The sequence below is a fragment of the Orcinus orca genome, chromosome 3, assembly GCF_937001465.1.
Source record: "Orcinus orca chromosome 3, mOrcOrc1.1, whole genome shotgun sequence".
Taxonomy (NCBI): Eukaryota; Metazoa; Chordata; class Mammalia; order Artiodactyla; family Delphinidae; genus Orcinus; species Orcinus orca.
Window position 1 is genome coordinate 74,909,826 of NC_064561.1, and position 221,356 is coordinate 75,131,181.

The 221,356-nt window shown below is 38.8% G+C and overlaps 6 protein-coding genes across 20 annotated transcripts; 3 read left to right on the plus strand and 3 right to left on the minus strand.

The window, feature by feature from the left end:
• Window positions 1-982: 982 nt before the first annotated feature.
• HSPA4 (heat shock protein family A (Hsp70) member 4) lies at window positions 983-43,673 on the minus strand. Of its 3 annotated transcripts, XM_049707235.1 has the most exons (20): window positions 43,288-43,642; window positions 38,930-39,033; window positions 32,775-32,832; window positions 30,568-30,708; window positions 28,597-28,719; window positions 23,494-23,593; window positions 22,711-22,844; window positions 19,771-20,015; window positions 15,769-15,845; window positions 14,127-14,278; window positions 13,527-13,633; window positions 12,966-13,099; window positions 11,561-11,742; window positions 10,435-10,524; window positions 8,535-8,687; window positions 7,523-7,648; window positions 6,627-6,734; window positions 4,805-4,924; window positions 3,365-3,526; window positions 983-3,183 (listed from the first exon to the last, which is right to left on the minus strand). In XM_049707235.1, coding segments are annotated over exons 2-20 (2,418 nt in total). In that variant the 5' UTR covers window positions 38,932-39,033; window positions 43,288-43,642; the 3' UTR covers window positions 983-2,979. The 3 variants fall into 3 exon arrangements, with proteins under 3 accessions (XP_049563192.1, XP_004279965.1, XP_033261798.1); XM_004279917.4 differs by lacking the exon at window positions 38,930-39,033 and having other exon boundaries at window positions 43,288-43,673; XM_033405907.2 differs by lacking the exons at window positions 28,597-28,719; window positions 30,568-30,708; window positions 32,775-32,832; window positions 38,930-39,033; window positions 43,288-43,642 and adding an exon at window positions 23,694-23,817.
• Window positions 43,674-43,824: 151 nt separating this feature from the next.
• ZCCHC10 (zinc finger CCHC-type containing 10) lies at window positions 43,825-92,662 on the plus strand. 7 transcript variants are annotated; one of them, XM_049707270.1, is made up of 10 exons: window positions 43,825-44,087; window positions 44,233-47,077; window positions 48,886-49,020; window positions 50,584-50,638; window positions 57,564-57,643; window positions 65,819-65,952; window positions 66,314-66,458; window positions 80,264-80,425; window positions 84,070-84,111; window positions 84,764-92,662. In XM_049707270.1, exons 6-10 carry the CDS (start codon window positions 65,874-65,876, stop codon window positions 85,032-85,034), a joined length of 699 nt encoding a protein of 232 aa, XP_049563227.1. In that variant the 5' UTR covers window positions 43,825-44,087; window positions 44,233-47,077; window positions 48,886-49,020; window positions 50,584-50,638; window positions 57,564-57,643; window positions 65,819-65,873; the 3' UTR covers window positions 85,035-92,662. The 7 variants fall into 7 exon arrangements, with proteins under 7 accessions (XP_049563227.1, XP_049563225.1, XP_049563229.1 ...); XM_049707268.1 differs by lacking the exon at window positions 44,233-47,077; XM_049707267.1 differs by lacking the exon at window positions 43,825-44,087 and having other exon boundaries at window positions 44,104-47,077.
• Window positions 92,663-106,616: 13,954 nt separating this feature from the next.
• AFF4 (ALF transcription elongation factor 4) lies at window positions 106,617-199,848 on the plus strand. Of its 5 annotated transcripts, XM_033405901.2 has the most exons (23): window positions 106,650-107,008; window positions 119,948-120,651; window positions 136,174-136,265; window positions 136,737-136,863; window positions 138,998-139,792; window positions 141,816-141,860; window positions 145,963-146,049; window positions 164,650-164,686; window positions 166,377-166,425; window positions 168,683-168,737; window positions 169,188-169,225; window positions 169,672-169,834; window positions 170,443-171,360; window positions 173,413-173,501; window positions 174,111-174,351; window positions 178,221-178,315; window positions 178,929-178,992; window positions 179,106-179,242; window positions 180,639-180,710; window positions 188,832-188,925; window positions 189,797-189,840; window positions 191,068-191,288; window positions 194,002-199,848. In XM_033405901.2, exons 4-23 carry the CDS (start codon window positions 136,741-136,743, stop codon window positions 194,127-194,129), a joined length of 3,495 nt encoding a protein of 1,164 aa, XP_033261792.1. In that variant the 5' UTR covers window positions 106,650-107,008; window positions 119,948-120,651; window positions 136,174-136,265; window positions 136,737-136,740; the 3' UTR covers window positions 194,130-199,848. The 5 variants fall into 5 exon arrangements, with proteins under 5 accessions (XP_004279961.1, XP_033261795.1, XP_033261792.1 ...); XM_033405902.2 differs by lacking the exon at window positions 119,948-120,651 and having other exon boundaries at window positions 136,718-136,863; XM_004279914.4 differs by lacking the exon at window positions 119,948-120,651.
• LEAP2 (liver enriched antimicrobial peptide 2) lies at window positions 191,198-206,166 on the minus strand. 2 transcript variants are annotated; one of them, XR_004476874.2, is made up of 4 exons: window positions 201,379-206,166; window positions 201,024-201,163; window positions 200,584-200,716; window positions 191,198-191,311 (listed from the first exon to the last, which is right to left on the minus strand). XR_004476874.2 is itself a non-coding variant. In XM_004279912.4 (3 exons), the coding sequence occupies exons 1-3, from the start codon at window positions 201,433-201,435 to the stop codon at window positions 200,680-200,682; spliced, it is 234 nt and encodes a 77-aa protein (XP_004279960.1). In that variant the 5' UTR covers window positions 201,436-206,166; the 3' UTR covers window positions 200,414-200,679. The 2 variants fall into 2 exon arrangements, 1 of the variants encoding a protein (XP_004279960.1); XM_004279912.4 differs by lacking the exon at window positions 191,198-191,311 and having other exon boundaries at window positions 200,414-200,716.
• Window positions 206,167-206,322: 156 nt separating this feature from the next.
• LOC101271385 (cytochrome b-c1 complex subunit 8) lies at window positions 206,323-207,327 on the minus strand. Its single transcript, XM_012536761.3, has 2 exons — window positions 207,174-207,327; window positions 206,323-206,522 (listed from the first exon to the last, which is right to left on the minus strand). The coding sequence occupies exons 1-2, from the start codon at window positions 207,325-207,327 to the stop codon at window positions 206,428-206,430; spliced, it is 249 nt and encodes an 82-aa protein (XP_012392215.1). The 3' UTR covers window positions 206,323-206,427.
• A 261-nt stretch (window positions 207,328-207,588) lies between these two features.
• GDF9 (growth differentiation factor 9) lies at window positions 207,589-212,812 on the plus strand. 2 transcript variants are annotated; one of them, XM_033405905.2, is made up of 3 exons: window positions 207,589-207,681; window positions 210,104-210,299; window positions 211,441-212,812. In XM_033405905.2, exons 2-3 carry the CDS (start codon window positions 210,167-210,169, stop codon window positions 212,406-212,408), a joined length of 1,101 nt encoding a protein of 366 aa, XP_033261796.1. In that variant the 5' UTR covers window positions 207,589-207,681; window positions 210,104-210,166; the 3' UTR covers window positions 212,409-212,812. The 2 variants fall into 2 exon arrangements, with proteins under 2 accessions (XP_033261796.1, XP_004279958.1); XM_004279910.3 differs by lacking the exon at window positions 207,589-207,681 and having other exon boundaries at window positions 207,689-210,299.
• Window positions 212,813-221,356: the final 8,544 nt, after the last annotated feature.

The following is a 221,356-nucleotide window of genomic DNA, read 5'->3' on the forward strand; positions in this document are numbered from 1 at the left end:
AAACCCCTCAAGATGTTTGATAGGCATGTCAAAGGCCACTGGTCTAAAGCCTCTGTGTGAATTCTCATCAACCCGACGGGAGCCACAGAAGTTCTTCACGTTAAGCTGAAGCTGCCCCACTGCAAAACCATCCCAACAGCCCTGGCTTGCCTCCAACACCCTCTTCCCCAGTGACACAGGGGATGCTGGTATCTCTCCTGGGTAAACAGGTATGCTACTCTTTCCAGGTGATTCCAACAGCCCTATAAAATGGCTACACTCTGGATAATCACTAGCTAGCTGGCTTCCCACTCATATTACCAGGTGTCCACTCTTCTCCCTAAGACAGAGGCCCAGAAAAAAAAAAGACTTTACTCCAGACAATTCTTGAAGGTGGCGGACACAGGCCCTGTTGGTAGGCCTGGCACCGGGACTATTAAGTAGCAGGACTACAGCGAGGAAGGCCCCAGACCCCTCCCCATCTAGGCCCTATGCTTTGTATAGTTAGTGTCTCTTCTGGTGGCTTCACCCCTTTCAACACTCAACACCACCCCACATACACACCAAGACACACATACATGCACACACTGTTGGAACTGTCACTGGTAACAACTGTTACTAGCACATTCTGGGCCATGTCCTGTTCTTTGAAGGGGCAGTCATCAGTCCTGGCACTGGCCTTTATAGGGCCGTAACCCACCTCCTGCTAATACCAAAACCCTCAAAGGCCCAGTCACAGAAACAAGGTAAGGATTTCTAAGTCAGAGAACTGGGCCAAGACTCAGCGTGGGAGAATAAGTATGGAAAGAGCTACTTTTTACCACCCAGTGTGCTAAGCCTCAAATGTTCTTCAGAATGGAGGTCTCTGACAAATGTTAACTACTTGGAATTTAGCTTAGAGGACTCTTACCTCTAGAGAAGAGTTTTTATTTAAAACACAAAAACATACAAACACACACATACACACCCTTCATTATGAAATTAAGAAAACCATTCCTTTGAGTGTAAGACAGGTTTCTTTTTATTAAGTTTTCCTAAAACTTGTCTCATGTTTACTGAATGTTTTTCTTTGTGTAAGAACATAACCTGGAGCTTTAACAAACCAATTGGGACAATGCAAGCTGGATAAATGCTTGTCTGCACACAAGTCATTGATTACGATTCTCTGGCCTGGCCTCCATGTAAATCCAATTGGTCTTAAAGCCTATCTAAACAGAGAGCAAGCAGACCACATCACCTTATTTCTAGTTTAAACTTTAAACCTCAACCTCACCCCCATCCCAAGACCCACACCCTCCCCCACACACAAAAGAAAATTTTTAGAAGAAATGGCCATTAGGAACTGAGTCAGTTGCCTAAGAATTGGCTTAATCCTGCAGCCAGCACTCCTAAGCAGCTCTTCGCCTCACAGCAGGCCAGCTGGAACTCTTGAAGCAGGACAGGTAGAGAATGGATAGAGGAGGCTCTAAGAACAGGGCCAAAGTCCTGGTGCTGCGAGGCTTCCACACATGCTTACACTCCAACATAAATACACTTCCACCTTCCTCCTCTAAGTGATGTTTCTCTATAGCACTTTAGAGCTTGTAACACTCTAAATATTTTAGTGCATGAGATGGACAGAAACATATTCTAGGTATGCAAGGTATAATCTTATTTCTAACAACATAGGCCAAAATTAACAGAGCAGCTCTCTGTTAATACAGATTAACAATTACAAAGGTCCAAAAAGTAACCAACAAAGATTGTAACAGTTTCTAGGGCAGGTACCAGCTCTGGCCTCTAATACTACAGGTTTCCCTTAGTTTCCAAAATGCCTCACTCTTATCAACACTGCCCAAAGGGCAGTCACAGGGAATGCTTTGGTGCTCCTGACACTGGCTGCACAGTAAGAATGAGGTGTTGCTAAAGTCAGCACCACACTTCTTTAACACTTATTTCAGACTCATCCAGTACAATCCAGTGCATCTTAGTTTTCTGTATGATCTGTCCGCTGTTTAACACATACAAATTGGCAGATTTCATGACAGATATTAACACAACACATAAGTGATTGTGAATGAGCAAAAAAGAACTTTTAACTCTTGTCGTAAGACTTCAAGCTATACCTCAAATTTACACAGAACATCTCACCTGAATAAGCAGGCCAGGATACAAATCTTCACACCATAATTAACAAGAATCAGTCCCTCAGTTAAATTTACCAGGCCTATATCCAACAGCACATCTACCCAATTCTAACCTTCCGAAGAGAAAATTATTTAGACTTTGATACTTGGGATATTAGTGGACATACTTTCAGGAACATACATTCTTAGGAAGAGCCTGCAGGTCTAAAATCCTCAGTTAACAACTTGCTCCAGGTGAAAGGATCTATTTTCCCAGGAGCAACACACGGCATTTGTAATAGGAGCTCCTTTAACTGGGGGAAGATGGGAAGATAGGAAGACGGGGTGGGAGTCCCAGCGGAGCTGACTGACACGTGATGAAGCTCAGAGCATACCTTTTAGTTGTTCTGTTAATCCATGCCATGCTCTCTAGTCCTCAGAAACAGAGGGAGACCCCTCCTCCATCCCCACACCAAGCGGGGAGCCTTTGTGGCAATCTCCACAGCAGATCTGTGAAGCACAATTAGAGTTCCTGCCATATATGTCATAACAAGTCTGCTTGACAGCTAGGTATAGCTTGTGCTATAGCTCAACTTTCTAAAACAAACTTCTCTTTGTATAAGCATGATTAAACATAAAAGGAGTGAAGCATAAGCTCAGTAAGACTAACTGGGCTTCTAAATAGTACCATTATGAAAAAGATACAATGCACTTCATTTCTGTATCTAACTATTTCGAAGTCAAAATGCTCCATACATTACCTATATCTCCCGCCACCCAAATCCCCTAAAAACTAAGAAATCTCCAGTATTTAATTGCTCTAGTTGATATTTAGAACAAAGTTGACAACTTAAAGCTTTATAATAGTCTGTTTTAATATAAACAATTGTTGGAATCAATCAATGTCCATTTCAGGAAGCTTCTTGTCTGAATCCGAAGGCAGAGCTGTGTCTGTACCCTGCTCAGCAGCCTGAGGGCCTGGGCTGTCTCCTTGTCCATCTACTGGTCCATTCTGCTCTGCATTTTTTTGCTCCTCTTTTGGAGGTTCCACTTTGGGTTTCGGCTTTGAAATTATAGGGCTACAGATACTCATCAGCTCCTAGAACAATAGGAGAGAAAACTGTGGTTTCTTGTAACAAATTTTACATGGCATACTAAAATCCAAGTCCACCCTATCCCCAAGCCAGAAGCAAAGATGCAATAATGAAATTCTCTCCTATTAATAATAAATAATGAGACTGACTAGAAAAGATTATTAAATCTTTAAAATCATACATTACTTTAATTTTAGCTTCAATCTCTTTTGCCTTGACAATTGGATCCATGGTCAGACTCTGCTTGTTCTGCAGATTCAGCTTGTTATTCATCCACTCCATGGCCTCATTTGTGCTTTTTTCTACCTTCACCATGTCAGCAGCATCCAAATGGTCATACTGGTCCTCCTGCAACCAGTAGCCAACCAGACAAGTGTCAAAGGATGATACTGTCCCTACTCAAACATTGCCTAGTTCTTCACCATCTTTCAAAAAGTTACAATCTTTCCCAAAATGAAGCCCATCTAGCCTCACAAACTACATAGACATTCAATTCCCGAAGAATTCAGAAAAGTAACCCCAATTTTTAAAACACAGAGGAAATACATTTAAAGGCCAAAATTACACAAGGTGGTAATTAAAATGCTTCAGCAGTATACATAGCACATGCTTTACACAAAATCTTATACAATGCAAAAAAAAAATTACATATCATTAGGTATGAGACCTGAGATTTAGGCATCCTTGTTAGGAACCAAAATAATAATGAGTACAGTTTTTTAAAAGAGGCCTCTCAGGGCTTCCTGGTGGCGCAGTGGTTGAGAGTCCACCTGCCAATGCAGGGGACACGGGTTCGTGCCCCGGTCCGGGAGGATCCTGCATGCCGCAGAGCGGCTGGGCCCGTGAGCCATGGCTGCTGAGCCTGTGCTCCACAACGGGAGAGGTCATAGCAGTGAGAGGCCCACGTACCGCAAAAAAAAAAAAAAAAAGAGTCCTTTCGAAAGAAGCACAATTTTTTAATTAAAAGTAATTTTTTTAGAAAGCTCAATTTATCTGTCTTAAAGTTTCTTACACTGACAATACATCAAGATCCTTGAGTATAGTAGTGGACTTAACCAAACTATTTACCAAAGTTTGGGAGCCATCGAAACTCTGGAATCAGACCTCAGGCCAAATCCCAGCTCCCCCAATAGTAACCTTCGGTGAGGATTAAAGATGTTAGAAATTATCTATAAATGTTGATGCTACCACCTACTTCATAAGGGTACTGTGCAAATTTAATCAGATAATATATTTATGGAGTATATATCATATAGTGCTCAAAAATAATGAAAGTAGTTTATTGTTGAGACAGTCCTACATCTGCATAACAAACCAAATTATTTGCCTAATGTGTTCTAACACCAAAATAAAGCAAGTTAAGTCAATGACCAAACATTTCAAAACAAGAAAAGGAAGCTGAATAATATTGCTCAATTCCATAGTCCCCTTATTAAAGAGAAGCAGCAAATCCCAGGGTTCTTAGTAAGATTAGATAAAATATTATACTTTACATTAACATCCAAAAAGAAAATACTATCATTAAACAACTGTTAAAAAGAAGACAAAAAAATGCTACGTAAATGTCTCAATACTTAACTCTACCGAAACAACAGTAGGGAAGAGGAGAAGAAAATAAAAAGATACCTTGTTTTTGAAAGAGCTGATTACTTTCATATACTGTTGGATTTGTTTCCCTAGTTCGTCAAATAATTTTGGTCTTTCTTCAGATTCCTGGAATCGTATCTTAATAGGCTGACCTAGATTCTTAACAGAAGAGAGAATATACAAATTCTTCACAGGGGAGTTTAAACTTTAAGAGTAGTATCTTTCTACTAAGACTGATTATGAATTAAAATACGTTTAATCTCCATGTTCTATATATAAGAAGTTGAATATTTTTCCCCAGCCAATTGAAATATATCCTCAGTCTACATGAGAATATACCTCAATACTGTGCCAAGTAGAGCCACTTCAATTTGTCACTTGAACCCTAGTTCTCAAAATACATTAGGGAGACAACCAAAAATTAGGTGCCTCCAGACAGTGATATGGTATACTTCACCATATATGAAGTACACTTGGAAAAATAAAAAATAAATTTTCTTTTAAACCTGTATCTGACAAAGCCTCCAGCTGTAACCATCAATTTACCAGATAAGATTAAACACCAGAGTTGAAAAGGAGCAAAATCCAGACCAGGAATAAATCCTCGAGCACGAATGATCAAGTTTTTTCATCAACTAAGTAAGGGAGGAGAAATGGTGGAAGGAGAAGTACAGACACAGATTTAAGAGACATATCAATAGAATGTATGGACCCTGTTTGGATCCTGAGTCAAACAAACTAAAAAATAATTTATGAAGCAACTGGAACCTGAAAACAGACTGAATATATGGTGATATTAATGGTGACATTAAGAAATTTTAATGCATGTGATAATGGTACAGCTTAAGGCTACATTTTCTTTTAAATACACACTGAAATATTTTTGGATTAAATATAACCTGAGACTTGCTTAAAATAACTGGGAGTGGAAACGAGCAGAAATGAAACAAAATCAGACATAAGTTGACAACAGTTGAAGCTATTATTCTGTCTACTTTCACGTGTTGGACATCTCCCATAATAAAAAGTAAATCAAAAACCTCAATGGCAAGGATCTCACTGGAGAATCTTTATATTCTTGCCAGAATGACAGGAAACTGCAGGCACTGTCCTTCAGCAATTCCATTCCAGAGGTTAGTCACAATGGCCCAGTTTGACAAGAAACTAAGTAATCCAGAGAAATGCAAAAAGTTCTTCTTGTGTATTTGCATCTTTTTCCAAACAAAAGGCCTCGGGCTTCCCTGGTGGTGCAGTGGTTGGGGGTCCGCCTGCCGATGCAGGGGGCGCAGGTTCGTGCCCCGGTCCGGGAGGATCCCGCGGGCTGAGGAGCAGCTGGGCCCATAGGCCATGGCTGCTGGGCCTGCACGTCTGGAGCCTGTGCTCCGCAGTGGGAGAGGCCGCAACAGTGAGAGGCCCGCGTACCACAAAAAAAAAAAAAAAAAGGCCTCAACTTTAAATAATTCTTTGTACTTTTAACTCTAAGGTGTAACTATCAGCTTCTTTAAATACAAAACCAGACACTTCTGCTCTATTGAGAATCAAAGCTGTATACACGCAGCCCTGCTCCAACTGCATTGCAAGTACCTTTAGGACAGGGATGCATCTTGCTAGTCTTTCAATCTCTTGACACCAAGAACATAGTCAAGCTCCAATTCAGTGAAACAGTTTAGGTCTAAACTCAATTTTCAGAAAAATTCTTTTGCTATTAAAAAGTTCTGAAAGAAAGTGAACCTAAGTGATAAAAAGTATAGCTCTTCAGTCACTTTCAATCTGCCTTCAATTACTTAACATGAGAATTACTCTCAATTTTGAGATACTCTCCATGGAAACTACAGCATTTCTGCTTTCAAGAGTCACTCACTTTTAATTCAGCCAATTTATCAACATAAACTTGCTTTGGCTGGTCTTCTCCATCCTCATACAACCAATTTTCAGTATCTTCTAGTTTTAAGGTAAAATTGTTACGGTCCTAAAGATGAAGGAAACATTGCAATTTAGTCAGTCAAAAAGCAGTAGATTCACAAATGAAGAAACAGGCACAGACTATGATATATATGGATTTTCTTTAAAATACGGGGGAGTGGAGAGATGGGGATATGGAAAACAAGACTGACAAAATGTTATTTTGCTTTATAGGTACAAAGGGGTTTATTACACTATTTTCTCCGCCGTAGGGGACATATGAATATGTTTGAAAATTTCAGAATTAAAAACTACATTTAAAACTAAGTGAGTTACGTAGTTAATAATACTGTAGTGCATATATGAAAGTTACTAAGAGAATAAGTCTTAAACGTTCTCATCACAAGAAAAAAATTTTTTTAAGTACGTGTAGTGACAGATGTTTAACTAGACTTATTGTGGTAATCATTTAACAATGTATATGAACATCGAATCATTATGCTGTACACCTGAAACTAATATAAAGTTATATGTCAATTATACTGAATTTTTTTTAAGAAGTGAGTTAAAATAAACAGGGAAAAGTGAACTGATTTAAAGAAAAATACTAGGTAAATAATAGCATGCAAAAATGTATCAAAAAGTGACACACCAAAAAAAGAGTGATGCACAACATCTAACCTGTGGGAAACACTCCATCAATAGAAAATAAAACGATATAAAACTTTTCCCCAAAAAAGTGCATTTTTAATCATTTTTCTGTATACCTACAGATACAAACTTCCCTTGTTAACTACATTTAAGGATCCTGCCGGAAGACGCACACTAAGTAGACACACTGCAGCACATACTTACATCTTCACTCACAAACTTCTCATATTCACCACTAAGCTTGTCTCTCATTTCGTACACGTATTCTTCTACTGCATTCTTAGCATCATTCCTCTCCTTCTCTAGTTTATCCTGCATGATCATCTTACCCTGTGAACAGTACAGTTAGACATTCAGAAAACTGAGACAATTTCCCCTTAACTATCAAGTAATATAAAAGTAGAAAAGCCTTCTTCCTCAAATCCTTTTAGTTCTGCGAATCATTCACGGAAAGAGAGCTGGAAGCATCAGTCCATAGTAAATTATGAAGATCAAGTGAGAGTTCTGTGGGTGTACTTAGAAAAAAAGAGCAATAGAAGAAATATCAAGATGTTGAAACTCAAAAGCAAAAATAAGGAAAAGAATTTAAGACAAGAGAACTTTAAGAAACTATTAGCTCAATGTCACAAGGTGAGTATACTCTGCTTGTATTACATACACAGGAAAATCAAATTATTCATATAGTATAGAGGCTAAAGGGTCTATGAAACAAAACTATTCTAAGATCCAATGTATATATGATGAGAAACCTCACAGACAATAATTAATTGAATAACTGTGCTCCAGGGTCCCAAACCTTGCATCGCTCACCATAACTAGAGTTACATATTGACTGGCAACAGGGAAAGGAACTAATAAACAAAATATTAAGGCTAATGTAATTTCTCCTGCTGATCAACTTCCCTGACCCTGGCCTCAAACATCCCAATCGCTAGTGAATAATCAAACTCACACACCCAAACATGAATGATACCTCCCCTAAATGTCAAAGATCTCAAAACAGAATTTTTAGCAATAAAGACATAATATCACCATAAAAGAATTTTGATGTTATGTCTTGGGATCTATTAAACTTGTCCTCCACTACCCCAAAACCTAAAACTGTTCTCAAACCCCATACAACCTAAAATACATGAAGGTCACTAGACACAGAGTTTGAACGTTACGGTCAAGTTAACTTTTTAGCTTATTGTTCTAGAAGACTTAAAATAACCACCTCATTTTCAATGTACAAGTTGAGCATCTCTCTGTCTATCTGCCATAACAGCTGATTCTCAATTGGCAGGTCCACAGTACTGGTCTTCACTTTTGCCTTCTTGGCTTGAGGGGGCTGGTCCATCTTTTTGTCTTTTGACCCAGCTTGAGAGGTCTAAAATAACAGAAATCATTAAGAACACTTATACAGACTCTTAAACTTCCAAATGAGTCATGTTTCAAAAGCTGGTTTTGCTCTTTTATTAACTTAGTTTGTGTTCTTACAATATCTGGAAAGTTAAAACTATAAATATTTTTGACTATAAATAGTCAAATCCATAGAGATAGAAAGTAATGGTGGTTGCCAGGGGACGGGGGGAGGAGGGATAGAGGAATGGGTAATTGTTGCTTAATAGGTAGTTTTAGTTTGGCGAAATGAAAAAGACTGTAGCACAATGTGATTATACTTAACACTACTGATCTGTACACACACATACACTTATTTACATACATACACACAAAAACAACCTGCCATAATCCCACTATCAACATATAATCACTATTAAATATTCTCTAATTTTCTTCCACTCTTATCTAAACATATGAACATGCATAGGAAATTAGTGGGGAGAGGGTATGAAATTTTTAAGGATCAGAAATCCAGTACTAATATGACTTCCAGAGTATCTGCACCTATTTACATTCTCACAAGGAGTAACAGAATCCATTCCACTGTACCCCGGCCAAAAAAAGGAATTCATTTACCATGATCTATTATTTTCGTTGGGTCAATAACCTTTTTTCACAAAGTTATAAGGCATACTTATTTCTTCAAATAGGCTAGTCATATTTCATCCAGCGTTCTCTTGGGATCTTTGTGATTCTTCCCCCCAAGTGATTGACTCTTTTAGTTTTTTTCTAATCTTCTATTATTTGTCTATGCAAGCTTTTATTGTTGAATCTATTCACCTTTTCCTTTGTGATTACTTTCATTGCTTTTACGCTTTGAAAGCTCTTGCTGATCCACAAATTGGCGCGGGGGGTGGGGAAGGCAGGCGGGTCCACCTCTCTCCTTTCTCCTCCCCGACCTTCCCAAACACAGAAAAATACGTACTTCTCTTGCCCACTGCTGCCCCCAACCCAGGCAATAACAGGTCTTCCACCTTGGAAAAGGCCTACAGTACACTAAAGCATCTATGAGGATAATTTCCTCTGCATTTTTTTTTTTTTACAATTATTTGCACAGCTAAAGGAATAAAATTTGTTAACTGACATGAAAATGGGTACCAGACTTAAGCCTCCTAAAGGCTCTGCCAAACTTTTTTAAATGCCACAATCAGAAATACATTAGAAGGTGAAATTATACACTGCAATGTCAAATAATTTGAAAAAAAAGCTGTTTTCAATGCTGATGACAAAATTTAAACATGAAAACTCAAAAGTTAAAGAACAGGTTGTAAAGGATCCAAAAATGCTACATATTCATTTAAATACTTGGGATAAATATTAACATTATTTACAAAATATATTTCAAAACATTATTATTGAAAACTGTATTTCAACAAAAAGACAAGTTTCAGAGAGTTGACAAAACTTGAAAGAAACATCTTTCATTGTTTATTAGTAAAGAATAAATTATGGGTAGGATGACTATTAGTAACAGCCATTCAGAAACCAGCATGAACCAATCACTAGCCTAGTAAAACTAGGGCTTCTGAGTGCTTCCTTCCCACAAACCATCCAGACTGAAGTTCAAAGACCATTTTGCCAAAGGTACTTTCCAACCATACTACAAAATCTTGCTTTAAAGACTGTTCAGATAAATGAAGATTTCTAATATAATTCCCTTCCAAGACATAATATGTCAGCCAAAACCATTATGTAAAAAGATGGCAAATCATACTCTAAAACACAATTCATACCTCCATTTCTTCAGACTCTGCCTTATTTTCTGCTGGTGTCTGCTGCTGTTGCTCTTCAACATGTGGTTCCTCCTGATCCACTTGCATCTTCTGAAAAACAGGTCACATCAAATCCTGAAACTAGGAAATACTAGTGAAAGACTAAGCAACCTTCATGACACATTGGCAAAATCACATGATGTGGAATTCCTACTAATTACCAACAATCAGACAACCCAGACTCAAATTCCAGCTATAACACATATGTTACACTTAGAACATGAAAGTTTTCCTCTCTGGATCTCGGTTACTACATCTGTACAATGGAAATAACTCTTGCCTTGTCCTTATATAAACAGGAGCGGCTATAGAACTACACTGTAAAACCATAGCAGTACTTATAAGCACACAGCGTGGCAATATTTAACACAATAAAATCCTAAGAAAGCATGAGTTTCTCCTAGCTTCCTCATGAGTACATTTCTCTCAAAAGTCTTAACTTTTTCTAGCAGTTTTTAAATCAGCCTTTCCATCCTCAAAAGTACAACCACTGTGTACATTAGGGGAGGTGGACACCTTGAAAATTCTGTTAAAGGTGTTAAAAGAACAAAGGCTGACAGAAATGACAAAGAAGGGAGAAGTTTGTAGAGACCTTGAATCACACTGGCTTTCAATGCCTGCAGCACATTATAATGACCTCGGAGGCTTTTAAAACTGACACCTGGGCTCTAGCCCAGACCAAGTCAAACAAAATCTGTGGGGATGAGACCCCAAACATTTATAGTTTTATAAAGCCTTGATTTTTATACACAGTAAGTACAAGACCCAGTGCATGATTCCAACAAATGAGTGAATTCTATGCTACCTGTGGAAATAATCAACTGAGACTCAGCATTCCCCAGTAATCAGAAAGAACCAAGAATAAGTCAAATTGAGAGGTGCATGGTCTGAAGGAGGAAGCCAACTATGTCCCACTTCTATACAAATTCTGTATAAAGACTTTGTGCTAGTTCACATATGATGGGGTACGCATGCAAACCTACTCTCAGCAGCTCTGTCACCCAGTCTATTTGCTAGAATTTCTAGACAAGTGTCACCTCTGAGCCATTATGAATGGCCTAAAATGGTATAAGATTGTCTAGATTACCTCTTCCTCCTTTGCATTCTGATCTGTTTCCATCGGTTCCTCATTTTCTTCAAACTTGTGCACTTCCACTAGAGATGCACTGGACACACTGAAGATGCCATGGACATTTACTCGAACCTTGACTTTCACTTTTGAACTGGAGCCATCCGACTGAGGGGTGACTTTCTGAACTGAAAACTGAGCTAAGGACATAAGAAAGACAAAAGAGAACACATAACCTAAGAGGATGAATTCAAACACAAATACATGCCCATACTGCCAGGTTATGTCCATTTCTCAGTGAAAGGTCAGTAACATGATACTTCAAATAAGCGAAGTGGGCACTCTTAGAATCTTACTAAATCATCAGATTTCTCCTTCCTCTCTCACAAAGAGTCAAACTCTTATTTATCTTGTCTCAATTAAGGACTCAAGTACCTCCTAACTCTTCAAACATGTCCTTCCCTCCAGTGCCTTACTCCAATTCATCTTTATAGGCTACTGCCAGATAAATTCCTAGAACAGATTTGTCCCACTTTCCTCTACTGAAAACCCCAGTGATTCCATACTGCTTGTCACTTATCAAGAAACTGACATTTCTAGATTTAATTACTATACCAGGGTTTTGCTTATGTTTTTTAATTCATAAAACTCTGTAAAATATGAATTATCACACCTAGTCCTGTTTTACAACTGAGGAAAACAGAGTAGGTTAACTTTCCAAGCTTCTAAGTGCCATTCAAGATATTCCTAATACTTTACCCATGTATTCTAGTTCCATAATTATCATATTAACTCTAGTTTCTCTCTCCTCGACTGGTATTATAACCAGATTCTAAGTTTCTCAGAGTCAATGAAGACTCAAGCCAACATGGTTCCATAACCTGTGATACTGATTATCACAATTTTCTAATGATTTTCTGTGTACACCTAACTCTATGTTAGGGTCAGAATTGAATCTCTTCAACTCCTTTCAGTAACTAGCACCACATTATGCACAAGGTATAACAACAATGTGCATTAACCAAGAACTACAGCCCAGGGAATTCCCTGGCAGTCCAGTGGTTAGGACTCTGTGCTTTCACTGCCGAGGGCGTGGGTTCGATCCCTGGTCGGGGAACTAACTTCCCGCAAGCCGCACAGAGCATCAATCAATCAATCAATCAATCAATAAAAATAAAAACTAAACTAAAAAAATTTTAATTAAAAAAAAAGAAAACAAGAACTACAGCCCACAATAGTAGATCCAATTAAATAATGACCATCCTGCTGGTTCTAAACCTGGTAATACGACTGCAAGTGGTTTTTTTGTGCGTGTGATCTAAAATACCTAAATTTCAGCATTCTACTTGCTTTGCTATTCCAGTTCTCCCAAGCACACATAATTTTTTTTTCTTTTTTTTTTAATTCCCAATTCTTTACTTACCTATAGCAGGATCTGGATAGGGCAAATCCTGAGGAGCGCTATAATAGGCCTCAAGAGTGAAAGGTTCCTTTCTATAAAATGTGAGTACTTTAGAGAAAGGAGCAGCATGATTTTTTGAAAAGACTTCACAGTCACTGAACAGAGAGAGGAAAAAGACAAAAACACAAATTTAGGACATTGCTAACACTTTTTACCCATGTATTCTAGATTTGTAATTACTGTATAGCTCTAGTTACTCTTCTCAACTGGCACTGTTTGCAGATTATAGGAGTTCCTAAGAAAAAAAATATGTGTGTGTGTGTGTGTGTGTGTGTGTGTGTGTGTCTAGTGTCAGTTTTAAATATATATATATACTTCAATCAGCACATAAAAGGCACCAATTATTTCAGCAGGATCAAATAAAAGAAGCTAGTAAGGACACAAACTTATTCTGATGAATGACTAAATAATCACTTTGCTTCATGCACTACGGCAAAGTATTACAGATGTGTATAACTTGAAATGGAGAGTATTTTCTAAGACTTAACACTTAAGTAAAAAATGATTAAAAAACATTATTACCTTGACCCTTCTTCAGCTGGAGAATTCCATCTCAGAGATACTGGATATGGTACTACATCAGTGATAGAAAATTCTCTGACTTTGAAAGCAGGCGATAAGATTGCACACTAGAATAATAATTTTTAAAAATTCCATTTGGCAAGTAGACATACGAACTAATTATTACAATACCTATAAAGAATGACTTCAGAAGACATCTACTTACATTAATAACTTAATAGTACCTAAATAAGTGGTTTTATAAATGTCTATCATTTGTCAAACCACCCATATAATCTAGCTATTCCTCATTACTTTTCCATTAACCTCAACCTTTATTTAACTGATGTATAACACTACTTCATGCAACAAATATGCCAAATTCTAGTGGTATTTCAGGCTTACGTATGTTTCTAGTAACTTATTTCATCTTGTTACATGTTATATAGTACAAACAATTCCATTTATGAACACAACTTCTGATACCAATTTTAAAACAGAAGTTTTAGAATCTTAGACCTTAAGATCACTGAGCTGATCTCAGACTAGCTGGATACATAAAACCACTGCTGTATTTACAATGACCTATAAATGGCTACCTGTGAAAGAAAGCAAGCTCACCTGCAATGCACAGCCTCTAGTAACAGCTTCATCGGCATTTAGTGTTGTACTAAGTTCTTTACCAAAAAATTTGCTGATTTTCTCTTTCACTGCAGGGATTCGTGTTGCACCACCAACTATCTCCACTGCATAAATATCTTCTTTCTTTAACTCTATTTAAAAACAATTAGAATAGACATTTATATTAAAAGAATCTTTTAATTAGTATTTTACAGTGAAATAAAAAGAGCAATATAACATCTTATCACAACAAAATAATTCACAAATGTATAACAAAGCCCCACCACCCCTAATCCCCTCCACAATAACACGTGAGCGCGCACACACAGACAGGTGCACGCTCAAAATAATGAGGGCAGAGTGGCACGACAATATTGGGACTTAAGAGGTGAGAGCAAGGAATACCTAATGTCCTACAGTACACAAATCCTACAATCTTGGAAACAGCCTCACACAAATAAATGTTAAAACATCAGTAATTAAGCTGGCCATAAGGAAAATAAAAGGGCCTCAAAATATTGGACTATCCCTGACATGGCATGTAAAAAAAAAAAAGTATGCAGATGCACATCTAGTCACTCCAGCACTCCAGCCAGAGTATAAGCATAGGCCAGATTATAACACAGGTACAATCTCCTCATATCAGAAGGAGAGAAGGTACACACCAAGGCTCTGCTGTCACTCATAAAACACCTCTTAATACCACCTGGTTGGGAACTCCCTGGTGGCGCAGTGGTTAAGAATCCGCCTGCCAATGCAGGGGACACGGGTTCAATCCCTGGTCCAGGAAGATCCCACATGCCGCAACTAAGCCCGTGCACCACAACTGCTAAAGCCTGCGCACCTAGAGCCCATACTCTGCAATAAGAGAAGCCACCACAATGAGAAGCCCACTCACTGCAACTAAAGAGTAGCCCCCACTAGCCGCAACTAGAGAAAGCCCACGCGCAGCAACAAAGACCCAACGCAGCCAAAAATAAAAATTAAAAAAAACAAAACAAAACCCACCTGATTTCCTGGTCACATTTTGTGCAACAAACACTGACAATTTGTTGAGAAGGGCTATTTAAAGAAATGGGCTGACCCAGTATGGAAAGAACATGCCCATCTGTGATAATCATTCTGATTTAAGAGCTGAGCCTGTGTCAAGATTAGAGTACATCTCAACACCATGAAATAGCAACCAACACAAGAGTGGACTCTAGGAAAAGGTTTGTCAAAGGTTTGCGGAACATTAGTAATGCATTCCTAAATCAAACTTCCACCTTTTAGCCCAAGATAAAATTAAAGCATCCTGTTAAGTATGTGATTATCATATCCTCCCTTTACTTATTTTTCAACAAAAGATTCACTGACAAAAAAAACCTACAAGACTACCACAGCAACACTGCTAAAGACAATTTTTACCACCATGAAATACCTGAGACTGTAAATCCATCTTTGAATCTGAATTACATTTCCTGGGAAAACTATCAGATTTCCCTAGACACTACTGGAGGTCCTCCAGGGGGACGATATTGATAAAAAGAAGTTTCATATTGCACTGAAGTAGTTCATACAATGAAAATTTGTAAAACTGGAAAGAAAAAAGTAAGTAACATTTTCCAAAGAGTCCAAGATGAACAGTCACAATAATACTTACTGGCCTGTTCCAAAATACTACGGAGTGGTGGCTCCACTCTAGCTAAGAGATCATCACACATCTCCAGAAATTTGCCTCTATGGAAAAGAACAATAATAAGGTTAAATCACATTCCACTTTTATGTAAAATAAATCTCTATAATCAAAAAGACAGATAACAAGTACTGGCAAGGATGGAGAGAAACTGGATCTCACACACATTCCTGGTGGGAATGTAAAATTGGTGTAGCCACTCTGCAAGAGTTTGGCAATTGCTCAGCATGTTATATATAGTGCTCCCATATGACCCAGCAATTCCACTCTAGGTATCTATCCAAGACAATTGAAAACACATGACCACACAAAATTTGCACATGAATGTTCATATCAGCATTATTCACAGGCAAAATAGTGTGAAAAACCCTATTATCCATCAAGTGTATTCAGCAAAAAGGAACAAAAACAATAAAAGTGACTGATACATGCTGGAACATGGATGAACTTTGAAAACAATATGCTAGGTGAAATAAGCCTATCACAAAGAACACATTATATATGACTGACCCCATTTATATGCAATGTTCAGAACTGCCAACTCCAAAGAGACAGAAAGTAGATTAACCACTGCCTAGGGCTTGGGGGAGGAAGAACAGATGGGGAAAGACAGCTAATGGGTACAGATATTTTTTTCTCTTTAATTAATACACTTTATTTTTTAAGACTGGTTTTAGGTTTACAGAGAAATAAACAAAATGTACAGAGAATTCCCATACACCTCTTACCCCCACACCCAGTTCCCCTGTTAACATCTTGCATTAGTAAGATACATTTCTAACAACTGATGAGCCAATATTGATACATGATAGTATAAATTAGGGTTCTACATGACTTGACAAATGGTGTAAGTATTCACCATTACAGCATCATACTGAATAGTTTCACTACCCTAAAAATCCTCTGTACTCTACCTATTCATCCCTCCCTTCCACTAAACCCTGGCTAACCACTGATCTTTTTACTGTCTCCATAGTTTTGCCTTTTCTAGAAGGTCATATAGTTGTCATATAGAATGTCACATAGTTCTAGAATATCATATAGTTGGAATCATACAGCCTCTTCAGGTTGACTTCTTTTGCTTAGAAATATACATTTAAGGTTCCTCCACGTCTCTTCACAGAATGATAGCTCATTTAGAGTTTCTTTATGAGGTGATGAAAATATTCTTAAATTGGGTTGTGGTAATGGCTGCACACTTCCATGAATATATTAAAACCCAGTGAATTATATACTTTAAATGTGTGACTTTTATGAATTACATCTCAAAAAAAAAAAAAGAAAAATAGTGGAGGTATAGAATGCACCCACCAGAATGGCAAAAATTCAAGATCACTAATACCAATATTTGGTGAGGATGTATAGCAACTGAAACAGTTTAAAATGACGGTTTGGTGGTCCAGTGTTTGAGACTCCACGCTCCCAATGCACGGGGCCCGGGTTCAATCCCTGGTGAGGAAACTAGATCCCACATACCGCAAGTAAGACCTGGAGCAGGATGCATGAATGAATGAATGAATGATTTTTTTAAAACTCTTAGCTTTGTCTAAATAAATAAATAAATTGATGGGTAGATGGAAGGATGGATAGATGAACAGATCAATAGGTATGTGGAAAAAACAAGTACAGTTAATATTATCAGTAGACCCTAAGTGGCAGGATAAGGATGTTCACTGTAAAATTCTTTCAGTTTTGCTGCATATTTGAAAATGTCCAAAATAAAAACATGAAAAGCAAAGGTACAGAGAGCATTCTAGAAAGATGGCAGCAGCAGTAGAGGTTGTTCCTTTTTTTAAAGTTTTATTGAAATTTAATTCACATACCATAGAATTGACACATTTAAAGTGTACAATTCAATGGCTTTTAGTATATTCAGAATTGTGCAAACATCACCACTATCAATTTTAAAACCTTTTCATCACCCTAAAAAAGAGTATTTTCATCACCATTAACATTATTCTCCCAACTCCCCCACCAACCCTACAGCCCTAGGCAACCACTCATTCTGGACATTTCATATAAACAGAATTAGACAAAATGTAGTCCAGTTTAACTTATTTCTTTCATCTAGCATAAACTTTTCAAGGTTCATCCATGCTACAGTACGCATCTGTATAACATTTTTTAAATTGCCAAATAATATTCCATTGTATGGACATATCACATTTTGTTTATTTTATCAGTTGATGGGCATCTGGGTCGTTTCCATTTTGGGGGTATTATAAGTAGTGCTGCTAAGAACATTTATATATAAATTTTTGTGTAAATGTGCTTTCATTTCTCTTGGGTATGGAGTAGAACTGCTGAATCATATGGTAACTCTATATTTTACTCATTTTTATGTGAAATAAGTATTTGAGCTTTTATTTTTTTAATGAATTTATTTATTTATTTTTATTTTTGGCTGCATTGGGTCTTCGTTGTTGCACACAGGCTTTCTCTAGTTGCAGGGAGCAGGGGGCTACCCTTTCGTTGCGGTGCGTGGGCTTCTCATTGCAGTGGCTTCTCTTGTTGCGGAGCATGGGCTCTAGGCACACAGCCTTCAGTAGCTGTGGCATGAGGGCTCAGTTGTGGCTCACAGGCTCTAGGGCGCAGGCTCAGTAGTTGTGGTGCATGGGCTTAGCTGCTCCACGGCATGTGAGATTTTCCCGGACCAGGGCTCGAACCCTTGTCCCCTGCACTGGCAGGCGGATTCTTAACCACTGCATCACCAGGGAAGTCCCTTCTGAGCTTTTAGAAGAGAAGTGTGCACTGCCACTAGAGATGCACTGGACACGTTGAAAATAGCTTGGTGATTCCTCAAAAAGCTAAACATATGATTACCACATGACCCAGCAATTCCCCTCCTAGCTATATACCCAAAAGAACTGAAAACAAGATACTCAAACAACCTGTTCATGAATGTTCATAGAAACACTCGTCACAATAGCTAAAAGGTGGAAACCCAAATGTCCATCATCAACTGATGAATGGAAAAATAAAATGTGATATACCCACACAAATGTAGTATTATTTGCCATAAAAAGCAATGAGGTACTAATACATGAATCTAGGAAACATTAAGTTAAAGAAGCCAGACACAAAAGAAGCCAAACATATACTGTATGATTCCCCCTAACACATCATAGATACACAAAAAGTTGCTGTTTAATAATAATGAAAACCATCACTTTCAAGTAGAAGAGAAAGGTGACTACAAATCTAGTTACTAGGCACAGTAATCTAATTGTGGCAGATTAAAAGCAATTCTGACTCCATCACAATTTTCTGAAGATGGCTCAGGCCACCCTTCTCCAAACAAGCCATCAGTCTTGCCTGAATTCTACCAGTAGAGTTCACATACTAAAGAACATCCAATCAACCTAACCAGATAACAGAAGCATTCTGGGTATTTCTGAGGATAGCCCTGAAATGTCAGTTACCCAGAATTCTTGTAGTATTATACAAAAAGACCCGTTGTCCTCAAGTGATACTGAACTACTCAAAACCACCAATTTCTGAATCAATGACTAAAGCAAATTCAGTTTAATCCTGCACTAAAGCACTTTGCCCTGAATTTATGAAAACTGGTAACTCACGTGTAATACATGCACATGTAAAGGAACTGCCAATTTCCTGGAAATAGTCTACATTATTAGACTAACCAAACCCAGCCTTCACATCAAAGGCAATATATGGACGTCCCTGGCGGTCCAGTGGTTAAGACTCTGCGCTTCCAATGCAGGGGGTGCGGGTTCGAACCCAAGTCAGGGAACTAAGATCCCATGTGCCATGCGGCACAGCCAAACATAAAAATAAATAAATTTTTTTTTTAAATAAAATAAAGGCAAGATCCTGAATGGCCTCTGATTTTTACCTATAGAACTGAAGTTATATAACATCCATATAATTTCAACAATTAGCTAATTAAGGCTAATGTAAGTAGAGAAACATCACAGTTCAGTTTACCATCAAAATATTAATGATTACCTATTCATAGTTCCAGATACATCAACATCATTCATAAAACATTCGATGCTCAAAGGAAGGTCTGAAGCATTTGCACTCATCAATTTCTTGAGTTTCTCACACTCCTGAGACAGTCGTAATAATGCACGGATTTTGGACTTTATGTCTAGCTTGTATTTCTTCCCAAATTCCTCACAGAAGTGATTTACTAGCACCTCATCAAATTTTCTGCCTCCCAGTGTTGTGTCAAATGCAGTGGCCAGAACCTTTGAAAAAAAGATGATAATTAATTCAAAAACGAACCAATTTAAAATTTTATCACGATATATATTTAACTGGTAAACTGTAATAAAAAGGCGAGAAGGGACATTAAGGTTGAAACAAGGCAATGCACATGTGTCATTTAATCTTGGTTACAACCACTATGGAAAGAGACACTGCAATCCCCAATTTACAGATGATACAAAGACCTAGATAGATCAGATAGGTCACAGGTCACAAAGTTATTAAGTGGTAGAAATAGAATTCAAAACCCAACCTCAATTCCAAAACCTATGCCTTCTCCACTACACCAATCTGACTCCAAGCAACAATTATAATTCAAGGCCCAATACACTAACATGTCATGTACAGTTCTAGTCTTATTGCTACCACAAAACTGTGAATAATACCAAAGGCTTATTTAGTTCTATGCAATTTACTACCAGAAAATATGCTAAAGTCCGAAGTCACAGCTATCTGTTTCTATTCAACATAGAAGACTAATTAGGTTAGGTTATCCTTTTCCAAATCTCTGGCAGATTAGAAGCAAACTAGATCTAATCAGATCCAATAATAGAAGACTGGCTAAATAAGTGATGACCCACACCCTTAAAACAATCTCTTCAAAGAATGTTAAATGTCCTCAGGAAGTTTTTCTTAATAAGTGAACTCATAGGAGAGGAAAAAAAAAAAGACAAGACACAGTTCTGTGTAATTCCAATTTTGTTTTCATAAAAGACTAGAATGAAATACACCAAACTGTAGTAAGATCATGAATGCCTTTTCTTTATACATAAATGTTCCAAAATTTGATTTTGTAATAAGTATTTTGATAATTAAGTTTTAATTATAATTGGAAAACTGACAAGTAACAGCTGATAATGAAGCAGAAACTAATACACATCACTTTGACTCAAAGACAAGGCTAAATTATGGCCAGTATCTTCTGTCGAAAAAGGTGAGAGGGTTTCCCTGGTGGCGCAGTGGTTAAGAATCCACCTGCTAATGCAGGGGAGCAACAATGTCAATGTTGCTCCCACACACTGCGGAGCAACTAAGCCCACATGCCGCGCAACTACTGAAGCCCGCGCACCTAGAGCCCTGGCTCCGTAACAAAAGAAGCCACCACAATGAGAAGCCCGTGCACTGCAACGAACAGTAGCCCCCCGCTCACCACAACCAGAGAAAAGCCCACGCACAGCAACGAAGACCCAATGCAGCCAAAAATAAATAAATAAAATTAAAAATAAATAATTAAATTAAAGTTAAAAAATGAGAGTACAAAATGGAATTTAGAAATAATCCAATTATGGATAAAAGTAAAGCTTAAACAGTGAGAATAACACTTGGTCCATCATTCATATCTGTAAAAATCGTGAACCTCTTATTTCCCAACCATCCCAAAGATTTGTATTAAAAAAAAAAAAAAACATAAAACCACAGAAACAAATCAGAATATAAAGCAGAGGCAAGTCCAGTTTTCAAAGAAGCAGGATTGTAACAAAGAGAAACTCAAAATGCCCTCCAAACCTAACAAGTACTTATTTTGGGATAGGTAGTCCACTCGACCAACTCCTAAATTGGAAGCAGAAAACCAGTTTAGACTTGGCACTAAGAACCTTGATACAGAACCCAAATAATACTCAAAATATCCTTGGCTCTTAAGCAAATTCTAGATAAAATCACCAAGCCAGAGAACTGATTTTATATCCCACTGAGGAACTAGCATATACCATCAAATTTGACTGTGACTCACAGACATAGAAAACAAACTTATGGTTACCAAAGGGGAAGGGCGGGGGGGATAAATTAGGAGGATGGGATTAACACTACTATAAATAAAACAGATAACCAACAAGGACCTACTGCATAGCACAGGGACCTATACTCAATATTTTGTAAAAACCTATAAGGGAAAAAGAATCTGAAAAAGAATATATATGTATAACTAAATCACTGTGCTACATACCTGAAACTAACACACTGTAAATCAACTATACTTCAATTTTAAAAAATAAATTTAAAAAAAACCCTCACTGAACACCTAAAATCTATACCTTTTACTCTGTATAAATTTGACCTTAATAAAGAGACTAATACAGGAAATGTGTATACATATTTTTTAAAAATTTTTTCAACTGTGACCATGATCACCCTCTGGTCCCTCTCTGCCATTAACACTGCTAGACTTCTCTGTGTACAAAACTGCTTTCTCCAGAGCTCTAACGTCTCCAGACATCTAGAATATCACTCCTAGTCTGGTTTCTTTCGGCCACCCAAGTTCTAGTCACTCCATCCTGTTCCCAGACCACTCAAAACCTTAAGAGAATACGTTTATCATCTCCTCAATCCTCAGTGTAAGATATATGAAGGGACTACATGTTAAAGATTCCTCCTAGTAAGCTTGCAAGGCAAGCATTATTTTCCCCACATTATAGGTAAGAAAAATAGGCTCAGGACTCTAAGAGTTTCTTCCTCAAGGTCTATGCTCTTTGCTTCATACCATGTCAACTCTTGATAAATTATTTTGGGCTTACAACTTCCACCCAACCCCTACCTACCTAATTCCAGGTTCAGATGGCTCATACCAAGTTTCCACTAGTGAAACAAAATTCTTCAACCAATTATTTTAAGTTGTCTCTCATAAATTCCTAATTAACATACACTTGTAATACAGTCTTCTGGAAAAAATATACTTACTTTAAGTTTTCCTCTATTAAACGCACATACAGAAACTTGATAAGAAGAATGCCCCATGTCTACAAAAACTACATTTCTTGGTTTCTCTTCTAAGGCAGGAAGATCTTGTTTATAGATTCCATATGCAAGAGCAACTACACAATAAGAAAAAAATTCAACATGTTATCATTTAAGTACTAAACTTAAAATTCATTTAAGTAGGAAAAAACAGACTCTGTATACAGATCCATGAAAGACTCAAAATCTTTATAAGCTCTGCATGATTTATTCATGAAGAACACTAACTTCAAAGAGTTAAATGCCGACATTCACTTAGGCTTCCTTACGTTTCCAATTCCAACAACTTTGACAATTTTTCCCAAAACCACTTCCTCCACTTCTCCAAACATTTCTTCCCATGTTTCTACTATCCTTGTGCCATCTCAACATTCCCATATATTCTACCCCCTGAGATGTTACTTTATACCCCACCCCTGTAACTCCACCAATCCACAAGCTGGAGAAAAACCCAATATTTAAACAAAAGCAATACTCCAAACACACAATAAATGCGTTCCTTCCCAAACAAGCATGCAATTAAATACCAAAGTAAGTGCTATGAGGATACAGAAAAAGCACTTCTCAGGTGAACTCTTCACAGAACGTGACAGAGTATCCAAAAATACTATGACACACAGGTGGTAAGTGCTCCAAGCAAAACAGGGAACAAGAAACCCTAGGGTTTTAAGATTTCACAACCTTCAAGACGGAGCAAGTCAAGAATTTCAGTTAATAATCTCTTACCTGCAGTAGTTTCATTCATTAATCGAAGGCAATTGAGACCAGCAATCTGTGTTGCATCCATCACTGACCGTCTTTCTGCATCAGTATAGAAACAAGGAACCTATAAAAAAATTTGAAAGTTTACTGTATTATGGAGATCCCTCATTTAAAATATACCTGTCAAACAACAGTAAAATCCAGAAACGTCCTCAAATACTTACAGCAATTTATTCTGTATATGACCAAGGAAGTATTTCAAACCAGTAGGAGAAAGTTGGACTGTTCAGTAGTCTTGGGACAAATGGACAGCCATACAGAAAAAATAATAAAGTTGTATCCTTACTATTCACCTAATACCAAAATATATTTCAAATCAAAAATTTAAATGTTTTTTAAAAGTCATGAGTACCATAATAAAAGGGAATCTTTACCGTCAAAGAAAAGATGGAATTTTCTAAATATAACACAAAACCCAAAAGAACCGGCAGGTCAAGGTGGGAGTCCGCCGGTGGCCAGTGCTGGGTCCCAAGCCGGGGTCGGGAGATCAGTGGCACACCTGGGCCAAGGGCTGCAGCGGGCAGGGCCGCTCGCTGCCTCTCGCTCGCCTGGCAGCAACAACGGCAGACATCAGTGAGGCCCGTGGGGACTGGAGGCGCAGCCCGGTGGGTGGGACGTACAGCTGTCCCTGGCTCGCTCAACTTGCGTGATGCTTTTCTCGCCAACAGTGGCTGGGTTTCACTACCTTCAAGATCTTCGTGCACCTGGCTGGCCCTGTTGGTGTTCTCTGTGCTACTGACCCTGTGTGTGGACAGCCTGGCTCCAAGCCTCTCCTGGTGAAACGTGTCTGTGCCCTTCTTCGCCGCTAACAGGCTCAGCACCTACTTCCCCACTATCATCTCCGTGCATCTCTTCCAGGACGGAGAGAAGCAGCTGGCCATGCTCAGCCTTTTCTGGGTCCTTAGAGTTCTTAGCCTCAAGTTCATTTTCAAGATGTTGTTATGCCAGAAGCTGGTGGAGCAGACTCGGGAGCTCTCCTTTGACCTGATGAAGTCTCTGGTCTTCATTCTCTTGAAGCTGCTCTTGACCTGCACCTGCTGGGTCAACCAGCCTTGCAGAGGATAAGCTATTGATAGAATGCCCAAGCTGAAGTCCCTCTTCAACCACACCACTGAAGAAGTCTGGGTCTGAAAGCCAGCTGTGCCCTGCTGAGTAACCCACTTTTCTCTGTACTGATCATGTCTGCAATAGTTGCCTCAGCAGGGCTACAAAGAGCAGCCTTGATCCTTAAAATGTATTCCCTCTTGGACTTCCCTGGTGGTCCAGTGGTTAAGACTCCGCACTTCCACTGCAGGGGGCACAGGTTCGATCCCTGGTCGGGGAAGTTCCACATGCCACATGGTATGGCAAAAAAAAAAAAGTACTCCCCTTTATTTCATGCTTTGAATAACTAATCCTAAAATGAGATCCTGATAAGAGTCCCAGGCCAGACAGTCCTGAACTCCTCTGACAGTTGTAAACTGCATATAAGTAAAATGTTCTGATGAGCTCTGAATATTTTCATGGATCCTGGGAAAGTACCCATTGTGCAAAGGCTGCCAAGCTGGACTTGGGGTTTCCCCTGGGTAGCAGCACTGACCTGGAAGCGCACTGCTCCAGCCCCCAAGACAAGACTTCCTTAGATGCTTGAGCTCTAAAAAGTGTAAACCAGCTTGTGAATCCTCCCCTGTGCCACTGGGGAAAATGGTCCTTTCTTCATTCCAGCCCAGGCAGACAAGAGTATGTTGAATAAGCATAATGGGGACTCTATCTGGAGACCTGAAAAGAACTTGCTTTCAAGGCGCAGCTTGGGTTCCTATCCCAGCAGATGGCAGTGCCACGACTTTTCCACCACCCTGTGGCCAGCACTGTTAGCATACCTGAGACAGATTTAGGCATCCCTAAGGGATCAGAGGGAGGGCAGGTGCTCTGATGCTCATAGGCACTGAGACCTACAAACATTAAGTTTACAAATGGTCTCAGCCCACCGAACTAAGGTCTTTGGTTTGATGTCAGGTGCCAAATAAGAACATCTGCTGAGATAAAAATAAGAGAATGTTTTGCTGGGGAAGAAAAGAAAAGAAAAAGGCGGGGAGGGGGGTTGATACATTTGACTCATTAAAAAATTCTAATGACCAAATGGGGAAAAATATTTGCTACTCACATCATAAAACAGCAAAGAGTTAATCTCTCTAATATTCGAAGAACTACAAATCAAAATAAAGACCATACACTCAAAATAAAATGAGGAAAGGATAGGAACATTTCACAAAAAGCAAAATACAAAATGGTTCATAAATTTTAAAATGTTCTAGCTTACCTAAAGAGTAAAATATCAGCATTAAAATCACACACACTTTGCTATGATTATTTATCTATCAGAATTATTTAATATACCAATAAGCTGTGCTGGTGAGGCTGTGGTCAAACAAGCCCTCTCAGGCATTGCTGATATAAGTGTAAATCAGCACAAATTCTCTAAAGGGCAATTAAACAACAGCTGTTAAAGTTTAAAATACACATATCCTTTGTCCCAGCAACTGCACTTCTAGGAATTTAGCCTATAACCTACAAACTTATCACATAAGAGCAAAATGATACTTGTTAAAGTTTACTCATTGTAGTATTCTTTGCAATTAAAAAAAAAATCTGGAAGCAACCTGGATGTCCAACAAAAAGAGACTAGTTAAACAGATTATGGTACACATAAACTGCGACACTGCTCCACTAAAAGGAACGAAGCACCTCTTTACTGCTATGGAACATATATAAGGTAAATTGTCCAAAATATACTAAAAGAAAAATGAAAGTAAAAAAGGACCTATACATATTTGCCTGGGTACATAAAAACCTCTGGAAAGATCTGTAACAGGGTGGTAAAACTGGTAACCTCTAGGAAGGAAAATCTACTTACTAGGTAACAGATGTGCTAAAGCTTCCCATATACCCTTTTACACATTTCATTTGATTTGAACACGAGGGCTACTATTACCTTCCCCAAAAAATAAAGCTTATATTTGAACAATAATCAGTTTATAAATAAAGCAAAATCCACCCAGGCCTTATTTACATAGCAATCAGATATACCATAGTACCAAAATCTAGAGCAATGACTGTGCAGAGAAGACTGTGCAGAAAAGAGTTCATACAGAGGCCAGAGACCATTATCCTTAGGCCCGATGGCAAGGTTGGCCCTTTTCTGCATCTAGGAATTTGAATGATAAATAGTTCCCTAAATCAACAGAAAAATTTCCCTAAATTATAAGAGTGGTTCACTGTGCCTAAACTGTACAATGTAGTTTACGCTTTACACTTAATTTGCGCCTGGAAGTCTGGAATTTCGGTACATGCAAGGCATAACATGCCTATGTGAATGACCTCCAATAGAAATCCTGGACTCTAAGGCTCAGGCAGAACTTTGCTGGTGTATGACATTTCATATGTGCTGTCACAACTTGCTGCTGGAGGAATTAAGCACTTCTGGTCTGACTCCAATGGAAGGTGACTCTTGGAAGCTTGTATCTGGTTTCCTCCAGACATTGTCCATGTACGTTTCCCCTTTACTGATTTTGTTTTGCATCCTTTCACTATAATAAATCTTAGCTGCGAATATGGCTTTATTCTGAGTCCTGTAAATTCTCCTATCAAATCACCAAAACTCTTGAGGACCCCCAACACATAACTTAATTCATCACCTTTTAAACTTGATGCCAAAAGCTGGAAAAGCCACTCAGGCAGTCTTGCCATTTTACATAAATTTTACTTCTAGGGCTTCCCTGGTGGCGCAGTGGTTGAGAGTCCACCTGCCGATGCAGGGGACACTGGTTTGTGCCCCGGTCTGGGAAGATCCCACATGCCGCAGAGCGGCTGGGCCCGTGAGCCATGGCCGCTGAGCCTGCGCGTCCGGAGCCTGTGCTCCGCAACGGGAGAGGCCACAGCAATGAGAGGCCCGCATTCCGGGGAGGAAAAAAAAATTAAAAAAATTTTTTACTTCTACATGGAGCAAAATTCAGAATCAAAGTTAGGGCGGTAGATGGGGGGAAATGGGGACAAATCACAAAGTCCAACAGAGATTTGGGGGAAGGCAGAAACCATCTAAGAAATCCAGTGCCTGTACTGAATCTGAGCTCTTTAAGGGAAGTAGCATTCTTATTCTTTGCATCCCCAAAATGTGGGTTATGAGCCATAAGCCAATTCTTCCTGACAAATGTCAGTACTACTTTACTAGATAGCCAAGAACAAAGGAATCCATCAGTCAAAAAACTGTGAGGTGAAATAAGCCACCTAACAGTCCTTGCTTTGACAACCAATGCACCAAAATTAAGACAAAAGATGCCAGTAAACAACAAGGTCCTACTGTACAGCACAGGGAACTATATCCAATATCCTGTGACAAACCATAATGGCAAAGAACATACATATGTGTAACTGAATCACTTTTCTGTAGAGAAGAAATTAACACAACACTGTAAATCAACTATACTTCAAAAAAATTTTTTTAAATAAATAAAAATTTTAAAAGGCAAAGGAGGCCAAAGAGCTAAAATATCAGATAACAGCGGCAGAATGAGGAGATTCATTGGAAAGGCCAATACAACCACCCAAATTTCAACAGTCCCTATGAACTTCACCATACTACAAGCACAAAGCTACAAACAGCCAGGCTTCCATCTAAATAGGGAAATGGAAAAGACAAGCTCAAGTCTACTGCTGCCTTGCCTTTAGTGCTAGATACAAAAACAGCAAAGATACAGAGATAGAAATGAAGAAAAAAACAGCATTTCTAATTGAGAGTATTCAACTAATTCAACAAACATGTGGCTACCATGTGCCAGGCACTATGCTAGGTGCTAGAAGGAATCCAGGAAGAAGTGGGCTGAGATAAGCCTTTAAACAGACAGAATAACAGAATCATGAGCAAAAACTAGGGGGCAGAAAAAAATATTCAAGAATATGAGAACTAGTTTGATGAATTCTTAAAATACTCATTACCACCTAAGACAAAAAGCAATTTTATTTTCAATTAATAGCTTTCCTCTTTCTGCTTCTTCATGCAAGACCCCAATAATGTGTAGGGATCAAACTCACCGAAACAACACAGTCCACGACAGGCTTCTTAAGAACACTTTCCGCTGTCTCCTTCAGTTTGGACAAAAGCATGGCAGTCACTTGCTCCGTGGTAAAATTTCGCTCTTCCTCCATGTATTTCACCTGCAATAAAAAACCAAAAGGATCTAAACTTAATACTTCTTCATGTCCTAAAAACCTAAAATGAATAATCTCTAAATCATCAATGGAACATTAACTCAGGAAGGAATTAAGAAAGCTAGTTTTAGAAGCGAAAATAACTTGAAGGTCACTTTTAGCTTTTTAACATGCTTGTCAAGCATGATACCTGGAGATGAGGACCACTATGTAAATGGCACGTTGTGACCACCAACAAAACTTGAAGACAATTACCTGGGCAGAAGCAAATTGGTATAGCTCACTATGACCCACACTGTCCCTCTATAAAGGGATCTGGTGGTGGAAACTATTTTACCATCTGACGTACTGTGTGTATTTTACTTTGTTTACTGTGTTGACTTTATGATCATCGTCCCAATTAGGATCCAATCTAACACAATGGTTTTTGTCAGATTTGTTCACTGTCATAGCCCCAACACGGAGGACAAACTTGACACAATAAATACGTGTTGAATTAAAGAATAAACAACAAACAAAGCTTCAAGATATCCTAAACCTGGATAAAGGTATGCAACTTTGACAACAGTTACAAACTTTAAATGTTGAAAAGACTGCCTAAGTAAGATAAGGTCCTATTCCACATGCCCATACTCCCCAAGTACAACCCAGACCAGAAAATGTGACTTTCTTCTTTTAGTTCCTGCTCCAACTCAACTTGAACACCACCTTCTCACTCCCCAGTCCAACCATAATTTATTCTGGTTTAGAATTTAACAGTGTCTCACTTTATTGCATGATAAAGATCGGAAAATAACCCTCCCAGTGAGCCTCTTTCAAAGCTACCTCTTCTTCCCTCATTTAAGTCTTTGTCAATTCCTCCAAGCTCATACTTGGATCCACTTGTTCCCAGGTCTTCTCCCTAGTCTCTTTCTCCTTTGGCACTTGTAACGCTTCTGACTAAATCTGCCAATACGCATCCTATTACTTTCTTGACTATAAGTAGCCCTCATTTCCGCAGCTCCCTTTCCTTTTTTCCTCCTCTGCACTCCATATTTATCCATTAGCAGGCCCATTCAAACTGTACTAAAATTATTGCTGAAAATACCATAAGTAAACCCGTGATCATTTTTCAATTATCAAAATTCTTCACTTCCAAATTCAACTGAATTCTCAGCTACAACGGCACAATTAACTACCTTTTCCCCACAATTCTCATCATCTCTTGGATTTTGAACCTGTTCCCATGATCCTTATTTCTACAAATGGGGTGTCTCAAACACCACATTTCCTCTCTCTAAACTCAGTTGCCTGAAAAGCTCAAACACCCTTCTGGATTCCTCTTACCACCTGAGTGCAAGAGAGACAAATGTGTGCACCATACCCATCCCTCAGCCTCTAATCTTTTTTGTATGATCAGTTCACTGCATGCTTCACAAAGAGACTCTCCTAGATGTTGCAGAGATAGCAAAGACTAAACTCCATTTTCCCCAAAAGAACAACACCTTTCCAATCCTACTGTCAAGAGTATGACCACATATCTGGCAGTGACTTTAAAGTGTTGATTTCTTTGCCTGCTCCTCCGGAAGTCATTCACTAAAATCATACCAGCAAGACTGCTGCATTAGTCAACAAGACAAGTAGCCATGGCAGTTAACTTCACATCATTACCACCTATCTGTCCAACCCCTATTAAACAGTGCCACCTATGGCTCCCAAATAAAATCCAGATTATTCAAAAACTGCCAATGGTCTTTACTAGCAAAAGACTTTCCAAAGCATTTGTAACCATTTTCATTACAACTTGAAAGTAGAATGGTATAATATACAATGAACTGTATTTCAATCATTAAGGTATTATCTTGAAAACCTTACCTTTATACCTGTTAACCCAGTGGGCAACTGCACAATATCATATGCAAGTTTAGATTTTTCTGCCTCCACAAATGGATCAGAGAATGCTCGGCCATGGAATCTTTTAAATCCTTGGACTGTGTTCTTTGCATTGGATATTACCTAAGAAAAAGTGTATCAGAGTCAAAGAGTGGAAAGACTAATAGCAATGAAATTATGAAAAAAAAAATTCAACAATCTCAGGATTAAATTAGAATCATTTTCCTTCTGAGTTAGTTTTCTTTAGCACTAAACCTTTCTGAACAATGCCTGCTAGCTTGTGAAGTGAGGAGTGAGGGACCTGTACAGGTCACATGCAGGGCTAGGACCGGAGCCCAGATTGCCTTACTTCCTCATGAAGACAGGTCATTACCCTTATAAAAGTATTCTCTGTTCTTAAACTTCTAACAAACATTTACATAAAATAATTTTTATCTTTTAAAAATTACCCGTAGTTTGTTATTCGAACTTTCCAGGGGCCAATCTGGCAGTATGTATCAATTCAGTTATTCTAGTGAAGAAAACTTACCATAAAGGAAAAAAAGATGACACTAAGCCCACAAAGCTAATGCAAATAAACTGATAGAGCATTATTTATCACAGCAGAAAACTGCAAAGAGCCTAGAGGGTAAATGACAGGAGAATGGGTAAATAAATTATGGCATATCCATACAATGGTTAGTATTATTTTAGAAGTCCGGAGACAAGTATCTATATGATATGATGTCACTTTCTTGGGGTGGGGAGAAAAACATTTATATGCTTAGAAAGAGTACAAAAGGTTACACATTAAGATATTAACAGTGATTTTTGGATAATGGTAGTATGCTAACTTCTAAATTCCTCACACTTTTACATCTATATTTTCTAATTTCTCTAGAATAAAGTATTATAATTTATGGGAAAAAATGCTGGCAAAGGACATTCAAAAAATTTAAGAATGAACTTCTGCTTAAGACTTATAGGCTCCTCTTCCCAATGCAGAAGTAAGTGCAACAAGTCCCAAGGAAAAACAGCAGAGCTCCTCTGCATCAGCAATGTCAAAAGGCACAAACAGAAGTTCTTTTGTAAAACAATATGAGGGCTCCAAAGTCAGGCCCTGTTTCAGTAAGCTGCCAAGTAGAAACTCAGTATCACAATAACTATGTCAACCTAGAACTAGGCAGCCAGTTTAGTACAATAACTATTCTCAATAATGAAAGCAAGTTTAAAAACAGGAAGAATTCACTGGACTTTTAGAAGGAAAGACGTTTCAAAACAGCTCTGTACTTGCTATCTACTGTCTCCTAAAACATGTTGAACTTTCTGAAAATGAGATTATAAAACACCCAATTTAATTAAATTGGCCAAGCACCATTTTCTTGGGCTTATAAATCTTAGGCGCTGCCTGGTCCAGAAAAAGAGACAGTTATTCATTCTATACGTTGCTCCAGACTGAACTATTAAAACATCTAACATGCAACTCCTTAATTTTACAGCAACCTCAGACACTCAGGGAAATAGAACTCTTCAGGTTCTGCTGCTCTGGTTACAGAGGAACCAGCAAATATGTCAGGTTCCTGGTTTAAAAGTAAACTAATGGTAAGTGTGCTTCTACAAGTATGTTTTCCTTCCTTGAGAACCTTGATCAACACTGACCTTAAATATGAGTAAGATGAAGACAGAACAAGACACTTTAACGAGCATTTAAAATACCCAGGAAAGGGCTTCCCTGGTGGCACAGTGGTTGAGGGTCCGCCTGCCAATGCAGGGGACATGGGTTCGTGCCCCGGTCCGGGAGGATCCCGCATGCCACGGAGCGGCTAGGCCCGTGAACCATGGCCGCTGAGCCTGCGCGTCCGGAGCCTGTGCTCCGCAACGGGAGAGGCCACAGCAGTGAGAAGCCCACGTACCGCAAAAAAATAAAATAAAATAAAATAAAATACCCAGGAAAAAATTAAAAAAATAAAATACCCAGGAACAAGCAAACATCCTAGCACTTTGCATTAAACAGATTATATATGTTCATGCTATTTTAAAAAGCCATTTGCTTCTCACTCAAGTACGTTAAGAAGGATCAGGTTCATCTCTCAGTTGTACACCCAGGGGCTCACAGTGGTGGGCACATAATGGGCACTGAAATACTTGCTGAATGGGAAGGATGGACAAACCACAGAAGAAAGTCACTTTAGGGAAAAACAAAATTCTACCTGGCTTTTAGCTGCTGCTCCAATTGAACGATTCTTAGGACCAAAAGAAATGCAAGCCCTAGAAGACAAAACAAACATTTAAACATCAAACCTTACTGTAATTATTACATCCAAAACCAAAGCAGGCAAGGACTTCCCTGGTGGTCCAGTGGTTAAGACTCCGCTGCAGTGGGGGGGAAGGTTCGATCCCTGTTTACAGAACTAAGATCCCACAAGCCGCGCATCGCAGCACAGCAAAAAAAATCTGCTTAGCCGAAAAGCCCTATTTTTGTTAACTGCACACAGTAAGTCTATGATTTCGACCTTTCTACTGAGTAAACTGTCCATGGAATTCGCTGCTTCTTAGAATAATGGGAGTTCATCACTTAGATGTTGAAGTACAAGTTTGGTATGACCATCTGTCTGAAATACTGGAGAGAGGTGGACTAACCAGTCTCCACTGTCCTCTAATTCTTCAAGTCTGGTGTTCAAAATTCCAATATAAAATAGTATACCCTCATATCAATACATCAATAAAATGTTCTTTGTGTTTAGAACAGCTCATAACTTCACCAAGAGAATAGTCTATAAACCCTGAAAACAACGCTTGTCCTATTGTGAATACTGAATACATAAAAAGTTATTTTTCTAGAACTAGTTTCCAAGGACTCAATTTCTTTTCTTTTTCTTTCTTTTTTTTTTAAAGACTCAATTTCTGACAAGGAACTTCATTCCCACTTCTGAACATGTTCTTCCAAATCAATTCATACACTGCCTGCTGGTTTGATGTATATGCTGCTTATTTTAGAAAACAAAATTGAAACTTGCTTAAAGGTATAAACACTTTAAAACACTGTGTTTAAGCTTAAAAAGTCAGTTATTTTGGAGTTGATGTTTTTGCTATCATGGCCTCCATGCTTCCCCCTGTTTTTCACTCTGGAACCTTGGAGATATTTGTCACCTCCCTTTCCAGTAGCTGATTTCTCTCAAGCTAAAATAAGATCAAATTCACCCATGCCACCCCCAAAAAATCCAAAAGACAAAGCTCTTCCCAGAGTCCATTTCTCCCTCAGGTTAGTAAAGCCTTCTCTTCCTCCTACTTAATAATAATGACTGCATAAATTGCCTATATGCACCATCTCATTTAGTCCTCATAAGCACCCTATCTTATTCCCACTTTATAGGAGAGGAAACTGAGTCCAAAAAGGTATTAATAAGTAAATTTGTCCAGAGTCATACAATCTGAAAGCAATGGGAGTCAGGACTATAGATCGTTTCTCCATACTTCACACTCTAGCTAGCTTTGACCCTCTCTCTATCCCCCCTGGACCCCTAATTCTTCGAATTTAGTGGAACGAGTAAGAATAAGAGCTCTGCAGCCATACTGCCTTGGTCCAAATCTGACCGCACTAGATGACCTACTAATTAAGTAGAACTGTTTTACTTAAACTTACCAGCCCTGTACAAACTGGCAGAATGCTCAGCCTCTCTGTGCCTCAGTGGTCCTTTCCAAACAATGGTGCAAGAGTCCCTGTGAGCCAATCTCCCAGAAAAGTTACAAGCAGCTATGCCCTGAATCAATATGACACAGCCTGGAATTTCATCAGACTTCCTATGAGCCCTAAGCTCTATGGGCATAGAACATGCTGGGGGGTAGCCCCTCTAGAGCACAGGTATCAAGCTCAGCCTTTCTGCAAATATACCACCTATCACTTAAAAAAAAAAAAATTCCTGAGTACCACTTAAATGTCTCCCCTATTACAGCCCTTTAGGAAATTGCCCACCGTAATCTTACCTACTCCATTCACCCTGTCCACTCCTTCTAGCCTATGTATGCAAACCTACATCTTTCTAAAAGCCACCAGATCTGAATTTCTAAGATGCATCCCACCAATAACTCAATCCCAACATAACTAAAAGCCAACATTATTTATCTTCCATTGTTTCCTGCAGCCCTGTTTTCAAGCCTTCATCTCCTCAAAACAATACTAGCTCTAAGAATGAAAAAATTAATGTTCCCAACTTTATTGTATGTCTGTTGAAGGGTTAATTTCCTATTCTACCTTGGTAACTCTGAATCTGTCTTGCTTCTAATTACCTTCCAAACAAAAACATTACCAGCAAATAGGGTCCAGATTCCATAATGTAGAACCTAAGGCCTCTCACAATCCCAACCCCACCCCCATTTTCCAGGTGCAATCTCAAGCACACAGTGCCCCAACACAAGTCAAACAGTCTTCCAATCCTCCTGCTTTGCTCTACCACTTTTGCCACCTGAAATGCCCTGGTCCTTCTAAATCTCACTCATTCTCCAGAGACATCACACACTTGTGATGCCTTCCCAATCCCTCTCAAGTAAAAATTGTTACTACCTCTTAAAACTTATTAGACTTGGCTTAAAACTTACTGGACTTTGGGCAATGTGAATGTAGAACATTTCCATCATCACACAATGTTCTACTGTACAGAGTTGCTCTAGGTAATATTCTCTTTGAAGTCAGTTAACATTTTTACTTACTCTTAAAGTCTACATCTGCCTTAGAAGTAATAGATAGGAAATGGTTCGTATATCTTGAAAAGCTAAATAAAAGTTTGTCTCAGTTCAAATTATTCATCCTTTTATTCGTCTATATATGCACACACTACAAACAGTTCCCAACTTCTTACAAAGCAATCAAATGTCACTAATGGAACATCAATCTTTACCACATAATATGGCAATTACACCTCAAACAAGGCATAACTCTTGCAAAGTATGGGCAGAATTCACACTTTTCTTATCATATTATAGAAAATCATTAATATATTATTACATAATTCTTACATTCTAAAAAAAGTTCTATAACAAGCCAACTAGTACATTAAAGAAAGGAATCCTTAGCTTTTCCACTTTATGGTCAATTTGATTGAGTTGAACACATGTACAGTAAAAAGAGCTCAGGCTCTAGAATTAGACAGTATGGGCCTGTCTGAATCCCTTCTCTATCTTTCTAGCTGTGTGACCTGTTAATTAACTGCTCTGAAATTCAATTTGCTCATCTCTAAAATGGGGGAAATTACCACACCTACCTAATATGGTTGCTATAAGGATTAAATTTGTTGATCCACTTTTAAAGGACATTTATCAGAGACTGGCACATCATAAATAACATTATATATTACTAAACCTCCAATGAAACCTTGGTCTGAGTTCCATACAAAAAATATATACCGGGACTTCCCTGGTGGCGCAGTGGTTGAGAGTCCACCTGCCGATGCAGGGGACGCAGGTTCGTGCCCCGGTCCAGGAAGATCCCACGTGCCACGGAGCGGCGGGGCCCGTGAGCCATGGCCACTGAGCCTGAAGCCTGTACTCCGCAACGGGAGAGGCCACGGCAGTGAGAGGCCCACGTACCGCAAAAAAAATATATATATATATATATGTATATACATATACATATATATATACACACACACACACACACACACACACATATATATACACACCAACTAGGGAGTTCCCTGGTGGCCTAGTGGTTAGGATTCTGGGCTTTCACTGCCATAGCCTGGGTCTAATCCCTGGTTGGGGAACTGAGATCCCACAAGACACAGGGCACAGACAAAAAAAAGAAAAAAAAAAAACCAGAACAAACCAAAAATATACCAACTAGTTTGCTATATAAATTGTGCTTCACCTTCTCAAACTACCCACTAAAACCCACTCAGCCATCTTTAAAATCATGAGGAATAAAAAGTCCTACCATTTCCTTTTCAAAAGGACAACTGAGGGCTTCCCTGGTGGCGCAGTGGTTGAGAGTCCGCCTGCCGATGCAGGGGACACGGGTTCATGCCCCGGTCCGGGAAGATCCCACATGCCGCAGAGCGGCTGGGCCCGTAAGCCATGGCCGCTGAGCCTGTGCGTCCAGAGCCTGTGCTCCACAACAGGGGAGGCCACAACAGTGAGAGGCTCGCATACCGCAAAAAAAAAAAAAACAAACAAACAACGACTGAATGAGAGTAGATATGTTAAACAGCACAAATTGAAAGGGTTTTTAAAGTAAAAGCTTACATAAAGAAATCTAATATTTAAATGTGAAAAAGGCCCAAAAAGATTACGTCAAATTTTAGAGCCAACGCTAGAACCTATTCCGTGCTTTCTAGTGCAAGCTCATCGTAGAAAATTAGAAAAGTGTAAAAAAGAACACAGGGATTATCAGTAACTCCACAACCAACACCCTCCTACCAGAGATGGCCATTACTATTTAGGTAAATACTGCTATGCAATCCTAATAAATTAAGTAATTCTTTTAAAAAGAGAAGCTAAATACCCCCATTAAGTTTGTTTCTCCTCAACAAACACTCTAAAAAATCTTCAGTGGCTGAATGATTCTGTCAGGATTTGGACAGGGAACAAGATATTTAACGGAAATATGTATTGATACTATTTCCCACTCACCAGGAAATTCCAAAATTTCACATAGCCTGCATGCAATCCCTATGTAGGAAGCCTCTCTTTCATCCAAGCAGGTCAAGCTCCCTTGTCCCACAGCTTTCATTTTTGAGCCTTCATATGCCAGGCAGTGTGCTAAGCATTCTACACTTGATTCTCCCAAATACTCTAAGACAAGAACTATTACTGACCCAATTTTGTAAATGAAGAACTGAATAAAGGCAAGTTAATGTGCCCAGAAACATAACTAGTACTAGAGTTCAGGATTCAAAATCAGGACTACCAAACTCCAAGTCCCACACATACATTTTTTTTTTTTAACCTTTTTTTTTTGGCTGCATCCTCCTTGCAGCGCACAGGCTTCTCTCTAGTTGCAGCACGCAGGCTCCAGAGCACGTGGGTTCTGTAGTTTGCAGCACGCAGGCTGTGTCGTTGAGGCGCCCAAGCTCAGTAGTTGTGGCGTGTGGGCTTAGTTGTCCCACTGCACGCGGGATCTTAGTTCCATGACCAGGGATCGAACCCGCAACCCCTGCACTGGAAGGCAGACTCTTTACCACTGGACCACCAGGGAAGTTCCCATACATACTTTTGTACTGCCTACCAAACCCTCTAGATTTATTCCTACTTCTATACCTTCACCAGACTGTCCCAATCCTTTCTTCATGTATTCTAATCCTGTTTGCTCAAGTCCCACTCCTGCCTTTCCTTATCACTCCATCCCCCACAGATATGACTTGTCCTCTGAACTTGTACAATTAAGGTCTATATTTAATAACCTTGCCCATAATTGTACTCTCTATTCTTATTCTATTTACTGTTGCTTTACGTCATTCATATTTCCAACTAGAATGATTACATCTCCGCAGCAGGACTCTATCTTACACTTCCTCTATACTTTACACAAGGCCAAGTTAATGCTGCTAAAAACGGCAGTACTCAAGACACTTGCTACTTGACTGATATTACCTTTCCTCCATTCCAAATTACAGGCTGACATTACACAAAGTTAATTTAAATCAAGTTCAAGACTTTTCTGTTCTAATCTTTAAGTCCTAGAAATAATCATCTTTTTAAACCAGAGAATAGCCGTTGTTCTCTTTCCTGGGTAAAAGATACCACTGACCAAACATTTATGGATATTCTGATAGGATGTTATGAACAGCTGCAACCGGCACAGATCCTTAAAAGGTACAGTTTCATGTTTATAAGTGTGTGTAGGACCGCTCTCAGAATATTCAGACAGCTGTTACTCTAATTCAATTTCTTAAACAATATAAGAAAATGAGTTTTTCAGAGAACCTACAATAGTATTTAGACTATCAAATAAGAGAAGCAGGCAAGACTGGCATGGAAATGGTTATTAGGTTAATCAGACTACCCCACGGTCACTGCCTTAGCCCAGAGCTAGAAAATACCCAAAACAGTTGATATCGAACAGATCAAACAACTCATACTAGCAAGATATGCAGTTCCTTAAGAACCACAAACTCCTGAGTCAGTAAGATTTACACATTAAAAGCTACATATTTGATAAACCCTAAAGGCAAATTTCCATAGATTTCATTTTACTGTCCCAATATATGGTCCATTAATGAACAGAATTAATAAAATATACAAAAAGGTAATAATAGCAATATGAGCAAATAATTGGGCAGTATTTACTATGTAACAGGCATTATGCTAAATATTTTATATAATTTTAATTCATAATCCTCACAAACCCCAGTGAAACAGAGAAATCACTTACATTCCTGGTGTAAATTAATCCCTTAAATTTTTGTAAAGTATTCTGGCAATAGGTACTGAAATTTTAAGCATATATATCCTTTCACCAATTTCACATCTTGAAATCTATCCAACAAAAATAAAAGTATTAACATGTAAACATAAATATAAAAGACTTGTTGAAGACTATTCTAATTGCAAAAATTTAGAAACAACCTGAACATCTGAGGAAAGCATGTTAAAGCCATAGTATGGACTATTATGTACTTAAGGAGGTAAATTCATATTTACTGACTCTGAAAGATGTCTAAAATATAAGTGAAAGAAAATAATTACAAAATATAGTATGATCCTATTTGTTTATATGGGCACACACGTCCCCACATATATTTGTAAAAGTCTAGAAAAAGTTATGCAAGGATAGACAGCAAACAGCAAATAATTAGAGAGGAAACAATTTTACTTAGCACTTTATTTTTGTTGTTGTTAAAGCAAACAAGTATTTTATTAAGTCAGAAAAAGTTTTAATTTAGGAAACCCAATTTAGAACCTGATGACATAAAGTTCCTGTAGATTACACCTACCAATTCTATATACAAAATTGTATTTTAGTTCTTAAATGAGTCTAAGAAACTACTTTGATAACCTCAATTAGACATGAGAAGTGTTAGCAATCTGAAGCTTTAGTTAACCAATCAACTTTCCTATTCACTGAACCCAAAAGATCCAGTCATCCTGACGCGCTTAGATCTACAACGTGTAAAGATATTCACTCCATAGAGGAACACTTTTCTTGCACAAATAAGGTATCAGATATTAATCTGCAAGTTAGCCAGAACCCACCTTACTTTCAGCTTTTGCTCCCAAGGGCAGTTATTAACAGACAATTTCATCTCTTCAAATTCCTAATATACTGTTTTATGAGGAACTAAGTCCATGAAAATGATAACTATTCATACACAGAATTATCTTCTTAGGTAACTCATATCTACCCTATAAATTTTGTACAGTACGGCCCAATTAACTCCTGTAATGTTTGGCAGTCCGTTAACATTTTTATTCCAAAGAAGCTTTAAGGTTGTACTCTTTCTACTGTAATAATCCAACTAAATATAAAAATAGGCTTTCCATCTTATTCCAAAGCCTATGGTCATGAAATATCAACACGACACTCATAAGTTAAAACTCCAAAGTTTATCTCTAAGCCGCCCACACTTTTCTCCCATGCTTCCACACTGGTGGAGAGCAACATTAACTCCCACGTGGACCAAATGATTGTAATATCCTCCTAAGCATCATCCGGCTTCTTCTCTTGCCCTTCTCAAATAAATTCATTCTCCATAAAAAAGCCAATCACATCTTTAAAATATCAATTGGATCACCTCCCACAGCACCTAGATAAAAATCTTTAACATGATTTACAAAGCCCTGCCATAATCTAACCTGTCTTGCCTAACTTCTCTGCAGATTCAATTTACAGCATTTTTTCAAGTGGCTATAATCCTCTCAGTCTGTCAAGTGTGCCTCAGTTCTTCCTCACTTGCTATTCCTTCTGCCTGGAACAACTCTTCCTCGCTCCCACCACGAACCTCCATGGTAAAACCCTACTCATCCTCTGCGTTTCATCTTAAATGACACTTCTTTAAGAAGCACCTTCCATCACCACCCCATATCCAATTTAAATTAGGTCCCCGTCATTGTTTTCCGTACTTTCCCATCTGGACCTTTACCACAGTCAGTAATTACATATTTGTTTAGCATCTGGTTTTCTCCACTAGCCATGTCCATGATGGCAGGATCTTACTTGTTTATCAGAGTACCTTCAGTGCTTAGCACAACAGCTGGCATATTAGAAGCTACTCATTATCTGCTGAAATGAAAGGAAACCTAAATTTGGTGGGAAAGCAAGGGTCTCTTCTAGGTAAGACTCAACTGGCTCCTCAAAAATGGAATTCAAATCCTGTTGCACCCACAATTTTAAATGAGTTACTTTCACTATACCCAGCCCTCCAGAACCTGCATCTCATTCCACTCTCACACTAAAACAAACCTATCTCACATTCCCTGTGTACCTCTGATATAAATCCATTCTTCCATAATCACTACTTAAAAAAAAAAAAAAAATCAACCTTTCTGCCCACCATGTTCTACTTAGCCAAAGACTCTAACACAAATCTAAGCTAATCGAGATCACAGTTCAAAAACTACTTGAGGGCTTCCCTGGTGGCGCAGTGGTTGAGAGTCCGCCTGCCGATGCAGGGGACGCGGGTTCGTGTCCTGGTCTGGGAAGATCCCACATGCCGCGGAGTGGCTGGGCCCGTGAGCCATGGCCGCTGAGCCTGTGCGTCCGGAGCCTGTGCTCCGCAACGGGAGAGGCCACAACAGTGAGAGGCCCGCGTACCGGGGAAAAAAAAAAAAAAAACTACTTGAATGTATGGCATCCCTCTAAGTTCCTGGAAATATAGGAACATGTAAGGAAAATTACTTTTAAGTATTTAAACAGATATTCTTATCACAATTACATGGTGTATCTGGTCACCCATCAAATAGTCTTTGGGACAAATTTAACTGTGATCTGGGAAGATTAAATTCTTTTCTGAAACAACTCTTTCAGTTCCAAATAATGAGATTCATGGTAAAACTGCTGTAGTTACTATTTGTCTAAAGGAGAAAAGGGGTCATAAGAGTCTAAAAGAAAGGACAGGAACACTTCATTCCAATATTTGGAATTCTCTTACTTTTGGAGCTAAAGTATGTTCAATTCTAGCTGGGAAAAGACCAAAAAGTTACATGCCTAACTCAGTACTCTAGCCCTCTTAATTTCTTGAGGAAAACTATCTCTACAGATGAAGCAAACTAGGATCCAGAGAGGAAAATAACAAATAGGAAATTAATGCTTAAATACTTAAAAACGTCATTGTACAATACACTTCCCTGGAAATACAAATTAGACCCACTGTTAAAAACTATTAAGATGGGAGGGTTGGGGATTTGGCTGTGACTGCTAATGAGTACAGGGTTTCTCTTGTGGGATGATGAAAATGTTTTAAAATTGTGTTGATGGTTGCACAATTTTGTGTCTACACTAAAAACAAACTGTACACTTTAAAAGGGTTAACTGCATGGTATGTGAATTATATCTCATTAGTTAAAAACTATAAATAAAATTGAGAAAGGAACATCAAACTGTGGTTTTGGATCTGGGATGGGTTTTGCGGGAAGCACATGGGTTACGTCTAAAATAAGGGATAGAAATTTGATAAGTTTAAGGGAAATGTTGTCAGTCTTCTGGGTAGCAAATATCAGTCTGGTATAGGGAGCAATCGAGTTGGCCAAAAATTGCTCAAGAAGTGTAACAAAAGGTAGGGTGAAAAACGAGCCTTTAAACAGAGGTCCTTAATGAGACACAATGAGAACCTAGCAAATAACAGAAACTTCTTAAAAAGATTCTGTCCAAGAGGAAGACAATGGATTGAAAGGTGTCTCTACGTACAAGACTCTTACCCTATCCAAGGAAAGACCTGGGTGAGTCATGATTTCTTAACGCTGTGTCTATACTGGCTCCATAACTTACCATAGGTTCTAAAAGTCAAAGTGAGCCCCTGAGTCATTCATTAACAATTGCAGCCAACACCCTGGTTGGAATGTATTACAGTGAAAGCGGAACGCTGTTAGGGATAGGTGCGCAAAGAATGACAGCAGAGAATGACCCAACATTCAGTTCAATATACTGAAGCGACGTGAAAAACCAAAGCGAATGCAAAAGGTATCCAAAAGGCATCGATTTTATTAAATCCTTTTCTGATATCTTTCCGCGCCAACCCTATCTGGAGATCTCTGGTGCTCCGACTCCCTCTCTTCCGGGCGCCACCCCACCCCCCACTCACGTGGGACTCCGGTCTCTGCACTGTCTTACCGCCTGCCGGCAGACGCCAGACCTGTTCAATTAAACTTTTATTAAGCTCCTGCTGTGTGCAAAGCTCCCAACTCTGTGCTGGGCTTTAGAGACGTCAGTACGCCCTGGGCCTATTATGTGCCCTCTAAAAGAGAATCTCGGTCCATCCCACATCCTGGGCCTGCCTTCCCCCCAGCTCCTACCCACAGCCTCCGCTGGTCCAAGTACCCACTCGGAGCCCTCGCTCGGCCGGCGGGCCACAGAAAAAAAGGCCTCGCCCCTGGCGCAGACCCACACGGGGGGTCGCGGCCCCTAGTGACCTAAAACGCAGTGGGGGTCCACTACCCACCGGAGCCTCGGCTCGGAACGGAGGTGACTGCCCGGCCCGCGTTCCCCAAGCCGCGAGGGTCACAGACCCGAGCAAGCGCTACCTCCCCACTACCCCCCAACCCCCAGTGCACGCGGCTACCCTGGCCCACACTCACGGCGTGCAGCGGTCGCTGTATTCATTAGCGATCGTTTCGATGCCGCCGGCGCGGGCTACAGCGACGTAGCAGCTCTGGAACCCCAGATCTATGCCCACCACCGACATGGCGCCGGCTACAGCTCAGGCTTGAGCCCGGGTCCGGCCGGCAAGACAAGACACGGACCCCGGCGGGGCTGGCGCGCGTAAAGCGGGCCGCGTGGGCCAGGGAGCTGGGGCTAGTGGGAGACGTGCGGAGGGCCACGCAAGAGCCTAGGTTGTTAGAAGGAGGGCCGCAGCAGAGGACACTACTCAGGCCGGCTCCGGCTCAGCGGCCGCAGCCTCGGCGCCGGTAGCGGGGGCGGAGAAGATCTCGAAAGGTCTTGTCGCTACGAGAGTAAAGAAGCAGCGCGAGAACTGAGAGGGCATGTTCTCGCGAGACTCCGGCTCAGCCGCTTTTCTTCCTGAGGCCCCGCCCCCCAGTTACGTACAAGTGTACGTCACTCCCAGGCCCAAGAACCTGGGAAGGGCCGGCGAAAGACAGTTGGGAGGCGGGGTTGGCCATTGAGCATGTACACGGACCCCGCCGCCGCGCTAAGTGCGGCGGCAAAGAGCAGTGGAGCACCTCCCCTTCCAGAAGAAAGTAGGACAGCCGGTTTGAGGCAAAATACTGAGGAAGCGCTTTTGTCCTACTTCCGCTTTTTTCTTTATCTCAAAGGAAGTTCTGGTTGTGGCACCTCCTACGCCACACCTTGTGTTGGGAAATGGGAGCACAAGCTAATCTTAAAAGTCCAGAGGCGTCTCTCATCTGCTCTCCTTGAGGTAGGTTGGTGGGTAGAGAAGGCCGCCGTTGGAACGCGGCCTTCGGCAGTCTTAGCTAAGACACTGTCAAAGTCAAAGACAGCGCCCTCTGCGGCGGAGGGGAGGACTCCACCCTCAAGTCCACCGCCTTGTTTTTTTCGTTCAGCCTCGTCGCACCGTTTTCTAAACCACTCCTGTCCTTAGGTCAGACTGAGGAGCCTATGGCACTTAAGCCTTTCAATCCCCAACCCATTCTAAGCACGTCTTGAGCTGGATGCAAGAGACACTGAGGTAGATGACATGCTCCTAGGTACGTTCAGACCAGCCGGTAAGTGGCAGGATGAAATGAAGCTAGCGAATCATCAGGACCCCTCACTTGCATGGGCACCTGGGAGAGCAAGGAGTTGCTGAGAGTTACGGTGGCTTCCAGTTGTGGAGCGGAAGCCAGCTGTCAATCGAGAAGCAACTCTTTGTAATGAGCATTTCTGATAAATCGCTTAAAGATATCTCAGAAGACAGGGAATCTGAATTTCCATGTCTTCAGTAATTTGATGTGATGTCTTATTCTAAGTATTTACTTTGTAAATACTTAAGCATTGTATGAGCTTCAACCTCACAAAACCTGAATCCAGTACAAGAGTAGCTAGACAGGTAAATGGGGTCCCAGTACCTGGTGGCAAGTTTGTCCACACATAATGGGGGAGCGGAGGCGAAAGGGCAGAGAAAATTTTTGTTTAAATTTTTCTAGTCTTGCCATAAAATATGAATTTTATTTCACACCTGCTGCCTAAGAAGGTACCTCAGTCTCCAGGAGCAATGCCCAAAGCCCACGTTGGGTGCCTTTAAACTTGCTAATCACCACACGGTTCTCACATTTTGGCTAAATCAAACCTGTTTTTGTCTTCAAAAACAAGCACTGAGTGCTCCCTGAGGCTGTAATAGGAGGTGTGGAGGCAGGAAGAAAAAGCCTTTGAAAAAGAGAACAAGGACAAACAGATGCTTGTACACCCATATTCACAGCATTATTCACAATAGCCAAAAGGTGGAAACAACCCAAATGTCCGCTGATGCATGAATGTGTTTTCAAGATGTGGTATATATGTATGATGGGGTATTATGCAGCCTAAAAAGGAACAAAATTCTAACACGATGCAACATGGATGAACCTTGAAAACATCATGCTAAGTCAAAGAAGCTAGACACACAAAAAACAAATATTGACTAATTACATTTACACAAGGCGCCTAGAATAGGCAAATTCATAGAAACAGAAAATAGAATAGTGGTCACTAGGGGCTGGCTGGTAGGAGGGATTGGAGAGTTACTGTTTAATGGGTACAGTGTTTCAGTCTGGGATGATGAAAAAGTTCTAGAGTTGGATAGTGGTGCTGGTTGTACAACAATGTGAATGTACATAATGCCACTGATTTGTACACTTTAAAATGGTTAAAATGGTAAGTTTCCTTATGTATATTTTACCACAATTTTAAAAGTAAAGAAAAATAAGAAAAATTGTACTTGACCTTCCTTCCTCTATCTCCTATTTTTCTCCCACCTAGGAGGATATCAATAACACCAAAGATGTTACTGGCTTTACCTATGACAGAGTCCTGTCTCCATCTGTCTACTCTGGGTTATTAAGCACTGGACAAACAAGCCAGTCTGTAAACAGATAGGGTAGGGGGTCCACAGAGAAAGAGAACCAGGCATGGCTTTCTTGACGTAAGAAAAGCCATATTTGGCCGAAGCCATTTTTTGATCTACGCCTGGCCACAATGCTTGTCGTTGAACAGGTCTCAGTAATTAATGATCGTAAGGGAAGTGAGGGAATGCAGGAACAAAGGAAAAGCAGTCAAGAAACAGTAGTTCAGCAATAAAACAGAGTCCTAGTTCCTCCTCAAGGGATGTACATAATATGATACACATCTTCAAGTTCTACAGGAACTAAGGCCCCCACCCAGATGGAGGATGGAATGATGTTGATCTTTTCTGACACTTGTGGCTTTAATCACCTAAAGCTTTGTCCCAGTTCAATGTTAAAAATCTCCTCAGCTCAAGCCCCTTCATGAATATGCATATACCACACAAGGCCTTTCATGGATATGCACGTACTCTTGGCTTAAAACTTCCCCAGTTTTGCTGTTCAGGGAGACACTGCTTTGGGAAAGATCCCCGGTGTTCTCCTTTCTAACTTCAAGCAATAAATCCTTCATTCTCCCTATCTTTGGCTTGGTTGTGTCTTTTGGCTCAACACCCACCAAGAGGGGAACCCAGTTTTTGGGTAACAAGCCTGACCTAGGCTGAAGTGCCTAAACTACCTAGAAGATCACTATGTCTGGGTTGTGGACTCTGTCTCTGCCTTCCATCTTGTGCGAGGCCTCCCCAGCCTTTAGCTAAACTGGCAAAAAACATCCCTATCTTTTTGTGTTCCAACTTCATACCTACCTGCCTTATTTGCCTTGGCACTGCTTTCAGTTTAAAATACCACTGGTTCTATCAATCTTTTGAACAATTTGTCCTTCTCAAAATGAAGCATAACATCAGTTACAGAGAGCACTCTTCCTGCTAAAAATAGTGTATTTGATCATCAAACTTATAGCTCAAGAGGCTATTCTGGGATATTTAAATAAATGAAGTCAGAAAAGGTTATTTAAGAATTCCAAAGAATCTAAAGGAACAAGTTTCCAAGAATCGATTGTGAAGCAGTAAAGTTGCCAGAATATTTAATGTTAAAGGCACCATGGGTGTAGCACAAGTTCTTTTCATTTAGCAGAGCATCTTGAGTATTTTAGAAGGAAGTTGTTAAATGCCTTTCTCTGATACAATGATCAAATTTAGTTCTAAGCAATTAGCAAATTTTTTGTCTGTTTTCAGTACACAGTGTTCATAGCCTGCCTACCACAAGACAAAAGTTTCTCAGTCAGTTGGGAATTCATAGTCTTCCCTGCCAGGTGTCCAGTGGAATCCTGTTCTATATTCTGGAGCAGGTTCTGGAATCATTTGCTTCACAAGTAAGCTACAAACTCAGATAATGGTGTTTTCTGGCTTCCCTGATATCACAGTGAGTGGACCAATGCCCTTAGCAGAACCAGCGCTCCTTTCTTAAACTCTAAAACTCTAACAACTCAATAATAATGGTAATTACTTCATCTCTAGCTCCTACAGTATGTGCCAGACATTGTGCTGAGTGATTTGGATATCATAATCCATTTAATCCTCACAGCATACCCATTAGGTGGGTGTTATTTTCCAATTTTGAAGATGAAAAAACAGACCTGATGAGGTTAAAGAGCTTGTCCAAGGTTATATAACTTTTAAAACTCCAATTTCAAAATGGCCTCCTACAACTACACCACTGTTTTCTTTAAGCTCATGTTCCTTGTGAAGGCTCCATAGAGTAAATATGGGAAACAAAAGAATAAGAGAAATTAATTCAACTAGTCATTCATTGTAGACCTTTTGGAATACTTTCCTTACTTTCAGTGTTTTTGTTATGTATATATGATGGTTGAATTTGGTTGTGCCTTTTTTATTAGGTTAAACCAGCCTTTCCCAAACTGTGTTCTATGAGATATGAATAGGTTAATAATGTCATTTTAAAGACTCTGAGAAGTCTAAAGAAAACCTGTTTAAACGTTGTTTAATTATAAGTACAAGTATAACAAGCATAAATATAAGGAGTAATAGGGCACAATTTAGTCTCCTGGTTTTTTCCCTCAAGTATTTTTCTAATCTTAACACTCTTCTGATATAGAAACTACCATTAGAGTTCACTCCTAACCCCAAATTCGCTGAAATCCTAGTGTCCTTCCTCACACTATTATACCGTCTGCTTACATAGTAGCACTATGATCTCATTCTGAGGTCCTTTCCCAAAGCCTCACCTTTTGCCTTTATTCGGGCTGATTACACTTATACATACGTCCTGCAGTATCATCAGTATCCCAAACCTTTCCCTCTTTATAGTCTTAAAATGCTGGGTGAACTTTGCAAAGATTTCTCCAGGCCACACAGACTGATACCATCAGGAAATTTTAACCCCTTCATCTAGGTCTCTTGATCCCTGATAATTTTCCTGACCTGATTCATAGCCTCCTTACCTATAAGCTCCACCCTCTCCTCAACCAGCCCCAGACTCAGCCTTCTTCCACCTCTATAGCAGCTGACATTCCAACTCCACCCCCAAAGTCCAGCCTCTTGGTCTGGTCTGCTGAGACCAGAAACGTGACTCTCACCTGTTCAGACTCACCTGCTCAGCTGGGTTTTGCTCTGGCTTGTCCTGTTCCCGAGTACAGAGGGACCCCCCCCAGGGAGCTATCCTGCCATCTCATGTCTGCAAATTACAAAACTCTTTTACCATCTTTTGTTTAAAGTGTCAAATTCATCAGGACTCAGTGTATCCTGTGCTGGTTTCCCTTCAGCTAAATACAGCTTCTTTGTCTCAGGACAGAATGCTCTTTGCTTCTTGCTCTAAGACTCAAGGACAATGATTTTAAAAGGTCCTGTGGCCTCAGATAATAATTCACTTTTCAGGTTTCCTGATTAAAGAGGAATCTGGGGTATGAATATGTGTAATTTGATAAAGAATCAGTGTTACTATGAACAGTGTTACTATGAAAAATTTCATGTGGCACTCTGCCCAGGCATGGCGTCACAACCACAGGAGGACGATTTATTTTCTTGTGGACATGTAGTTAATGTTCAAATGCAAAGTGAGTTCAAAATCTAAATATATCACAGACGATTACAGTTTGACACTTGAACGCCAGCAGTGCAAGCTCTAACTCAGAGGAGAGTGACTAACATGTTTTCCTGGCAGTGGCACAGGAATCCATCCCCATGGCCAAAGGCAGCAGCAACAGCTACAGCAGGCTGAAACAACAGAGGGGATGACTTGAGCTCACTGGAAGCATCAGTTTCTCTTCCAGACAAGACAAAGACAAGACTGAAAAAGGTAGCGGGAAGAAACTTCCACTATGGAGATACTGTGAAACAAAAAGCATGATAAGAACTTTATGTATTCTTGAAATGCTTTGAAAGAATAAGGCACTCAGCAAAGAGTAGAAATGAGGTTAATAAGTCATTCTTCAGAAATGGATGACTGGCCCTTTAAGAATACTATTTAGTCTATTAAATATGGCCATATTTTGTGCCATTTCCACTGAAGGCAAGAGTTATTTTTGAAAAGAGCAATGAAAAGATCCCAGCTGAATATCCTCACTTGATTCAGTAGTTTGTGCCAGTGAACAGAGCTTGGGATATCTTTTTTTATTCCAATGGTACTAGCACTTGTTTTGAGAAGTCAGGAAAGCGTAGTATATTCGTCTTTCGCGTGTCATCTTACCCCTAAATGAGATGAGATCCAGGGCCCCAAGAAGGCCCCATCACACTAAAAGATCTCTTCCAGTCATTTAGAGTGTCAGTAGAGTGACAAAAATGCCTCCATCAGGGCTTCTCTCTTATGTTCTTTCTTAGGGCTTCTTCTCTAAAAGTAAAATCCCCTTCTAAAGCAGAGAGGACACAGTGACAATCTGGCATCTCCATGTAAACAAACAGAAAGTAAAACTACGTGGTTGAGAGGAAGTTCATGAATGAGCTCCTCACTCCACCCCCTGCCCCCCACCTCTCAAGCACACACACATAGCACTCAGCCTTTACTTTCAGATCCCTTAGGTGGGTGCCTTTCTCTAGAATTTTCAGTGGAATTTCCTAAAGCACTGAAATATTTGAGAGTTGCTGGTGCTTGTGAAGCAAGGCTGGGCACTTGCCCTGCCTCTGTGAGAAGTAGCTCACTTTGACTAAAGGCATGGTTGCTGGTAGCAGAGACATTCTGTTCCCTCTATAAGAGGCAACACAGTGTAATGAAGCAGTAATAATTACAGCTGTGATACTGGTACCAGAAAAGACAAGGACAAACAGAAATAAAATTCCAGAAACATATCCAAGTATGAGAATCCAGTATATGATACTTGGCATTTCACACTAGTGAGGGAGAGGTGGTGTTGGGATATTAGCTAACCATTTGGGAAAAAAATTTTAGATCCCTACCGTATGCAAGAGTATATTCCTGATAAGTCAAATACTTAAAGGTTTACAAATTAAGTTTCAAAAATAAAAACATACGATTACCAGAAAATAAAGGTGAATATATACATTATATATATTTATGCAACCACACACACACGTAATGATCTTTTGTAAGGACAACAAAAGACAAAAACAGTAAAAGCAAAGATAGAAAAATGAATGCAGAAAAGACCGTAAACAAAATGAAAAGCAATAAATACAAAGTTCAAAAAGATTACCGCCAGACTGTAAAATTAGCTAACTTAGTTAAATTGTAAAAGATTGTAGAAGATTGATATCACAAATGGTATTTGTTTGGGAGAGATGCAAATGATTTCTATCTGGTAGTAAAGATACTCCCAAAGATTATGCTTTCATTGCCCTGTAGAACAATAACAGGTTTTGTATTTAACTTAGCAATCTAATTTCAGCATTCTTTCTTTCACTTCAGGATCTTGAGTTCTCCATTGAATGATCTTTACTCTCCTGCTGGTCTCCTCACTGAGGTAAGTAAATCACTGACATAGCCTCACTATATATATTTGTATGTTTTTAACTTTTTAAAAATTATATACTTTGTCCTGAAAAAGTTAAACATAGAATTACCATATGATCCAGCAATTCCATTCCTAGGTATAAACCTAAAAGAATTGTAAACAAAGACTCAAACAGATACACATACACCAATGTTTACAGCAGCATTATTCACAATAGCCGAAGTGTGGAAACAAGCTAAGTGTGCACCGACAGATGAATGGATAAACAAAATGTGGTATACACATGCAATGGAATACTATTCAGCTATAAAAAAGGGATGAAATTCTGATATATGGTACAATTTGAATAAACCTTGAGAGCATTATCCTAATTGAAATAAGCCAGGCACAAAAGGACAAATGTATGACTTCCTCATATATGAGGTACCTAGAATAAGCAAATTCGTAGAACATAGAATGGAGGTTACCATAGGCTGTGGGAAAGGGTGAATCAGAGTTATTTTTTAATGGGTACACAGTTTGGGTTTTTTTTGGGGGGGGTAGCGTTTTTCTGTTTTCTTTTTTTTTTAGAAGATGTTGGGGGTAGGAGTTTTTTAATTAATTTATTTATTTTTGCTGTGTTGGGTCTTCGTTTCTGCACGAGGGCTCTCCCTAGCTGTGGCAAGTGGGGGCCACTCCTCATCACGGTGCACGGGCCTGTCACTATCACGGACTCCCTTGTTGTGGAGCACAGGCTCCAGACGCACAGGCTCAGCAGTTGTGGCTCACGGGCCCAGTTGCTCTGCAGCATATGGGATCCTCCTGGACCGGGGCCCGAACCCACGTCCCCCACATCGGCAGGCAGACTCTCAACTACTGTGCCACCAGGGAAGCTCTCTGTTGTTTTTGTTTGCTTGTTTTCGGCCACGCCGGTGAGGCTTGCTTGATCTTTTTTTTTTTTAATGAATTTATTTATTTATTTTTGGCTGTGTTGGGTCTTCATTGCTGCGCGGGGGCTTTCTCTAGTTGTGGTGAGCGGGGGCTACTCTTCCTTGTGGTGCACAGGCTTCTCATTGCGATGGCTTCTCTTGTTGCAAGCACAGGCTCTAGGCACGTGGGCTTCAGTAGTTGTAGCATGTGGACTCAGCAGTTGTGGCTCACAGGCTCTAGAGCAGAGACTCTAGAGCACAGGCTTAGTTGCTCCACAGCATGTGGGATCTTCCCAGACCAGGGTTCGGACCTGTGTCCCCTGCATTGGCAGGTGGATTCTTAAGCACTGTGCCACCAGGGAAGTCCCGGCTTGCTGGATCTTAATTCCCTGATCAAGGATTGAACCTGCGCCCTCGGCAGTGAAAGCACCGAGTCCTAACCATTGGACTGCCAGGGAATTCCTAGGTACACAGTTTCTATTAGGGATGATAAAAAATGTTCTGGAAATGGATAGTGGTAATGATTGCCTGACATTGTGAATATACTTAATGCCATTCAATTGTATACCTAAAAATGGTTAAAATGATGAATTTTATGTTTTGTATACTTTCCCACATTAAAAAATTTTATTCTTTGACAACAACTTGGGAAGAAATATCCTTAAGATATGTGACATCAGGGACTTCCCTGGTGGTCCAGTGGGTAAGACTCTGCGCTCCCAATGCAGGGGGCCCAGGTTCAATCCCTGGTCGGGGAAGTAGATCCCACATGCATGCTGCAACTAAGAATCCTGCATGCTGCAACTATGAGCCTGCATGCCACAACTAAAAGATCCTGCATGCCACATTAAAGATCCCACGTGCCACAGCTAAGATTCAGTGCAGTCAAAATAAATATTTTTTTTAAAAAAGGTATGTGACATCAAATATTCTTTGTATATACATACTTGTCATAAGTCAATCATAAAAAATGGACCAAAGATTAGAAAACAAAGTTCACTAAATAATAAGAAGTAAGGTCCCACAAGCCACATGGTGCAGCCAAAAAAATAAAATAAAATGGTTTAAAAGAAAGAATAAGTACAAATGACAAATAAACATAAAATGTTCAACTTCACCTGGGATTTTTTTTTTTTTTCACCTGGGATTTTTTAAAATGTTAATTAAACAACAGTGAAATTCTATTCTTTATAGCATATTGGAAAAACAATATTATATGATATAAAACAAACTGCAATACACCTTACTGGCAAAGGTATCAGGGAAAATATGATCTGGTTCTGTCGTTCTAGAGAGCATTTTGGGAAAAGTGTGCATACTCTGTGACAAGAGTTCTACTTCAAGGAATATATCCTTACAAAATGATGGGCAAGCATGCTTCCCCTGTGTATACAAGAGAGGGAGTATAGTAGACTACTTAACCCTACAGCCTGGGCTTGAATACCAGTTCCAAGTGGCTTATAGTCTACAAGACTCAGTTTCCTCACCTACAAAATGGGGGAAATAATAGGACCTACCTCATAAGATTGATGTGACACATAAATAAGACAGTTATTATAAAATATACATTACCTGACACAGAGGATATGCTCAAGAAATATTAGAGGTGGTCGTTACTATTGTTGCTCTAATAGGATATTGTGTGAGATTTTTCCCAGTTGTCCCAGAATTGGTGATTAGGGCCCACAGGTGAGAACAAAGAAGTGAAAACTAACCTACACCCTTAAGAAAATTGCCAGTAATTGGAGCCAGGCAACTCCCCAAGAGACTAAGCAGAAACAGGCTAGACATTACCAGCCTCCTCCCTACTCCAACCACCCCACCCTTCCAGGTCTCTGTAGAAGTGAGGAGGAGTGAAGGGCACTTGGTGATTTGCTTTGCGGGGAGTGCAGGATTACTTCATGATGAGAAGGGATTTTCTCTTCCCAGCAGGAGAGAGGCAGAAGGTGCTCTCTCTCCAGGGAAAACAAATGAGAAGGAAGGCTCTTGTAAAGACTGGAGAGAGGTACATAGGGAGGGGAGACCTCCATTCCATGCCTTAGTTGGCCATTTGCTGAGGCAGCATGCTAGCCAGTTTCCCCCTTTGAACAAAGGAGGGGCAAATATGAACAAAAGAAAAGAAAACTGAAGACAGCAAGCTATATGAAGGGACCAAGAGAGGAAAGTAATATGGTGTGACAAGGAAATAAGTATTCCCGCTGGATCTACCGCACGTTAGAAGAGGTGGCTGAACTTGAACTGTTTCACCAGACCCTACCCAAGAAGCTGCTGGCTGGGAGAGACCCTTGCAACAGGAGGCAGCAGTTGAGAAGGAATGGTCAAGCTGGAGCTGGGATCCCCTCATCAGGGAACTATGGAGTAGGAGGCCCAGAGGGGTCCTCCAAGGACATCTATCCTGGACATGTGCCACACAGTGGGTATTATTAGCACAGAGACCCATCAGCATAGACTAGAGAAACAGGGACAGTCAACAGAGAACCTTACAGACACACTCAGGCAAGTATAAAACCTTTTGATTCCAGATTTCTATTATTTGAAGCTAAAGGTATCTTAATATACTTCTTTCTCTGTAGACCCAATTTCTCTCTCTTCATGTACTGGCTGCCTGTCAGCTCCGAATGTACATGTTTCAAGTCCAGCCCTATGCAGAGATGAAAACTGAAGACCTTCAGTTCTATTATAAAATTCCCAGGTAATGGTCCAGCTTGGATCAGTCAAACTGGTTCAGTCAGGTATACCTGAGAATACAGGGTCACTAATCCCAGTCTCAGAAGACTGTGTCATCATGAGCTGGAAAGGCACCCCACACATGTCTCACAGTGTTGATGCAGTGGAAGAAGATGTTGTCCCAGAATCCTAGAGCACTGAGGAATCCAGATAGTCCTGGGTGGGCTTTGAAATAAACATTATATATATAGGGGAGGGCATTTACTGTACTTCACTTTCCAGAGAGCTTCACAAGGTAATGTGTAGGGACTGTGGGAGTTTGGAAGGGCAGAAGGAACTGGATCTGAGAAGAAATGAGAGAGGTCATTGATTGCCACAGAGAGAGAGAGTGGTCATGTCATCTACAATGTGACCACCCTTTACAGCAGCCCATAAATCTTCAGTAAAATCATGAGCCACTTGGTGTGATGGGATTTCTGGTGGGCACATGAAAGGGGAATGCAACTTCATAACCCAGGTGTGACCTGGGGCAGGAACCTAAGAGGAATTAAACCACTAGAAGAGTAGAGTAGTCTTTGAATTACCCCAGACCCTGGATATCAAAGCCAGGTTTACCCAATTCTCTAAGTGCACTGAAGCCTCTAGGTGACAACTGGGTTACGATTTTAATGGCAGGGAAAAAGAAGGAAACCACAAAAGATTTCACCAATAGCAGCCTGATTAAATAACCTGTGATTAAATTAAATCTAGCTAACTATCAATACAAGTTAGAATCCTGATCCTTCACAGGATGGGGCTTCTGTGCTTTTTCTGCAGTTGGCCTGGTGAAATGGAGCAGTGAGGAATTTCAAAACTCTCGGATGTTCTTTAGATTCTAAGACTTCTAGTCTATATTTGCTTCTTTGGAATCAAATTTCCCTGGAACTTTATTACAGTGGGCTATTTTCTTACCATACTGATTCATATACCTTCAATCCTTAAAGCTCTTAGATGGTGGGAGCAGGGATTTCTGTGACCTCTAGCCCACATTAAGGCAAATTGGGCTTTGAGGGAGAATGGGAGAAGTGGCAAGTACTCTGAAAAAAAGTTGTCGAAAACAGAATGAAGGGACTTCCCTGGTGTCGCAGTGGTTAAGAATCTGCCTGCCAATGCAGGGGACCTGGGTTCGATCCCTGGTGCAGGAAGATTCCATATGCCACGGAGCAACTAACCCCAAGCACCACAATTACTGAAGCCCGCGAGCCACAACTACTGAAGCCTGCGTGCCTAGAGCCCGTGCTCCGCAACAAGAGAAGCCACTGCAATGAGAAGCCCGTGCACCACAACAAAGAGCAGCCCCCCACTCGCTGCAACTAGAGAAAGCCCTCGCGCAGCAACGAAGACCCAACGCAGCCAAAAATAAAATAATTTTTTTAAAAAAGAAGAAAATCAGAGATATAATTTAAAAACAACCCCACTTTCTAAATGCAATAAGTATCTTCATGTAAAAATTATTGGGATTAAAATTCACTTTGAGGGAGTTCCCCGGAGGCCTAGTGGTTAGGATTTCAGGTTTTCACTGCTGTTGCGCGGGTTCAATCTGTGGTCGGGGAACTGAGATCCCGCAAGCTGCACAGCGCAGCCAAAAAGGAAAAAAAAAATTCACTTTGAGGATTTAGCAATGATAAAAAGCCCTTCATATGGATGCTAAACAGACTTACTGGGGTGATCATTTAGTACTATATAAAAATACAAGTCATTATGTTGTACACCTGAAAGTAATATGTGTCAATTATACCTCCCAAAAAAAGTCCTTCATGACATCTATTTTAAAATGGATTCATGAAACTTCACTGAAGAAAATGGAAAAGAAACAGAATAGTTAGTTTTTTTATTTGTTTGTTTGTTTGACCATGACATGTACCTTGCAGGATTGAACCCAGGCCATGGCAGTGAAAGCGCTGAATCCTAACCACTAGACCACAGGGAACTCCCAACAGTTAGAATTTTTAAAATGCAGAGACAGGGCATAAATGTTTTGTCACAAAAATAATCCTGGTTCAACACGTAATGAATGGAAAGGTGTATAATATCTAAAATGGAGAAGATTTACAAATGCTGGTAATACTTGGAAATTTGAAGCAACTCTTAACAACGTCTGGAGTTGATTCAAATTTTCCAAATTCTCAAAAGATTGCTAAAAACCAGATGGTGCAAAAAGAAAATCTTTATAGCAAATTTACCCACAGCAAGTACAAGAAAAGGATCTGTTGACAACTCCAGAGCCGTCTTGAACTTGAAGCACTATATAAAGTGCTTCTCACAAAAAATTTAAGTGCTCTTAGGATGTACCTGCTTTTTTTAGAAAGAGGCTATCTTGCCGCTCTTATTCATTAAAAAAATGTAATTACTATTTTCTTTCTTGCTTTAGACACCACATAAACTGAATCTTGATTTAATATTTTTCTGATTAGCATTCTAATGAAAAATGATTTAGAGGTATTTATTTTTAAGTATTTTGGCCAACTTGGGTTTTTTCACTAGTAGCACTAGTAACGTGGAAAAAAATTTAAAAAGCTTTTATCAGTTGTTTTATCTATCACAGAAAGGAGTGTTTGGTATGGTAAAATATTACTCACTTCATATTTTTTAAACCTTAAGATATACATTCAAAGACAATACTAAATTTTTACAAATGTTTAATCTATGTACACATAAGGACCTAAAAGTAAATTCTGTGTTTTTCCATATTTTTTACATTTACCAGAAGTAAAACTTTTCTTTAAAAGTCAAAAACTTAAGAAACAATTCTGTCTAGAAATAATTCTGCCACAACTAAGAGTTTGCATGCCACATCAACTAAATCCCACATGCTGCAGTTAAGACCCGACACAGCTAAATAAATAAATAAATAAAATTCTCGAGAAACATTGTCCATGATATTTTAAAATGTGTTAGAATTAGTTAAGTTTCAGCTGTGGGACTTCCCTGGTGGTGCAGTGGTTAAGAATCTGCCTGCCAATGCAGGGGACACGGGTTCGAGCCCTGGTCCAGGAAGATCCCACATGCCGCAGAGCGGCTAAGCCCGTGTGCCACAACTACTGAGCCTGTGCTCTACAGCTCACGAGCTGCAATTACTGGAGCCCACGGGCCCACGCATCGCAACAAAGAGTAGCCCCCGCTCGCTGCAACTAGAGAAAGCCTGCGCACAGCAACAAAGACCCAACACAGCCAAAAATAAATAAATAATTTTTTTTTTTTTAAAAAGAAAACCTCAAACATCTCTATACGTAGATAGTGGAAAGTAACATGCATTGTTTTCTCAATCTCTATTTTAAGTTTTTCCGTAATGAAAATGGATCATTTGTGTTTTAATAAAGGCAGGAGGGGTGTGGTTTCAAGACTCGAGCTCAAACCGGGATAAAGTCATTTTTGCCTCAGGACCCACGTCGCAGAAAAGGTACACTAGAGGGGGTGGGCGGCCAGAGACATTCGATGAATGAGGGTATGTCTGGAAGAAATATTAGATCATCATTCCAAATTTCACATGAACTTTAATAAATCAACCATCATATATCTGACCTTGCAATTAAAATGTTTGGATTTAGAGCACAGAAGTTTATATCCTCCTCACCAGAAAAGGGAGAGAGAAAGAGAGCTGAGATGGGTATTTTCATTTCAGCTAGTTTCCTTTGTGTTTTTTTTGTTTTTTTTTCCCTTGTTTTTGCTATATGACATTTCTATTTTAAAAAAATATTTAAATATTTATTTATTTATTTTTGCTGCTCTGGGTCTTAGTTTTAGCACACAGGACCTTTTTTTTTTTTAACATCTTTATTACAGTATAATTGCTTTACAATGGTGTGTTAGTCTCTGCTTTATAACAAAGTGAATCAGTTATCCATATACATACGTTCCCATATCTCTTCCCTCTTGCATCTCTCTCCCTCCCACCCTCCCTATCCCACCCCTCTAGGTGGTCACAAAGCACCGAGCTGATCTCCCCACACAGGATCTTTTAATTGTGACATGTGAGCTCTTAGTTGTGGCAGGCATGCAGGATCTAGTTCCCCAACCAGGGGTCGAACCCGGACCTGAGAGCACGGAGTCTTACCCACTGGACCACCAGGGAAGTGCCTATATGACATTTCTAAATGTTTGGCCACCTGTAGGCCTTTGTAAAACACGTTACCTCTCCCACTGTTGTCTACTTGTGAAAAATTTTACATGGAAATATCTTATGAAGAGGTCCTGTTATAGGATATAATGTACAGCTTTTGTTTTTTCTGCTCAGCATTCATTCCTTAAAGTATTCCTCTGATCTTCTTCATTCTGGTGGCTTGCTAACTGTGGGATCCCACCCCCTACCAGAGGGATGGGCACATCTCACTAAGAAGCCAAGCAAACTCCTACAAGGGAACTTCACTGTTGAAATGAGGCACACAGGTACCACAGGGGGTTGGACCTGATCATCTGCTGGCAATTGCCTAAAAAGGTAGCACACAAGCTCCTATGACTAAGATCTGGACTTTTCTGGTTCAAGGCCTTCTCAAGGCTGTACTTCCTCTTTCTAAATTATGAGCCAGCCAATAAACTACTAATAAAGTCTTTGTTTATTTAGCCAAAGTTTCGTTTTGTGTTTCTTGCAATTGAATCCTAAAATATATAAGGGCATTCATTCTATATTATCGCAAAATACAGTCATTCCTCAGTATCCTCAGGGGCTTGGTTCCAGGACACTTTCCAACGCCCCCGAAAAATCCGTGGATGCTCAAGTTCCTTATACAAACCAGTGCAGTATTTGCATAAAACCTACACACATCCTCCTGTGTACTTTAAATCATTTGTAGATTATTTGTAATACCTAATACAATGTAAATGCTATATAAATATATACATTTATATAAATTTATACATTTATACATTATAAATGTATAAATTTATGCATTTATACATTTATATAAATGTAAATGCTATATAAATATACATTGTAAATACATGTAAATACTATGTAAACAGTTGCCAGTGCAAATTCAAGTTTTGCTTTTTGGAACTTTCTGGAATTTTTTCCCCAAATATTTTCATTCTATGGTTGATTGAATCCATAGATACCCAACCTGCAGATAAGGAGGGCTGACTATAAACAAAACTGGCTAGAGGGGAAGGAGAGTTGTATAATGGAAAAAGCTCAGGGCAGTGGGCCTTGGATAAATCACTTAACAAAGAGGTCTGAGTCTCAGTCCCTTAATTTGTAAAACGGGGATCCTCTGGGGGCAAGGCACAGAAACTTGACTTGAACCATCTTAATCACAAAAGAGATTTACTGAAGGAAGGCTGTGATAACCCAAAGAATCAAAGGAAAAGGCAATCAAGTCTAGGTAGGTCTTTCTGTCTCTCTTCTCTACTTCTCTCAGCATGTCAACTTCCGTTTCTCCTAAACCAGCAAATCCTGGACTCAAAAGCACACAGCTTTATATCACAGCAAGGCATGTCATCAAGGCCCAAGGACCCGAGCAGCTGTGTATGAAGATGAGAGAATACGATACAATTTTTGAGTATTTAGTTTTCAAGCCCCCTTGGAAAGTGGAAATAATTGAGGAAGGCAGCTCTTAGCCCACTCCAGGGAGCTTTAGGCACCACTCTCACCCACAAGCCCAGAGGTGGATGGAAGGGCCATCCTTTTTTTCATTTGGAGAACCAGAGCCTCATATCCACAGAGGCCCCGAATGGCTTTCCACCAGTCCCCTTGCATGGCCACTCCCCTTTACAAAACAAATGGTCTCCCTGCTCTGAACCTCTCCCTTACTTAACCAAGTTAGTCAAATTCTCTTATCCTACTGGAAGGAGAAGATCTCTTTTTGTGGTACGCAAAGGCATATGAAGGAAGAACCCACATTTGATTTTGCACCAGGGTCCAATTTTACAGCACTTTTTCCTGAATAGTTGCAATAACTAGTTGTAAAACATAATGAAAGGGCAAAAACCTTTAAAGTTGGTGGATCTGTTCTCTCCCCTCTTCCTGATGCTGGTGGAGCTAGTTTCCATTGTGGTTAGTCTCACATTCTTATGAAAACACATTCACCAACTTCTGGTGCAGGATTGTAATAGGGAAGAACTAAATCGGACTCCATGTTGGATCTGTTTCTTTGACTGTAACCTTTGCTCTCTGTTGCTTTTGTTATTATAATCATACATAATGACCTGCCACAGGGAACCCTGCCCCTCTGCCTGAATGTTAAAGTGCCTTTGTTCAGGTCACAGGGAGACAATCTGACCCTGCCCACCTGTGAATGGCTGCAGAAAAGAAGAAATTAACACATCCCCTTCCCAATGATGGCCAAGCCAGATAAAACTAATGCATTACCTTTTTACTTTACTTCCTCACCTCCTCCCCCTCTCTGTTCTATAAAAGAAACTGGCATCCAGACCCCGATAAGATGGTTTTTGGGAGACCCTAGTCTGCAGTCTTCTTGGTGTGCCGGCTTTCCGAATACAGTCGCTGTTCCTTGCCTCAACACCTCATCTCCCGATTTATTGGCATGCCGTGCGGCGAGCAGAGTGAGCTTGGACTCGGTAACAGGATCAGCTACATAATATATAGGGCCCAGTACAAAATTAAAATGTGAGACTCCCTGTTCAAAAGTTATTAAGAATTTCAAGACAGCAATAGCAAAGCATTAAGCCAAGTGTGGGACTTTTCTAAGCACAGGTCCCTGTGGAGTGTATCGTTTCCCTGCTCATGAGGTGGCAAGCTATGTTCTGTGCTCAGCTCTCTAACCACAGATGCTCATGAACCGGTCAGGGTCAGGGCAGGAAACAACCATCCTGACCAAAAGCAACCCAGTTCAGAGATGCAAATCTCCCTCCAGCACATCCATCCTTTTACATCCACCTTTCCCCCACATCTTTTTTTTTTTTTAGTCAAAAGTTCATAGCTTTATTTATAACAACCAACAACTGGGCATGCTCTATGGCACATCAACAAGTTAATGGATAAGCAAGTTGTCGAATAGCAATAAAGTTGAGTACAAGTTAGCATTAAGAATTAAACTATCGGGGCTTCCCTGGTGGCGCAGTGGTTGGGAGTCCGCCTGCCAATGCAGGGAACACGGTTTTGTGCCCCGGTCCAGAAAGATACCACATGCCGCGGAGCGGCTAGGCCCGTGAGCCATGGCTGCTGAGCCTGCACGTCCGGAGCCCGTGCTCCGCAACAGGGGAGACCACAACAGTGAGAGGCACGCGTACCACAGAAAAAAAAAAAGAATTAAACTATCTATAATTGTAATAACTTGGGTGGATCTCAATATGATTGAGTGAAAAAAGCATTGTTAAAAAGAACACTGTATTATTCCATTCATATAAATTTTAACCCATTGCAAAGTATCTACAGTGACAAAAAGCTGATCAGTGGTTTCTGAAGGATGGTGACAGAGGGGTGGTAATCAGGAATTACAGTGTTGCATTAAGAAACTTTTGGTGGTGATAGATATGTTCATGATCATGATTGTGGTGATGATTTCAGCCTTATAAAAAGCTTATAATATATAAAATATTTTATAAATATCAAATCTCATCTTCATACACTATAAATATATGCAAGTTATTGTATACCAAACCTCAATAAAGCTTTAAAAAAGTGTATTGTCCCAAAATGAATATATCATGGAAAATAAATACCACATAATAAAATGTGCCTTTTGTCTATGTCTCCTACTGTTTTCTAACATTGAGTTATGAAATAAATCCAACTTTGTTTCACAGCAGCATAGTGTCAATTAAAATCATTAGCTGAGGTAAGGTTTAATTCTCAAAACCAGTCTTTCAATTTCAGTTTCCTTTTCTTTTTTTTGTTTTTTAATTTTTTTTTATTGGGGTATAGTTGTTTTACAATGTTGTGTTAGTTTCTACTGTTCAGTGATGTGAAGTAGAGTTCCCTGTGCTATACAGCAGGTTCTTATCAGTTATCTGTTCTATACATATTAGTGTATATGTGTCAATCCCAATATCCCAATTCATCCCAACCCCCCTTTCCCCCCACATCTTACATAACTGTAAGACACTTGGTGGAAGCTTTCCTAGGATAAAAGGATAGTCTGCTTAAGTCTTAGTAGTGTTCATTTTTTTCCTTTTTTTTAATTGACGTATAGTTGATATACAATATTATATGTTACAGGTGTACAGTATAGTGATTCACAAATTTTGAAGGTTATATTCCATTTATACTTATTATAAAGTATTTTCTATATTCCTCCTGTTGTACAATATATCCTTTTTTTTTTTTGGCTGCGTTGTGTCTTCGTTGCTGCACGCGGGCTTTCTCTAGTTGTGGCGAGTGGGGGCTACTCTTCGTTGCAGTGCACAGGCTTCTCATTGTGGTGGCTTCTGTTGTTGTGGAGCACGGGCCCTAGGCGCGGGCTTCAGTAGTTGCAGCACGCAACCTCAATAGTTATGGTGCACGGGCTTCGTTGCTCCGAGGCATGTGGGATCTTTCCAGACCAGGGATTGAACCCATGTCCCCTGCATTGGCAGGTGGATTCTTAACCACTGGACCACTAGGGAAGTCCCGTACAATATATCCTTGTAGCAAACCTAATAGTTTGTGCCTCTTAATCCCCTACCTCTATCTTGCCCTTCCCCCCTTCCCTCCTAAAGTGTTCATTTTTGCCAGCTAGAAATTACTTGCAGCTTTCACAAGAGTTTTAAATTTTTCTCAGCTTCTACCCATTAAGGTTTACAGTACTTAGTGTCTGAATTTTAGCCTGGGCCCTCTGGACAAAGTTGTGAGTCCCTCAAGTCCATGGGCCTCAATGGGAAAGAGCTACATTGGCTTGGTCTTGCCGTTGAAAAAAAAGATTTTTTTTTTTTTTTTTGGCTGTGTCGGGTCTTAGTTGCGGCGCACGGGATTAGTTGCCCTGCATGTGGGATCTTAGTTCCCTGACCAGGGATTGAACCCTTGTCCCCTGCATTGGAAGGCAGATTCTTAACCACTGGACCACCAGGGAAGTCCTGAAAAAGCAAAACATTATTGTAGTGTGTGTGTGTGTGTGTGTGTGTGTGTGTGTGTGTGTGTGTGTGTGTATCTGGCCCCTGTATCTAGATGCTTTCAGTTAACTCTTGTAGGTTTTCCAGGTGTGCAAACCAAATCACCACAAAAAATGTCATTTGCTTCCTCCTCTCTATTTCTTATATCTTATTCTGTCTCTTGCCATTTTACATTTGCTGTAGTGCAATTTCTTTCTTTTTTTTTTTAAAGCTCTTCCTGAGCCATTTGTTTCCTTTTTTTAAAATTAATTAATTAATTTATTTTAGCTGCTGTGGGTCTTCACTGTGGCACGAGGGCTCTTCATTGCAGCCCACAGGCTTCTCTAGTTGTGGTGCATGGGCTCTAGAGTGCAAGGGCTCAGTAGTTGCGGCATGCGTGCTTAGTTGCGGTATGTGGGATCTTAGTTCCCCAACCTGGGGTTGAACCTGGGCCCCCTGCATTGGGAGTGGGGAGTCTTAACCACTGGACCACCAGGGAAGTCCCTGCAGTGCAATTTCTTTTAAAATTAGCTGACAAATGGGAATTCCCTGGCGGTCCAGAAACTCTGCGCTTTCAATGCCAAGGGCCAGGGTTTGATCCCAGGTCAGGGAACTAAGATCCTGCAAGCTGCACAGTGTGACCAAAAAAAAAAAAAAATTTTTTTTTTTTAAAGTTACCTGACAAATACATCTTAATATCGTTTTGTGGAAAACTTGAAAGTTTGTGAATAAAGTTCATCTAGAAAAATAAATACCTAGGAGCAATAAAGAAAACTGAGGAAAAGAAGAATATTTAGGAGGGACTTGCCCTACCAGATATCAAAATATTCTATAAAATTATGGAAATTAAAGCAGTACAAATCCTGGCACAAACAGATCTTTGGAAGAAAACAGAATGTCCAAACAAATTAAATTTGTACATATTTAGTTATGAAGGAGTGGCATTTCAAGTCAATAAAGAAGTGATAGGGCTTCCCTGGTGGCGCAGTGGTAGAGAGTCTGCCTGCCGATGCAGGGGACACAGGTTCGTGCCCCGGTCCGGGAAGATCCCACATACTGCGGAGTGGCTGGGCCCGTGAGCCATGGCCACTGAGCCTGCACGTCCAGAGCCTATGCTCCACAACGGGAGAGGCCCCAACAGTGAGAGGCCCGTGAACCGCAAAACAAACAAACAAAAATATATATATATATAGCCATAGGGACTTCCCTGGTGGTCCAGTGGCTAAGACTCTGCACTCCCAATGCAGGGGGCCTGAGTTCGATCCCTGGTCAGGGAACTAGATCCCACATGCATGCTGCAACTAGGAAGTCCGCGTGTTGCAACTAAGCGTCCATGTGCTGCATCTAAAATATCCTGCATGCAGCATCTAAGACCGGGGCAGCCTAAATAAATAAATATTTTTTTAAAAAGAGCAAAATGTATAATCTATCAAAATTTAAAATACACATATCCTTTGACCCAGCACTTTTACTTCTAGGAAGTCAAGTTACAGAAACATGGGTGAGTGCTTAAAAATCTGTTCATTCCATCTTTGTGTTAAATGATGTAATTGTTCAACAACAGGATACTGGTTGGATAAATTGTGGAATATCCATGTAATCCATATAACATAATACATGAAAAGAATGAATTGGATCTGCATGTGCTGATATGGGAAAAGATGTCCATAAACACAGTGAGGAATGAACAAAGCAAGCTGAGGAACAGAACAGAGAGTAAGATTCCACTTTTTAAGGAACAAGATGTGCACAAAGGTTGCATGACATCACCTTCTCTAACTCCCATTGCTGAATCACTCTTTACCCCTTACGCTAAATTATTTTTCTTTAGAGTATTCACACACGTTGGACATTGCGTTTGTTTATTGTCTGTAGAAAGCTCCATGTGTACAATGACTTTATTTGTTCAATGCTCTGCCTTCAGTTCCTCAAACATTTTAATTGAAAAACATAAATTAAAAAAAATGAATGGAGACAGAAACATACATACATATATATATTTCAAAAAGTTATCTATACGCAGACCTACTAGAGAATGGACTTGAGGACACGGGGAGGGGGAAGGGAAAGCTGGGACAAAGTGAGAGAGTGGCATGGTCATATATACACCACCAAATGTAAAACCCATAGCTAGTGGGAAGCAGCCGCATGGCACAGGGAGATCAGCTCAGTGCTTTGTGACCACCTAGAGGGGTGGGATAGGGAGGGTGGGAGGCAGGGAGACGCAAGAGGGAAGAGATATGGGGATATATGTATATGTATAACTGATTCACTTTGTTATAAAGCAGAAACTGACACACCATTGTAAAGCAATTATACTCCAATAAAGATGTTAAAAAAAAGTTATCTATATTTCAAAGACTGGATTTAAGAGAATAAATTTCTATGACTGACACTAAATACTAAAATATCCTTAATTAATATTTGTATAATCTTTTTCCAGTTGAAAAAGCAGTTTTACCTATATAGCCTTATAACATCATTATGAAAAATATAAACAACATATATTTGCATTTTATAATTTGCTAAAGTCATTCTTTTTCTTTTTCTTTCTTTTTTTTTTTGCGGTACGCGGGCCTCTCACTGTTGTGGCCTCTCCCGTTGCGGAGCACAGGCTCCAGACGCGCAGGGTCAGTGGCCATGGCTCACGGGCCCAGCCGCTCCGCGGCATGTGGGATCTTCCCGGAGAGGGGCACGAACCCGGGTCCCCTGCATCGGCAGGTGGACTCTCAACCACTGCGCCACCAGGTAAGTCCTAAAGTCATTCTTTTTCAATCGATGGTCCCAATCTTGTTGAACTCATTCCTTTTTATTTTGCTATCCAAACTACTTCTAGTGTCCTGAACAATGCAGTTTTATTCATTTATATTTATATTTATATATATATATAAATTCATTTGTATATAAAGATGGATAGATGGATCCCTCATTCGAGAATGTTCTTCTCTGACTCTCCACGCAATATACGTGGACCCATCCTTAAAATCCCTCATTCTGACCGATCAACCTGCCTCATTCCTCTCCCTCAAACTACAGACGCACACAGGAAACACAACAGACCAGGCCCTAACCACTACTTGCCCCAAAAGCTGACCCATTAACTCTCCAGGCCCGACTGGTCCCGCCCACGCCTACGGCCTCCGGGGTTCTAAGTCCCCGCCCCCTCCGAGGAGTTTCCCAAAACCCAGCGCGGCAGGCTTCAGCCGCGCTAAGATGGCGACTCCCATGCATCGCCTCATAGCCCGGAGACAAGCGTAAGTTAGGGCCGGAGTCGGGCCGCTGGGCGGGCTGGGGGCGGGGAGAAGCGCGTCAGCCGGCTAGTGAGCGGGCGACGGTATGCGGGGTCGGTGTGGGATCCTCAGCGTGGTCAGGCGGAGGTTGGCCGTTTTTCTCACACGTCGCCTGCCCGCGAGGGGCTCGGGCCGGGGCGGTAAGTTTGATGTCTGTGGATTAGCGATTTCGTGGAAGACGGCTGCGTAAGACCGCTGGGCGGGACCTAGGGGGTGCCTGAAGAGAGTCTCGTGTTTGGTTCCCGCGAAGGGAACGCCCAGGAGTTGGTCGCTAAGAGTTCTATGCCCCTTTGCCAACCCGGCCGCCCACCCCACGCGTGACCGGGCGAAGCCTGTAGCCCTCGTCCAACACCGCCTACTCTCGCCGACGTAAACCTTCAGCTTCCTGTGCAGCCTCCAGCCCGCTGGCTTTTCCTGCCCCATTCCTATCGCCTTCCCTAGGAACAGCCTGACTTTTCTGTCAAGCTCTCTTCTCACTTTCTGCCATTCATTCTCCAACAAATATTAATTTATGCATTACCTATCGCTCTATGCCGGTATTTGGGTGTAAGTAAAAAGAGGTGTTCAAGACGGAATCCCTGCTTTCAGGAAGCTTACATTCTATTGGTGGAAAGAGTCGATAAACTAAGCATTTTAAGTAAATACAGTTGATGATAAGAGCTTTGAAGGAAATAAGAGGTGATGGAAAGAGAAAAAGGTACAGGTTAGGTTGGTTGGACTGGAAAGGCATCTCTGAAGAGATGGTATTTGAACAGAGATCGGAAATGTGAGAAAGGAACCAGTCATGAGAGGATTTGGGGAAAGAGCACCCAGACTAGCATAATTGTTTTGAGACAGCAAAGAACTTAGTTTTTAAGAAACGAAAGATGGCCATTGTGGATAATGAGCGAGAGAGAATAGCACAAGAGGTTTTCTGTGAACAGATAATGCAGGAGTTTGTGCCAGATGTCCCTTTCTTGTGAAACCTTTTTTTCTTCTATCAGTCTGCATACCCAAACAACGTCCGACACTTTTTCACTCTGTCAGCTTTTCATGGCATCACCATTTGCCCGTTAATAATATATCGCTCACAGTCTGCTCTAATGTGTATATTTATATTTCTTTTTAAATAAATTTATTTATTTATTTTTGGCTGCATTGGGTCTTCGTTGCTGCGCGCGGGCTTTCTCTAGTTGCGGCGAGTGAGGGCTACTCTTCCTTGTGGTGCGCGGGCTTCTCATTGTGGTGGCATGTCTGGTTGGAGAGCACAGGCTATAGGTGTGAGGGCTTCAGTAGTTGTGGCATGTGGGCCCAGTAGTTGTGGCTCACGGGTTCTAGAGCGCAGGCTCAGTAGTTGTTGGCGCACGGGCTTAGTTGCTCCATGGCATGAGGGATCTTCCCGGACCCAGGGCTCAAACCCGTTTCCCCTGCATTGGCAGGCAGATTCTTAACCACTGCTCCACCAGGGAAACCCCTGTATTTCTTTTTTTTTAATTAATTTATTTATTTTTGACTGTGTTGGGTCTTCGTTTCTGTGCGAGGGCTTTCTCTAGTTGTGGCAAGCGGGGGCCACTCTTCATCGCGGTGCGCGGGCCTCTCACTATCGCGGCCTCTCTTGTTGCGGAGCACAGGCTCCAGACGCGCAGGCTCAGTAGTTGTGGCTCACGGGCCTAGTTGCTCCGTGGCATATGGGATCTTCCCAGACCAGGGCTCGAACCCGTGTCCCCTGTATTAGCAGGCAGATTCTCAACCACTGCACCACCAGGGAAGCCCTGTATTTCTTTTTATATTTATATTTTTTACTCTAAGAGCCCTGATCCTTCTCTTCTCCCTTTCATCAGACTACCTCTTATGCCTGATGAGGTTCCTTGAACATAAGGATAAAGACTTAAGGAATCAGAATGAATTAGTAGTATGCTTGGTGGAGGAAGAAGGCTTTGAAGTCATATGGTTCTGAGATCAAGAATGGAGTAACAGTAATACTTAATAGATGTGCAGTAAATGATGTCACCAGGGTCTAATCTCTCTCAGGTTTGCCCTTTTGGGTGTTGGTTCCATACTTGGTTAGATCACTCCTTTGGTCCTAAGATGGCTGCAGTATCTAGGGTCCTTTATATCCTTTCAGCTTCAAGTTGATAGCATCTCATTGTCTAGGTTGGGTTACATACCCTACCCTGAACCATGTCTATGGGATTATGAAGCTTTGATTGACTTGGACCTCATTCTCTTCCCAGGATAATTGAATGGATCCTTATAAACCAATGGGTGGTAAAAAAATAAAATAAAAATAAACGAATGGGTGGGTAGGTCAGAGGAGGTAATGATTGCTAGATTGACAAAACCAACCAATGTCCACTTAAATATGAAGCTGAAAGTAAGACTTCTGGTGCTTTTAACATAAGTTTTGGAGTATCACACAGTTAAACAAATGTTCTATTTCTGCAGTATGCTTGTATTTGGTACATGAGCTACACAGAAGTAAAAGACAATCTTAGCTTTAGGAGCTTCTAGTCTTACTGGAAAGAAAACATGGTGTATAATGAAACCTGTCATGGTTTGCAGACTGTCGGGACAATTCCCAGGGAGTTGGAGAGGGAGGGCCTTTAGAGGCAAGGGGAGTCCAGGAGAATTTGGAATATTTTTGGGGGGGAAAGCAGACGAGGAGCCTTTACTTTTCATTTTATATTCATCAAAAAGATTTAATTTTATTTATAAAGAGCATATAGCACTTCCATAAGAACAAGTCTTAAACTACAAGTTATGAGAAGTGAGAAAGTACTATTGACATTGTTTTTAAAAGTCTTTGGACTAAAGGAGGAAAGGGGGGAAATTTGAACTTTTCATTCAGCAGATCTTTCAGGGACTTAACTTTGAATCAGATTTCACTCACATATAATTATATGCAGCATGAGAAGATAGGAGTGAGTTATAGAGCCCTATTCCACTCTGAATGTGTTTAAGGCACTTGACCCATGTGATTGTTCCCCAGCATAACAGAGATTTTCCAGGTGACATGGCTGTACTGCTGCTGGTAATCTGAGAACCCCTGGCAAACAGGAGTGGTGCTTGAGGACTGGAAGTAGGCAAATGCTGTTTTGATTTTCAAAGTGAGAAGGGTAGATTCCACAAACCAGACCAGTGAACTTGATATCCATTCCAGCCAAAATTCTGGCTCGATTTATTAAATACGTGCAGAAAGAAAAGCCAAGATCATCAGGTATCAAGTCATTATAGATTGATACCCTTTTTGCCTTTTAGGTATTTGGATTTCAAAAAGCCATCTTGAAAAGTCTCTCACAATATTCTTGTGAAAACAGAACAATTAGGTACATCAGTTGAACATCATGGACAAAGAGTATTGTTTAATGGGTTTAAGTAAATATATAGAGGTATCCCATGGTGGCCTGCAGAGTTTGGTCCTCAGTTTGGTCTTGTCAACATTTTTATAAATGACTTGGATGAGGACACATGTGCGTGTTTATCAAACCTGCAGTTAACACAAAGCTGAGAGGGATAACTAATACAATGGATGACGCAATCCCAATCCAGAAAGGTCTTGACAGGCTGGAACTCTATGTTGAGTCTAACAAGAAGAAATTTAACAAGGGTAAAAGTAAGTATTGTAATAGTATTTTTTAAAAATTTCCATGTCCAACTGTTTGTTGCTAGTATATTGACTTTTGTATGTTGACCTTTTATCCTGTGACCTTATTAAACTCATTTAGTAGTCCTAATAGCTCCATTTTGGATTCTTAGGGATTTTCTAGGTAGATAATCATCATTTATATTATATTTTTTGTTTATTTGGTATGTACATTTTTAAGATTTTTGTTGCATATTACCAAATAGCCCTTCAGAAAGTATCTGCAACTTACATTCTTACCAGCAATTAAGAATGTGTATCTTACTACATTTAGGGTGCCCATTCTCCATCTTTGCCAACAATCGGCTTAAAAAACAGCTTTGCCAATCTGACAGAAATGGTATCAAAGAAGGTGGTTTCACCCAAAAAGGCTGTACCATTAAAACACTTCCTTAAGCCTTAGCTTAGAATATAGAAATGGAATATTATTAAATAGGGTATTCAGGGCTTCCCTGGTGGCGCAGTGGTTGAGAGTCTGCCTGCCGATGCAGGGGACACGGGTTCGTGACCTGGTCCAGGAGGATCCCGCATGCCACGGAGTGGCTGGGCCCGTGAGCCATGGCCGCTGAGCCTGCGCGTCTGGAGCCTGTGCTCCGCAACGGGAGAGGCCACAACAGTGAGAGGCCCGCGTACCACCAAAAAAAAAAAAAAAAAAAAAAAATAGGGTATTCATTTGAAAAGAAATAAATGCTGATCTTGTGTTTATTTTGAAATTATAGGTGTGCCTCATTCAGTATTCTATCTGGAAGATTTAAGTATTTTTAGGGGTGTTAATGTTTAGAACATCATAGGTGGGCTTTAGGTATTGGTGAATGTTTTGTTTATAACAACAAAAAGCAAACTCCACAGTGCTGGTAGATAATATTTTTAATGGCTGTGATCTCAGGTTATAAGTTTCTTAATATTGGGAAAACAAACTATGAGTTGGAGAAGACTTTATTTCCTTGATTCTGAGAGGCTTCCACACTCCTCCATATTTTCATTGTTAGGAAATATTGTGAAAGGCTTTGAAATGGATTAAAAAATAAAGATTACTGGCTGATTTGTCTAATTCCCTGTCCTGGCTAGTGACTCTGTGAGGGCCTGTGCCTCACTGTCTTTGATATATATATATATGTTTTGTTTTTTGTTTTGTTTTTTAATTTATTTTTGGCTGAGTTGGGTCTTTGTTGCTGCGCTCAGGCTTTCTCTAGTTGCGGCGAGCGGGGGCTACTCTTCGTTGCGGGGCGCGGACTTCTCGTTGCGGTGGCTTCTCTTGTTGTGGAGCACGGGCTCTAAGCACGTGGGCTTCAGTAGTTGAGGCTCACGGGCTCTAGAGCGCAGGCTCAGTAATTGTGGCCCACGGGCTTAGTTGCTCCGCGGCATGTGGGATCTTCCCAGACTCACGGGCTTGGTTGCTCCGCGGTATGTGGCATCTTTGCAGACCAGGGCTCGAATCCGTGTTCCATGCATTGGCAGGCGGATTCTTAACCGCTGCGCCACCAGGGAAGCCCTCTTTGAGCTATTTTAAAATGACTCTGTAAATTGTAGAAAGCTGGTAGAAAAGATTCTTACCCATGAAAAGACAGTACAACTGATTCTTGCCCTGTGTCTATTGACCAGTTTTGTTTGTTTTTTTTTGACCAGTTTTTAGCTATCTGTAAATTCGTTTCCTGTGTTCCTGATTGCTCATATATGTGTGTTGTTTGGATTCTGTTTTGAACCAACTGCAACATCTTACTGGTTCCCTTATTAATTAATGATTAAATAAAACCTTTGACATGTGTTCACTTTATATGAGAGTCATGATTTTACATTTTTTACTAATTATCCTTTAATGTTTTTGAATTTATTATTTCTGGAATGCATATCACAATTGTGTATATATTAAGTCTGTTAGTGGTTCTTTTTGCCTGAAAAGTGGGCAACTTAATATTAAGTCCATAGAGTGTTTTATTATTGATAGCCTTAACAATTTGCTACATTACACATTCAGATAAGCTCTGAAGTTATAGTCGTGGTTCTGGCAGTTGCTTACTGAAATTTATGAACTATTACTATTATGGTAAAAAGCTGACTCTTCTTTATTATCTTTCAATACTACCACTCAGGACTTCCCTGGTGGCGCAGTGGTTAAGAATCCGCCTGCCAATGCAGGGAACGCGGGTTCGAGCCCTGGTCCGGGAAGATCCCACATGCCGCGGAGCAACTAAGCCCGTGCGCCACAACTACTGAGCCTGCGCTCTAGAGCCAGCGAGCCACAACTACTTGAGCTCACGTGCCACAACTATTGAAGCCTGTGCACCTAGAGCCCGTGCTCGCAACAAGAAAAGCCACCTCAATGAGAAGCCTGCACACCACAACGAAGAGTAGTCCCTGCTCAGCAGCGAAGACCCAATGCAGTCAAAAATAAATAAATTTATTTAAAAAAAGAAACTACTACTGAGTAGTATTTCCTTGCTTGAAACATTAGTTCTTCATGTTAGGATTGGCTTAATTTTTGAACAAACGCTAAAAATAAATTACTGTCAAAATTACAGAAGCTGGCTGATGATGTGGGAATTCATTAATGAAAAGCATACTATAAACAATATATGTCCTCTTAAACCCTTGCCTATTTAAACAGTCAGTCATTTTAGAAACATTTACTGAACACCAATTATGTGTTCTCCAGGGATAAAAAGGTGACTGCTCTAGGTCGAAATTAAGAATCTAGCATCCCATCATGCAACCATGTTTTGAGAAAATTTAAATTGCCATGTTTCGTTAGTCCAGATAATTGATTAGCCTAATGTGTGGATTGATATTCACAACTCCCATTTATTTGTCTATTACTTTATGCCAGATTCCTTACTGCTTTCTATACAAACATCCCAGTCTGTAGAATGGGGATATTGTTCTCAAACTCATTGGGTTATCATGGGGATTAGATGTATTTATGTATAAATACTACTTAGCTAAATTCCTGGCACACAGTAAGTATAAACCACGGTTATAGTCTTATCTAATTCTCACAATAACCTAGTGAAGTAGATATTATCCCATTTTTTAGAATAGAAACTGAAGTTCAAAAACTAGCTTGCTAATGAGCCTAAAGCTGTGTAGCGAAAGAGCCAAGATTTTAAAAAAATTTTATTGTTGTGAACTATAACACATCTACAAAAAAGTTCAGACAACATAAATATGTCCTTAATAGGTAATGTTTATAATTCTTTTTTTTCTTTTTTTTTTCAATTTTTATAATTCTTAACCCATGTAACCACTACCCAGATCAAGTATTTAATAAAAAATTGCCAATATACTAGATGCCACCAAGCTTTCCCAATCACAACCTCCTCCCTCCTTCCTAAAGTAACCACTATCCCAACATTTATGGTAATTACTAACTTGCTTCTGTTCTGTGCTTTTACCATCTAACTATTCACTAGAGTTTAATTTTGCCTGTCTTTAACCTTTACACAGAATCAGACAATTTAGATTCTTTTGAGTTTAGCTTCTTATATCTAAGCTCCATCTGAGTTATATTAAGCTGGAATTTGTTCATTTTTATCACTATGAAGTATTCCAGTGTATTCTATACCACAGATCATCCATTCTTCTTTGATATTATTTCCAATTTAGAGGATTTTACAAATCTTGTTGTTAAGAATATTACTATAGTTCTTCCTCTTCCTCTTCCCTACTTGAACAAGTCAGTCCTAAAGCCATGAGGTGGTATAGATCCATGCAGAGGACTGACTTGGCACTGGAGTATTAGAGCTGAAGGGGAGTAACTAGGGCATCCACATAGGGACGTGAACTGGCGTGCAGTGCCAGCAGGGTGCAGAGGGCATCCAGTTGAGTGAAGGTCCAATGCAGGGCACCAGATCCCAAGCAGAGTGAGGGGGGTTTCCACACAGGGAGGGCCATTTAACACAAGTTGTCACCCTAGTGGGGAGAATGTCTCCATGGGGGAGGGGAGGTATAATTTGATGTGGGGTGGCACAGTCTAAATAGAAAGAGAAATGAGTTCATGTGAGGTGGACTGGCCCGGCAGTGGAAGTCAGAGCCCAAGCAGGGTGAGGAGCATGTTCACATGGGGAGTGTGGGAGGACAGCAAAGGGCAGAGTACCAGAGCCCACATGGAGTAAAGAGGGCATCTGTAAGGGGGAGGGGGCAACAATGGGCAATTGGTTTCATAAGACAGATTGACCAAATAACTAAATCTGTTAAGGATAATGGGAGCCAGATTTCTCACTGAAGGAGGAGGAGGTATGGGGAAGGAGAAAATAGAGTAAATTCTGTGAAGTTGAATTGGAATTAAATGTATCGGTATGAATTCATGGTTTTCAAAATATATAGTTAAATATAGCTGTAGATGTGTGTATTTGATACATGGATAGTAATGTGTGTGTTGTTCCCTAGCTCTGTCCACTGAGGGTAACTGGGAGCAGCAACATTCCAGTTACAGTGAGCACATGTGTGCCCTGATCTTGACTGAATGTCATCAGGGTTCCATCAGGCTGATTTCAGGCCTGGAAAGGCCTGATTTTAGGACAGGGAAAGTATAAGATGAGCCTGGAATTTTTTGTTGTACCAGAAAGCAAGGAAGTGCTCAAAGAATGAAGGAACCATGTCAAAAGAACACAGAATCCAACTTGGAGGGATTCCCACTGACCAAATCTAGGGCAATCTGAGCATCAAAATAAATCATGGTAATGGATAGTAACTCATTCAATAAAATAGAAAAATAGACTTCATACTGATAGATGAATAAATGAACTAAAAATTTAATGAGCAGGATATTTATGTACTTTCAAATACCAACCCACAAAATACTTATTAATTGCTTTATTAGATATTAATTATAGTTGTATAACAAATTACCCCAGAATTTAGTGACTTCTAACAATAAACATCTCAGTTCTGTGGTCAGGAATTCAGGAGTGACTTAGCTGCGTAGTTCTTTTTTCTTTCTTCTTTTTTTTTTTGTAGGGGGGGCTGCCTCAGGTGTTAGTTGTGGCACGCGGGATCTTCATTGAGGCATGCATGATCTTTTGTTGTGGCGTGCGAGCTTCTCTCTATTGGCATGTGGGTTTTCTCTTTTCTAGTTGTGGCACGCAGGCTCCAGGGCACATGGGCTCTGTAGTGTGGCACGTGGGTTCCAGAGCACATGGGCTATGTAGTTTGCGGCTCGCGAACTCTAGTTGAGGCGCAGGAGCTCAGTAGTTGTGGCGCGCGGGCTTAGTTGCCCTGCGGCATGTGGGATCTTAGTTCCCCAATCAGGGATCGAACCCGCGTACCCTGCATTGTAAAGCGGCTTCTTTACCGCTGGACCACCAGGGAAGTCCCAGCTGAGTGGTTCTGACTTAGGTTCTCCCCACATGTTTGTGGTCAGGATGTTGCCAGGGGCTGCAGTCATCTGAAGACTTGACCACAACTGGAGGATCTGCTTCCAAGATAGCTATTCACAGGGCTGTTGGCAGGAAGCCTCAGTTCCTCACTACGTGGGCCTCCCTAGAGGCTGCTTGAGTGTTTTCATGACATGGCAGCTACATGAGCTAATCTTTAAAGTCACGCTCCATCACCCTGCTTTATTCTGTTAGTTAGAAGCAAGTCACTAAGTCTTAGCCACACTTAAGGGGAGGGTAGTTAGGCTCCAACCCTTGAAGTAAGGATATCATAGAATTTGTGGACATAATTTAAAACCACCTCAATTACAAAAGGACAAAAAATAACTTTATATTGCAAAATCTGGTTGACCCTCCATAATGAAGGGATCAAAACGAACATCATCAGTAACAAGACAAATTGTAGTCTTGTGTCACCTGACAGGAATACAGTGAGAAGAACACGGCACATTTCTGTTATATTCCTGCCAAAAATACATGGCTTGAATCTAATCATATAGAGATATCAGATGTTGTAGCCAGCCTCCAAGATGATCTCCAGTGATCCCTGCTTCATGTGTACTCTCTTCCAGAGAGTACCAGAGTTGGTCTGTATGACCAGTAGAATATAGCAAAAGTAATGGTATGTCATTTCCAAGATTGGGTGATAAAAGACTGACTTCTTTCTTGAGTTATCTTGGTTACTCTCCCTGGGTAAAACCATGTTGTAAGCAGCCCGATGGAGAGGCCAGCAGGTAAGGAACTGAAGCCTCCCGTTAGCCACATGAGTGAACTTGGAAGCAAATCCTCCAACTCAAATTGAAGCACATTCTACAAAATAACTGGCTGTAATCATCAAAAAGTGTCAAGGTCATGTAAAGCAAGACACAGGACTGAGGAACTCTTCCAGAAGAAGGAAGAGACATGACAACATGTGCAACATTGATGCAGAACTGGATTTTGCTATAGAGAATGTTTTTGGGACATTTGATGAAACTTAAATGGGGTCTGAAGATTAAACTTAAATGGGATCTTGAAGGTATCAACATTAACTTCTTGATTTTGATGGTTACATTGTATATATGAGAATGTCCTAGTTTATAGAAAACATGCAGTAAAGTATTCTGGTTTGATGAGGCATCAGGTTGGCAACTTACAAATGGCTCAGCAAAAACAGTTCACAAATGATTTAGGAAAAATAGTTCTTTGAACTGTACTTAACAGCTTTTCTATAAGGTTGTGACTATTTCAAAACTTTTAAGAGCTACGTAAAGGAAAGCAATATTCCAATATTCTTACACATGTTATCTGGTATAGTTTTTTGTAGATTTCTGTTGTGTAAGTACCTGCAAGTGGAATTGCTGGACTGTGGAGTATGCATTTCTTCAACTATAGTGGTTTTTGCTTTTTCTTATGTTAGTAATGAGCACCTTTTCATGTGTTTATTAATTTGTTTCCCAATCCCATTTTTGTACTGCCTTTCCATCTTCCACTTTATCTTATTTTTCTATTGTACATCATTTCCTTAATGATTCATAAGAGTTCTTTGTATACTTAAGATGAAGCTGTTGGCAAAATGTGTTACAAATATCTTCTCCCACTCTTTGGCTTCTCTTTTTACTCTCTTTATAGTATATTTTGATGAACAGAAATTCTTAATTTTTGAAAATTCTTAATTTTAGTAATTCTAATTTATCAATCTTTTATGATTAGTGCTTTTTGTAAAATTAATGTATTTATTTATTATTTTTGGCTGCGTTGGGTCTTCGTTGCTGCACGCGGGCTTTCTCTAGTTGCGGTGAGCGGGGGCTACTCTCCATTGCGGTACGCAGGGTTCTCACTGCGGTGGCTTCTCTTGTTGTGGAGCACGGGCTCTAGGCACGTGGGCTTCAGTAGTTGTGGCACATGGGCTCAGTAGTTGTGGCTTGCAGGCTCTAGAGTGCAGGCTCAGTAGTTGTGGCGCACGGGCTTAGTTGCTTCGCAGCATGTGGGATCTTCCTGTACCAGAGCTCGAACCCGTATCCCCTGCATTGGCAGGCGGATTCTTAACCACTGCACCACCAGGGAAGTCTTAGTGCTTTGTTTTTGTTTCTTAAGAATTCCTAACTCAAATATGTCACTTTTTTTATACTATCTTTTAAACCTTATTGTTTGACCAAGTTTGTAATCATTTTGGGCTTATGGTTAAGTCTTATTTTTACCAGGTGCATAACCAGTTGTCCCTACATCATTTATAATCTAACCTTTCCCCCCACTGCTCTTTAATGCCATGGTTGTCATAAATTGTTCATGTATGCATTAGTCTATTTCTGGACATTCTGTTCTGTTCCACTGGCATATTTGTATATATTTGCTCCAGTCTCACATTCTAAGTTATTATAGCTGTATCATAAGTCACTGTCTTTTATTTTTTTCTTTCAGTCTTATTGAGATATAGTTGACGTACAGCACTGTATAAGTTTGATAATGATTTGATTCACATACGTCATGAAGTCACTGTTAACAATAAGCTTAGTGAACATCCATCATCTCAAATAGATACAAAATTAAAGAAACAGAAGAAAAAAGTTTTTTTCTTGTGATGAGAACTTTTAAGATTTACTCTTAACAATTTTCACGTATAACATACAGCTGTTAATTTCATTAATCGTGTTGTCCATTACATCCCTAGTACTTATTTATCTTATAACTAGAAGTTTGTACTTTGACTGCCTTCATCTGGTTGCTGCTCCCCCTATCCCCCACCTCTGTTAACCACAAATCTGAACTCTTTTTTTATGATTTTTTTTGTTTGTTTTTGAAATATCATTTACCTACAACACTACGTTAGTTCCAGGTGTACAACAAAGAGATTCAATATTTCCGTACATTACAAAATGATCACCACAAGTCAATTTATTTTAATCTAAGTCTTCCCTACTTGTTCCTTTATAAGGGTATTTTGGCTATTCTTGGCCTTTTGAATGTCCATACACATTTTAGGGAATAAGTTTAAGTTCCATACCAAACAAACACCTGTTGAGATTCTGATTGGCATTGCTTTGAATCTATAGATCAGTTTGGGGAGAATGGACAGTTTTTACAATATTGAGTCTTTCAGTCTATGAACATGGTAATCCTTTTACTTAGCTACTTATTTAGATGTTTAATTTCTCTCAGTAATGTTTGTTTTCTGCATAGAATTCTTGCACATATTTTCTTTCACTTATTTATAAGTGCTTGTTATTTTTCAGAATGTTATAAATACCACCTTTTTTTTTTTTTTTTTGCGGTACGCGGGCCTCTCACTGTTGTGGCCTCTCCCGCTGCGGAGCACAGGCTCCGGACGCGCAGCCTCAGCGGCCATGGCTCACGGGCCTAGCCGCTCTGCTGCATGTGGGGTCTTCCCGGACTGGGGCACGAACCCGTGTCCCCTGCATCGGCAGGCGGACTCTCAACCACTGCGCCATCAGGGAAGCCCATAAATACCACCTTTTAAATTTTTATTTTTAACTGTTTTTGTTAAGTAGAAACTCAATTGATTTTTATGTGTTGACCTAATATCTAATAGAAAGTTTGGCAAACGATAGTCCACTGAATCCTGCCTGCTGCCTGTTGTAGGCTTGCAAACCAAGAATGCTTTTTACATATGTTTGTATATATATGATCAATTTGATGATAGAGAACACTAATTTTGAACCTCAATTGAGTGAAATGTTATAGAAAAGAATTCCATTCTTCTCATTAATAAACCTCTTTTATTTGAAATATTTTCATTAATAAAATATTTGTAGAAATTTGTTTTCTCTCTTGTGATATAAATACCTTTGTAATATATTAAATTTTGCCTCTTGGTCTGCAAAGCCTAAAATATTGACTCTCTGACACTTTATAGACAAAGGTTACTGACCCCAATATAAAACCTTCCTAAACTCACTTATGAATTCTAATTATTGAAAAATGTTTTGGGACTCCCCCGGCAATCCAGCGATTAGGACTCCACGCTTCTAATGCAGGGGGCAAGGGTTTGATCCCTGGTTGGGGAAGTAAGATCCCACATGCCGCATGGCAGGGCCAAAAAAAATTTTTTTTATCTGTAGAGTCTGTTGGATTTGCCATTTACATGATACATCATCAGTAAGGAATGACAATTTTATTTCTTCCTTTCTAATTCCTTTATCTATTTTTCTTCACTTGCCACACCTTAATTCAATTTCAGGGACTGAGATTTTTCTTAGTCTCCTAGGTGACTAGAATCTGGGCTGCACTTGATAAGCAGTTGCTTTATTCTTAGAGTAAAGCCCTTCAGAGTCCCAACTCTGAATGCATAATTTGTCTCCCTTGCTCCTTGTAAGTGATGCTTGCTTACCCTCCTGAGTTGGGAAAAAAACCCAGAGTTGACTTAAACGTAGGACTGACCACTCTGGGTTTCCAGCTTCTTCCATATCTTGGCTTGGTTATTCTTTAATCTCTTGTTAGTTCTCTGATACCTCGAGCACATTGTTAAAAATGTTTTGACTGTCTTTTCTAGTTCTGAGCTGAAGAGTTGGTCTGAGTTACCTGGTCTGCCATTACTGGAATGGAATTGAGGAAAGAAGATTTGTACTCAGTTCTGTCTAACTCCCAGGTCCATGCTCTTAACCACTTACTATATTGCTTTGTGATTAAATCTAACAAATAATTTAAAGTGTAAAATGATGCTTATTTTTGGATTGTACCTTTACATAAGCATCATTTTATGCTTATATTGTTTATGCTTCTCATGACAGAAAATGTCAGGTCAAAAATTTAAGGCCTGTATTCTATTTTTTACTCTGCAGTGAAGCAAATAAACAACATGTAAGATGTCAGAAATGCTTGGAATTTGGGCATTGGACTTATGAATGCACAGGAAAAAGAAAGTACCTACATAGGCCTTCAAGAACAGCAGAACTAAAGAAAGCTTTAAAAGAAAAAGAAAACAGATTATTATTACAGCAAAGGTAAGGTTACATATGGTATCCAAAGGAATATTTATTTGTATTTATAAAATTTATTAAGGGACTAAATATCTCACGGTGGTTATCCAGATTTAGATTATATTGTAATATTACCTAATGTTTAATGAGTGTTACTGTGTGCCAGGCACCGTACTAAGGTCTTTACAAGTATTAGCTTATTTCAGCATCACATCCGTACCGTTAAGGTAAGTACTATTATAATTCCCATTTTACATATGAAGAAGCTGAGGCATGGAGAGATTCAGTAACTTGCTCAGTGTCACACAGCAAGTAAGTGGAAAAGTTAAGTGTTAAACCAACTAGCCAGTCTCCAGAGTCCATGCTCTTAATCACTTTGCTTTTCTTGCCTCAACTGCCAATGAAATGACAGCAGAATACTATGAGGTAGATTATATGAACTGATATGGAAAGATATCCAAAGTAAGTACCCAAGATACTTATACTAAGTATATAAACAAGGTAGAGAACAGTATATATAATATACTATCATTTATGTTAAAAAGGAAGAAAAAAGGAATAATGGAGCTTTTTTTGGGGGGGGGAATATAAGTGGTTGATAATAGTGGTTCTTTTCTAGAAGGAGAACTGGGTAGGAGGGAAAAATTGTTATTTATCCTTTTATGCCCTTTGAATAAAGCTTTTCAAATTCCCATGAAATAAGTAAGCTTATGTGTTTCAGAGTAACTGAAACAGGAAGGTGTCAGGTCTACTTAGTGCTGCATATTAGAAGTAGCACCTTCATGAGGACCGTTAGCAATATAATAGTCTCTTAAACATCTGGATTTTCCAGGCAACAGTCTTCCAGTTTGTGGACAGGAAGGCTCTTCAAGGGTTATACAGGAATAGACAGGTAATCAGTTTCTAGATTATCAATATTCATATATGTTTCTTCCGAAGATAAATCTGTATGAGACCTTGCCTACCCCTCTCTAATTTCACAAAAGAAAGGCATACCTCTCGCCTATCTCTAATCTTACCTTGGTATATTGTGCTCATGTATAAAATCCTAGAGACTTTTCAAAATACTGGTGTTTGTAAGAAAGTAAAAGGCCCAAATTATTGGGAGCAAGTTCTTTTGTAATTTTTTTTCTCAGCAAAATTGAAGGAGGATCTAATTGAGTTGTCAATTTAAAAGTATATTTTAATGATACATCGTTACGTGACTTGTGGAATATAACATGGGAGGAATTCAGAGAACTGAGTGACATTGCTACAGCAAAACTCTTTCTATTCCCATCTACCTGTTCAGGTTAACAAGCTTTCTCAGGGTGCAATCTGTAAAAGTTAAATATAGGAATTAAATTGATACTGAACCCTGTCATAGTCAAGCAATAAGATCCATGGATACATAAGCTAGAAAAAAAAAAATCCATGTCATTAAGAGGTACAGTTCCAGTGAAATTTTTTTATGTATAATAGTTACAAAAAGTTATAATATATTTTACATTGTTTTAATCAATTTGTATAGTAGTAATGATAATAGTAATTCAACTCAGAATTTTTAAACACTTTTAAAACCTTATGATCACAAGTAATTAAAAGATACAATATTAAGTTATGTCTATATTTTTACTGCAGAGAAATGTAAGTGATCACTAAAATTTTCAGGCATGAAAATATATTAGGATACATTCTGTGGGGAAAGGAGAATAAAAATTCAAGTTCAAAGAGGAAAAAGGACAGTGTAAAAGTACCAATTGTTAAACATAAGCTTGTTCATTTATTTTTTTAAAATTAATTATGATACATATCAAATTTTGTGGTATTTACAGTTACCAAAATGATGTAACGATTTTCTTTTTAAAATATCAATATTTAATATATAATATGCCAGACTTTATAAACTTTGAGGGGAAAAACATAATTTTTCAAACTTCTTTTATTAGGAATGTAAGCAAAAAATGTTTGAAGACCTCTGTCCTAAAGAATAAAATATAAGAGTTATGAATAATTTCATTTCAACATTTACTTTTGTTTTTCTAGTTGTATTACACAACTATCTTGGTCTTAAAAATACATAGAACTACATGAATTTTAGTTTGGGCTCTGTTACGTAAAGACTGCTGATTTTTTGGTTCAATGATAAAATTATGGAAGTGTGTGAATTTCAGTGATCTTGCATTCTTGTGGTGTGACTTAACAAATGTACTTCTACCACTTATTTTACTGCAAAAATTACAATTCTCCAGTAAGTAATTCCATCGTGTAAAACAGCTTTACATAAATACATATTTATATTTGAGGACCCAGGAAATAAGGATATAATGTTATCTAGGAAATATAGAGAAGTTCAGAATATAAAAATGTTAAATTTACAGGACAGTATATAGTAATAGAAGTAAATCTGTAATTTGAAAGCCTGATTTACTATGCATGTTGTTTGGCAGCTGTATAGCAGCAAGCCATTTGTGTATTTCACTCAGAAATCTCCAGACTTTGTTCTTTATAAATAATGTGAGGGAACAGAGTCTTGAAGTATTAAGTCTCTGGTTCTTAAGCAGTAAATAACTGAACGTTTGGGGGACATGCAGAAAAAGAAGTATTTTGTTTGTTTGTTTGTTTTTGTTTTTTGGCCTTTCCTCGCGGCATGCAGGATCTTAGTTCCCAGACCAGGGATCAAACCCGGGCTTCCTGCAGTGGAAGCACAGAGTCTTAACTACTAGACTGCCAAGGAAGTCACAAGAAATAGTTTTTAATTATTTTTTAATTATTTTTACTTTTTATTTTTATTGGAGTATAGTTGATTTACAATGTTGTGTTCGTTTCAGGTGTACAGCAAAGTGAATCAATTAAGAAATGGTTTTTTAAATTAAAGGTTGCTTTTTTTTTATATGAAATGGCCATTTATAATACCATTCTAGAAACCCAAATTATAAATTACAGCTGTTGTGCTATTACTTGCTTTGTTCTGTTGTTCACTAAATAGTCGATTTAGCCATGTCAATCTAAGTTCAAAACTAAAAAAGAGGGGCTTCCCTGGTGCCACAGTGGTTGGAAGTCCGCCTGCCAATGCAGGGGGCACAGGTTCGGGCCCTGGTCTGGGAGGATCCCACATGCCACGGAGCAGCTGGGCCTGTGCGCCACAGCTGCTGAGCCTGTGCTCTGGAGCCTGTGAGCCACAACTACTGGGCCTGTGTGCTATGGCTGCTGGGGCCCACGCACCTAGAGCCCATGCTCCGCAACAGGGGAGGCCACCGTGGTGAGGGGCCCGCACACAGCAAAGAAGAGTGGCCCCTGCTCGCTGCAACTGGTGAGGGCCTGTGCACAGCAACGGAGACCCAGTGCAGCCAAGAATGAATAAATAAAATAGATGAGTTGGGAAAAAACTAAAAAACAATCAAATTGGTGCGTTTGGTCATCTTAACTACTAACTTAACCTCGCTTCTAAAGTACAGTTGATAACATTTGTCTTGCTTAAGTGCTGGTTAAGTTGACTGTATGTACCATATACACCTGCAACAGGAAACTTTCCTCTTGATTATAGCAATAAACACTGGACTCTCAGTACATGTTATAAAAGACAAAGTGTTTTTCCAATGAAAAAAGTTTTGGGGATAGCAGAAGCATTTGAGCTGTTTATAATCACTGTATTAACAGGAGCTTTTTCCCCCCTTCACATTTATCAGCATTGGAGAAACTAATGTAGAAAGAAAGACCAAGAAAAAAAGGTATGTGTGGCTTTAGTATTATATAGATAATATATAATACTAGTTGGAGGGATGGGGTGTGTGATTTTAAAATAATAGTTAAAAGATTTGGATCTGAAGTCTCTTGTTTGCAATTCATGATTAAATATCATCCTGTTTTCTGATATGTTCCTCTGTTTACCTATCTGGAGTTTCTTCCTTCATTTATCCTTTTTCTCCAACTTTCTAGAGTCCTTATACCTGGAAATAGTAATTTCTCTTGTCTTAGATTAGGAAATGTTATTAGAGTGGTAAGAAATTATTGACCAGCTGTATCTGGTATAAAGTAGTTAAGGTTATGAAGCATTTACCACTCTACATGAGGTTTAAATAAACCCAGTTGTTAAACTGCAACTTTATTCTAACATCATTCACTCTGGAGCATAGTATAGTAGATACACTTATCTCAGACTCCATCCAAGAGAGTTAAATTGCTGTAGTAAAAGACCTTGTGGTTGAGGGGAGAGGGTGGGCACGGTGGGGTTATTACAGTTAGGGAATCCTCAAAACATCAGATCTAGAGATAACATGCTAGCAAAGCTTCAGTGTATATATATATACATAATACTCAAGTGAAATTGCTTTTAAACATTCTATTAAATGTCAGCTTCTCATGCATATAATTGTCTAATAGGTCTAAGAGTGTAACTAGTTCCAGTAGCAATAGCAGTGACAGTTCAGCCAGTGATTCTTCGTCAGAGAGTGAAGAGACCTCTACCTCATCCTCCTCAGAGGACAGTGACTCTGATGAAAGCTCCTCCAGTTCATCATCTTCAGCCTCCTCCACAAGCTCTTCCTCGTCCTCCGATTCAGACTCAGATTCCAGCTCTTCCAGTAGCAGCAGCAGCAGCAGCACAAATAGTGGCTCTGAGGATGAACCACCAAAGAAGAAGAAAAAGAAATAGAATTGTTCCATCCATGTTGGACTGATGGACTAAAAACATTAATGCGATTCTCAGAAGGGAATTTAGAATGTGTTAAGACCAAATAGGTTAACTGATCAAAATTTTTAGAGTTCAAAAGTTTCTAAATGTTTTACATTGTAGGAGCATAAAGAGTATTAATAATGGATTATATATATAAAGACTTTTTTATTTTAGGGGTGAATCTTTTTTTTTTATCTTTAAAATATATCTCTAAAATTAATCAAAGCTGAAATCTAGTAAATCTTTTTTTTTTTTTTGGCGATACGCAGGCCTCACTGCTGTGGCCTCTCCCGTTGCAGAGCACAGGCTCCGGACGCGCAGGCTCAGCGGCCATGGCTCACGGGCCCAGCCGCTCTGCGGCATGTGGGATCCTCCCGGACCGGGGCACGAACCCGTGTCCCCTGCATCGGCAGGCGGACTCTCAACCACTGTGCCACCAGGGAGGCCCCTCTAGTAAATCTTTTTGTGATGAAACCTATCTTTTCTCCCTGTGAAATAAATGCCATACTTTGTTACATGTTAGTGCTATGTATCAGACACGTTTTCAGGATAATGCATCAGAATATCTATCTGGCGGTGAATTTCTAATGCTTTTGGCTGTATGTTACTATGTAAGATTTAATACCTCTATAAGCTTAGAGTTTTCCTACTGTTAATACATGTGCTCTATTTTTATGTTTATGTTCAGAAAGTTCTTCTGACTTCTTCTTCTAAGTGAAAAGTTCAAGGAATCTATTAATAAATTTATACCTTTTTGATGGTACAAGTTTTAAGTTACTGTGTTGTATCATTCATTTTCTTCTGGTTCTTAGAGTTACCCTTTTATGACAAAAATTATTCTAGAGGAACTTAAAAAGGAACAAAATTCTGAAACTACATAGGACTCTAATCTTGGTGCCTTTTGATAAATTCATTGTATCAGAAAAGAAAACAGTCATTTAAAAAGCTAACTTAGGGCTTCCCTGGTGGCGCAGTGGTTGAGAGTCCTCCTGCCGATGCAGGGGACACGGGTTCGTGCTCCGGTCCGGGAAGATCCCACATGCCGCGGAGCGGCTGGGCCCGTGAGCCATGGCCGCTGAGCCTGCGCGTCCAGAGCCTGTGCTCCGCAATGGGAGAGGCCACAACAGTGAGAGGCCCGCATACGGGAAAAAAAAAAGCTAACTTAAGTAAAAGTGATATAAATACCTTTGTGTGTTGATATGCTATAAAAGGTACCATTCAAAGGGGAAAAAAAATGGTAGGAGGAAGAGAGGTAATTTTTACAGAAAATTAGAGTGATGTTGGTTGCCTTTTACTAAAATATTAAGTTTTCATAAAGATTGCCTTTTACCATTTTGCAATTGTGGTATGACAGTTCATATGGTAACTGGTCGTATATGACAGTCTACTGCATAAATATGAATGACTTGGATTAATCTGGTGTGTTGACATAGCATATACACAGTTGACATCTAGCATGAAAGTTTAAAAAGAAATACTGCACAGTATTTCTTAAAAGTACCAGGCCATGGTGAAATTATTTGGTTTAACATCACATTATTTTGTGATGTCTTTTAAACTTTTTGGAAAGAGGTATCATTTGTAGAAAAATCTTGATTTGGGTTAAATATAGGTTTTTTAAAACTACAGATGTTGTCTTTTTATATTTTTATGAAAAAGCAGTAGAAAATTACTTTTGAAGAAAATGGACTTCTATTTAAATGTTTAAGTATATGTATGTTGTGAGCTTAAAGAGCTGTAATTACCTGTTTTACAGAACCGTTGCTTTCAATGATTGTAAATAAACTCTCAAAACATCATTTTAAGGCTCCATACAGAATGTGTCAATTGACAGGCAAATTTAATAAATTACTAACGAAATACAGTTTACAATGTAATCTCTGTAAGGGCAATTTTAGCAGTTAAACTTGGAAGGGAAACAAATGTGTACATAGGTTACATCACTTGCAGTTAAATAAAGCTCAGTTTGTGCTGACGAGCTTAATAAGCTGCTTTTATCTCTTTGCTGTTTTACTTAATGCCACTTCTTATCTATTTACATGGTAAGAGCATTTAAATTCTAATTATTTTTACTATTACAGATGTTAAAAGGTATACCTGGGAAAGTACAGAGGACAGGAACTTTATTCTAGTCACACAGTTTACTCAAAAAAGCAGAATCAATGGCAAAGTGGAGAGTAACTTCCAAAGAGTTTCTCTCCATCCTGCCTAAAAGCAGAACTCTGGATGTTGAATCCCTGGCAAATGTAATAAATGTATTATTTCTCAACCACAACCACAAACATATCAAAAGGAGACATAATTAGATGATAGGTTTCACTCCACAAACATTTGTTAGTATGACTATATAATATAGTAAATTTGTCTTGGGATCAAAAGATGGCATTAGGCCAAGTTAGCACTGGAAATGGAAAAAAATACAGAGAAGGTGTACTTTATAGTCATGGTTTTATTTACTTTTTTTTTTTTTTTAATTGCGGTATGCAGGCCTCTCACTGTTGGGGCCTCTCCCGTTACAGAGCACAGGCTCCGGACGCGCAGGCTCAGCGGCCATGGCTCACGGGCCCAGCCGCTCCGCGGCATGTGGGATCTTCCCGGACCGGAGCACGCACCCGTGTCCCCTGCATCGGCAGGCAGATTCTCAACCACTGCACCACCAGGGAAGCCCCGCTATTTACTTTTTTAACTTGCTATTTTGAACTGACTGTAGATTTACAGAAAATTTGTAAAAATATTACAATTTCCGTGTATACCTCACCTAGCTTCCCCTAATGTTAGCATCTTATATAACCATAGTACAATGATCAGAACCAAGAAATTAATATTTGATAAACTACTGTTAATTAAATCAAAAGCCTTACTCATATTTCATCAGCTTTCCCAGTAATGTTCTATTTCTGTTCCATTATATTACCCAGAAAGTACATTTAGTTACTTCTAAGTCTGCGGCTGAGTTCCTTAGTCTTTCCTTGTCTTTCATGCCCTTGTCACTTTTGAAGAGTATTGATCAGTTATTTTGTCTAATGTCCCTCAATTTGGGTTTGCCTAGTGTTTTCTCATGACTGAACTCATGTTATGCTTTTTGGAAGAATATCACAGAAATGAAGAATTCCCAATGTCAATAAGTCATTTATTATTGGTGATGTTGACCTTGATTACTTGGTGAAGGTGGTTTCATCAGGTTTCTCCATTGCAAAGTTACTGTCTTTCCCCTTTTAGTTGATAGATATCTTGGAGGAGATACTTTGAGACTTTGCAAATTGTCCTTACAGTCAGCCACTACTTTTAGTGGATCTTGTCTAGAACAATTATTACTGTGATGTTTTGCAAATGGTGATTTTCCATTTCCCTCTTTACTTCTACACTAATTGGAATTATACTCTAAGGAAGAGCTGCCTCTTCTCCCCCATTCATTTAATCAATGGTACTGTGGACTCCTGGATGTTTATTTTGTTCTGTGGGTTAAAATTCAATAATAGTGTTCCTTTGTTGCTCAAATTCTTACACCTTTGGCTATTAGAAGAGTTCCTTCACGTAGGCTCCTTCATTCTTTCAACAAATCCTCATCTTTTTGTTAGGACTTCCTTACTTTGTGGGACCACAAGATGTTCCGGGTTCATCTTGTGGACTCCTTGCCCCATCTTTGGAAGCAACCACTTCTCCAAGGGGCCTGCCCTGGTTTTTAATTGGAGAATGGTGTTTAGAATCCATGATCTGGGTGCTGTCTTAGTAGGTTTCTTATACATTTTGTATAATAGTGTTCTAAGGTAGGTAGTTAAGACATGGAGACCTGCCATTAGCAGGAAGAAATTAGTTAATTCAACATTTCTCAGGTTAGCTTTTTTTACTTTCACAGGACTCTTCCTCAGCAGCAAAGCTCTTTGACAACAGCTGGAAGAGACAAAGTCTTTAATTAAAAATTGCCATTAGAGACTTCCCTGGTGGTCCAGTGGTTAAGACTCCGTGGTTCCAATGCAGAGGACGGAGGACGAGGTTTCGATCCCTGGTCGGGGAAACTAAAATCCCACATTCTGCGTCGTGCAGTCAAAAAAAAAAAAAATTTTGTCATTACTTCCTCCCATCCCCCACTCTATAGTATATCTAAATTGAGACATAGGCCAAATATATATCCATATTCAGACCTTGGGTTATAGTGCCTTAATTGAAAGAAATTGGCCCAAAGTAATATTTCAAATTGTATTTTTATATACTGTCCTGTGGGTTTATACATCCTGGGAAAATTGTGCCATAAAAAGATTTAGGTGTGGGGACTTTCCTGGTGGCACAGTGGTTAAGAATCCGCATGCCAGTGCAGGGAACATTGGTTTGATCCCTGGTCTGGGAAGATTCCCACATGCCACGGAGCAACTAAGCCCGTGCACCACAACTTCTGAGCCCGCACTCTAGAGCCCGCGAGCCACAACTACTGAGCCCACTTGCCACAACTACTGAAGCCCACGCATCTAGAGCCCGTGCTCCGCAACAAGAGAAGCCACTTCAATGAGAAGCCCGCGCACCGCAACGAAGAGTAGCCCCCACTCTCCGCAAGTGGGAAAAGCCTGCGCGCAGCAGCGAAAACCCAAGGCAGCCATAAATAAATAAATAAAAAGATGTAGGTGTGGTGGTGGTGGTGGTGGTGGTGTGTGTGAAAGAGGGAGAAAGGCAGTGTGAGAGAGGAAGAGAGAAAGGAAAGCCAGTACAATACCTGGGTTGCAGACATTCTCAGATGAATTTTAGGAGAGGTTACAGATGGAAGTTGAGGACCTGGAAATTGCCAATGTCCTTGAAAAGTCTTTTGTGTACCCTCAAAGACACTTGTACCTGCTATTCAAGGTAATCAGTAATAAACACAAACAGTATAACTCCTATTTGGAAGGTACTGTACCACGATGTATAAATAACACTTCAACAGTGATTTCCTTGGAGTTCACTATCCGTTGGGGAGACACACACAAAATCATTGAGAGCAACGGAAAGAAGACTTTCATTGAAACATAGCAAATTGAACCCATGTTTATTACACACCTAACTAAAATGGTAGAAAAGAAACAAAGAGCATAAACCCATAAGGCAAAGAGAAAAGTAGAGGAGATGAAACATGAGAAATTGCAACTCTTTTGGAAGCTGGAAAGTTGATAGAATCCTGAATGCCAACTTAAACAACAAAACAAGGCCAAATTGTTGGTCTACAGTGACAGAAAGTCAACAGTAAGCAAACCAATTTATGCCACAGAACTTTGCAAAGGCTCCAAACTTGATGGTACAATACACTCATCAGCCAAGGTGCAGGGAGTGCTCGAAGACAGAAAGAGTGGTGCTAAGTTTATGTAAGAAACTGTGCCCCTGTGTACTCCTCTCCTGTTTGTGCTGTTTCAGTGGGTTTATTTTTATTATTATTATTTTTTATTACTTGAATGTGACATACTGTGAGTTAGCAGTAGTATACACCTGGGTTCAACCTGCTATAATTAATGAATACTATGTTAATTTAAAATTAAATAAGACATAGTACAAGTTGCCATATGCTACAAGCCACTTGGGTTATAGATAATAAATGCTATTAAACCTCGTTGATAAATCCCCAGCACTGGATCTTACTCTCCCCAAAATTCTGGACAAAATCAAGAATGAAAAACCATGGAACTATTGGGTAACATTTTTACATGGACATTGTGGTATACACTTGATAAAACAATTCCCTTCCTTAAGCAGTCCTGAGGGTACTCTGAAAAGATTGGTTCTGTACTAGGCAAATCCATAGGATCACTAAACATATAAGCCAATACAACTAGATACTTGCACAAAGAAAATCATCCCTAACTAGTTAGCTGCCTTGAGGGGAATCAGTGTGTATGTGGACAAAGGAGAAAACACTCATTCACATAAAATTTAACAGCTAGTATTAAGTACCTGTGTTTGTCCTCTGAGGATTCATAGGCTATTAAACACTTATAGACATGTCTTAAGTGGTGCAAACTTAAGTCACTAGAGAGCTTAGAGTAGAAAATTGCAGGGAGAGTTCGGTAAAGCCTTTCAAGGGAGGTGTATTTGGCTGAGAAAGAGTTGTTGAGCCCATGCAAATATATATATGTGTGTGATTAATACTCAGATATATAAAATATAGTTAATTGATCAGCTTGTAATCAACATTTAAATGTCCAAGAAAAGTTGATTTTTTCACATTTTACTAGATTTATTGGTTTAATATCTTTAACATTATGATAAAAGAATGAGAGATATTATTTCACTTTTTCAGAAGAATAATGAGGGTCACTCCTGGGGACGTTGGTCCTCAGAGCCTTGATACAGCTACTCATCCCCATCACTCTCTGCAAGGCCAGAGGGAACACATCCCCTTACAGTAGAGTCTCTGTTGTATGATTTTTGTGTTCTTGTTTGTAATTTATGCAAGCCTAACACAATTATACTAACTTAACACATTAAAGATGAGAGTGGAAAGGAGGTGACATATGAGAGATATTGAGAAGGTAGAAATGACAGAATTTAGCGATCAGTTGATTTTGGTGGTAAGAGAGGTATACCTAGGAAGGTTTCAAGATCTGTTGTCTGGATGACTGTATAATAAAAGTATTCATTTCAGTATAATTATAACAATAATAGCAACTACTACCTTGGCAAATATAAACTGACGCTAGCAATGGGAGAAACGTCAAACTATTTTTAACATAATGGAATATTACAGTTTGTGAAAATTTTCAGATACCACTTGGGTATCTGAAAATGTGTCTATAGAGTTTGATAGTGAACAAGTTGCTAATAGTTATCATATTTGGGTGGTAAGATTATAAATTACACTTTTTATTTCCTTACTTTCCAATTTTATTTTCTTTCTTTCCTTCTTCCTTTCCTTCTTTCTTCCTTTCCTTCTTTCTTCCTTCCTTCCTTCCTTCCTTCCTTCCTTCCTTCCTTCCTTCCTTCCTCCCTTCCTTCCTTCCTCCCTTCCTTTCTTTCCTTCTTTCTTTCTTTCCTTCTCTCTCTCTCTTTTTTTCTTTCTTGTGTGGCTTGCAGGTCCCCAAAGAGGGATTGAACCTCGGCCACGGCAGTGAGTGCCGAGGCCTAACCACTGGGCCGCCAGGAAATTCTCTTCAATTTTCTTTTTAAAACTTAATGAGATGCACTTGACCTACAATAATCCGCACATGTTTAAAGTGTATAATTTGATGGATTTTGACATATGTATACACTCATGAAATCATCACCACAAGCGAGATAATTAAACCTTGCCCCACAAAGTGTCCATGTGCCCTTTTGGAATCCTTCCCACCCATTCCTCTTTGCTTACCCTATCCCCCACCAATCCCCAGACAACCACAAATATAGTTTATTTAACTATGGAATAGTTTGCATTTTTTGAATTTATATAAATAGAATTATATAGTATGTACATTTTCGGTCTGCCTTCTTTCAGCATAATTATTTTGGGAATCATTCTTGTTCTTATGGCTGTCAACAGTTCATTCCTTTTTATTGATAGTAGTATTCCACTGTATGGATATACCAGATTCGTTTATCCATTCATGTATTGATGGACATTTAGACTGTTTCTAGTTTTTGGCTATTACAAATAAAGCTGCTATGAACATTCATGTATAAGTCTTTGTGTGGATATATGCTTTCATTTCTCTCGGGGAAAGTCCTAGCGGGGAATTATTAAATATACTATGAACCCTATAAACCAATAAAATAACAAAAGGAAGCACTATAGCTAATAACCCAACAAAGGAAATAAATGGAATTCAAAAAAAAAAAAAGTAAAAGAGGAAAAGAAAACAAACTCAAATGGGACAAATAGACAATAAATATCAACATGACAGATTTAAACCTAATCATGTCTGTAATCGCATTATATATAAATGATCTAAGCACTCCAATTAAAAGTTAGGGATTATCGGATTGGATAAAAGAGCAAGACACGCTGCCAACCAGAAATGCACCTTAAATATAAACACACACAGAGGTATACTAACACTAATAAAAGGAAAACTAGAGAGACTATATTAATATCAGACCAGTAGATTTCAGAAGAAAGAATATTACCAGGGCCAAAGAAAGTCACTGTGTATGACAATGTGGTCAATTCATCAGGAGGACATAATGATCCTAAACATTTATACATAATAACAGATTTTTAAAATATGTGAAGTAAAACTGATGGAAATAATAAAATGAGAAATAGACAAATCCACAAGTATAGTCAAAGATTTCAATACCGATACTCAGTAACTGGCAGAACAAGTAGACAGAAAATCACTAAGGGTATAGAAGACTTGAACAATTCAACCAACCAATTTGACATAATTAGCATTTATAGAACACTCCATCCAACAATAGCAGAATACACATTCTTTTGAAAGTGCATCCAGAATATTTACTAAGGTAAGCCCATATTCCAGATTGTAAAACAAGTCTCAATAAAGCTAAAAGGATTCAAGTCAACTGAAAGAATTTTTTTGAATATTTATTTATTTGGCTGTGTCAGGTCTTAGTTGCAGCACACGGCATCTTTGCTGTGGCATGCAGGATCTTTCGTTGCGGCATGAGGGCTCTCCAGTTGCTGCTCTCTAGAGCTCTTGAGCTTGCTTGCCCTACGGCATGTGGGATCCTAGTTTCCTCACCAGAGATTGAACCTGCGTTCCCTGCATTGGAAGGCGGACACTTAACCCCTGGACCACCAGGGAGGTCCCTGAAAGAAATTTTTTAAATTAACTTTTATTGGGGTATAGTTGATTTACAATGTTGTGTTAGTTTCTGCTGTACAGCAAAGTGAGTCAGAGTTATGAGTTTTATTCAAGGTCTTACTGAGGACTATAGCCCAGCAGACAGCTACTCAGTAGCTCTGAGTAAACTGCTCCGAAGAGGTGGGAGAGAAGCCAGTTTATATGTGATATTTTTGGCACTCAAGTATACATCTTGGTAAAAGATAGATATCTCATGATGTCTATATGATTTTAGTGCTTTCCTATGTGTGGGAAGATGCAAGAATCTGAGTTCATTAAAATTCTTCCTGAGATATACATCTAAGGGGCCTCCTTGTCAAAAGTGCAGAGCATCCTGATATCGTCATTTCCTCTGTCTGAAGCACGGACTGCACTGTCTATGAGTGTCTGCAGCAGGTTAATCCCTATAGAATTGGGTGGTGAGCAAAAATGCTCTTTTGTTTTTCTTTGTTTACAGTACAGACAAGGTTTATCTGACCACAGTGGAATTAAACTAGAAACCAATATCAGAAACATCTCTAGATAATTCCCCAATATATGGAAACTGAATAACAACACTTCTATATAACTCACGGATCAAAAATGAACTCATTCATACTTCCCTGGTGGCACAGTGGTTAAGAATCCGCCTGCCAATGCAGGGGACATGGGTTCGATCCCTGATCCGGGAAGATCCCACATGCTGCCTAGCAGCTAAGCCCGTGCGCCACAGCTACTAAGCCTGCACTCTAGAGCCCACAAGCCAGGACTACTGAGCCCTCGTGCCGCAACTACTGAAGCCCAAGTGCCTAGAGCCCGTGCTCTGCCACAAGAGAAGCCACTGCAATGAGAAGCCTGCGTACCACAAAAAGAAGCCCGCGCACCGCAATTAAGCCCATGCACCGCAATGAAGAGCAGCCCCCGCTCACCGCAACTAGAGAAAGCCCGTGTGCAGCAACGAAGACCCAATGCAACCAAAAATAAATAATAAATTAATTTAAAAAAATGAACTCATAAACTCAAAAGGAATATTACATATATATATATATATATATATATATATATATATATATATATATATATATATATATAGGCCACTCCGCCCAGCTTGTGGGATACTAGTTCCCTGACCAGGGATTGAACCTGGGACCTCAGCAGTGAAAGCACAGAGTCTTAACCATTGGACAACCAGGGAAGTCCCCCAAATACTTTTTTTTTTCCCAAAAATACTTTTAACTAACCAAAGATGAAAGCAGAACATTTGTGGGATGCTTCTGATGCATACTTAGGGAAAACTAATAGCACTAAATATTAGAGAAAAAGAAAGTTCTCAAAACAACGACTTCAGCTTGCACCTTAAGAAACTAGAAAAAGAAGAGCGAATAAATCCCAAAACAAACAGAAGAAAGGAAATAATAAAGATCAAGAGCAGAGATCAATGAAATAGAAAACAAACCATAGAGAAAGTCAATGAATCTAAAAGGTAGTTCTATGGGAATTCCCTGGCAGTCCAGTGGTAAGGACTCCTCGCTCTCACTGCCGAGGGCCTGGGTTTGATCCCTAGTCAGGGAAATAAGATCTCACAAGCCCCTCGGTGTGGCCAATAAATAAATAAAATGAGATAAAATAAAATAACATAAAAGGTAGTTCTAAGAGAAGATTAATAAAATCAATAAATCTCTAGCCAGACAGCTCAGAACAAAAAGAGAGAAGAGGCAAATTACCAATATCAGAGATAGAGAGATGCTATCACTACAGATTCCACATATATTAAAAAGACACTAAGGGAATAGTAAGACAACTTTACTCATTTAATAAATTAGGTAAGGGCTTCCCTGGTGGCACAGTGGTTGAGAGTCCACCTGCCGATGCAGGGGACACAGGTTCGTGCCCCAGTCCGGGAAGATCCCACATGCCACGGAGCATGTGAGCCATGGCCGTTGAGCCTGTGCTCCACAACGGGAGAGGCCACAACAGAGTGAGAGGCCCACATACCCCAAAATAAATAAATAAATAATAAAATAAATTAGGTAAAATGGAAAAATTCCTTGAAACCCGAACTAACAAGTTTCACTCAAGAATAAACAGATGAACTAAATACTTGTATATTTATAAAGGAATTGAATTTTTAGTTAAAAAATTTCCCACAAAGAGAACTCGCATTTTCAAAAATGTGATTTCGTACTTTTATAAACATTTAAATTTATACATGAAATAGAAAATATTGTCTAATTTTTCCTTTGGAATTCTTCTTTGACCCATGGGTTATATAGAGTATATTATTCAGTTTCCATATATTAGGGGATTTTCCAGAGATGTTTCTGTTATTGATTTCTAGTTTAATTCCACTGTGGTCAGATATAATACCTGGAAATATCTTGTATGACTTGAATTCTTTTACCTTTATTGAGACTTGTTTTACAATCTGGAATATGGACTACATTAGTAAATACACTTTAGTAAATGTTCTGAGTGCCCTATGAAAAGAATGTATATTCTGCTATTGTTGGGTGGAGTCTTCTATAAGTGTTACTGTACACAGGTTATGCATGTGGATAAGGACTGGAAATGAAATTGAACCAATATAAAAAAAATGTAGACTTTACTGTTCATTAGTGAGTTTTTTTTCCTGTGTAAATTGCTTGAAATCATATGAAGGAAAACTATGGTTTGGATTGGTATAACTACCCTCCTAGATGGTTCCCAAAGATCCTATTTCCTGTTGTTTATGGCCTTGTATAGTCCCTTCCCACACTGAATAAAGGCTAACCAAAAAAAAAAAAAAAAAAAGAATAAGGGCTAAACTCTGTGACCAGTAGAACAGTACAAAAGTGACAGTGTGTGACTTCAGAGGCTAGGTCATAAAAGGCATTGCAGTTTCTGCCTTGTCTCTTGAAACATTCACTCTAGGACGAACCAGCCTCTGTGGTATGAGGATACTCAAGCAACCTTGTAGAAAGACCCGTATGGAGAGGAACTGAGTCCTCCAAGCAACAACCAGCAACAACCTGCCAGTCACATCCAGGAGCCACCTGGGAAGGAGGTCCTCCATCCGGAGTTAAGTCTTCATATGACTACAGCCTCTTAAGAGACCCAAGCCAGAACTGTCTAGCAAAGCCACACCTGAATTCCTGACCCACAGAAATTGTGAGAGATAATAATTGGTTATTGTTGTGTTAAGCCACTAAGTTTTGAGCAATTTGTTATGCAATAATTTTAAAAACCTAATGCTCATATATTTTAAAGTAAACATTTATTCAAAGACCACATTCAAGCTTCCGCTCATCTCCTTTGAGAAGTTTTTCCTAGACAACCTAGCTGAAATAACCCCTGAACTCATTCTATCCCTTTGCTCTGCTTTTTGTTCTTTACATTTATACCCAGAAATTTAGAGTTGTGTGTGTGTGTGTGTGTGTGTGTGTGTTTGTGTGTGTGTCTTTCTTCTCCACTAAAATGGAAGCCCCATGAGAACAAGGACTATTTGTTCACTACTGCCCCTAAGACCGAGAGTGCTTAGAACGCTACCTGGTGTATCATAGGCACTCTACCAATAATTGTTGAAAGAATGAATAAATTAATAATAACAAAATCATTAATATTCTCATTTGCCTTAATAGTATACTTGGATTTTATTTTGGGGATGCAGATATGTATAGAGACTATAAGCAATGTGTGAATTTGTACTAACTACTTTTCTTAATGTTTGAATTAGGATCATTTTTACAGCAACATTTTTTGTTGATCCCCTTTTCTTAACAAGGCATTGTGGTAGGCAGCCTCTAAAATGGCTCCCAATGACTTTTGAGTCCTGGTATTCATGTCCTTGTACAGTCCCCTCTCACACTGGATAGGGCTGACTTGTGCAACCAATAGAATATTGCAGAAATGAATGGGACTTCTGATCATAAAAGACATTGGAAATTTTAAATGGAATATCTCATTCCAACTGAATTTCTTCAAACAATTTAAAAAATGAAAAAGAGGCTTTAACCCAAGTTTCTGAGTGACTCATTATGCAAGCAAGGAAAGTCATTGACTGATGGCAGGTTCATTACATCATGTTTGATTGTAGCAGCCAAAGAAATATATCCACAGAAAATAAACTTAAGATTATTAGCCTTTCTGTGAGAACAGTTACTCAGAGCTGAAGACATTGAGAGCAACATCAATAGTCAATTAAGACACAAGCTAAGTCATATCGACTGGTTTTCCTTGACTCTTTAATGTTTTTGTAATAGCTTCTTGAGATGTAATGAACATGCCATACAATTCACCCATTGAAACTATACAATTCAGAGCTGTACAACCAACAACAGAATCAATTTTTGAACATTTTTATCACCCTCAAAAGAGACCTTGTACCCATTAGCAGTCATTACCCATTTCGCCCCCAGGCACCCAGCCGTAGGTAAGCACTAATCTGTTTCGGTCTCTGTAGATTTGCCTATTATGAACATTTCATATAAATGGAAGCATACTGTGTATTGTCCTTTGTGCTGACTTCTCCCAGTCAGCATAAAGTTTTCAAGGTTCATCTATAGTGTAGCATATATCAGTATTTCATTTCTTTTTATTGCCAAATAATATTCTATTGTATGGACATGCCACATTGTTTATCCATTCATTAGTTGGACATTGATGTTGTTTTCCATCTTTTGGCTATTATGAATAATATTGCCATGGACATTCATGTGCAAGTTTTTTGAGGACTTTTAAAAATTCTCTTGGGTGTATTCTTAAAACTCTGGGTTATATGGTAACTTTATGCTTAACCTTTTGAGGAAAGCCAAAACAAAACAAAACAAAACCTCTGTGCATTTTTCAAAAACTGGGTATTTGTCTTTTGTCTTTTCACTTTGTTGATGTTGTCCTTTGAAGCACAAAACTTTTAAATTTTGTTGAAGTCCGGTTTATGTTTTTCTTTTGTTGCTTGTACTTTTGGTGTCATATCTAATCTAATAAACCATTGAAGATTTATGCCTATGTTTTCTTTTAAGAGTTTTATAGTTTTAGCTTTTACAATTAGGGCTTGGATTCATTTTGAGCTGATTTTTGTATGTTGTGAAGTAGGAGTCCAATGTCATTCTTTTGTATACGGGTATCCAGTTGTCCCAGCACAAGTTGTTGAAAAGACTATTGTTTGCCAATTGAATTGTCTTAGAATCCTTGTTGAAAATCAACTGGCCATAAATATGAGGACTTATGTCTAGACTTTCAATCCTATTCCATTCATATATATGTACTTGACTCTTGATGAGTACACAGAAGTTACTGATACCAGTCAGTTGCTTATTCAAGAAATCAATGTTGAGTTTGAAGAATTACCACTAAGAGTAGTCTGTGTGGGACAACTACACATGAGAATATTTTCAAAGAAGTTGAGGAAACCCTAATTCAGTATAACCTGCCGTTGAGCTGAATAAGATGTGTTATAATTGATGGTGGTACCAATATGTGTGGAGGAGAAAAAGCTTAGTTGGACAGATTTACAAAGCTTTTGAAAATGTAAGGTGTTTAAAGCCTGTTGCAAATACTTGAATTTATCATGTGTCATCAGACCAACATTATCAACAGTGAATTTCATTTGTTCTTCTGGACTTAACCACCACGTGTCCCAGGAATTTTTTTAGAAATAAACCTGAATATTCTGACTTGCTGTACCACACAGCAGTTTGATGGCTTAGTAATGGTAAAGTATTATTGTGATTATTTGAGCTCTGGACTGAGATAGAAATTTTTTAAATTGTGGTAGAATACATATAAAATAAAATTTAACATCTTAACCGATTTTTAATGTACAGTTCAGTGGTATTAAGTACATGCACATTATTGTGCAACCATCACCACTATCCATCTCCAAAACTTGTTTCATCTTGCAAAACTGAAACTCTATACCCATTAAACAATAATTCCGCATTTCCTCCACCCCAGCCCCTGACAACTGTATTCTCCTATCTGTCTCTATGAATTTAACTACTCTTGGTATCTCTTATAAGTGGAATCATACAGTGTTTGTCTTTTTGTGACTGGCTTATTTCACCTAGCATAATATCCTCAAGGTTCATTCATGTTGTAGCATGTGCAAATTTCTCTTCCTTTTTAAGGTTGAATAATATTTTGTTAATGAATATACCACATTTTGCTTATCCATTCAACCATCAATGGACACTTGGGTTGCTTCCACCTTTTGGCTATTGGGAATAATGTTGTCAGATGGAAGTTTTTGTGAATAAGTGCCCTCAACGACTGTTGAACACTAAATGGCTTGGAAATTAACTTTTACTGAAGACTCAATAAAGCTTATTAACAAGTTCAACCTAAGTTACAAGGCAAACTGTTTATATGTGAAATCTTACTGCAGACACGTCATTTCAGCAACAACTTTTTTTGAATCACAATATCAAGTTGTTTTGTATACTTCCTGTGCTGTTCAAAGTTATAAGTAAAATGTCTATTACCATACAGATTTGCAGCATATATTTTTTCTAAGCTTGAACTACAGTGCCCATGGAGGTTTCTGGACTTTGTGGCAGTGAAAGCATGGAGTCCTAACCACTGGACCACCAGGGAATTCCCAGCAATGAATATTCTTAACTAATATCACATGCCAGTGTATTGATATCAGTATTTGGCAGTACCTATCTGTGTGAAAAGATGTTTTCAAAATTAAATACATAAAACTTTACAACAGATAAACATTAACAGAAGAATATCTGAAATCACACTTGATGATAGGAAATATTAACTTTGAATCCCAAGTAAGTGAAATGTTATCCCCGCTCCCTGCCGAAAAAGAAAAATTATTATTCTCATTAGTAGACTTGAATTGCAAAGCTTAATTACTACATTTTGAATTTCATGAAAAATTGACAGAAAAAAATTTTAACCTATTATGTAGCTACACGAAATCCTTGATTTTTGCCACTTGGCCTGTAAAGCCTAAAATATTTACTATCTGGCCTTTGCAGAAAAAGAATACTACTCAGCAATAAGGAGGGATAAATTACTGAGACATGCAACAACGATAGATGGATCTCAAAGGCATTATGCTAAGTGAATGATCCCAGAAAGAAAGAGAGAGAAAAGAGCTAAAGATCAAGTCTTGAGACACCTCTATTCAGAAGTCAGGGAAAGGGAAAGGATCTCCTGCAAATGAGACTGAAAAGCAGCAGCCAGGAGGGAAACTTGGAGAGTGTGGCCTCTCAAAAACCAGGAGAAGGAAGTGTCTCAAACAAGAAAAAATGGTTAACTGTGTTAAACACTAGTAAGGTAAAGACAAAGATTCAACTTTTGGATTTGACAGTGTGGGAACTGATGGTGATCTTGGAGTTTCAGTGGCATGCTGGTAGCGGAAAAGATAGAGAGGAAAAGGTTAAAAAAATTAAATAATGCATCTGAAAATGTTTAGCTTTGTGCCCGGCACATAGTATGTACAGTAATTATCATTGAAGCAGACATGGATGTTGCCCGCCCATGTCCCTCACCTCTACCATTTCAGGAATATCAGTGTAACTCTGAATTATGCAGATGTTCCTGATTTTATTTGCCTGAAAAACGTCTCTGGCTGCTGTAGTTTGCTCTACTTACATGTAACAGGCCGAAGTTGCTAGAAAGCCCTCAACAGTGATCAACAGGAGTAGTTATATAAATACTCCAGGGACTTCCCTGGTGGCACAGTGGTTAAGACTCCGGGGTCCCAGTGCAGGGGGCCCGGGTTCAATCCCTGGTCAGGGAACTAGGCCCCGCATACCGCAATCAAGAGCCCGCATGCAGCAACTAAAAGATCCCGCATGTCTCAACGAAGAGGCTGCACACGGCAAGGAAGATACCGCACACGGCAAGGAAGATCCCACGTGCTGCAGCTAAGACCCAGCGCAGACAAATAAATGAATAAATAAATAAATAATAATAAAAAAAGTACTCCAGCTTCCTTGCCCCTCAGATGTGGTAACTGAGATATGTGTTCTCCAGTGTTCCCCAGAAGGATTACGAATGGGAAAACCTGGTACTTGTGCAATTTGAAACAACCATCCCCCAGAAATTTGATTCGTAATCATGACACCTCATGTAACAGTGAAGATTTGGACTGATCATGGTTCTAGATGTTAATGTTCTCCAACTCAGGCTGAAAAATGGCTGCAAAGTCAGACACTGAGAATTGAAACTGTCTGTATCCACATGGATTACTATCAACATTAAATATCTACATGGATTACTGTCAACATTAACATAATTTTATTATTTCATTGTCATCTTCAACATTACTACTATTCCAGGAACATTGGACCAGGAACAGAAAAACTGCAACTTTTCATTTCAGAAACGTCTCAAAGTCTCATTTAAATGAACAAAAACCTAGTCAACTTTTCAACAGATGACTTAATTTTACTTATTTATTTGGCTGCGCCACGCGGCTTGCAGGATCTTAGTTCCCCAACTAACTAGGGATCGTACCCCGGGCCTCCCGCAGTGGGAGACCAGAGTCCTAACCACTGGACTGCCAGGGAATTCCCTATTTATTTTTATTGAGGTGTAGTTGATTTACATTGTTGTGTAGTTTCTCCTGCACAGCAAAGTGATTCGGTTATATATATTCTTTTTCATATTCTTTTCCATTATGGTTTATTGTGCGACATTGGATATAGCTCCCTGTGCTATATGGTAGGACCTTGTTGTTTATCCATTCTATAGACAACAGTTTGCATCTGCTAACCTCAAACTCCCAACCCATACCTTCCCCATTCAACAGATGACTTTAAATGACAGTTTACACTGTGTGGTGGGCAGAATAATGGCCCCTCAAAGGTGTTTACGTACTAATCCCTGGAACCTTTGAATATGCTATGTTACATGCAAAATGGAATTAAGGTGGCAGATGGAATTAAGGTTACTAATTCAGCTGACCTTAATATAGAGAGATTATCCTAAATTATTTGAGTTGGTCCGCAGTAATCACAAGGGTTCTCAAAAGCGGAAGAGGGAGGCAGAACAGAAGGTCAGAGGATGTGATTTAAGAAGGAGTCAACCAGCCCTTGCTGACTGTGAAGATGGATGAAGGGGGTCACAAGCCGAGGAATGTGGGCAGCCTCTAGAAGATGGAAAAGAGCCTCTGGAAAGGAGCAGTCTTGCCAACACTCTGATCTTAACACAGGGAGACCTGTGTCAGACTTCTGAGTTATAAAATTGTAAGATGATAAATTTGTGTTATTTTAGGCCTCTAAGTTTGTGGTAATTTGTTAAAGCGGCAATAAAAACTAACACACTCTCAAGACTCTTTAAAACCTTTACCTTGCTGTGTGTTCTAATCCTAACCTATTATACCATGATTCTTATCCAATCCTAATCAAGCCCCCTAAACTGAAAAACCCCCTTAGACCAGACCCCAAAACCTTATAAGTGTTCCAATTTCCCCTTGGAAATGCTACTGAAAACATCAAGGCACTGGTCTCTTTTATCAGTAAGTAATAAACTCAACTTTGCCTTATCAACCCACCATTTTGGGGCTATTTTTTTTGGTGCCAGCGTTTGATCATCGTTTTATCCATATGCCTAGAACAGTACCTGCTATATAGTAGATGTTTCATAAACATTTGATACATAATGAATAAATTATTTGAGTTTCTAAAATAACATAGAATAATAGTTATGTAGATATATTTACGACAGTAATTCCTATGTCTAGAAGTGACTTTCAGAAAATCATTTTAAAGACTGAGTGAAACCTTGTACGTGGATGTTTATATGTTTTATTCATAATCATTAAAAACTGGAAGCAACCCAAATGTCCTTCAATGGATGAATGCCTAAACAGGCTATGTTATAGTAATAGAATACTACTCAGCAATAGGAAGGGATAAATTACTCAGACACGCGACAACGATAGATGGATCTCAAAGGCATTATGCTAAGTGAACAAAGGCAGACTTAAAAGGCTACATACTGTATGATTCTATTCATGTGATATCCTGGAAAAGGTAAAAGTATAGGGACAGAAAGCACATCAGTGGTTGCCAGGAACTGGGGTTGAGGTGAGGCATTCATTACAGAGGAGCAAGAGTGAATGTTTGGGGGTAAAGGAAATGTTCTATATCTTGATTGGGGTGGTGGTCACATAGCTGTATGCATTTGTCAGAACTCATAGAACCATACATTGAAAAGGATAAATTTTACTGTATGTAAATTTTATTACTTTTTAATTTTTTATTGAACTATAGTGGATTTACGATGTTGTCTTAGTTTCTGGTGTACAGCAAAGTGACTCAGTTATATATATATATTCTCTGTATGTAAATTATACCTTCACAAAAATCTGACTTAAAAACACCCCAGAACTCTACTGAGAATTGCTGCTGTAACAATATATACTGAATACTTTGTTCAAATATTGCCTGTTAATAAAAGTCATATTTTTCTTTGAGATTATTTTCTCTTAAAGTTCTATGGTTTGTATTTTCTGATTACACCAAACTGTGCAGTTGACTTACATTGTTCTAGAACATGAAGTTAGAGACAGAAAAGTCACTTTGTTAAAATGGATGCATCTGATTAAATAAAATGACAGAGTATTAAAATGTTACGAGTTGAGAAATATATAATTAGGAATTTTTTCTCTCATTGCTAAAAGGGAAAGAAATTCCTATTTGCAGAATAATTCCAAAGGAAAGTCTATTTTTTCCAACCCAGGCCCCCTTTTGTTTTTCGTTTTTTTTTTTGGCTGTGTTGGGTCTTCGTTGTTGCACACAGGCACTCAGTAGTTGTGGTGCGTGGGCTTCTCAATGCGGTGGTTTCTCTAGTTGTGGAGCACAGGCTCTAGGCACATGGGCTTTAGTAGCTGTGGCTCGTGGGCTCTAGAGCGCAGGCTCAGGAGTTGTAGCGCATAGGCTTATTTGCTCCGCATGTGGGATTTTCCCAGACCAGGGATCGAACCCGTATCCCCTGCACTGGCAGGCGGATTTTTAACCACTGTGCCACCAGGGAAGTCCCCTCTTTTGGTTTTTAAGTAAGGTCTCATTTATATTGAAAAATTATTGTGATAATTTATGGAACCAAAAGCATATTATCTTTTGGTTAGCCAAGTAACATCTACATCAGAATAAGTAAAGGAATATTCTTGTAAAGTTTATGACATATCTTCAATGTTTTAATACTTCTTTAATTGTGTAAAATGATAATCTTTCTTGTTGTCAGTCTCCATCTTCCCTCCCTTCCTATACAGGCTTGTAAATCTTCCAAGGCAGAATACAAAAGAAAACACATGAAATTGGCATTACATCTACGGAGGACAATTTGGCAATCTCTATCCAAACTGAAAATACCTTTTGATTTAAAGATTGCAGTCTAATGAGTTATTGGTATACTTATCCATGTTATGAGACTATTAGTTGCGGCTTAGTTTGTAATTTAGTAATGGCTTGGCAACAACCTAAATGTCCACCTGTAGGAGATTGGTTGAAATAGATATTTGCATACAATGGAATATTATACTGCCCCTAGGAAGAATGAGACAGTTCTTTACACAGTGATATGGAAAGATATCCAGGATATTTTAAGTGAAAAAGGAAGGAACTTAACAGTGTATATAGTACGTTATCTTTTGCATAAAAAGAGGTACATATAAGTGTATTTTAATATATATTTACAACATATCTTGGGAAGGCTACATTAGAAAATGTTAAGTGATTGCCTCCGGAACTGGAGTAGTTGAAGGGCAGGGATGGGACTGCCAATTATTTTTCACTATATTTTGTCACAGTTCATTTTGAGTTTTGCATGAAATCATTTCCTAATTTATATAGATAGATAAAAATCTATATAGAGTTTAGCTTAAAAGAATATGTGGTCACTTCAGAATTTTAAAAAGAAAAATATTATACTACTATTGCTGCTGATGAATTACCAGCTTTTAGGGCTAATAAAAACATTTTCATATGCACACTCTTTATAGTTTATCATAAAGTTCCTCAAAATCCTTGAATTTTATTTTAAAAAATCTTTTAAATGCTTGCTTCAAAATTAGTAGAGAGTGAAAAAAACACCTTCATGAGGCTCCTTCATGGAAAGAAAACAGATAAGAAGCAGGAAATTATAAAGTGTTTTCCAAAAAAATGAACCCAAAGTAGTTTCTCTGGACAGTTACCGTACTGGGTTCTATGAGACCCTTTGAAAATCCTGTCTAATCTATAACTATGGCTTTACTCTCAATTAAATTATAGTTTGCCCTGACTGGCAGGATGTTAAGAACTGAAGAAAAGTGTTTGGAATGATATCTTGAAAAGAAGTATTAACAGTAGAAGATGTTTAGATGATCAAGAAAAAGGTCTGGCTTGGCTTCGTCTGAGAAGTTCAAGCGAGGTTCTAGGCGGCCTCCTGCAGAGAAATTCCCAGCGGACTTCCTTTTCCGGCCGGACCTGTCGAGGGCCGCCGCACTGACTCCGGTCTTCGACGGCAGCACCGCACCACGGGCCTGCGGGCTTCGACCACACCCTCAGGAGGGGCGGACTGCCTGACCTCCTGAGCCCCAGAACTAGTAGATCCGGCTCCACCCGGCCCCGCCCTTCTGAACCTCGCTAGCGGCTACGCGCTGGAGGGTGTGCGCGCCGAAGTGTGCGCGCGCGAAGTGTGGAGGCCCGATCCTGCCGGTCCCGCCCTGTCAGACGCGGCCGCCGGGCTCAGGGGCTCGGACCTAGGCCACCTGGGCCAGTACCCGGCCAGCCCGGCGTCGTCGGAGCACGTCACCACCTCCAGCGTCACCTCCCGGCGCTGTAGGATCCGCAACCCTCCGCTTTTCTGACGGGGAGGGGCGCGGCGTCGCCACGTGACGCCTCGTCCCCGCCCGGGCCTGGTCACATGGGTGGCGCGGCCGCTGCGTCAGTCACTGTCCTGGTTGCGGGAGTCGAGCGCCGTCGCTGCTGCCGCCAGCGGACGGGGCGGGGGATCCCTGTGCCAGGTCCTCGTCAGCCCGCCCCTGCCTCCTCAGCCAGCCGTCCCGGTCTGGGCTCGACAGTCATGGAGCGGGGCGGAACCTCCGCCTGTGCTGTGTGAGGTGCGTCGCCACCGCCGCCGCCTGCGCTTTTCGAGACCTGCCGAACCCCCGCCGCCGCCCGGAGCTCCTCGCCCTTGGCAGTTTGTCGCCGCCCCCCGAGCGGGTTCGAATGCGCGTCCGGTGAAGGTGCAGGCCCGGCGCCGCCTCTGCCGCAGCCGGGAAATGGTTCGGGCCTAGCGGAGCCGGGACTGGAGGTGAGAAGAGCAGACAGACGGACTGAGGGCCGGGCCCGGCCGCGGGGAGGGGCTGGGGGGAGGGGAGGACAGGGTCCGTTTGGGGGCCCGGAGAGACCCTTCGGGCTAGGGCTGCTCGAGACGGCTTCCCTCGTCTTCGCGTTCCACCCCCGACCCTCAAAAATACAAATTAATTTAAAAGGCTAACCCAGTCCTAACAAAAATTACCAGAAATCAGTCTTTTCACTGTTTCTCCTTTCCCCTTTCGTCCATTAATCCATTCCTTCCCTCAGAAATTCCATCGACTGATCTGTTACTTTTTAATACCCTTCTCAATTTCAAGTTATTTCTAGTTAAAGAGAAAATAGGCCTAGGTTCTGGCTATCATTACCCAACTAGTTCTCGCTTTCCTTCTCGCGATCCTGAGTACGTCCTCCTCCACCTCCTCCTCCACCACCTCCTCCTCCTCCTCCTCCTCCTCCCCGCCCCCCCCGCAAAAAAAAAAAAGAGGAAAAAAATTTCCGCCTTCGACTGGCGAAGGGGGTTAACTAAAAATGGGAATGTGGGGGTGTAATACTTGAATACCCCCCCATAACTTCAGAATCGGTTAGCTAGTTACCCCGATACCTTGCATTTGGATATTGATGTGTAGGCCTTTTCTCCAGCTGCCTGTGCCCGGGGTTAATCTCGTAATTGACGTCAGTGCTTTGTTCCTTCCACTTTGCTGTTCCTTCCACTCTTTGAGGATGGATCATGGGATATAGGAGTTTGAGTTGTATCCTTATTGCCTTTTCTTTCACAAACGGTATCATTTGTAGGAATGATACAAAGGTGCAAATTTGTACAAAGATACAAATCTGAAATGCTTTTGTATGGAGTTCAAACTAAGACGAAGAGTTCGATTTAGGGTTCTCACGGTCACTTGCAATTAAGAATTGTGCGATTTCTTTTCAGCTGGCCTGTTGGAGATTTTAAAGTAAGGCCAGTCCCTTTTCCAGTTACCACTGTTTTTCCTTACAGAATCTAAGCGATAGTTCCTTGTGAATAGGATGTTTGTAAATGTGACGTTTAAAATGTCTTGTTTTTGAGGGTTCAGATGTTAAAAGCGCAAAGCTTTGTTTCCATATTGATTCTGCAAAGCTTTGTAAAGTGCTCCTTTAATTAACTGTCCTTTAACTTATCAAAATTGAAATATGAGAACTTTCTTAATTTGACATTTAATAAAGAGCCTCTGTGGCCTGTGAATCTTGCCTAGAATCATCTTTGGTTTTACGTGTATGAAGAAGTGTTGGCAAGTGGCCATCTGGTTTTTAACAAAGCTGGCTTCTTTAAATTGCTCAGGTTTATTTTACTCATTCATCAATGCCTCCTTCAGTCTCCAAACATTAAAAAAAAATCTTAATAAGTTATTTTAAATTATCTTTTAGCATTAACTTACCTGAGGCAATAAAAAAAAAATTTTTTTTTTTTAACACCAGCATTTTCATTCAGTTTGTGGTGGCTTGCAGGCTGACGGCTTTGGTTTTTGTTAGCTCTACTGGAACAGTAGGCAGATTTTGCTTTAAATAAAATTCTGTGTCAAGTGGAGGCAAGATAGGATGTTTGTGAGTGACCAAACTTTTACTGTTTGATTTAAAAAAAAAAAGAGCTTAGCTGTGATTATTCGAAAATGGTCTACAGTTTTGAGGTGTAAAGGTGATTCTACAGTGCTTTGAAGCTGTGTAATTAAGCATTCTTAAAGATAGCATATTTTCATTCAGCTTCAGTTTCTTCTTGTCAGATGATGTACATTCCCTTCTCTGTGCTCTTGAGATACTGTACCCCCTTTGTGACAGTTGATGCATTCTGCTTTGTATTGTAATTTTTTTATAGATCTGTCATGTCTTTAGAGCAAGAACTATATTTATACCTCTTTGTGTCCTTCCCAGTATTTTATACAATTACTAGGTTGAATTTGAATGTGATATCCAACCCAAGATTTCACAAAAGGGTACTCTTAAAAAAAAAAAGCTGTATGAGCAAGTGATCAGTATTTATTTGTAGGGGAAAAAGTAGCTATCAGCTACAGAAGATGACAGAAGGTGAAGCCTTCTAAAATTATGTATCTTACATTTTTTTTAAGAGCTAAGGTAAATGTCATGGTTTTATGTGTACCTGAGAGGAACAAAGAAAACAGGTATTCTTTTGTGGCCACCTCCTGGTTTAGAATGAAGTCCAAAATGTATGAGGCCTTCTCTTCATAGTATTTTTCATAAAAATCAAAGAGGTAGTCTTTTTTTTAATATAAATTTATTTATTTATTTATTTATGTCTGTGTTGGGCCTTCATTGCTGTGCGCGGGCTTTCTCTAGTTGCTGCTAGCGGTGGCTACCCTTTGTTGCGGTACCAGGCTTCTCATTACCGTGGCTTCTCTTGTAGCTCTAGGTGCGCAGGTTTCAGTAGTTGTGGCACGCGAGCTCAATAGCTGTGGCTCGCGGGCTCTAGAGTGCAGGCTCAGTAGTTGTGGTGCACAGGCTTAGTTGCTCCACGGCATGTGGAATCTTCCTGGGCCAGGGCTTGAACCCGTGTCCCCTGCATTGGCAGGCAGATTCTTAACCACTGCGCCACCAGGGAAGTCCCCAAAGAGGTAGTCTTAAATATCGAAGGCACACCTGGACAGTGACCCAGAAGTGCAGTGTGTATTATAAAAATTGATAACTTAGATTTGATTTTATTTTACTTTTTTTAAATTTTTTATTGAAGGATAGTTGATTTACAGTGTTGTGTTAATTTCTACTGTATAACAAAGTGACTCAGTTATATACATATATGCATTCTTTTTTATATTCTTTTCCATTATGGTTTATCCCAGGATATTGAATATAGTTCCCTGTGCTATGCAGTGTGACCTTGTTTATCCATTCTGTATGTAATAGTTTGCATCTACTAACCCCAAACTCCCAGTCCATCCCCTGCCCCCCTGTCTGTTCTCTATGTCTTTTGAGTCTGTTTCTGTTTTGTAGATAGGTTCATTTGTGCCACATTTTAGATTCCATATATAAGTGATATCATACGGTATTTGTCTTTCTCCTTCTGACTTACCTTACTTAGAATGATAATCTCTAGTTGCATCCATGTTGCTGCAAATGGCATTATTTTGTTCTTTTTTATGGCTGAGTAGTATTCCATTGTATATATGTACCACATCTTCTTTATCCATTCATCTGTCAATGGACATTTAGGTTGTTTCCATGTCTTGGCTATTGTGAATAGTGCTGCTATGAACATAGGGGTGCATATATCTTTTTGAATTATAGTTTTGTCCAGATATATGCCCAAGAGTGGGATTGCTGGATCATATGGTAGATTTTATTTTTTATTTCAGCTCTCTTCTACAGATAACTTACTATAAAAACTTTCCTGTATAATGTAAAGGATTTCCAGCTTTTGAACCCCCAGTCTTCATTATGGTTTTCCCATTTCCTTTTTTATTTTCTCTGAAAAGTTGGAACAATTATATTGATTTCTGGGAGGGTGTTTGCTAGTCTCAGTTAATTGTGAAATAAGGTGTAGTCAGTGAGTAAAAATTGCTTAAAGCTAACCTGACCTGTTACCTTGCTACTTTTCCCTTTGGTTTAAGGAGAGCACCCCTACTTGCAGTAACTCCCCACACCCAGAGATTGACATGAATAGATTACTCTGGAAAGCCAGTATGGTTTGGCTACCCAGATACTGTCGTGATCTGTTCTGGAACTGGGCTTCCTCTGTCTGCTTTGGGCCTGAATGGGTCTCCCATGATTTTGTCAACTTGGAGCTGCCTAGTGGGTTATGATGTTTCACTTTGACTTTTCCTTTTCTTGTCATCACTAGGGTAGGGACAGTTTTATGGAAAGGTGAGTAGAGTCAATACTCTTTATAGATAGGCCTTCCCACCTCTTTCCAATTGCTATCATTTCTTCCATCTGGAATATCACTTTTCCTGTCTTGTTCCTTGTCTCTTAACATTTCATCATCTTTTAAGGCACAGTGCAAATACCATTGCCTTAAGTTTTGCTTGATTCCCTACCCCAATAGTGACTTATCTCCTTTGAATCCCTGTATCGCTTTGTATCTCTCTTAATATTTGTTATGCAGCTAACTATGGGACTGTAGCAGGCTGGATGACTTTGAGCACAATCAGTGAAGACTCACTAGTAGAATAAAGACTGTGTTATACTATTTTATTGTATATCTCTAAGAATTAAAATAATAATCCAATTTAAGATTTTACTAAAAAAATTAACACTAATTCCTTAATATCATCACATATTCTGGTCGGTGTTCAAATTTCCTCGATTACAGTTTTTGTTTTAACAGTTTGTCTGAATTAGGATACAAATAAGGTTCATACATTTTATTGTGTTGATGTGTGTCTCAACCCTCTTTTCTTTCTGTCTTTTTGTTCTTGTTCCTATACAATTGGTTTGTGAAAGAAACCAAGCTTTTGCCCTATGAGATTTCTCACAGTCTAGATTTTGCTGATTGCATCCCTTTGGTTTCATGTAATATGTTCTTCTGTCCACAGTTTTTCCTGTAAATTGGTAGTTACCTCTAGAAGCTTGCTCCGATTCAGGCTTGAATGTTTTTTTTTCAATGGGAATAGTACTTCATAGGTAGAGTTGTGTACTTCCTATGTATTCTTAAACCCTCAATCTGGCTTCTCATCCTAGCATGCCAGTGAAATAACTCTTATCAGGGCCACCTGTGACTTGTACATTGACAAATTGTATAATCATTGCTTACTCCTTTACCTCTTTCTATACTTGACATTGTTAACCATTGTCTCCTTGATACTGTTTTTTTTTCCTTGACTTTTGTGACTGTCCCTTTCCTGCCTTTCTTACTACTAGCTGCTTCTTTGCAGACTCTTAATTCTCTGCTAATCATATTGATATTTATGAATTTCCACCTTGACCACCTCTTTTCACTCTTCCTGGTGATTTCTTCCATTTTTGTTGCTGTAGCTACCATCCTTCAGTGTTTTAAACTCACCAGAACTCTTTGATCCAACTGAATATCCCTGTTTAGAGATTGTCCAGTAGGTACTCTGTTTTAGTTAGGAGAGCGACACATACCTAACTGAAGCAAAAAGAAGAATTTTTTGGAAACATACGGGTATCCTGTGAATTCTCAGAAAGGCAATCAAGCCATAGGAGGACAGCTGGAACTCAGGAACAGCTAGATCCAGGGACTCCATATGTGGTCAAGAGTATCTCTTTATGTCTCACAAGATACTTTTTTTTTTTTTTTTTTCACACAAGATACTCTTTGTGTGTTCAGTTAGTTCTTTCTTGCTGCAGGTCAGTTTTTAACACTTACTAATATCTTTTGAGTTTTAAATCTTATAGTTTCTGCCATCAGAGAGACTGACCTGATTCTCAGTCTCAAATCTCAGGAAAGGGACTCGTTAGGTTATAGGTCCAGCTCTGGACCACAGCTCTGGCTAGCGGGCTACATCCCAGAAAGAAGAGGAGTAAAGGACACTCTAAAACATAGTTGTCCAGTTCATTCATTCCATGGCTATTGAGCGCACCCACACAGAGTCCTACTTTTCTTATATATATTAAATATTTTCTTTAACATAATCTCACTATCTCTATATACCAGCAAACACTCTCATCTCTTCTATGGAAACAACCCAAATTCATATCTACTTACCACATCCAGAGGTCATTGTTCTCTGAGTCCAGATTCTAAAGGTGATGCTCTTTGTTAATCAGGCCTAGCTATGCTTTGTCACATGTTTGAAAATTGTGGACTAAGTACTGAATTTAACCATCCCCAGCATAACTGATACACAGTGGTAGGAAAAAAAAAATAGCTAAAAACTCTTATGAGGGGAGGGAAGAGGAAGGTATCATTGTTCCGAAACTTAACACCGTATCTTGCTGGACAGGTACAGTAGAAGGTAAATGATAGAACCAGCAAATTGCATGGGGCTTCATTTGTTGACTTACTTCCTTGCAAATGGAGTGAGTTCTTTGGCAGCCAAATGAAGATTTTCAATTCTGTCCACTAGAAAGATTTTCCTTTTCTGACACTTAGAGGACATTTGAAAGAAAGGAGAGGGCAGTTCTGTGTTACCTTAGCACAAGGGTTGACACACTAAGGTTAGTAGGCCCAATGCTGCCTGCTTTTGTATGGCCTGAGAGCTAAGAATGGTTTTTACATTTTTTTAAAATGGTGGGAAAAAGTCAAAAGAAGAATATTTTGTGGTATGTGAGAATTATAGGAAACTCAAAATTCAGTGTCCATGAATAAAGTTTTATTAGAGCACAGACAACACACCCATCTGTTTATGTATTGTATGTAGGTGCTTTTGCTGATACAGTGGCAGAGTTAAGTAGTCCTAACTTTATGGCCTGTGAAGCCTAAAATATTTACTTTGTGGCTTTAAAACAGTTTGTCAACTTTTGTCTTAGCAGATCAAATGGCCCTTAGTGGATATTTGAGTATGAGGATTGCCTTAGGGTTGAGCAGTTAGTTACAAGGTCCTATTTACTATGGTGGTTGTTAGGGGATTTTTTGTTTGATTGTGTGTGTGTGTGTATATATGTATATGTATATATACATATCTCTGTGTGTATGTATGTATAAATGTGTGTATACATGTGTGTATACATATGTGTGTGTATATACCCATTTACATATACATATAGAGATATAAATAAAACAGGTGGAGTCTGCATATTGGCCTAGCTTTAGTTAAGGATTCAGACTTTATCTGTCAACTGTACCCTGCAGGTAGGATCACACTATAGGTTACATTGTAACATGGTTGCTCTTAGTACAGCTATGTGCATGGGGGAGAGAATTTTGAGGAAAGCTGGGAGTGAGTGAGGTGAGAGTAGAAGATGATCAAATAGTCCCTGTAAGTGTTGATTCTGCTACTTCTCAATCCCCTCACCCTTAAATTCTGCTATTTTCCTTGCCTTGGAGGATGTACCACTATCATTGTTTTTTCTAGAAACCTGCAAGTTGTCCTTGATTCCTCCATTTTACATCTCACATCTGTCTGGCCCCAAGATTCTACCTCCTTAACATCTTTGAATCCAAACCCTTTATCTACATTATCAACACTCCTACTATTACTGCCTTAATCTAGGCTTTCATTTCTTACCTGGATTCTTCTCATTTGTTTCCTTATAATCTACTTCATCCTGTACCAAAGTGATTTTTTTCCCCCTCTAAACTGCAAATTCACTTCTCTTAGAACTCCTTAGTAATGTTGTATTTTCTGTAGTATTTTTCTAACTGGGCATTCTTGTACATTAATGAGTTTTATGTAACTTCTAAAGGACTGCTTTATAGCCAAGTAATCCCTTGGGAGTTTGTTGCTGTGTTTAGATTTTGTTTATTATTGTGTTTGTGCCAACTCATAAAGCATTGTACTGATGACAGGGAAAGATGGTGAGTTAAATTAGATCATGTCATGGTATATGTTAGTATAGGCAGGCCAAACCCCGGCTTAGTATTTAGTATCATATTTTCACTGTGAGATGTATCTGGTAGATCCCATCTTGTAATTAATCAACGTGAAACAGTTTGTTTGCAGTGTGTGTGTTTTATTCCAAACTTCAGCAGTGATTATACTAGATACACATTTAATGTAGTTTTCATTAAGGTACTGAACCACAAATGAACAAGAAAGATTGCCAGAGTTAACAAGTTGGCCTCTTTAAAACTGACATTTAAGGACCGCTAGCTGGTATGGTAGTATATATAGGGTTGTATTTCCCTAAATTAGCAAATAAACATTTGCAGTTATTAAATCTGTTTAGTTTTACATATTTATAAGCATTTTATGCACTACTGTTATTGAAGTCAAATTACAGAAGTGGTTTAAAAATATAGGACTATGAGAATTCCCTGGTGGTCCAATGGTTAGGACTCTGCGCTCTCACTGACAAGGGCCCGGGTTCAATCCCTTGTCGGTGAACTAAGATCCCACAAGCCACGCGGCACAGCCGAAAAAAAAAAATTGTGTGTGTGTGTGTGTGTGTGTATAAAACTAGACCTGAGACTACATATTTCCAGGATTGAATACATCATTGGTCTAGTTTATGTAAAACAACATAATCTGTTACATTAGCATTTTATTTATTTATTTATTTTGCCTGCACTGCGTGGCATGCAGGATCCTAGTTCCCTGACCAGGGATGGAACCCGTGCCTCCTGCAGTGGAAGCATGGAGTCCCAGCCACTGGACCACCAGGGAAGTCCCACTAGTGTTATTTAAATTTTTGTTTTGTATTTAATTTTTTAAAGTTGTTTTAGTGTTACGGTTACATAAGAGCTATATAACATAATGAGTTCATACGTAATTTTATATCCATACCAGATTCTTAATATTATAATTTTTAAAAGGTCATCACTCAAGATCTGGGAGATATTAATTTTCTCTGGAAAGGTATCCTATGTCTTTCAGATTTCAGAAACAAACCCACAGGTCTAGTCTGATCCCATGTATTTCAACAGTCTTACCTTTCATTTTGTACTCCCCCAATCCTATTTTCCAACTACTCTTGATCTATCTCTATTCCCTGGGTGTATGCTATGTTCTCTCTTCAGGGCTGTCCCACATGGTATTCTTTCTGCTCAGAACTAACTTACCTCCCTTCCTCTTCTTCCTTCCCTTCCCTCCCCCTATCCTCCTGCCACCTTTCTGTAGTTGGTCTAGCTGCAACGAAATCTTGGAGATCATGGGTAATTTTTATTTTTATATCCTTAGCCTTAGTGCAGTGTGTGACACAACATATGCCCTGGTTAACTACAGTATTAACGTTGTACCGTATATATAATATTGGTCTATACTGAAGAGACAGATTTTAAAATCAGAGTTATAAAGCCTTCAGAATCTTCTGAGTTCTGTTTAAATATGTTACAAGTCTGAATTAGAAAATAGTTTGACAATAGGTTTACTCTTATCACTTTATAAATTGATTTTTCAAAGTAAATATTCTCTCTGCCATAATAACTCATTTAATATATAAATTTGTATTCCGTGATTAAAGAGCAATAGCCTTAAATGACCTTAACTACCTTTTAAAGCAATATGCTTATTTACATTTTAATAGAACCTTATTAACAAGAAGTTAGGGTAATTAGGATAGGGGCTAATTTAAGTTCACAAGCTTTGAGTATACGCCTTCTTCATTCAGTACATTAGCGTTTTCTCTCTAACCTTTTTTGTAATATTCTAAGACAGTAAATATATTTTAGGAAACCCAGATACTTTATTATCACTTGTCTTCCACATATGCAGATGAAGATGAAATTAATCAGAAATAATTCCTTTTTAGTGTAAACTCTAAAGAACCTTTGCTGTGTAATGCTTTTTAACTTTTGTTTAATTTGCTATATGCATTTTAAGTAATAAAATTGCCTTTATTTTGCCTTTTTGACGTGTGTTATTTTCTCTTGGCTTCCTCAGGTACTATAAATGAAAGCAGTCTTGAAGTACTCTTTTGAACAGATCATTTCTTTCTGGGTGTTGTTACTGAAACACTCAGTTTTTATACCGTCTCAGTTTGCCAAGTATGATTATGAGATTTTACAGTCTAGCACTTGTATTTGGTGAACATTTGAGAGTGTAGGTTTTAAGTAAAAATAGAAATTGATCATTTCTGTACAAGTGTTTTTTTTTCTTGTACATATGTTGTTTTTTTTCTTTTAGATAAACTCTTTTAGAGAAATTGCTTTAAAAACAACCGAATTCATTTAGTATCAATATTAATGCTTTATTTGGTGATAATATATTGAACGCAGGAAATGAGGTAGTAAATGAGATAACCCCTAGTAAATGAGAGAACCTCTACTTTCTAACCAAGTTGTGAAGTTCATTAGTTTACTCATTTAAGTGATTTTCTACTAGGTTATGTTCTAGGTATGCAATGCTGAAAAACAAGCACGTTCCCTGATTATTATCTTAATTGTGATCAGGTACTCTGAAGGAAACAGGAATTGTCTACATGAATTTTTTTAAGCTGGAAAGAGCGCCACAGTTCAAGAAGCCTAAAAAAGGCCCTTGGTGGGAGCTGGGAGGGGAGGGCAGTGAGATATAAAATAAATCTGATGAGATAGGCAGGAGTCACATCAGTAGAAAGTCAAATCCTGGCTTTGAAGGCCATGTTGAGTACCTTAAAGTTTATCCTAAGGCAAGTGGAAAGCTTACTAAAATTTTTAAAGCAGGGGTTGAGTGAAATGATCTGGTTTGTGTTTTAAAAAGATCACTTAAAAAAAAAATCACTTTAGGGCTTTCCTGGTGGTGTAGTGGTTAAGAATCCGCCTGCCAATGCAGGGGACACGGGTTCGAGCCCTGATCCGGGAAGATCCCACATGCTGTGGAGCAACTAAGCCTGTGTGCCACAACTACTGAGCCTGCTCTCTAGAGCCCGCGAGCCACAACTACTGAAGCCCGTGCGCCTAGAGCCCGTGCGCCTAGAGCCCGTGCTCTGCAACAAGAGAAGCCACAGCAGTGAGAAGCCCGCGCACCACAACGAAGAGTAACCCCCACTCGCCACAACTAGAGAAAGCCCACGCGCAGCAACGAAGACCCAACACAGCCAAAAATAAATAAACAAATAAAATAAATTTATTTTTTTTTAAAAAGATCACTTTAGCTGCTGTATGAAATATGGATTAGAGAGAGATGAGGGGAACTAGGAGTCCCAATTAGAAGGCTGTAGCATTTGTCCAAGTCTGAGGTAAAATGATGGCTTGTTTTGAACAGTGGCAATGGAGAAGGAAGGGAACTGATAAATTCAAAACATATTTTGGAGGCCATGGTTATGGAGTGGATGTGGAGAGAGGTTGAAGGGAGTGTTCAGCAAGAGCAGGTGGTTGGTAGGATGAGGATCACTGGAGCAGAAGTTGTTGGCGGTAGGGAAAAGAGATCAAGAAATCAATTTTGGATGTATTAAGATTGATATTCCTCAGTCAAAGGACATGATCAAACAGGCTTGATGTGGAGTATATTTTGGTATTTGTATTATAGACATATAGATGGTATTTTAAGCCATGAGAATGTAGGGAAAGAATGTAGACTTAATCAGAGTCTGAATAAGACCTGTGGCTGAGTGCAGAGGAGCACCAATTTTTAAGAAGTCTGGTAGATAGAATGGGAGAAGCCAGAGGTGCTAGGAAAACTGGGAGGGCTGGGGTTATAGAAGCCAAAAATATATTAAGGAGCCATTAGTGGCTGAATATGTTGAGCAGTAGGTCAACTAAAATGATAGTGTCTGTTGAATTTAGCAACTTGCAAATCAGTGTGATCTTGGCAAAGGAGTGGAGTGTGGGAAGTTGGAAACAATGTTGGGAGGTTGGAAACAATGTGGAATAGTGATTGGATATATTTTGGAAAGCAGTTTGTGTATATCAATTAAAATTGAAGATGCTCATTCCCTGCAACCTGGCAATTCCACTTGTAGGTGTCTCTTCCAGGAAAACTCTCACTCACTGGTACAAAGAGAAGTGTATAAAAATGATCATTACAGGGACTTCCCTGGTGGCATAGTGGTTAAGAATCCGCCTGCCATTGCAGGGGACACGGGTTTGAGCCCTGTTCCGGGAAGATCCCACATGCCGCGGAGCAACTAAGCCCGTGCACCACAACTACTGAGTCTGCGCTCTAGAGCCCACAAGCCACAACTACTGAGCCCATGTGCCACAACTACTGAAGCCCGCATGCCTAGAGCCCATGCTCTGCAACAAGAGAAGCCACCATAATGAGAAGCCTGTGCACCACAACGAAGAGTAGCCCCTGCTCTCTGCAACTAGAGAAAGCCCGCACACAGCAACAAAGACCCAACGCAGCCATAAATAAATAAATAAATTTATTAAAAAAAAAGATAATTACAGCATTGTTTGTAATGGCAGAGAAAGGGGAAACTACCTAAATAGCCATCATCTGGAGAGTGGATAAGTAAATTGTGTGGATACACAGTAGTGAAAATAAATGAACTACAGCAACATGTATCATGATGGATTAACCTCAACATAATGCTGAGAATTTAAAAGGCTCAGAGTCTTTAAAGTGTACCCTTTTTAAAGGTTGAAAAATATGCAGAACAATTCAATGTCTTACTTAGGGATACATACATAGTAAAAGTATACACCAAAATCAGAATAGTGGCTATCTCTTGAAGGGGAAGGGAGCATAGGAGATGTGATCCAGGAGGGGTACACAGTAGCCTTCCACTATATTGGCAGTGCTGTATTTCCCAAGGTGGTTCATGGGTAACACAGGTGTTCACTATATTGCTCCTTACACGTTTTTGGGTCACTTTTTAACAAACAAATGGTTGCAGAGAGAGTGGGGAATCACCAAGAGTCCTTTTGGCTGTGAAGGAGAATAGAGGAGAGATAGAGTAATAGCTGGAGAGATCTATGGGATCAGGGAAGACTTTTTTTTTTTTTTTAAAGAAGAATATATTTGAATGATGATGGAAGGGATTCATTAAAGAGAGAAAAGTTGAAGTTGCTGGAGAGAAGGCAGTAACTGATAAAGATCTAGGAGAAGATAGCAAAATGGGCATAATTGTTCTTTGATAGAGAGATGCTTTTTCTTTTTTAGCCAGAGGAAAGAAGAGAATGGATGCAATGTTAATAGTTTGAAAGTTGATAGTTGATTTCTCTCTGGTCTTTAATCTTTGTAATCTTTGTTCAGTAAGATAAGGTCATTTGTGGAATGGAAGCTAGGAGGAAGAGTCATAGAACTCCATGAAAATACTTGTGCGGAATAGGAAAGAGCATTCGTCAGAGAAGGATAGTAAATTTCCGGGAAACTTTGAGGGCCTAGTTGAAAGTGATTCATGAAACATGATTATGAGAAATTAGATAATGTATAAAGATATGATGAAGAAAGCAAAAATGGTATGGAATTATCTACCAAACCAAAAATGGTATGGTTTTTTACTACCTTTTTTTTTCTTGGTCACGCAGCACAGCACGTGGAATCTTAGTTCCCCAACTGCAATCAAACAACCCCCCCCCCACCTCCCCACTGGAAGCACAGAGCCCTAACCACTGGACTGCCAGGGAAGTCCCTTTTCTATGTTATTTTAAACCTGAAGGCTATAGAAATCTCATGACTAACTTTGGGTGAAAGGTCCTTTTATGCAAAACACCATTTTGGGACCTGATGTTCTGTTATTGTTGGCTTTGATCTCCAGGTGTACAACCTCTGTTTGCCTACCTTGTAGGAACTGACCTCTTCAGACTCTCATGGGTAGAGAAATCCTGCCAAATGAGGCCAAGAGGGATTTCTCTACCTATAAGGCTTTTTGCTTTAAGATAGTGTATTTTAAAGTTACAGTTTAATAGCAGTTGTAATAAACTGGATTCTAAAATAATTGAAATCTTAGCTTAAGTCTCATTTTGACTTTTGGAGTGTAAATCATTTAATAATCTGGTAGCTGAATGGCTTCATTTTTCAGTAGGATAGTTCTAAGATACTAATTGAAAAAAAACCATTGTAACAGGTTCTGAACACTTGAAAGGGGCAAGTTAAAGGTCACATTTTACTCTTTAAACTATTTTTGAAGTTTTAAATTTTAAAAGGTTATAAAACTAATACATGTTTTTATTAAAAGGATTATAGGAGATGAATTTCTGGTTCATTGGGAATGCACACTTTTTTTTGAACTGTGAGTACTGTAATTTTTTTTATTGTGATATATGCATAACAAAATTTATCATTTCAGTCATTTTAAATGTACAGTTCAGTGGCATTATTTACATTCACAGTGTTGTGCAACCATCACCATTGTCCATTTCCAGAACTTTTTCATCATCCTAAACAGAAGTTCCATACCCATTAAACAGAAGTTCCATACCCATTAAATGATAATTCCCTATTCCCTCTTATGCCCAGCCCCTTGCAACCACCATTCTACTTTCTATCTCTATCAGTTTGCCTTTTCTGCATACCTCATGTAAGTGACTGCTTCATCCATGGTAGCATGTGTCAGAATTTCATTCCTTTTTAAGGCTGAATTATATTTCTTTTATGTGTATACCACATTTTTTGTTTGTCCATTCATCTGTTGGTGAACACTTGGGTTGCTTCCACCTCTTGACTGTTGTGGATAACGGTGCTATGAACATGGTGTGTACAACTACCTGTTTGAGTTCCTGCTTTCATTGGCCATATATACATAAGAGTATAATAGCTGGGTCATAGGGTAATTCTATGTTATACTCTTAGAGTGACCATCAAACTGTTTTCCACAGCAGCTGCACCATTTTACATTTTTACCAGCACTGCACAAGTATTCTAATTTCTCCATATTTTTGCCAACACTTTTTTTTGTTTGTTTTTTTAAATTTTAATTTGTTGATAATAGCCATCCTGATGGGTGTGATGTTGTATCTCTTAGTTTTGATTTGCATTTCTCTAATGACTAATGATGTTTAGCATCTTTTCATGTGTTTATCGGCCATTTGTATATTTTCCTTGGAGAAAAACTTATTCAAATCCTTTTCCCATTTTTTGACTGAGTTGTTTGTCTTGGCATTCTTGTGGAAAATCTGTTACAAATGTGAGGTATAGGGACTTCCCTGGTGGTCCAGTGGTTAAGACTCTGCTTCCACTGCAGGGGGCATGGGTTCGACCCCTGGTTAGTGAACTACAATGCCGCATGAGGCGTGATGCGGCCAGGAAAAAAAAGAAAAGTGTGGTATATTTCTGGACTCCCAGTTCTCTTTTCTTGATCTATAGGTTTGTAGTAAGTTTTGAAATTGGGAAGTGTGTGTCTTCCAGCTTTGTTCTTTTGCAAGGTTGTTTTGACTGTTCTGGATCCTTTGACTTTCCATGTGAATTTTAGTATCAACTTGTCACTTTCTGTGAAGAAGTCAGCTGGGATATTGATAGGGATTCTGTAGAAACTGTAGATCAATTAAGGGAGTATTTTCATCTTAATAAATTTTCCATTCTGTGAATAGGATTGTTTCCATTTATTTAGGTCTTTAATTACTTTCAGTAATGTTTTGTAGTTTTCAGAGTGTAAATTTTGCTGTTCTTCTGTTAAATTTTTTTCTAAGTATTTTATTCCTTTTGATGATATTGTAAATGGAATTGTTTTCTTAATTTCATTTTTGGTTTGTTTATAGCTACTGTACAGAAATACAATCCTTTTTTGTGTGTGTATCGATCTTGTATCATGCAATGTTGTTGAACTCGTTTATTAGCTCTAACAGATTTTCAGTGGATTCTTTATGGTTTTCTATGTACAACATCATCATTTTACTTTTCCTTTCAAGCTCAGATATCTTTTATTTCTATTTCTTGCCTAATTGACTGACTAGAACCTCCATACAGTATTGAATAGAAGTGGTGAAAGGACATCCTTGTCTTGTTCTTGATCTTAGGGGAAAAGTATTCAGTCCCTCACCATTAAATATGATAGCTGTGTTTTCCTTGTAGATGCACTTTATTAGCTTGAGGAAATTTCCTTTTTTTTTTTTTTTTTTTTTTGCGGTACACGGGCCCTCTCACTGTTGCGGCCTCTCCCATTGCGGAGCATAGGCTCCGGACGCGCAGGCTCAGCGGCCATGGCTCATGGGCCCAGCCGCTCCGCGGCATGTGGGATCTTCCCGGACCGGGGCAGGAACCTGTGTCCCCTGCATCGGCAGGCGGACTCTCAACCACTGCGCCACCAGGGAAGCCCCCTTCTCTTTTATTCATAGTTTGTTGAGTGTTTTTGTCAAGAAGGGATGTCGCAACTTGTCAGATGCATTTTCTCCATCCGTTGAGATGGTCATTTGGTTTTTGTCCTATATTCTGTTGTTATGGTGTATTACTTTAAATGATTTTTGGATATTAAGCCAATCCTGCATTCCTCACTTAGTCATGGTGTACAATCCTTTGTAATATTGCTGGATTTGGTTTGTTAATATTTTGTTGAGGATTTTTATGTATATGTAATAAGCTTTTTATTGATCTGTAGGTTTTTTTCTTGTAATGTCTTTTGTCTTTGGTTCTCATATCAGGGTACTATTGCCCTTACAAAATGAATTGGAAGGAGTTTCCTCCTTTCTCCATTGTTTGGGAAGAGTTTGTGAAGGATTAGTGTTAATTGTTCTTTAAACGTTCGTTAGAATTCAGCAATGAAGCCATGCAGTCCTGAGCTTCTATTTATAGGCAGTTTTTGGACTACTAATTCAGTCTCTTCACTTGTTATGGGTCTATTCAGGCTTCCTGTTACTTCTTTTTTTTTTCCCTAAATATATTTATTTATTTATTTATTTATGGCTGGATTGGGTCTTTGTTGCTGCGCGTGGGCTCTCTCTAGTTGCGGTGAGCAGGGGCTGCTCTTCGTTGCAGTGCGTGGGCTTCTCATTGTGGTGGCTTCTCTTGTTGGGAAGTATAGGCTCTAGGCGCACAGGCTTCGGTAGTTGTGGCACACGGGCTTAGTTGCTCCACAGCGTGTGGGATCTTCCTGGACCAGGGATCGAACCTGTGTCCCCCGCATTGGCAGGCGGATTCTTAACCACTGTGCCACCAGGGAAGTCCCCCCTTTATTCTTGTAGAGTGGGATTTATTTATTTATTTATTTATTTATTATGTTAGCTGTTTGCTGTATTTGGTTACAAGTGAGGTGTTTACTTTTTTTTTTAATATTTATTTATTTATTTATGGCTGTGTTGGGTCTTCGTTTCTGTGTGAGGGCTTTTTCCAGTTGTGGCAAGCGGGGGCCACTCTTCATCGCGGTGCGCGGGCCTCTCACTATTGCAGCCTCTCTTGTTGCGGAGCACAGGCTCCAGATGCGCAGGCTCAGTAGCTGTGGCTCACGGGCCCAGTTGCTCCGCGGCATGTGGGATCTTCCCAGACCAGGCTCGAACCCGTGTCCCCTGCATTGGCAGGCAGATTCTCAACCACTGTGCCACCAGGGAAGCCCTCTTGTATAGTGTTAAATACTCAACTACATTCAAATAGTTCTCTCATCTAATCCTTACCATCAGATTAGTATGAACATTTTATAATAGACGAAACTGAGGTTTAGGGAGATTATTTGCCTAAATCATATGTCTAGTATGTTATATAATCACAACTAAACAGCAGGTATCCCTAATTGTCCCATTTATAAAATTATGGTGCCTCAGCTGTTTACAGCTCAATTGAAGTTTGGAAGTTACGTTACTTTGTTAAGGTATTTAAGAAGTTAATAAAGAGGTAATTGCCTGTATTGGTTTTTGGTTACTAGATGTTTTATGTTTGAGAGTTTTTATTAGCAAGGATACCACTCTACATCAAGATTATCCAATAGTCTTTGCTTATAACTAAACCACCTGAATCACTACGATTTGAAGAACTGTGTGTTAGGAAATAGAGGGTCATTTTGCGAATTAATACCTTAGCTTCTTTGATATTGATTATGGAGAAATAAGGGAGGACATCCCTTTTTCCCCCAAATATTCTTCCAGTATATAGTTACTGCACATGTACCATATGCTCTGAGTTATTTTTGATGCTCTTCTGAGATTGCTATTCTCTTTTTTTCTTTGCTTTTTTGGCTTCGCTGCACGGCTTGCAGTGTCTTTCCGGATCAGGGATTGAACCTGGGCCCCGGCAGTGAAAGTGCCGAGTGCTAACCATTGGACTGCCAGGAAATTCCCTGAGATTGGTATTCTTAACCTCTCTCTCATTTCCTTCCATTTTCTCCCCAGGAGGTCCCAAGGATCTTCAGAGAAATATAAATGACTGAGAAATAACCGCTTTCAAATTTGTCCAGTTCCGCTATAAATGCAGTTTCACTTGGAGAGAGCTGCTAGTAGTGGGTGGATAAGACTTAGAATAACTGCAATGGGTAGCAGAGGCTGCCTATCAAAGCCAGCCCTTTCCTTCCTTTAGTACCTCAGTCCCATGTAGTCCATAGTATAATTCACTTTTAGTCTCTTCAGATACTAGGTAACTGAGAAGTAAAGATACAGATAGCACATTATCTGTAGTATAGACATTTAAAGTTATTTATTTAGATTGATTTTAGTTAGACCACAGAAATAAAGAATGGAAAACTCCAGAGAGGCTAAACAGATTCAGATCAAGGTGAAAGTCAAAAAGCCAGCCAGAGGGACTTCCCTCGTGGTCCAGTGGCTAAGACTCCATGCTCTCAATGCAGGGGGCCCGAGTTTGATCCGTGGTCAGGGAACTAGATCCCACATACCGCAACTGAACATCCCACGTGCTGCAACTAAGACCCAGGCGTAGCCAAACAAATAAATTAAAAAAAAAAAAAGAGCCAGTCAGAAACAAATCAAGAGACTTGGGGAGAGCATTGACAAACTTTGAAAACCACAGTGTGAAGTTTGCATCTTAGATTGAGGAGAGTTTAGGCATGGCCTTCCCCTAGTTTGGGAGTGGTCCTGAAAGAGGAGGCAGACGACTTGAAGGAGGTGGTCAGTAGAATTAGGATGCAGTTTAGCATAAGATTTAGTCCTAACCTTATATTCCTCAGCTAAGATATAGGGCAGGTTGAGAAAGCATAGTTATTACATAATCAAAAGACTATCACTTTAATAGAAAAATGGGCAAAAGATGTAAATAGGCAGTTCACAGGAGAAGAAATATGAATGGCTAAGTAGGACATGAAAAAGATGTGTGGTTTAACTATCGGAGAAATTGACTAGAAAGCAGTTGACTATGAGCTTTATAAGGTCAAAGACCATGAATCATTCTCCGTTTTATCTCTGGCTCCTAAGACAGTACCTAGACATAGTAGACAGGCTCATGTATTTGTTAAATGAATGAAATAAACAAATAACGTTGGAATAATTTTTTTTTTTTACTTCTCAGATTGGTGGCACAATTAAAAAAGACTCATAATGCCTGGGATTGAAAATAGCATGGTTAAAGGGCAGTTTCATACTCCATTGGGGCGCTGTCAGTTAACACATCTTTTCGAAAAGCAGTTTAGTGATATACGTTAAAATGGTATAGCATATATCCTTTGACTCAGCAATTTCACGTGGAGAAATTTATCTGAAACTGAAATAGTGTGCAGGTGCACACGTGCACACACACACACACGATCATTATAATGTTTATCATACTAAATTCTGGATACAACCTACCTATCAGGGGCTTTCTGGCTAAATGAATACTATGCAGTCAATCAAAGAATGAAAATTCATATGTATTGATATGGAACTATGTTCATTACTTATTAAATGAAATAAGAACTGTATGTGTAACAGTTTTCTACACGACTAATGTGTGACTCTTTGCAATATTAAAGGGAAGTTTCACTTCCCTGAAACTATTGGTGACTTCTACTTTCTACTTTACGTTAATCATATTAGAGTTTTTGAGCAAAGAGCGAGTATTACTTGTGTAATTGGAAAAACAGACCCATCAAGGTTTATCTCTTTTGAAAAAGGAAGCCTCTACACTGTTGGTGGGAATATAAATTGGTGTAGCCACTATGAAGAACAGTATGGAGGTTCCTTAAAAAAACTGAAAACAGAGTTACTATATGATCCAGCAATCCCACTCCTAGACATATATCTGGAGAAAATTATAATTCAAAAAAATACATACACCCCAGTGTTCATAGCAGCACTATTTACAGTAGCCAGGACATGAAAGCAACCTGAGTGTCCATCAACAGATGAATGGATAAAGATGATGTGGTATATATACACAATGAAATATTACTCAGCCATCAGAAAGAATGAAATAATGCCATTTGCAGCAACATGGATGGACCTAGAGATTATCATACTAAGTAAAGTAAGTCATCAGAGAAAGACAAATATGATATTGCTTATATGTGGAATCTAAAAAAATGATACAAATGAACTTATTTACAAAACAGAAATAGACTTGCAGACATAGAAACAAACTTATGGTTACCAGAGGGGAAGGATAAATTAGGAGTTTGGGTTTAAAATATACACACTACTATATATAAAATAGGTAACCAGCAAGGGCCCACTGTATAGCACAGGGAACTATACTCAGTATCTTGTAGTAACCCATAATGGAGAGGAATCTGAATATATACATATATATATGTGTATAACTGAATCCCTTTGCTGTATACCTGAAACTAATACAATGTTGTAAATAACTATATTTCAATAAAAATTGTTTTAGAAAGGTTTATCTCTGTTGGAAAATACAAAAGTGGAAGACTGTTCCTTATTAACATTTACAAGAACAGCCAAAATATTTATTAGGGACAAGAAAGAAGATTTACCTAAATAGAGAGACATCCTTCATATTATGTGTGAAAACTGGATATTCAGATTTCAGTTTTCTTGTGTTTAGCTTATGAGAATAGTAGTTGGCATATTTTGCTGTTAGTTGAGTTAGTTGTATCTCATTCTTTCTATATACTCAACACCTAACAATTCTACTTCTGAGTTTACCCTAAAGAAGTAATGAGGTCATCAGTCATATGGCATACATTGTGTTGCATCTAGTTTTCCTCACAAAACAGCATTTATGGAAATTCCTCCAAGGTAACTGGCAATGATCTACCTCATTTGTTTTAAAAAACAATGGTTTATTTAAGCATTTCTTTGTTCTTGGGCATTCAGTTATTTTAAATTGTTTTACTGCTAAAAACAGTGCTGCAGTAAACATCTTCATAGCATATGGCTGTGCTTTTAATTCTGTGGAATATAGTCCCACGAGTGAGGTTACTGGGCTGAAGGATTTGTCTTTTTTCTGGCTGAGTTTGAAATGTCTTCACCATTTTATAACTGTTATCTTAGAAAAGTACGTGGTTTTTAACTGTTGTTATTAAATAAAACATTTATTTAAAATTTTTATTTATTTATTTAAAATTTTATTTATTTATTTATTTAGGCTGGGCCGGGTCTTAGTTGTGGCATGCAGGATCATTTAGTTGCAGCATGCTGACTCTTAGTTGCGGCATTTATGTGGGATCTAGTTCCCCGACCAGGGATTGAACCCTGACCCCCTGCATTGGGAGCGAGGAGTCTTACCCACTGGACCACCAGGGAAGTCCCAAAACATTTTATTATTGAATTGGTTTTGTTAGCTATTAAAATCCCATATATCTTTGGGTTTATTTCTTCCCTCTGTTTTACTGATCAGTTTGTTCATTTCTGTGCACTACCATGCTATTTTGATAATGGTGATGGCTTATAGTAAGTTTTAATCTAGTGTGGCCAATTCTTCTTGTTCTCTCCCCAATGCTAAGCATTTAATAGATGCTTGTTGCATATTAAGTTAATAGTACACTTAATAATAAACATTAAATCTTGCTTTAGATAAATTTTGGATGCCCATTTACTTTAGGGAGCTGAGCTTGGCATGTGGATGTTGTCCCCTCCTAGCAGTGTAATAAATGTAATTTCTTTCTGAAATGTAATAAATTGTGACCCAGAGGAGTTGAGGAGAATTGGATATCGGTGTGAATTTGGAGACAGGAGTGCACCGTAGTCCTGAGAGAAATACTTTAAGCCCTAGAGAAGAGACAGTTTGATGGTAAATCCCAAGGCTGAAAAATGTTGGAAAGCACCCATAGTGCTCTAATATGTAAATTTTATCACCCTTATCCTTCCATCTTTTATTTTGAAAAATCTCACACCTATAAGAAAAGTATAATATACATCTGTGTACCCTTCACCTAGATTGTTAACATTTTTACTGCGAACATTTAATTGCTGCTGCTGCTACTCTTCCCTCTCCTCTTCCTGACTCTTTCCCTCCCTCACCCTCTTTCCCTCCTTCCTTTATCCATCTCTCTCTGTCTGTCTCTCTGTCTCTCCCACCCTCCACACACACACTATCTATATACATGCTATCTATACATAATAAATATATATTCCAGTGGTCATTGAACCATTTGCGAGTTGGCAAACATGATGACATTTAGCCTGTGTGTTGTGTATGTCCTAAGTAAGAATCAAAGATTTTCTCCTGCATAAACAAATACAGTTATCACATTGCTATGATTATCTGAAATACCATTCATATTAAAATTTTCCCAAGTTTTCCATTAATGACCTTCACAATCATTTTTTCCTCCTCAGATCCAGGGTCTGGGGTATGAAGGATCATGCATTGCATTTAGTTGTGTCCTCTTTCTTTCTTTCTTATTTATTTATTTATTTATGGCTGCGTTGGGTCTTCATTGCTGCACGCAGACTTTCTCTAGTTGTGGCGAGCGGGGTCTACTCTTCGTTGCAGTGTGTAGGCTTCTCATTGCGGTGGCTTCTCTTGTTGTGGAGTACGGGCTCTAGGTGCTCAGGCTTCAGTAGTTGTGGCATGTGGGCTCAGTAGTTGTGGCATGTGGGCTCAGTAGTTGTGGCTCATGGGCTTAGTTGCTCTGCGGCATGTGGGATCTTCCTGGACCAGGAATTGAACCCGTGTCCCTGCATTGGCAGGCGGATTCTTAACCACTGTGCCACCAGGGAAGTCCTGTTGTGTCATCTTGAATGTAGAATATAGACATAATCTCCAGTGCCTGCCCCTGTCTGTTTGTCTCTCCTTTTGTTCTCTGACATTGTTTGAAGAGTCCAGGCCAGTTCTGAAGAATGTTTCTCAGTTTAGGTTTGTCTGCTTACTTGTGATTAGATTCAGGTTAAATATTTTTAGCAGGTAGAATACTGAGGTGGTGATATGTCTTTAGTGCATCACATTAGAAGGCACATGATGTCAGTTTGCCCCATTATTGATATAAGTCTGATCACTTGATTATGGGTAGTGTTTACTTCTCTACTTCAAAGATTTTTTTCTTTATACTTGATATTCTGTGGGGGTGATACTGAATATTCCATTGCCTCCCAAATTTTTACCCAATGGTTTTAGCATCCATTGATGTTTTTTGCCTTAATTATTACTTTAGTGGCTGCAGAAAAGCGATTTTTTAATTCTTTCATTTCTCCTACATTTATTTTTAATTTGTATTTAAAGTAACTCCTTTATTTATTTATTTATTTTGCAGTATGTGGGCCTCTCACTGTTGTGGCCTCTCCCGTTGCGGAGCACAGGCTCCGGATGCGCAGGCTCAGCAGCCATGGCTCACGGGCCCAGCCGCTCCGCGGCAATGTGGGATCTTCCCGGACCGGGGCACGAACCCGCGTCCCCTACATCGGCAGGCGGACTCTCAACCACTGCGCCACCAGGGAAGCCCTTCCTACATTTATTAGTTGGCATTTTTCTATGAAGAAGTACATTTGCTCCCTGACTTATTTGTCTTTTAATTTTATTCTTTGCTATTATTCTGCGGATTCAGGGATTTTTCTTTTGTTTTTAAGTATAGTTGATTTACAATATTGTGTTAGTTTCAGGTGTACAGCATAGTGATTCTGGCTTTTTTGAGGATTATATTCCATTATAGATTTTTACAAGATATTGGGTATAGTTCTCAGGGATTCTTTTTTCATTCAATTTGTTATATTCTGTTGCTTGTTCATTGTGATGCTCATGTTTTAAAATTTGACCAGTGAGAGCCCCTTCAAGCTGGATCTTGTGTCCTTTTGATATGTCTCCATCTGTTTTTGAGCATTTTCTTACTGTTACAACAAGATACTTTAGGCTCACTTTTTACCTTCCTTGCTATAACTCTGGAATTCACTATTTCCCCAAGAAGTCGTATTCCATTTTAGCAGGGAATGATATTAGAAAACAAAATTTGGTTGCTGCGGGTGCTTCTTTCTACCAGATTGTCACTGCTTCTAGACTCTTTCAGTGGATGGAGCTAGAGACACCATATATGTGTGTGTGTATATATGTATATGTGTGTATATATACTTAGGTATAATTTATTTTATTTTTAATATAAGCATGAGTTCATAGTACTACCTCCTAATCCCCAAAGGTTCTTTTTCTCCTTATTCCACTCTATATTTGTATCTGTTTCCTCATAGTAAGGTCCCTGGTTCCCTAAAAGTTTCAGGATGTTTACATTTACTTATTTGTTCAGTCTTGTAGCAATAAAATTGCTACACCATTATCTTTACCAGCAACCAACCAACTAAAGTTGCAGATATTTCTTTGCATTTCTTTTTGTCCCTAGGATTTCATTTAAAACTGTTTTGAATTTTACTGAATTGGGAAGAAGTAGAAAATATGAACAGACGAATTACCAGTAATGAAGTTGTATCAATAATTTAAAAAGTCCCGGGCTTCCCTGGTGGCGCAGTGGTTGAGAGTCCGCCTGCCGATGCAGGGGACACGGGTTCGTGCCCCGGTCCGGGAGGATCCCACATGCCACGGAGCGGCTGGGCCTGTGAGCCATGGCCGCTGAGCCTGTGCGTCCGGAACCTGTGCTCCGCAACGGGAGAGGCCACAACAGTGAGAGGCCCGCGTACCGCAAAAAAAAAAAAATTAAAAAGTCCCAACGAACAAAAGTATAGGACCAGATGGCTTCACAGGAGGATCCTACCAAACATTTAGAGAAGAGTTAACACCTATCATTCTCAGACTGTTCAAAAAGATTGCAAAGGAAGGAGTATTTCCAAACTCATTCTTTGAGGCCAGCATTACCTTGATACAGACACGGACAACACAAAAAAAGAAAATTACAGACCAGTATCACTGATGAATGTAGATACAAAAATCTTCAACAAAATGTTAGCAAACTGAATTCAATAATACATTAAAAGAATAATACACCATGATCAAGTGGGATTTATGTCAGAGGTTCAAGGGGGTGGTTCCACATCTGAAAATCAGTGTTATACACATTAACAAATTGGAGAATAAAAATTAAATGATCATTTCAATAGATGCAGAAAAAGCCTCAGACAGAATTCAGTGTCCATTTATGATAAAAAGCTCTCCGCAAAGTGGGTTTAGAGGGAACATACCTCAACATAATAAAGGCTGTATATGATAAGCCTGTAGCTAACAACATAATGGTGAAAAGCTGAAACCATTTCCTCTAAGATCAGGAACAAGATAAGGATGTCTACTTTTGCCATTTTTATTCACCATAGTATTGGAAGTTCTAGCCACAGCAAACAGGTAAGAAAAAGAAATGAATCCAAATTGGAAAAGAAGAAGTAAAAACTGTCACTGTTTGCAGGTGACATGATACTATAAATAGAAAATTCTAAAGACATCACCGAAAAACTACTAGAGCTCATCAGTGAATTCAGTAAAGGTGCAGGATAAAAAATTATTATACAGAAATCTGTTGCATTTCTATACACTAACAATGAACTATGAAAATAATCCTATTTACAATTGCATCAAAAAGAATAAAATACCTAGGAGTAAACCTAACTAAGGAGGTAAAGGATCTGTATTTGGAAAACTATAAGACACTGATGAAAGAAATTGAAGATGATACAAATAGATGGAAAGAGATAAACATGTTCATGAATTAAAAGAATTAATGTTATTAAAATGACCATACCACCCAAGGCAATGTACAGATTCAATGCAATCTCTATCAAAATACACGTGGCACTTTTCACAGAACTAGAACAAATAATTTTAAAATTTGTATGGAAATAGAAAAGACCTTGAATGGCCAAAACAGTCTTGAGAAAGAACAAAGCTATACGCATCATGTCCCCCGATTTCAAACCATACCACAAATCTACAGCTATCAAAACAGTATGGTACTGGCACAAAAACAGACACATAGATCAGTGGAACAGAACAGAGAGCTCAGAAATGAACTCATACGTACATGAGCAATTAAACTATGACAAAGGAGACAAGAATATACAATGAGGGAAATATAGCCTCTTCAGTAAATGGTGTTGGGAAAACTGGACAGCTATATGCAAAAGAGTCAAACTGGACTACTCTCTAACACCATGTACAAAAATAAATTCAAAATGAATTAAAGACTTAAATGTAAGACCTGAAACCATAAAACTCCTAGAAGAAAACATAGTATGCTCTTTGACATTGGTCTCAGTGATATTTTTTGATATATTCCTTCAGGCAAGGGAAACAAAAGCAAAAATAAACAAATGGGACTGTGTCAAACTAGAAAGCTTTTGCACAGTGAAGGAAATGATCAACAAAATGAAAAGGCCGCCTACTGAGTGGGAGAAGATATTTCCAAATGCTCTGTCAGATAAGTGGTTAATATTCAAAATGTAAAAGAACTCATACAGCTCAACATAAAAAACACAAACAGCCCAATTGAAAAATGGCCAGAGGATCTGTAGACATTTTTCCAAGGAAAACATTATAGATGGCCAAGAGGCACAGGAGAGATACTCAGCATGGTTAATCATCAGGGAAATGCACATCAAAACCACAATGAGATGTCACCTCACACACAATAGCCTTTATCAAAAGAAAACAAATAAAAAGTGTTGGGGAGGATGTAGAGGAAAGAGAACACTTGTGCACTGTTGGTGGCAATGTAAATTGGTGCAGCCACTAAGGAAAACAAGATGGAGATTCCTCAAAAAATTAAAAATAGAACTGCCATATGATCCAGCAATTCCGCTTCTGGGTATTTACCTGAAGAAAACAAAAACACTTGAGATATGTGCACCCTTATGTTCATTGCAGCATTATTTACAATAGCCAAGATATGGAAGCAACTGAAGTTCCCATCAGTAGATGAATGGATAAAGAAGATGTGATCTATAAATATTTATAATGGAAAATTACTCAGCCATAACAAAGAATGAAATTGTGCAATTTGCAACAATATGGATGGACCTAGAAGGTATTATGTTAAGTGAAATAAATTAGAGAAAGACAAATACTGTATGATTTCACTTATATGTGGAATCTTAAAAAACAAACAAACAACAAAGCAGAAACAGAGTTTTAGATACAGAGAACAAACAGGTGGTTGCCAGAGGGAGGGGATTGGGGGGGAAGGAAAGAAACAGGTGAGGGAGATTAAGAGGTACAAACTCCAGCTGCAAAGTAAATGAGTCAAGGGTTTGAAATATACAGTGTGGAGAATATGGTCATAACTATGTAATATCTTTGTATGGTGACATATCTTAGCTAGATTCATTGTGGTGATCAGTTTCAAATGTTATAGAAATATCAAATCACTATGTTGTGTTACAGGAACTAACATAGTGTTGGAGGTCAATTATACTTCAAAAACAAACTCAGAAAAAGAGATCTGACTTGTGGTTACCAGAGATGGGGGGTGTTGGGGTCAGGGTCTGGGTAATCGGATGAAGGCAGTCAAAAGGTACACACTTCCAGTTATAAATAAGTACTAGGGAGGTACTGTACAACATGATTAATAAAATTAACAGTGCTGTATGTTTTATATGAAAGTTGAGAGTAAATCATTAGTTATCACAAGAAAAATAATTTTTTTCTATTTCTTTAATTCTGTATCTATATGAGATGATGGATGTTCACTCAACTTACTGTTATGATCACTTCATGATATATATCAAATCATTATACTGTACACCTTAAACTTGTACAGTGCTGTATATTAATTATACCTCAGTAAAACTGGAAGAAAAAATTTGTCATTAATATATCAACTTAAAATAAGTACCGGATGGGTACTTAAACAATGTACCTTAAGTAATTAAAAATTTTAGATGAAGAACCTCCTTTCTACTTGCTAATTTTCTTTTAAAAATTTTTTTATCTAGTAGTCACATATTGTTGTGATACAGCAATTTGTTCTTTTTTACTGAATCCTGTTTCAGTACAGTTGCAGATGTCCTGAGGAATATCGTTTTGCCTCTACAAACAGAGATATACTTCAAATTGAGTCATACTTAAATTTCATAATAATTTTAGGGCAGCTCAAGTGGAATTACTGGAATTACTGCTTTGGGGAAAACTTTATTTTAGGCAGAGATACTGATGTTGAAAGACACAGGAGAAAAGAATAGAACTGACATATTAGATATGAAAATAAGTCAAATCAGAAAAAAATTAGAGAATAAGAGCTACAACTAGAATATTAGTTTTTATAAGCTTATATAGTTCTATATAAGTTATTGTTCTATAAGCTTATAGTTCTATAAGCTTATAGAACTTAATATTAGTTCTTATAATCATTTAATTTCATTATGAGCTTCTTGGCAGCCTTGTTTAAAAGAGGAAGTATTCAGTGTGATGACTTATTGTTTAAGAAAAGGTTTTTTATTATTGAATTATAGGAGGAATTTTGTTGTGGGAATCATCCGTTTTTGAAGTAAATGTTCACGTTTTTCTTGCATGATTATTTTAGTGCTGTTGAATACATAAAATTAAATCATAGTTTAAATAAGGCATTTCTGTTGTTTTCTGATCTTTCAAGAATTAAATTTAGGGAAACATAAGGAAATCAGTCGTTAACATAGACCCTAACAGATACAGATAAGTTTGTATGTTGCAGCACCATAGCCCTAGAGGTCTATTTGAAACCTGACTGTTGGTGATATACAGTTATTAGTTGGTTCAAGTGTGCTGGAGGATAATAAATGTTCTTTGTTTTTATTTTTGAGTACCAAAGTGTAGATGTTTTATGGTATTTATTAAGGAAAGAATCACATACTTTTTGTGGTTCTGATGGGAGACCAAAGCAAGCACACACTATTTCCATAACCTCAAAATAGTTTATATTCTTTTATAAATTTATTAGAAAATTGTGCATGTAAGAAAGAACTTGAATACACATTTGGACACTTAGAACATTTTTTTAAACACTAAATTGCTTTATTTGCATGATATTAAACTGTGCAAATCAGGATGTTTTATCTTTGAATGTTTATTTGTACTTATAAAAGTCCTCAAGAATATATTGGTTTTGCTGTCCATTCTCATTTTATGATTATAGTTTCCCCCAGTCTTGATTGACTTTAATTTTCTGATTTGATTTGATTTATGAATCATAAGGCTGGAAATACTCCACAGTATAACCTGTTTTTTCCCTTTGGCCGCCAACAGGACTTTCAAAACAAAACAAAACATAACCAGGACAGATGATTAAATCTATCTCCTGGGAAGAGTGTGTTGACAACATTTTTCATTATCTATTTAACCAAAATTTCTGCTGCTATAAATAAACTATTTTCCTTGGTTTGTTCTTAGTGACAACAGTATGACAACATACTGTCATGATTATAGAACTGACACCCTCATTTACCCTTTCTCCCAAAAGACTTTTTCTTTTTCCATACAATTTCGACTACTGTTACTAACCCAAGTTAATTTTAGATTCTATTGCTGAAAGCCTCAGTTTTGCCATTTATTGAGGTGCTAATTGAAATATTAATGTATTTAGAGCAGAAATGTCGTTTTTTAGGGAATCTAGAGCAACAGCAAAGCTGAGGTCAAACTGCCATAAGGATGGACACCAAGGAAGCTGTGTTTGGGACAAAAAGAAATCAAGATAAGGTAGATGCAAAGTAGAGAAAAGCACTGGACCCTGGGGGGAGAGGGTGGTAGGTGGGAGTGGGTTGTATGCCTCTAATGGCAAAGAATAGCTAGATTTCTGAAGAGGAAACCACAGAAGGCTTATAGGAAATATTAAGAATTATGGGTTTAAGTACTACTTTCCCTTTGAATATAGAAGTTTTAGTTGACTTTTAGCTAGCAGAACATTTAAAAGTTCGTAAGGTTAAGTATTTCAGTGGGGTGGATCCTAATATTCTGGGCTAATGTTTCCTGTCTGGATAGCTGTGGAAGACACTGTTGGTTTAGTTGATAAAACCGTTGCCAAAACCCAACTTCAGTGCTAATGCCTGTTATTACTTGAAAGTTGAAAGGGAATCTCCGATTGAAGCGACAAAGTGAGACAAAATGAGTACAGAACATTTAATTTTTCCTTTTCTTCCTGTGATGTAAAGGTTGTGTTTCTCTTCATAGCAACATGAACCGTGAAGACCGGAATGTGCTGCGTATGAAAGAACGGGAAAGGCGGAATCAAGAAATTCAGCAGGGGGACGACGCCTTCCCACCTAGCTCTCCTCTCTTTGCTGAGCCATACAAAGTTGTAAGTTGTCTGTTGAATGTTTTTTCCCCTGTAACATAACATTTTTTGCTTTTAAAATTTTTAAACTTGAGTTTTTATATTAGAAAGAGTTATTATGTTACACCTTTTAACAGTTTTTCCTTTTCTCATAATAGAATATACTTTTTTGATGTAAACTTTTCATTGCAGTATAACATACTATAGAAAAGTACACAAAGTAAGTGTTACAAATGAAAGAATTTTCACCACATGAGCATCCTCACATAATTAGTACACAAATCAAGAACTACAGCATCACTAGTACCCTAACGTCATCCTCACAACCCCCCATCCCTACCCCCATTGCTACCCTATACTCTTGAAATATGGTCTGGAGTAGCTCAAACATTCATATCTGTATTACTGGCTCTACCACTAACCCTGAGCAGGCATTTCACCTTTCTGAGCCTTGAATTAAATTAAAAGTTTGTGAATCACTATGCATTGTCTGCTGTTTCCTTGGCTGTTTGGGTATAACATCAAAGACAAATATTTCATAGATTCTTTTGTTTCTCCCTATTTCTTGCCATTTGCTTACTTAGTTTACTAAGTTTCAGTGATTATTAGTAAGTTTGAATAAATGTGTCTTCAGCATCAATCTGATTCTTTTTCTGTTATTATATACTAAATTCTGATTTTCTATATGTTTAATGCTTAATTAACAATATCAAATTTAGATTAAAGCATGTTATCAAACGTTCAATAAATTGAACTAATTGCTTTTTTTTTTTTTTTTTTAACTATCATGGTACTTGATTTGGGATTACATAAAACACTGAATCTGATGACTGTTGTAGCTGTAGTGGCCACAAATGTCTCTCTAATGTTTGATTTGGCTTTGGATTTCATTGGAAGTATTATTATAATTTAAAGGCTTGTACTGTGTGTAATAGTTGTAATACTATGTATTGCAGCACTAGTGACCATTGTTGGCTTTATAGTATGAGATTGAGAGTGGGTTAGACTTTTTTCTGATGAAATATGAATGTAACGACATATCCTGGGTTTACCCTTATAACATTTGGTGTTTGTAGAAACCATTTGGGAGCTTTATAAAAACCATTTATTCAGAGCTTATAAGGATTGTCCAGTGAAGGCCAGTTATACTAACATCATTTATGAGTGTAACACAAAACTTTGGGATAAAAGACATTTTGAAAAAAAACAGGAGTTTGGTCCAGATTCTTTGAATCATACTACAATTTATTTTGTAATTACATTGTAATGAATTGGATTTGATTTCTGATCTTGATGTTGTCAATAAATTGCTGTAGATTTACCTCTCAGACTGATTTTCAAATAATCTAAAGTCATTACTGATTCCTGCCAACCTCAAAATAAATAGTGGTGGTTCAGGCTTTTCTGTTTGTTTCAAAGTCTTGATTTCCCTTTTAATGTAATCAGTCAACTTTTTTCTTTCATGCATATGAATACAAAAGAGTCCTAAAGCTTGTAGACATCTTAGACCTTACTATTCAAGAATAATTCTTGAAACTTAAAGTATGTATTATTGACTTCAAAAGTTGGAGCATTTGATGGTCAGAATTAATAGTCAAGATTTAAAACTTTATTACTGGATTTTCCATGCTTAATTTGTTGTTGATTTTTATTAACTTCTTGAGTCACAGTAACAGAAGGAATTCTAAAAAGTCATTTGCGTGTTTAACTAAGTTTTTATTTCTGCCTCTAACTATAACATTGAATTATAAGGAATATGATGTTTTCCTAGACTGCCAAAATGTGCGTATTGGCTAATCTGTGACTTGGAACTTAATTACATAAAGGCATAATTTTCCTGCTTTTCAAAAGATTTTACTACTGTTCCAATATATTTATTGGTGAATTTGGATTTTTAAAAAATCTCCTGTAGTCTATTGTGTATATTTCTCAGTGTCCTCTAGGATATTTGTGTTTCAACATGAAGGTTTTTCACTTTCAGTTCATTTTTTTATCATAAAAATATATACATTTGGAGTTTGTTTTGAGATTTTAACCTTAAGATATGAGATGAGACTTCCTTTTGAAAAGTTCCATTCCATTTGAAGTCTGTAAAGTTAGTTTAGAAGCATCTTTTATTTCTAGTTTTGCTAATTTTATTTTACAATTGTTTTTGTAGACTAGCAAAGAAGATAAGCTGTCAAGTCGTATTCAGAGTATGCTTGGAAACTACGATGAAATGAAGGATTTCATAGGAGACAGATCTATACCAAAGCTTGTTGCAATTCCCAAGCCTACAGTACCGCCGACAGCAGATGAAAAATCTAACCCAAATTTCTTTGAACAGAGACATGGGAGCTCTCATCAGAGTAGCAAATGGACTCCAGTAGGACCTGCACCCAGCACTTCTCAGTCTCAGAAACGGTCCTCAGGTTTACAGAGTGGACACAGTAGCCAGCGGGCCAGTGCAGGTGCCAGCAGTGGCGCTAATAGCAGTGGCCAGAGGCATGACCGTGACTCATACAGCAGTGGTGGGAGCAGTAGCCGGAAAAAAGGCCAGCATGGATCAGAACACTCCAAATCACGCTCTTCCAGCCCTGGAAAACCCCAGGCTGTTTCTTCATTAAGCTCCAGTCATTCCAGGTCTCATGGGAATGATCACCATAGCAAGGAACATCAACGTTCCAAATCACCTCGGGACCCTGATGCAAACTGGGATTCTCCTTCCCGAGTACCTTTTTCAAGTGGGCAGCACTCAAATCAGTCTTTCCCGCCTTCATTGATGTCAAAGTCCAGTTCAATGTTACAGAAACCCACTGCCTATGTGCGGCCTATGGATGGACAGGAATCCATGGAACCAAAACTGTCCTCTGAACACTACAGCAGCCAATCTCATGGCAACAGTATGACTGAACTAAAGCCCAGCAGCAAAGCTCATCTCACCAAGCTGAAAATACCTTCCCAACCATTGGATGTAAGTCACACATTTAGAGCTTTTTAACATTGTAACTATATGAAGCAATTCACCCTGAAATTATGTTTGAACTTGAACTGTCTCTTTGTCTTAATAGTAAGGAATGTAAAAGTTTAAGGAAAGACTTGTGATTGACTCCCAAGTGAATCTGTAGAGCTCTTAGCTGCCCCTCTTGAGCAGTAGAGAAAATGTCATTCATTGTTCTCAAATATTAAAATGACAAGTCAGTTACAGAATTAAAACATGGTCTATCAATACCTTAGATTTCCTCGTTTTGATTTTATGGAATAATACATCTTGTGTTCTTTTGTTTTTAAAAAAATTACTTCTCTTCTCATTGTGATGCTCATCAATGAGATGTGGGCATGGTTCGTTGCAGTGAATGTTGGAACTTTTTTGGGTACATGAAGATGGTAATGTTTTATGGTTTGGAGGCCATGATCCTTTTCTCTGGTTACACTTAAAGGTTTGAGGCAGCTGCTCCAGGCATAGTGGTGGTTTGAAATTTACAGTAGTTATAACTATGTACCAAAACATGCTATTCAGAATAACCAAAGAAGTGAGTATTCGTTGTGAAATAGCTGAAATTTTATCTTTTAATCTAGTTTTTGCAATAAAAAATATTTTAAGTAATATCAGTAGCTGAAAATCATAGCTTAAAACGGTGGGGGAAGGGATCAGGAATAGGTAACATGCTGTCTTAAGGACATTTAAAAATCTTTCTTGTGGCCTTGGGAAACTCATTGTTTGTAGCATTTGTCATATAATTACTCCTCTCAAGAGAACAGTAAAGTGGTAACTTGTTCTTTCTTCAAATAATATAACATGATCCTTAGAGTTAGACTTCACTGTAGCTCTCCAGTTCCTGTTTGTACTTCAGAATAAAATTAACTTTCGAGATTTAAGAAATACTATGTAAAATGTCCAGCATGTTCCAGACAACTAATCTTTCAATAATATTGGTTTTATTCTGTTTGTTATTTATGTGAAATGATGATCTCAGTACCATGGTATATTTTGTATATAAACCAGCTTTTAAATTTTTGACAAATTGTTCACCTGAAAAAAGTACATTTTAAAAATTATTTCTAATCCAAGTGTAAGAAAGATAAGATTTCTTTTTTGGCTGCGTTGGGTCTTTGTTGCTGTGAGGGCTACTCTTCGTTGCGGTGCACGGGCTTCTCATCGTGGTGGCTTCTCTTGTTTTGGAGCGTGGGCTCTAGGCGTGTAGCCTCAGTAGTTGTGGCACACGGGCTCTAGAGCGCAGGCCCAATAGTTGTGGCGCAGGGGCTTAGTTGCGCTGCGGTATGTGGGATCTTCCCGGACCAGGGCTCGAACCCATGTCCCCTGCATTGGCAGGCAGACTCTTAACCACTGCGCCACCAGGGAAGTCCTTAAATTTTTTTTTAAGGAATCTTATCTTGGGACTTTCCTGGTGGCGCAATGGTTAAGAATCCGTCTGCCAATGCAGGGGACACGGGTCGAGCCCTGGTCTTGGGAAGATCCCACATGACGCGGAGCAACTAAGCTCGTGCACCACAACTATTGAGCCTGCACTCTAGAGCCCGTATGCCACAACTACTGAGCCCACCTGCCCCAACTACTGAAGCCTGCGTGCCTCAAGCCCATGCTCTGCAACAAGAGAAGCCACAACAATGAGAAGCCTGCGCACCTCAGTGAAGAGCAGCCCCCACTCGCCGCAACTAGAGAAAGCCTGTGCGCAGCAACGAAGACCCAATGCAGCCAAAGATAAATTAATTAATTAAAAAATTTTTTAAAAATATAAAGTTCTTCCAGTCACGTACAGCTTGGTGATTAAAATTTTTTTAGTGCTTGAAAATTTGTATTTAAGGAAATTAGTCCAAAGATTCTAATTAGTGTTCTGACTTAGAGTAGTGCGATACTAAATATGCCTTTAATTTTAATCTCATTTCTAATAATGTTAAAGCTGTGCAACAAATGATGAAAATCTAATAAGAAATGACTCCATATCTAACGTGTGTTTCTTTTCCTCTTTCTTTAGGCATCTGCTTCTGGTGATGTGAGCTGTGTGGATGAAATTCTTAAAGTAAGTTTTTTAAAAAATAGTTTTAGTCTCTTTAATTATGATGCTTTGCTACCTCTTACCCTCCTTCCCTTTGTATTTCACAAAGTGTCTGAAACTGCAGCAGATTGCTTACATGTATAACCTGATTATGGCCGTCAAAAATAATTGACTCTGTTCTACTTATATTCATACTTAAGTTCTAAATCACTTGGTTTGTTTACTATTTGCCCTCAAAAAGCTGGGGTTTTTTGGTTTGTTTTTTTGTTTTGTAAGTGAAAACAAACCTCTAGTCTTAACAGCTTGCTTTGAAAAGAGGAAGAAACCAAATATAAACTGTACCTTCACAGGTTTATTGGTTAATAATTTGAAGTACTAAAAATCTCAGTAGTTATCAGTCAAACCATTGTGTTGAAAATAGCTTGCTTTGTAGTTCATCTGTATATACTGGTCAAATCCTACGATGAAAGATCTTCTCTGAATACTACACATTTTGAGTGTTTAATGGAATATGTTTAAACTTGACACATGACCAAAGAGTGCATTCTTCTGTTGGGAAAAGAAAACGTTGTCCTTTGGAAGAAGAGAAAGTCCAGTGAACTGAGTGACAGTGACTGCTTTTGGCTCAATAGACAAAAAGCATCAGTCACATATTAATTGTATTTTTTGTGTACACTCTTGAATTTTTGTGTCTGTACTTGTATTTCACTATGGATACTTTTGAAAGACTACTTGTAATGGCTGCTTCCACTTCATTTTCTCCTTCCTTCCTTTAGCTTGCTAAAATCTCTTTTACTTCTACCATTCTGCTGAACTTGTTTCTCCAAGGTCATTATCTTCCATGTCATCAGAGGCTTCATTTGAGTTCTTTCTGCTGTTTTGAAGAATTTTTATTTTTTTCTTCAGAAAACATCATTCTTTCTTCCTTGACTGTTGTCGTGCTTCTCTGTTCTTATTTTCCGCACACCTTTCTTGTCTCACATTCTCTGCCCTTTGGGAACACTTGTGTCTTCTCTTATCTCTTAAATATGAGTGCATTGTCTAGCCTCTCCTCTTTTCTTTCTCCTCTTTGATGTGATTTTCCTCCATCCTTTGGGATTTATCTGTTAGACAGCTATTCAGTCTTTCCTGCTTTGGCCTCCTTTGGGTTTTGGTTTGTGTCTCTTAATTGCTTCTTAGCTGGGTCTCCATTTGGATTTCTCCCTGCTTCTTCAGACTCAACATGTCTAAAGCCATATTTATCAGAGTTAACTTCTGTTAGTAGTATCTCCATTCTCCCTTGCTTATAAGTGTAGAATCCTAGTTATTTTCCACTTCTTTCTCTCATGTTCTATTTAATCACAAAAACTTCATGTAGACTTTGAAAATTCCTTGAAAATATTCATTCCTTCATTTCCATTTCTGCCACTTTGAGCTTCAGTAATTGTAATATACAGTCCTCACTCTGCCTGTCTCCAGAGTTTCCCTGCTCATCTGTCTTCTGTATTGCTGCCAGATTCTTTGCTTTAATCCTTTGTCTTCATAAAATGATATCCTTCTTAGAAGTTTTCAGTGGCTCTCTAAGGACCCTAGAAAGAATAGTGTGCAAATTTAACATTTTAAATGTTAGGCTGTCCACAGGCCAGTTTCACCCTCTCGCACTATTGATTGACCACTTTGCCAAACTGGTTTCCCTAAGCCGTACACTTTCTTGCTCTTTCATCTTTGTAAAGTAAACTTTCATGGAATGTGTTTCTCCTTCCTCTTCAGTTATACATAGATTCTGTTTTTTCTTAGAATCCCACGGAAATCCTTATTCCCCCTGTATCAGGCCATCAGACTACAGTGATAACTCATATTGCATTCATTTTTCAGTTGCCATGTACATAAAAAGTTTAAGGGAGCATATATCTTTACTCCTAAATCCTCAAAAATGCATGGCACTTTAATACCTGGAAGAAATCTTAGATTTTCTTATATTTAATTATATCTTTGATGTTACTGACCATTTATTCTACATTTTATGTATATGCAGGACTTGGCACGTGACCTTGGGTATAATAGGTGCTCAGTCATTTGATGGTAGGGAGTTAAATAGATTTTCTATTGAGAGTATTTTGGTATTTGAGGTGTAAAACGCCAACATTGAAAACCTGGGGCATATGAGTTTCTGTTTCTTTTCCCTTCCCTATGTACAGCGTGCAAGGAAGTTCAGGTCTACATTCCCTTCGCGTTTTCTTTTTTTCTCTTCTTTATTTTTTGCCTATGTTGGGTCTTTGTTGCCGTACGCAGGCTTTCTCTAGTTGTGGCGAGCAGGGGCTACTCTTCATTGTGGTGCGCGGGCTTCTCATTGTGGTGGCTTCTCTTGTTGCGGAGCACAGGCTCTAGGTGCTCAGGCTTCAGTAGTTGCAGCACACAGGCCCTAGAGTGCATGGGCTCTAGAACGCAGGCTCAGTAGTTGTGGCGCACGAGCTTAGTTGTTCCATGGCATGTGGGATCTTCCCAGACCAGGGATCAAACCCGTGTCCCCTGCATTGGCAGGCGGATTCTTAACCACTGTGCCACCAGGGAAGTCCCCCTTTGTGTTTTCTTGATATTTGTAGTCATATTGTTTCTGGGAACCCCATCACGAACTTAAAGGAAAAAAAGTTTTTCTAATCTAAAAGTAATACATGTTTATTGTAAAAAATGATGTATTAATTCAAAGCTTACTAATTGAGTACCTACTGTGTGTCAAGCACTAGGGACATAGTGGTGATAATAGTGATAGTGTTGCATCCTTTGAGCTGACATTCTCGAGCAGGATGTAGGAAATAATCAATTATATACAATTACTTCAGAAAGTGAAATGCTATTAAAAAATAAAGCCTTGTAAGAGGATAAAGAGCAAGTTTAGTGCAGGTGGCTGTTTCAGAAGATTCAAGTGGTAGAAGCTGCATCAAGTGCCCTTGTCTCTTCCTCCTTCAGTCATTCTGTTGTCCAGAGGTAGCCACTGTTAACTGTCTTCCAGAGATTTTTTCATCGATAAGCATTTACGAGGATATACACTATGATGTGTATTTGCCACTTAATAGTAACTGTGGATATCATTTTATTTCAGTAGGTAGCTTTCTCATTTTTCTGTCTGCTTGGTGTTCCATTGTATGAATGTCTGGTAATCTAATCCTTTGTTGTTGGATATTTAGGTTGTTTTCATTTTTTAAAAGTGTGAACCCCTTGAATATGTATCTTTACATAACTGTGTGGGTATAGCTATAGGGTAAATTCCTAGAAGTTATATCACCTTTAATTTATTGTATTTTCTCAGACTACTTGATGGCTTACTTTGAACTAAATGCCAGAGATAAAACACTCCCTCCTTATTCTGATACCTCTCTCTTTCCTGCTTCTCTAACATATACATTGTGATTATATCCAAACCTCTACTTGGACATACTTGGCATATGATTAGACAGAAGGCATTGAATAAAATCAGACCTATGGCCTTTCTTGTCTGTTTTCCTCCTTGTGTGCTTTTGATAGCTCTCTTCTTATTTCCTCCACCTGACCAAAATATCCTTTCAGTGAATGGGCTCTGTAGCCAGACTACCTAGGATCAAATTTTGCGTCCATTACTTACTAAGTGTGTGACCTGGAGTAAATAACTTAATCTCTGTGCTTCAGTTTTGTCCTACATAGAGTCAGGATAATAACGGTATCTACTTCATAATGTCATTATGATGACCAGTTGAGTTACAAACATGTAAAATAACAGTATCTGGCCCATTAAAAGTACGCAGTAAATGCTGGCTGCTTTTCTTACTGTTAATCCCTTCCTCCCACTCCCACAGCAAGCTCTTCCTCAGTAGCATTTTACTAGCCTTGTGTTTGATTACAGGCTGATTTCTATAACTGTTCACAGGTCTTACCATCTTAACTCTAAGCTCCTTGAAGCTAGAGAGTGTAAACTGTTTATCTTCCTATTACCTACCCCATAACATACATAGTGCCTTGCACACACTGTGCTTAATTAATATTGATTGATTAAATATGTATACTTTTGGAGGAGCAATCACGAAACCAGCATTTATAATACAAATACGGTTTTTAGCTGTGTAATTTTTATCCTTGACCTGCTTGAAAACAAACTGTAATAATTACATTTCAGGAGATGACGCATTCATGGCCTCCCCCTCTAACGGCTATTCATACACCATGCAAAACCGAACCTTCCAAATTTCCTTTTCCAACTAAGGTAAGTAAATGAAGTGTGTCTATATACTGTAAGAAAACTCTAAATGGCTTGACTAAAATCATGTGAATTCAGAATTATCTTGCCATTCTCATTCTAGTGGGAGATAGATAATAAATAAGTGAATAAATAGGTAAGTTTGGATAGTGATATTACTATGAAGAAAATAAAACTAGAACATAGAATCGAGATTAACTTGGATTGAGAGATACTTGGAAAATCTTTGAAGGCAACATGGGAAAGAGACTTAGAAGCTATCAATGTTTGTTGCAAACTATTATGATATGCTAGGCCACAGATGATAAGGACTTCCCAAACTGTTTGTATGAGGAACTCCTTTCCAGAAGACACAACAACCGTACTTACGTCATATGGTAAAGGTTCCTCAGACAACAGTTCCAAGCTCATCTAAAATCAGCAGATTTGGTTTTTTTACATTAATTTATACTTATACAAATAATGCAAAGATATATTCTCCTTGTGAAAGTTTGGGCAGGACCCCTAATAATAGTCTTCCCTATATTCTGTCTCCTACATCTCACCAGAGCTACTTCATACATACGTTTACAAGTCTTTTCATATACATTTACATACACATGTAATGTAATTGTTACATACTTGTATTTTCTCATTTGTTTAATTTCTGTACAGATACAGTCTACTGTATTTTTCATCAGTCAGCAATAGGTCTTAGAGATTTTTTCATGTTATTTTATGTGTGTGTATATATATATATATATAGAGAGAGAGAGAGAGAGAGAGAGATTATATATAGATAATATATTACATATAGAGGTATTTCAGTTCTTTTAACTGCATCCATTTTATAAGTATATCTTACTTTATTTAGCCATTTCCTGTTGGTATTTAACTTGTTGCCAAGTTAAATTGTAAACATTGCTATAGTGGATAACTTTGTTCATGCCTTCTTGTGTGCATATGAGTTTCTTTTGTGTAAAGAGCAAGAAGTATAGTTGTTGGATATTGAGGGTATATAGTTAATATATTCTCTCAAATCCCCTCCATAGTGATTGTACTAGTCAGTACTCCCACTTGTATTCTCTGTTATTCCTTACATGCACAGCACTATTTGTTATTTTAAGTACCAGTCTTTTGAGTGGGAAATGGCATTCCATTTCCTAGATTGCTAGTGAGCTTCATCATCTTTAGTCCATTTAACTTCTATGTGGATGAATTGGCCTATTTCCTCTGCCTTTTGGGCTACGTCTTTCACTGAATAAGTTTCAGCAGAATTTCTTGTTTTGTTTTGTGTTGTTTGAATTCTGGATTCAAATAATTTGTTCCATATACTGCAAATGTTTCTCCCAGTTAGAGCCCTTTTAAGTTTTATGGTCTAGAAGATTTTAATTTTGATGAATAAATTTATCTTTTTCTTCTATAAAGCTTTTGCTTTTTAATGTCTTGTTAAAGAAAGCTTTTCCTTCTCCAGGATCATAAACATATCTTCTTATTTTTCCTTTAATGTGATTGCAGTTTTGTTTTCTTTGTTTATATTTAGCCCAGTTTATTTTTGTAAGTGATGTGGGGTATATCACTCACATCTGCCTATATGTGTGCCATACCACTCTTTTACTTTCTTAAGTCAACTTTGTTTACACATAAAAAATGCACATATATTTAATGTACAGCCTCAGTTTTGATAGACATATGCACCTGTGTAACCACCACGTTAATCAAGAATTAGAACATTTCTGTCACCCCACAAAGTTCCCTCAAGTTCCTTTCCAGTCCCCCTCACCCCCACCACTGGCTGCACACAATGGCTGACCTGTTTTATGTTGCTATAGGTAAGTTTTGCTTTTTCTAGAATTTCATATAAATGTACTCCATACAGTGTATACTTTTTTGGCATATTTATTTGCGTTCTTTTGCTCAGTATATACTTTTGGAATTCTTCCATGTTCTTGAATATATCAGTAATTTTTTCCTTTTTATTCATAGTTCATTTTTATTTCTGTTGTATGAAAATACCAAAATTTATTTATCCATTCACCTGTTGATGAACATTTGGGTTGTTTCTAGATTTGGGCTCTTAAGAATTAAGTATTTATAAACATTCACTAACAGTCATTTCTGTGTTTATATTTTCTTTTCTTATGGGTAAATACTGAGTCATATGGAAAAAAGTAGAATTGCTGGGTCATGTGTTAAGTGTGTGTTAAATTGATTGTATCACACTCCTACCTTATCCCACTCCCATTTCCCAGCAGTGTATGATAGTTTCATTTGTTCTACATCCTTGCCTACATTTTCTATTGTCATTCTGTTTAGTTTTAGCCATTTTAGTGGGCATGTAGAGGTATCTCATATTGATTTTAATTTGTATTTCCCTTATGACTAATGATGTTGAACCTCTTTATGAGCTTATTGGCCATTCTTTTTGAAATATCAGTTCAAACTTTGGCCTTTGCCGTGTGTGTGTGTGTGTGTGTGTGTGTGTGTGTGTGTGTGTGTGTGTGGTGGTTGTGGTGATGCCAGAGTTGGGTGGGTGATGATTGTAGTTTTGTTTTGTTTTTTCTAATAATGTCTTTGGTTTGATATCAGGATAGTGCTGGCTTCTTAAAAGGAGCAAAGAAATGTTCCCTTCATCTCTATTTTCTGAAATAATTTGTGAAATATTAGTATTAATTCTTCCCTGTATGTTTAATATAATTAATCAGTGAAGCTGTCTGTACCCCTAGTAGTCTATATTGGAAGGTTTTAAATTACAAATTAAATTTCTTTATTAAATATAGAGCTATTCAGATTTTCGATTTCTTCTTATGTCAGTTTTGGTAATTTTGTTCGTTTCAGTCAAATTTATTGGCACAGTTATTTATAATCTATACTTACTATTTAATGTCTGTAAGATATATAGTGAAGTACTCTTTTCCCTGCTATTGGTGATTTGTAGTTTCTCTTTCTTTTTGTTTTCCTTGATTTGTCTAGCTAGACCTTTTTCAGTTTTGTTGGTCATTTCCAAGAACCATCTTTTAGTTTTTTTCAGTTTTCTGTTTCTTTGATTTTTGCTTTTACTGTGATTATCTTCTTCTTTCTACTTATTTTGAAGATTCTTTTTTTAAATTTTTTATTTATTTATTTATTTATAGCTGCATTGGGTCTTTGTTGCTGCACGTGGGCTTTCTCTAGTTGTAGTGAGCAGGGGCTACTCTTCGTTGCAGTGCGTGGGGCTTCTCATTGCAGTGGCTTCTCTTGTTGCGGAGCACAGGCTCTATGTACATGGGCTCCAGTAGTTGTGGCCCGCAGGCTCTGGAGCGCAGGCTCAGTAGTTGTGGCGCACGAGCTTAGTTACTCCGCAGCATGTGGGATCTTCCCGGATCAGGGATCAAACCCGTGTCCCCTGCATTGGCAGGCAGATTCTTAACCACTGCGCCACCAGGGAAGTCCCTTTCTACTTATTTTGGGTTTAATTTGCTTTTCTCCTGATTTCTTAAGTTGGAAGCTTAGATCATAGATTGTAAACATTTCTTGTTTTAAGTATATAAAACTATCAGTTTCCCTCTAAGCCCTGTTTTAAATGTACCTCACAAATGGTGATATATTGTGTTTTTATTATCATTCAGTGCAGAATATTTCCTAATTCCCTATGTGACTTCTTCTTTGTTTTATTTAGAAATATGTAGGGGTTTTTTTTGTTTTTTTTTTTTGGTACACGGGCCTCTCACTGTTGTGGCCTCTCCCGTTGCGGAGCACAGGCTCCGGACGCACAGGCTCAGCGGCTGTGGCTCACGGGCCCAGCCACTCCGCGGCATGTGGGATCTTCCCAGACCGGGGCACGAACCCGTGTCCCCTGCATCGGCAGGTGGACTCTCAACCACTGCACCCACAAGGGAAGCCCAGAAATATGTAGTTTTATTTTCAAGTATTTGAGGATTTTCCAGATATTATTCTGTTACTGATTTCTAATTTATTTATATTCTTGTCAGAGAATATATGCTGTAGAATTTCAGTCCTTTTAAATTTATTCAAATGTTTTAAGGCCTAGTAAATGATCTCTCTTGGTGACTCTTCCATGTGCACTAGACACAGTATGTTCTATATGTGTCAGTTAGATATGGTTGGTTGAGAGTAGTTAAGTCATCTATATTTTTACTGACTTTCTATCAACTTGTCCTCTCAGTTACTGAAAGGAGAGTGATGACATCTGCATCTGTATTCGTGGTTTTGTATGTTTCCTTTCAGTTTTGTCTATTTTGGGCTCATGTATTTTGGAGCTTTGTCCTTAGGTACATATATATTTAGGATTTCTGTGTCTTTCTGATGAATTGATCTTTTTTTTTCATTATAAGATTTCCCTCTATGTATCTGGTATTAATGCTTGTTCTGAAGTTTATTTTGTTTGATCATATAATAATTCTATTTTTAGTTTTCTGAGTAACCTCCACACTGTTTTTCATAGTGGCTATACCAACTTATAGTCCCACCAACAGTATAGGAGGGTTCCCTTTTCTCCCCACCCTCTCCAGCATTTGTTATTTGTAGACTTTTTAAAAATTAATTAATTAATTTTTTGGCTGTGTTGCATCTTCGTTGCTGTGTGCGGGCTTTCTCTGGTTGCGGTGAGAGGGGGCTACTCTGTTGCAGTGTGTGGGCTTCTCATTGCAGTGACTTCTCTTTGTTGCAGAGCACAGGCTCTGGGCACGTGGGCTGCAGTAGTTGTGGCATGTGGGCTCAGTAGATGTGGCTCACGGGCTCTAGAGCACAGGCTCCGTAGTTGTGGCGCGCGGACTTAGTTGCTCCACGTCATGTGGGATCTTCCCAAGACCAGGGCTCACCCCGTGTCCCCTGCATTGGCAGGCAGATTCTTAACCACTGTGCCACCAGGGAAGTCCCTATTTGTAGACTTTTTAATGACGGCCATTCTGACCAGGGTGTGGTGGTACCTCATTGTAGTTTTGATTTGCATTTCTCTAATAATTAGCAATGTTGAGCATCTTTTCATGTGCCTGTTGGCCATCATCTGTATGTCTTCTTTGGAGAAATGCCTATTTAGGTCTTCTGTCCATGTTTTGATTGGGTTGTTTGTTTTTTTGTTGTTGAGTTATATGAGTTGTTTGTATATTTTGGAAATTAAGCCCTTGTTGGTCGCATTCTTTGCAATATTTTCTCCCATTCTGTAGGTTGTCTTTTCATTTTGTTTATGGTTCCTTTTGCTGTGCTATTTAGTTTGACAATCAACTCTCCTTTGTCTGATATTCATATAAAAGCCACTCCAGCTTTTTAAGAATTTATGGTTAACATGGTTTAACATTTTCTATTCTTTTATTTTTAACCTTTTTGTGTCTTTATATTTAAAGTGAATTTTTTATAGGTGGCATATAATTGGGTCTTGATTTTTTATTTACTCTGCCCATGTAGTGTGTAATCTTGGCACATTCAAAAGATTTCCCTTGGGGCTTCCCTGGTGGCGCAGTGGTTGAGAGTCCGCCTGCCGATGCAGGGGACGCGGGTTTGTGCCTCGGTCCGGGAAGATCCCACATGCCGTGGAGTGGCTGGGCCCGTGAGCCATGGCCGCTGAGGCTGTGTGTCCGGAGCCTGTGCTCCGCAGTGGGAGAGGCCACAGCAGTGAGAGGCCCACGTACAGCAAAAAAAAAAAAAAAAAAGATTTCCCTTTAATGTAATCATTAGTGTTGTAGGCTTTAAATATTCCATTTGCTACTTGTTTTCTATTTGTCCCATCAGCTTTTTCTTTCTTTGTTCCCTTTCTTGAGATCCTTTTGGGTTAAATAATTATTTTTTAATATTCTGTCTCTTATATTATTTAATAGCTATACCTCTTTTTTAATTGTAAGTTAAAGCTTGAGTTTATCAGAAGACTTTGAATATAAGTTTGTAATTCTGGCTAATAGCTACTTTTCCTTTTTTTCCGTAACTATTTCATTGAGATGTAATATACATACCATACAGTTCATCCATTTAAAATGTACAATTCACTGGGTTTTAGTATATTTAGAGTTGTGTAACCATCACCGCAATTATTTTAGAACATTTTCATCACCCCAGAACGAAACCTTGTACCCTTTAGCAGTCACCCGCCTGTTTCCTCCAGCCCCACTCCCCACCCCCAGCCTCTAGGCAACCACTAATTTTACATTATATCTCTGTAGATTTGCCTATTCTGGACATTTCATATAAATACAGTCATGCAACATGTGGTCTTTTGTGACTGGATCTTCTTGTTTTTTGTTTTTTGGCTGCATTGGGTCTTCGTTCCTGCGCACAGGCTTTCTCTGGTTGCGGCGAGCGGGGGCTGCTCTTCATTGCGATGTGCAGGCTTCTCATTGCAGTGGCTTCTCTTGTTGCGGAGCATGGGCTCTACACACGTGGGTTCTGGTAGTTGTGGCATGCAGGCTCAGTAGTTGTGGCTCGCGGGCTCTAGAGCGCAGGGTCAGTAGTTGTGGCATACGGGCTTAGTTGCTCAGCAGCATGTGGGATCTTCCCAGACCAGGGATCGAACCCGTGTCCCCTACATTGGCAGGCAGATTCCAGGGATCGAACCTGTGTCCCCTGCATTAACCACTGCGCCACCAGGGAAGCCTGCTGTCATTTATTAAGTTGAGGAAGTTCCCTTCTATTTTTATTTACCTGAGGGTTCTTATCAGGAATGAATTTTGGATTTTTTGAATGTGTTCTTTGAATTTATTGATATAGTGAGAGGATTTTCCTTTTTTTTTGTCTGTGAAATGGTGACTACATTGGTTAATTTTAAATTTTTAAATCAACATTACATTTCCTGGTAAAAACTGCACTTAGTCATTATGTATTATCTGCTTTATGTAGCGTTGAATTTGATTTTCAAAAAAATTTTTTTTCAGAATTTTTGCACCTATGTTCCTGAGGGATACTGGTCTGTAATTTTCTTTTCTTGTTGTCTTTGTCTGGCTTTGGTATCAGAGTAATGCTGACCTCATGTAATGAGTTGGCACATTATTCTCTCTTCTCCATTTTCTGGAATAATTTGTATAGAATTAATATTATTTCTTCCTAAATGTTTGCTAGAATTAACCAGTGAAGCCCTATGAGTATTGAGTTTCCTTTGTAGGACAGTTTTGTAAAAATTGAATTTATAATCATGTTATCTATTTCTCCTTGCATCTGCTTTGGCAGTTGTGTCTTTCAAGGGATTTGTCCATTTTATCCACTCATTGTCAAATGTTGTCAAATTTATTGATGTGACGTTTTCAATAATTTTCTTTTATCATACTTTTAAAAATCTGTTGTGATGCCACTTCTCTTATTCCTGTTATTGGTAATGTGTTTCTTCTCTCTCTTTTTCATCTGTCTAGAGGTTTGTAAGTTTTATTGATCTTATTTTTAAAAAACTGCTTTTTTTCCCTCTCTCCATTGTTTTTCAATTTTGTTGCATTGATTTCTACACTGATCTTTATTACTTTTTTGTTCTGCTTTGTTTTGCTTTATTTTGCTCTTCTTTTAAAAAAATTCTTAAACTGGAAGCTAAGGTTGTTGATTAGAGATCTTTCTCACTTTCTAATATAGGATTTTAATGCTATAAACTACCTTCTAAGTAATGTTTTGTTTACATCCCAGAGATTTTGATATGTTTTCATTTTTGTTCAGTTCAACATAACTTTTTGTTGTTGCTGTGTTTGTTTTGTTGTGTTTTGTCCACATCATGCATGGCATGCAGGATCTTAGTTCCCTGGCCAGGGATCCAACTTGTGCCCCCTGCAGCGGAAGCACGGAGTCCTAACCACTGGACTGCCAGGGAATTCCGTCAACAGAAACGTCTGCTTTCTTTGATTTCTCCTTTGTTCTGTGGGTTATTCTGAAGTGTCATTTAGTTTCCAAATATTTGGAGATTTTTTCCATATATCTTCTGTTATTGATTTGTGGTTTAATTCCATTGTGGTCAGAGAACATACTTTGTGTGACTTGAATCCTTTTACATTTGTTAAGACTATTTTATGGCCCAGAATATTGTCTCTTCTGGTAAATGTTTCGTGTACCCTTGAAAAGAGTGTACCATTGTCAAGTGGAGTGTCCTGTAAATGTCAATTAGATCAAGTTAGTTATGGTGTTATTCAAGTTTTCTGTGTTTTTATTCTTTTTAATTCTCGTTCTGCCAATTATTAATTTATAGTTAATCTCCAGCTATTACTTTGAATTTGTCTCTTTGTCCTTACTTATTCATTCCTGCTTTTTTAAGTTCTGCTTTTAGGTGCTTAAACATTTGGGATTGTGATTAGCTCTAGATGAATTGGCCCCTTATCATTATGAAATGACCTCCCTTTAATCCTGATATTATTCTTTGCTATAAAATTTACTTTGCCTGATATTAATATAACCACTTAGCTTTCTTTTGATTAATGTTAGGTTGTATACCTTTTTCTATCCTTTACTTTTAACCTGTGTTCTTACATTTAAAATGCATTTCTTATAGGTAACGTAATTTTGTCTAGAGCTTTTTTTGTATTCAGTCTGACACTCTCCTTTTTTGGGGGGTATTTAGTCCATTTATATTTAATGTGATTATTGATATGGGTGGGTTTATCTCTGCCATCTTGCTTTTTGATATCTACCTGCCCCATCTGGTCTTTTTTGCCTTCTTTTTGGATTGAGTATTTCTTATTATTACATATCAGTTTTGGCTTATTAGCTGTCATTCTTGTGTTATTGAATGTTTACTTCAGGGTTTGTAGAATGTATCTTTAACTTACTGAAATCTGTCTCAAGTAATACTAAGCCATTCTTTTCTATCATATAAAAATTTCTCAACATTATGCTTGTGTTTTTCACTTCTCCGCATCTGTTGTTGCATACATTTACTTTCATGTAAGTTATAAACCCCACAAAATTGTTAATCATTTTTAAAGTCTGTTATTTTTTAAAGAGATTTAAATAATAGGAAAAAAAGGCTTTTGTATTTCCCCATATAGTTACCATTTCATTTGCTCTTTCTTCCTTTGTGTTAATCCAGATTCCTCTCTGGTATCATTTTCCTCCTACCTGGAGGACTTCTTTAACTTTTCTTTATAGTGCTTATTTGCTGGTGATAAATGCTTTTAGCTTTTGTATGTCTGAAATAAATTTTTATTTCACCTTTTCTTTTTTGTTTTTAAGATACTTTCACTAAATATAGATTTCTAGGTTGAAGATGTTGATCCATTGTCTTCTGGCTTGCATTGTTTCTGATAAGTAATTTATTGTTGTTCTTTCTTCATCTGTGTATAATGTGTCTTTTTTTTTTTTTCTGGCTGCTTTTAAGAGTATTCTGGTTGCAACTGATTTTAAGTTGTTCATTTATGATGTGTCTTGGTGTGATTCTCTTCATCTTTCTTGTGCTTGGGTTTGTTTGATTTTAGCTTCTTGGAACTTTGGGTTCATAGTTTTCATCATATTTGGAAAAATTTTTCTATTACTACCTCAAAATATGTTTCTGTACTCACTTCTTTCCTTTTTTCCTCTTTAGAGACTCCAATTACATGTATATTGGGCCTCTTGAAGTTGTTCAACAGTGTAGCAATGTGCTCTTCATTTTTCTCAATCTCTTATCTTTTGTTGTTTCATTTGAGTTCTTTCTATGGCTGTATCTTCAGGTTCAGTAAACTTTTGTTCTGCATTGTCTAGTTTGCTATTAATCCCATTTGACATATTTTTAATCTCAGATATTTTAGTTTTCATCTCTGTAAACCTGGTATGTTTATGTGTTTTATCAAACAGATACTGAGTTCTTACTATGTTTCAGATACTAAATTTGACAATGTATTTTTTTAAAATTTTATTTATTTACAGTATTTTTGGTCACGCCATAGGGCTAGTAGGATCTTATTTCCCATACCAGGGACTGAACCTGAGCCCTCTGCAGTGAGAGCGTGGAGTCCTAACCACTTGGACGACCAGGGAATTCCCGAGAATGTATTTTTTATTGCAATGCTTTTTCTTTTTTTCCAGCTTTAAAAAAATTTTTTTTTAATTTTATTGAAGTATAATTGATTTACAATGTTGTGTTAATTTCTGCTGTATAGCAGTGATTCAGTTACACAGACATATACATTCTTTTTCATATTCTTTTCCATTATGGTTTATCATGGGATATTGAATATAGTTCCCTGTGCTGTACAGTAGGACCTTGTTGTTTATCCATTCTGTATATAATAGTTTGCATCTGCTAATCCCAAACTCCCAATCCATCCCTCTCCCACCCCCTCCTCCTTGGCAACCACAAGGCTGTTCTTCATGTCTGTGAGTCTGTTTCTGTTTCGTAGGTAAGTTCATTTTTGTCATATTTTAGATTCCATATACAAGTGATATCATATGGTACTTGACAGTGTATTCTTTTTTAAAAAAATATTTATTTATTTGGCTACATTGGGTCTAAGCTGTGGCACGTGGGATCTTCGTAGCGGCATGTGGAATCTTTCATTGTGGTGTGTGGGCTCTTTGTTGTGTCATGCAGGCTTCTCTCTAGTTGTGGCTTACGGACTCTAGAGTGCAAGGGCTCAGTAGTTGTGGCACGCAGGCTTAGTTGCTCCGCAGCATGTGGGATCTTAGTTCCCCAACCTGGGATCGAACCTGCATCCCCTGCAGTGGAAGGCAGATTTTTAACCACTGGACCACCAGCACATCCCTGACAATGTATTCTTTATTGGTGACACTTTTAGTTAGAAAGGTGAGGGCAAAAGAACGATTGCAGTGGGCTCAAAAAGTATTGGAGGCAATGATTATATAAATGGAGATTTTCTTTTGAGGCATTGTCTGTAAAAGGGAGCAGAGAAATGTGGTGGTGCCAAAAGGGTATGGTGATATTATCAGGGGGGCATTTTTTATAAGATGAGGACATTTTATCATATTTATATGCTGATGAAAATGATTTTGTAAAAAAGGAAAAACAAGTGATATATGGGAAAGAGAGAAGGTAACCTTAGGAAATCTCCACAAGAGGGATTGACATTCATGCCCAAGTAGAGAAGATTGGCCTTAGAATAGAGCACAATTAGGTCATTCTTTTTCACAGGAGGGAAAGCAGAGTGAATGGGTGTAGTTAGAGATAGGTAGGTAGATTTTCCAGTGATAGTTTCAAGCAAACTAAAGCTTTTGACTGCCTTTACTCATATTCACTGTATGTTCTGAACAATCCCTGGCAGTGTTCTAGGTGCTGTACACGCAGCACTGAACCATTTAGATGGCGTCAATGTGTAGAATAGTTCCTAGCACATAATAGCTATTCAGTAAATGTTTATTGACTGAATTTGGGTATATATACTCAGGTAACTATGTTTAGATTTTTGATATTTATTAAACAGCTCAGTTAGCTGCTTAATGATCATTGCTTTGGTTGGGTTGCTTTTACAGGGTTTTGCTCTTTTATAGCTTGTCTCATGCTCTGAATTTTCAGTGAATACAGCTTCACATATAATATAGCTTAAAGCTTTATATGAAGCTTTAACAGGTATTTATTCTCCTTGTGCACTGACCGTATGGACTAAGTCTAATGAGCGGACAGAGAAGGGACAAAGTTTTGATACTCAGGGAATTTGGAGACGGCATCCTAGAGAAGATGACAACAACCGGGATTAGAGCGGGAAGTGCAGGAGTGCCAGAAGCACATGGGAAGAAGAGGACCACAACAGAGAAGATTTCCTACCCATTAACAGATCTGAAAGAGCAGTTCACAGTCATGGGTGAGAATTTGAGTTTAAGAACATACTTGGAGAGCTAGTTTATTAGTGAATCACTATCATTTGCTTAACCATTCTTTATCTGTGCCATTTAAAAGCAACACAACAACAACAAAAAAATCCAGTCTGTTCCATGTTGTTCTCCAGCTACTCCTCCACTTTAGAGTTAATCTTATTAAAGAGTGGTTCATATTTGCTGTCTATATACTTTCCTCCATTTAATCCTCAGTGCAAGCTGATCTTGCTTTCACTCTCAGTGTCTCACCAAAAACATTAAGATCACCAGGGGCCCATTTTGGCAACTCCAATTAATGTTTTTCATTTTTTATCTTCATTGAGCTTCTCATGAGTATTGAATGTTGTTTAACCTATTTCTTCCTTGTCTCCCACTATACACTGCTCATCTAGATTTACTTTGTTTCTTCAGTTGCTCATTTTTCTCTTCTGTCTCTCCCTCTACCATTAAAAGTAAGTTTTCCGGGCATTGTGTTGAGTACTATAAGAGAATTCAAAAGAAGAAATGTGTTCTGCCAATGTGTCAAGCATTTGGTTGTGGAAATGAAGTAATACAAAAGAAAGAAAAAAGAATTACATGTTAGTGTTTAATTGGATGCACAGTTAAACATGAGGAGAAGTCATTTTTCTCCCAACCAAAAAGCAAAGAGAAAAACAAGCATGGTTCTCTTCTGCTGTTCCATATCTTAGTGAAGCTAGAAAACCTTATAGGAGTTATGTTTGGCACTTTGCTCTTCATCACACCTCATAGACTGTCACCAAGTCCTAATGATTTTAACTCCTTTAATGCATTTCAATTTCATTCATTTTTCTCCATCTTTATTGTTACCGCTGTGGTAAGTCAGTGGTCTCCAGAGTGGAAAACATATACCCCAGTGTTGTGTGCATTAGAGAATGGGGGATGGGGGTGAAAAGTTTATTCTTATTTTTTAGTTCTAAAAATCCCAATTTATTTGCTTTTTAATTTTAAAAGAAAAATCAAATACGTACATTTTGCTGTCTCTTGATCCAAATGGCAGATGGTCACATTTTATGTCTGGTATGTGAGGTATCCCAAGAGAAGTTTAGGTCTTTTCAATATGGAAAATTGATAGAGTTGTTTTCATTCATTTGTTCTTCCTAGCTGTGTCATATTGCAGTTTTAAGTGTGCTTGGTTAAGATAATTTACAGATTGTATTAACTGGTTTTAATTCAACTAATCTTCACTAATGCACAAATGGCTTAAAAGACCTACCTGCAGTGAAACTACTGGATGAAAGTAACACTAAAATGCATTTCTGACCAAACAAGAAAATGGCAGAGTTGAGATTGTCCTTCTCCTGTTATGAGCTCTTCATCTGCCACTACAAAGTAGAAACAAAGATGCCATAAGCAGAAAAAATGCATGTTTATCATTAACCTTGCCTTTAGTGTATATAGCAAGTGCCTTGAGATAGTAACTGATGAAACTGAAAGCATCATAATTTGTACTTAGTGATATTTTGAATTATGTGGTATTCAGTTCAGTCGTTATACGTAGATCAGGCCTAATAAAATTTTATTAAAAACTTCTTTTGATGTTTCTCCCAGTGTTCTATAATCTTTGTTTAAAAACTCAGTCTTTTTACTCCAATGAAAATGACTGAAATCCACTACAGAGAGAACACAGAGAAAACATACTAAAATGCGTTCTTTTGTCAGGAAACACTATTGAAACAGGCTTAGAAAGCAAAGCTAAAGATTCAAGAAACAAATATTAGAATAAATCATGCAGTGTACAAAGTTAGCTATATATAGATTGATGAAAGTGCAGGTGCTTCTGGTAGTTTAAGATATTGTTAGATTCTTTTTTAGTTATAAAATACTTGAAAAGCAATTTTTTGTGTGTATACCACTCAAAGAAAGATATAACAGAAGTTAAATCCTAAAGTATAAATAATTTTTCTTCCTCCTTCCTTCATGGAGAACCTGTGTGGCACTCCCAGATACCTTTTATACTAATGCAGAAGTTCACTGATTATTTGTTTAATGACATAAGAAGTTAGCTCACTTATAAAAAAAAAAAAAAGAAAAGAATTCATCGAAAGGGTGCTTAATCCATAATGATTCTGAAGAATATCTGGCTCTGACCTAGTCGCCCAAACCACTACAATGTTAGTATTTTAAAATAATCACATCAAAAATAAATGTAGTCTCTGTACCTCTCTATCTTGAATTATATAAACGCATAATTCAAGCTAAAAAAACCATGAATTAGACATCTCCTTCCCTTCCTTTCTCTCCCTCCCTCTTCTCTCCTTCCTCCCTCCCTCACTCCTTTCTCCCTCTCCCCTCTTCCCTCTCACTCTTTCACACACAAGTCCCAAATACATTAGATCTTTTCATAACATATTTAAAATAATAATAAATTAAACCCTCTTCTTAGAATAAAAGTAATGTCTTAATGAGTGAAAAAGTGACTGCCTCAAGCTAGGAAAAAAGGATTTAAAAAATAATGTCATTACTATGTATTTTTTATTGTTGACAGAAACTATTGTCATATGTGCAAACTTTAAAGACTTAGAAACAGAATTTTCTAACTTCAGTGGGTTTTGAACCTATTTCCTAAAAATATTAAACCACAACCTTTTATTTTCTTGAAAACCTGTTTTGTATCATTGAACATTGGAAATCTATTAGCTCAATTTCAACAGAAACCTTTGCATAATTAAGGTATAAATTGAAATTTTGATATCGTGATTTAGTAAGTATAGCACTTCCATTTGTATAGCTGTGTCTTTGTGATGTCCAGTGAAACCAAATATCAAGCCAGTTTTGGTGTCAGACCTTTGAAGCACTATATATTTTGTGTGTGTGTAAGAAAAGTGTTGTTGTCATTGATAAATATAATTTTTAAATTACTCTAGAATATTATCTGAGCCCTTTAAAATTTCAGTATTTTGGTTTTACATAATATATACTAGTTAAATAACAATGCATACAGTATACGTATTTGGGAGATACAAATGCAAAAATTTCTTAGTGGTGGGAGGTACATGATCAAAAAAGCTTGGAGACCAGTTTGTTTAAGCTGTTGTCATCTCCTATTTGTACCACTGCAGTTATCTCCTAACAAATATCTTTACTTCCATTCTAGATTTCTCAAAGCTGTTCTCTACTTAATAGCCAAGGTAATCATCACAATATGCAGATGTGCTTGTATAATTCTTCTGCTTAGTAAATTGCACACACACACAAATCTTTAATATGGTCTATAAAGTCTATAAACTATGTGATCTAGCCTCTCTGGTCCTGAGTCTAGTTTCTTAACCCTCTTCCTTCTGTACTTTTTCCTCCCATGGGCTGCCTTTAAGTTCTTTATACTAGCTGTGCTTCTGTTCTTTCTTGCCTTTACACATGCTTTTCTCTCTACCCTAAACACTTAACCTTTCCCTTCGTTTCCCAGTTTACTTCCTACATAACCGTCAAATTTCATATTGAACAGTACCTACTCAGGGAAGCCTTTGTTCATTTTCCCAGTCAGGGGTGTGTGTGTGTGTTTGTGCGTGTATGTATGTATCTGTATGTGTCTGTTTCGCGTGCACACACACACACAATTGTAAGCTCTTTTATAATGCTGTGTAAGCATTTGCCCTTCATTGTACTTAACACAATTGCTATTTTACCGTGATTTGCATGAGTAGTTGCAAAGATATTCATTGACATTAAGCTCCATGAGGACAAGGCCCATGTTAGTTTTTGCTTAATTCTGTTTTTCCAGTACTTAGATATGTGAGTGAATGTTTTATCAAGGAGTTTGGGTTTCATCCCTAGGAAAAACAAAGAGCCATTGGAGGCTCTGTGAAAAATAGGAGTAATTATGACAAATACTAAGACTTGGGCTTTAGAAAGGTCAACTAGAGGCTATAGCTGAGTGAAGGAGAGAGAGACTAGAGCCAGGAAAATCCATTAGATGGCCATCGTAGATGAAGAGAGGTGAGGACCTAAAGTCTTTGCAGCGTAGATGGAGAGGAGAAGGTGTTGCATGTAGTAGATGGTCTGGAGACAGAATCCAGTAGCATTGGTAACTAGCTGACTGATTATTGTCAGAGCTGAGGGGACGGAGTCAGAGATTACTTAAAAGCTTGGGCTATTAAACTTTTAGGCCATTTACTAGGTAAATGAGTATAAGACAATTAGCCTTTCAAGGGGGGTGGAGAATTCTCTTCATTTTTAATAAGATTCACAGGAGTGACCTCTTGGCCACTGCTGTATTTAAAGAGTGTTTTAGAATAGCTTTATTGAGATATAATTCACATACCATACAAATTATCCATTCAGAGTATACAATTAAATGGTTTTGATTATATTTATAGACATATGCAACGATTACAACAGTCAATTTTAGAACATTTTGGAAAATTCGTGGTGGTCCAGTGGTTAGGACTCTGTGCTTTCACTGCCAAGGGCCTGGGTTCAGTTCCTGGTCGGGGAACTAAGATCCCACAAGCCACATGGCACAGCCAAAACTAAACAAACAAACAAATAAATAAATAATTTTTTAGAACATTATCACCTCAAAAGGAAACTCCCTACTGTTTAGCTATCAACCTTTTCCCCTCTGTTCCCCTCCCAGTGCTACCCAACTACTAATCTGTTCTCTATAGATTTCCCTTTTCTGGACATTTCATGTAAATGGAATCATATCATATATGGTCTTTTGCAACTGGATTCTTTCACTTGGCATAATGTTCAAGGTTCTTCCAAGTTGTAGCATGTATCAGTTCCTTCATTATTTTTTATGGCCAAATAATATTCCATTGTATAGATGTATATCATTTTGTTTCTGAATTCATCAGCTGATGGACATTTGGGTTGTTTTGAGCTTTTTGTTTTGTTTTGTTCTGAGCTTTTGCCTACTATGAATAATACTTCTGTAAACCTTTGTATGCAAGTTTTTGTGTGGACATATGTTTTTGTTTCACTCGGTTATACACCTGGGGGCAGAATTGCTGGGTCATATGGTAACTCTATGTTTAATCATATGAGGTACTGCCAGAATGTTTTCCAAAGCAGCTAGCCGCACCATTTTGTATTTCCCATTAGGCTTTCAATTCCTCCACATTCTTGTCAACACTTCTGATTCTCTGTCTTTTTGATTCTAGTCATCCTAGTAAGTGTGAAGTGGTTATCTCATTGTGGGTTTGATTTGTATTTCCCCCCAGTGACAAATGATGTTGAACATCTTTTCATGTGCTTTCTGGCCGTTTGTATATCTTTTTTGGAGAAATATATAGTCAGATCCTTTGCCCCCTTTATCATTGGTTTACTTGACTTTTATCATTGAGTTGTAAGAGCTCTTTATATATTGTAGATACCAGTCTCTTATCAGATATATGATTTGCAAATATTTTCTCCCAATTTGTGTGTTGTCTTTTCACTTTTTTTCTTAGAATATTTTTGTTTTTATTGGCATTATTATTATTTTATGGTAGTGTCTTTTCACTTTCTTGATGGTGTCCTTTGAAGTACAAAAGTGCTTAATATTGTTTTTGGGGTTTTTTTGCGGTATGCGGGCCTCTCACAGCTGTGGCCTCTCCCGTTGCAGAGCACAGGCTCTGGACGCACAGACTCAGTGGCCATGGCTCACAGGCCCAGCCGCTCCGTGGCACGTGGGATCCATCCGGACCGGGGCACGAACCCGCGTCCCCTGCATCGGCAGGCGGACTCTCAACCACTGTGCCACCAGAGAAGCCCAAAAGTTCTTAATATTGATGAAATCCAATTTACCTGTTTGTTTCTTTTGTGTCTTGTGCTTTTGGTGTCATGTAAGAATTCTTTGCCAAATCCAAGGTCATTAAGATTTGGGCACTACATTTTCTTCTAAGAGTTTTGTAGTTTTATCTCTTATCTCTTACATTTAGGTCTTTGATCCATTTCAAGTTAATTTTTTTTAATATTGTCTGTGGTAAGCATCCGACTTCATTCTTTTGCATATGGCTGTTCACTTGTCCCAGAACTTTTGTTGAAAAGAGAATTCTTTCCCTGTTGGATGGTCTTCACACCCTTGTTGAAAATCAGTTGACAATTGATGTAGGTTTACAGTTTTTTTTAACACCAAAACTATATTTTAGCTTAGATACTGTTAGGATTTCTCTTTCACAGATAATTCTGTCATTAAAGGAAGATTGTGCTTATTTTTAAGTAAGCTGTTACAGATGTTAGGGATATTTGTGTAATCTTAGTACTACATTGTGTACCACAGACTTCACCTAGAAAAATGCACAATTTGCACTTGTGAAACAGCTGTTCTGATCTTGAAAGTTGAGTTTGGAAAGTCATGTTTCTTTCACGGACAGTGACGTTTTGGTTTTCTTTTCTTTTTGGCTTTCTTTTTACGGATGCTTCCTGAATGCCAGGCACTGTGCTAGTAGGGCTTACAAAGAAGTATATAAAACGAGTATGGAAAATCTCTTCCTCAGTTTGCTAATTGTAAGATATTGGGAGCAGGGAGAGGAAGTAAAATGACATGGGAATAACATAGTAGGAGTTGCTAGTTCATAAAAGTGGTATATTTTGAGTCTATATAGTTTGTACAGCTATTTTCACTCTAGTATATGGTTATTAGTATTACTTTTTTAAAAATAATATTTTCTTAAGACCAAGAGTTAAATTAGGATATGAGTACCATGGATGCTGCTGAATAGAAATGAATGATAAAGACTTACATAGCTTGATGCTTTTTGTATTAAGCTCTGGGAAACTCTGTTATTGACCACAAAATTGCTGAGGCTGATCAGATGGAATCATTAAATTCTTTTGGTGTTTTTTTCTTTTATGCATTCTTAGGAACTCAACAGGATCTTTCATGGAATTAGCTGGAATTGAATAGTTTAATTTGAAGCATTTTTCTCTAATGAACCTTTTTCTCTTAATGTCACTATACAATTTTATGTCCCTTTTTCTTAGGAGTCTCAGCAGTCCAATTTTGGCCCTGGAGAACAAAGTGAGTATTTCTTTTCCTCTTGGTTTTCAAATTAAGCTGTTTGTTGCACATTCATTTCTCATGGTCACATCATGTATTTCTTTAATAATTCTTTTGTATGTCTTATCCCAGTTTTTAAAATTTTTTTGGCCACACCGCATGGCATGTAGGATCTTAGTTCCCCGACCAGGGATTGAACCTGCATCCCCTGAAGTGGGAGCGAGGAGTCTTAATCACTGGACCACCAGGGAAGTCCCTTATCCCAGTGTTTATCTGATGATCAGTAATGGATTGAACTGAATCTTGGCTTGAAAGATGAAGAATTAAAGATCATTGGAGATCAAAATTAACTGTTTTTACTAAGTATTTGAACTAATAGTTCAGAGTTCATGAATTCAATTTGATGGGCACCTCATAACCCCAAGAGCCATACTTCTGTCTTTCCATCTCCTTCATGAAGATACTGGGTTCTATTATGGTAAAACTCCAGGCAAGAAGGAGTCATTGTAGCTTACCATGGCTCTTCTCTTCCCATATCTATATTTATCTATTCTTCCTGGGTGTTTTTGGCTGGGAAGAAAGTCTCCTGTCTGCTACACAACTCCCCTCCACCTCCACTCTCTTGGCCTCTCAAAAGAACTTGAGGGGAAGATAGCCTTGGGGAATTCAAGTGTGATTCAAAGAGTTGATGGCTGTGTGAATTGGTAATGGTAAGGTCAGGAACCTTGCAAATGTTTGGGCTTCACCATATAGCTCTTTAACAAAACAAATGTTCTTTTGCCAAGAGCAATAACTTTTCAGGTAGATTTACTCTGGTAATAAGCTATTTTGGGAGATTAATATGTGGAGCATTTTAATCCTTAGTTGTCTTTAGTGATCTTAAAGCAGAGACAAAACTAGAAGAATATCCATTTTAAGGTTAACAAACTTTTTATGTATCTGTTTCTTTGTTCTGCCTTAAAGCTGCAGTTACAGGAAAAAAAGGACCCAACATTGTTGATATACAGCAAATAGCTAGCTGTAGGCCAGAAAGTTTACATTTTCTCTTAAAATCTTCTAAGAATGTCTCATCCTTACTTCTCCCCTTCCCCCATTCTCTCTCCCCAAAGCTCCCTATTGGCACCCGGGCTCATAAGCTTCACCTACTCTTTATTACCTGTATATTTCACTTAATTTATTTTAGAACTGTTTTTATATCAGTATAAAGCTCTAGTTCATTATTTTTAAAAAGCAAAATTGTATTATATTGTTGAAAGTATTGTAATTTGTTTATCTAGTCCCCTGTAGATGGACATTGGTTTCCAGTTTTTGCTGTTGCAAATCATACTATAATAAACTGTGTGTGTGTGTCTGTGTGTGTCCGCGTGTCTGTGTGTTTATGTATTCCTCTAGATATACCTGTAAGGTAAATTCCTTTCCTTATAATTGCTAGGTCAGTGGATATGTGCATTTACAGTATTGGTAAGATAATATTATCAGATTGCTCTCCAGAAAGATTGTATGAGTTTAGAGCCCTATCAATGACATAGGAACATGCCTATTTCCACCAGTATTTCATATTATCGCATTTTAAGGTGTTAACCAAATTGATGGATGAAGAATTTTATCCCAATTTTATGATTTATATTTCTTTGAGGTTATATTGATAGATATTTAAAAATATAAATAGCCATACTATAGTTGCTGATTTCTGCATTGCTTTTTGTTCCAGAAAGATATAATCCTTCTTCTAAAACTTCCAATGGGCACCAGTCTAAATCGTAAGTTTATGGCTTAGTAAGTTTAATGTTTGTCTTTTTTTGCTAAAAGTCTAACTGTAGTCTCGATATTTAGAACAACACTTAGAAATATGTACTTAATCTTTTAAGGCAGCGGTAGGCAAACTTTTATATAAAGGGCCAGATAGTGAAATAGTTTAGGCTTTAGGGGCCAAATGGTTTCTGTCTCAACTACTCAATTCTGCAGTTGTAGCATGAAAGCAGCCATAGACTATGGGTGTGGCTATGTTCCAATAAAACTTTCTTTACAAAATAGGTCTAGATTTCGCTTGTGGATCATAGATTGCCTACCCCTGATCTGCGATTGCGATTACACTTTTTTCTCATCTTTCAGAAGTGTGTGTGTGTGTGTGTGTGTGTGTTGATAGCTTGTTTTTAATTTTAAAAAAAACATGAAAAAGTATAGGATTCTTCTTAGTATGCCCTCCATTTGACCACTAAGTGTAGAATATTAAAGCAACATAGTTCATACTGTATAAGTTTTCCTGCTTTTATTTTGTAGGTAGACCCAGGAATATATTGGCTTGACCAAAAAGTTCATTCGGGTTTTTCTATAACATCTTACGAAAAACCCGAATTAACTTTTTGGCCATCCCAATAAATCAAAATACGATAGGGTTGTATATTGGATAATAATAAATTCCAAGCTTAAAGAATGAACTAACTACTGAATTCCTGAGACCACAATTTAACCCAATGATTAAAACAAAATTCTAAAGAAACTGGCCACAGTGCTAGCTTTATACCATAACCACAGTCTATACTGATAACATCAGCCTCTTCAGCTAAACATAGTGGGAGCTGAGAATGAAAATATATGAATGCAAGGAGATTAGCCTCACTGCTGAAGAATTCAAATTATGTAAATTCCTATTTATCATGTTTATTCATGGGCAGAAAACTGATGGGAGCTTACCATGTATGTGCATATCACTTTGGTTGCTGACAGAACAAAAGCATGAAGGACCTTGAGCGGTCTGGTAAAAGCTTTGACATATTCACATGTGTAAACAGGTTCACTGAGCTGCCATTATTAAAGCATAAGGGCTGAGAGAATTCAGAGTAAGTACATTTCTTTACAGGAAATCAGTCATAAAGATGCACTAAGCCCTTGTCCAAAAGAAAAAATTTTTTCTCTCTGTCCCACTTAATTGGTCATCCTTAGAACACTTTTCCTAATTCTGTAAGCATGTGGTTACTTTGTTTCAAGGTGATCTTTTATGTGGTACTCTGAATTTGGGATCAGATTTAGAAACTCAGGTTAAGCTTTGAGCGGGGAGTATAAGTAGTTGTTGGAGTGAAAGAAGATTTCCTTTCCGCTGATTGGAGACTGTCATGAAATTTTAAGAAGAAAGGTAAATGGAGCTAGTGGTAATGAGAAATTAAACATTTTCTAGTTGTAGTTCTCCCTAAGCTTTGTATTAATTTTTCCTTTCTTGTAAAAAGGCAAGGAGTGTTTTGTGGTTCATTACTCAGTTTTTAATTTTGGTCTTATGGCCTTAAGGAAAATTTAAATCTGCAATTTTACTTTCAAAAACTAATTCCAGAAACTATCAACTTATAGTATTTATTTGTGGTTTTTTTGATCAAGGAAGATTTGGAGACTGGAGTTTATTTTTAATTTATACATGGTTATTTCTCTTGTATAACCAAGGTTCTTACCCAAAATTGTTACATCTGCAAGGATCAGTCGTCTTTCATAGCAAGGCATTTATGAACTAGAACTTTGACTGTGTGTTCTGGTTTTCACAATCACCCAAGTGTACATATCTCTTCATGAAACACTGGGGACAGTGAAAGAGAATTGCTGATGCTTTCATTTTATCTTCCTTCCTTTTAGGAGTTATATTTCTCTAGTGGACTGTTGGGTATGCATATGGTCATTTGTTTTAATAATGGAAGAGTTTGTGTGTATGCAATTGGAGAAAAGCTAGAGATAACAGAAGTGAGTATAAGAGTTTGTGGAAGGTAGCTTTTGTTTAATTAGAAAAGAAAGATGAATATTGTACTTATGGAAAAGTGAGCTTCCAAAACTGTTAAATTCCACCTTTCTTAATTTTTTACTCTAGATGTGCACCAGACCAGATAGAGTAAGACTTACTTGTTGTTTTCTTTATTTTTCAAGTAAATCTTTGGCTACCACAGTGATTATTCCTAGAATTATTGGTAGATATTTAATACTCTGGTATGCCATGATGAAGTTCCAAAAATAATAATTCTTTCTGCGTTTTCCTTTTAGTATGTTAAAAGATGACTTAAAACTAAGCAGCAGTGAAGACAGTGATGGGGAACAGGTGTGTCTACTACTATATAATTTTGCCAGTTTCATACAGTGTTTTCATTGTAGTTTATAAGAATTATAATTGAATAATACATTTATGATTCAGTTATTTAAAATAAGTTCCTTCCTGCTGTCTGACACTAGAATGTTATAGTTTTCCACTTTGTCTTTAAACCTCCATTTTTTTCTTATTTAAAAAAACTGGCTTTTCCTTAATACTTATCATATATCAGAATATACTCATGAAGCATGAGATTGTTGACAAGAACTATTAACACAGCTTTTAATCTTATCCTGGCAATTATTCTTTAGGTAAAAACAGTATTTTTGTAAGTGTTAAGTGACCATTGATGCATACATTAGAGAAGCCAGTTTTTCTATTAAGATTTCAGATATTGTTCACATCAAGCAGATAGAGTACTATTTATTCATTCACAGATTTCCTCTCATGTTTTAATTTTAGGATTGTGATAAGACAATGCCAAGGAGTACACCTGGAAGGTAGGCATCCTTTTATTTCTTGTTTTATTTAGACTGGAAGGGTCAGTCTGATAACAGTGTAGTGATAGAGTAATTGAATATACTTATAAAAGTAAATATTATCGATTATAAAGTAAATATTATCTATTGTGATGACGGTTTTACAACTCTGTAAATTAACTAAAAATCATTGGATTGTATACTTAAAATGGGTGAATTTTATGGTGTGTAATTTATACCACAGTAAAACTGTTTTTTAAAGGTAAGTACTAATGGCTGAGCCGCATTTCAGATATTTTTAAGGAAGTATTTATTTCATTTATAATGAAGTTTTAGATTCATAGAATTATAAGAGCTTAACAAATAGTAAACATTTTAAATAAAGTTCATTGTCAGATTTGAATGCTTACCTGTTGTCCCTCTAAAAAAAAAAACTTTTGGTCATTTATATGTTTTATCTCTTTTAGTAACTCTGAACCTTCACACCATAATAGTGAAGGGGCAGATAACTCCAGGGATGATTCTAGCAGCCACAGTGGATCTGAAAGCAGCTCTGGATCTGACTCAGAGAGTGAAAGTAGTTCCAGTGACAGTGAGGCAAATGAGCCATCCCAGAGTGCATCTCCTGAGGTGAGAGGGGGGCAAGGGGGTGCCTTCCATAGGCCCTCGGAAGGCCCCTGGTGATGGCCAGTAAACACTAGTTTCAAATATAAAAATGAAGGAAAGAAGATTACATATTCTGACAAAAAGAAACTGAACTGTGTATCTTGGAGGAAATTTAGATACTTCAGTGTCCTTGTTATGTGAACATATTTGGTCTAGAATAGGGACTATTTGCAGTCGTATTTCAGGTCACTAAAATATTGGATTTATTTACTTTGGGTTTTATTTTTGTTTCAACCTGGTAATGTTGTTTAGTTATGGTGGAAAAAAAAGTCTTAAATAGTATAATTTCACTATAGGTTGATAAAATGTTGTTAAAAACCTCTGTGGTACCTACATCATTTGTTTACTTTCTGGAATTAAATGTACTGTATGGTCATTTGGATTCCTGACAGGGATATTCAGTAATTAAATGCTATATATAACATTAAGCCTTTTGCTTTGGTTCAGTCAGAACAATGAAAAACAAATGCCTTTGTGGCATTAGGCATTATGTTTTTCCCTCTTCCTCGAGATTTTAAAGGAAGGAGAAAGTTTCAGTACTGAAAAAGCATACTTCTTTCTCTGTTTTTCAGCCTGAACCACCACCCACAAACAAATGGCAACTTGATAATTGGCTGAATAAAGTGAACCCACATAAAGTGTCACCAGCTTCTTCTGTGGACAGTAATATCCCATCATCTCAAGGCTATAAAAAGGAAGGCCGAGAACAGGGCACAGGGAATAGCTATACTGATCCAGGTGGTCCTAAAGAAACAAGTTCTGCTACTCCTGGACGAGACTCCAAAACTGTCCAAAAGGGATCAGAGAGTGGGCGTGGGAGGCAGAAGTCTCCTGCACAGAGTGACAGCACAGCACAGAGGAGAACTGTAGGCAAAAAACAACCCAAAAAGACTGAGAAGGCAGCTGCTGAAGAGCCCCGCGGAGGCCTGAAGATAGAGAGTGAAACTCCTGTAGACATGGCTACCAGCATGCCCTCCAGCAGACACAAAGCAGCTACCAAAGGCTCAAGGAAACCCAATATAAAAAAGGAGTCCAAATCTTCCCCTCGACCTTCAGCAGAGAAAAAGAAATACAAGTCAACAAGTAAATCTTCCCAGAAATCAAGGGAAATCATAGAAACAGATACCTCATCCTCAGATTCGGATGAAAGCGAGAGCCTTCCTCCTTCCTCACAAACTCCTAAGTACCCTGAGAGTAATAGGACTCCCGTTAAGCCCTCCTCAGTGGAGGAAGAAGATAGCTTTTTTCGGCAACGAATGTTCTCTCCTATGGAAGAGAAGGAACTTCTTTCACCCCTCAGTGAGCCTGATGACAGGTATCCACTTATTGTGAAGATTGACCTGAATCTCTTGACTAGAATACCAGGAAAGCCTTACAAAGAAACAGAGACACCCAAGGGGGAAAAGAAAAATGTTCCAGAAAAGCACACAAGAGAGGCTCAGAAACAAGCCTCAGAAAAAGTTTCCAACAAAGGCAAAAGGAAACATAAGGTTTGTAAAGGGTTTTTGTTGTTGTTGTTGTTTTTTGAACATCAGCATCTAAAATGCAATGGAAATCTCAGTGAGCCAAAAAATAGCTAGTTGAGTCAGCTATGAGGGAAAATAGAGATGAGCCTAAAGCCCCAATGAAGCTCCAGACATAAGAGACTCTTGAAGACCATTCTGCCTCTGCCTGTCTCCTTTAGTAAAGAATTATAGTTTCTAATCAAATAAGAAATGAGCCAGTGCTTCTGTTCATGATGTGTGCTGGCCAGTATAGAGGCGAGAGTGAAGCAGAGATTGCAAACTGGCCTTCACAACATTCTTTAAATTTTGGTTTTCAATGTCTTTAGTTGGGATTATTTACTCTTCAGGTTGTCACAGTCCCTAACACTTTTTTCTCTCTTAACACCCAGACCAAGTCACACTTTTTTTTTTTTTTTTTTGCGGTACGCGGGCCTCGCACTGTTGTGGCCTCTCCCGTTGCGGAGCACAGGCTCCGGACGCGCAGGCCCAGCGGCCATGGCTCACGGACCCAGCCGCTCCGCGGCATGTGGGATCTTCCCGGACCGGGGCACGAACCCGTGTCCCCTGCATCGGCAGGCGGACTCTCAACCACTGCGCCACCAGGGAAGCCCCCTCACAGGTTTTTTATATCAATACCTATAAGTCAAATTTTGATTTTATAAAATGTATGTATATCACCAGGAAACTGGGTGATGATCCCGCATCTTGCGGGATCTTAGTTCCCTGACCAGGGATCAAACCCGGGCCCCGGCAGCAAAAGCACCGACTCCTAACCACTAGACCGCCAGGGAATTCCCAGTGATGATTTTTGAGATTTGCTGCTTTGGTAAAATTAAGTGTCAGGGGCAGTTCCTGAAGATACAGCAGATAGTACTGAGAAGAGACCCAGCCAAGGATAATGAAGAATGTGGATTCCTTTTTCGCATGTTTTCACATGTCCAACTTTAATCATTTGTGTATGGGAACAAATTCTTTTGTTATGCCAGAAAGTTTGCAATATTCATGCCCTGATATTTAAGTCAATAGGAAATCTTAAATGCATCAAGCAAGTATCTTGGGGATTATAGACAGGCCCATAGGTTTTGTTTCAGCAAAAACGTTTTTCAAAAATCTTTAGGCTTGGCTATAAGCAAAAAGATGGACAGTAACAAGTATTGGTGAAGATATGGAGAACTGCAGTGCTGGTGGGAATGTAAAATGATGTAGCCACTTTGGAACATAGTTTAGCAATTCCTCACAAAGTAAATATGTAGTATTACCTTATGACCCAGCAATTGCACTCATAGGTGTATACCCAAGAACAGTGAAAACATGTCCATACAAAAACCTGCACTTGAAAAGTAGAAACAACTCAGTTGATGAATGGATAAATAAAATGTGGTATATCCATACCACCATATATTCAGCCATAAAAAGAAATAAAGTACTGACAAATCTTACAACGTAGATGATCCTTAAAAATATTATGCTAAGTGAAGGGAGCCAGACACAAAGGCCACACATATTGTATGATTACACTTTTTGAAATGTGTAGAATAGGCAAATCCATAAAGACAAAATGTGTAAATTAGTGATTGCCAGATCTGGGGGTGGAGCGAATGGGGAGTGAGTGCCAATGGAGAACAGGGTGCTTTTCGAGATAATGAAAATATTCTAAAATTGATTGTGGTGATAGTTGTACAACTTTGTGAATATGCTAAAAGCCATTGAATTGTGTACTTTTAAAGGGAATTTTATGGTATGTGAATTATATCTGAATTATAATCTCATCCCCAGCCCTCCCCAAATCATTAGGCTGAAAAGATGCCACTAAAAGGCTATTGCAGCATTTCAGCTCTTCTCATCTAAAATAGGAGGCTCCTTCTCAGACTTAAAACCGAATTTATTGAACATCGTTCAAATGAATTCTTTCACTTCACATTTATCTTCTTTCTGAAGTTTATCAGAGATAAACTGTTTGAGGGTAACTAGTACTGGAAACTGAAATTTGATGAATAGAAATCAAACCTAGCTGCTTTTTTTCTATTTTTCATGCAGAATGAAGATGATAACAGAGCCAATGAGAGCAAGAAACCCAAAACGGAAGACAAGAATTCGGCAGGCCACAAGCCATCCAGCAACAAAGAGTACGTTTGCAAAACATGTTACATGTGTGTCAATCTGTTATTTGCTATTGGGTACTTTCTAACATGCTCTTAGACTGTTCCTTTTAGTAAGTGTATGTCATACACATCTATACACAGTCATATACCAAATAGTGGGAGGTTTTGCTTTTAGCTAATTGGGATGAAAAGCAATTAAGATTCAGTCACATCTTCCTCTCTCCTTTTTTTAGTGGAATAGGAGGTATTTATAGGATAAGAATTAAAGTAAAGCTTTACCACTTTCAGGCTCGGTGACAAACTTAGGTATAACTTGCAGGAGACTTACGAGCATTAATATCATCATTCACCATTCATCTTTTCGTTAATTTATTCAACCACTATTTATTGAATACTTGTGTGGCAGGCCAAGGTTTAGGCACTGGGAATACAACCATGATGGAGGGAAACACCAGACAAAATGTCTGCCCTCATGAAATTTACAGTTTTATTTTGTTTTGCAGAAATCATGTGTTCTAGTAATCAAATAGGGAAAAACAAATTTGTCTTGAAAGCAGGCAAAGTCAAGTGGAAAAAATCCATCACTCCTGTATGACCGTGTGGAGAAATGAGGGCATTTGTTTGGTTTGGCAGGTCATCTAAACAGAGTGCTGCTAAAGAAAAAGATTTGTTGCCTTCTCCTGCTGGGCCTGTTCCTTCAAAAGATCCAAAAACAGAGCATGGTTCTCGGAAGAGGACTATTAGTCAGTCTTCTTCCTTAAAGTCAAGTAATAACAGCAACAAGGAAAATAGCAGCAGCAGCAAAAACAGTTCCTCCACATCAAAGCAGAAGAGGACTGAAGGGAAGACTTCCAGTAGCTCTAAGGAGGTCAAGGTAAGGCATTGGGGGCTTGAGCCTTTTGAAAAAAAATCTCCTTGCCATGTGACTTCTCCAAGGTGACACTGTGCTTTGAAAATTTCGTAAACATCTTAATTTTGTAGACCTGTGCATTTTTACTCTCAAAATATCATAATCTTGTTAATAAACTTGTGCAGTGGTCTGAGACCATGAAAGGAATGAAGTCATCTGGCCATATGCATATTGGTTAGGGTAGAAACCCATAATTGGAAAAGTTGGTTATGGAAAAACAGTTGATTATGATCAAATTTGTAAATAGCTCCAGTTGTTGGGTTCTTATCTATGGTTTTAAATGGACTTTGGATTTTTTAGAATTAGATTTTACAAGCAAGTTATACTACTTATAAAGTGATAAAGCAACCATTTGGTTTCATGAAGAAGAAAAAATTTCTTTAGCTGAGCTACCACTGGAATTATTTCTAGAGTATGATCATAATGTGGGGGAATACTGTTAATGTTTGTGGGTATGTAATTAGATCAAAGAAGCTTTTTCAAGGCTATACTTTAGGCTCTCACCCTGAATTTGTTTACCAGGTTATTTGTATTGCTTTCTAAAGTGTTCTGATCAGGAGCAAACTACCTGACAAAATTAAGAAAATACCTAGATTTTTAAGTATATAATTTACTGAATTATTTGTGACTTAAATAAACAGAGACTTAAGAGTTGAAAAAAATTGACTGTTAAAGGCAGTTAGTTGTGCTTATTAAATGTGGTAATTAAATATTTCAAATTTTGAGGTAATTTAAATGGTGAACATCTCAATTGAGATATACAGAAGATGTTTTCTCCTGCTGGACCCTCTTCCATAGTAGTTTAGAGTTAGTCCTAGTGCCCTCGAGGAACCTGTCCTCTTGGCCTCTTTCACTGTCCCAGTTCTCTGTCTACCTCCTGACTGGCTCTTTCTCCATTTCCCATCCTGGAACTGTAGGATTTCAGGCCTGTGTGCTTCTTTCTTTAAATCTCTTCTCCCTCTCTCTGTCTCTGTCTCTCTCTGTCTCTGTCTCTCTCTCTCTCTCTGTCTCTCGCTTTCAATGCACTCATTAAGTGAGCTCACCTGCTCATTTGGCTTCTGTTAGCTCATAGGTAACACTCTCTGTGTCTCTTCCTTATTGGTTTGTCAGGTTCTTGAAAGCAGGGATTTGTATCTCACATGTTTTGTGTTTTATCCAGTGTTTAACTTACTGGATAATGAGGAAACATTTGGATCAAATGTAGTTATTTGGTTCTTTGTTGTTATCAACAAAATATAAAATGTATTGGCCCTGACCCCTTTGATTTCAAGATCTTATGGCACTTAACAGTTGTTAAAATTGTTAATGTTAGTCTTGGCAGTTTCCAGTTTAGGCAATTATATATGGGTTTATTAAAGAAAATTCTATAATTAACTTAGAAAATATGCTCTTTCTCATGTCAACTAAAGAAAAATTAGATAACGTGAAAAACCAAAATTACATATAATTTTTATTTTGTTTTTCTAGATATTTGCTCATATCAAATTTTTGAAATATGCTGGCATAAATTTTGTTCATTATAGTCTCTTATGTTTTTAATATCTATAATATTGCTACTTATGATCCTTTTTTTTTTTTTTTTTTTTTTTTTGCGGTACGTGGGCCTCTCACTGTTGTGGCCTCTCCCATTGCGGAGCACAGGCTCCGGACGTGCAGGCTGAGCAGCCATGGCTCACGGGCCCAGCTGCTCCGCGGCATGTGGGATCTTCCCGGACCGGGGCACGAACCCATGTCCCCTGCATCGGCAGGCAGACTCTCAACCACTGCGCCACCAGGGAAGCCCATGATTCTCTTTTATTTTTAGTATTAGTTTTCTGTGCCATGTTTCTCTTTTCCTTGATCAGTCTCATCAGAGGCTTATCACTTTTACTTGTCTTTTCAAAAAACAACCTTTCTTTGTCTTTATTCTCTGTAGTTTATTTTTGTTTTCTGTTTCATTAACTTACATGCTTTATAATTTCCTTTTAATTTCTTTTTGTTTTGCTGCTCTGTTTATTAACTTTTAAAGATGGATACCTAGCTCAAGTTTTTTAAAATTAATTTTCAGTCCTTTTTCTCTAATATTCTAATATAAGCAGTTAGACTATATATTTTCCTCTAAATACTGCTTTAGCTTAATCTTCAAGATATGGTATATAATATTTTTATAATTCAGTTTAAAATGTTTTTTAATTTCCTTTCTGATTTCATCTTTGATCCAAGACTTATTTAAACGTGTGTTACTCACTTTCCAAACATAGAGATTTTTCTAGTTGTCTTTTGGTTAGTACTTCTACCTTAGTTGCAATGGGGCTGGAAAGTGATCTGCGTGTAGCAGTCTTGATATTTGTTAAGAGTTGCTTTATAAAAGAGCATAGTATACGGTAGATTTTTGTAATGTTCTATATTTGTTTGAAAAGACTGTGTCTTCCACATGAATTGGGGACAGGGAGCTATATAATTCAATTAGATTAATCATGTTTTCACACCTATATGCTGACTGATATTTTGTCAGTTTGTCCTGTTGTCCACTGAGAGAAGTTCTTCTCGTTTTTTTTTAATTGAGATATAGTTGATATATAACATTATATTAGTTTCAGGTGTACAACATAATGATTACATATATGTATATATTGCAAAACAATCACTGCAGTAAGTCTAGTTAGCATCTCTTACCACACATAGTAATTTCTTTTTTTATTTTCAGAAACTTCAGTTTTCCATCAATAAACTTAAACTTAGGCATTTGTAGATCTGTTTATAAAACACAGAGGGAAAGCTGTCCAAGTAATGTTAGATTGCAACAGTATTTAGGAAGCAATTTCATAAACATGCAGACTGTGTAAAGAGCTTAGCATTTTCTCAAATCTCAGGGCTTTTATTTTCATTCTTGAAGGAAACTGTAATGGGTGGAACTGAAGGACTCTTTTACAAGAAAAGAAAAAAAAATGGTTACATGGTTTTTTAAAAATAGATTTTAAGCAGAAGTAATAAAATATATATTATTGTGTCATAGGGCTGGATGGGGAAGCAGTTGGGAGGACAGGGTCATAGCCATTGCATAGAGGTCTGTGTTGATAGGAGACAGGATGGACATGTTGATAGAAGGCAGAATAAAATTTAAGAAAGTGTCCAGGCTCCTTTTTTGGCTGCGGTGGGTCTTTGTTGCAGCACTCGGGGTCAGTAGTTGCGGTATGTGGGATCTTAGTTCCCTGACCAGGGATCAAACCCGGGCCCCCTGCATTGGGAGCATGAAGTCTTAGCCACTGGACCCAGGGGGAGTCCCTGTCCAGGCTTTTGAAATCTGACAGATCTGGACTTAAAGCCGAGTTTCCAGGAATACTGCTTAAAGCTGTTTGAACTTGGACAAGTTACTCAGCCTCCTTGAGACTAATTTTTATTCTATCCTAATAGCAGTACATATTTCATAGGGTTGTTGAAGGATTAATGATTGTGCTAAGTACTTGGTTAACTGAGTGCCTAGTAAGTAGGAGGCACATAGTAGATGTTAGATATTATTGTTGTTTTCATCGACCAGTTATTACCAGTAAATTTTGTTTTAAGTAGTACTGCTATATTGATAATAGTTTTGTGTCTTCCTTATGTTTTTACAAGTGCCAGGGTCAGTGCCTGGCACATAGTAGACCCCTGATATTATAAAGAATATTTTTGGTTATATAAAATGGGCTTATTCCATAAAAAGGACATTTACATTCTGAAATTTTAATATTTTATAACAAGGAAATTAATTACCAAAGGCAATGGAATTTTGTTTGCTTTTTAACCACTGGCTCAAATACTTTTAATTTTAATCTCACAATTTTCAACATAGTTATATATATTTTTTTGGTCAGGAAAAGGCTCCAAATAGCTCTTCTAACTGTCCTCCATCTACACCAACTCCTGATGCTTCTAAGCCTCGGAGAACGAAGCTTGCCTTTGATGACAGGTGAGATAAATATGAATTTTTATGCATTCAAGAAATCATTCCAGTCAGCATATAAAAAACTCATTTTAATTTCTGTCAGTGACCAGAAGAATTGATTGAGTTGTGATCAAAGAATATTCAGATTTTAATTTGAAAGGCACCTACTAGTCCAAGTATTGCTCCTTTACCTTATTAACTCCATGATTCTCATGGGGAATGTGAATAATGTACCTTCCAGTAGAATCTTACTGCTGCTGACTTTACTGTTTAAAATAAGGGCTTTCTTAAATAAGTAAGAGCAATGTTGCTTTTTTTCCCTCCATTTTGATAAAAGGTTATGTTTCCTACCCACATTTTGTTTACTCTCAATCTTTCAAACAACTTGGGTAAGTTAGCAGTTAATAGTAGGGAGTTTGATTTCTGTTTTCCTAGTAGAAAATTTGCCAAGTTGGCCAAAATGATTTATGCTCTTAACCCAATTTAAACATTCATCAGAAAAAACTGAATTGAATGTTTAGTAATAGTTCATTTTCTTTACTTGAGGACATGAAAACTGAGGAATATTAGAGACTAAAGTGAACTAGTATCATGAAAATATTTACCATTTTACTTTTAATAAAAATTTACATTGCAGAAATTATTCAGCAGACCATTATTTACAAGAAGCAAAAAAGCTAAAGCACAATGCAGATGCATTGGTATGTAAATATTCTCCTCACATTTATATATTTAATCAAATTAACTTAAATCTTCATTTGTTCTCATAGTACATCAGTGCGGCTCTCATTTACCTTTATTCTCCTTTCTTCAGTCTGATAGGTTTGAGAAAGCTGTATACTATCTTGATGCTGTGGTATCTTTCATTGAATGTGGGAATGCATTAGAGAAAAATGCTCAGGAATCCAAATCCCCATTCCTTATGTATTCAGAGACAGTGGAGCTCATCAAGTAAGTGGGAAGACTTGCCACATCACTGGCAATAACATTTCTCTGGTCCTTCTAGGAAAAGACTAATATAGTTATATACAGTAAAGCTACAGAGGATCCTTAGTCCTTTATTGTCCTTGGATAAGGAGAACTAGACCCTTCAGTGCAGCAGTCTCCAACCTTTTTGGCACCAAGGACTGGTTTCGTGGAAGACAATTTTTCCACGGACTGGGGGTGGGAGATGGTTTTGGGATGATTCAAGCGCATTACATTATAGTGCACTTTATTTCTATTATTATTACATTGTAATATATAATGAAATTATTATGGAACTCATCATAATGCAGAATCAGTGGGAGCCCTGAGCTTGTTTTCCTGCAACTAGATGGTCCCATCTGGGGGTGATGGGAGACAGTCACACCCAAAGTGTGTTGCTTATGTCCCGTCTACTCTGTAAGATGCAGCTTAATTGTCACTTGCCACTCACTGATAGGGTTTTATTTTGTTTATTTTTATTTTTTTATTTTTTAAATGATTTTATCTATTTATTTTTGGCTGATTGGGTCTTTGTTGCTGCATGTGGGCTTTCTCTAGTTGTGGTGAGCGGGGGCTACTCTTATTTATTTATTTATGGCTGTGTTGGGTCTTCATTTCTGTGCAAGGGCTTTCTCTAGTTGCGGCAAGTGGGGGCCACTCTTCATTGCAGTGCGTGGGCCTCTCACTATCGCGGCCTCTCTTGTTGCGGAGCACAGGCTCCAGACGCGCAGGCTCAGTAATTGTGGCTCACGAGCCTAGTTGCTCCGCGGCACGTGGGATCTTCCCAGACCAGGGCTCGAACCCGTGTCCCCTGCATTGACAAGCAGATTTTCAACCACTGCGCCACCAGGGAAGCCCTACCGATAGGGTTTTGATATGAGTCTGCAAGCGATTTATTATGGTCTCGGTGCAGTCAAACCTCTCTGCTAATGATGATCTGTATTTGCAGCCACTCCCCAGAGCCAGCATCACCGCCTCAGCTCCACCTCAGATCGTCAGGCATTAGATTCTCATAAGGAGCACACAGCCTAGATCCCGCACATGCATAGTTCACAGTAGGGTTCATGCTCCTATGAGAATCTAATGCCGCTGCTGATCTGACAGGAGATGGAGCTCAGGCGGTAATGCGAATTATGGGGAGCAGCTGTAAATACAGATGAAACTTCGCTTGCTCGCCCACTGCTCACCTCCTGCTGTGCTGCCCAGTTCCTAACAGGCCACAGATCAGTACCGGTCCGTGGCCCAGGGGTTGGGGACCTCTGCTTTAGTGGGTATTTTTGCCTTTATTTAGGTTTGATTCTAATGTTTAGAGGACTAAGGAGGTCATAAGACAGATGAAGTATTTCATTTTGTGTCATTTGTTTCTTATATTATCTCACAGATACACCATGAAGCTAAAGAATTACTTGGCACCAGATGCTACAGCTGCAGATAAAAGACTCACAGTACTTTGGTAAGTGTTATGTGTTTTAGCCTCTGCTAGATGACAAAGCAGTTTCATAATGAATTGTGCTATATTCTTCTGAAAGTTATCCTTGAATCTTCCTTCCATAACTCAGTCATAAATCTGTTCTTTATGGGTAAAGTAGAAAATAACTCAGAATTCCTTCAGAAATACTTTAGTTGCTGTGAGTCTCTGATCCATTGCCCTCTTGGCAAAAGCCTTGGTAGAGGGGGACTGATATGAGAACTTTCTGTTGTCTTAAGTGGTCACTTATTCAGGCTCTGGGGTTTTTTTTGTTTTTTATATTTAACTATAGTTTATTTTTATTACTCTCAGACTTCTGTTGTGTATTGAAGTAAAGGTGGACACCATAAAAAATCCAGGCTTTTTTTCTTTTGGTAGCCTCTCTCTCCATTTACATATACATATGCCTTACCTTAGGGAGCAAACATCTAGCTTGCTCAGGATAAAGAATATGGTTTGTTTGCTTGTTCCCAGAGGGATAGTTTATTTGTTGTGGGTATATACTTTACCTGGCACATGTTTAACAGCTGGGAGTGCAGCCTTGGGAAAAACTGTCATGGTCCTATTTGTCATGGAGTCCAGTGTCTAGTGTGACAAAACAGAAATTAATCAAATAACCACACAAGTATATGAATTAAGTACTTTGAAGCAAAAGTTTATGTAACTATAACGGTAAAATGTAGGGATACTTAATCCTTAGGTAGAGGAAACATGTACACAGCTGGATAGTGGAAAGAAACTGGAAACTTTCTGTCAAGGAACTAAAAGACAGGGAGAAGTAAGTGAAAGTAACTGGAGAGGTAGGCAGTGATGATCATGCAGGGCCTTTGTAAGCCGTGTTGGGTTTATATATGTTACATCAGAATTGTAATATTCAGAGCCAGGAGTCAAGATGGCGGCATGGGAAGACGCGGAGTTAGCGTCTCCCCACAACTAGGGCGCCTGCCGGACGCTGGCGGGAGACCTTGACGCCCAAGGAGACGGGAGGAACCCCCAAGCGACCGGGTAGGATGTGGGGGGACTGAGGGGAGAGGAGAAGTGGAGGCGGGACAGGACCATGCTGCTGAGGGGTGGCTGGGATGGGGGAGGGGTTCCCACACCTGGAGGGACCCTCAGGGGCTCGGATCAGTGGGGAGTGCACCTAGCGTTTCCCCTGCCCAGTTGGCCCGGAAAGCCTGCCCAGCTCTCAGGCCAGATCCTACGCCCTCAGAGGCCCGCTGCGGGCTGTGTTGGTCCTGGGGGCATAGGAGGGACGGTGGGGGAGAACAGGAGAGGCAGGTGGGGGGACCCTCCAGGACCAGAGGAGCAGGAGAGGTGCAGAGGGCTTTGCCCTGCCCACTCAGCCTAGGAAGCCTGCTGGGCTCCCAGGCTGGGTCCCCAGCCCTCCACAGGCCCCTCCCAGGCCCTGTGGGTCCTGGGAGCATAGGAGGGAGGCGGGGGAGAACAGGAGAGGCAAGTGGGAGGGACCCTCCAGGACCTGAGGAGCAGGAGAGGTGAGGATGGCATTTGCCCTGCCCACTCAGGGCAAACCAGGGGCACGCGGACCCCTCTGTTTTGTTGAGCCTAGGCCCAACCCCGCCCCCCGCCAGGGCCTTTTCCAGCCCTGTGGGTCCTAAACATAGGCCCTGCCCACAGCCTAAAAACCCCACCCCTGCCTAAGCCCCACCCACACAGCCAAGGCCTTTTCTCCTTTTTTTTTTCCCCCTTTTTTACTATTGTGGTTCTGTTTTACCTTCCGATTGTTGTTTCATCTGTATTTTTATATTCTTTCTAACATATCTGTTAGTTTCCTGGTCTCATTTTATTTTTCACTCTTTGTTATTGCTCTGCTCTTTTTCTTTTTCTTTTTCTTTTTTTGCCACCCTGCATGGCTTGCGGGATCTTGGTTCACGAGCTGGGGATTGGGCCAAAGCTCTTACTGTGGGAGCTCCGAGTCCAAACCACTGGACTAACAGAGAACCTCAGACCCCAGGGAATATTCATCAGAGTGAGGTCTCCCAAAGGTCCTCATCTCGGCACCAAGACCCAGCTCTACCCAACAGCCTACAAACTCCAGTGCTGGAAGCCTCAGGCCAAACAACCAGTAGACAGGAAAACAATCCCAACCATCAAAAGAAAAAAAAAAGAGAGAGAGACAGCAAAAAAATATGTCACAGATGAAGGAGCAAGGTAAAAACCTACAAGACCAAATAAATGAAGAGGAAATAGGCAATCTACCTGAAAAAGAATTCAGAGTAATGATAGTAAAGATGATCCAGAATCTTGGAAATAGAATGGAGGCACGGATTGAGAAAATACAAGAAATGTTTAACAAAGATCTAGAAGACCTAAAGAACAAACAAATAGAGATGAACAACACAATAACTGAAATGAAAAATACTGATTCAATAACAGAATAATTGAGGCAGAAGAACAAATAAGTGAGCTGGAAGACAGAATGGTGAAAGTAACTGCCAAGGAGCAGAATAAAGAAAAAAGAATGAAAAGAATTGAAGACAATCTCAGAGACCTCTGGGACAACACTAAACGTACCAACATTTGAATTATAGGGATCCCAGAAGCAGAAGAGAAAAAGAAAGGATCTGAGAAAATATTTGAAGAGATTATAGTGGAAAACTTCCGTAACATGGGAAAGGAAGTAGTCACCCAAGTCCAGGGAGCGCATAGAGTCCCATACAGGATAAACCCTAGGAGAAACACACCAAGACACATATTAATCAAACTAACAAAAATTAAATTCAAAGAAAAAATATTAAAAGCAGCAAGGGAAAAGCAAAAAATAACATACAAAGGAACCCCCATAAGGTTATCAGCTGATCTTTCAGCAGAAACTCTGCAGGGGAGAAGGGAGTGGCAGGATATACTTAAGTGATGAAAGGGAATAACTTACAACCAAGATTACTCTGCGCACCAAGGGTCTCATTCAGATTCAACAGAGAAATCAAAAGCTTTTCAGACAAGCAAAAGCTAAGAGAATTCAGCACCACCAAACCAGCTTTACAACAAACGCTAAAGGAACTTCTCTAAGTGGAAAACACAGAGAAGAAAAAGACCCACAAAAACAAACCCAAAACAATTAAGAAAATGGTCATAGGAACATACATATCAATAATAACCTTGAATGTAAATAGATTAAATGCCCCAACCAAAAGACACAGACTGGCTGAATGGATACAAAAACAAGACCCATATGTATGCTGTCTACAAGAGACCCACTTCAGACCTAGGGACACATACAGACAAAGTGAAGGGATGGAAAAATATATTCCATATTTCCATGCAAATGGAAATCAAAAGAAAGCTGGAGTAGCAATACTCATATCAGATAAAATAGACTTTAAAGTAAAGATTGTTATAAGAGATAAGGAAGGACACTACATCATGATCAAGGGATCAATCCAAGAAGAAGATATAACAATTATAAATGTTTATGTACCCAACATAGGAGCACCTCAATACATAAGGTAAATGCTAACAACCATGAAAGGGGAAATCAACAGGAACACAATAATTGTAGGGGACTTTAACACCTCACTTACACCAATGGACCTCTCATCCAAACAGAAAATAAATAACGAAACACAAGCTTTAAATGACACAATAGACCAGATAGGTTTAGTTGATATTTATAGAACATTCCACCCTAAAGTGGCAGAATACACTTTCTTCTCAAGTGGATATGGTACATTCTTCAGGATAGATCACATCCTGGGTCACAAATCAAGCCTTGGAAAATTTAAGAAAATTGAAATCATATCAAGCATTTTTCTGACCACAAACTCTATGAGATTGGAAATCAGTTACAGGAAAAAAACTGTAAAACAACACTAATAGCTGGAGGGTAAACAGTGTGGTACTCAGTAACCAAGAGATTGCTGAAGAAATCAAATAAGAAATAAAACAATACATGGGAACAAATAACAATGAAAACGTGACAACCCAAAACCTATGGGACACAGCAAAAGCAGTTCTAAGAGGGAAGTTTATAGCAATTCAGTCTCACCTCAAGTAACAAGAAGAATGTCAAATAAACAATCTAACTCTATACCTAAAGCAACTGGAGAAAGAAGAACAAAGAAAACCCCAAGTCAGTAGAAGGAAAGAAATTATAAAGATCAAAGCAGAAATAAATAGAAACAAAGAAAACAGTAGCAAAGATCAATAAAACTAAAAGTTGGGGACTTCCCTGGTGGCGCAGTGGTTAAGAATCCACCTGCTAATGCAGGAGACATGGGTATCCTTGGTCCAGGAAGATCCCACATGCCGCGGAGCAACTAAGCCCTGTGAGCCACAACTACTGAGCCTATGCTCTAGAGCCTGCGAGCCACAACTACAGAGCCCGCGCACCTAGAGCCCGTGCTCCGCAACAGGAGAAGCCACCACGCTGAGAAGCCCTCACACCACAACGAAGAGTAGCCCCCGCTCGCCACAACTAAAGAAAGCCTGCACACAGCAACAAAGACCCAATGCAGCCCATAAATAAATAAATAAACAAATAAAAACTAAAAGTTGGTTCTTTGAGAAGATAAAATTGATAAACCCTTAGCCAAACTCATCAAGAAAAGGAGAGGATGCAAATCAATAAAATTAGAAATGAGAAAGAAGTCACAACTGACACTGCAGAAATACAAAGGATTATAAGAGACTACTAAAAACAACTATATGCCAATAAAATGGACAACCATGAAGAAATGGACAGATTCTTGGAAAGGTACAATTTTCCAAGACTGAACTAGGAAGAATTAGAAAATATAAACAGACCTATCACAAGTAATGAAATTGAAACTATAATTAAAAATCTTCCAACAAACAAAAATCCAGGACCAGATGGCTTCACAGGTGAATTCTATCAAACATTTAGAGAAGAGCTAACATCAGTCCTTCTCAAACTCTTCCAAAAAATTGCAGAGGGAGAAACACTCCCAAATTCATTCTATGAAGCCACCATCACCCTGATACCAAAACCAGAAAAAGATATCACAAGAAAAGAAAATTATAGACCAATATCACTGATGAACATAGATACAAAAGCCCTGAATAAAATACTAGCAAACAGAATCCAACAACATATTAAAAGGATTATACACCATGATCAAGTGGGATGTATCCCAGGAATGCAACGATTCTTCAGTATACGCAAATCAATCAATGTGATACACCATATTAACAAACTGAATAAAAACCATATGATCATCTCAATAGATGCAGAAAAAGCTTTTGACAAAATTCAACATCAATTTATGATAAAAACTCTCCTGAAAGTGGGCATAGAGGGAACCTACCTCAACATAATAAAGGCCATATATGACAAACCCACAGCCAACATCATACTCAATGGTGAAAAACTGAAAGCATTTCCTCGAAGATCAGGAAGAAGACAAGGATATCCACTCTCACCACTCTTATTCAACATAGATTTGGAAGTCCTAGCCACGGCAATCAGAGAAGAAAAAGAAATGAAAGGAATACAAATTGGAAAAGAAGTAGAACTGTCTCTGTTTGCAGATACCATACATGATACTATACATAGAAAATCCTAAAGATGCCACCAGAAAACTACTAGAACCAATCAATGAATTTGGTAAAGTTGCAGGATACAAAATCAATGCACAGAAATCTCTGGCATTCCTATACACCAACAGCGAAAAATCAAAAAGAGAAATTAAGGAAACACCCCCATTTATCACTCCAACAAAAAGAATAAAATACCTAGGAATAAACCCACATAAGGAGGCGAAAGACTTGTACTCAGAAAGCTATAAAACACTGATGAAGGAAATCAAAGATGACATAAACAGATGCAGGAATATACCATGTTCTTCGATTGGAAGAATCAATATTGTGAAAATGACTATACTACCCAAAGCAATCTACAGATTCAATGAAATCCCTATCAAACTACCAATGGCATTCTTCACAGAATTAGAACAAAAAATCTTACAATTTGTATGGAAACACAAAAGACCCCAAATAGCCAAAGCAATCTTGAGAAAGAAAAACGGAGTTGGAGGAATCAGGCTCCCTGACTTCAAACTATACCATAAAGCTACAGTAATCAAGACAGTATGGTACTGGCACAAAAACAGAAATATAGATCAATGGTACAGGATAGAAAGCCCAGAGATAAACCCACGCGCATATGGTCACCTAATTTACGACAAAGGAGGCAAGAACATATAATGGAGAAAAGACAGCCTCTTCAATAAGTGGTGCTGGGAAAACTGGACAGCTACATGTAAAAGGATGAAACTAGAACACTTCCTAACACCATACACAAAAATAAACTCCAGATGGATTAAAGACCTAAATGTAAGACTGGACACTATAAAACTCTTATAGGAAAACATAGGAAAAACACTCTTTGACATAAACCACAGCAAGATCTTTTTTGACCCACCTCCTATAGTAATGAAAATAAAAACAAAAATAAACAAATGGGACCTAATTAAACTTAAAAGCTTTTGCACAGCAAAGGAAACAGTAAACAAGACGAAAAGACAGCCCTCAGAATGGGAGAAAATATTTGCAAATGGAACAATGGACAAAGGATTAATCTCCAAAATGTACAAACAGCTCATGTAGTCCAATATCAAAAGAACAAACAACCCAATTAACAAATGGGAGGAAGACCTAAACAGACATTTTACCAAAGAAGATGGATGGCCAAGAGGCACATAAGAAGATGCTCAACATCACTAATTATTAGAGAAATGCAAATCAAAACTACAATGATGTATCGCCTCTCACCGGTCAGAATGGCCATTGTCAAAAAATCTAGAAGCAGTAAATGCTGGAGAGGGTGTGGTGAAGAGGGAACCCTCCTGCACTGGTGGTGGGAATGTAAATTGATACAGCCACTATGGAGAACAGTATGGAGGTTCCTTTAAAAACTAAAAATAGTACTACCATATGACCCAGCAATCTGACCACTAGGCATGTACCCTGAGGAAAGCATAATTCAAAAAGAGACATGTATCCCAATGTTCATTGCAGCACTATTTACAATAGCCAGGACAGGGAAGGAACCTAAATGTCCATCAACAGTGAATGGATAAAAAAGATATGGCACATATATACAATGGAATATTACTCCACCATAAAAATAAATGAAATTGAGTTATTTGTAGTGAGGTGGATGGACCTAGAGTCTGTCATACAGAGTGAAGTAAGAAAGAGAAAAACAAATACTGTATGCTAATGCATATATATGGAATCTAAAAAATATGGTACTGATGAGCCTAGTGGCAGGGCAGGAATAAAGAGACAGACATAGAGAATGGACTTGAGGACATGGGGCCGGGGAGAGGGGAAGCTGAGGCGAAGTGAGAGTAGCATTGGCATATATACACTACCGAATAAAATATTTAGCTTGTGGGAAGTAGCAGCATAGCACAGGGAGATCAGCTGGATGCTTTGCGATGACCTAGAGGGGTGGGATAGGGAGGGTAGGAGGGAGGCTCAAGAGGGAGGGGATATGGGGAATATATGTATGCATATGGCTGATTCACTTTGTTGTACACCAGAAGCTAACACAGAATTATGAAGTAATTATACTCCAATAAAGATGTATAAAAAGGAAAGAATTGTGATATTCATAGTTGAGTTCCTAGTTTTACTATTTTACATTATTTATATTGTAATTTGATGTAGAGATTCTGCCCCAAAGTGATTTTTTTTTTTTTTTTTTTTGGCCATGCCACGTGGCCTGCGTGATCTTAGTTTCCTGACCAGGGATTGAACCCAGACCGTGGCTGTGAAAGCACTGAGTCCTAACCACTGCGCTGCCAGGGAATTTCCCCACAGGGATATTTTTAGTCCATATGTTATAATAACATGTTGATGTCCTGTAGGTGAGGTTTTGATTTTTGAATGTCAACAAATAGGAGGCTAGTCCTAGGTCTCTCCCCCTTCCTTCCTCTCCCTAGGGTATGTACCATAAGAAGATCACATCTTTTGGTTTTGCCTAAGAGTTAGTGTTGTTGTCCTTATGCCATGGTCTGCTCACATGAGCCAGTCATGTAGTCTGGCACGACGCAAAGGTTGTCTATACAGATGTGGCCAGAGTCTGTTGTCCTGGTAAATAAGCTGCCCTTTTCCATTGGCTAGCCTGCGATGCCAGTCTTTGCTGTACCTGAGGCTATTCAAACTGAAGAAAGAAACTGCTCTGAAGTATTCAAAGACACTAACAGAGCACCTGAAGGTAAGTGTGCAAAAGAGGAGTATCTGTTTCCCAGGGGAAAAAATTTATAAAGTCTCCTATCTCCACCCCAGAAGTGCCCTCATGTTTTCCCTACCAGAGCAGGGGAGAAGCTACTATTTGGGAACTTTCAAATAATTTGATGTTTAAACTGCACACGTATCTGATTGTAGAACCTATGTAGCCATATTCAGTAGCTCTTAATCATATTTCAGTAGATGTAGCCTATTTTTATCACAAAACCTAATTTATACTTTTTAAATGGTCTTTTGTTTTCACTACCATCCTTCCTTAAATTATTCTCTTAGTTTCCTAAAATATCTTCATATGTTTTTTCATGATAGCACTACATAAGTCTTCCTAAAATTCTGCCCTGATTATGACTTGGAACCCTTTCATAGCTTATCATTCCCTGCAGAGTCAAGTCAAGTCAAAGATTCTTACCCTGACCTGCAAGGCCCTCAAGATTTCTCTCTCTCTCTCTCTCTGTCGTTCTCTCGTTCCTTTTCTAAACCTTTGCTGTAGATAAACTATATGGGTCATATACATTCTCTTTTCTGCAGCCTTTGTACATAGTGTGACTTACCTCTCTTTGCCTTCTCCCCTGTTCTTTATCCATCTGAATGTTACTCATTCTTTGTCTCTCCCTTTCAGTTTTCCACAACACCCCAGCTCCCATCTAAATAACTTCCTTCTGTTGCACATTTACACACACACACACACACACACACACACACACACACACACACATTTTGGTTTGTAAACTTTCGTAAGATCAGTACTGGCCCAATGCTTTTGAATATATTTAGTACCTCATAAGTAGTGTTTTTTGTTGTTGTTGTTTTTTATTAAGTACATTCTCTTTTCTCTACAGAATTCTTATAATAATTCTCAAGCACCATCACCAGGTTTGGGAAGGTGGGTAAATTTTATTCTATAAAATATTATATGACAAGTTTATTTATTTTTATGTAAAAGTGAAATGGGTTTGGCCACTTTCCAAAAATGGAAAGATGACAACTTTAAAAAAAATTAAGGCCATGCCTAATAATGTATTTTTTAAAGTATTTTTTTCTGTTTTTTTTTTTAAGTTGAAAATATCATGAACATGATCTTAGAAAGATTAAAGAGGGGACATTTCACCTGCAGAAGTCTTAAGTTTTTTACAGCACCTCAACCCTTCTCACAGTTTGATTTCTGTGGCTAGCCTAGTTTTTATCACCTTGAGCTTATCTTTACTCATGTTTTGACACGAATTTAATAACAGCGGCATGATTACGGTTTCTTCTCCATTCCCACATCACTCCCAGCCCACCCACCCACAAAAAGGAGGAAAAACACCATGAAATCTTTTTTTCCTAAGTTTATTTGTTCAATTATTTTGTTTATGCTAATCGACAGTCTGTCTTTTGCCTTTATGTATTTTCTTAACCACATTTAAAGTGCGAAATGTGCAGATAAAAATATTCTTAACAAATAGCTTTTCTCCCCTCAACTACTGTTTTATTTTCCTTTTTTTATGGTCTTGGGCCTTTTCAGAAATTTTAGTACTGCTGAAATGAACCTGCCAGATTTCAACATGTGTTTTCTAGGAAATGCTTAATTGACAGGAAGCTTGAGATGATTGCAGTTGATTGAGAAAGCTGTTCTTCTTTATCAGCTCTGAATAAGTTGGTTAAACTAGGAAAGTACCAGAAATTATGGAGTTCAAAATAAGATGTTTCCATCTACTACCACATTTTTTTGTGCGTTAGTTGTTAATCCAACCAGCTTTCTATGAAACAGTTGGAAAGTACCCAGTTATTTGCCCAAATAGGTGGAAAGTGTGTTGAGCTGGGAGTGAGATGATGTAGCTTCTAGGTCTTAGAACCGCTACTACTAAGGTATATGACTTCCTCACTTCTTTCCCATCTTTTGTTCTGTTGCTGTTTGTTAAAGGAAAGAGTCTAGATAAAATGATAATTCGCAGTGGTCTTCAGTGAGCTAAGTATTTATTTAAAAGAAACTGTACTTCTCTCGAAACTCTTCTAGTTTAAAAGAATCTTTAAATTTTAAAAGTCTTCATGTAGGAAGAGCCAGTAGTACATTGATTTCCTCACATTCACCATATTCATATGAATAAACTTCCTATTTCTCTGTGTGTAGCAAAGCTGCTGGGATGCCTTCCCCTGTTTCTCCAAAGCTGTCACCAGGCAATTCGGGAAATTATTCTTCTGGGGCCAGTAGTGCTTCAGCAAGTGGTTCTTCAGTGACCATTCCACAGAGGATCCACCACATGGCAGCCAGCTATGTTCAGGTTACATCCAACTTCCTCTATGCCACCGAAATTTGGGACCAAGCTGAACAGCTTTCCAAAGAGCAGAAAGGTAGGGAGGTCTCTGGAGAGAATCTGAATGATGGAATTGTTAAAAAGAGCTTTTATGATATAATTAAGTAAGTCTCTGGTATGCATTTAGTTTATTATCTAGTCTAGAGTTAATGACAATCAGTTTGCTGATTGCCATTGCTTATCAATCGTGAATATACTGAATTCAGTCAAAAAATACCTTGTACTATAGTGGTGACACAAACTAAACAAAAAATAGTTTTTGGTCTAAGACAAATATGCCTTTATTCAGGCAAATTTAATTACAGCTTATACTGTAAAAGTAATAAAATGTATATTCTACTCTGGGATAGTTAACAGTAAATTTGGCTATGGGCATAGGATTACATCCAGACATCTTGTACATATGAGATGTTTAATATATAAGAAAGCATGTTCATATTGAATTTTTAGGTATATTGGAAGAAACTTACATGATAAAAGAGACTACAAAATGAATAGACGTATAACATTCTTTAATATTAGGTCGTTTGAGGTCTTGCACCCTGTTTGTTATCTCCAAACTAAGAACACTGAGAATTAGAAAGTATTAAGGATCTTTGGAAAAGAACAAGATAAACACCATCTTATTTTAGTAGATGTTTTTAGTAAATATGTGTGTGTAGCATCTATTCAGGCAGTTCCTTTGTAGAGAAACACTTGAAGTAGCAAATCAATCAAGTGTCCTTTTGTCACAGAGTATATTTAAATACTTACAGCATGAACAGGTAATCAGATGAAAATGAAAAATTCTTATCCCTAAAGAGGGATAATAGTGGGAGAAAGGTAGAAGGGGAACCCCAACATGCAATAAAAAGTTGTGTTTTTGAAAACCTAATTTGTTTCTAAAATTTTAAATATTGTCAGTGCTACTCAGGAAAGGTTACAAAGCTGAAATTCTTCTTAAGTCATCCCTACTTTACATTCTTCTCCCTGATGCCAGTTTTCTGGCATCATTCTTCCTTTCCTTTCCCTCCCTCCCTCCATCCCTTCCCCCCTCACTTTCTTTCTTCTCTCCCGGGCTCCTTGCTTACACACTTACTTGCCTGCCTGCCTGTCTGCCTACCTACCTATTGTGTGGCAGTTTGCAAACATTGACTAAAGGAAAGAGAATGGTATAATGAACCCCATGTACCTTTTACTCAAGTTCAGCTTCAGCAACATATTTTGCTAATCTTGTTTTATCTCCCACCCTTGACCGCTCCCCACCGCCCCCCGTCCTACTTTTCTTTACCCTGTGTATTTTAAAGCATGTATCAGATACGACATTTCACCTGAACATACTTTGGTACGCATCCTTAGGTGATAAGGAGTTTTCAAAAATATGACCGCCATGCCTTTATCACAGCCACCAAAATTAACAATAACTCCTTTATGTCATCTAAGACATAGTCTCCCATCAGATTTCCCTATTTTCTCAAATATGCCTTTTTTTTTTTTTAAACAGTTGGGTTTGTTTCCAACAGGATCCAAACATTCATTCATCAGTCTCTTAAGTATCTCCCTCTTCCCCACTTTTTTTTTGGGGGGGTGGGGGGCAGGCATGCCATTGATGTCAAGGAGAAACTGCAGCATAGCATGTGTCGTAGTCTAGATTTGGCTGATTACTTCTTCATGGTACATTTAGCTTGCTCTTCTGTCCACCTCATTTCGTTCATGCTGATAGTTATATCTTGAGACATGATTAGATTCAAGTTCATTATTTTAGATAAGAACTTTTCATAGGTGTTACTCCATATTTCCTATTACATCATATTACGAGGCATGTAATGGTTATCCCTTTCTTAGTGTCAGTAAGATTTGACCATTGGTTCATTCAGATGGTGTCGGCCTGACTCAGTTTGATGTTAATATTCCCTATTAAACTTTAACTTAGGCTTTTAGCATCCATTGATGGTCATCACCTACATGTGCTATTCCATTAGGAAACAGAAAATTCATCAGGAATTTATTAGCTGGAATTCTATAAAGAAGATTCTTTTCTCCTCAACTGTTTGATTACTTCTTATCTTGTTTAAGTATACTGAGGTCTTTGTCATCACTGCACATGTAAAAACTCTCCTTACTGAGTCCTACATCCGTCTTCTTCCAAAATTGCATTGGGATCAAATGTCAGGATATTATCATTCCTTCCTCCTCTCTGCACCCTGCCTTACATGCACATCAGTCTGTATTTGTTTGCATAGGAAGAATCCTTTCATTTCTGTCTCTTATATTTTTAAACTACTGTCTAAAACATGAGATTTAATGTATCAAAGTTGTATGACATATGATTATAGCAGAAAGGTTGTCTAACCTCACAGTGGCTCTTATCGGGAAAAATGCAGATAACATCCTCCTTTTTTGTACCACTTGCTTCTTATACAAAAACAGTACGCAGAGAATGTTTTGAGTCATAGTACATTGTAGAATTAGGTCTCCATTTTAATAATGTTTGCTGCATACTAGCAATTTCCATCAGTGACATTTTGTTTATATGTGTAACTCTTAATTCCTGACCATATAGTCTTTTAAAAATGTTTCGTGACTTAGGGAAAAAATATAACTTGACAAACTATGGGATGATTTGTTTTAAAACACGAAGAGTTATTTTAGTGCAGGAGGGAGTGCTTTTTACTTTATATGAATAGCATTTTACAGTCTAGACTAAAAACTTTATAAAGCACTTATTTAAAAGAGTGTGCATCATTTAATAAGTGTTTTTGGTTTTCTAGAATTCTTTGCTGAACTGGATAAAGTAATGGGTCCTCTCATCTTTAACGCAAGCATCATGACAGACCTAGTTCGTTATACCCGGCAGGGACTGCACTGGCTTCGCCAGGATGCCAAGTTGATATCCTGAACTGAACACATTCTTGTTGCCTCTGATTTTCTCCACAACACTGTGTCACATCACGAAGGAAAACTGCCATAACATACCACCTAGTCGACACTAAGAATGAGGAATGGTTTTCTCCTCCCTGGTTCATGTGTTGTTTTTTATAACCCAAAGCCATCGTGTAGTTTGACCCCTTCAATATTCCCAATATGAAAAATTATTTAAATGCTTTTAAATCTGCAGCACGTTGATAAGCTGGTTTCAATGATCTGTAATAAGATTGAAATTTCAGTTGCAATTCATAACTAATCAGTTGAAATTCTATTTATTTTAATTTTTTTAAGTGCCCAGATTGGGGCTAGTTTAAAACTTAGTTATTTCTGCCTATGAATTTACTCTGTTGAATATTTTGTGTAAATTTAATGTAGGCATTTTTATTTATATACTTTGGGAGCTTTGTTACCTAAAAATAATGTCTTTTTGTGGTAACTCTTCTAAGAGTAAGAGTTGGTTCATCTAGAATGTGGACATGTTCTTTCTACACCTACTACCTGATATTACTTCAGATCTTAAGTACAATTTTATTATTGCAGAATTTATACTTAGTATTAAGGATATTCTTCTACACATGAAAAATCACTTAAATATGAGAAGATGGCGTTCTACATGGATGTAAAAGGAAATGTGTCTGATTTGGTATGCATTATTTCAAGAACTGTGAACATGTGTTAATAACACTATAGCAATCACAAGGTGACTATAACTTGCATTTAATGCATTACAAAAGAGGGCAGGCAAACTTTCTAGGAGAAGCATATCATGTGAAGGGTTTCATAAAAGGACAATCTTGAACCTTATGGATTTTATTAAAACCATGTTTTTTGTTTTTGGGGGTTTTTTGTTACTAACAATTTGACACTTAACTGAAACAGAATAAGTTACTGTTGAACAAAGGATGATCTAACTCCTGAGCGTTGCTGCCTATATCTCTTGCATTGATGATGTTTGTAGGGTAAAATCTCTCTTCAGAATTCTAATTTAAAATTTTTTTCCCACACTAGATTGTGATGCTCTGATAGGAGCATTCAGTGACTGATGTAGGAATGGGCTGGAGCTTTGGTGTGTGTGCTTTTGCTATACAACTTAGAGCTCTAATGCCTGATGTAGAGATGATCAGTTTCTCCTTTTAAACCTGTCTTGTGTTTACTACCTTTGTATTATGAAGGCCCTCATCAATGATGTATGTTTCTGATGGGATCAGAAAATTCACACTAGAAAAGTACCTAACTTGGTTCAGTATGAATTCTCTTGGGAAGGGGAGGGAAGCAGGGGTAGAGCTTGAGAAGCCAGCTCTGTAAGAGTTGTATATCAAAGTACCTTTCCCTATAAGGTGCATATAGGAGTCAAAAGTGAGAAATATACCTTCTATCTTTTGTTTTTAGTGCCCCTATCATGTCTGGTGTGCCTTAAATCTTACCTTTAAATGAAGGGTCTATGGATTGTTTACAGATGAAGTTTTACACTAGTTGCAGATCACCCATATGGTTGGTATTCTGTAGTAATAATGTTAAATTCTCTTTCCTTTTCAATCGTCCTTTATGGTCACATAAAGATTAATTCTTTCAGAAAAGCTAATGCTTTGGTACATGACTTAGTCTAACCTGTTGGGTAATGCTGCTTCAAAAAATAGTTTGTCCTTCTCCCAATTTCAAAAATGAATCCATCCAATCAGAAAAAAGGATTGCCCTGCTATTTATAGATGATTGCTAAGGCTTGAAATGGGAAAGAAGGGATAGAAAATCTCCAAGCCCAGTGGTATAATGACTCCTCTGCATCTGAGTCTACAGTTACTTATGAAGCTAGTGAACTTTCATTGTCCTGTGGCCTCTATAGAGCTTCTTAATGGTTTTGTACCTCAAGTTGTTTTTGCATATCACTGAAGATTCAGATCTCCAAATTATGCTGAATTTAACAATTTTCCCTTGGAGAAATTGCCTCTGATACCTTGCTAACTTAATCTTAGTGTGTTTTAGGAACAGTTTTCCTTAAGAGGACAGCTTCTCAGTGATCGTTATTCAGTAAGAAACTTGCCACAGTTAATCAAGTAGATGTTTGTCCTGTTCTTCTCTGATTTCTCTGACTCTGATTCCTTAATTTTCCATGATATCTTAGAAATGGAAAAAGTATCCTCTGAGCTTTTAGACTTCCAGCAACAGCAGCCAGTGGGGCACTTCTGAGTTCCAGTGTGTTCTAGTCTCTTGTGGGTCCTGAGAGGTAGCAGGAGCATTTCCCAGATCACAGTGATAATTTGTTAAAGCAGAATTTCCTGCATGTTTTTTGGTGCTGTGGTAAAGTACTCTCTCTCTAAAACTGTGTTAATTCTTGGAAAATGAATTTTTACAAGCTTTTCATTGTTGAGGGTTTTTTCCACCAGGTGGTAATGGGCAATGGATCAAAATCCTTTTCTAAATAATTGAATTTTCAGTGTAATAGTCTCTGGAAACACCACTCCCTCTCCTCTGTGTCCATCTCCTCAGAAGTTCTGTCTGTCTTCATCTGTTCCAGCACATACTTTGCACTCCTTCACAGGCGACCATTCCTTCTTCCTCAGTAGGTGTCTTCAGTGTTCTCTAACTATTTACAACTGATTTTGACAAATAGCTAAAAACTTACTTAGTCTGAGACTTGTATTTAATATAGTTAATTATAAAAATAGCAGCTATTTAAAAAATTACTCTGTTGACTGCTCTAAGACCACACTTGTATGCCAGGAGGCAGTAGCCTACCCCACTGGACTCTTTACAGGCAACCAACGAACATACTATGGTGGATGAAGTTGTCACATGGTATAGTCTTGCCCGGCCTAGGCTGGGCTGTGGGGAGCACTCCCCTCCAGGTGATTCAGGCTTCCTCAATCCAGCACATGTCCGGTCTGGCTGGGGAGGATTCAGCCCATTTCTTGCCTCAGTGCCACCTTTTTCTGGGCAAGTAGTTAAGAACTGACTTTATAAGCAATGAGTACTTCAGATAAATTTACAGCTGTAGTTGCTGAAGAGTAGAGAAGGTTGAGCATCACTAGTTTAACTCTCCAATGTAAAAGCTGTCTAGAGAAATGTGTGCACGTGCCCACACATGCCTGTGCTCTGTGGGGCTCTCATGCTGGTGGATCCACAGGCATCTGGGTTGCACTTTGAGCGACACACTTATGGCTTTATTAGGTTCGCTGTTGTTGTTGTTTTTTAATTGTTGTTTGTTTCTTTTCATTAAAGAAAGGTTTAATCAGCTAGATCAGACAGCATCATTTTTATATTTAATGACAGTAACTTCGAGAAATTACCTTATTGAATAAGCTTGCATTGTGAAGCAAGAGCCTACAAAACACACCTGTTCTAAGTGAAATCTCTGGCTCTGGAGGCCAGCAGCACTCTGCGGAGTTTCAGCACAGCCCGTGATCGCTCCAGTCAGTGATGCCTAGTTGTGTAGGGGAGAGGTACGCTGTGCACTCTTATAAGTGTGAGGGTATGCGACTTTGGATTTTAAAATTATGTACACATACACACTTTATATATATGTATGTATGTATGAAAACATGAAGTTAGTTTGTCAAAAATGTGTGTGTTTAGTATTTTAGCTTAGTGCAACTATTTCCACATTATTTATTAAATTGATCTAAGACACTTTCTTGTTGACACCTTGAATATTAATGTTCAAGGGTGCAATGTATATTCCTTTTAGATTGTTAAAGCTTAATTACTATGATTTGTAGTAAATTAACTTTTAAAATATATTTGAGCCCTTCCGTAGTATAATAGGGCTCTTACAGGGTGGGAAGGATTTTAATTTTCCAGTTGCTAATTGAACAAAAGGGCCTCATAATGTATTTTGAATTATAGAAGTTTGCCTCTGGGTCCCACGAACATCTACTGGGAATGATGCTTTAGGCAGATTGTGATGATTTTTTATTTTTCCTAAATAAATTGGGAAGCAAAACATTTCAAATCCATATAGATTCCTATAACTCATATTCCCTAATTATGTGGAACACAGATTTCATTTCAATTTCATGTATCTATCTATGTCTTGGAGAGGCAAACTTTTTTCCAATAATAAATAATATTGCACATCTAAGGTTGCTATTCAGTAAAATAAATAGAAGAGATAAGTATTGAATGACTTAGAATATGTAGTGACAAGAGGCCAAATTGTTCATGTTTGTGAGCATATCTTTCACATATTCACTAATAGAGAAATTCATTTTAGACCCCTAGACCCTGTAACTAAGCTGGCAAGTGATAGGAAGTAAGTTATTAACAGTTGGTAAAGCAGATACAGATTCTATTTACTCGAACCATATGGTTAATTAAAAAGAACTTACAGTCTCCAGAAAAGCGAATGGAAAGAATATCTCAGTCTCTTCTGTTTGATAGAATTTGGTCACAGAATAAGGCATTAGAGTTAAGTCTAAACCAAGTCTTACAATCTTTAAGCAACCTAAAATAGCAACCTAAGTAATCGTCATATAATGAAGTTGACTTTCAGGAATGTCAGCTTGGACCTCTCCTTGCCACCATTGCTCGGCTAAGCATAAATTCCCATTTTTAAAAAGAAACAGCTAAAAAGCTCTCTAAATGAGCATGGGGAAAAAAGCTCTCACCCAGAAATTCTAGTAATATTCAGTTTTGACCTCTTACTGCTTCCACATAGGGTTTCTTTTCAGGTTTTATCCATTGGAATTTTCTACCTGCTGTGTTCCTCTCTGGAAAATATCTATTTGGAAATGCTGCCTTTCAAATCAATGCCATGATTATCCATACTGTTGAGTTTGTTGTTGCTGTTCAAGAAGTGTCCCCATTTTACAACTTTATGCACACACCTGGCAAATCATTGACATGAGCATTCAGCAGTACTGGGGTCGGGGCGGGACGGGACGGGGCTCACCAACAGAGCTGGCCCAGGTGGTAGTGCCTGAAAAGGCATCACCCTTGAGGACCGGATGTAGGGTTGGTAAGCACAGTTACGAAAATTTCTATCTAGCCTCCGTTTTGAATGGTTTTAAGAAATTTTGTATATGGAGGATGGAAATACTTATATATTTATTGAAAATCCTTTTATTTGAAATTAAAATTATTTGGTGAATAATGGTTTGATATTTGGGGAGGGTTTTGGAGGGGAGGTAATGCCGCTGATAAAAGCCTTGTTGATTCTGCAGAAAGGTACTGTTAGTGTCTGATAGAATGCCTTTGTTTTGTACATGATCCAAATCTTTGTTTTACATTTCTTTTATCCAAAATATTTAGGCATCTGACATTTTCAACCAAAATTTCAATTATATACTGTGATTTTTATTTGTTGTAATACATTAAAATTTCAGAGGTACTTTGGGGCTCAAAAGCTAGGATTTCTAAGTCAGTATGTGCATTTCACATAACAAAGCTGTTAATGGTGAGCAAAGTATTATATACTAACTAGATTTTTCCACATCTGTACAGTATATGTATTTTGTGGTATTGAGATTATAGAAAGTTTAGAGTGTCAAACATGCGTTTAATGTGTATTTTTAAACAAATTTATGGCAATTAAAATATTTGGAGACAAGGGTATCACATTTCAATTTGTAAAGATCTTTTTAACTCTACTGTGTCATTAAGATGCTTTGTATAATGCCAAACCATAGCTGGAGAAACGAAGTTTAATAAATATCAAATAGATTTTCTGTATTAAAGTTTATAAACACTGCTCTCTACACTTCTTCAACTCCTACTTTGCCCTTTTCGTGTAATTTCTGTTTTGTATTTTAGGGTCCAGTGCTACTCTTCTTTAAAAGTCTGGTCCCATCAGTCCAGGTCTTAATTTCTGATTATAGAAATTCTGAACTGGCTGGCCATGGGTCCTTCTGCATAGATCAGAATTCACCCTGCTCCAACAGAAATCTCATACACATCCTTTTTGTTATTCTTCATGGCTTGGGCTTTTATTGTTTCATTTTCTTCCAGTTCTCTGTTCATAGACAAACTAGGGCACATCGTCAGGTACTGAGTGCCAGTATCGCCTGTCTTTTGACACCTCACTGAAATGTTCTTTACGTGGAGTGAAGGGTTAGGATCCAGGGCCATAGTTTATGAACTTGCCGAGGTTAATCACTAGCTATTAGTAAACTTTTGCCTTTAGCCTGCCATTGTGTTCTTTATTTCTTCAAGAAATGTTAACTCTCACTGCGCTTTCCGGATTGAGAAGTTAACACATTATTAGGCCTTGCTGGGTTTTCTATAGTATACAAAATAAATCCTTCTTCCCCTCAAAAGCATGAATTCCAGGCTGCCAGAATTTCAGTTTGAGACATTTTATAGTATACATAGAAAAATAAACTCTTAAGTTGACTAGTTATGCTTATCTGCATATCAACATTGTAAGAAGAAACGGAGACCAATTTAAAGCATACACCTGTCTTTAAACATCTAAAAACACAACATTGCTTTACTTAAGTGCCTCCAACCAAATGCAGTTAATCAATATTCCATAGAACGGAGCATTGTTGTAGGTAAGTGCTGTCCTCTTTTCCCCTGGTGTATATACATCATTCCTGGGCCACATTTAGGGAACAGCGTCTTTTTCTAAGGGAAAAGAAAAGGTGATTTTTAAGACAGAGGTCTAGCAGTGCCCAGAGCCACGTCTACTGCATTTCCTTCCTCTGCTTGATATCCAATCTCAGGGTAGAGCGAAGAAAGGAAAGGAACTACTCTTTCATGGTACCTCTGTGGACCCGTTCTTGGCTTTTAACTCTTGAGGGATTCTCCCCCGTGGAGCTCCCACCTCAACCCAGGCACTTTTCCACCCCAATTTTATTTTTAGGTCTGTGTATGTGCTGATCTCTCCTTTGCGCAGCTTCCCAGGCCTCTTGGGCCCAGGTTTGTGGAGTACCTGCATAGCCTTGTGATACATTCAGAATCATCCCAACAGGAGGCTCCAATGGGCCTGAGGGAAACCCCTCTCCAAAATGGGGTCATTCTCCTCAGCCTTCTCTTTGCTGAACTCAATTCTGGTATTGGGGAGCCATATACCTGTAGGACAAAGACAGATTCACCTCAGGTATGGAAGAGTTGAAGCCTTGCTGTACAACTTGGAATAATGATCCCCCCCCCCCCCGCCAGATACTGTAGACTCAGAGCAGAGGGTCCATTCCTCAGGACTGAGTCTGGTGCTCAAGGTCTGCTTACAGTTCTTCCACCACCACTACCATCCCCACCCACCCACGTATGTATCCTTCTCTTCTTACCTGGCCTAACAGCAACAGGCAGACCAGGAGTACTGCAAAGAGTTTGAGGTGCCACATCTCAGTAGATGGGATATTGGATCATGAAGGCTGGGGACAGTTCCCACTCCCTTTTATAGGTAGATCTGCCTCTTCTATGGTTGCCAAGTGAGATGGGGGCAAAGTTTATATTTGCAGTCAGGGTCAATTTAATAAGTTAATGTCTACCAGAGAGGAATGTGCTCAAGGCCTGCCTTTCAGGCATGTAGTATTTACTGATCCCTCATCTGGACTTTGAGTGATCTGTTGCTGGCGTGGACCTTTTCACCCATTTTGCCAAAAGTCAGCACTACCGCCTCCCCTTTGAAAAGCCACGTGAAGCCATTGAGGGAGACCAGACACCTAGCCACGTTTTGATTCCAAAATAGCTTAGTGAGATCACTTTAGTCAAAACAGAATTCTAATAATGAGGTCTTCAGAAATAGTGTTGACCCCTTTCAGCCTTGTCTAGGAAAGCACTGACCTATTTTGTTACAGGCAATTGGATAAGGCCCTTATCTCCCATCTGTGGGAGGATACTTCAGCAAGCATGGTCTACAAGTGCCCCAGATCCCCATTTGTATAGATGGACTATCACCCTAATTATTTGTTCCACATCATCTCTGTAAAGAATGGAAACCCAGCTGCAGAAAGTTCAAAGTCTGGCCTACCTGCCATCTCCCAGGGGAAGGGCAATCAGGACTGACTGGTTGTTTCAATCATGGGTGAATTGAATGAATAAGTATAGGTTGACTTTGTTTCCTTTTTTAAAATGTGAATGAGGAGATAGCAGGGGCCCCTAAATCAGTGAGAGAGCTTGATGGTGGTGATAAACATTGTCAACCTTGAATTACTAGCTTTCTTGCCAGTAGCTGACTGGGCCTTTTACAGAGCACATCCAGCAGCCTCAGGGAAGCAGGCATAGGGCTGAGATCTCTCCAAAGCCCAAAACATTGTCACCTTAAGTAGGAACCAACACAAGTTTCTAGACCAAGAAAGAGCATGTACCTAAACCATGAGTAGTTATGGGTACCCATTAAATGACATAGACATTTTAATAAATTTGTGTGGAAAGGTGTGAATTCTGAGTAAGATAAATAGGACTTCAGATTTTCCTATAACCTGGAAGGAAAAGCCAAGAAGACAAATGCAACAAGATTTTTCTTCAGCCTTGTGTCTCCCTGAACACCTGGCTGTTACCTCTTCCCAAAGCCCTTCTCATCTTCACAGGTTGGATATGTGGTGAGGGCCTGCCTGTTCCCAAGGAAAAGTGGAGGAGATGTGGCACAGCTGAAGGTGGAACAGGACAGTCACGAATCCTCTTGCCAAGGGAGAAGAGGGTGGTATGGTGGGCCTCAGAGCTGGGATTGGGCGGGTTGTGACTCCACACATCTGTCTGCTTGGTTCCAGTCGTCTCAGGACCAGGCAAGGCCTGGAGGGAGATACCACTGCTTGCACTTAAGGAACATTGAGAAGCAGAACTATGCCAAACTCACCTAAGCAATCCTGCAATTTTGAGACTAGTCAGCTGTTCCTTCCCTTTACTCCTGAGCTTTGATACAGAATGACCCCAAGTAGGGGCTTAGCTAGAACTTTTGTGGGGTGGGGAAGAGGCTGTGTGGTGACCTAGTGAACACTGGGTAAGAACACAAATCTGATTAAGTGAAAGACTGAACAGCGTGATATCCTAGAGCCAGTTGGGTCTGTGGACTGAGTGCCAGCCTCCTGTTGAGCGTAGACGGATGTGCCAAATGGGATTTGGAAAGTGCTGATTCCAAAGACGGATACTTTCTCCTAATCCTCCATTTCTGCCTTCCTGTATTTCAAGGAAAATCAAAGTAGCCTTTTGTATTAACTTATAAAGCCAATACGACAGCCAAGGATAAGGGCCTGAGGCTCTGGGCCCCCTCTGTGCGCGGGAAGAAGGACTATTCATCATCATGGGTGTGACAACACTGCAGAAGCCTTTGTAGGTCAAGCCTCTTATTTTTTTTTTTGGCCTCACCGCAAGGCATGCAGGATCTTAGTTCCTCGACCAGGGATGGAACTCACGCCCCCTGCGGTGGAAGCACAGAGTCTCAACGACTGGACCGTCCGGGAAGTCCCTTAAGCCTCTATCTTGTATGCCATCCCTCCTCCCAAAAGAAAAGATGCATTAGTTACTGCCTGTGGAAGGAATCACTGTGAGGGAGAGTATTTCATGTGTCTACAAACTCTGTAGTTGTTTTATTTAAATATGGAGCAAAATCAAACTTTTAAAAGCGAAGCAGCATCCAAACAGCATTAAACTGAAGTGACAGAAGTTGTCCACAGCCATCCCACATCCCTTGAGTAGCTGTGGCCTATTCCTGACATTAAAAAATAAAAATTGTAAAAGTCTAGGGGCTCTCTACAATCAACTATTTTGCTGAATGAATCAACCCAAAGTACATGTTCCTTCCTCCAGCAGAAAGGTCTAGGCGTCCATAAGGAGAAATGCTTGGCTGGGAGGCAGGAGCCGGGGGCCCAGGTAGGGGAGCTGACCAGATGCCAGCCCTGCCCCTCTTTGGGCTTTAGTTTCTTGTTCTGTCAATGAGATGGGAGCATATCTCTGAGGCCCCTCAGGCACTGACATTTGGGGGTTCAAATGATTAATTTAGAAGAAGAAAGTGAGACTGAAGCATGTTTGATAGCTTACAGCTTGGAAACTCTGAATACAACAATACAAGTGTTTCTGAGGTTAAGTGCCTAGGGTGAAATGGGAGACAGAGTGTGTAGCTACATGAGCAGCTATCTGAAACACATTCCAGGTAGAGGGGAAATCATGAAGGGCTTGACAGTAATTGGAAACTTTTGCTGCCCCTGAGCAGGAGATGCCTAATGAAAAATGAAAGCCTCTGAAATGGAAAGACTTTTCCAGGTAAAACTTCAACAAAGAGTCAAAGTGTATTTGCTCAATTGCTGGCTAGAACTGGCACGGACTTCTGGGCCTGTATCTCTGGGACTCTGTTGGCCGACGGAAAAATCCCCTTTGCCGCATTCTGCAGAGATAAAAGCCCTTGTGGGAGCAAGTGCACTGCTGGGGAAAAGAAGGGCTAAATGAACACGGGATTGTGCCCCAGCAGCAGATGAAGGAGCCACACCCTGGCTGGAGGCTCCAGGTGGGTGGGTTATAGGCACAGAGGCCCACAACAGTGATCCCTTGTTAAGAGACTTCACCCATTTTCCTTTTCTTTATGGATTTCTACAGATAGAATAAACCATAAAATGATTCCAGATCCCATACATATCATGTACAGGAGCACTGAGATATAACTCATATTCCACACCATCCACCAGCCCCACACCACCCCCGCAGGACCCTGCTACACAGAGCTCTGGGTCTCCAAGCGTAGAGAGGGAAGCCCCTTGGTGAGGGACAGGCTTAAAGCAGCCTTGAACAATTTTATCCAAAAGCAGAAGCTTAGCAAGGGCTTATAGGACAGTCTTCTCCGTAGAGCACTCCTGGGATAAAAGGTTTCAGACCAAGAGGCTCAGTGCCTGGTCTGGGCTAAGAAAGGGTAAGTTTGATTTTGGGCTGATATCTCCAAACGACTCAAAAGAACCAGAATAAAAGTCTAAGGGTAAAATGAAGCCAAGATATGGGACAAGGAAGGGTGGCCATAGTCCCTAGGAAGCTTGGGGCTAAAACTGGAGGGAAAAAAAACCCAGAGATCAATGGCCTGTCAAGGCAGTGATCGATCCTCCCCTGGCCGGTGAACCTGTTCCAACTATGCCAGGTTAAGGATGCATTTATACCTTCTTCAGGCCCACAGCTTTCACCAGATTCTCAAAGGAGTCTATAACCCATATACGTTGCAGATCAGGCAGCAAGCCCTGGGAATAAACTTGGACAAAAAGCCAAACAGGAAAATTAGACTATGTTTGGTGAGACAAGAGTTTTCATCACACCGCTGTCCTTTGTTAAGCCTGTACCACCCTGCCAGACTCTTACACGCCACTCATTTCACTGTTAACCTCAGACCTATGGCTTTGTCTTAATACATCTATTTGATGAATGCGAAGCTCACAGCTAAGGAATGAGGGTGTGATAACACATTGAGGAAGCAACAGTTAAAGGCTATGGGCCCAAGTCTGTCAGTCTCAGCTGTACCTCCTTCTCCTGCCTCACGATCAGTGCCATCTTACTGATTTTTGTTTTGTTTTGAGGTAGTTTTGGTTCCTGAAAGGCAGAAACAATCATTAGAATAAGAAGGAAAGACACAGCCTGGGCCAGATGCTGGCTGCCCTGTGAAAGTTGCTGCTCTGGACCAGCAGGAAATCTCCTTCCATACACAGCTAAAAGCCACTGTTAGCAACCTGGTACAAACACAGCCAGCTTGCTGACCCCAGCTCTAGAGGCAAAGGGGTCACCTCACCCTTTCCTTTCATAGCTGACTTCCTATCATGTGGTACAGCACAGCTCTAAGAGCACAAACTTTAGCGCTCTACCATTCACTAGCTGTATAATTTGAGGCAAATTACTTAACGTCTCTGTGCCTGTGTCCTCATCTGCAAAATGAGTGTAATAATGATACTTCAAAGGTAGTTTTGAAGGAAAAAAACCCAAAAAACCAAAGGTAGTTGTGAGGTTTAAAAGAACTTTTTTGTGTAAAGGGCTAAGAAGAGTACCTGACACACTGTAACTACTAGATTTTATTGTCAGTATGGAAATAGTGGGCAGGGAGCCAACATTACCCACAGTCGATGCCATCCACGACTGTTCAGCTACAGGAGTAGCTGCAGCTACATTCTTGTAGGTTATGGAACAAGGAGCGAGCTACAATCCTTCACCAAACTCAGACTAGCCAAAACCGTTGAGGACTCATGCTGGGGAGGGGAATTCATGAACTTGAAAAGTAACAGTCACATCCAAGGACTCTGCTCACACAAAACGCAAAATCATAACAGTGCAGCCTACAATAAGTTTATTGTGTCTTCAAGACACTGCAATGTAGACTCCTCTCCCAGAGAAGGGTCTTTCAGAGACAAGGAACTATTATCCAGATGAGTTGCTCATTTGTCATTTTCATAGGCAGCTGGATTCTTCCTCTTGGATTTCTCAAACTCCTGGGTTCCCCATGTGTAGACAAGATAAAACACTACGAACGCTATAAAAATAATAAATGAAAATAAGCAGTGAGCACTTACAAGACACATGGATCTCAGTCCTCTTTTCTGATTCACAACATATTCTGCCTTCCTGTCTCTAGTTTTTAAGAAACCACTCTTAAACGAGACGATCAAGAAAAGTTACATTACAAACCCATTTTTACAGGTGTGTAAAAGAAAGGGGTTTACCCAGGAAAATTGGTGACCAACTCTTCCCTTATGGCTCCCCTGTTGCACATTTTAAAATATTTTAATGAGATAACTGAGATCAAATTCACATAACATAAACTTCATCATTTAACCATTTTGAAACGTACACTTCTGTAGTTTTTAGCAAAGTCACAATGTTGTGCAACTATCATCACTATCTGCTGCACCTTTAACACAAAACAGTTCATCGCTAAGAAGTGGGTAAAGATGACCTCAGAGGGAGACGCTGGAGTCACACAAGTGACCTTGGGCCTGTCATTTAAGTTCTCTATGACTCACCTCCCTCGTCTATAAGATGGGGAGGATATGACCAGTTCAACGTCATTCAGGACTATTCAATGAGAAAACGTGTGTATGGCGAGCTGTAGAGTGCTCAGTGAGGGACCCGCAGTGCCCACTGTGGATGGGAGTCCAGCCCCCCGCCCGGCCAGAACACTCACGCGGCGCGACGCGAAGGATGCACGCCCGAGTGCGGCGCAGCACGTTGGGGATGCCCTTGCTGAAGTAGTGCGGGAAGGCGCGCTGCTCAAAGGGCGACAAGCTGTAGGTGATTACATGCCGCATCCGCATCAGATGCCCAAACTCGCGGCCCATGGTCGCGGTGGCGCCTGCAGGACGGAGGGTGGAAAGGCGCTGGGCTCAGGCCCCGGACATGCCGCCCCCAACCCGAGGCTCTCCCCGGCGCTCCTCATCCCTCCCAGCCTAGACGGCGCCCCCACCCCGCCAGGGCCACCGGGACCGCACTACCGGACCCCACTCCCGCACCGAGGTCACCTCGCCCTCCGCAGCGCGGGATCCACCGGCTTCCGTCCACCACTTCCGGTAGGATCGGACGCCTAGCTAGGAGGCAGTGAGGTCACTTCCGGGAGGACCCCTTCTCGGCTGTCTCCGGAGGAAGGCGCCATCCTCACCGGGCGGGAGAGGGGCGCCCCGGCCGAGTGACGTGAGGTGGGTGGTGCCTGCTTGGGGGTGGGGCCAAGCGCGACTGAGTGGGCTCGGGGGCACCCTCTCGAGTCTCTCAAACTTCTCCTCGGTTCCCGCCTTTCCCGGGAGCCGCACGGACTAAGAGTTGAAGAGCCAGGGCCCCGCCGGCCTCGAGGGCCTCGCTGGCCGCGCGCTTAGGGTCGGGTGTTCTCCCGTGGTGGAGAGCGCCCCTGAAGCCGCCGCCTGGCAGCCGACGCGACGTTTTGTAGGGTTTTGTCCAGTAGCTGGAACAGGAATCGGTTATGTTCAAGCTCTCAGCGACCTCAGGCCCCGAATCAGGGACACGGATCTGGGACTTCTCTTGGCACCCACCGGATTAGAATCCACTGGCAGGGTGTAGACTTTCCCAAGAGAGAATAAAAATGTTTCCTCAAATTTAGCCACAGGAGCCCTCAAGTAATAGTCCAGCAACTGCTGAACAGCTGTTAGTGGTGGTAGGAGGGAAGAAAGAAGCGACCTCCACAGCAGCCGGCTTCTCTCCGACAGGGTTCTGCCGCGGGCGGGATGTCACGTTGCCCACAGTTCACTCCACTTCCCAGGAGGGAAGCGATTCCATTTTCGGAAAAGTGCTGTCTGCTTAAGGATGCCGCTGTCCTGTACAGCTGACTGACTTTTCCACTTGATGCAGCATGTCTGTGAATGTTTTGTTCATGGCATTGCTGGCCATGTGTAATCTAGGACTAAGTTCTCATTCAACAGTTTGGCTGTGTTTTATAACCCTGCTTACCAGCCACGGGCCAGGGAGGCTTGGCAGGCAATGAACTTAAAATTTACAAATAGGGACTTCCCTGGTGGCGCAGTGGCTAAGAATCCACCTGCCAATGCAGGGGACACGGGTTCGAGCCCTGGTCCAGGAAGATCCCACATGCTGTGGAGTAACTAAGCCCATGTGCCACAACTACTGAGCCTGAGCTCTAGAGCCAGCGAGCCACAACTACTGACCCCACGTGCCACAACTACTAGCCGGCACGCCTAGAGCCCGTGCTCCGCAACAAGAGAAGCCACCGCAATGAGAAGACAGTGCACCACAAGGAAAAGCAGCCCCCGCTCGCGGCAACTAGAGAAAACTCGCGTGCAGCGATGAAGACCCAATGCAGCCAAAAATAAACAAATAAATAAATTTATTTTAAAAATATTTACAAATATACCTCGGTTTTATCAGCCTGGGTACTGCATAGACTGGTCTGTATCTTATACCATGAGTATATTCAGCTCTTCATTGTGCACGCATCTCATTTTTTCTAAAACATAATCTCTAACCTGATTTTAGCTCAGAGGCAAGAACATAAATACTTATAACAGTTAAGAACAAAAATATCCTAGCAAATTCTACTACCATTAGAGTGATTAATAAAAAATAAAACTTTCAATTATTTTCTAGCACCTGAAAACACCTCTAAACCTTTCAACTAAAGTATGTATAGATGAATGTGCAGACCAAAGTAAAGGCATCAAGATAATTATATTTAAAAATGAGTCAGGATTAAAGGCGATGTCCTCCTTTTTAAAAGCATATTGCAGTATTCCAAGTACATATCCTTACTAAGCTACCTGAGAGAACTAGGCAACTTAATAGTTCTGTGCTCTCTGGAATTTCATTGCCAATTGTGACTTTCTCTCACCCTCCAAATCAACATGCAGTAAATTATTCTAAGCACCTGGAAGTGGGAGAGGTGATGAGAATAGAGAGGGAGAGTAAACCGAATACCATAAGTTGCATACCAACAGATCTGTGTATCATCATGAATAATTAGTTAGCCTTTCCATGTCCCTTGGAAGTTTCAGCAAGCACCTAAGGAACACTTTAAGGATGCTAATCTCTCTCAGAAAATGGGTGGTTTTATTTTAAGAGCCTTCCTCAATTCCTCTTAGCCTTTCAGCTACATAACTAGTCCATTAACTTAAGCGATTTTAAATAAATGCCAGGGAAAAGGAAAAGGAAAGCTACATAACCAAGTAAATCTGTATCTAGTTAGGAGAAATTGGATAAATAGGGTGTTATCAGCTGTTTGACATACAGCTGATAAAATTACCTTCAGCTAGGCATCCTTGATGTCTGATTACAGACGTGAACCTAGCCCACGCACACACCTAACATTTATTTAAGAGACCAACAGAGGCTCTTCCTGGCTTTTAGGAAGAAGACTGGTATGGGGAAACGTGTTTCTTGCTAATCTTCCAAGCCATGGCACTTCCCAGCAAGTTCTTCCTTTGTTTTTGCTGCTTTGCCTGGCTCTGTTTTCCTATTAGCCTTGGTTCTCAGGCTTCTAGGGGAGAAGCTCAGATTGCAGCTAGTGCTCCATTGGAAACTGAGGCTGAGCCTCAGTCCTCTCTGCAGCCTCTAGATGGGAGACACAGACCTGGCCTCCTTTCCCCTCTCTTTAAGTTTCTGTACGATGGGCAAACGGAGGCCCCCAGGCTGCAGCCAGATGACAGAGCTTTGCACTATATGAAGAGGCTCTATAAGGCATGTGCTACCAAGGAGGGGATCCCGAAATCCAACAGAAGTCACCTCTACAACACTGTTCGGCTCTTCACCCCCTGTGCCCAGCACAAGCAGGCTCCTGGGGACCAGGTGACAGGTGTGTAGGAGCAGACTGGTTAATGTGTGGAGGGAAGAAGATAGACCTTCTGCATTTCAGTTACAGAAAGGATCTGGCCCTTGCTCCTTGACTTACATTTTACTTTGCATGATACTCAATATCAAATTCCAGACAAATCTGGTACTTGATCTTATTGTTTCTTCCTAATGCTCTCTCATGGGTTAAGCTGCGCTAATATGATAGAAGAGACTTAATGGCCCTAAAGGCTGGGAAAGCGCTGCTGGAGGTTAGCATCTTGTCCAAGGTCACAAAATCAAGACTGGAAAAGAGGTATTTTGACTTCTAGTTGCATATTCTTCTCATTCTACCAATTCTGGCCTGGATATGTGCCTAAAGAATCTCTTTCAGTTGTTGGTGTGTTTTATGAAACAGGATATTTACCCATGTTTGTTGCTTTCTGTGAGAGGAAAGCTTAAGTACCTACGTGGAACAGTAGATCCTTATAAGAACAAAGCATTAGTCAACAATTTTGTGTGTGAGAGAGAACGGAACAGCACTATTAAAAAACAGAATCTATATTCACTAGCTCATAACTTACAGAAAACCCTTCTAACTCAGCAGGTCCTTTGTGGCTATTTAAAACCTTTCCTCCTTCCTTGATGTCCTGTTTTGTTATAGTGGGTTTAGAGCCTCCATTTGTTGTCGGTCTCAAGTGTTCCAAATTAACTTAGACAATTATGTTTTCTTTATTGATTCTGTCCATAAGGACTTGAATGTTTTCTTAACAAGCCTGGCAAGTGTCTTTATTACATTTTTCCCCTTAGAGACTCTTCAAGAGAACAATACTGCTCTCCTCCTTAGCTTCCTCTATGTTTGAAGCAAATTATTAAGATTCTGAAACTTCAGAATGTCGTGAGTCCCCGTTTTAATTCACCACCAGAGCTGTTCTGAATTGCTGGTGATTAAGTATCCAGCTGTAAGTGCTGGGACTTAGTTATGGTACTGGTTACCTGCTTTTTTTTTTTTTTTATAACCCCCCATCCCACCCCAACTTTTGTTTTGAGACTTGAGAAAGTGGGAAAAGGGTGGAAGCACATTCTGAGGTGCTAATTCCTTGATCTGACTTTGCGTTGCTTTCGATTTGTATTGAGCATTACTGGTGGCGTGTTTTTCTCCTCAGGTACCCTCCCGTCATCAGTGGACCTGCTGTTTAACCTGGATCGTGTTACTGCTGTTGAACATTTACTCAAGTCAGTCTTGCTATACACTTTCAACAACTCCGTTTCTTTTCCCTCTCCTGTTAAATGTGTGTGCAACCTGGTGATAAAAGAGCCAGAGTTTTCTAGCAAGACTCTCCCAAGAGTTCCATACTCATTTACCTTTCACTCACAGTTTGAACTTAGAAAGAAATACAGATGGATTGAGATTGATGTGACGGCTCTCCTTCAGCCTCTAGTGGCCTCCAACAAGAGGAGTATTCACATGTCTGTAAACGTTACGTGTGTGAAAGACCAGCTGCAGCATCCTTCAGCGCAGGACGGTCCACTTAACATGACTCTTCTGGTAGCCCCCTCACTGCTTTTATATCTGAATGACACAAGTGCTCAGGCTTATCACAGGTGGTATTCCCTCCACTATAAAAAGAGGCCTTCACAGGGTCCTGACCAGAAGAGAGAGCTGTCTGCCTATCCCATGGGAGAAGAGGCTGCTGAGGGTGTAAGATCGTCCCGTCACCGGAGAGATCAGGAAACTGTCAGCTCTGAATTGAAGAAGCCTCTGGTTCCAGCTTCATTCAATCTGAGTGAATACTTCAAACAGTTTCTTTTTCCCCAAAATGAGTGTGAGCTCCATGACTTTAGACTCAGCTTTAGTCAGCTGAAGTGGGACAACTGGATTGTGGCTCCACACAAATACAACCCTCGATACTGTAAAGGGGACTGTCCCAGGGCGGTCGGACATCGGTATGGCTCTCCGGTTCACACCATGGTGCAGAACATCATCCATGAGAAGCTCGATTCCTCAGTGCCGAGACCATCCTGTGTACCTGCCAAGTACAGCCCTTTGAGTGTTTTGGCAATTGAGCCTGATGGCTCAATTGCTTATAAAGAATATGAAGATATGATAGCCACTAAGTGCACCTGTCGTTAACATAGGCTCCTCTCAAGTAAAACCGTGAGTCTCCTGGCCAAAGTAAATATCGTGCGGCTGTCTGTGCCTTTGGGAGAAAGTTTCATGTATCAAATCTCTAAATGTAATGCAGTGTGTTGTGTAAGGAGGAGCCTGTGTAGATTAGCACATTCTGTGGCATCTATCACTGTAAAGGGATAACAGCTGCCTTTCTCATTTCCAAATGTAAATAAAATGTACTTCTTTGGAAAGCTTTAAATTTTTTCCCCCTGAGTGATTATTTTTTTCTTTTGTAGGAGTCTTGTTTTTGATGTAAGAAAAAAAAGCTTAATTAGCATAAATCTTGGATGGAACTGCAGCTCTAAATAGACAATTCAGATTGCTATAGTCTTATTTAATGGAACCATAAATTCCTGTGAGTGGCATAAATTTTCTCTGTGTGTGGTTTTAATTAAAGATTTGCTTTTAAATGGTCATTTGAGAGGGAGAGGAAATGTGTCTAAAAGATAGTCTCAGCTCCACTTACTATCCCTTTTTCAGAGTGAGAGAGACTAACTTCTCTATATCCTGACGAAGTGAGAGTCATTAGACTAGAGAGTATGCAATATAACCCATTTCTGTTGTATTAGTGATTGGTACTAACTCTGCTCCTTAGATGGCTTGTATAAATTGGTTGACTCATGTCAAACAATAACATTTGTCCCATTTATTTAAAGGAAATAGCCTTGCAAATTTTCCCAAGAAAATGCAGAGTTCAAGGTTTTTAAAACGTATTTTCTCCTTTATATATTTTAAAACTCTGACCCATTGCAAGGAGGTCAAGAAGCGTTTCTTCTTGGCTGGTTGGTTTGTTTTTGCTGCTTTCCCTCAGCTCCTATCACTCCACCCCGACAGGTGTTTTTTCCAGGTGGATATAGCACTGTTAGCACTAAATTAAGCTGGCAGTGACTAGGTTATATTACAGAGCGGGCCTTGTTTGGATATGAGGGCCCTGGAGGCGCAGAGTCCGGGGCCGATGCAGTGATTTTTTTCAGAGTTTGTAAAACCCTCATCTACAAACCAAAAGTAACTCCAAGATGCAAGTACTTCTCATTCTTGTAAATGATTTTTGCTTGGTGCTTAGTGTCTAAAGAAGTCAGCTGGGATTTTGATAGGGATTGTGTTGAATCTACAGATTAGTTTGGGGTGTACGGCCATCTTAACAATGTTAAGTCTTCCAATCCACAGGTGTGAGAAGTTTTTCCACTTATTTAGATCTTTCATTTCTTTAGAAAATATTTTGTAGTTTTCGAGTATGTTTTGCACTTTACATTATTAAATTTATTTCTAAGTATTCTCTTTTGATGCTGTTGGGAATGAAATTGTTTTCTTAGCTTTATTTTTGAATTGTTTCCTGGTGTTATCTTGTATACACCTTACAAACCTGCACACACTGTCCAAAATGCTCTATCTGCTCATGATTTTTTTCCCTCCAAAAAACATTTTTTCCAAAAAATGGGACTGAAAAGTTTTAGGTGGCCTAGTTTCCAAATAACTTTGCCATCTGTTGTATAACTTGAAGGAGTCATTACTCTTGGGTAAATGAAGCTGCAAGTATAAGAGATAAAATGGTGTTTCAGGGTTTTGTATCATTCTCTGTCATTCTTAGGAGTAAAAAAATATTTGGAATGGCCAGGGCATGAGTGATGGTGGCAAGGTACAACTGAGCTTATTTAAAGGTAAATCTCCCTTAAATATGGCTGTTTTCAAATGGACCACGTGAAATCTACATCAACTTTAAGGATTCCTCATAGTTCCCCAAATGCCCAAAACTGACATTGTTTTTCCCCTTAAACAGGGGAGTTTGTTTTGCTTTATTGTTGTTTTGGGGTGTTTTTTTTTTTTCATGGCCTAGTTCTGCGGCTGAGTATGGAATATGGTCGGCAATCAGAGGTTTTGAAAAGAAGAAAATGGTGGGGTAGTTTTGGTGGAAGTTAAGTATTAGGGTCAATGCCAAAATTAGGAGTAGATAAATATTATAGTTCATCCGTATAGGTAAGTTCTAAAATTGACTGACTTAAAACACTTTTGCACAGTGTTTTGATGCTATAGCTGAGTAATGATAGCTTGAAAACCGTAAGCTTTACTTCCCCCATCCCTTTAGGCTTTATTTGTAAATCTAGTCTCTTTCATTCAGAGGACAGCGTTAATATGCAGGGCCTCTATATCTGCTGAATTTAAACTTCAGATTCTCTTCTACACAATCGAGGAGGATACACTAGTCTCCTAACTGCCTTCTCCGTATGAAACCTGTGTTTCTTCAGTTACTCTTACAAAAGCTGCCAATTTAGAAAATAAATGAGAAAGGACCATAGTGATTTAGATCTGGAAATTCAAGGATGAGGCTTCATCTGCCTTAAATAGGTGCATTCAGCTTTGGTATTTAGTCCAGATGAGATACGAGGTCACCTAACTTGATGAGTGCCTTAGTGTACCAAGGAACAATGGGCCATGTCAGGAGCCGGGTTCTCCTTCAGCTCTGAGTTTCCTGCTCTTTATCGGTTTAAATCAACTCCTGTGTTACGCTGAATACTTTGTTTTACTAATCAGCTTCAGGAGCAGCAGCTGCTCCAGTTGGTTCAGAACTCAGTTTAGATAGCCTGTGGGAAAAATTAAGTTGCTCTTTCACGAGGTAAAGGAGGAAGTATTCCTGACTATATAAGTGATAAAAGAAAAATGCTCAGACAGAAGAACTTGGTTTATATTAAAATTTTAAGTAATTGATTTCAATTTGGAGAGATTGTAACTTATAAAATAATTGAAGATGTTAAGTCCCCAAAACATTCCTTAAATATAGAGATTGGCTGAGTGGATTATGATAGAGCAGAAAAGTATGCTGTTTTATACATTAACTGTTCTATAAATAGACGGAAAAATAAACACAACCTGGAGATTTAGACACTTCATCCTTTACCAGAATTGACAAGCCAAGTAGGTTCTCTTCATGTGGTTAATTACTTCCTGATGGAGATGTCCTTCCCAAAACCCATTTATACTAGTCAATTTTTGGAAAGGGGCTTGATTGGTCAGTAAGACTAGGACTATTTCAATATCCATTTAAAGAACAGGATTTTATAGATGGCCTGACAGTAATTTCTTCGTTCTACCTTACTACGTAATACAACTTGTGTGGAAGAATTGAGTAACTAGATAAATGTGGATAAGAGTCAGCTGTATATTTTGGACATCTTATTAAGAATAAGTGCTTTGTGAACAGTTCAGAGTCATTTACAGACCTGTCTGTGGTGCTGGTGTCTTTGCACATTGAAGTGCTGTGACAGGCAGTGTTAGGAGTTCATAGCCTGTGCCTGGATGTCATTTTGGCATTCTCAGAAATAATTAGCTCATTGAATAAATATTTATTGAACACTGACTATGGGCAGGTGCTGTGTGTGCTTAAGAACAGAGTCTGATGTCCTCAGCTCCGGGAAAAATATATCACCTACCAGAAATGGAGACTTCCTTTATTATCCTAAGTTCCATCAGTGAGTGTTCAGCACCACAGAACATTCTGTGGAGGAATACATTTTGGGGTGGTACTACATAAGCAGGCTGAATGAATACTAAATTATCTTACCTTTAGAATTTTTTAATTAAACTTTTTAAAGATAATTATAGATTCACATGTTATTGTAAGAAATAATAGAGAGATCACATGTATCCTTTATCCAGTTCCCTCAATAACATCTTGCAAAACTATAGCATACTGTCACAACTAGGATATTGACATTGATACACTAGGTTAGAATTTTTCACACGTTGAAACCAACTTGGGTCAAGGGAAATGCTGACCCTAACATCAATAAAGTTTTGATATCTCTGGGTGGAAATAATGGTTCAATATTTTTTTGTCTAACACCATTTCATCTCTACCTTTGAAATTTTGAGGGTTTTTTAATTGAAGTATAGTTGATGTACAATATTATGTTGCAGGTGTACAATATAGTAGGTTACAGTTTTTAAGTTATACTCCATTTTCAGTTACTATAAAATATTGGCTATATTCTGTGTTGTACAGTACATCCTTGTAGCTTATTTTATACATAATTGTTTTTACCTCTTAATCCCCTACCCCTATCTTGCCCCTCCCCACTTCCCTCTCCCGACTGGTAACCACTAGTTTATTCTCTATAACTGTGAGTCTGTTTCTTTCTTTTTTTTTTTTTTGTTTCTTTTTTTTTTTTTTATTCACTAGTTTGTTGCATTTTTTGATTCCACATGTGAATGATATACAGTATTTGTCTTTGTCTGACTTATTTCACTTAGCATGATACCCTCCAAGTTCATCCATGTTATGGCAAATGGCAAAATTTCATTCTTTTTTATGATTGAGCAGTATTCCATTGTATGTGTATATATATGTGTGAGTATATACATATATATATATATATGCCACATTTTCTTTATCCATTCATCTGTTGATGGGCGCTTACTTTACTTTCTTGGCAATTGTAAATAATGCTGCTATGAACACTGGGGTGCATTTATCTTTTCAAATTACTGTTTTTGTTTCTTGTGGATATATACCCAGGAGCAGAATTATTGGGTCATATGGTAATTCTATGTTTAGATGTTTTTAAAACCTCCATACTGTTTTCCGTAGTGTATGCACCAGTTTACATTCTCACCAAGAGTGTATGAGGGTTCTCTTTTCTCCACATCCTCAACATTTGTTATTTGTGTTCTATTTGATGATAGCCATTCTGACAGGTGTGAGGTGATACCTCATTGTGGTTTTAATTTGCATTTCCCTGATGATTAGCGATGTTGAGCATCTTTTCATGTACCAGTTGGCCATCTGCGTGTCCTCTTTTGAAAAATGTCTAGTCAAGTCTTCTGCCCATTTTTTAATTGAGTTTGTTTCTTTGAGTTGTATGAGCTGTTGATATGTTGGATATTAACCCCTTATTGGCCATATCATTTGCAATTATTTTTTCCCATTCTATAGGTTGTCTTTTTATTTTCTCAATGATTTCCTTTGCTCTGCAGAAGCTTTTAAGTTTAATTAGGTCCCATTTGTTTATTTTTGCTTCTATTTCCTTTGCTTTAGGAGGCAGATCCAAAAAAATATTGCAAAGATTTATGGCAAAGGGTCTTCTGCCTATGTTTGCCTCTCAGAATTTTATGGTATCTGGTCTTACATTTAGGTCTTTAATCGATTTTGAGTTTACTTTTGTATATGGTGTTAGAGAATGTTCTAATTTCATTCTTTTACATGTAGCTGTCCAGTTTTCCTAGCACTACTTTTTGAGGAGACTGTTTTTTCTCCATTGTATGTGCTTGCCTCCTTTGTCATAGGTTAATTGACTATACATGTGTGGGTTCATTTATGGGCTCTCTGTTCTGTTCCAAAGCTTTGATTACTCTAGCTTTGTAGTATAGTTTGAAGTCAAGAAGTGTGATTGCTCCAGCTCTGTTCTTCTTTATCAAGGCTATATTGGCTATTCATGGTCTTTTGTGTTTCCACACAAATTTTAAAATTATTTGTTCTAGTTCTGTGAAAAATGCCATTGGTAGTTTAATAGGCATTGCAGTAAATCTGTAGATTGCCTTGGGTAGTATGGTCATCTTAACAATATTAATTCTTCCAATCCAAGAACATGGTACATATTTCCATCTGTTTATGTTGTCTTCAGTTTCTTTCATCTGTGTCTTACGGTTTTCTGAGTACAGGTGTTTTACCTCCTTAGGTAAGTTTATTCCTAGGTATTTTACTTTTTTTGCTGCAATGGTAAATGGGATTGTTCCCTTAATTTCCTTTTCTGATCTTTTGTTGTTAGTGTATAGGAATGCAAGGGATTTCTGTGCATTAATTTTGTGTCCTGCAACTTTACTGAATTCTTGGATGAGCTCTAGTAGTTTTCTGGTGGCATCTTTAGGATTTTATATATATTGTATGTTTACTTTCCATGTATAGTATGTATATTTTCTATGTATGTCATCTGCAAACAGTGACAGTTTTACTACTTGCATTCCAATTGGATTCCTTTTATTTCTTTTTCTTCTCTGATTGCTGTGGCTAGGACTTCCAAAACTATGTTCAATAAGAGTGGCAAGATTGGACATCCTTGTCTTGTTCCTGATCTTAGTGGAAATGCTTTCAGCTTTTCACTGTTGAGAATGATGGTAGCTTTGGGTTTGTCATATATGGCCTTTATTATATTTTGAGGTATGTTTCCCTATACCTACTTTCTAGAGAGGTTTTTTTTATCATAAATGGATATTGAGTTTTGTCAAAAGCTTTTCTTGCATTTAATGAGATGATCATATGAGGTTTTTTTTAACATCTTTACTGAGGTATAATTGCTTTACATTGTTGTGTTAGTTTCTGCTGTATAACAAAGTGAATCAGCTATACGCATACATATATCCCCATATCCCCTCCCTCTTGCATCTCCCTCCCACCCTCCCTGTCCCACCCTTCTAGGTGGTCACAAAGCACCAAGCTGATCTCCCTGTGCTATGCAGCTGCTTCCCACTAGCTATCTTTTTTACATTTGGTAGTATATATATGTCAATGCCACTCTCTCACTTCGTCCCAGCTTACCCTTCCCACTCCCCGTGTCCTCAAGTCCATTCTCTACGTCTGCATCTTTATTCCTGTCCTGCCCCTAGGTTCTTCAGAACCATTTTTTATTTTTAGATTCCATATATATGTGTTAGCATATGGTATTTGTTTTTCTCTTTCTGACTTACTTCACTCTGTATGACGGACTCTAGGTCCATCCACCTCACTACAAATAACTCAATTTCATTTCTTTTTATGGCTGAGTAATATTCCATTGTATATATGTGCCACATCTTTATCCATTCATCTGTAGATGGACTTAGGTTGCTTCCATGTCCTGACTATTGTAAATAGAGCTGCAATGAACATTGTGGTACATGACTCTTTTTGAATTATGGTTTTCTCAGGGTACATACCCAGTAGTAGGATTGCTGGGTCGTACGGTAGTTCAATTTTTATTTTTTTAAGGAACCTCCATACTGTTCTCCATAGTGGCTGTATCAATTTACATTCCCACCAGCAGTGCAAGAGTGTTCCCTTTTCTCCACACCTCTCCAGCATTTTTTGTTTGTAGATTTTTTGATGATGGCCATTCTGACAGGTGTGAGGTGATACCTCATTGTAGTTTTGATTTGCATTTCTCTAATGATTAGTGATGTTGAGCCATCCTTTCATGTGTTTGTTGGCAATCTGTATATCTTCTTTGGAGAAATGTCTATTTAGGTCTTCTGCCCATTTTTGGATTGAGTTGTTTGTTTTTTTGATATTGAGCTGCATGAACTGCTTGTAAATTTTGGAGATTAATCCTTTGTCAGTTGCTTCATTTGCAAATACTTTCTCCATTCTGAGGGTTGTCTTTTTGTTTTGTTTATGGTTTCCTTTGCTGTGCAAAAGTGTTTAAGTTTCATTAGGTCCCATTTGTTTATTTTTGTTTTTATTTCCATTTCTCTAGGAGATGGGTCAAAAAGGATCTTGTTGTGATTTATGTCATAGAGTGTTCTGCCTGTGTTTTCCTCTAAGAGTTTGAGAGTGTCTGGCCTTACATTTAGGTCTTTAATCCATTTTGAGTTTATTTTTGTGTATGGTGTTAGGGAGGGTTCTAATTTCATTCTTTTACATGTAGCTGACCAGTTTTCCCAGCACCACTTATTGAAGAGGATGTCTTTTCTCCATTGTATATTCTTTCATCCTTTATCAAAGATGAGGTGACCATATGTACGTGGGTTTATCTCTGGGCTTTCTATCCTGTTCCATTGATCTATATTTCTGTTTTTATGCCAGTAGCATACTTTCTTGATTACTGTAGCTTTGTAGTATAGTCTGAAGTCAGGGAGCCTGATTCCTCCAGCTCCATTTTTCTTTTTCAAGATTGCTTTGGCTATTTGGGGTCTTTTGTGTTTCCATACAAATTGTGAAATTTTTTGCTCTAGTTCTGTGAAAAATGCCATTGGTAGTTTGATAGGGATTGCATTGAATCTATAGATTGCGTTGGGTAGTATAGTCATTTTCACAAGGTTGATTCTTCTAATCCAAAAACATGGTATATCTCTCCGTCTGTTTGTATCATCTTTAATTTCTTTCATCAGTGTCTTATAGTTTTCTGCATACAGGTCTTTTGTCTCCTTAGGTAGGTTTATTCCTAGGTATTTTATTCTTTTTGTTGCAGTGGAAAATGGGAGTGTTTCCTTAATTTCTTTTTCAGATTTTTCATCATTAGTGTATATGAATGCAAGAGATTCCTGTGTATTAATTTTGTACCCTGCTACTTTACCAAATTCATTGATTAGCTCTAGTAGTTTTCTGGTAGCATCTTTCAGATTCTCTATGTATAGAATCAATCATATGGTTTTTATTCAATTTGTTACTGTGGTGTATCACATTGATTGGCAGGTACTGAAAAATCCTTGCATCCCTGGATAGATCCCACTTGATCATGATGTATGATCCTTTTAACGTATTGTTGGATTTGGTTTGCTAATATTTTGTTGAAGATTTTCGTATCTATATTCATCAGAAACTTGGAGACTTTTAAACTACAATTTTATTTATTCAATATTTATTGGGCATATACTACATGTAAGGGACCCTTCTAGATGCTGATATGAGAGTGGTAAACAATATAGTCGTGGCACTTGATCTCATGGAGCGTCTATTACAGTGGGGAAGAGACAGACGAAAACAAACAACACAAGTAGCCATATACGGGAACTTCTAGCAGAGCAAATGGACGTGAGAAGAAACTTGTGTTCAAAGAACAGGAAGAACTGCGTGTGATTGCAAGTGGGAAAGGAGAAAGAATGGGTTGAAGGGCAAGTGGAGTGGGAGGAGATGAGGCTGAAAAAGTAGACAGACCAGATGATACAAGACCTTGTTGGCCAGCACAAGGGGGTTGGATTTTTATGCTAGGTTCAATAGGAAGCCC

Coding starts and splice junctions, on each gene's coding strand:
- HSPA4 (XM_004279917.4), bottom strand. CDS start 43,394: ATGTCGGTGGTGGGCATAGATCTGGGGTTCCAGAGCTGCTACGTCGCT. Junction 8,688..10,434: donor CAGAGTCTGAAGAAATGGAG/GTATGAATTGTG, acceptor CTGTTATTTTAG/ACCTCTCAAGCTGGGTCAAA. Junction 3,184..3,364: donor AGATTGAAGCTAAAATTAAA/GTAATGTATGAT, acceptor CTATTGTTCTAG/GAGCTGATGAGTATCTGTAG.
- ZCCHC10 (XM_049707270.1), top strand. CDS start 65,874: ATGTGGGATCTTCCCGGAGAGGGGCACGAACCCGGGTCCCCTGCATCG. Junction 65,953..66,313: donor CTCAACCACTGCGCCACCAG/GTAAGTCCTAAA, acceptor TTAACTCTCCAG/GCCCGACTGGTCCCGCCCAC. Junction 80,426..84,069: donor AGATTATTATTACAGCAAAG/GTAAGGTTACAT, acceptor CACATTTATCAG/CATTGGAGAAACTAATGTAG.
- AFF4 (XM_004279913.3), top strand. CDS start 136,741: ATGAACCGTGAAGACCGGAATGTGCTGCGTATGAAAGAACGGGAAAGG. Junction 139,793..141,815: donor TACCTTCCCAACCATTGGAT/GTAAGTCACACA, acceptor CTCTTTCTTTAG/GCATCTGCTTCTGGTGATGT. Junction 169,835..170,442: donor CCCAGAGTGCATCTCCTGAG/GTGAGAGGGGGG, acceptor TCTGTTTTTCAG/CCTGAACCACCACCCACAAA.
- LEAP2 (XM_004279912.4), bottom strand. CDS start 201,435: ATGTGGCACCTCAAACTCTTTGCAGTACTCCTGGTCTGCCTGTTGCTG. Junction 201,164..201,378: donor GCCTGTTGCTGTTAGGCCAG/GTAAGAAGAGAA, acceptor TTTGTCCTACAG/GTATATGGCTCCCCAATACC. Junction 200,717..201,023: donor TGTATCACAAGGCTATGCAG/GTACTCCACAAA, acceptor CTTTTCCCTTAG/AAAAAGACGCTGTTCCCTAA.
- LOC101271385 (XM_012536761.3), bottom strand. CDS start 207,327: ATGGGCCGCGAGTTTGGGCATCTGATGCGGATGCGGCATGTAATCACC. Junction 206,523..207,173: donor CATCCTTCGCGTCGCGCCGC/GTGAGTGTTCTG, acceptor TTATTTTTATAG/CGTTCGTAGTGTTTTATCTT.
- GDF9 (XM_004279910.3), top strand. CDS start 209,903: ATGGCACTTCCCAGCAAGTTCTTCCTTTGTTTTTGCTGCTTTGCCTGG. Junction 210,300..211,440: donor TCCTGGGGACCAGGTGACAG/GTGTGTAGGAGC, acceptor TTTTCTCCTCAG/GTACCCTCCCGTCATCAGTG.